We start from the raw sequence: 280,341 nt of genomic DNA, 5'->3' as shown, positions 1-280,341 counted from the left end.
CCAGCCCTGAACCCTCAGACCCCCAGGACACCGGCCCTGGCCCCCTAGACCCCCAGGACACTGGCACTGACCCCCCACACCCCCGAGAACACCGGCCCTGGCCCCCCAGACCCCCAGGACACCGGTCCTGGCCCCCCAGACCCCCGAGAACACCGGCCCTGGCCCCCCAGACCCCCAGGACACCGGTCCTGGGCCCCCAGACCCCAGGACACTGGCCCTGGCCTCCCGGACTCCCAGGACACCAGCCCTGAACCCTCAGACCCCCAGGACACTGGCCCTGGCCTCCCGGACTCCCAGGACACCAGCCCTGAACCCTCAGACCCCCAGGACACCGGCCCTGGCCCCCCAGACCCCCAGGACACCGGTCCTGGCCCCCCAGACCCCCGAGAACACCGGCCCTGGCCCCCCAGACCCCCAGGACACCGGTCCTGGCCCCCCAGACCCCCAAGGACACCGGCCCTTGCCCCTCAGACCCCAGGACACTGGCCCTGGCCTCCCGGACTCTCAGGACACCAGCCCTGAACCCTCAAACCCCCAGGACACCGGCCCTGGCCCCCTAGACCCCCAGGACACCGGTCCTGGCCCCCAGACCCCCAGGACACCAGCCCTGGCCCCCCAGACCCCCGAGAACACCGGCCCTGGCCCCTCAGACCCCAGGACACCGGCCCTGCCCCCCGGACCCCCAGGACACCAGCCCTGGCCCCCCAGGCCCCCTGCTGCAGGACACGGGCCCTGGCTCCAACTCTAGCTCCCTCGGCCCAGCCTGAGCCAGAGGGTGTGGGGTGCGGGAAGGAAGGAGAACCCGTGTTGTTGAGTCAGGGGTGGAAGGGGATGCTGACTGGGGAGCCATGGGCAGCGACCCTCCCGGGGAAGCTTTGATAGAGAGAATGCCCTGCATCTTGTGTGTGCCACTACTCGTGAGTTCTCACAGCCTGCCTGCTCCGGCCCCTCCTTCCTGAGTCTCTCCTTCCGCAGACTGGGCACCTACTATGTGCCGGGCATGGCTTAAAGGGTCGGGCACGGACAGGCGCAAAACCCGGCAGACGCCCTCCATGGGCTTCCGTCCAGGAGCAGGAGGCCGGCGTGCAGGCCCTGAAAGGAGGTGATGGGACAACCCATGTCGGGCTGTGCCTGCCGGACGGCGGGAGGCCCCAGGGCTGCTGTCCCCCTGCTCTGCCACAGCTGACCCAGCATCTCGGGGACGCTCCCCAGCAAGGGTGCTTGTGTGCTTGGGCCAGGACCCCGCCCTGCTCGGGATTCGGGCTCTGGTGTCCAGCTGCCCGTCTCTTCCTCTGAGGTCAGAATGGCCAGGGCGAGCCCTACGCATCCTTTTTTGTTCTGTTCTGTTTTACAGACTTTATTTTTAAGTCATCTCTACGCCCAACGTGGGGCTCGAACTCACAACCCCGAGGTCAGGCGTCTCACGCTCCGCCGACCGAGCCAGCCAGGCGCACCGAGCCCCACGCGTCCTTAAAGGGCAAGAAAACCAGGGAGGGCTCAGCCACCCCAAACATTTCCCTTCTAAGTGTGTGACACGGTTAGAGCCAGGCCTGTGGGTTGTCAGCGCCTGGTCTCTGTGAAAGGCAAACCATTGATCTTCGGGGAGACTCGCGGAAGAGCCCTCGGCCCGGAGGACGGCATTAGCAGGAATGATTTGTATCGGAATCCCAGGAGCAGCGTGGTGTTCCAGAACCTCACTGGTAACTAATCATGGGCCTGTGCATCAATGACAATTTCTATCCAGATGGAGAGCTGGGTGCGTCTCTTTGTATGCAGTTTGTAAGAAGCCCGTCTCCTTCCTGCTCCGGCCTGGGCGGGGAGGGGGGTGGCCCACACCGCAGCGGCTACACCTGCAGAGGCCCATCAGTCACAGGACGTGCTCGTTGGGGATGCTTCATTGGTGCTCAACAGAGACTCGGTCTCCTTGGAGCCCCAGCTCCGGCTGAGTCTGGGGGACACAACGAGTGACCACCAACCTCCTCCAGATCCTCCCTCCCCCACACGCAGCCGGCCTGGGGCCCCCAGAGAACGGGGTGCGGGCACAGCCAGAACGTGCCCGGGCTCTGACGGCTCTAAGGAGTCATTCCTGTCTGTTCCACTTTTTAAACTAGGCACTGAATGAAGAAATTAAACAGTTTATGTATTTAAGCCCAAGTTAATAGGTATTAAATTTTACTATTTATTAAATATTAATAATTCATTAGGATTTTTCAAATTAAATATCAAACCTCCAACGAATTAAATTTAAAGAATTAAGCCTATTATTAGTGGAGAGAAATTGCTGGGGTTGGGGGCGGGGTGGGCAGAAATAGGTTCCAGAAACCATTCTTGTAGCCAAAAGGGCTTATCGCCGTTTTATAGATGGGGAGAGGAAGGCCGCCCGGAAGTTACAGCACCTGACCTTGAACACGCAGCGGGTTCGTGTGTGAGGTGGGGATTCAGACCCGCGACCGATGGTGTCCCGGATCCGATCCGCTGCTGAGAATACACACGTGCCCACCCGGATGGGAGAGCAGGACTTGCGGGGCCAGAGGAGGGCAAGGCGGGTATGCAAAGTATACTAATTTTGCAGGAAAGCAGGTCGTGGGGAGGGCTGGGGGCGGGGGGCGGCTGGGGGGTATCTTGGGGAAGGGCGCTGACGGGCCGAGGAGGGCACCCCCTGGGAAGCTGGGTCCTGCCCCGCGCCCTCTCCTCCCCAGGCTTTGGTGGGTGCATCGGCGCACACGTGGGGTCCTTGTGCCCAGCCCCGGAACGGGCGAGTGTGTGGCCTTATTTGGGATAAAGGTCTTTGCAGATGGGGTCAAGTGACACAGTTCGGCTGAGATGCTGTTGGATCATGTGGGCGAGTCCCGAATCCAAAGACCAGCGTCCTAATGGGAAACAGAAGAGGGCAACTTTGCCAAGAAGCGAAACCATGTGAGGACGGGGTGCAGAGACGGGGCGGGGGGGTGGGGGGAGGGCCTGGAGGGGCTCTGCTGTCTATCTCTCAGGCTCAGGCCTGGGGAAATGAACTGTCCGACAGCAGGACAAACACGGTTGACAGACGGGCTCTGATACTTTAATAGGTCTAAACAGGAGATTCAGCCTTATGAAAACATGGGTTGGTGGTAGTTCGTCTAATTGTAAGATGCTTTATAATCAGCTTCTTCTAAACAGGAAACCCCTTGGTCCATTTCCACTATGAGCGGATTTGTATCTGTTGCTCCAGGTGAAGCTCATTGCGGGGGGCGGGGGGGTCCCCTTGGCTGAACAGCTAGACCCCCACCCCTAATTCGGGGCCACATCTCCCCTCTGCCCTGCTCCCCCCCCCAGGGTCCTGGTCCCAGCTGCCCTCCTCCTCCACCGCTGTCCTTCTCTTTCTGGTCCTACCCTGGGGTGTCACTTACGTGCTCAAAACCCTCAATGTCCCCACCGCCCGCCACACGGAGAATAGACTCGGCTGCCGGAAAGGTCGGGCCATCCACACGTGGCCCAGACAACCCTCAGGTCTTTCCTCCGGCCGCCCTCACGTAGGTGATGAGCTCCAGCACAGGGCGAGCAGGACGCCCCCCACCATCCCCTTGCTGTGCCCCCTCCAGGCTCTGCTCCTCCCGTCGCCCCCTCCGTGATGCCCTCCCTGCCTCGTCTCCTAAAGGCCACAGACCGGACGTCCTTCCGGGTCGTCTGCAGCATGACCTGTTACTTGAAGCCTTTCTGGTGTCCCTCAGGGCAATGCGGCCCCACCTCCTTGGGCCCCCCACCCGCACTTGTGACCCTCCCCTGCTCATACGTGCCTCTTCCGTCCAGCTCTTTTGGACACAGGCGGCCACCTGAAGGACGCAGAAGATCCAAGTGCCAGCCCAGCCCTGCGTGGCTCATAGCAAGGGCCCCCTTAAGTCACATGCCTCCCTTGGCCTCAGCCATCAGCCCAGACCGAGGGGTCCACCTTCCATTTGGCTGTAGCCTCTGATCTCCAAACAAAACCTTATGTGGCAGAGGACAGGCGTCTTATGGCCCAGAGTGCCCCTCCTCCCCTGGCTCTACCTGCGGAGAGAGAGCATTGTCTCAGCCTCCCCGTCCCTGCCCCCCAAGATGGCTCAGGCCACCCCGCCGCCAGCCTAGCTCCTGGCCCCGGGACGTCTGCAGGGCGGGCCTGGTGGGACTCAGGCAGGCATCGCTACCTTGGTCTTGAGAATTTCTTCTTCCCGGGAAAGCTCAGTTTTGGCTCTTAAGACCGTCAACTGATTAGATGAGGCCCACCCCCGCTTTGGAGGGAGGTCTCTTTTACTTAGTCATGTCGATCGATGTCAACCACATCTTTCACAGCAGCACCTAGATTAACGTTCAGTTAAACAACCGGGCGCTGTTGCCTGGCCAAGCTGACGGGCAAGACTCAACAGCACATTGGTGACTTAGAGACTGTGGTACATCCGAGGACCGGAGAGAGAGGAAGGAGGTTCCGAAAAGCACCGCTGGAGGTTAGGAAATGGATCCCTCTAATCCCTCCTGTCTGTCAGATCCACCTCTGTGGGTGCAGGCTGGGGTGGGCAGACCTGTTGTGCTGCCCCCTCTTAGCACCTCGCCCCCTGGTCTCAAGGGTGGTCTTCCAGATGGACAAGCTTGTGCCCGGACAGAGCGGGAGAGCCGGGGAAACGGCCCAACTCCCCTGAGTCTGCAGTTCACGTTAGGACTGAGCACGGGACTCAGGCTGCAGCTCGGTTCGGTGCAGATTTCAGGCCAGGGGAGGAAGGGGCAGCCCAGGGTCCCCGCCCCCCTCACTCCTCCAAGGCACCGGAGCAGAGGTGAAGCCAGACCTACCGGCCTTCCCTTAGCTCCGCGGGGAGCCCCCGCTCGGTCCGTCGGGCCCCAAGTTGGCATTCGCAAGCTCAAAGGCCGATCCCCAGCCTCTCCCCACCACCCTCCACCCCAAATAAAAGTCTGCCAAGCGCTCTAGTCTTTGATCCATACATCTTCCTGGCGCTTCCTCCCAGGAAGTAACTCTCAGGATGGTGCCCGGATTGGCAGTCGCCCCCCGTCCCCTTCTTCCCCTTGCTGGCCCGGTTCCCCTCTTTGCTATTGGAGTGCCACCCAGGCCTGCGATGGGGGCCAGGAGGGGCAGAGCTTGGAAAGACTCCGGCATTAACATAGAGATGCTCACATTGGCTTATCACCATGGCAACCTACTGGCTGAGTGGGGAGGCAGAGGGGCCAGGGCTGAGGGTCTGTGTTCTCCACGCTGTGGGGGGTGGGTGGCTGATGATGAGACCTGGGAGCTTCTCCTTGGGGGGCCCGGAGGGTGGGGGGGGTTGCTGCCTTGCCAATCTGGCTCAGCGTGGGTCTGGTCCCACCCCGAGGCAGATGAATTGCATGGTTGGGATCACGAACGGGAGGAAGTTCAAATACTAACACGACCTGCGTCCCCGCCCCCTAGAGGAGAAGGGGTTCTCGTGCCCAGATCTGGAAGAGCCCAAGCCCCCCAGGAGGCAAGAGGGGTGCAGAGAGGCCAGAGACGGGCTGCCTTATCTCTGGCATTTCCCACCACTCCTCCCTGCTCAGAGTGGAGGGCATACAGATGAGTGGTTTCTGCCTCCGGTAGCCCAACCACAGACCTGCACCCCTTACCTGGGCCCTGCTGCCTGGCCTGCCAGATGTGGCAAGAAGGGGCCTCGAGGCCATTGCCAGACATCAGCCCACATCCCCATCTCTGCTCTCTTGCCCTCAGTTCCTGCCGGTGTTCTCATCGGGAGTGTGGACTTAGAGCCGGGGGTCTGGGCGCGAGGCTCGGGGTGTGGAAGGAGCAGGTGGAGGTGGGCAGTGGGCCTGAGCATCCTCCAAATGCAGACAGCAGCATGCTCGTCCACCATGTTCCAGAACATTCCGGCCCCTCAAGAGGAGATTGATCACCTCGCTTAGGTAGGACTCTTCCATGGCTTGGATGAAGGCTCCAGAACATGGCCCAGGAGGCCTCTTCCGGGCCCTGTCTGCCCCCCATCCTGTCTTATTTCTGGAACCTTCTAACCACAGTGAAGCAGCTTCATGCTCTCCAGCCTTTGTACATGCCGCCTGCTCACTCAGCCCAGAACACTTCCCCCCTCCCTCTCCAAGTCCTAGTCTGGAGCTCACTTCTGTGAAACCCCCAGGCTTCGTGAGAGGGCACCTGCTGGGGGGCCCTACCTGCCCCACTCTGCTCCCCCCTCCTTTTTCTTACACAAGAAGCACCCCCAACGTTATCACCCCTGCCCTTGCACTCATGGGCAGCGTGTGCTTCCAGAAAGAGTAAGACTTTGACGACAAATGGATGATGTGTGGCATCCCAGCCCCACCATTAACAGCTGCGAGGATACAGTGGTGGCCTTACCTCTGTGAGTGTCAGTTTCCACAACTGTAAGAGGGTGTGAGCCCCTGGTCTGGCCCCCAGCAGCCATCCACACACAGCCTTTGTTACACCCCTTACCTAGCTGCCTTTGGATGATGTTTTCTTTATTTCTCTCCCCCAGGGTAGGATATTTTTGCAGATGGGGACTCTATCTATTTTATCTGTGCCTTATTGCAAAGTAGAGACTCAATGGCTATTTGGGGATGGTGGATGACAGCCCAGCCTCCAGCCAGCTAACAGGAACCAGATAAACGTGACCCACAGAGAGGAGGGGATTTATAAGGCCACAAGCAATTACAGATGGTGAAGAGATAGAGTCCTTCTTGGTGTCCAGCTCAGGACTTAAGTCTTAGTTAAAAATATCTTGATTCAGGGGAACTGCTCAGCTACCCAAATCCAGCCTGCTCCCTGCCCAACTCACGGTCCTGCTGAGAAGCCCCCGAATGTCTGCGGTCTCCCTTGGGCCTGCCCAAGCCCCAGTTAGCATTCTTTGTATCCAAGGAGGGAGGCTCCTGCTTCTCCCCCACCATCCCTCAGGTGAAGCTGTCCCTGATTCCTAGAGCAGCAAGCCTGCTGGCAAGTCATTCCTGCCTCACACAACTAGGTCTCACCTTCCACCTGTAATGCTGTCTCTCTTCAGACACAGGCCACTTTCTGTTTGCTCAGCTCCTAGGCCAGAGCGCTCAGCCCCCGACTGGACACTGGCAAGGAAAGGGTGGACAAGCACTCCCAAAGCATGTCATTACCTGCCCTGAGTTAAATGGAAGTCCTTCAAAAGGCATGTCCACCAGGAACCTAAGAATGTGAATTTGTTTGGGAAAAGGGTCTTTGTAGATTATGTCATACTTATTAACAAAAGACTGAATGCTTTCCTGCTAAGACTGGGAACAAGGGGAGGATGTCTGCTCTTACCCCTCTTATTCCACATAACACTGGAAGTTCAGCCAGTGCAATAAGACAAGAAAAGGAAATAAAAGGCATACAGATCTGAAGGGAAGAAATTGAACTATCTATTTGCACAAGGCATGGTTGTCTACTTAGAAAACTCCAAGGGAAGGGGCGCCTGGGTGGCTTGGTCGGTTAAGCGTCCAACTTCGGCTCAGGTCACGATCTCATGGTCCGTGAGTTTGAGCCCCACGTCGGGCTCTGTGCTGACAGCTCAGAGCCTGGAGCCTGTTTCAGATTCTGTGTCTCCCTCTCTCTGACCCTCCCCTGTTCATGCTCTGTCTCTCTCTGTCACAAAAATAAATAAACGTTAAAAAAAAATAAAAAAAAAAAAAAGAAAGAAAACTCCAAGGGATATTTAAAAAAAAAAAAAACTCCTGGAGGAGCTTCTGAGTGGCTCAGTCAGTTAAGTGTCCAACTTCGGCTCCGGTCATGATTTCGCAGTTCGTGGGTTTGAGCCCGCATCCGGCTCTGTGCTGACAGCTCTGAGCCTGGAGTCTGCTTTGGATTCTGTGTCTCCCTCTCTCTCTGCTACTCCTCCACTCGTGCTCTATCTCTGTCTCTCAAAAATAAATAAACATTTAAAAAGTTAAAAAAAATAAAAAATAAAAATAAAAAACTCCTGGAACTTATATGAGTTCAGCAAAGTGACAAGATATAAGATAAACATACAAAAAGTTTTTGTGTTTTTAAATACTAACAATAAATGTATGGACACCAAAATTTAAAAAAAACAATACTATTTACAACCACTCAAAAAAAAAAAAAAGAAGAGAAATACTTAGGTGTAAATCTAACAAAATTTAGTGTAGGGTTTATATGTGGAAACTACACAACATCGATCAAAGAAATAAAAGAGAACCTAAATAAATGAAGAGACATACCATGTTAATGGATTGGACATAGCAGAGATGCCCATTCTTTCCAAGTTGACACAGACTTAAAGCAATTCCTATTAAGAGCCCAGCAAGATTTTTTTTTTAATTTTAATGTTTATTTATTTTTGAGAGAGAGAGAGAGACACAGAGTACGAGTGGGGGAGGGGCAGAGAGAGAGGAGACACAGAATCCAAAGCAGGCTCTAGGCTCTGAGCTGTCAGCACAGAGCCTGACGTGGGGCTCGAACTCACAGACGTTGAGGTCATGACCTGAGCTGAAGTGGGTGGCTTAACCGACCGAGCCACCCAGGCGCCCCTCAATTAAGTGGTTTTGTAAAAATGAGCCCAAAGAGGGACACGTGGTGGCTTGGTCGGTTGAGCGTCTGACTTCGGCTCAGGTCATGATCTCACAGCTCACGAGTTTGAGCCCTGCTTCCGGCTCTGTGCTGACAGTTCAGCGCCTGGAGCCTGCTTTGGATTCTGTGTCTCCCTCTCTCTCTGCCCTTCCCCCACTCACTCTGTCACTCTCTCTCTCTCTCTCTCAAAAATAAATAAACATTTTTAAAAATTAAAAATAAAAAAAAAAGAGAAGGCAAAAAAGCACAATTCTCATCTTGTTTCTGCCTGTTCCAGGAAAGAGAATGGTCTCCAACTTGGCAAGGTTAAAACAAAGCAGAGTGTATATTGCGGGAGCCCAGGAGCTGTGTGTTGAATTAAATGCAAAGCCGGGATTGCAACCAGATGCAAGTTAAGGAGAGAAAAATAGCCGCCTGAGCAGCTATAAACGAGTCCCTTCCCCAGCCCCTGATGAATCGCCTTCCCGGGTGTTTAAGCAGCCACCATCTCAGAGCTACTACTGGTAATTTCAAGAAATTATGGAGGGTCAGGGAGGTGTTGAGACAGTGGCCATGAACCACTCCTGACCTGCTTCTCCAAAAGAAAGGAATGTAAGAAAATTCTAGAACTAAGGGGCCAGCAAATGTGTTGTCAATCTCTCGAAAAGGGCAAGACGATTACAGAGTCGGTGCGCGAGTGCATCAGGGGGGCAACACAAAATTGGAAAGTCGCTAAGACGAAAACGCACTGCGTGAATCTCGCTCCCATCTTCCGTGAGTTATCAGGCTGATAGATCCAAAGAACGTCTCTGGCAAAGACGCTGATTTGCATAAACATTTGTAGATTAGGTGGCCGAACAAAGGACTGTCGTGATGGAACCGGAGGGAGAGCCGCCGTAGCTCGGTGGGCACCGTGCACAATGAGGAAGCCTGGGAGGAGAGCCCTAGCGGAGGGCCACAGGGCTCCCTTGTGTCCTGGTGCCCCTCGGCCCCTCTGCGGTACACGCGGGCAGACGTAGCCGTGTGCTCTTCAAATTTGCAAACGGCATAAACCTGGGATGCTTAAGATGAAAAATGACAGAGTCGAGATTCAAAATTAATTAAACAAGAGGCCCCAGTGTGCAAACACCAGCGGGTCAAATGTTGTCAGAGAGCATTCGCATTTCATATTGCATCATGAGGAACTAGGGAGGCTGACCCGACAGAAGGAGGCCCCTGTGGGAAGCTGCTGGCAATACATAGAAGGTGGCAAACTTCACGGGGGCCAGTGGGGACCCTGAGGGGGAGAGAGTCGGGCCCACCCTGATCCGCATCAATAGCACCGCGGATCCAGCTCATAGGAACCGCAGGCCACTGGGCACGTCGCGGCCGGGAGCCAGCATTCGATGTAAGAAGGACACAAGCGAACGGGAACGCGTTCAGGGGAGAGGTCTGCAGGGTGAAGGGTCTGGAAACAGGAGTAATGATGAAGAGACAACGTCAGCCGGACCTGGAGGAGAGATGGCAGAGGCGGGGGGAGAGGGGGGACCTCACTGCAGGCTGCAGAGAAAACAGATGGTTATTGAAAAGCCGGAGTGAGCGTGGCCGTCCTGCCTCCCAGGGAAGGTGGCATAAATCCCGTCTGCAGGAAAATACATCTCGCCTGCTCCCTAGCCTTGCTGAGGGATGCAGAAGAAAAAGATGGGCCTTAACAGGCTCTGCCAGTCCCCCTGTCCTGCTGAAGTGGGGTCTGAGGTTATCAGCTGGGGAGGGGCTCTGGCGATGCAGGGGGGATGTGTGAAGACAGCAGGGGGGTGGGGCGTGCATGGGCCTGAGAAATGCAGGGGGTTGAATTGCAGAAAAGCTGGCAGGGTGGAAGCAGAGGAATCTGGGTACCTGAGTCACCGGCGGGCGGGTTGGCGGGGTTGGGTGGGGATCCCGGCTGGGGGGGGGTGGCGGGGGGAGGCCAAAGGAGGCTCAGGAAAGAGCTCTGTGTGGTTGAACCCGGTTGACTGGCCGTGCTGTGGTGTGAACCTCCCTCCAGCCCCGCAGCTGCTCACACACAAATGCTCCCCTGAATGACGTCTGGAGGAAGTGACCCCTGTTCCTGGGCCAAGGGGACGGCGAAGGGACAACGTAGGGGACCCCGAGATGTTTGTAGGCGGGGCTTAGTCAGCAAAGGCGGGACGGAGGGGGGAACACGAGCTACTTTTGCCCCTCCCCGGGCCCCCTTGGCCCCCGGAAGCAACAGAGGGAGGTGGGCACCCACAGGCCAATGAACCAGAGTTTGAGGCAAGCTTTTTCAAGGCTCGGTGGGCAAAGAGGTCTTCCCCAAAAGGCGTGGTGCTGCTCCCTAGAGAGAATTGGGATGCAGGAGGAGGCCACGGAGGGGACAGCCTTCTGGGAGCGCGGAGAGGGACCTGACCGTGGGCCGGAACGCAAGAGAACAGCAAGCCAGCCCTGGGTGGTTTTAGTAGGAAACCAGCAGGTACCCAATGTGGGTGCCGGAGGGACTCTTGATGACAAAGGACCCCAAGCTAGTTGAGTTGGCTGAAAGGAAAAAAGGAGGGGGCGGTATTTGGATCACACAACTGGAAAGTCTGGAATGTTCCACATGGTTGGACCTCGGCATGCCAACCTTGTCTTCAGGGATTGCTCTCTGTGTCTCAATTCTGCTTTCCTCTGAACCAGCTTCATGGTCACATAGACACAGCGTCTCCGGGCTCCCAGCCCACCAGCCCGGGCAAGAGTGGGAGAGGACAAGGTTTTTCCTCTGTCCCAGCAGGACTGACTCACCTTTGCCTGATCAGCCCGCCTTGGAATAAGTCAGGAGGGCGGGGGGTCCCTGATTGGCCAGGCCTGGGTCAGGTGACCCCCGGAGCAGGTGTAAATGTGAGGGTGATGTCAGCCCCCTGGACCTGGGGTTTGACCAGCTGACAAGAGACAAATTTCCATCTACACGAGTCTACAAGTCTACCTCTCTGTTATTTGTCCGCAAGGCCAGGACCCAAAGAGCCAAATACACAGCAAACACTGGGCAAACCGTGGCTTAGTTGCTGTTAGAAATACCTTAGCAGATTGTCTGTAGTTCCTTCCCGAGCGCATTCACGGGGCACTTGGGTGGTCCAGTCCATCAAGCATCCGACTCTTGGTTTCCGCTCAGGTCGTGATCTCATAGTTCAAGGGATCGAGCCCTGCAGCCCCTGTGCTGACAGCTTCTCTCTTTGCGTGTGTGTGTCTCTCTCTGTGTCTCTCAAAAATACACAAACATTAAAAAATTTAATAAATAAAAATAATCACCTTACTGGACTTGAGATTCACATCAGAGTCGCTTGTGCATTTTTAAATACTGCCCCTCCTCCCTTTAAAAAATAATTGTTTTTTTAAACAATTAAACCCGTGCGGACACAGGCGCCAGACCAGAGCGGAGCGGGGCCGTGGGCCCGTGACAGGCAGGATGTGAGCCCCACGCCGGGCAGAGTAAAGGCTTGGCGGGAGCAAAGGGTAAAGTCTATGGGCAAAGGGGATGTTTCAACTGACATGTCATTTGGGGGGGAAAATGTATTCCTGGTGCAGTCAGCCCGTCAGAGGGAAGATTTCATTCCCTAATCAGTCACCAAGATATACCCACGGAAGCGCCTACGTATAATTTGCCATCCTTTCCCTGAACCCCACTCCTGGCTCCAGACCTCATCTTTCTCATCCAGACTCTTTTTTTCATTATTGTATTATTTCATGTTACGTTACGTTACGTCATCTCATGTCACGCTACATTATGTTATGTCATCTCATGTCATGTTATTTTGTTATGTTATGTTACGTCATCTCATGTCACTTTATTTTATGTTATGTTACGTTACATTATGTTACGTTACCTTACATTACATCACGTTACATTATGTTATGTCATCTCATGTCATGTTATTATGTTATGTTATGTTACGTTACGTTACGTTACCTTATGTTACGTCACATTACATTATGTTATGTCATCTCATGTCACGTTATTTTATGTTATGTTATGTTGTGTTATTGTATTTTATTTTTATTTTATTTTTTATATAATGTATCGTCAAGTCACCTAACATACAGTGTATACAGTGTGCTCTTGGCTTCGGGGATAGACTCCCGAAATTCATCTCTTACGTACAACACCCAGGGCTCACCCCGACAAATGCCCTCCTCAATGCCCATCTCCCATTTTCCCCGCCCCTGCCCCTCCATCAACCCTCAGCTTGTTCTCTGTTTTTAAGAGTCTCTTGCAGTTTGCCTCCCTCTCTGTAACTATTTTCTTTCCTTCCCTTCCCCTGTGTTCATCTGTTTTGTTTCTTAAATTCCGCATATGGGACGCCTGGGTGGCGCAGTCGGTTAAGCGTCCGACTTCAGCCAGGTCACGATCTCGCGGTCCGGGAGTTCGAGCCCCGCGTCAGGCTCTGGGCTGATGGCTCAGAGCTTGGAGCCTGTTTCCAATTCTGTGTCTCCCTCTCTCTCTGCCCCTCCCCCGTTCATGCTCTGTCTCTCTCTGTCCCAAAAATAAATAAATAAACGTTGAAAAAAAAATTTAAAAAAAAATTCCGCATATGAGTGAAATCATAGGATACTTGTCTTTCTCTGACTGGCTTATTTCGCTTAGCGTGATACATTCTAGTTCCATCCACGTCGTTGCCGATGGCAAGATTTCATTCTTTTTCATCGCTGAGCAGTATTCCGTTGTGTACAAACCACATCTTCTTTATCCATTCTCATCCAGACTCGTAAATCCGCATTCTTACCCCCTCTACGGCTCCCCTGCCCCCTGCCTGTCACCTCACCACCCCCTGGGCAGGCTGTCTAAAAAGTCAACTGTGGTCGTCCCTCCTCTTCCGAAAACCCCTCCGTAGGTCCACCTGCCTTCTTCTTGCAAACCATTTTCTCCGCACGAATGGAAGCCTTGCTCGCGTGGGCAGTGCTCCCCAGTTCTCCCTCCTCTCGGCCCAGGCAACCACCCGTCAGCCTCCCGTCTCCATGTCTGCTTCTCCCAAAGGGAATTTGACTGACGGAGTGGGGCTGTGCTGGCCCGCTCCCGAGTGTGCGTGTGGGCAGGGCGTTAGAGACAAGGGGCGGCCCGTCCTCGTGCTGGAAAGACAACAGTGCAGCAGGAAGCAAGCAGGAAGTGCTCAGGCACTCATCTTCACAGTTCACAGCAGCGACTAGGGAACGGAAGGCGGGGCCCCAGTTAAGTCATCAGGAAGGTGTCAGAGGCCAGGGGGGCCTGTAGTTGAACGGGGCCAGAAGGACGGACCTGCAGGTGGTCCCGGGAGGGAGGGGGAGGGGGGGCCTGAGGTCTGGAAGCACCAGGAGTTCTCTCAGAACACCTTGAGGTCAGAGGTTATTCCCATTTCCCACTTAGCAGATGGGAAAACTGAGGCCAGGGGACGGCAGAAAGAGGAAGTCTCCCGGGCTGGACATCAACCCTCCCGCCTCTCGATGGATTTGGCCACTCAGGAAGGCGGGTTCTTCCTCTCCCAGCCACGACCGGGGGGCGTCCCATCAGTCTCGATGCCTGAGCGCTGGAGAACTTTCTAGAACCGAAGGCACACCTCTGCCCTCGGCAGCATCTCCCAGGTGGCCACGTTCATCCTTTCAGGTTCCTGAAACCTCTTCGGCGGCAATTTATCCCGCCAGCGAGGCAGCCAAGCTCTGGAAATCAGACCCAGGGAAAGGAAACTTCAGATTAAACACGAGACCGCAGAAGGTGTCCCCGTTCTCCAGAGCCCAAACCCAGCAGGACCCAGAAGCTTCCCGGATCTCAGCGTGGGGCTCGGAAGCCCACCTTATTTGGGGGTGACCTGAACCCCGCGTCGGGCTGTTGATTCCTCAGCGGCCCGATCCAGCTGTGAGCACAGCCCTGGCCCAAGAGGGCTCGCTCGGACCCCCCACCCCCGCGACTGGGCCGTGTGCAAAGGATGGAAAGCAACTGAAAAGTTTTTGGACCTCAAACGGCTCTTACAAAACAACATTTTTAGGAGTTAAGCAATTAATCCAAACACACATGGATTCAATTTCCTTGAAGCAGGGATGGTTTCAAGACGGAGGGAGAAAAATGCTCAGGGACGGACCCCTCGGAGCTTTAGTGTGCCTCAACCAGAAAGGGCTATTACATTGCCCTCCGCACCCCCCCCCCAAAGTCACCAGAGCCCTCCACCCCCTCCTGCTTGGCGGAGGGAGAGGAGGCTCTCGGGTAACCGTGTGCCAGCCCGCTGCCCCCCGGGGGGGCCCTGGTTTGAGAAGGGGAGGAGCTCATTCTGGGGGTGGGGCGGGGGGTGGTGGACAGGCAGGGACCCAGGCCTCCGGTTTCGTGTGGACGGTCTTCGGACAAAAGGGACACTAAGGAGAAAAGGCAGCAAAGAAACCAGCCCGATCGCGGCGCTGTTTCTCTGCAGAGCACTTCCTGCCCCTGGTTTTTCCTGGAGGTGAAGGAAGGGGCTTCAGGGCAAACGTTCGCTTCCTTCCTCGCAGAGTTTTACAACCTGGCCTCAACTGCTCGCTCGGGAGACGAGCGATTTAATAGAATTATGTGGAGACCTTTAATTGACCTCCCCAAACAAAGGAAATTAAACACAAGACGATGTTTACATAAAACTTCTACGGTCAAATGGGAAACAGGCCATCCGCTCTGGGTACAGGAGGAACCGAGAGTTTAGAGCTCTGCCCTCTCCGGGGTCCCACGTTCTGGGGAGAGGAAGGCACGTGGGTGGGGCCCACGCCAGGCCGGGCCACCGGCCTGTGTCCCCAGCAAACGGCGTCCCTCGGTTCCCATCTGGAGGGATGGGGAAGAGACGGTGAAATAGAGGTGAGTTCCAAAAGCTAAATGTTGGGGCGCCTGGGTGGCTCAGTCGGTTAAGTGTCTGACTCTTTTTTTTTAATTTTGTTTAACTTTTATTTATTTTTGAGAGATAGAGACAGAGCATGAACGAGGGAGGGGCAGAGAGGGAGAGGGAGACACAGAATCGGAAGCAGGCTCCAGGCTCCGAGCAGTCAGCACGGAGCCCGACACGGGGCTCGAACCCACGAACCTTGAGATCATGACCTGAGCCCAAGTCGGATGCTTAACCGACTAAGCCACCAGCTGTCCCTATTAAGCGTCTGACTCTTGATTTTGGCTCAGGTCATGATCTCACGGTTCGTGGGATCGAGCCCCACGTCGGGCTCTGTGCTGACAGCTCAGGGACTCCTGGGGATTCTGTCTCCCTTCTCTCTTTCTGCCCATTCCCCATATGTACACATGTGCTCTCTCTCTCAAAATAAATTTAAAAAAAAACATTTTTTTTTTAAAAGAAAGCTTAATGTCTATGAAAGAATGATACCTTTGACAAACCATTCAGCCCCAAGCCAGTGTTCGTCACTGTTCCCTGCCAGGGGGTGTGGCTGTGCCCTGAGAGCCCCGGGATTTACTTTCCACGCTCCTCTCTCTTTCCCTCCTGAGGAGAAAGCAAGCTCAGAGGGCTTCCTGGAGGAGCTCCACACTCACTGCCGGGAAGGACGCGATCCAGGGTCCGAGGCAGGTCTCTGACTGCAAGACCACAGGCCCGCCCTCTACAGAACCGAGCTCACCGTAAGCGAGTGCCGAGCCGCCCGTCTCCACTTGGTCTCTCTCCCCGAGTCCCACACTCCCAAGCCCAGCCATGACCTCCACAGTTTCCCTCGGATGCCTGCCGGCTGTTTCGGACGTAACAGGTGCCAACTCCTACCTGGCCGCCATTGCACAGCCACGCTCCAACCTGCCCCACCGTCTGGATTCACAGCATCTCCGGGCCTCCGGCCGCTCCAGCTGGAAGGCTGGGGCTTCTCCTGGCTCCTCTCTGCCCCTCACCCCCCACACGCAATCTGTCAGCAAATCCTCCCGGCTCCGCCTGGGACCCAGCCCTTTCCCACCTTGTCCACACCAGTCTGGCCACCATCATCTCCCAGCCACGCCCCGGAGGCTGTTCTCCAACACGGCGCTTCCCGGCTCTAACCCTCCAGTGGAGGGTTCCCACCGCCCAGAGGGAAGCTGCCGTCCTCAGCGGGGCCCCCGGGCCTCACCCAGACCTGCACGTTCCACGAGCCCTCACCTCCTCACCCTTGCTGTGGCCACACCAGCTCCCTTCCGCCTCCTGAGGGCCAAGCACCTTCCTGCCGCTGGGCCTTTGCACCAGCTATTCCCACTGCCTTGAACACTGTTCTCTAAGACATCCTGCCGGTCTTTGCTCAAACCTCCTTGTTCAGTTCCGTTTCAGCGCTGGGTCCCTTCTGGAAGCCAGGCCCGCTCTGCCCTCTCCCCGCTTTGTGTTCTGCCTGCAAACTCTCGCCTGCTTTTTCTTTTTCTTTTTAGATTTTCTTTTTCTTTTATTTTTTAACTATTTATTTTGAGAAAGAGAGAGAGCGTGAGAGCACGAGAGGGGGAGGGGCAGAGAGACCGGAGGGGGGGGGGAGAGAGAGAGAGTCCCAAACAGGCTCCTCGCCATCAGTGCAGAGCCCGACACGGAGCTTGGCCCCACCAACTGTGAGATCCTGACCTGAGCCAGGACCAAGAGCTGGATGTTTAACCAACTGAGCCATCCAGGTGCCCCTAAAGATTTTGTGTGTAAGGAATCTCTACACCCAATGTGGGGCCAGAACCCACGACCCCGAGACCCAGAGTCGTGCCTCCACCGGAGGAGCCGGCCAGGAGCCCCCAGACCCTCACCCGATTCTAAGAAGTCGCTGTAGTCCGTCTCCTCCTCCGGTGTCAGCCCCTGGCTCGCGGGGCACCGAGGTGCCCTCGCTGGTTAGCACAGGCGTGTGATACAGGTTGAAAGAATGAGTGAAAACACTGGCGAACAGGCCCCCGTCTGCTTGCTACAAGTGCTGAGCTGAGGGCCCGTTTGGCTCGTGGGGTCCGGCACCTTGGGGTCCTCCTGGGGGCGGGGTCCAGGGCGCAGAGCTCTCCCCAGGCCTCCAGGGACCCACGGCTCCCAGGGCACAAGTCGGCCTGTGACCCAACTGTCCCCTTCCCCGGTCAGGGGTCTGTGCCCGTTCACATCCCCGCTGTGTGAGCGGAGCCCCCGGGCGGTCCCTGTCCTTGTCACTTTGAGTGCCACCTGTTAGTGCACAGTCAGCAGCCAGAAGGCTGTCCTCGGGCTGCTGGAGGCTGGTGGGCGAGAGGAGCAAAAGCGCCTGGGAATTCACATCTCCCCCTCCCTGTGACCGATGGGTGAGCTGTGCCCTGTCGGCCCCCGGGCCCCCAGCTGGGACCGCACCTGGGTGGGACCGTTGTCTCCAAGTCGTGGGCTCAGCGTGATACCGTCCCCTGGGGTGGCCTCTGTCCTCCTGTCTCACTTCCCACTCACCTGCTCTGCTTTCAAGGAACGCCTCCCAACCAGCTCCTGGGGCCCCCGCCTGTGACACACCTTCCAGAGTCACGCGAACGAATGGTGCACAAGGGCACCTCGCTGTCCCCCCCCCGCCCCACCCTCTTTTAAAGTTTGTTCCTTTTTGGAGAGCGAGTGAGCAGGGGAGGGGCAGAGAGAAAGGGACACAGAAGCCCAGGCAGGCTCTGCATTGACAGTGGAGACTGACGCGGGGCTCGGACCCACAAACTGTGAGATCGCGACCCGAGCCGAAATCAAGAGTGGGAAGCGTAACCAACTGGACCACCCAGGCGCTTCTCGTGTGCCCCCTTTTAGAAGATGAGAAAACTGAGGCCCAAGGGCACCCAGTAATGGCAGCAGCAACATTTGAGTACCCACGAACCCTTCCTTAAGTGCCGGAAATGCGTTCCCAGACTGCCCCTCCCCCCCGCCCAGGGGACCCCTGAAACCTCAGATACTACAGAACCCTCCGTGTAAATCCTCTATGATCACGTGGAATTTACAAATCCGGGGCAGTAACAGATGAACAGCATTACCTAACAATAGAAGGGAACAACTGTGACAATATTCTGCCACGACAATCATGTAAATGGGGTCTCTAACTGTCCCCCCCCCCGTCGCCCTTCCTCTTGCCACGGGGTCAGATGACAAACTGTCCCCATGAGACGGGAGGAAAGGGGGTGAGTGACTGAGTGACGCAGGCAGAGGGACACAACGTTAGGCTACTGTTGACCTCCTAATGCTACATCACCTCGGTGCAGACGTCGCAAGAGCAGTTGGGCACCTGGGATTTACCGCTCAGGTTACAACGTTTCAGATCAGAAGACAGGCGTGCTTTTTTCCCCTTCCAACCTACACATTTTTTAAAAAAAAACTTTAACGTCTTTCTTCTTTGCAGAATGAAACAGACTTGGCATTGTGCTCCCTCCCATCCCTGAAGGATTTGCTCGGCGAGAAGATAAAAAAAAAAAAAAAGAAAGAAAGAAAAGGAAAAAAGAAAAGAAAAAAAAAAATCATCCTGCCGTATTTTTAACTGATTGCTGGCTTGTGCCTGTTTGGTGAGATTTATTCTCTCATTAATCACTGCCCTCCCTTCATTCATGTTAAATATAAAATTGATTAGGAAAGATCCCCATCATGGTTAAAAAAATAATTAGCTGCTACATCATGTTGCCCACAGAGCGACAGAAAAGAGTGATTAAATTAGGAATATTAAAACCCCATTAATCTGCACTCAACTTAAGCTCTGTTTGTTCATCTCACGGTGGGGCTTATTATTTCTGACCCTGAAAGATATTTGAATTACCGGCTGCAACAAGGTCACTCGCTGAAAGATGTCAGGTCAGCCGTTAGTCAAAGGGGACAGGGGCGACCCGAAGTGAGGGCTGCCGGGGTGTCAGGGAGGCCCTTCCCCACGGATGTCTCTCGACGCGGTGACATCAGTCCGAAAGGTGGGTACACCTCACGTCCGGGCTGACCGGCTGTACAAGGGCGCACCTGTTCTCCATCACCTTTGACGGGTCACCTGTGACTTTAGGGACCTCCGCGGAGTCTTCTGGGCTGGCGTCCTCTGTCCTTGCCCGGCCGGGCCTCCTCTTCCTCCTGTCTGTGGGAGCCCGCGAGCGCCCCGGTCCTGTGACAGCGTCCCAGCAAGAATGGCAGGTGTCTCCTGTTGCACACGTGTCGTGCCCGGCGTGTGCTGAACGTTCCCGTCTTCCGTCTCATGGAGTGTGTCACGGTCCCGCGAGGCGGCCAGCTGGGCCGAGGGCGCGTGGCCGGTGAGTGGCGGCACCTGTGTTCAGGCTGGTCTGCTGGGCTCTGTCCCCGGGGACAACCTTAGCCACTCGAGGGGCTCCTGCAGCCGACAGGGACTGGGTCCCACAGGCATCCCTTCGAGAAGGCGCTGCTGTGCAAAGGCCAACGGATGCGGTCTGCACAGCTGTCCCGTTTTGCACGACTCCACCATGAAATCGGCACAATCACAAATCGCTTCCTGCTGCAAACGCCCAAGCTGGGTAGGAGGGAGCTTCCCCGGGAGCCGGAGTGAGGCCTGCTCCCCACCCCCCACCCCCCACGCCCCGCACCTTCCTTTTTGGTAAAAATTCAGCGAATCTCTGCTTCTAGCTGTCTGCGTCTGAATTTATTTCTTCCCTGTTAATTCCACTTGCTACTCTGCTCAAGAGCCCGGTCACCCCAAACCCGTCGCTCCTCTGGCCGTGGAGGGAGGACAGGGAAGGGACTGCCCGTTGGCTGTCTTGTTCACGCTGGCTGTCTGAGGGTCCCATCCCCCGGGCCCGTGCTGTCGCGGGGTCCGCGCTCTGGGCGCTCCTGGGGGACGAGACCCAACTGAGGTGTCTCCCCAGAACAGCTGGAAGCCGCAACATGGAGAGGGCAGGGGTGAGGGGTGCAGGGGGCAGGAGGGGAGGCATCCACGCGGGGTATCAGGGTCCGTGGCAGGTCTGCACAGGAGTCGGGAGGGCAGCCGCAGAGCATCATGGAAGCCGTACGATAGATAATTCCCTAGACTAGCGCAGGGAGGAGGGAGAGATCCGGGGCCGGGGGCGCCAGGGGAGGGGCTGCTTGTGGGGGCATGCTGGCCTTCTGGAATCCTGGCCCCGGCAGTCTTTGGCCTTCCCACGCCTCCATGAGGCAAAACCGCTCCCCTCCGCTCCAGCCACGGCTCCTGTTCCTCGTGCCATTTCCCTTGGAGCCTTCCTCTCCGGGCCCAGCTGACCTCCGCGCCCCTTGCCACGCCTGATCCCCCCACCTGCAGGCCCCCCGGGGACCCCACTCCTGGCACCCGCCCCCTGCCTCACACCCCTCTCTCGGCCCGCTGCGTGCGAGGAGCCCCGGCACGCCATCGAGGCCGTCGAGCCGAATCCGGTGGGGCTGGAGACCCCTTGGGCTGCGTTCCCCCGTGTCCCCGACGAGGAAGCAAAACCCGGCTGGTCACCGATGTGCGGGGCTCGCCCCGCGGGCTGTTGGTCATGGGCGCACGGCCCCCTGCAAGCACTCAGACTTGACAGAAAGGGGCTTCTGTGACCGCGCAGACTGGGTTCCTCTCACGCGGTGCTTTCTGTCTCGGCTGGATGCTTACCAGATGTGGGGGCCAAGGACAGGCCCCGGGAAGATGCTTTTGGACTTGGGCACCGCGGCTGGTCCCAGATGACCAGAGTCGCGTCCTGGCCACAGCGCCGGCGACAGTCCAGGGACCCGGAGGCAGGCAGGCCGGCGGCCCTGGCCTCCCGTCGACCCCTCCTAAAAGGCGGGGAGGGAGCTTCCCCACCCCCTCCAAGACCTCCCCTTGCTGTGGCCCCAGCCCAGAAGTGCTCAGCTGGATTACTGGAAAAACGAAGTCGCAAACCTGTGAAAACAGTCCACGCGAATTCCTGAGGCTGGCTATTTATAGAGGCGGTTTGGAACAGCCCGGAGCCCTCCCTACAGGTCTCCTCGGAGCCACCATGGAATCCGCACAGAGGGAACATGTGACAGATTGGACAAAGAGTCTATTTGCGCAAGGGCTCTCGAGCCCCAGGCTAAGGCTGCCTCCGCCGAGCAGAGTATCGGATTTTATCTGCCACCGGCCGGCCGTTTTTAAGGGCACAGAGCACATCTGTGTCAGCACCGCTCTCCGGGATGAGGTCCGGAGCGGGGCCAGACCTCAGACTTCACGGAAAGCTGTCATCGCCCAGGCTGGGGACCAGGCCCGGCCGCGTTTCAGAAGAGCGCACTTAGGCCCATCGTCTCCGGCACAAACACCAGGGGGAGAATTTCAAATGATCTGGGGACACCCGCTTGGATAGGTCTGTTTAACGGCAAAAATATCGCGGAGAAAAAGGATTTCGTAGGTGACTTCTGGGAAAATACACGAATCGGAGAAACATCCCAAAGGCGCCGTGAAAAGGGAGGGGGGCAGCCCAGCACCCCCTTCCCTAGGAGCACAAGGCTGGCCTTGTTTTTGGCCCTGGGATGGCGCGTGCCTGTCGTATTGTGGGGATCATGAGGCGGCCAGAAGGCAAGTTCAAGGACACAAGGCAGAGCCTGGGAAAAGTGCCCTGCCCTCCGACGGTGGCCGGAGGTCCCCGTGTTTAGCCAGAACCAGAAGAAGGAAAAGAAAATCAATGTGTAGCTTGCTCTCGGCTAATGATCTTTGAAGAAGATGGAGAATTTAATGCTTCTGTGTTCTTAGCAGGGAGGGGGACGTGGGTGGACAGGGGCAGTCCCAGAATGTGACAGTTTAGATTTCAGAGGAGGAAGGGAAAGGTCAGCGCTGTCATTTAGAGTGTGATATGGGGACGGGGTTGTGGGAGGGCTGGGCTCCGAGAGGACCTTTCACACTGGGGTCCATGGGGGCAGGGGGTGGGCAGGGGAAGGAGCCACGAGCACCCTTGCCTGTCGAGCCGGGCACAGGAGCCCCGTGCCCCAGGGACCTTCAGGACAGGGGACGTCTGTGCCCACACAGGAGCCCCATGCCCCAGGGACCTTCAGGACAGGGACCTCTGTGCCCACACAGGAAGGGGTCTGCCACCTGGGGACCTTGAATAGCCCAGCCTGGCACTAGGAAGCACAAGGGAAAGGGGTCTGAAAGGGTGGGAAGTGACACATAGAAAGTCCAGTCTGGACTGGAGGCCACTAACAAATGTTTCAAGTGAGCCCAATGTAGTGAGTGGGCTCAGACAAGCCCAGTAGACCCAGAGCAAGAACCTGCACTTGAACTTATAGGACGTGGACCCCAGGGCCTCGTCCTGCCCTTTACGGGCTGTGCGACCTCCTTACAATCTTGGACCTCTGTTTCTGCACCTATAAAATGGGATGGTGAGTCATTGTGAGGGGTGAGTGAGCCTGGCATACAGTAGGTGCTTAATGAATGCCTAATGAGCCTGGGTCACCCCAGCTTTGTTTCATATATATCCTAGGAGGGCCCATGCACTCTACCTGGGGCTTTACATTGTTACTTTTAAAATTGCATTGGGAAGTTTTCAGAAAGGTTAAAAACAAGATTCCCAAAGAAAATGGGAGACAGAGACTGACTGAGAAATCTGGCCTCAGAGTCAGAAAGTTTGCTCAAAAGGGTGTGGTCGGTTGGAAAACACGCCCCCTAATCCTAATCTCCACAAGTGAGGTGTTATCTTATTTAAAAAAAGGGTCCCTGTAGGGGCGCCTGGGGGGGTTTAGTCAGTTAAGTCAGTTTAAACTGACTGGTTTAGTCAGTTAAGCTTCCGACTTCAGCTCAGGTCATGATCTCCCGGTTCATGGAGTTCGAGCCCCGCGTCGGGCTCTGTGCTGATGGCTCAGAGTCAGGAGCCTGCTTCGGATTCTGTGTCTCCCTCTTCCTCCGCCCCTCCCCTGCTCGATCTCTGTCTCTCTGTCTCTCTCTCAAAAAACAAACAAACATCAAAAATTTTTTTAAAGCAAAAGGGTCTTTGTAGACGTGATTAAGGATCTTTGGATGAGGAGATCATCCTGCATTCTCGGGGGAAGGGGACCCTAAATGCCATTGCAGGTGTCCTTACAAGAGAAAGACAGAGGGAGGTTTGTGACCTCGGGAGGCAGTCACTGTGGGAACACTGCCACAGGCCAAGACCATCTGGAGTCACCGAGAGCTGTAAGAGGCAGGAAGGATCGTCGTCCCCTGGAGGGAGTGAGGCCCTGCTGACATCTTGATTTCAGACCAGTGGCCTCGAGCCGTGGGAGAATCAATTTGTGTTGTTTCAAGCCCCAAGTTTACAGTAATGTGTTAATAGCAGCGACAGGAAACCGATGCCAAAGGGAAAACAAGTTTATCTCCGGGAGTCCTACCCTTCACTGCGGAGGCCAGAGGAGGAGGAGACCTGACCCGCTCACCCCACGACGGCCCTGCCGGGACCCCTGCCCTCGCCCTCAATTGGAATTCCTCTCGGTGCACGTGCTTCAGGTGGGGCTGGCTCTCTGCCTCGGTTTGTCCTTCTGCAGGCACGGACTTGCGTACCCCCACTGGCAGGGGGCTGCTCCTGGGGGTGTTGCCTGCCCCCAGGGCCCCCTGCCTTAGCTCTGGAAAAGCCCTGAGCCAGAACACAGGAGGGCTGGAGGCACCTTCCTACACAGCGGGCCCACAGCTGGGCTCGCAGGCGGGCCAGAGGGATTTGGGCCCAGACAGCCTGACCCCAAATGGGTCCGTAGGTCAGGCATGCCCTGTGATTGTACAATCTGCCCAGTGCGCTGTGAGGAAAGAACAGGCCGTCTTAAAGCTGGTGAGACGACGGTCTGGGCCGGCCAGGACCCACCATGAAAGGAAGCCCACCGGGGAGCTCGGACAGGGAGGCGAACACACGCCTGGGCCTCACCATCTTGTTTGAGCACCAGGATCCACAACCCTTGCTTGCCCGACCTGGCAACGCCGGGCTGAGCACCTGTGCCCGCAGCTGTGCGGGGCTATTGCGGTGCGGTGAGGCCTCCTGATGGTCGCGGCGATGGGTCAGAGCAAGAACCGAGCTCCAGACGGCGAACTCCTTCTCGCCCAGAGTCCCAGAGGGTAGCCGCCAGGTCCTCTGTTCACTCCGTGGGGAGAGGGGACCGGGGAGGGAGGCGGGGGGAGCCCACAGGACCCCAATTCCCACCTGTTATGTGGCTCAGCCCTGAGAGGCTGCTTCAGGTGCCGGCTCCCAATTGCAGCGCCCGCCCTGGGGGGATAGAACCGCTTCCCTCGGACCCAAGGATTCGGGGCAGAGACGGTCAGGGAGGGCCTCAGAGCTGCCCCGCATCCTGAACCAGTGGTGAACCTACCAGGAGAATCCGTCTGTGCCGGGAATGGGAGCTGCAGGTTCCGCCCCGGACGCAAGGTGCCACAGCGGAGGGCCCGGCGGAGCTGGGGGTGCCCGGATGCGGCGCTGGCCACTCTGGGGATGCTGGTCCCTGCAGGTGCAGTCAGAGGGAAGCTGGCCCCACTCCGCTCCAAAACAAAACTATCGCCCGCAGCCTGGCTCATCCCAGGGCCGGCTCTGCAGGCCCCATCACCCCTGTTTCTCGCTCAGGGGCGATCGCTGCCCTGCCCTCCGGGGCAGCCTAAATCTAGGTCACAGTCACAAAAATCATGCAGCATTTTATTTTATGGTTTCTACGAACTGCTCGCCTGGGCCTTCACCACCCTGTTACCACTGATGAAGTTTTGCGGGGGGTGGGGGGAGGCCCGGAGCCGACAGCCGAGAAAGAATTCTCGAGACGTCTTGGGTGCCAAAAGGCGATTTTGTTAAACCACGGGGACAGGGGGACGGGACCCGTGGGCAGGAAGCGCTGCGCTGGGGTTGTGATGGGTGACGGGTTGTATCCCCTCAGGTGGGGAGGGGGGCAGGGACAGCGTACGTCTCTAAGGAATCTTGGACGCAAGGTTTCCGGGACCTTGAGGGGCTAGCTGTTGCTGGGAAAACTCAATGTATTACCATTTAATAAAACCTCCGTCCTGAGACCCTTCAGATGTGTATCGGGGGCCATGAGCTTGGAGTGGGATTGCCAGCATATAGCTTGGGGCCGTCGAGATGAAGGAAGTGGACTTACAGGGTCCCCGAGGTTGGGATCACGTTAAGCCGAGATTCCCTTGTGCCCCCCGCAAAGTGTCACCATCGAGGCAGCCGAGCTCCTAGAGGAAGGTCATCCTGCTGGTTTCCAGGACTCGTCAGTGGGCTGTAGGCAGTAAGGGAATTTAGTTTCTCCTCTGCCTTAGTTTCCCACGTCACCACGGCAAGGACTTTGACCCCTTTCCATCTCGATGAGGTGACATGAGGGCTCCAGGAAACGGAGTCGATCGGTTTCTGGAGATCAGACTCTGGAAAAGATGGCCTTTTTCTTGCCGTTTCCTAAGCTATCTGTCCGCCGAAGGAGACTCCCGTCCTGCACGACTGCGATACAGCTGCAGAGGCCCGGAAGAAATCCGGATTATCCGCCAAGCCCAGGCCGGGACCAGTCACAACCTACACTTTTCCCCGTTTATTCTCTTCGGAGGAAAAGGAAGGGAAGAAACGTTTTGAGTCTGAGGCCATTTTTGTATTTCAGAAACAAAACACACGGAACAGGATGAAAACCAAACCCCCCCACCCCCCCCCCTGCCTCGGCTCTCTTTTGTCCCAGCTGAGCTGCCTCCAGCTGGCTCACCAGGCGGCAAGGAGACTGGAGTCACGGGGCCAGTAGGGCCATCAGCGCCTCCTCTCCCGGGCAGTCGTCCTGGGTTGCTGCATATTCAGGGCTGCCCCCCACCCTTCCGGCGCAGTGGTCTGCACGACCCCCCGTGACGCGTCTGATTTGCAGGGACATGGGCTCCCCAGCCCCTCGCCTGCTATGCAGACACTGCCCGGACTGTAGGCTGAGGCGCTGACGTGACGGAGGAGAGGGAGGTCCTTCTGCGTCTCCCCTTCCCCTGTTCACACCCTGTCTCCTTCAAAAGTAAATGCACATTGGGGCGCCTGGGTGGCGCAGTCGGTTGAGCGTCCAACTTCAGCCAGGTCACGATCTCGCGGTCCGGGAGTTCGAGCCCCGCGTCGGGCTCTGGGCTGATGGCTCGGAGCCTGGAGCCTGTTTCTGATTCTGTGTCTCCCTCTCTCTCTCTGCCCCTCCCCCGTTCATGCTCTGTCTCTTTCTGTCCCAAAAATAAATAAACGTTGAAAAAAAAATTTAAAAAAAAACAAAAGTAAATGCACATTTAAAAAAATAATAAAAAAAAAAACAAAGCCTATTTTGGGGGTTTTTTTGGGTTTTGTTTCGTTTTGTTTTTACCTTGCGAACAAGTGAGCCTACACTCCGATGTAGAGACCCAGCACAGCAAGCCTCTGTTTCCTCCCACGGGGTAGGGGAGCAGAACAAGAGAAATTTGGGGGCGACAGGATTAGCCACGCATCGTAGAAGAAAGTCCTGGGAACAACGGACCCTGCGTCCGACTGGGCAATAAAGGATCCACCACTGAAGGTATAAAGGGAAGCGTGAGCTGTGGGTTCCGAGAGAGCCGGAAACAGAACCACAGGAAGCAGGTCTGTGCAAACAGATGTGGGGAGAGCAAGCTGCAGCGGCCACCCCACCGAAGCAGGACTCCGCCTGCCACGGCCTGGCTGTGTGGCTTTGTTTTAAGCCCCTTACCTTCTCCGGGCTTCGTTTTCCTCTGTCCGAAGACCCGGCCTCCTGTCTTCTTTCCAGCGCTAACGTCTTTGATGCAATGACTAGGAATCACGGAAAGCAGGGATTCCTAGAACACACAAAACCACCTGCTTGTTTCTTTAAACCTTGCTCTCCCCGAGCTATCTCTTAATTCAAATACTCAGGAATTTCTGTGTAAGTTATTAAGCTCATCATAACAAAGCGTTCAGTGTTTAAGTCATTTGATCTTTTTTTAATTATTATTATTATCCTTGATGTAGTAATTCCCCTTCTAGGAGTCTGAACAAAGGGTGAGCATTGAGGCACAGACTCATTGCCAAAGATGTGCTATTTGACCATGACCAGCAAAGAATCAGAAGACAAAGTCAACAAACAAACAAACAAAAAGACAACCCACAGATGAAGACAATCAACATAAAGCGTAACTATCCGTGGAAATTTTCACAGTGGTATTTTTTTAATTTTTTTTTCAACGTTTTTATTTTATTTTTGGGACAGAGAGAGACAGAGCATGAACTGGGGAGGGGCAGAGAGAGAGGGAGACACAGAATCGGAAGCAGGCTCCAGGCTCTGAGCCATCAGCCCAGAGCCCAACGCGGGGCTCGAACTCACGGACCGCGAGATCGTGACCTGAGCTGAAGTCGGACGCTCAACCGACTGCGCCACCCAGGCGCCCCTTTTATTTATTTATTTTTTTTTATTTTTTTAATTATTTTTTTTTTCACAGTGGTATTTTTTTAAACGATGAAGTATTCCCAGTGTAAATGCGCACACAGAAACACGCCCAGACACACGATAAATATCGCCAATAGCACACGGCTCTTTCCTCTTGGAGACTGGACTCAGGCTCAGGATCCTACTTAACACAGCCCTCCGAAAAGCCACCATCAGTTGGAGCTGGCGTTCGGACGAAACTTACTAGCGACCTCAGTCTGAGACCCTTCGGCGAGAAGTCCAACAGTCAAGGTCAGGGTGAAAAAGGAAACTTAAATAGGAGCTTGGTGGAAGGTCAAATGAAGGCGAGCGCAGGGAAGTGATGGCCCATTAGGGACGAGAGAGTCACTTCCTAGGATGAGGTGGTTGGAGACTGAATACGTTTCCTGCTGCTTTGGTTGGAATTCTAGGAGCAGAAAGTTGTTCTTCTGAGGCAAATTAGAAGCTTTGGGGTTTTCTAGTCTCCCCATTCCTGGAGGGGGATGGTCCTGGGAGTCTTAGCTACTCGAAAATGCCAGACTCTCGGGGCTGAATGGATGCTGCTGCAGACAGCATCTCTTAGTTGTTTGAGAATCGATAGGCTTTGGGGGGAAACTCCTTCAAAAGTAGGTCTGCCCCAGATCGTCAACCACCGCGTGACGAAACATCACCGTGATGGTGCCAGGTGCCGCCTGAGGGTCTCTGGGCTGGCAGAGGGAGGACCGGGGTCCCCCTGGGCACCTCGCCAAGGAGGCTGGGAAGAGCCATTCGTCCCGTCCCTCCTCGTGGAGGACAGATGCTCCGAGGACAGGGAGATTAAGGGGCTGAGCCATAGAAATTTACGGACCACGTGCGAGCAGGGGGACGCAATCTTGCTGCCCGGCGACACCTGGGCCCCATCGCCTGCATCCGAGATGACAGAGTGACTTCTCCCGGCGGCCACGCGCCCCTTCCCCCAACAGACGCTCTCCATTACCCTCGCGGGACTGCGTGATTTCCAGGACCGAGTTTCTTAGATTAAGTCCTTTATTAACCCTCGGGCGGGAGGGGGGAAAATGGGCGGAGACAAGAGCCTTCTCCGTGTCTTCATTTCCTCCCCCCCCCGCCCCCCATAAATCCATTCCGAGTCAATGACATTTGCAGAGTGTATTTTCACGGGTCTCCATAATCCCTTCAGAATATGAAGGCTGCATTACTTTATCTTTGGTTACATTAACTTCAATTTTCCTTATGAGTTAGTATTTGGCTAAAAATTAATATAGTGAAGTTGAAAAGAACCTTACGATAGGAAAAAGACTAGTCTCATCTCTGGCTGCTCAGATCCCGGAGTACACTGGGGTTAATGTAATTAACTTACAATTTGAGCCTGGGTTGTGTGTATACACTGAATCTCCCCACTGGAAACGAGATTAGATTTTATTACTCTATATATCCTGGTTATCTTCACTGTGCCAGCTCGGTGCCGCAGTGCAAATGCAGAACCATCTGGTACTGAGCCCATGCAGTTTATTTAAGGATTTAATTAAATGCTCTAAATGGAGAGCTTCTCTGAATTAACATTTTAAATGTGACTGATTCCAGGTTTAATATTGTCTTAATGCCAACCTGGGAAACTCCGTGGTCAAGTTGTTGACGTTCGAATTGAATTCATTTGGGTGGCTGGGGGGGGGGGGGGAGATCCATTAATTAATCTAAACAACTAATGGGGATTGGTTCTGACTTTTGATGAAGATTATTTACTGAGACAATTTGCAAGGAATAAAGAGTCACAGTAGGCAAATGCTTAATTGAATTCAAAAAAGTCTCATTGTGTGTAATATCAGGGACGCATCGTGGGAGTGAGCTTTGAAATACCATGAAAGGGGCCATTGCTTCAGTATCTTCGTAGCTGTGCACTAATAACAGAGTGAATGGGTAATTACATTTTCCCGGGTAATTTGCTGCTTGCAAAAGGACAACAGGTCTGGCTGGCTAATCGCTTCCGTGGTAAGAGATTTCTAAAAGCACAAACTTTGCCCTTGGAAGGCAAGGGACCCCAGTGGTGGCCCAAAGGCAAAGCTATCTGACTCCGTCTCAGCCGCACACAGCTCTGTCCTCACTGGCAGGAGCTCGGCCGGCTGAAAAAGCCCGCCTCCACCCCCGCAAAGCCCCCAGGTAGCTCCTTTGCCAGACGCCAGTGTCTCTGATGAATCCGGTTGAATTAAGCGAGGACGAGCATCCCCGGTCCGTCCATCCGTCTTTCCTTCGGTTTTCACCAACGGGGTCAGCACAAGTCGGACCTCTGCTTGGAGGAAAATGGAACGTTGCCCCAGCAACCAGTACGACACCCATTCTGCCCGGCCTTCAAGGCCCAGGGCTGTCCCTGCTCCACGCAGAATCCAAAGATCACTGCTGGTCACGGTGCCCTCTCTCCCGGCCGGTCAAGGGCTTGCCCCGGCTTCTCTGATGTAGCTCAGGTCCTGTAGCACCAGCATCACTGGGCGTGTTAGAAAGGCAGACTCCCAGCCCAAGTCCAGAATCTGCCTTCGGCCAGACCCCCAGGGGGCTGTGCCCTTTCGAGTTGAGGCCACGTACCCGGGGCACTTATTCTGTGGGATAATTATGCCGCCCGGCTGAATGAGCTTTTCCTTCTCTGGTCCCCCTGGTGTCAGGGCTCTGCTTCTCTGGGATCTGCCGTGACCCCCAGGACCGGAAGAGACCTTGGAAAAGACGGAAGTGATTGGTGGTTTCTCCCCAAACCTCTCTCCAACCTGGTTGGGGGCGGGGAGCCCAGGAGCTGATTCCTCCGAACTGGGTACCACAGGAACTCAACCCTGCCAAGGCCAGCGAGCACCTGACTCCCACTGTGACCCCCCTCAGAGCCTCAGGCCTGGGGACACTCAAGAGTGAATGAGCGGTCGGTCATTACCGTGGGATGGATGCCAATAGCTCCTAGACGCCCGTTCTAGTCAATGGCTTGTCCTCAACAGAGCGGACTTGATGTCCCCCGAAAAGGTCCCCGTGCTCTGTGTCCGGCCAGCCAGACCCCCGCCTCCCACGTGCAGATCTGTTCACGTTTTGCTGGAAAGTGCACCTGGGTTCTGATTGTGTAAAGCTGGGCCTAACGTGATTTTTGCCAAACAAATCAATGATGCAAAGGTGATCTGTGCGACAGAAGAGTTGTGTTCTGTAAAACGGCTCACCCCACGGAGGAGGCCTCCTCTGTGCACTTACAGTTTGTCTGAGAGCACTGGTGACTTAAGTGAGGGCAGATGGGGTAAAGAAATAAAAGTGTCAGGGCACCTGGTGGGTCAGTCGGTTAAGCGTCCGACTTCGGCTCAGGTCATGATCTCACAGTCCGTGGGTTCGAGCCCGGCGTCGGGCTCTGTGCCGACCGCTCAGAGCCTGGAGCCTGCTTGGGATTCTGTGTGTCCCTCTGTCTCTGCCCCTCCCCTGCTCATGCTCTGTCTCTCTCTGTCTCTCAAAAATAAATAAATGTTAAAAAAAAAATTAAGAAACATGCAGTGCCTGGGTGGCTCAGTCGGTTAAGCATCAGACTCCGGCTCAGGTCATGATCTCGCGGTTCGTGGGTTGCAGCCCCGCATCAGGCTCTGTGCTGACAGCTCAGAGCCTGGAGCCCGCTCCAGATTCTGTGTCTCCCTCTCTCTCTGCCCCCGCCCCCGCCCCACTCACACTCTGTCTCTCAAAAAAAATAAATAAACATTAAAAAAAAAAAAAAAGGAAAGAAAAAGTGTTAAAAAGCCAAGCGATCAGAGCGAAGGAGACGATCCGGAAAGAAAGAAAACAAGCAGCGGGTATTTGCAAACCACAGTGGGTATTTCAAATTGGGGACGCTCCCAATTTGCAAACCTGATAAGGAACCAATACCCGTAACACACAAGGAACTCTTATAACTCGACAGCAGAAAAACCCAAACAACCCAATTAAACCATGGGCAAAAGACTCGAAGGGACATTTCTCCAAAGAAGACATCCAAATGGCCAACGGATGTATTCACGGGCATATCAAAAGAGATTCAACATCGCTGATCAGGAAAATGTCAATCAAAACCATCTCACTGGGACCTGTTAGGATGGCCGTTAAAAATATCTACATATGGAGAGAAAACACGTACTGGTGAGGAGGTAGAGAAATTGGGAGGCCCGTGCACCCTTGGTGGCGAGGTAAAATGGCACAGCCACTGTGGAAGACAGTGCGGAGTTTCCTCAGCCAGTTAAAAATAGAACTATCAGCAATCTTACTGGTGCAAATTTCTCCAAAAGAATTAGAGTCTGGATCTTGAAGCGATCATCGCCCTCCTACGTTCATCGCACCGTTATTCACAACAGCAAAGATGTGGAAGCAACCAAAACGTCCACCGGCAGATGGATGGATACAGAAGGTGTGGTTCATCCATACGATGGGATATTATGTATTCAGTCTTAAGAAGGAAGGAAATTCTGACACCAGCTACAATATGCATGAGCCTGGAGGGTGTGGGGCTCCGCGAACTAAGCCAGTTTCAGAAGACCAAATACTGTGGGATTCCATTTATATGAGAGAATGAAAGCGCTCGAACTTGAACTTGTAGAGGCGGAAGGTAGAGCAGCATTTGCCAGGGGCTGAGGGGAGGGGCAAGCAGGAACGTGACTCAATGTGTGTGAGGTTTCAGTTACCCAGACGAGAAAGGTCTAGAGATGTGCTGTACAATGTTGCACTTACGGTTAACAGTAGTATTCCATACACTTAAAAATTTGTCAAGAAAGTTAAAAAAAAAGGGGGGGGGCGCTTGGGTGGCTCAGTGGGTTAAGCGTCTGACTTCAGCTCAGGTCATGATCTCACAGCCCGTGAGTTCGAGCCCCGCGTCCAGCTCTGTGCTGATGGCTCAGAGCCTGGATCCTGCTTGGGATTCTGTGTCTCCCTCTCTCTCTGCCCCTCCCCCACTCACGCTCTGTCTCTCTCTATCAAAAAATGAAGAAATGTTAAAAACATTTTTTTTTAAGCCAACCAATAACAGTATTGTACCAATGTTAACTTCTCAGTTTTAGCAAATGTGCCATGGTTATTTTAAGATGTTAACATTTCAGGGGCGCCTGGGTGGCTCAGTCAGTTAAGCGTCTGACTCTGGATTTAGGCTCAGGTCATGATCTCATCGTTCATGGGATTGAGCCCCGCATTGGGCTCTGTGCTGACAGCATGGAGCCTGCTTGGGATTCTCTCTCTCTCTTTCTCTCTCTGCCCTTCCCCTGCTGGTGCTCCTTCCCCTCCCCCATCTCAAAATAAATAAATGAACATTTTTAAAAAAGATGTTACCATTCAGGAAGCTGGCGAAGGCCATGTGGCCAGGCTTCTCCATCTCGGTTCTACTGACATTTTGAACTAGATCCTTCCTTGTGGTGGGGCCATCCTGTGGATTTTAGGATGTTTAGTGGCACCCCACTGGGTGCCAGGAGCAGTCCTACCTACCCACCCCCCCATGTGACACCCACAGTGTCCCCTCACCCTGCTGAATGTCCCCTGGCGGGGACGCTCCCAATTAAGAACCACTGTCAAACAGAACCCTTTGCCCGGTCTTTGCACTGTTCTAGAAATCTAAAATTATTTCGAAATTAAAAGTTTATGCCATAACACCAAAGGGACAATCCATGAAAGAAATCATTGATAAGCCCAGCTTTATTAAGATTAAAAACCACTGCTCTGCAAAAAAGTAGGTTCAAAAGAATGAGGAGACGAGCCACAGACTGAGAGACAGTATTTGCAAAGGACACATCTGATAAGGGACTATTACCTGATATATATAAAGAACTCCTACAATTCAACAGTAAGAAAACAAGCAGCCCAGTTAAAGATGGGCCAAAGACTTTGACAGCTCTCCAAAGGAGATATAAGATGGCAAATAAGCATGGAAGTATGCTTTACATCATGTCATCAGGGAAATACAAATTAAAGCAACAATGAGACACCGCTACATGTCTCTTAGATTGGCCCAACACCCAACGCCGGTGAAGATATGGAGTAGGAGGAACTCACTCACCGCTGGCGGGGATGCAAAACGGCGCAGCCACTGTGGAAGCCAGTTTGGCAGTTTCTTATGAAACTAAACAGACTCTTACCACACGACCCAGCAATCGTGTTCCAGGGTATTCACCCAAAGGAGGTGAAAACTTACCTCCGCACAAAAACCCGCACGTGGATTGCTTATAGCAACTTGATTCACGCTTGCCAAAACTTGGGGGGCAGCCAAGATGCCCTTGAGTAGGTGAAGGGATAAATAGACTGCGGTCCAGCCAGACAGCAGAATGTTATTCAGCACAAAAAGAAATGAGCTATCAAGCCATGAAAAGACACGGAGGAACCTTAAATGCATCTCACTACGTGAAAGAAGCCGGTCGGAAAAGACTACAGACTGTGTGATTCTATCTGTCTGACGTTCTGGAAAAGGCAGGACCATGGGGACAGTAGAAGGATCAGTGGCTGCCCGGGGTTAGCAGGGCAAGGAGGGAGGGATGAGTGGGGGGAGCCCTGAAGATTTTCAGGGCCGTGAAACTACTCTGGATGATACCGTAATGGTGAAAACACGTCATTTTGCATTGGTCCAAACCCATAACGTGTCCAATACCAAGAGCGAAGCTTAATGTAAACTGTGGACTTTGGGTGATAGGACGCGTCCACGGAGCCTCATCCGTTGCAACAAATGTACGCTCTGGTGGGGGTGTTGATCATGGGGGAGGCTGTGCATGAGTGGGAGCAGCGGGTACGCAGGAAAGCACACGAGGCCGGGAAAAACGAGGTCGGAGCAGAGCCAGCACGGATGAACTTCCTCCAGCCCACGGTGTCTCAAATTAGCTCATACTGGAACCTGGTTGTTGCTCGGAGAGTAGCTGTTAGCAGGGTCCCACGAGACTCGGTTCCCCGGAATACACCTTGGGAAACGGTGTTCTCCATCCGTTGTCCTCAACCAGGCGCAGGCTTGCGCCCCAGCGGATAACTGACAACGTCTGAAGGCATCTGCGGATGTCACGAGGAGTGGGGCTGCAGGCACAAAGTGGGTGGGGACCAGGGATGCTGCTCCCGCCCCGCAACGGGCAGGACTCTCCCGTCACACCTGTCAACAGTGTCACAGCTGCGAAGCCTGCCCCCCCCCCCCCCGAGTCACGGGACATTGGCACTTACGAAGCAGTACATTCAGCCGGCATAACTCCTTGAAAAGAAGAGCCCTGCGTCCGCTGTTGCTTATCGACCCGAGGGTCTCTGGGGGCTCCCTGCTAGTGGAGGTGGCTGGGTGGGAACCATGGGAAGAAAGGGACAGTTTGGTCGGCTTTGGAGACCAAGTGCAGGTCCAAACTCGTGCGAAAGCAGAGACGCAAAGGAACACGAACACTCGGATGTCAGCAGGCAGGAGACGTCCCTGTGCCCCTGACACCCGTGATTCTGTCCGCGGAAGAGATTTCACTTGCTCCCACTCACAGGTGCACAGACCCAAACGTGTGGTCCCAGAGGGGATAAAATGGAGCAGAAATATCACCCCATGGGACTCTGGGCTGATCCCTGGCTCTCTCTGGTCCCTAACGGGCAGGCTGTCCCCTGGGAGCGAGCCCTGCCAGACCAGCCTGTCCCCCATTTTTCCTCCTGCCACAGACAGCCCCGTTCCAGGGAGCTAAAGGGAAGCTTTGTGCGAGTTCCTATTTTACTGCATTTATCTCATTGCCAACCTTCAAAATGCCAAACGCTGCCACTTGCCCTGGGGGAAGTAATTTCGTCTCCTACCCCGAATGTCACCGCAGAAACTCACTTCAGACCCCACTGACTGATCGGTTTCTCCTCCACCAGCATCCACCGGCCACGCCAGGCGTCAAAGACAAAGGGACTCACCTCTGCCTCTGCACGCCCTCGGCTCTCTTTGGTATTGAAATCACAAGCTGCCACTTCCAGATCCTGAAAGAGACGCGGAAAATAAGGTATTCGCAGAAGAAGCTTAACTATGACGCGTCCACATTACGAAACAGTACGCAGCTGCTAAAACAATGCAAGCATGTATTGAAGATGGGGAAACGTTCACATTATGACGTTAGCTGGAAAAAAAAAGAATACAATATAAGCTCAAGTTTGTGAAAATAAAACAGAGTAGAACAAAAACCAAAAAAAAGGAAAAAGGGCAGAAAAACATTATCTTTTATGTGCAGCCAGAAAACGTGTAGATAGTTTGCTTCCTTCTTCTGTTCTGTACTGTTCTGTATTTTCCAGAGTACGTATGAATTCGATGATGTGTAATTAAAAGTTCATTTTTTAAAAATGTGTAATGTTTATTCATTTTTGAGAGACAGAGAGAGACCGAGTGTGAGCAGGGGAGGGGCAAGGAGGGAGGGAGACACAGAATCAGAAGCAGGCTCCGGGCTCCGAGCTGTCAGCACAGAGCCCGACGCGGGGCTCGAACTCACAAACTGTAAGATCGTGACCTGAGCCAAAGTCGACCACAGAGCCCCTCAGGCATCCCTGAAAGTCCATTTTTTCTTTTTTCTTTTTTTTTTTAATTTTTTTTAACGTTTATTTATATTTGAGACAGAGAGAGACAGAGCATGAAAGGGGGAGGGTCAGAGACAGGGAGACACAGAATCTGAAACAGGCTCCAGGCTCTGAGCTGTCAGCACAGAGCCTGACGCGGGGCTCGAACTCACAGACCGAGAGATCATGACCCGAGCCGAGGTCGGCCGCTTAACCGACTGAGCCACCCAGGCGCCCCTGAAAGTCCATTTTTAAAAGAAAGCTTAAATCCTGGCGTTCTCCTCAGGTTCGGGGCACTGATGCTCTAGTAAGTGACATCCCACAGGAAGAGGCCACATCTGAAGCCACCGGTCACCTTCTCCCCTGATGTATCGTCAAGAACCTCTCCACAATGAGCCCACAACAGTCATCTTCAGGGCGTTGCTTTCTGGGGGTCGAAGAGGGCAGAAGGGAGTCTCCGGGAAGAACACGGCATGGCCCATTGCCTCAAAGCCAGAGGCACAAAAAAGTTCTTCAATGGCACAAACCCATTCCGACCACAGAACAAGAGCCCTGACCCCTTCCCCTGCCGTCCCGCCCATTTGGACACCTATGGAATTTTCCAGAACCGACTGGTCTTGCAAGATGCTCCCTGGGCCTAGCAGCGTATCTTAGACCTGATACCAGAGTCCAGAGTCCGGCGGACAGGGGGAGCGTATCTGGACGTCCCGAACAGGAAAACTTACCCACCCCGCTCCCACCCTGACATAAGCCGCCAAGCACGCAGGGGATCCATTTCTGGCAAAGCGAGCCTGGAGTGGGGCTCCCCCAATGTGCCTTTGCAACAGTCCCGAGGCGATGTGCTGCTGGTCAGGGGACCCCACCTGGAGAACCAGGGAAGCAACAATCCGGAGGCGGCCAGGTGGAAACACCAGCTCCTCCTCCTCGCGAAAACGGTCGCAGCGCTCCGGATGGCCCGCCCCGGGCACGGATCCAGAGGGCGCGCGCACGCCGCCCCGTGGGTGCGGACACGCCAGGCTTGTGGGCGGGGCTCGGCGCCCGCAGAGGGTAAGCCCCCTCCCCGGGGAAATCTTCTGCGTGGCTGGGGGGACAGGAGCAGGGTCCCTCTCCTTTGTTCGTGCGGACGCCCGTGCCCAGAGCTGTGGTCTCCACTCAGCCCCAACCATCTCCTTGGTGGCCAACTGGCGAGAAACTCATTGGAATTCAGGCTGCTTGTAAACACCTGCGGGTTTTGAGATTTTGCTGAGGTCCGGAGCTCGGGGATTTTGCTCGGGGAGTTTATCAGAGTTAAGTCGGTGTAGGGAAAAAGAGGTGGGTGTGTGCGGTGGGGGGAGATGGCGGGGATCAGTGAAGATTAGTAAATTATTCACACATCGCTCTCTACCAGAACGGAAGCTCGCCTTCCACTCAAGAATGCTTATCAACACCCTTAGGTTTGTTTTTCCATCCATGTTTAAAGGAGGTAGAAGGGGAAATAGCATCATTTTTAATTAAGAAATTAAGCCGTCCCCTTTCCCAAATATTCGGCTCTGAATTCATCACTTCCAGGAGCGGGGGGAGGGGAGAGTCCAAGCATCGCAAGAAAATGGTTTTTTCATCATCCGCAAAATCCGATGCCCAAAATAGCCCCTTTGTTGCCCTGGCAACTAGCATTTGCTCCCTCCCCCTCCCCCCCATCCCTTTGCATATTGCTGCATATTTCTATCACCTCTTTCCAGGCACAGTTCATAAACAGGACGGCATAATAAAGAATGTTATCACCAATGACTTACAGCCCAGCTGCGCTCAGCGAGATAGAAAGCGGGAAGCAAATACAATTTCATGCAGCGAGGGTAACAGATTGATTGGGTGTCCTTCAAATGCGATGCCACCTCTTTAAGTCAGTCCAAATTCAGAAAGAAAGTTGGGCTCGTCCTTTTCCTGGCCGCGATAGACAATCCACGCGGCGATAATGCCCGGGGGTCTCATTAGGACTGGAACCATCCTGCCCCGAGACAGGGATTATTCCGACAGACTTAGCTCTTCTCTCTCCCTCCCTCCCCTCCTCCGCTCCCGTCAAAGGGCCGAGGCCCCGGGATGTGGGCCTTTGCGAATTAATTATCCTCTCTCGCTGAGGATTACTCGGGCTCCATTGCTGGGGGCAGTGGGGGCGGGGCGGGGGCTTTAGCTGATGAAGATCGAGTACGATTTTTCGCATCCGTACCTGGATCCTCCCGTCTGGGGAAGTGGCCGTGTCTGTTATGGGGTCTGTCTCTCTCCCCGGTTCAGGCAAGATCCCACTACGGGCCTGATATTCCTCCTGGGCCCTCGGGTAGACTTCTCAGAATCCCACGCCGTGGTGGGATTCGGCAGGGGAAGCTCTAAAGAACGTGGTCCCGGGGAGAATGAGCAGGAGAACCTCCACCACCGTCCTGGAAAAGCCTACGGGCTGCCTGGGCCCCAGGCACCATCCAGAACGAAGACTCCATCCTTCCTTGTGCAGACACCATTTATGAAGCTGTCCTGAAGGTCGTCCCCGGGCCACTGCAGGAGAGGGAGGCAGAGAAAGCGGTCGCCTTCCTGAAGCCTGCGGAGGGGAGGAGGAGAGAGGGGCACCACGTCTCGTGGGCACCAGGGAAGCATCCCCGGAGCTCGGCTTCCTCCCGGCCGGTGGCCAAGGCCCTTGCAGGTGCCGGTTCCCATGCAGCGGTTGGCCCGGGCTAAAGAGTTTGGGCAGGTGGCTCTTTGGGGGGGTGGGGCCCCGCAGGGGGGAAGAAGACGACTAGGGTGATGGGGTCGCCCTCCCGCGCCCCCTGGGTTCTTGGCTCCGTCCAGGCCGGTTCCCAAGGCCGGTTCCCAAGGCCGGACCGGGAGGGAGTTTGTGCATTACCTGATGCTCTCGCCAAGCCTTCGCTGCTGGGATGCGGGAAGCGAGAAATTCTGGAGGAGAATACAGCCAGCTCTGGTCCCATTTGCAGGAATTCACCTGCTGCCCATCAGTTTCTCAGAGCTCACGTCTCAGGGTCCTACTGGAAATTTTGTTTTAATGTATTTTCAATTGAGAAGCTCACATAACATAAAAGTAACCATTTTATTGTAATTTTTTTTTTTAATTTTTGACTTTATTTTGAGAGAGAGAGAGAGACAGAGCATGCAAGCCGGGGAGGGGCAGAGAGAGAGAGGGAGAGAGAGAGAATCCCAAGCAGGCTCCACGCTGTCAGCTCGAACCCACGAAGCATGAGATCATGACCTGAGCCGAAATCAAGAGCCAGATGCTTACCCAACTGAGCTCCCCAGAATCCCCTAAAATTAACCATTTTCAAGTAAATGGACAATTCAGAGGTTTTTCCTACATTCACAGTGTTGCACAGCCATTACCTCTATGTATTTCCAGAACATTTTCATCGCCCCAAAAGGAAACCCCAGACCCACCAAGCCATTATTCCCCATTGCCTCCTCTTTCCAGACCCTGGCAACCTACTGCTCTGCATTCTGTCTCCACTCTCTTCTGGATGGTTCTTGGAAGTGGGACCATGCGGTAGGGACTGGTTGCTTTCACATAGCATCTTCGAGCTTTACCCACATTGTAGCAGGTGGTCAGGACTTCATCCCTCGTGTGGCTAAATAATATGGCTTTGTCTGGATGCACCAGGCTTTGTCCCTCCATTCATCTGCCCACAGATGTGGGATGGTTCCCACCTCTTGACTTCTGTGAACAGCACAGCTGTGAGCACACGTGCGCCTGTGTTGGTTTGACCGCGTGTTTTCAATTCTCTGGGGTCTATACCCTGGAGTGGAATTGCTGGGCCACAGGTAATTTTTTTTTTTTTTGCGGAGGGAGAGAGCGCAAGCAGGGGAGGGGCAGTGAGAGAGGGGGACAGAGGATCCGAAGCCGGCTCTGTGCCGACAGGCTGATAGCGATGAGCCCGACCCGGGCCTCGAACTCATGAACCGTGAGATCACCGCTTAAGCCGACGTCGGATACTCAACCAACTGAGCCACCCAGGCGCCCCAGACCACAGGTAATGCTGTGTTTAACTTTTTAAGAACCCCCCCCAGACTGTTTTCCAGAACAGCCACACCATGTCACATCCCCACCTACAGGGCACAAGGGCTCCCCTGTTTGAACACCCTCGGCCTTGATTCTAACCATCCCGTGGGCATGACGTGGTATCTCACTGTTGACCGCTCTTTCCCCGATGACCCATGACGTTGCGGGACCTCAGTACGGGCAGTGGCTCCCGCCTGAACGTGACCCGCGTTTCTTTTCTCTTCCTCTCTGCAAAGAAATGGGGCTCTTGAATGAAGATCCTCGCTCACGGCGTCCAAAAAAGCACAATGGGCCCTGGTGGGGCACATGTGGCCGGGAACACAATCCCTCCGAGACAGACGGAGAGAGAGAACTTTCCATCTCTTTCCTCAGACCTCCCTGATCACAGAGCCGAGGAGAGAGAACCGTAGCAGAAGATGTAGAGAAATCCTTAACGTCAGATTCTCTGCCGTGGCAGGAGCCTCTGAAATGCTCCACGGAGGGGAGGAGGAAGACACGTGCCCGTTTCTTCCACACCAAAAGGAAGGTCGGAGGTGGGGAAGCGCGTTTTTGTTTTCTTTACATGCGCAAGGAGGCTTGCAAATCCCCTGTATCCTCCTCACCTTGAGCACGTTTCCAAGAAAGGCGAAACAAAACCAAGTTCGCATTCTGCAGACAATGAGGGGTTTTGTAGGAGACTAAGTTCACAGTTAATTTCTCCCTCTCCTGAGACCCGACGTCCTGACACCGTAAAACATGTCTATGGGCCATCGGATGATGGGGTCCCAGAATCTATGGGAACATTAAATGGAGGGAAATGTGCTGAAAAATGACACTGTGTCGCTGCCCCTGCCCCCCTGCTCTGGGCTGTGTCATTACAGGTCAGACACCTGCTTCCTCTTTGTCATTCTCCGGCATGACAAACGCACCCGCACGCTGGCCCACAGTCTCGTCAGCCTGCCGGCCGACACAGCTTCACGGCTGGCCTTTCTCCTGGAGAGGAGCCCTGGTGGGGACAGTCTGTCCCCCGTCCTGTCCCCCACGGGCTCACATCAGTCACTGGAGATTTCACTCTGGCCCAGTGTCAGACACCGGGGCTGTGACCCCAAGAGAAGGCTGGGGGCCTGACCAAGGGGGCAGTGAGAAGAGGGGCCGGAACTGGGTTTTGAATGGGAGGGAGGGTCGCCTAGGTGGCTCAGTCGGTGAAGCTCCTGACTTTGGCTCAGGTCACGATCTCGCAGTTCATGCGTTCGAGCCGCGTGTCGGGCTCTGTGCTGACAGCTCAGAGCCTGGAGCCTGCTTCGGATTCTGGGTCTCCCTTTCTCTCTCTGCCCCTCCCCTGCTCACGCTCTGTCTCTCTCTCTCTCTGTCTCTCGAAAATAAATAAATTTCAATAAATTTGAAATTCAAATGAATTTCAATAAATAAAAATCAATACGATAATTTAAACAGATAATAAATTCGAGAAACAGTCCTGCCTCCTTGTCTCTGCTCAGACTGAGCCCCTTCACCCCAAGGCCATTCTCCTGAGGCCTCACTTCTCTGCTGCACCTTCGTGGGTGACCCGGAGCCTTCTGGAGCTCATCTGTGTGCCGCCCTGATGAGGGTGAGGGACAGGGTACCGAGGAGGAGGGCACAGGGGGAAGAGAGGGTACCAGGCTAGCCCTTCAGCTCGGTTACGGAGGACCCACTGTGTGCCGGGCACAGTGAGGGCTTCCCCTGTGTGCCCTGATGGGCTTTCGGCCACGGTAAGGCAAACACACGACACGGCTGGAGAAAAAAGGAGGCAGCACAGACACAGGGGGTGACACTCTATGATCACAGAGGCTGGGCTGCCTGATAACAGTGATTATTTTTTTTAATGTGTATTTAGTTTTGAGAGAGACAGAGAGAGAGACAGAGACAGAGGGCCAGCAGGGGAGAGGCAGAGAGAGAGAGGGAGACCCAGAATCCAAAGCAGGTTCCAGGCTCTGAGCCGTCAGCGCAGAGCCCGACGCGGGGCTCAAACTCACGAACCGCGAGATCACAACCTGGGCGGAAGTCGGACGCTTAACCGCCTGAGCCCCCCAGGCGCCCCAACAGTTTGTTTATGACAACAAACCTTCAGACAATCCACAGGGCACACCTGCCATGAGCCAGGCACTGTCTGAAGTTCTGTCTGCGTCCTCCCGTGCAAGGCCCACAGAAACGGACCAGACAGATACCATCACAGGCGCCGTAAATGGCAGAGCTGAGATTTGAACCCAGGACTCTCTGACCAGAGGCCTGAGTTTTTCGCCACTAAACCACTCTTCTTCCCGATCGAGCGCCATGAGGCTGGAGGGAGAGAAGGAGGAAAGAAGACGGTCACTGCCCGAGGACCGAAGCAGACACGCCCGTCGCGGGGGGCCGTCCACGGGCCTGGGACGGGAGGTCCACGTGCTACGGGGGCCACAGAGGCGGGGGAGCCACTGGCCTGGAGTCCTAAGGGCACATGAACGGCCGCCGTGGAGGGAAACATCGTCAAGGTCACTGGAAAGGGCCCATGAGCACACAGGGCCGACGTCATCCACGCTGTTGGGAAGGCGCACGGTGTCTTGGGGTCAAGGTGCGGGAGGTCCGTCCATGGTGGAGGAGGGGGGACCGGGAAAGGTCCCCGCCAAGCGGCAACGTTGGCAGAGAGCCGGGAGGAAAGCCTGGGGTTTCCACAAAACCAAAAACAGCCGTGCACTGGATATTGTACGTGGCGGGCCGGCCTAAGCCAGACCCAGGAGGCAGCCAAGCACCCGCCATCTGGGGGGCTCACCGGGTCCCACGCCATCACCGGAGTGTGGGGCCTGGGTGGGAGGGGACGGAAGCAGGCGATGGACGAGGGGGTGGAGCCGGTCCGAGGAAGGAAGGTCTCAAGAGCAGGACTTGGCACTTTGTTCTGACCTCTGCCCTGTGCCCGGCAGGAAGCGTCTGCTCCGATCGATCGGCAAGGAGATTCCTGGGCACCAGAGGCGTAAGAGGCCCCTGTCTGGGACCCGGTGACAAGCAGCCTTGTGCCTGAGGTCCCGTGCCCTACGGGGAGCCTACATCACGAGCCCCAGGGCCATTTGGGCTCACTCGAGTCCCCTGGGTCCCGAGGCTGGCTACCTCCCTGCCCACGTGGGTCGCCCCCCCGCCCCCGCCCCGGTCCCCAGCGGCTGGCCTCCTGCGCACGACTCTTCGTCCGCCCAACCCTCAAGTAGCTGCCAGCCTCCTCCTCCTCAGGCCGGATCCATTTCGGTCTACCTCCCACTCACCTCCTGGGACGCAGACGCAGTGATGGGCCCAGACCGGCTGGTGAGCACCAAGTCTGCAGCTGTCTTCCCAAGTCCACAGTCACGGAAGCGTGAAATTGGCCGCGGTGGGGGTATTTACACCATGGGAATTGGCGAACGTCAGAAAGCCAGTTAGACACTGACCCGCACACGGCCCCATAAATGATGCTGGCGTGGCAGGGCCACGGAGCGCTGACGAGCAGCAGAGACCCTGGGCTGGGCCGCTGAGTGCCTTCCAGGGGAAACGACCTTTCCTGATGAGGCTGCATTTAGAAGTTTCCAGGACACCACCCCCCTGGAGCTCTTTTTTAAATATATGTACGTTTTATTCATTTACTTTGAGCGTGCGTGAGAGAGAGACAGAGCTCGAGAGCGGAAGGGCCAGAGAGAGAGGGAGCCCCAGAATCCGAAGCAGGCTCCAGGCTCCGAGCTGTCCGCACAAAGCCCGACGTGGGGCTTGAACCCACAGACCGTGAGATCTTGACCCGAGCCAAAGTCAAGAGGTGGATGCTTAACCGACAAAGCCACCTGGGTGCCCCTCTTTTTATATATATATATATATGTTTTTTTCATTTACTTTGAGAGAGAGAGAGAGACAGAGCTCGAGAGGGGCCAGAGAGAGAAATACACACAGAATCCAAAGCAGGCTCCAGGCTCCGCACTGTCAGCACAGAGCCCGACGCGGGGCTCGAACCCACAGACCGTGAGATCATGACCTGAGCCGAAGTCTGACGCTTAACCGACTGAGCCGCCCAGGCGCCCTTCCCCTGAAGCTTTTTATGTTGACTGCAGGTTCTGGAACTTTCCTCCTGTCTACTTTTCTAGGTCCCTAGAAGGCAGAGGGTCCCAACTATGCCGCTAACTATACCACTCATGGCTCTGGACCTCACCTCTTGTCCATAAAAGGGAAGGCAAAGGGAAGAGCTCCGTGGGGGGCACTCTCAAACCTCAGGGTGCCCATGAGACATCTGGGACGTGCACTCCCAGGTCCAAGGTCGACCAGGAAAGCCCAGCTCTCTGCGGGGGGTGAGGCTGGGAATCTGCAATGAGTCCATTGCGGTCGTCTGAGAACCACCTCGAGTAACAGCCGGCCGCCATCCCCCGATGTCCCACTCCCTGTCTCAGAGGAGTGACGTGGTGACCAGCTGGTCGGGCATCCGCGGGAGCGATGGTTTTCGCCGTGGGCAGGCGCCAAAAATGCAACAGCTTCGTGGAAGGACCTGAGCCTCTTTGGCGCTGGGATCAGCCGTGGTTTCCCAGACCCCTTCTGGCCCGCGGTTCTGACCCCTATGCCATGACAAACGGTCGCCATGCCCTCAGATGCCACTGGCCGCTCGCGGGGCTTCGCGGGGCCTTGTTGGCCCGCGAGCCCCATGTAAAACACTCGGAAAGGACAAACAATTCCCACACAAACAGCAAAAGGAGAGGCAATTTTCATCAGCTGCGGCGCCATAAATCTTGATATATTTTATGACTCTCACTTACATTTCTTGTTCAACTTGTGCATAAAACTTCTCCAGATTTATACAAGCCCACTGCATAAGTCATTCCCTTCCCAAACGGGCTCTATATCTTGATGACCTTTTAGAAACCAATGACTGCTTTTCTGTTGTTATCCATAATTGGAAAAGCGCCGGAGATAACAAAATTTATGGCAATGAATGATCTACCTGAGCAAAGCCATAAAGAACGCCGGGTATCTAACAGAGGGGCGGAGGAGGAAGACACAATCCCCCTGTTTGTCAAATGTTATCTCCGTCAGCCAGGGTCTCCTGCGGCCGCGGCCCCCTCAGCTGACGCCTGAGACCCAGGGGTATGGCTCACGTGGGGCCGGTCCGGCCACCGCCACCGGAGACGGTGGTCCAAGAGGGCCTCTGCTTGAAAAGGTCTAGAAACTCCTTAACCAAGGTCGCTCTCACGTCCGCGTCGATACAGACGGTGCCTCAGCGGAGCTAAAAGATGGGCGAAGACAGAGAGGTCAGTGGGGGAGGGCCACAGAGTACTTTCTTGTCCCCCCGTCAGCTCCCTGTTGGTTTACTGAGGGCCTACTATGCGCCACCTGCTGTCGCACGGGCGGGAGACACTCCGTGAACAAAACGTACGAGGATCTGCCTTTGTCGTACTTCTATCCCAAGATGCCCTCTGACGGCTCCAGCCACAGAAGGGGCAGGAAATGACTCTGAATGGCTAGACAGGCACCAACCAGCCTTCTCTCCTCTGAACAGCCCCTTCCATGAAATTGACTGCTCCCCAGGCAAGGACTCTGAACTAAAGGAATTCACGATTTTCATCCCAGCCGCCGGGAGAGCCGAGGATGTCATGCGTTGATGTAACCAGGATTCGTCAAGCACCTTTGGTACACAAAGGGCTCGGCCTGGAAGGCTCCATTCTCAGACCCATGTGTCCAGGTCTCTGAGGAACGCGGGGTCGGTGGTTCACGGCGACACCGGGGCAAACGAGCTTGTCCCTCGCACAGAAGAGGGACAAGTGTGGCCTCTTCCCCGGAGCAGAGAGGAGCAGAGAAACAAGGGCAGCCTTTGCTCCCCAGGGCTGGAAGCAGGCTTCACTCGCAGCAGGAGGAAGTAGGTCAACAGAGCCAAGAACTCTGGCTCTGCCCGGCCGCTCCAGCAGGAACGATCACTTGCTTCCTGAGCCTCCTGTTTCTGTAAGGGGAGCGGGTGGAGGCAGAGAGGAGTCAGGTGGCTGCAGGAAGAGGCACTTGAGACCAGGAGCCAACGAGTGACGACCCACCCATCGGGTGGCCCCACCGAGCGCTTGTGAGCCATGAAAGAGCAGAATGAATTCACTGGTGACTGATTGCATGACCGAGCTCGCCACTGGGCAAGTCCAGACGGCGGCGCTTGACCCCCCAGAATGACAGGGGGGCGTGGGAAGAGTGACGAATGGCCGGGAGGAGTCTGACCCCGCTCCGGAGGCCCGTTCTGGGTCCAGGCTGGAACGTCCAACCGCGGCACTCTCTCACGCACGCTCTGTCTGTGAGCCAGCAACTCAGGAGCCCTTTTCCTAACACCACCCGCCCAAGGAAGAGCCGTCGAGCCCCCCGGGGACATGAGCGGGCCACCCCAAAGCCCAGCAGCTGCAGTCACGGGCACTGAAGACGCGGGGGTCAGCTGGGAGTGACCCACAGGAGGCAATGCACTTGGGGCTGAGAGTCGGGGGCCCAGCGGGCTGGGTTCCAGCCCGCCTTTCACACTCACCTGGACTCTGAGCAAATCACCGAGCCTCCGTGAGTTCTGGAGCCTCCTGGTCTTTACCTGCAAACGAGACAGTCGACGGGGAGGTGCAAGAGGCCAGCGAGATGGCATGTGTCCCGTGCGTGCCCAGGGCTGGCACCCGGCGCGGGGCCGTGGTCACTACTCATCGTGGTCAGTTCCTCCTCCTCCCCCCCAACTACCTTCAGAGACCTAAGCCTTGGAGAGGGTGGAGAGAACCGTGAGGGTGACAACAAGACCATGAGGAAGGTGGCCACTGCCCCAGGGCGACCCGCCCCGGCCAGTGCCTGGGACCGCGGGCCGTGCTGACAGACACGAGGAGATTGCTGGGGCAGCTGAAAGGCTCAGGGTCTCCCCGAGGGGCTGGACATCGGCGGGAAATGGGCAAAGACCTGACCCGACAGGGACACCATCTGAAGTCAAGTGAAGGGCTAAGACCTCTGGAGCCAGACGGCCGGACTCCAGCCCCCTGTGACCCTGGGCGGGCCACCTGCTCTGGGTGTCACTTTCCCCCTTGTGAAACATGGGAGTCCAGCAGTATCCCCCCCGCGGGGTTGACGCAGGGCCAGCTGGCTTGACGGGGTCGCGTGTTTAAGATGGCGTTGAGCTCGAGGAAGCCTCACGCCCTGGGGCCCCCTTGCAGGTGGGGGAACTCACCTGGGGGACACTGGGGGGCACCGTCCCTCGAGCCTCGGGCCCAGTCGGCAGAGGGACCCCAGTGCCACTGCTCCCGCTCTGGGAGGGGCAGGGCCCCCTCCCCGACTCTGGGCGACCCCTCCCTCCCCACGTGCCCCTTCGCAGCCCAAGAGCCTCGTAGAGGCTTCCTACGTAGAGGCCCCAGGCCCGTGGCCTCCCTACGCGTGGGGAGCCACGTGTGTGAATGTGTGGTGTGGACGTGTGTGTGAGCGTGTGAGTGCACGTGTCCTAGGGAAGGGGCCGAGGCTGTCATCGGATCCTCCAAAGGCCACGACCTCCGAGGGCCTCTGCTCTCGCCCCATCACTTTCTTGGTGACACGTCGGCCTCCCTCAGGCTGGGGCAGAAACCCGGGGGATTTAAACTCCCCTCGAGCTCCAGGCCAGCTGGCAAGACGTAAAAAAGTGAGAGGCTCTAAATCTGAGGCAAGAAAGCGGAAATGGTCCCGCGGGGAGACGGCGGGGAGAGGCCTTCTCCCGGTGCAGATGGCGGGCCTGTGGCTGCTGTCCTTGGATGGGCTCACCTGCAGGCCGGACCCGCGGACTTCAGGGCCAGGCAGTTAAATGCAACCTTCTTCCACCTTCTCGTTCTGTTCGGGCCCCCGGTGGAGGGGACGGTCCCCATTTGCATTGGGGCGGGACACCTGCTTTACTCATTTCTTCCAGAACCACCCTCCCGGACACCCCCAGAGATCATGTTGAACCAGCTATCTGGGCAAGCGGTGGCCCAGTCAAGTTGACAAATAAAATTAACCATCACAGGGGCGCCTGGGTGGCTCAGTCGGTGAAGCGTCCGACTTCGGCTCAGGTCATGATCTCTCAGTACGTGGGTCCGAGCCCTGTGTTGGGCTCTGGGCTGACAGCCCAGAGTCTGTTTCCGATTCTGTGCCTCCCTCTCTCTCTACCCCTCCCCCGCTCACGCTCTGTCTCTCTCTCTCAAAAATAAATAAACATTTAAAAAAAATTAAAAAAAAAAAAAAGAAAGAAAGAAAGAAACACTAATACAGCCATGCACTCACTGCATATCCGGAACCCCTCCCTGGTGCGGCCACGTTCAAAGCCGCACTCGTCATGGCAACCAAAGGGGAAAACAACCCAAGCATCTATCGGTGGAGAAACACAGTGTGGTCCGGCCATACGATGGAATGTTATTCGGCCTTAAAAAGGAAGGAAATGCCAACGCCTCCCGAACGTTCGGGACGTGATGCTCCGTGAAAGAAGCCAGACCCGAAAAGACAAATACCGTATGACTCCACTTACCTAGGGCGCTTAGAACAGCCACATTCACAGAGACACGAAGTAGAGCACAGGTTTCTGGGGGCTGGGGGGGGGGAAGGAAATGAGGAGGTAGTGTTTGATAGGGACAGAGATTTAATTTGGGACGATAGGAAAGTTCTGGAGACGGACAGTGGTGCTTGCACAGCAAGGTGAATGGACTTAGTGCCACCGAACTGTCCACTTGAGAAGTGGTTAAGAGGCGGCTCAGTCGGTTGTCTGACTCTTGATTTCAGCTCAGGTCATGACCCCAGGGTCGTGGGATGGAACCCTGAGTTGGGTTCTGCACTGAGTGTGGAGCCTGCTTGGGTTTCTCTCTCCTTCTCCCTCTGCCCTGTTTGTGCACTCTGTCTCTGAAAAAAGAAAGAAAAGAAAAGAAGGGAAGAGAAAAGAAAAGAAAAAGAAAAGAAGAAAAGAGAAAAGAAAAAAAAAGGGAAGGAACAGTTAAAATGGGAAGTTTTATACTATGTGTATTTTACCACAATAAAAAAAATTAAATAGCCCAAAGTAAATCACACCGGCCATTTAGCCCTGTCCCACAGTGTGTGTGTCCCCATCTGCTCTGCCCCAGAGGCCACTTTCTGCCCCTTGAGGGCTCCAGGCTTGTCCCCACCTCAGGGCCTTTGCATCTGCTGCTTCCTGGGCCTGGAAAGTTCTTCACGGGGCTGGCCCTGTTGATGAAGTCTCAAGTTAGATGTCACCGCCTCAGAGAGGCTCTCCCGACCGCTCAGGTACAGGAGCCTCCCCCTGCCAGTTTCTGGAACGTCCCCCTTTTCACCGCCAGATTCTTTTCCTACTGTTTCTTTTCTGTCTCCACCAGCCTGCACAGAGGCCCCGTGAGGACGGGAGCTCGCGTCTGGCTGGCGGTGCTTGGCACACGGCCGGTGTCGAGGGGATTTTGGAAGGAGGGACGGAAGGAAAGAAGGTGCTCGGAAATCACACGCCGACACCCGGCCGTGGTTAGCGTGCAGAGACAGAGTGTCGGGGCGCAGGGGGGTCTTCTGTGCGCTTGGAGAGCTCACGCAGCCTCGGGGAAGACTTACCACCCGCCCTGGGAGCCCTGGAGCCACAGCCCAGGTGCCTTCCACCCCGCCCCCCCCCCCAGCGGGCACACGGGCCACCCTGTCCAGCTGCAGGCAAGGCCCCCGGAAGGGCTCCGCTGGGAGCGGGAGGCCGGTGAGCCCCAGCCGAGATCGGGCCCTGGGGACCGCCACAGCCCGTGCTACCCAGCCCGCTCTCATGTGGCAGTCACCTCATCCCTGAGGACAGCCCTTCCCAAGTGTTTCCCACTGTAAGTGCTTTCTGCAGGCAGCAGTGAGGGCCTGGGAGTCAGGGAGGGGTGGGCAGGGGAGGGAGGAGTGAGTGGGCAGGGGAGGGGAGAGTGGGCAGGGGAGGGAGGGGTGAGTGGGCAGGGGAGGGGAGAGGTGGGCAGGGGAGGGGAGAGGGGGCAGGGGAGGGGAGAGGGGGCAGGGGAGGGAGGGGTGAGTGGGCAGGGGAGGGAGGGGTGAGTGGGCAGGGGAGGGGAGAGTGGGGAGGGAAGGGAGGGGTGAGTGGGCAGGGGAGGGGAGAGGGGGCAGGGGAGGGAGGGGTGAGTGGGAAGGAGAGGGAGGGGTGAGGGGGCAGGGAAGGGAGGGGTGAGTGGGCAGGGGAGGGGAGAGTGGGCAGGGGAGGGAGAGGTGGGCAGGGGAGGGGAGAGTGGGTAGGGAAGGGAAGGGTGAGTGGGCAGGGGAGGGGAGAGGTGGGCAGGGGAGGGGAGAGTGGGCAAGGAAGGGGGGGTGAGTGGGCAGGGGAGGGGAGAGTGGGGAGGGAAGGGAGGGGTGAGTGGGGAGGGGAGGGGAGAGGGGGCAGGGGAGGGAGGGGTGAGTGGGAAGGAGATGGAGGGGTGAGGGGGCAGGGAAGGGAGGGGTGAGTGGGCAGGGGAGGGGAGAGGGGGCAGGGAAGGGAGGGGTGGGCAGTTGTGGGGAGAGCTGAGGGCGCGAAGGAAGAGGCAAGTAGGGGAGGGAAATGCGCAGGGGAGGGAGGAGGCGGGAGGGGGGCGGGATGCGGGGAAGGGTGGCCCGGGCACGATGGCCCGGCCTGGGACACTTGATTGTCCTGTGGTGTGTTCGGCGCGTGTGTGCATGATGTGGGGGGTGTGCGTGTGTGTAGCGTGGGGGGGGTGTGAGTGTGGCAGGCACGGCGTGGGGTGCGCCTGCGTCACGGCAGAATGCTGCCAGAGCCATCTGGTTTCCAAGGCAACGCGTGGAGGTGCGGGCGCCCGAGGAGACGCGCGTGCGGGGTCCGGAGCGCGGGCGCCCAGCTGGAGCCCGGCCCACGCCGCCCGCTCGGTGCCCGCAGCGCCCGCTGCGGAGCCGGGCGGGGGCGCTGCGACCCCCGCCCCACGAGGGGCCCGGGCGGGGGCGGGGGGCCGAGGATTAATCCTGAGCCCCGGAAGCCCCCAGTGAGAGTCCGCATCCCACCCACCCCCAGCCCCTGCCCCCTCCAAGCCCACCATCCCCACCCCTGCAGGGCGGGGGAGCCAGGCAGGCAGCAGGCCATCCCGGGCCCCACTCCACCGCTAATTATTTTCCATGATGAACATGTTATTATGTCTTACACTCGAAATAATCAATTTGGAATCACCACTTTGATGAGTTAATGGGCACTTGGTGGGTGTCATTTGAGAATCTCTCTGCAAAGTACGGTTCTATTTTTACCAGCGGCTGCGCAGGGACACAAGAGGACGCGCCGTGGGCGCCCCAGTCCCCACCTCCCAGTCTCGCCCCCTCTCGCTCTCTGTGTCTCTCGCCTCCGACACCACCACCTCTGCTCCTCTGGGCTGTGGCCCCGGGACAGCCAGTGAAGGAGGTCCACACCCCGGGCCCAAATCGGGGCCGTCCAACCTTGGCTGAGCCCTCCGCGCGAGCCGTAGACGGAATGTTTGCGTCCTCCGGGCGCTCGCAGGTTGAGACGGCAGTTGGAGATGGGGCCCTTGGGAGGAGATTAGGCCATGAGGGTAGAGCCTTGATGAATGGGATTAGTGCCCTTATGAAAGAGACCCCGAGAGCTTCCTCGTCCCCTCCTCCGTGTGAGGACACGGCCAGAAGAAGACGCGCGTCTCTGAGGCGCAAGGGGGCCTCCACCGACTCCGAATCTGCGGGCGCTTTGATCTGGGCCTTCCAGCCTCCAGAGCTGTGAGAAATACGGGTCTGTGGTTTCAGCCCCCAGTCCGCGGTGGTGTCGTGGGCGCCTGGACACGCTAGGGAGACGTGCGTCAGCCCCGCCCCCCCCCGAGTCCCCCAGACGCCCTCAGAAGGTCGTTTTGATCCATACGCCCGTTTCTCTTGCGAGAACACTGAGGCTCTGCCATTTGAATTTGGAGAGTGTGGCCTGGTGCCCGTGGATGTCCGTCTATCCCAGTACCACGGCCTCATGTTGATTAAACAAGCAGGAGAAGAATGCAACTGTTCCATCGCAAAGGCGGATGAGGGCAGAACTAGAGGAGAGCTGGGGACACGGAGGACGCGTGGGGAACGGAGCCGGCTGAGCAAGGGTCTGAAAGCCATCGTCCGACGGCGCCAACAGCCCGTGGGGCAGGGCACCCACACCCCGAAGACTCACCACCATCCGCTCTTCCGAGGCGACCCTAGCCTGGCTCTGTGGGCACCTGCCGGCACACGACACGGGCTGTCACTCTCTCTATTTCCCATCCCTCTGTCACAGTGATGAGTCCAGAGGTGGGCACGTTAAGCGATCCAGCCTAATTAACGCAAGCTCAGAACCTTCGCCTAGAATGCTGGAACACAGAGGCTCTCTCTTTCTTACCGGATGTGACCAAGAAAGCACGGGGCCCTGAGGACCGGCCTGCAGCCATGTGGGACCTACCGGACGCAGAAATTAGAGAAGAAAACACAGGCACCCGCAGGCACACACACGCATCACAGCCGCCGTGGTTCTTGTGCGTTGGAGGGTCCTGGTTCCAGGGCACGCAGGCCCCCCCGCCCCCCCCCCCGGGAAAAGTGACCAGCACTTGGCCCCAATTCAGCCTGTTCTTCAAAAGCCGGGCTTCTCCGTTGGAGAAGAGCAGGAGACGTCCAAACAGGCCAGAGCAGTGAGGCCTCTACGGCAGCCAGCTCCTTAGGAAGCCAGAGGTCTGTCCACTGGCGAGAGAGGCCGAGGGAGAGGCCGAAGACTGGCCCCCTCCAAAGCAAATCGCAGCCTCTCTACAGCTCCACAAGTGGAAAACCAAATTCTCTGTATTCCCTGTGTCATTCCTCTGGTCTCTGGCCCGCATCCCACCCACCCCCACTCCCAGAAAAGGAGTGTGGAGGTTCCTGCAGAGCAGTTCTCTCTAGGGTGCCTGAGCCCTTAAGCCTGCAGAGCTCGTAAAAGTCCACACTCGAGTGCTTTCTGGGCACCGGTGGGTTCACGGGGCTTTGCAGAACTCTCGAAAGCCAACGTACGGCGAGATTTCCTGGCCGCCTTTCCAAGAAAAGAGGTGCTGTATGAGAGGAAAACCAAAAGGCAGGGGGACCCAACTCGCAAACAAGTTTGCGCTTGTTGGCGTGGGGAGATTTCGTGGCTGTCCCCCAAGCTCCTAAAATAAAGGACGGGAGATGACTACCAAAGTACGAAAAACCCAAATTTGGGGTGTCACCCACAGGAAACCATGCTGGTAGATGGGCTCACAGAGGAGCCTCATCTGCACATCCCAGGCACCCAGGTGGCACAGGTGTGGCTCTTAGTGAGGCTGTCCACGGGGACCCACAGGCTGGCATCCCCAGAGCTGCCCCTGCTCTCGGTGCCTGCCGGGTGGCAGGACACTCTGTCTTTGGTACTGTCTGTGGCATTCAGCTCTGTGGTCAAAGACAGCCTCACTCGTGTTGGGTACAAGTCTCTGGGTTGGGTTGGGGGGGGGAGGGGACCTCCAAGGAGGAAGAGCGAAGTTCAAAGAAGCAGGAGCCTCAGGAACACACAATCTCCCCAAGGAAGGAACACCCAGAGTGCACCCACCCTAGCAAGAAACAGCAGGGAAACTGGGAGATACTATTTGAGAACATACACGTTCCCAATGTCCGAATGCAGAGATTCTCAATGTCTTTTAGCAGGTCGGTGGCGGCGGAAGGCTGTGGGCTGAATAGAAAATTCAAACACCTCCGGTGTGGAAGAAGTCACATTTTACAAAGAACACAGCTATCGCCGGTATTCGTTCGCGCTCTGGCCCTCACCTTATCCAAGCACCACATTTCTGGTACGGTGTTCAGGGTCTAGAAAACCACCAGACGGGTGGAAAGTGCTCAGTAAAGTTGGCATCATTATTACCAAGAACAATATATCACTTGTTGGAAAATATCTCCTACGTGTGTGTGCGCCCCAGAAGCAATCTCCTAAGAAGTTTTAAAAAATGTTTCACAGGGAGAGTGTTGTGCGTTCTGAACTCATTTGTTAAAGATATGAAATGTTACCACACTCTCCAAGATGGGGAGAACAACCAGTTGGCATAAGGAAATGAAACCAACATAAGGAAATGAAACCTACAAACTTCAGTTAAAAAAAAAAAATCACACAAGGGTCGGATGGGATTGGAAAACAAGTATCTTGGTTTGGTAGCTGCAGCCCCCAGCTCGCTTCCTCTGGTTGGATCAACAAACCTTTGTGAGGCCTCCTTTCCACATAGGACCAACACAAACAAACACTGACACGAACGATCCAGAAGGGAGACTTCACAGGGGCGCCTGGGTGGCTCAGTCGGTTAAGTGTCCGACTCTTGATTTCATCTCAGGTCATGATCTCATAGTCTGTGAGTTCAAACCCCGTAGCACGCTCTGCACTGATAGTTAAGAACCTGCTTGGGATTCTTTCTCTCCTCATTCTCTCTCTGCCCCTCCCCTATACTCTCTCTCTCAAAATAAATGAACTCCGGGGGGAGAAAAAAAAAGCATTAAGCCAAATGTTTCAAAAGTAGCGAAGCATGGTCGATTTATTTTCTATAAAGGTATGAAGGCATTTCAGTGGGGAAGGGACCGTCTTTTAAAGAAATGGTGGACCCCCTTCGGCAAAAAAGATGAATTTCAACCTGTATCTTTTTCACCAATAATAAAAACAGACTCACAAGCAATACTCTGGTTCGGCCGTGCTGGCTGACAATGTGGAGGCATACGCCTATTTTATGACCCGGCAATCCGTCCCAGAAATGTGCGTCCCCACGGGAACTTGTATGTGTGTGTTTACAGCAGCTTTATTCATCATCCTCAAAAACCGGAAACACCCCAAATGACCTTCAACTTGGTGACAGATGAAAAAAGCAACAGTAACGGGGAGCCTGGGTGGCTCAGTCGATTGAGCGTCCGACTTCAGCTCAGGTCATAATCTCACAGTTTGTGGGTTCGAGCCTCGCATCGGGCTCTGGGCTGACAGCTCAGAGCCTGGAGCCTGTTTCAGATTCTCTCTCTCTCTCTCTCTCTCTCTCTGCCCCTCCCTAGCTCACACTGTCTCTCTCTCAAAAATAACCATTAAGCAAAGCAGCAGAAAACCCATACAGTGGGATACCGATCCACAATAAAAAGGAGCAAGCCACCTTGCACACAACATGGCCGGCTGGCAAATGCATGATGTTACGTGAAGGAAGCCAGACTCAAAAGGCTGCATACTGTATGTTTCTATTTCTAGGGCATTCTGGAAAAGGTAAAACGTTAGGGAAAGATGACAAATTATTAGTCTCCAGAGACCAAGGGGAGGGGAGCTGTGGACTGGGCTAAGGGAACTAAGTGTTACACAGCTTGACTATGGTGTTGTGTACACGACTGAACGCACTCACCAAAACTCACAGGGCTGGTTCCTACCAAGGGTACATTTTACTGCGCGCAAATTACACCCCAGAAACGGCACTGAAAGAAAAAAGAATACGATCCGATTGACCTCATTAAAATATAAGTTTGTGGAGGAGGGGGTGTGGGGGGGCTCAGTTGGTGAAGCGTCTGACTTCAGCTCAGACCATGATCTCACAGTTCGTGGGTTCGAGCCCCGCGTCGGGCGCTGTGCTGACAGCTCAGAGCCGGGAGCCTGCTTCCGATTCTGTGTCTCCCTCTCTCTCTGTCCCTCCCCCCCCCATTTGCACTCAGTCTCTCTCTCTCTCAAAAATAAACATATATATGTACATATATACACATATATGTACATATACATACATGTGTGCGTATATATGCACATACATATATGTATATATACACATACGTATATGTATATATATACATATATATATAAATTTGTAACAGGAAGGTAACATTTATTATCAATAAATGTGGAATGTATTCAAGTCAGGGTGCAAACGCCAAGCCAAATAATTAATGTTAGTGATGCTCAAGTTACTTTCAAAACAATTTATTCCACAGCTATGCCGTTTCGGGCCCTCAGGACGAGCCTTTTCCATGTTCTAACTTACACACATGTTGAGGGCAGCTCTTCATTTGCAAACCAGGGGCCTGACGGACCGGAGCGGCGCCTCCTTGGCCTCTCTTCCCTGGAGGTTTGTGCCGTCCAGAGAGAGGGTCGCTGGGTAGGACGTGCGCCGACATCCTTGCGGGTCATCCAGCATGCTGAGAATACTCCCTGGGGGCCCAGAGGGGTAACAGCTTAGGAGAGAAGGTGGGGGGTGGGGGAAGGGCACCAAACAGAGGCGAGGTGAGGATTTGGAAAAGAAAGACCGTGCGCTGAGAGGCGTGTTGAGGAACGGTGTGAGCCCATCACAGGCTGCCTATGCGGTCAGGATGACAGATGCAAGGCAGGCAAGGGGCTGAGGTCTAACTACCATGAGCCACTTCTCCCCCGACTGGGGATCGTCCTGGCCCATGAGCAAATAACCTAGTGACCCCATCACTGCAAACTAAAAGGGGTCACCAGCCCCTTGACCTCTGCGTAGTTTGACCGAAGACAAATAAATTGTCCTGTTTGTTTAAGGAAAGGTCTGCAAAGCCCAGAGCCCTGGAAAGAGACCTTTTGCCTTCCACTTAGATTAATAGACTCCCCGCACGTCCCTGGTGCCCGACCCCGGGGGCAGATGCTGGGAGAGTGGGCAGAGGGGAGGCCCAGATCTCTCCTGTCCGTGCTTGGGGACACGACGTGGTCTCTATTCTCCAAACACAAGCGTCTTGCCTTTAATGCAGTGTCACCTGGGGAGGATGGATTATTCCGGCTCCGAGGATGTTTCCAATATCCTAGCCCACAGCAGTGTTGGGGACAGAGGCGACGTTCTGGGAGCAAGCAGACAGAATGCCAAATGGACAGATGGGGGCACTACCCTGGGAATCTGCAACTGACACGCACAGAGATCGAGTCTTGCTCCGAATGGCTGGTCCACGTGCCTACCTACAGAGAGACCACAGGACTGGTCAGGGGCCTGCTGAACTAGGGGGGCACTCGTGACTCCAGGGACACCTCCCCTTCTTACAATCAAAGCCCTTCTTGGGTTTTTTGAGCTGGTTCGGGCAGTCTCTGTTCCTTAAGGAGCTATTTCCTTTTTGCTGATAAGCTCCGAGACACTGGCCAGTGGAGTCACTAGTCCAAAGGGACACGACCAGTTAGGGGACAGCCAAGCCCCGATGGGTTTGAGTCTGAAATCTGTGTTCCCAAAACAGTGCTCCCGGCAGGGCAGCTTCCGGGGAAATCTCATTTCTGAGCCCTTTCCAGAACCTTCCCTGGGGTTCTCAGCCCTGGCTGCCTGTCAGAATCCACTATGGAGCCTTGCAAAGGGACCTGATCCCTACAGAACCACCCACACACTTAGTCCGCTCCCAGAGGAGAGCACAGATCAGTCCTGGGAGCCACTGGACGCAGTCACTGGATCCAGCCTCAGCATGGTCAGCCGTCTCCATTTCTTTAGGGACTCCAGAACCCCAGGCCATGCCGAGGAAAGGGCAGGGAGGGGGCAGGACGGCAGAGGAGGGGGAGCTGGGAAAGCAAGGGTACACTCAAGGTGGCAGGCAGCTCGGGAAGGAGGGTGCCCACAGAGAGACCAGGGAACGCAGAGGGGCTGTGACCTGTTTGGAGGGGACCTCCTCCGGGGCCGGAGCCGGTGGGCGGGGCCTGCTTGAGCCGGCCCCGCCTGGGGAAGGGGTGGGGCCTGGGGACCAGCTTCCGGGTGTTGGTGGCCGGCAAGCAGGAGGGAGGTGTCGAAGCTGCGGCTGAATCCCGCAAGGTCAGGCAGGGCCAGAAAGATCCGGATTGGGCTCCCACCTGAACTCGCTGCCCCCACCCCGTACCTGGCCGTGGCCTTCAGCCTTTTGGGGCTGGGCCTGGCGGTTGCGATGCCGCCAGTTCGTTCTCCAGCGGAAACACGAGGCTGCTCTCCTCCCAGCCTTGCCGGGTCCCGTGAGACCTCACCCAAGGCCACAAACAGGTGAGCTGTGCAGCACGGCTTCCGGAGAGGCCAGGGACTGCCGCTCAGCGGGGACGTAGTAACAAGAACGTTTCCTTCTAACTGCCAGCCAGACCTTGTCAGGAGGCGCAAAAATGCCTGTGTCGTACGGCTCTGGCTGACCCAGATCAGATGGGCTCCCCGCGAGCCAAGGCCCTGTACCTCTGGGTCAGTGACTTTGACACAGGAACTGCAGGGCCCCGGGGATTAAGCTAAGCTTCTGTTAAGTCCCTGACCTTGCAGATAACATCATCCAAACCAAACCCACGGGACGCTCTGCCTGTGGATGCATCTTCGACTCGGCCAAGAGAGCTGTTGGCCTAACTTCCACGCCTGCCGCCAGCCACGCTTCCTTGGGGACCCCTGGGGGTCCCCAGCATCGGGGACACACGCACACGCACACCTGAGACCCTGAAGCTGAGGCTTGCATCTGAATCAGCCACCTCCGACCTTGGGGAGGGTTGTAACGACTGTGTCCTGACGCCCTCTTCGGAGTCTCACCCCCGTGGGACAGGAGGCCCCCCGTCCGCCCACGTGGGGAGGGGGAGGGTCAGGCCCCCCTGGGACCTTCTCTAATACAACTCACGTCCCGCCCTTTCAAGCTCTCGATTGGCTGCTACAGTTGTCCATCACCAACCCAGGGAACCAATAGGGTGCCGGCACAGTGCACACCCTGGGCACCCGCGCTCGCCTCTGGCTGCAGTCACCTGCAGGCGGAAGGCGGTGCGCGTTCCCGGCCCGGTTCCGGATCGCCAGTGGTGCGTGTCGCGCGGCTCCTGTAACCCAGTGACAGGTTCCAGGCGGCGGGATGCACCAAGTGGTCCGTCCTCACAGGAAGGTCAGGTTCTTCCCAGAGCGATGATGTCCCCTCCCCGCGGAGGGACACCTGTTGGCCACGTGTTCGTCTTCACACGCAGCCTTGTTTCTGGGCCAGGGGAAGGCCGAGCGGAGGGCCGAGCGGGGGGTCCCAGCGAGGGTCCCCACGCCACCCCGGTCTGCTCGGTCTTTCACCTACAGCTTTAGCGTCGTCAGACAAACGCGGCCTTGCCATCACCCCGAGGCCCACAGCAGCCCCTTTCCATCCTCGGCCCATCCACGTCCTCAGCATTTCCAGACTCTGGGGGACTCTGCTCTGTTGACCCAGGCATAGGGTCACGCTGCACCCTCGCTCTGCCCGGATTAGCCCACGACCTTGGGCAGGATCTCTAATCTCCCTGGGCCTCCGTCTCCTCCTCCTCCCGGAGGTGAGTGGGGTTAGGCCTCGCGATTTCCGAGGCCGCTCTCATCTGCGAGGTCTGTGCGTTCGCAATTCCCGCACGTCTGTATCTTCTTCCTGAGTCCAAATCTGGAGGAGAGTTGGACGCAGCTTAAAACAATGCTCCTGTTTTCCAAAGGGACCCCCTCATCCCCTGGCGTCCTATGGTGCCGCTGATTTCTACCTGGCTCCCAGGGGAAGAACTGTTTAATCTCGTTGTTCGCTGTCCCGATCATTAGCTGCATTAGGCGACTGCAGAAATTCCAGCCATAAATAATAATGATTATAAATAATAATTACAGGCACAGTCCCCTCCCCATGCCAAAGCGCTGCTTGGTTCCTCCTCTTATGTTTTTTAAAATGCCACTCTGTGCCAAAGGCCTTCAGAAAAGGAGTTAATTAATATCCCTCGCTGTGGACTAATTCTCATTTCAACATGTGGTTGTCAGTTCCCTGTCATCATAGCTGATTTACAACAGGGTTTAATTAAATTCTCCGCACATTATTCAGCATTCTCCGAAGACAACGCCAGAGAGGCCCGGGGTATTTAAAATGTCACCTGCTGAGACATATCACCTCTTCTTAAATAAATATGACAGTGATCAAACTTTGGCTAATTACGGTGACTTAGTTATTTGTTTGTATGTTTTAATATTTAATTGCTTTCGTGTTCATCCAATTACTGAGCGACAGCAAATAGAAATTAACTTTTTATCAGCGTGTTCCCAGCCCCGTGAGGAAGGGCCCCCCAAAGCCTCGGGACGAGGGGAACCGCCCAACCTGAGAGACGGCCGGCAGACGCGGTCTCAGCTCGGCGCACGGGGCGATTAAATCAAGGGAGAACCGTCGCGGCTCCTGCCCCAACTCCCAGCCTGCGTGGGGCTGCATGCCCAGCTTCCAGCAGCGTCTGGCTCCAGGCGCAAGAGCTGTTAGGGGAACACGCTCAGGGGTTTAATTCCACACTGCCACCCCATGGCCTCTGGGCGCAATTACCCCCGGTTGCTTTAGAGGCTCAGGATTCCCCGGAAGGAGACGAGAACCCTGCAGTTTGTCTTGGCTTTCCCCTCGCCATGCAGGTGCTGCCTTCATGCTCCGCCAGCTCTGGGGGCCGTCGGCTCCTTGTGAGAAGTTCTGGCACCTTCTGCCAACCTCCCTGGGACAAAGGCAGCACCTGGGAACGTGTTTACGGTGTGCCACTTAAGTCACATATTCAGCAGCCAGAATAGGCACACAGCTTGTCGTGCATGGTGTTCTGGTCAACTGCGTTGGCCAGACCCCACCCAAGATGGCCCGCGGGGGCCCCCCAGAGCCAGGCCCTCTGGCGTTATCTTGAAAGCTCCCCCTTTGCTCCAACACATCGCCTGACATTTCGACGTTTGCTTTTTCTCCCTGTCCTAACCTCAGTATCTCAATCTCTGCAGAATTTCAAAAAAAAAAAAAAAAAATGGTGGGGGGGTGGGGGGAGGATGAAGAATTAAGCCCTTCCTGGAACTCTCTCAGCGATTCCAAATTGGATAAGCCAGTTCTACCTCCAGCCTAACCCCACAGCCTCATGGGATGTTGGTTTAAAACGTTCAACTTTCCAAAAATAAAAATAATCTTTTCATGTACTTACAGCTTATCTTCCCAGCTCAGCTGTAAGCTCCTTAAGGGGTGGGCCCAGAAACTAGCAGAGAGACTTAACCATGGTAAAGAAAATGCCAACTGGCTAGCCTTCTGCGAAATGGCCCATGAATGGCCTTGTGCAGCGTCTGTCTCCCAAGGGGGCAGACGGGTGTCATGGAAGGAAATGCATTCTTTCACTGAGCAGGTGACACCTACTGTGGGGCTAAGCCTGGGCTCTCCAGGATGATCAAACAATGCAAAAGCCCTGTCCTTGGTGCTGGAGTCTGGGAAGAAACACAAACAATTACCAGCAGAGGTGTGTGGCGGAGAAGGCAGAGAACACAGGGGTGTGGACAGATCAGGGAACCTGGTCTGAGACACCAGCCCGAGCTTGCCCAGGAAGCCAGTGTGAGCACAGACATCTGACAAGAGACGAGCCTTTTTCATTGGGCAAAGAATAGGAGGCCTTCTGAAAAATTTGTCCTGGGGGCCCAGAGTTGATGCAAATGAACCCAGCCCAGAAAGAGAGGTTTTAATTGGTCCCAGCAGGTGCTTCCCTGGTCAGGGGTCAGCACACAGTTCAGCACCTGTGTGAACATCTCCATCATGGTCCCTGAGGCCTGCACTGGCTGTCACACCCACTCTCTTCAGATCCTGGAGATTTGTACCTTAAATTCACATCGAGTCTCTATCCCCATTTCCTCTCAAGCTAATTCCCCTTGACAGTCAAGTCCTTAGAGGAAGCAACAAAGCTTCAGACCCCTTGGCTTGGTCAGGAACTACCGAGACACCGAGGCAGCAGAGAATACAGAGCAGTGGACCGAGACAAGGCATCAGGGAAGGGTCTGGACGTTAGGAACCTTGGGGGCCCTGCTGACATGGGGATCCAGCTCTGACGGTCTCTCTGAAAGACAAAAGCACCTCTACAGAACCGAAGCCATTCAGTTTATCCTTATCAGAGCCCATCAGAACAGGGATCCTGGAGGACTCAGCTGCCCCCAAGCATTACAGGTTGTCACACAGACAGGATGAGGGACCAAAGACTCTGGCTGTCCCCACCTGAGCCCATCTGGAGGAGCGGGAGTGGCTGCATAGAATGTAGGAGGACGTGTAGGACATTTAGGACATAAAAAAGGGACAGCAGTGGGTCAGAGGGAAAAATCAGTCAGTGATACAGCTTCTGCTTGGCTCCCTCTCCCAAGACACACACCCTCGGAACCGAGCCACATGGAGAAACAACAGTCGAGGACCCAGATGACAGCCAGCATCAGCCACCAGACTTGTTTTCTTAAAAACAGCCGATTTCACTTTTTTAAGTTTATTTATTTTGAGAGAGAAAGGGAACACAAATACAGTGGGGGAGGGGCGAGAGAGAGAGAGAGCGACAATCCCAAGCAGGCTCCCCGCTGTCGGTGCAGAGCCCGACACCGGGCTCGATCTCCGGAACCGTGAGACCATGACCCAAGCCTAACTCAGATGCTTAACCAACTGAGCGACCCACGTGCCCCAGCCGCCAGACTTGTAAGTGAACATCCCTTTAGATGATTCCGACCCCAGCCTTTGAGCCATCCCATCTGATGCTGAGTAGAGCGGAGAAAAGCTGTGCCCCCACTGCACCCATGAGCAAAATTAATGTCATTATTGTTTAAAGCCACTAAGTTTGGGGTTATCACATAATACTAGGGAACCAGCACAAATACCCTTGCCGCTCTGATGGCAAAGGATATTACCCCTTTTACCTTCAAAATGTGTCAATTCGGATACTTCTCATTCCAAATTCCATATGGGCTAAGGTGAAGTGTATTTTTTCTGTGCCTGAATCAAGGAATTACCTGAGCAACTTAATAATGTGCCCAAGATGACAGGGGAGAGTCTACTTTTAACTGAAACTGTCTTCAAGTGCATCTATTACAACACATATTTGCATACAAAGAGGTAACATTCCAATATCACGAAGTAAACTTATCTGTTTGCTCTCATACTTACCAAGTAACTTTGAGACACTTGAGTACATTAAGTAGTCACTACGGGTGCTTGAAAATAATCCGGCAGTGTTTCTTTAAAAACATTCAGTAACTAGGGGCACCTGGGTGGCTCAGTCGGTTGGGCGTCTGATTTTGACTCAGGTCATGATCCTGCGGTTCGTGAGTTCGAGCCCCTCGTCGGGCTCTGTGCTGACAGCTCAGAGCCTGGGGCCTGCTTGGGATTCTGCGTCTCCTTCTATCTCTGCCCCTCCCCTGTTTGCTCTCTGTCTTTCTCTTTCTCTCTCTCTCAAAAATAAATAAACATTAAAAAATTTAAAAAAAAAAGCATTCAATAACCAGCTCACCTCCCCAGCATTACTCCAAGGACCCTGAACCAGATCGTAAGTAAACCCTTGAACTTTCTCTATAGGGTGTCCTAATGAGAAGCAGCCCTGTCACAGATCCATTCCTGCAATTCATGAATATTGTCCTATGACTTTCCATTTTGGGATTTATATCTGTAACCTGTAACTGGTGTACATTTTCTCTGCCCTCAACATCTTAATATATTCAGCAGATCTCTACCAACAGTCAGGCAAACCTCCTTCTTAATTTTTTTTTCAACGTTTATTTATTTTGGGGACAGAGAGAGACAGAGCATGAACGGGGGAGGGGCAGAGAGAGAGGGAGACACAGAATCGGAAACAGGCTCCAGGCTCTGAGCCATCAGCCCAGAGCCTGACGCGGGGCTCGAACTCCCGGACCGCGAGATCATGACCTGGCTGAAGTCGGACGCTTCACCGACTGCGCCACCCAGGCGCCCCAGGCAAACCTCCTTCTTACTGTACTTTTCTCTTCACCCTCTTACGTAGAATAACTGACTTTCTCTTTGGGATGCACCTTCAAAGGCCCAAAGAGAAGTTTACATCGACCTACAGCCTATATTTTAACTGAAATCACCATTATATGGAGATCCCAGAAAGCCCAGGCCTTAGGAGTAAAGACCATGTCTTAGAGTAAGGGCCACATCCTAGATCCAAGTTGAAAACCAAAATAGGTCTGCCCAAAGAATAAAAACAAACTTTGCAGGATGAAAAGCATTCACCAACAATCTAGCTACATGCCAAACAAAACTCAACATTTTTTAAAGGAGGATAAGACCATCCAGACTCTATACAACACATCTTCTGAAATGTCCAGCATGCGATCAAAAATTATCAGACATGTGAAGGAATAGAAAGCTATGGACCCATATTAAGAAAAAAGAAAAGAAATGGAAAAAGATCTGAGGTGATCCATTTGTTTGAATGAGCAGAAAAGACCTTTTTAAAGTAACTATTTAGAATGTGTTCACAAATGTAAATGAAGGTTGGTCATGAACAAAATGGGGAATCTCAGCAAAGAAATAGAGACTATTAAAAAATAACCAAATTGATTCCAGAACTTAAAAGTAAACAATCTAAAATTCACTGAGTAGGAGATTGGATGTTATGGAAGCAAAGATTAGTAAGCTTGAAATCAGGTCGACAGAAATTCTTCCATATGAAGAATAGAGAGGAAAAGATTTCATAACAACCAAGAGAGACTTGGCGATCTATAGGACAAAATTACGTGGTGTAACATAGACGTAAGTAGAGTTTTTAATAGAGAGGATAAAGAGAATGGGGCAGAAGAACTATTTGAAGAAATAATAGCTAAAATTTCCCAAATGTGATGAAAAACGTTCACTTACAGATCCAAGAACCTTAGAAAACCTCAAGCAGTATAAATGCAAAGCGACCCATACCTAGTTACACTATAGTCAAACTTCTGAAAAAAGAAAAAAGCAAGATCATGACCTGAGCCGCAATCAGATGCTTAACCGACTGAGCCACCCAGGCGCCCCGGGAGAAAATATTTTAAAGTACCAGGGGTGGGGGGGTGGGGTGAGTCATGGCGGGAGGCGGAATGTTGGCTCACGAGTCTAGATCAAGAGAATACTTCTTCCGAAAATGAGAATGAGTTACACACATTTGCAGATAATGAACTCTCAGAGAATTCCTCTCCAGGAGACCCACGTGACAAGAAATGCCTAAAGCTGTTCCTCAGGAGGGCAGGAGATAGTGCCGTACAGAATTCAGACCTACAAGAAGAAATAAAAAGCACCAGCAACGGTAAATACTACGGGTAAATATAACAGAACGTGTTGCACAAGGGCTCAGGTGTCCAATGGCCTGGGCTTGTGTCTGACTTAGTTTTGCCACTTCCTTAAAATAAACCTCAGTGCCCCCATCTGTAAAATGGGAATAATTCTAGGACTAACCTTGTAGCATTGGAGAGGGATTAAATCAGAAAGCCCACGTAAGGAGTGTGGTGTCATGTCTGGTGCTGCCTTAAAGGCTTCGCCTATGTAAGTTCTTTCTTAACCATTGGGCATTGGTTGAGTTCTTTCACATTTCACTCATGTGATGTGAGTTCATCACATTTGGGAAATTTTAGCTATTATCTCTTCAAATAGTTCTTCTGCCCCATTCTCTTTATCCTGTCTATTAAAAACTCTACTTACGTATATGTTACACCACGTAATTTTGTCCTATAGATCGCCAAGTCTCTCTTGGTTGTTATGAAATCTTTTCCTCTCTATTCATTGAGTTCTTTCTTAACCATTGTTTGGTGGCTGTTATTCCCATTTTAAAGAGAGCCATCAGGGCACAGACCAGGCAGCTATTCTATGGGACTAGGATGCGAGAGGGTGTCCAAACTCAGATACAACATAACCTCATAACCTCAGACACGCACACGCACACGCACACACACACACACACACACACACACTCGCTCTAATGCACACCAGTGGTATCTAATCGTGGCTCCGCCATGAACCCCTTCTCAGAATAATGTTTATAAAGGCATAAAATAACATACATAGAATTACAGTGGTAACCAATGACATCGCGGGGGTGGAGCAGAGAGAGGGGGAGACACAGAATCCAAAGCCGGGCTGCAGGCTCTGAGCTGTCAGCACAGAGCCCCCACGCGGGGCTCAAACTCGTGAGCCATAAGAGCCATGACCTGAGCCAAAGTCAGAGGCTTGACCAACTGGGCCACCCAGGCGCCTCTGGGTACCAGTTCTTAAAGTACGTTTCAACGATAGAGATACTCAAGTGTATGTGCCTCTTTATCAATGCAACAAATAAGGCACAGTTGCTGATTGAATAACCAACGTGATTTCTAAGTGATCATGAGCACAGAGAATATTTTGAGCTGTCTGCACCAACTTTAATGTAGTGAAGAAATAGCTGGGAAAATCGCGGTAGTGTGTTGAGTGCATTTATAATGGAAGGAAATGCTAAATTTCAGTAGAACCTTGCTGAAACTGAACGTGTAAATTTGCTTCGTCCAAACTCCTGGACCCCAACCGGTTTGTGAACGCCAGATTGGGGAACTCAGGCCGTCTGGTCTGTATCGCTTTTCAACCAACATTAGCTACTATCCTTTGGGACATGGATCCCCTTCGTACATCTGCAGAAACCTCCCGATTCACTTCCTTAGGGAGAAACTAAATGCCTTATCCATGCATGTGGACACGCTTTCCAGACAATCGTAAGAAGTTCCGAGACCTTCAGAAGCCTTCCCTTGGATCCCGGATTAAGGAACCCTCCTTCCTAAGCAGATGTCAGAGTCCTTGTCTGTTCACCAGCCTCCTTCAGGAGGAAAATTACCATGATCTCTCCCAAGAACACACGGTACTTTGAAAGAAAAAGAAAAAACAGAGGGGAGAAGCGACCGTTCAGGAATAGAAAGGAAACATCTTTTTTGGCCATCAAAGTCAGCAGGCAGTTGTGACCCAGCGTATCCCATTTACGGGACTGATTACTTAATGGAATCCAGTTGCCGATGAGACCGGCGGGGGGGGGGGGGGGGGGGGAGGGGGGGGGAGGCCCGAGGAGGGCTGAAGGGAGAGGGGAAATATTATGTGATGCTGTTTGATCACGCTAATTACTCATAATGGCCCAAACCAGGAACCCAACCACAAGCCAATTCATTGCAAAAGCTATATAATAATGTTTAGGATAAGGAATTAATTTTTATAGCCATTGGGGGCACTGAACTTCTACTGTAATGCAGATTTATTACAAATTAAATTCTCTCCTCAAGTGGTTAATGGAAAGACACTGGACGTAGCAGAAAGGACTCCCTGACCAGGCTCACTTCCTCCTCCCGACTCTGCTGGAGACCAAGGGCAGGGGTTTGATGTCACCCCCATCCACAGACCACCGTTCCCCAGATGACACACAGCTGCCACCGAGTCCATTGCTTCCTGTTTGGTATGGGGGGGGACGGTGAGTGGCACCCCCAGGCAAGGACATCTCCTTGCTTCCCACAGATGGGACCAAGGGCACCAGCAGGCCTCAGCCCTTAGGTGCCCCTTTTCCTGGCCGCCCAGTGCAGACCCCAGGAGAGGCGGCAGAAGGGCGGACGGGGGGGGGGCATACTGGAGCCCATAGTTCCCCAGGCTCTGACTTTCGGCCTTGTGATGTCGGCCCCAGGACATTTGCATTCAAGGAACAGACTCTGGTTTACTCTGTACTGACAAGACTCTCTGCCTTTTCAGACTAGCCTTTGCCAGATGAGGCAGGTAAGGAAACTGTGGGGTTCTCCGGCCAGATCTCCCTTCTCCCCCTCCGAGACAGCCGAGCCGGAAAGGTGTTCCTTGGCTGGGGCCCAGGCAGGCATGGTATTGGTGCCCCCCCCAGCCCCGACTCGCTCTCCCCGCACCTCCTCCCTGTCAACCTCAGCGGCACATCGGTGGCCAGAGCAGCGTTGAGAAGCAGCGTCCGGGGCCCCACGGTGGCCCTCCTGCTCGGCACGCTGGCGTGGGGCCTGGGAATCTGTATGTCAAAGCGTCTCTGCTGGTCCCGATGGTCTGCTCTGTAAGAAACCCTTCTCTCTGAAAAGATCCCAGGGCAGGCATTTGTACCACGCACACCCCACCCAGGGCAACTTCAATGGTCCACTTCCTCCCCGAAGCAAAACAGCTTGCAACCTGAGCGACACTGGGCCCGGGTAGGGGGGTGCCGAGAGGCGTAGCGGGGTGGCCAGGACACCTGTGCTCCCGAAACCTCCAGGTGGCCTCCTTCCGAAAGCGCACGTTCTTAGGGACAGCGTGGCCGGACTTCTCCTGTAGGGGCGGCTGGCTCTCGTCCGCACTCCCACAGGATGCGGCGAGGGGTGCCCACGTGCAGGCGGCCCAGAAGCTGCGGCCAGAGAGGAGGCCACGGGCATTCAGGCGGGAACCAAATCCCCTTAAAGACGGCAGGCGGAGTATTTGCAGATTTGGTCCACACCTCGGATTCTGGGCATGTAGCATTGTCCTTGACGCCCTCCACGGGCCTCAGATCACCTCCCGGCGTCTTGGGCCTGTTGTCCTGGCCTCTTGTCTTCAAAGGAGACCATGAACGGAAGAAGCACCCGGAATCCAGGAGGCAGAGACATGGGGGGAAAGTCAAGTTCTGGCCGACTCACCCCTGGGATCTGGACTCTCACCCTCTGGGCCCCTATTATGTCCCATAACGTCTCAAGAGAGGCCAGGGGCTCCTGGCTGCCTCAGTCAGTAGAGCACACAACTCTTGATCTCAGGGTCATGAGTTCAAGCCCCACGTCGGAGGCAGAGCTTACTAAAAATAAATGAATAGATAGATAGACAGACAGTGCTAGCTCAGTGTCTCCGGGCCACTCTCTTGCCTCCAACCCCCATGTTTTAGGACCTAATACTATGGGCCAGGCCCTGGGGACACAAGACCCAAAACACTGGCCCTCACGGAGGGGGGAGGAGAGACGGTAAACCAATAAATGAAATAATTATACATTGTTCAGGCAGCTGGGATAAAAACTGTGGAAACAAGGCGGGGCCTGCAGATTGGTGGGGGGGGGGGGGGGTTAGGCGTGGCCAGGGAGGCCTCTTGATTTCAGCTGGGGACGCTGGGCAGGCCATTCCTGGCACATCCGCTGCCTGACCCGCCTCTCACCCTGTCTTGGGCAGACCCTTCCATGAGCTTGTGTAAGTATATCTTCCAAACTGTGTCTGGAAACCTTCGGGTAGATTCCCCCAGGCCCCCCCCCCCCCGGATTTAGTCTCCAACTTGAGTGCTTTTCTCCTGCGCCTGAAAAGGTCCTAGTAACGAAGTGAAACTTTGTGGAGGTTTTGGGGTTTTTGTTTTTTTTTTTCTACCTGATTTTGCTAATAGGGAAAAAAAATATTTTTTCCCCTTTTTCTTTGAGTTCAGCTTCTCTGGTTCCCGAGAAAGCCGAGGTGACGAGAGCTATGGGCGCGTCACCCGCGCCCCCCTCTGCACGCACGCGCTCACGTGCCGCGGGGCGCGGCGACGCTGGGGAGACCAGAACCCACAACCTTTGAAGCGCCACACCGGATCGGCGAGAGGGCCAACACGCCGCCCGTGGCGCCGCAGAGCCGGCCGCTGAAACCCTCCTCTGCCTCTGCGGAATCCTGCGCGTGTCCGCGCGCCGACTCTGGATTCTCCCGCCACTGCGTGGGCAGGGGTGTAGCCCCCGCACCTCCGAACGCCCTGGACTGACGGCTCTGGACCCACCCCCGGCCGGAGGGTCTCCTCCTGTCCCCCGGGGTCTCCACGGCGCGGACTACAACTCAGCCGCCCAGAGCGCACTTTAAGGGATTCGCTGTTCCAACGTGCCCTTGTAGATAGGCTTTCCGGGTGAAAGCCGCCATCCCTGACCTACGCGGGAAGGATTTGGACCGATCGTGTTCTCAAAGCAGAATTTCCTGACACCGATAGCGGCGTGGCCCCCCTAGATGCGTGACCCCATTGCTAAACGGCTTCGTGTCCCCAAATTTCCACCGTGGAATTTGGAGGAAGAGCGCCGGTGACGAGAGGCCTAAATACCGCACGTCCCTGAACTGGGCCACGTTACGGAGCTTCCCTGCCTCTCTCTCCCCGTCTGTGAAATGGGCATGATGGGGCCTCTTCATTTACTCTGGCGTCTAACGTATGAGGTAAGGGCTCTGTCACTAGCAGTAAGGACATAGGACCCAGATTCTTTCCAAATTTAAAAGAGGGCAAAGGCACCCCAGGTCCCGGGCATCATCACCGAAGGTTCTGGGAGCAAAGGAGGGGGGGCTGTGAGACCGACAGAGGCCGCGTGATTGTGCAGGACTCCGCGCCCTCTGCCACCCAGGTCCCCGGGAGCTAGCACCTCCCGCACATGGGTGACCACATGGGTGGCAGGGCCACACGCGCTGGTCCCCACACTGGGAGGCCCTCTCAGCACGTGGGTCGCGGATAGGAAAAGCTGCAGGAGGCGGGGCGTCAATGGCCACGCCCCCCGGGAAGGGGCGGGGCAGATTTACAATGGGGGAGGGGTGGGCAGGCACGAGGCTCGTTCCCCTCTCTTTTACTGGAATATTTCACCCCCATTCGTAGCTAGATCTGAAAGCAATGTGATATTATCATAGAGGTAAATACATAATTACATAGATGGTAGGCTTAAAAAAAAAAAAAACAACACCCAAGCTGATTATTTATCCAACCAACTGGAAAACACATGAGCGAAACCATGCCGTTCTGACAGGTGAACATAGTCATAATTCCTCTTTAAACACGTATTTAAGTGTCGATCTGTTGTGTAAATACATTTTTAAAAGAGCACCTCTTTGAGGGGGAGTGCGGTGGGCAGGGGGCTTGGAGCATGAAAACATCTCGGCGCGGGCGGTAGCACACACATTCCGGAACTTTCTCCTCCTATCAGAGCAGGTGTTTTTAGGGACCCGGGAGGTATCTTGCAGAGGTCCATCTTGCATTCGCATTTTCCAAAGACTCGGTGCTGTCCGCTCAGGCGGGCTGGGCGCCTTTACCGCCAGAGAGTTCTTTTTCCCCCCATTCCGGAGGCTAGAACCTGAGCTGCAGGCGTGGGCAGCGGTGGTTCCTTCCCAGGCCTCTGTCCCGGCCTCACCGATGGCCACCTTCTCCCCGTGTCCTCACTGGGTCTTCCCCCTGTGTGTGTGTCCACATCTCTGCTTTCCGTAAGGACTGCAGTCGTCTGGGATTAGGGCGACCCTAGTGACCTCGTGTAACCTTAATCACCTCCTCAAAGACCCTCTCTCCACATCCTGAGGTGCTGGGGTCACGGCTATCTGAATGGGGGCGGGGTACGTGGTCCACACCAGACTCCGTCCGAGCACGCTGACGCTTCCCCGGGGACGAGGGGCTTCTTGAGGACCTGTGTCGGTCACCTATCCGAGGACTCTCTTGTAAGAGCGCCAGGTTCCGGCCGCCGGCTTTATTTAAGGATAAATACACCAGGGGGTGGTCTTGAAATAATAATAAATACATGCCTCAATGCAGAGAAAACATTCCGGAAAGTTCCACACTTGAAGGACGGTCCTGATAAGAGAGGGCAGCAGGTGGTTTCCAGGGTCAACCTTAGACGCCCCACAAGGTGGCCAGGAGCATAAGGGGTGAGGGCAGCCTCACCGCGGGGCCCCACCAGCAGGCGGAGGGTGCCCACCGCCCCTGCCTGCTCCCCCCCCCCCCCGGTTGGGCAACCCTTCTGCGGGCTCATTAGTAGCCATGCTCAGCTTTTAGGAGCTGTTCTCGGGGCTCTGGGAGCAGCGGCCACGGCCGCTCTTCCCCTGGGGGGACGCAGGCAGGAGGCCAGGGTCTGTCTGACATGTGTCAGGTCGAATCACCAGCTCTCCCGAGAACATCTTCCTCTCTGTTACCCTCGCCTCTGGCCATGCAGTGCCAGCGGTGGACGGAGAGACAGGAGGCCCCCTAATGATGCCAGGCAGGCAGCCCCCAACAGCATGGCCCTCCCGGCTCTCCAAAGGCCGGCAGGACAGTCACCACCAGCGGCATGGCCCCTGGGGCCCTCACACCCCCCCCCCCGAGAACAGAGTGGGGCTAAGAGTGAGGGTCCCCAGAGTGGCAATGGCTCGGCACGGCTGGGAGGGGTGAGGACCCTCACCTTCCTGACTAGCCCGTCGCTTCCAGGGAGCAGAGAGGAAAGGAAGAACGCATTTCCCAGGGGACGGGCTCGCCTCTGTCTCCAACGCAGCCCCATTTTGTGTGCTATGACCATGTCTGTGTCCTATGTCGTCATCATCACAGCCACTCCGGCATTTCAAGCTCTGCGCCAAGACAGAGAACGGAAATGCACATTCTAGCCCCCCGTACGCCCCTCTACCCATTCTGGAATGCTCTCTGCTATTGTACGAGCTGGTGTTCCGGAAGCTTCCTCAGCGGGCCACGCACAGCGACGCACCATCCCTGGCCCTGGCCCAGGGGGCCCTGCCTGCGCTGCCCCCTGACAGCTGCCAAGAACGGCAGGCAGGCAGGCCTTCCTTCTCAACAACGGTCACTCTGCCCCCTGTCCCCTCCGTCCCTCCATGTCCCCACCCCACCCTGGGAGGTTGGGGAAGGAGCGGGTAGCGAGGGGAGGGGGCGGAAGAAGGGAAGCCGTACATGGTGTGACGGCTCCCAGTCATTCAGCGTGGCTGCTCGCTCGCAGGCAGAGGAAGGAGGGGCGCCAGCCAGGAGCATCCCGAATGCTCTTAGATTCTTCCCACCCTGCTGACCGCCTGGAAACATCCAGAGAGATGGCTGGACTGAGCCCCTACCCGGGCCGGCAGCACGGAGGCGAGGAAGCTAACGCCAAGAGCCTTGCAGGAAGGAAGCAGTTAAAAAGCAGGGGAGGAGGAGGAAGGGCTTTTGGGAGGAGAGAGAAGGAAGGCGTCCTCTCGGCCATATTGGGCCCCAGAGAACAGCACAGGGGTGTACAAAGGCCGGGCCCTGGCTTGCCTCCCCACTCACAGCCCTCTCCTCTCCCCGCACCTTCCGCCACCCACCTGCCTCCCTGGTGACCGTGGGGCACGCTGCCCGGCACTGCCACTCCGGGTGCCTCTGCCCCCAGTTTTTTCCTTCCTTTCTCCAAATAACCCTGCTTTGTTCTAAAGTGGAGGTAAGGTCCCCAGGGACCACGCCCAGACCAGGAGGGACATGACAGGAGAGGCTTGGTTGAAGCAGAGCCTCTGACCCTCCCCTTGGGATCCCCCCAAGACCACACACACACACACACACACACACACACACACACGCCCCACGCGCACTGCGCGGGCTCTGAGCAAAGCCTGGAGCCAGCGCTGACACCCGGTGCCCAGATGCTGCCCCCTGGGCACCCAGAAGGGATTGGCCCTGCAAAACGGCCCTCGACAGCCCCACCCCCGCCTCGCTGGTCCTCCCTGTGGTCACTGAGCAAAATCTAACACCCCAAAGGCACCACCTCTCCTTTCCCTGCTGTGGTGCGCGGCGATTGGCGGGGCAGGTGGTGGTTGTGGAGCCCATGGCGCGGGGAGGGAAGGAACATCACGGAGCCCGCTCTGGGCGTTTCTGCAGGGAAGCCCAGCCCCCAGATCAGACCTGCCCGGAAACACCGCGCCTCCGCCTCCGCCTCCCCGCCCCCCTGCACCCCGGCATCCCGTCCCCGGGACCCCGGCTTGCTCTGACCGCAGGATGCATTCCCAGCCTGGCCCCTGCCCCAGAAGGGAAGCCGCGGTGCTCCCGGGCAGGGGTGGGGGGCTCGCCGGGGTGAGCATTCCCGCACCCTGCGACGGAGGGGGGAGTCGGCAGGAGGGCTCATTATACTCTCTCCTCGGAAAGCTGAGAGCCTATCACTGCTGTCTTGGTAGGATTTTTTTTTTTAATCCTGGATATTACAAGAACATGAATTAAGCTCTGATGAATGCAATATTAATTAATTACATGAAGATCCACGTGGGACCCTGGAGAGGGGGAGCGGAGGGAAGAGGCTGTGCGTGCAGATGGTGGGGAGGAGGGGCTGTGGTGGGGAGGAGGGGGCGCGGCTCGACCGGGGGCGTGGCTCTGTAAGATTCAAGGCGTGGCTCGCTCGGGGGCGTGGCTCGACCGGGGGCGTGGCTCGACCGGGGGCGTGGCTCTATAAGATTCAAGCCCGGACACCGGCGCAGAGGAGGGAAGTTGGGGACCCCTACTGCACCCGCGTGCAGGGTGGAGGGGGAGGAGGGCCCTGGTGCCGGCCGCTGTCTCCTCTCTCGGCGGGTACGGATTTGAAACCTTTGAAATCCGTTTTGGCACGTTCCTAAACAGCCGCTTGTCAGCCCTGAGCCCTGCGAGGGGCCGAGGGTCTGACGGGGCTGGCGTGCCTCCTGGGTTTCTTCTGCCCAGAACACGGAGCATAAGCATTGCCGGAAGAGTCATCATCGGCTAGAGGCAGACTGTCCCCCAAAACCCTTCCACGCCTCCCCTCCCCCTACTTGATCCCGGGGTGGCGGCCACTGCCACAGAAACCTGGCAAAACAAAACCATCCTTCTGAGGACGAATGTAAGACTAAACTTGAAAATAACAACAGGGGGCCTGCAGTCAGCGGCCACTTCCCAGATGGCTTTCGGATACAGTCAGGGCCTCTTGGTGCGGCCAGCTTGATGTGGGACAAGCACATCCACCTTTTTTTGGGAGGGGGGTTGTCCCCGGGAGCTGAGCAGGCCTCGGGCAGGATCTAGGTCTCCAGGCTGGGGTCACCAGGCTGGGCAGAGCAGTAAGAGACAGAAACAGGGCACACTGCTTCCCGGGGACGCTCCCTCCTCTGTAGGGATGCGCTCACGTCCTGTTTCTCCTTGATACGAACGTTGGCAGAATTCTAGAGCCTAACATGATGGTGAGCGACGAGGTCTCCCGTTTGTTTATTAGATTGAATGTTTGCGTCCCTCTAAAATTCATTTGTTAAGTCCTAGTGCCCATGGAGGTGAGGGCTACCTGGGAGAGGTCCCGCGTGAATGAGATTCGCACCTGTGTCAAGGAGGCCCCAGGGAGCTTGCTCGTCCCTTCCACCGGCAAAGCCCGTCTGTAGACCCCCCACTAGGGGCCTAGGGTCTGCCCACGTCTTCATCTGGGACTTCCCAGCCTCCAGAACCACGAGGAATGAATGTCTGCTGTTTAAGAGCCACGCGGTCTACGGTGGGTTTTGTTAAAGCCGCCTGGACAGGCTCGGACAAGACTCCGCCACATCCAGCCAAGGCTTACAAGTTTTCCAGCACCGTCCGTGAGATGTCAGACGTTTCACGGGTGTTCTGGAGCCATTGCCTTCGCTTCATCTGGGCCGGGGACCCAGAGAGATTCAAGACGGGCTCGGAGCTGGAGGAGACCTTGTGGCTCTGTCCAAAGCCCAGGGGAGAATTTTTCTGCCCGTGTGTACCGCCCGTTTCCTGTGGCGCCCGGGGTCCATTCCCACCGCTTGGCATCACGGGAGCCGGATGCACAAATCCTACATCCCCTCTCCCCATATCAAACCCGTGTGGGCTCGGAGCCCCCCCGGGGTGGCTGTACGGTCGTTAAACCTCAGTCTGTCGGAGGTGCTTCCGGACGACGATGCTACGAGGTGGTCGGTGAATCCTCTCCCCAAAAAATCAGCGTTCAGCGGGCCACAGTTGTCAACGGTCCACCTTCTGGGGCAGCGGGAGTCGACCGAAGGCGGACAGGACGCTGCAGGGTTCTTGTTCAGGTGAGAACAGCTCGGCTGGCCGTCTGCTCGCCTGGGTGCCCCCATCCTCCCAAAGCGAGGTCCGCAAGGACAGCTGTGGGGCGACGCGATTGGGGAGAAGGAGGAACCCACAGTTTTGTAAGCTCCAGGCCGCGCTCCGAGCTGAGGCAGGCAGCCTGTGAGCCATCCATGCAGGTGTAGACGGAGGGCCCGGAGGACAGACACCGGGAGTTCATCACGCTTACCGGACACGGTGTCTGAACCGCCGGGTGCCCGTTCCTGGAGCACGTTTGTTTAACAAGTATTTGCGTGGGCGGAATACCTTGTTCTCCGCCTGGACTCATCAGCATCGGGAGCGACCAGCCCTCCCCTCCTTCTTCAGGCTTCTTTCGTGGCCGCCGCTGTCCGCCAAAAAGAGCCCGAGGCTTGTGGTGGCCAACGTACCTGAGGTCAACTCACAAGGAGAGGACCTACCGAGGAGCCAGTGCGGTGAATTTCAAATGGCCGTGTCAAGGGGTGCGGGGCGGTTCAGTCGGTTAAGCATCCGACTCTCGATTTCGGCTCAGGTCACGATCTCACGGTTCACGGGATCGAGCCCCACGGCGGGCTCCGCGCGGACGGTGCGGAGCCTGCCTGGGGTTCTCTCTCTTTCTCTCTCTCTCTCTGCCCCTCCCACGCTCGTGCTCTCTCGCTCTCTCTCAAAATAAATAAACATTTAAAAAAATATTTTTTGAGAGCGAGGGAGACAGAGTGTGAGTGGTGGAGGGGCAGAGAGAGAGAGAGAGGGAGACAGAATCCAAAGCAGGCTCCAGGCTCTAGGCTGTCAGCCCAGAGCCCGACGCGGGGCTCGAACCCACGGACCGCGAGATCATGACCTGAGCCGAAGTCGGACGCTCAACCGACTGAGCCACCCAGGCGCCCCCAGCCTTGTGATATTTGGATGTCAGAGCTAGACAGTGGCGTGAACAGCTTCTGAGAGGAAAAGAGACCCTTGCACAGGACAGAAATGCCACAGCAGTGGGGGACTGGAAGACAAAAGAGCCATGCCTTTAGTGTTGCCAGAGCAGTGACTTTTCAAGGAGGCCTGGCACCCAGGCCAAGTGTGAAGGCGGACCAATGACACTGTCAGGTGAAGCCTCGGGACATGTACCTGTCAGGTGTTTTCGGGCAGCCCCTGGGAGACACCTGACCTGGGAAGCAGGCGTCACAGTACCGAGGGCGGTAAGGAAAGAGAATTTGCACCCTGATGGGTGAGAGGGGTGTGGCAACCTCAGGGAACAGCCAGAGCTCAGAGAGGACGTGGGGGTGGGGGGGGAAATCCATCAGGTGGGGTGGGAGCGACTCCTTGAAGCACCGGATGTCCTAATCGCGGGGAAGGACAGAATCGAGTGTGGTGTTGCTGTGCTGTCAGAGAATTTGGGAAGACCCCGTGACCGTGACCTAGTAGACCGTGTAGCCAGATAATAACAGCTACTCAAATATATTAACTCTAAGAAGAACAAGGGTACAGGGCAGGAAAGGTAACCGTAATAAGAGAATGTGCCTCGGTGGTGGCAATCAGGTGGCTTCTTCTAAGCCCTTACAGCATCATCCCAGTAAGGCAAAGGCGAAGGCATGGTTTTCCCCCAATGGGGCCATCTGAGAAGGAGGGAGAGCAGGTGGAGGGGTGGGGCGGGAGAGAGAGCGCCACGATAAATCTTCATCCTCTGCCACAGGAAGGTGAGGGGAATGCCGAGAAACGTCACAGAAGTGCATTGTGGCAGCTGGGCACCGAAACCAAAACCAGGTGAGGGGTGTTTGAGAAAGGGACCGGAGAGGGGAGATGGGGCCGTGTCTTAGTGCCCTCCGGCTGCTGTAACAAAATGCCAAGGAAGAGGCGCTCGTAAGCGACAGAAGTGAATGTCTCCCAGTTCCGGAAGCTGGAAGTCCAAGATCAAGGCGCCAACAGATTCAGAGTCTGGTGACAGCCCGCTGCCTGGTCCATAGATCACGCTCTTACCGTGTCCCCCGACGGCAGGAAGAGCTTCGGACGAAAGGGTACTGATCCCATTCCCGTGGCTTCGTCCTCATGACACAGTCACCTCCCAAAGGCACCACCACCTTGGAGGGTAGTATTTCCACGTACGAATTTGGGGGGGACGCAAACATTCAGTTCGTTGCAGAGACAAAGGGCACGGAACGGGTGCCTTGTTGCTACTTTCCTTTTAATATTATTTAACATTTAAAACTACACACACGCTTTAGTGTGATGAAAAAATAATTTCAAGGGGCACCTGGGTGGCTCAGTTGGTTAAGCGTCCGATTTTGGCTCAGGTCATGATCTCGGGGTTCGTGGGTTCAAGGCCTGTGTCGGGCTCTGTGCTAACAGCTCAGACCCCAGAGTCTGCTTTGGATTCTGTGTCTCCCTCTCTCTCTCTCTGCCCCTTCCCTGCTCGCCCTCTCTCTCTCTCATAAATAAATAAGCAAACACTTTAAAAAATAATAATTTTGAAAATATATAGATTTTAATGTTCTTAAGTTTACAATCAAATACAGAATTGATAACAAATACCTACAAATACTTAAGAGAATATACGAGGAAGGTACAAACACAACCTGTAGAGAAAAATCCAGAAGACTTAGAAGATACACACAAAAAAACAGAGAAGCAAGGCAGACAAAAGCATTAAAACCAAATGTGTTTTGTTATAACAATAAAAGTAAATGATTAAAGCTCCCTTATTAAAAACAAACAAACAAACAAACAAACTTACAAGTATATGCTGTTTACCAGAGGCACATCCAAAACAAAAGAGAAATTAAATATTAAGGGGAGATTAAAATTTAAAACGGCAGGCCAAAATGATCAGGGAAAGGCAAACAAACAGAAGGCAGAGGCTGAGAATGTTCTTATTCATCGTCACAGCACCAGGAACAGAAGATACCGAAATGCACAGTTATTTTATATTGATCAAAAGTAGAATCCATAACGAAACCATAATGTCATTTGTCATGTTGCAGATGAATGTGGAATCAAAACATATCAACAAAACGTGGCCAAATACAAAGAGACTCGGAATTACAGAGGCTGATGGGGTGCCTGGGTGGCTCAGTCGGTTAAGCGGCCGACTTCGGCTCAGGTCATGATCTCGTGGTTCGTGAGTTCAAGCCCCGTGTCAGGCTCCGTGCTGACAGCTCGGAGCCTGGAGCCTGGTTCCGATTCTGTGTCTCCCTCTCTCTCTCCCCCTCCCCACTCGCATCCTGTCTGTCTGTCTCTCTCTATCTCAAAAATAAACATAAAAAAATAAAATAAAAAAAGAATTACAGTGGTTGACAATAGCCATCTCTCTTAGGATAACACGGACCAAAAAAAAAAACCAAAAAAGAGTATTTTAAGACTACAACTCATAAGGTTAAATAAGTTTCCATCTACGTCTATGAATAAATCAAGAGGTGGATTGTGACGGTCAGCCCCCAAGAGGACCCTGAGATCCCCGTTCCCGCTTGGTGCTGAGGCTACTCCATGTACACGATGCCGATGCGTCACTTCCAAGGTTAGGTTATGAAAGACATCCCAGCTGCTGTTCCGGTCATGTTCTTTCTCTTTTCCTTGGGTCACTCGTTCTTGGGGAGCCAGTTGTAATGTGAAGGGAGGCCCCCACGGCAAGGAACCCACATGGCTTCTGCCAACAGCCACAGGAACGAAGCCATCTGAGAAGCAAGTCACGTGGCCCCAGTCAAGCTTTCCCATGACAGCCGCCTTGGCCAACATCCTATCACTTCACGAGAGACCCTGAGCGGGACCTTCTCTCTCCCTTCGCTGTTCCTGAATTCCTGAGCCGCAGAGACTGGAGTGAATAACAGCCTGTTGTTTTAAGCTTCTGTTGGGAATAATCTGTTATGCGGCCGTAGATGACTAACAGATCGACAGAGAGTTGGGGAGAAAAAGAGGTTCTTCATAACATTCCCACTTTGCAAACATCAATGGAAAGATCACAAAGTTGATTTTACGTTGGGTCACAACGTGGGTCTTTTCCAACTGCTTTCTTTCCTACCCACGTATGGGTCACATCTGATAAGGAATGTCGAAACCCGGATAAAAAATGAAAATTATTGCCAGACCCCAAGACGGGGCCTTATGGTTGCCTAAAAGTCAAGACCGTAACATCTGGCTCTAATATCTGGTAGCGGTTGTATGGATTTATTCCCTCATTAAGGATATTTATTTTTTCAAAAGATATGTGGCTTGACTTCATATTACCGCTGACATAGCCTAAATATTTTGAATGCATAAAATTCTTTAACTGTTTCCATTCTTGCTACGTTCAGGTTTTCCACCCAACGGACACAACTGAGACGTGGTTATTTTTACCGTCCTCTGACCGCGTCAAGGCATTAGGCGCTGCATTTGCTAACTGAAGCGAGCAGTACATATTTAAGGGTTATGTCTGAGCCAGACACTAAACTATTCCCCAACAAACAGGAAAGTCTGCTCTGTTCACATGGGATAGATAAAACTAAATCCAGGATACAGCACGTGGCCAAGCTCATAGTAAAATTTAGGAAATACTGTCTGTATGGATTTTGGGCCACTAAATACCTACTGTACCTATGTGGCCTCCATAATAAGAATAAAAGGTTTATTATACATGCAACGGTTTTAATTGTTAATCCTTTTAATGTCAATTTGTGTTATTAATTTTCCATCTTATTACACCGAAGTCAGATGTAGTCAGCAATGTTTCTTCTTTGGGGATTTTATTGAGGTTTTCTTTTTTTGTTTCTTTTTTAAATTTTTATTTATTCTTGAGAGAGAGAGAGACATAGCAGGAGCAGGGGAGGGGCAGAGAGAGAGAAGGAGACACAGAGTCTGAAGCAGGCTCCAGGCTCCGAGCTGTCAGCACAGAGCCCGATGTGGGGCCTGAACTCATGAACAGTGAGATCATGAGCTGAGCCAAAGTCGGACGCTTAACCGACTGAGCTACCCGAGTGCCCCTATTGAGGTTTTCTTTGTAGCATAGCTAGAATCAGCTTTTGTAAATGTCCATGGTTGCTTGAAGAGAAAATACACTACCTCCAGGGTATCTTTTTTATTTGTTTGTTTTGAGAGAGAGAGAGAGAGTGTGAGCTGGGCAGGACAGAGAGAGGGAGACACAGAATCCGAAGCGGGCTCCAGGCTCCAAGCTGTCAGCGCAGAACCTGACGCAGGGCTCGAACTCACGGACCACAAGATCATGACGTGAGCTGAAGTCGGACGCCCCAACTCTGTCATCACCCCCGCCCACCCATCAGCTCTGTCTAGAGCTGATATTTAGCATCTCTGCAGCCTTACTGGTTTCTAGTCTACTTTTCCTCTTATGTGTTGAGAGAGGGGAGCCATAGTTCGCTAACCTGCTTGCTCTCCTGGCTCCTCTGCTCGGCCCTCTAGATCCCACGCCACGCTGTTTGCACGGCAGTCCCTTCCAGCAGGGTGGCCCTGTCGATCCGCTTAGCATTTCTGCCCTTGAGCTGGACGTTTTCCGGTATTAATATTACAACCCTGATACTTTTGTCTTTGGTCAATCTAGTATGTTTTTTCCTTCTTCTGTGTTTAACTTGACTGAGCTGCTTTGTTGAATATGTGTTCCTTACAAATACTATACAGCTGAGTTTGTTCTCTGATCCAGTTCTAGAGTCATTGCCTTTTAACGGGTGATTTATGCCATTTACATTAATTGGTATAAATGAAATGGGCAGTCCTAACTGTATTATTAAATATCATTAGCTTACCATTTTCAATGTTCTTTTTTGTTTTCTCTCTCTTACTCCAGGTCTGAATATTGTATATATTTATATATGTTTTACGTACATGTAAAATATGCCTGTGCATATTTTATATAATATATAAAATATGTTTGACATACAATAAATCTTAAGAGTATTAATAATATGTGACATATATATATATATATACATACACACACACAAAATACATTTTAGTGTCTGTGTCTATTTAATATGTGTCTTGTTTTCTCTGTGATGCAAGACAAAGATACACCATCCACCCAGGCACATAGTAGAAAATCCGTAAGTCATTTAAGGTCCCTCCTCCATCCAAGCGATAGCCAATGCCTGATTCTTCTACGTGTCTCTCAAATCTGGCATCTCCTTTTCAGTCTCTGCCTCCTGCCAGATTCTTAATGCTTCTCACCTGGATGGTCACATATCATCCTAACTGGCTGGTGACCTGCCCTCATCCCACATCCACACGGTCTTTGTGCAGCTGATAGAATACACCGTCTGAAAGTGCACTGTCCAATGTGGCAGGAAAGTTTACTTTAAATAAAGTTAAAAATTCTGGGGCGCCTTGGTGGCTCAGCCGGTTAAGGGTCCGACATCAGCTCAGGTTATGATCTCGAAGTTCGTGAGTTCGAGCCCCGCGTTGGGCTCTGTGCTGACGGCTCAGAGCCTGGAGCCTGCTTTGGGTTCTGTGTCTCCCTCTCTCTCTGCCTCTCCCCTGCTCCTGCTCTGTCTCTCTCTCAAAAATAAATACTAAAAAGTTTTCAAATAAAATTAAAAATTCAATTCTTCAGATACACCAGCCACATCTAAAATTTTTAATAGCCACATGGGTCTCGTGGCTACCCCCTCTGGACAGCCTCCCCTCCCCCCACCAGAGAACACCCACATGGCTGCAGAAGGTTCGTTGCACAACAATGTTCTAGATGCAGATCTAACCACATCGGTCCCTTCAGGAAAGTCTTCAGTAGCTCCGGTGGTTTGCAAAACACAGCTCAGATTCCTCACGGTCGCCCTCAAGGCTCTTCCCGCCGTGACTGACCCCAGCCCATATTCCGGCCCTTCTCCTGCCCATTTCCGCATTTCCTCTCCAGCTCCACAGAATTATTTGCTTGTCTTTGACCACCATGCACTGATTCTCCTTCATGCCCGGACGCCACCACTCGGCCAACCAAGTGCTGTCCCTTCCCAGGCTACGTCTCTCTGGCATCCTTCCGCCCTCCCCACCCGGGGTTCCCGCATCCCCTGTGCGATCTCTGTCCTGAACTATACTTACGGGACGGTCATCTGTCTTCCCCGCCAAGCTACACGCTCCTGAGAAGAGGTCCTGCCTTGTGTGACTTAGATTCCGCACAGAAAGCATACTACTGGCACGCGGAAGTTCTCAAAACAAACATTCCTTAAATGAACCAACAGGTGATCGCCCGAACGGAGACCGAGGAGCGAAAGTGGCGCCCGTGCGCTCAGCGGGCCGTAAGGGGACCAGTTAATAACAGAGCCTGGGACGGGGGCAGATTACACCTTGCGGCCGGTTCGGTCCACACCGGTGATCAAACTAGATGCATTCGGGGCTTTGAAGGCATGCCCAATGGCAGAGAGCAAGATCGATTTCCTTTGGGAGCTGCCGAACGTTAAATTGACCTTTGTAATCCCTGAAAAGTAACGCACACCCAGCCTGCACACTTTGTGGGCTCTGCAGCCGACTGGGGTGTGGTGGGAGCGGGGCGTGTGTGGGGGGACACCAGCCTTTGGAGCAGCAGAGAGAAAGCTGTATAAGCTGTGTATTTTTTGAGAGAGAGAGAGAACAAAGAAGGATTATGAGAAGCCCCCAAAATTACCAGTGTGGGTTACAATAATTGCTCAATTATAGACTCCCAGCTTTATTAGACACACACCCCCTCAGCTTCCGCAGCTTTCTAGGGGCTGCCTTGAGTTGACAAAAGTCAAAAAGCTCTGTGGGAGTTCTGGCAGGGAGCTGAGAGCGGGTGGTGTAGCCCGTCCTGAGGGTGCGAGGCTGGGATGCAGAGGTCCAAGCCGGGGCCAGGGCTGTGTCTGTCTCCCGGCGGTGCATTCCCCTGGGGGACCACCCAAAACCCTGGGAGCGGGGGTTGGGGGACCTCCAAACCCTAGGGTTTGGAGGTAGAACTCGGCTGTTCACATTTGTCTACGAGGGGGAAGCAGCCGTGGCCCGTGGCCAATTGCTTTGGAAGTCCTGACGTATTTCTCAGGGCCCTTGAGGGCCCTGGATTCGGCAGAGAAGACCCTCCCATCAGGCTAACATCCATCATTATTTTCTCCATTTGCAGTGGGAACATCGAAGCTTCCAAGAGACGTCCTCTCCTCTTTGAGAATTCCCACCCACCTCTGCACCCTGGTGGCCTCCCGTTCGATAGCAAATCCCCTCCGTGCACCTGCCTCCCGCCACCCCGGCCACCGACACATTTGGGGGACACGGGTATGCCGTCCATAGCAGCTGGTGACGATGTTGCCACATTCTATGTGCTTCACAAGAACCGCCTCATTTCATCCCAACAGTGCTAGGAGTTACCAGGCGTCGCTTTACCATCACTGGACACACGGGGGAACTGAGGCAAAGACCTCGGTGAGGTCACCCACCCAAAGTCACCCAGCCGGCAAAGAGAAGAGCCGACGTTCAAAGCCAGCTGCCGAGGACTCTGCCCTTGGGTGACCTTTGCGAAGGAACACAGTCCGAGGGCCTGCAAAAAAGAGGGGCGTAGGCAGCACTCAGAGAAATGAGCCTTTAGGAAAAGGAAACGTAGATGAGACACTCCAGAGACCGCGGGCCCAAACTCCCTACCAAGCTCACGCTTGCTTGAGGACCGAGTCGTACGGGGGCCGTGGCGGCAGGAATCCTGGGTTCTTTGCCCGCTTTCTGTGCACAGCGGATGTGCCCTGGGTCTTACTGGGTTTTGCCACGCGGGTTTTGTAACGCCTGCTGGCCGCGCATTCCCGCGCGTTGCCCTGGGGGCGTGCGTGTTAACCCGAGCGCCCACACGTGTGCACACAAACACACGCTCCCTGCTCGGAGGCCACAGGCAGCCCGGCACAGTGAGAGGTCGTCTTGCTCTGCTGCAGCCCGGCTCCTCCCAGAGAGAAGGACAGGGGTTCCCAAAGCGGCACCCAGAGAGCAAGACGCCTCGAGGAGGAACCCACCGGGTGAGGGAAGGCGGGGGAAGGGGAGCTGCGTGGGGAGGGAGCTTCCCGGAGGATCCTTCCACACACCCGCGGGCGGGAACCAGAGCCACCCAAGAGCCAGAACGGGGACCCCGTTTCCTCCTATAGGGTGGCATCCGGCAGGGGGTGGGGGGAGGCCGCGCCTGGGGCGCCAAAGGTGAACACCTAAAGGTGCTCCTGAGCCCCTGTGATGAGCTGCCCGCCCGGGTGAATAATCTGTTTGCCAATCCTGGGACTCGGCAACCCCCCCGAGGCCACATCCGCACCCCCACAGCTCGCCCACTGGGAGACGCTGCTGGTCCTACCCCACCCCCCCCACCCCCAGCCCCCGTCTCTGCTTTCCCAGAGCAGCTGTCTGGAGGGCACGCCTTTCCTTCCCTTGGCAGAGGCCCCCTGCTTCCTCAGGAGACCCAGGGATGCACACTTTTCTCGTTGTACTCGAACATGCCCAGAACCACATCCCCCGCCGTGAGACGGGCCTGTCCCAGACCCAGAGGGGCTGAGACACAGACCTCCTTTTTTTCAAAAAATATTTACTTAAAAAATTGTGCTAAAATATACCTAACATAAAAGTTGCCGTTTTAGTCTTTACAATTTTTTTTTTTAGTGTTTATTTATCTTTGAGTGAGAGAGACAGAGCGTGAGCAGGGGAGGGGCAGAGAGAGAGGGAGACACAGAATCCGAAGCGGGCTCCAGGCTCCGAGCCGCCAGCACAGAGCCCGACGCGGGGCTCGAACTCACGAACCTGAGATCGTGACCTGAGCCGAAGTCGGACGCTCAACCGACTGAGCCCCCCGGGCGCCCCTCATTTAGCCTTTTAAAAATGTACAGTCGGAGGCATTAAACACGTTCCTCCCGCTGTGCAGCCATCACCACTGGCCATCTTCAGAACTTTTTCTCTTCCCAGACCAGCTCTGTCCCCATAAACACTGACCCCGGCCCCCTGCCCCAGGCCCTGGTGCCCAAGGACATTCTGAGGGTGAGCCGTCCTGGAGCCGGAACCCCCTAGCCCCCTCCCCTCGTGGGGCTCCTGGCGGGATGCAGAGGCTGGGGCGCCACCCTAGTCCTGAGCGGTGCCCACCCTGGCCCGGCTAGCTGCCCCTAGGATTTCCCTCCGTGCTCGGGCCCCTGGACTCAGCCCCGCCTGGCTGGGTCCCTGGCCCCTCCCTCACGGGGTCCCTCCATGTGGCTGTTTCCTTCAGGGGACTTCTATTTCTTCGTGGGACGGGCTCCAATAAAGTCATTAATCCGGGAGATGAAGGGGCCGGGGTGGGGGTGGGGGGTTCTCCACGTGCCAGGACTTGCTGGTCAGTCTGATGCTGGTGTCCCTGGCACCCGAGGAGGGGGCGAGGAGAAGGGGAGAGGTGGGAGGAGGGGAGAAGGGAGGAGGGGAGAAGGGAGGAAGGGAGAGGTGGGAAGAGGGGAGAAGGGAGGAGGGGAGAAGGGAGGAAGGGAGAGGAAGAGGGTAGAAATGAGAGGAGGGAGGAGGGAGAAGGGGAGGAGGGGGAGGGAGAAGAGGGAGAGGAGGAGGGTAGGGATGAGAGGAGGGAGAGGGAAGAGGGGGAGAAGGGGAGGAGGGAGGAGGGGAGAGGGGAGGAAGGGAGAGGAAGAGGGTAGAAATGAGAGGAGGGGGAGGGAGGAGGGGGAGAAGGGAGGAGGGAGGAGGGAGAAGGGGGAGAAGAGAGGAAGGGGAGGAGGAGAGGAACGAGAGGAGGGGGAGGAGGGTAGGGATGAGAGGAGGGGGAGGGAGGAGGAGAGAAGGGAGGAGGGGGAGGAGGGTGTTGTGGGACCAGCGCAGGAGTTCCTGGCCCTGACACTCTCCAAGTGATTAGTTTTTAAATCGGGCAAGCGGTTCAAGACCCACTCACTCCGGGCAGCTTTAATCACTCATAACTCCCTCTTTATTCTCATTATTTACAGCCGTCCTCTCTGCCGGAAGGAAGGTGCTTTCTCCCTGGGCTCTGGGCACTCAGCTGCAGGCCCTCCGCCACCACCGGCCGCCTGCCCCGGGGGACCGGGCCGGCACTCTGCACGGGACCGCGGAGGGCTGGCGGGGGGCGCACTCCATCGTACCTCGGGTGTCCCCGGAGCCGCCCTGCAGCCCCGCGGGAGAGTGGGGCTCACACAGACCGGAGGAAAGAAGGTGGTGAGGCCACCTTTGCGGGGCTGCACGGAGGGGCTGGGCTTGGGGGAGAGTCAGCCCCACCGACCTCTTAGCAGGTGTCGCTGGTATTATCAGAGAAAACCCAGAACATCTTATTTTCTGGGAAGGCCGGTGCCCTCGGAGTAGGGGCCGGGCTGGGGTCTGCGGCCAGCCCGGGTCGGCAGAGGGTCGGCAGCCTTCCCGGAACTCTCCGAGGACGCGCTCTCGGGTTTGGGCTCCTGGCAGCGACGTTTTCATCAGCGACCGACCCGTGTGCCGGTGTCAGGCCGGTACCCCTGACACGGGCGGGTTCCGATCCCCCGGGCCCCTCCTGGCTGGGCCTGGGGGCGGTGCACACATCTGGAAAGCGTTCTAGACGCCAAGGCAGGAAACGCATCTGGTCTGCACAGCGAGTCCCAGTCTCCGCCCTCCGGGATGCCCGAGCTGGGCCCGAGCTGGGCCCAACCTAGCCTTCCTCGGGGGGAGAGGAAGGGGAGAGCAGGGGTGAGGGGGAAGGGCAGGGCGGGGGACAGAGGGTTCCTGCCCGAGTGAGGGACGAGACAGCCTCACTCGGGCTCCCTGCTGGGTCGGAAAGGGGGTGGCTGGGGACCCCTGCAGGGTGGTACCTGGGAAAACCTCCAAAGCCCTCAGCTGCACACACTGGGGTCTAGCCCAGATGTCTGCATGGCTCCGTCCTCCCTCTCGCCCCCCAACTTCCTCTCCCCAGCACCCCAAGCCCCAGGGGCCCCCAAATCCAAGTCAGGCAGGATACGAGACAAAGCACAGGAACATTAGTGCTATGAAACTCCGCCCCACCCCCCACCAGAGTTGGCACCAGGGAGGGGGACGGTGGGGCTTTTCGTTTCTTTGTGGCGTATTTTCGCTTCTGGCATTTTCCGCGTTGTCTTTCCGCGCATAGGCGACCTTTGTAGTCGGAAAGGAATGTTTAAAAATGGCAGGGAGCACATCCATAAATACAGATCAAAAGGAGACCCCTTAGCTGATTTCCACCTGGCTTCTTCCCCAGGTGGAGCCCACCTGCTCTGGGTCCCCCCCCCCCCCCCCCCCCCCCCCGCGGATGCAAGTTCACACACAAGGCAACTTCCCCAGCTTTGGAAAAGCCACAAAATTGCCTATTGATTTAATCATCTTTCTGGCCTGTTCGGGCCCGGCAGGCCACAGCAGGGAAGACGTGAGCTCAGGACACCTGGGTGCCACAGCACCCTCGGGACGTCCCACCCCCACGCAGGGGCTCAGAGCCAGCATGAGGCTATGGCTGGTCCTTGGGACCTCCTGCTCCCCCCAGGATGTGTCGGCAACAGCCTGCGCCTCGCAGCTCCTCGGGAACCCCTTGGGCCAAGGAGTCTGAGACCAGGGGCCTGAGCGGTGGGAGAAGGTGGCGTGGCGTCTACACAGGGTGAGCAACTTGCCCAGCTCGCCCAGGACCTTCCTTCCTGGTTTTAGCACTGAAAGTCCCACGTCCCCGGAAAACTGGGACAGTAAGCCACCTGGATCTGCAGCAGGGGATTTGCTTGGTTGGGGGAGGGATGGAGAGCCCCATCACTGCGGGCATTCACGGACTGCCCTTGGATGGGAGTGTGGACGGGGGTGTTCTGGTACCAGCCAGACGTGGTAAGTAGGCCCCCGGGGGCGAGGAGCCCGATTCCTGAACTGAGACCAAGGCTGGGAGAGGGAGTTGGGCCCTGGGGAGGGTCAGGTCCAGAGACAGCAGCTGGTGCACAGGGAGGTGCCAGCAGGGGTGAAAGTGGGGACGCTTTTCATCTGGAGGAGGGAGCGGGGCTTCAGGGTCAAGGAACACGCCAAGAGCAAACAGATCAGAGCCCGAAGGGCCGGGCCCAGCGGCCCCCACATCTGGACTGACTCTCCTCCTCCTCTGGAGCCCACGGCAGACATCTGCAGTCGGTAACAGACCTCGGGATCCTGGAAGCAGGGGCCCCACGTGGCCACCGCCCACTGAGTCATTCGGAGATGAAATCCGTTCTGCAAAGTGAGCCCACCTGCCCGACAGAAGGGCTGGCTGGGGAGGTCATGCCGAGACCTCGCAGCTCGCGGGGGGGCAGAGCAAACCTTGGACCCCAAATCATCGGAGTCCCAATGCGGGGACTTGTGCTTACCACCTTGCCCCGGAGGCCTGGGGACAGAGGGGGAAGGGGGTGCCGCGGGCTCAACAGCACCCACCCCCCTCCCAAATTCACGTCCTCTCGGAGTGTGGCCTTATTGGGAAATGGCATGTTTGCAGGTGTAATTAAGGGAAGGACGAGCTGAGTCATCGTGGATTCGGCTGCACCCGAAATCCAATGGGAACGCCTCAGAAGAGGCAGGAGAAAAGGGGACAGCATGGCCTGCCGACCCCTCCTCGATCTTGGACTTCTGGCTTCCAGGATGTGAGAGGACAGATTTCTGTGGTTTTAGGACCCCCCCCCCCCCATGTGTGGTGGTTTGTGATGTACAGCAAAGGGCTCCAGGCCTCCTTCCCAGGCCCGTGGGGGGGGGGTGCAGGGATCCCCCGAAGGCAGCCTCCTAAACCCATCTACTGGGGCCCATGCTCTCCGGAGGGAAGTTCACCGGTATGCAGTTACTGTCAAATACGGACCAGTTCATAGGGTTCGATCTGGTAAAATGAACTTTAAGAAGAAAAACTTCCTTCCCAACGATACAGGGAGAGAAGTGGCTTTGGCGCCTTCCTGTGCAGACCTTTCAAAGCCTCCCGAGGAATGAATGAATTAGGAAAACTTTGCCCTTCACCTTCCACATAAGCAAGAGCTTCTAAGTCCCCTGACACCGGTTCCCCAGCCAGACGGAACGGGCCTGGAGGCCACGCGGATGCCAGCCAGCTTCCTCGCCAAGGGGAGCGGTGCCCCTGGGGTCAGGAAGAGAGAGAGAGAGACAACCAAAAACCAAAACCCAAGAAGCCCTTTCCAGGTTTGCATTTGGAACATTTATTTCAGGAAATACATTTCCAACACTTTTGTTATTTATACAAAAAGACGAATTTCTCAGGAGGCACGTAGCAGAGGGCCACTGTGGAACAGAGCCCAGTGAAACTCACAAGTTTTCAAAATCTGGCTACAGAGAAGGAAAGCGAGAAGCCACCCCAAGGCCGTGCCCACCGCAGAGGCCGCCCCGCGCCCCCGGGGCCCCGACGCTGAAGGCGGGGGTTTCCTTCGAAGTCTTGGGTCTTGGTTTTGGCAAAAACGCGGCAAGTCGGCAAGTCAACAGTTTCACCAAGGGGTCCTTCCTGTCTCGGGTGGGGGGGTGAACGTGCAATGCAAGGACATCGTACGTGCACACGCACACGCACAAGCCTGTCCGCATCCCCTTCCTCCCGAGGCTCTTCTCGGCGGCGGCAAGAAGCCAGCGGGGGGGTAAGACAGACGTGTACCTCGCCTGCGTCTCGTCTCGTCTCATCTCATCGACCTGAGCCAGACCCCGCGCTCTCCGGGAGGCAGCGCGTGTGGTCTGCCGTGCGTGGCGCGGACGGTGCCTGCCGGTGGCCCCGTGGAGACAGAGCGTGAGGGGGCGGGGGCGGCAGAGACCGGCCGGGCCACCGTTGGGGAAAACCCGTTCTGCAGCCCGACCTTGGGCTGTGCACAGCTGACTCCTGACCTCTCCCTCTTTGGGGGGTGGGGTGGGGGTGGGGGGGTCTTTACCGTGGGCTCCGCGGTGGCAGGAGCCCGGGGACATCTAGGGCAACAAAAAGCCTGGCCTCCCACCTCTCGGGGTCATGGTGTCAGCAAGGCCTGGGTCGGGGGGGCTGCATGTGTATCTGGGGTGACCACCCACGCAGAACTGAACCAGAGCATCTTGGGCCAGAGAGATGTCTAAACAGGCAGACAGACAAACACACACACTCTCCCAGTCAGATGGCGGTGCAGGGCGAGGCCCCGGGGACCACTGGGGCCTCTCGGCACGGGCCCGGCCCCCTGCTGCCCGCACCTGCCACCTCTCTCTCCCCCAGCATCTCCACCAGATTCACTTGCTCGGACCTTCTCAGACGTGGTGGGGGTGGGCTGGAGTGGGGTGCATCCTTTTCCTTCCTTTGAATAACTCAATCCCGGGGGGGAAGGGGGGACGAGGGAGAGATAAGGACCCGTCTCCCTGTCTCCCCGCGCTGCCCCGAGTTGCAGTGGAGGGGACGGTGGGGGTGGGGGGTGGGGGGAGCGCTGGCTCGTGGACGGCTGAGATAAAGGCACTTTCTGCTCCAGGACGAGCGGGCAGGTGGGCGGGCGGGCAGCAGCCAACGGGCCTCCCCGTGTCTAAGCAACTGGCAACTTGCGTCTCACAGAATTGACTATTCTGCCCTCCGGGTGGGGCAAGGGCGGGGGCTCTGAGTTATGGCCCGGGCCTCGGAGGGAGGAGGGGGCAGGAAGGGGGTCCAGGTCACCAGGCCGGCGGCCGCTCACGGCCACCACGCTCGGAGGCTGTGGCCGAGGGCCACCAGGAGCCGGGCCCGGGGTTGGGGGCTGGCCCTCATCAGCGGGTCCTCTCCTGCTCCTCTTGGCCACGGGACGGCCAGAGAGGCGGCCTCCTCTCCGAGGCCCGCCCGGTCCGGGCCCCACAGTCAGCGGCCAACAAGGAACACACTCAGGAGGGCACACGCCATCTTGTTACTGGGCAGCGTGGAAAGGGGCGGAGAACGATGACAAACGGAGGAAATTATATAAAATAAAACAGGGCGTGTGGGCGGGCCTGGGGGTGGCGGTGGAAGGGACTGGGGGCGGGGTCCTGGGGGGCGGGGGGGGGGTCTACATCTCCTGGGCTTCTGGCCCCTTCTCCTCGACGCCGTTGGACGTGCTGCCCTCGTGTAGACGCTTCACCCGGTACGCTTCGAAGTGGATGCTGCTGGTGATGTCCTTGATGTTCTGCATGTGTGTCCTGGGGGCGGGGGGCACGGGGAGGTCACAGGGCAGGCCACGGGCAGGGTGGGGCGGGGCGGGCGCTGACCCAGGACTCCCACCGCCTGCCCCCTTCCACCCCCTCCCCCCCCCCGCTTGGCTCTCAGGGGGGCCCCCAGGAGGGCTCCCAAAGCCCATCAATGGGGCGGGGTAGGGGTGGGGGGGGCAGTCTCCGTGGCAACCCAGACCCCCTCAGCACACACTAATGCACACGCCCGCCCTCTGTGTCAAGCCTGTGGCCAGTCCGGGCTGGGTGCACACTCCGAGGGGACAGGGCTGGCCTGTCCTTGCTGCCACCTAGAAGCACCAGGCCAGTGGCTAGTGAAGAACCACCGGTCCAGGGGAGTGGCCTGAGCTGGGGTGCTGGTCGACCCTGCGGTCCTGTGCTCAGGCTCTCCTCCTCCCGCAGCCCAACAGGAGAGACTGGAGAGGGGGGTCAGAAGGGCTTACGGTAGGGGTCTTTTGCAGCCAGGCCCTCCAACACGGTGGGGTCACCCCTGGAAGCCACGTCCCACCCCTAACCTGGGGGCCGCAGGGGCCACAGCAGGAGCCCCACCCTCTCCAATCACTCGCCCGGGCCCAGCCCCCGGCACCCTCTCGATGGCCTGAGGATGGCTGCTTCCGGGCAAGGAGAAGCCTCTGCTGGGTCCAAGCGCTGGGGTCCGGGGACACTGGGATGGTCGCAGGGGACACCACCCCCATGCCCGGCATACAAGGACCCCTCCCTGGGGCCCTGAATCTCACGGGCTCCGGCAGCCGCAGTCCGAACCTGGCCCCTCCCGTCCAGGGGATCTTATCATACAGATTAAGAAGGGTTTTCACTTCCTGCTTCATTTCCCCGGAGGCGTTTTAGACCACGGGCTTCCGAGGTCCTCCTGGGGGGGCGGGGGGACGTGCTAGCTGCCGTCCAGGACCCCCGCCTGCTCCCCCACAGTCCACGCTCCTGATTTAGGGCCTTCTGGGGTCTTCAGGGGGCCAAGGCCAGCACCCCACAGCCCCCTCTCACCTGATAAGGAGGTCCCGCAGGTAGGCGAACTCACAGTGGGTGGTGTTCTCAACTGAGGAGACAAAATGGGCTTTAGCAGCACTGGACGCCCCTGCCCCGGCCCCGCCTCTCCCCTGCCCCCCCCCCCCCCACCCAGTAGATCCTGGTGCCCAGAGGAGCTGGGCCGGTCGGCAGAGGAGTCCCTGCTTCATCCGCGGGCACCGGGCGGCTGGCAGGCACCCGGTTCCACGGATCCCACCGTGGCGGGCCTGACCAGGCTCCTGTCCTCCGGAGGGTTCTGTCTAGCAGGGACACGGCCCAGGAACCAGCCGGGCAGCAGTGGGGAGAGGGCTCCCGTAAGGCAGGCCGCTGCTCCCCGCTGGGGACCAGGGAGGTCTCCTGGGAAGAGCAGCCCGTCCCAGGGGATCCCGGAGGACAGGAGGGGCGGGTCACAGAGGCAGGCAGGAAGTCGAGCTGGGATTTTTAAAGCAGCGGCCAAAGTGGCCCGCTGGGTGTCTTCCCCACGCGCACACACAGGACGCACGGGGACGCATCACCATTTACATCAAGCTATGGAACCAGCAACGTGGAACGCCCGCGTTGCCCGGTGACACCCAGAGGCCCCAGGGAGCGACAGGCCCAGCGGTCGCTCGGCTTCGCGCACTGGCAGACCTCTCGGCCGAGAGGTGAGGGGCGCCGTCTGCCCTGAGGGCGGAGGGTGCAGGGGACAGCGGAAAAGGCGCCCAGCCCTGCACATTCAATCCAGTCTTCACACACCCCACGAGATACCACTCTGGCTCCTCCTCTGCGGGCCCGAGTCTGTCCCCCCCGCCGCCCCCAAGCCGGCAGGCAGGGTCGGGGCGCAAAACCCCCAAGTGCCTCCGCCTTGCCAAGCTTTCTGGATTTTACTCCCACTGCCTCTTGCCTGGGTTCTACCCACCTCCCCCCACGTCCCCACCCCCGCGGGGCTGGGCCCTCACTAGAACCTTCTGCCACCTCACGTGGAACAGCAGTGAGAAACGGTGGCAGGAGCGGAGCCCCGAAGCTGGGAATGTGAGCCTGTGGCTACTGCTTCCTGGCTTGGGGAAGTTCCCTGGCCTCTCTGACCCCCCGTTTCCTTGTCTGGAAAGCGGGGAGGAAATGTCACCCACCTCTCAGGGACACGAGAGGCCTGGATGAGCTAACTGTGTGCTTCGTGACCCCCCACCTTCCTCCCGAGACGCTGCAGGCGGTGTCCGAGGATGGGTAAAGTATCTCGGGAGGGCGCACAGCAAGTCGGAGAGAAGATCAAAGAAGCAAGACCAGGGATGGGGCAGGGTGGGCAAGAACGAGGCAAAAGCGCTTAACAACCACGCGTGCCGGGGGCGAGCACAGGGCGGCCGGTCCCCTGGCCAGTCATCAGTGCACAGGGTCCCGGGGATTAAGAAGCCACCTGTGTTCTAGGACGTGCGACGGTTCCGAGATGGGGCAGAATTCCTCGGATGGGAGACCCAGCACCTCCCCACCGTCCTTACGAGGTGCTGGGGGACGGTTTCCCAGAACAATGTCAAGGTGAGCAGGTGCCACGGCACACAGGTCACGGGATATGCGGGCTCGAGGCCCCAATACAGGTGCCGGAAGCAGGAACCAGCCCCACGATTCCTGCGCGCCTGAGCTGGCCACCAGGGGGCAGCAGAGGCGTGCCCGTCACTGGACTGCCCCTCAACCCTCTCGGAGGTCCCCGCTGGCCTTTCTTGTCGGACACCCCTCCACCCTCCAAAACACGCGCCCGTGAAAAAAGGGCCCTAAGGGGCAACGTTTCAGGACGAGCCCAGGTAAAGCCTGGTGGAGAGACTGCCGCGTGGGACACAGAGGTGAGCGGCCCCCACAGAGGCACGTCCGGGATCGAGGCCCTTAGACGAGGGGAGAGCTGCGGAAAGGCAGACCCAGCAGACGCTGGAGAACACCCAGGCAGAGGCTGGTTTAGAACATACCGCCCTGCACCGAACCCGCCAGCACCGGGCACCCCAGGAAGGTCTGGGGACTCTCCACGCTTAGAGCGTTTGCTGCCCCCAAAGCTCCAAGGTCTTTGGGACATTCTCCCGTTTTGCTAAAGTCTCGGCCCACGGTACCCATTTCAAGGATGATGAAAACTGAGGCCACGGGGCGGGGGGGTGGCTAAGGGACTTGCCCCATTTCACAGAGCGCCAGGGGCGGGAAGAACACAGTGGCCCATCTCAACCTGTCCTTTCTCCCCTGTCTGTTCTAAAGCGAGAGGAAGGAACAGAGTTGACGGTGGAGAAACGCCCGGGTACAGCCCACCTAGGGTGTTACCGCCCGAGCGGCTGACCCGTGTCCGCCAGAACCCCAAAGATACTCGTGAGCGACAGCTTATGTGGAGAGAACGTCTGAGGACGTAATTGAGGTAAAGAACCAAAGCGGCGGCCATCTTGGATTTCGGGTGGACACTAAGGCAATGACCAGTGTCCTTCCGAGGAGACGGAAAGACAGACACAGTCAGAAGGCTGAAGGCGGAGCGGAGACCGGGGACGCGCCAGGGGACGCGGAGGGTGGCTGGCAGCCACAGGAGGGAGGCCCGGAACACATCCTCCCTCGGGGCCTCCGCAAGGAACCAGCCCTGCTGACATCTTGACCTCTGGCCTCCGGAAGTAGGAGGGTAGGTCTCCGCTCCAAGCCACCCAGTCGGTGCTAATTTGTGACAGCAGCCCCGGGACGCGAAGATGTGGGGGTCCCGGGAAATTCTGCAGGCGGTGCGGGCCGCCTGGCTCTCGGAGCCGGATGGTGCCGGAAGCCCACCCCCGCGCTAGGCCCAGAGAAGTGTGGTAGTTTGTCCAGGGTCACACAGCGCGCCTCCGAATCGGCAGCCTCGGAAACCCAGAACTCGGCAGGATCACGCGGCGCCTCCTCTCTGGATGTTCCCCTGCCCCGTAGGCAGTTGGGATGGAGGGACGGTTCCATCAGTGAACGGCCGGGGCGCCCTGGACAAGCCACTTGCCCCCCTCCCTGTGGCTGAGTGGGGCAAAGCGGTGGACGCGGTCCCCAGAGCACCCAGTACCTTCGATGGTGCCCCACTTGGTTTTCCTTCCGAGGATCCTCCTTCCGTTCACTTGGTACTCGTGGTCGCTGCCCACCACAGCGAACGGGATCATCTCCTGCGGGCGGGACAGGCAGCGCGGGTCACGTGTGTGTGCACAGGCCGGTCCGCACCCGGGGGCCCTGAGCCCGGGGCCCCCCACCGCCGAGACCCTTGGCCTGAGGCGGCCACATGCAGACACGTGGGCCCTGACCCCTTCCGGCCCAGAGACCGCGTTCTCACGGCTCAAGGCCATCACACCCATGACCCCAGTCCCCCCGGACAGGGCTAGGAGACCCCGCCGTGTCCTCTGGCGGGAACCGAGGGGCCTCTGGGAATGGCGTCCGGCCAGTCCGCTCACCCGGAACTTCTCGTTCACCAGCCGGTCCTCCGAATCCTCGTCGAACTCCTTCTGGGGGTACACGTCGATGCCGTTGGACAGCAGGTCCGCGGTGATCTGGGGGCCCGGAGGGGAGAGATGTGGGCACCGTCCGCACAGCGAGCCGGACTGGCCCGCCAGTATCTGCCCACGCTGTGGCCTCCAGTAAGCAAGTGGCCCGGGCCTGGGGTCAAGGGCAGGCTCTACGGGGGCAGGCGACCCTGGTATCTCCAGTTCTGGTGCCTCTTGAGTGGAGGGGGGCAGCTGCAGGCTGCCCGAGGGAGCCCGGTCGCTGTTCCTGAGCCCCGGGCTGTCTACTCTCTCCAGCTCATCCCACCCCGAAGACAGCAGCTCGGGGTTGCGGCGTCCTCCCTCGAGCTCTACCTGGAAACCCTCTGTCACCGCAGGCCCTGGATGCCGCACGGGCCCGACTGTCACCGCCCTTGACAGCACCCGCTACCCGCCATGCATGACATTCCCGTGCACGGCCGTCATTTCTGCCCTAAGCACAGACCCACACCCGTGAGCAGCTTCAAGGGGCTTTCTCCTTCCTTCTCCCTCCTGCAGACACAGCCACAGGAGACAGTCCTTCCCTAAGCATGCTGGGAAAATCCCCAGCATCGGGGCCCGTGGAGCCTGGGGGATTAGACCGAAGGGCCTCCTCGCTCACGCCCACTGGGGCGGAGGCTCTGCGGGGCCCCGCGCCTCGGTTCTCCAGGTGGTTCTGACATGTGGCCGTGTGGAAGCAGCAGCCCAAGGCGCATCCTCCTGCTCGACAGCAGCCCGAAGTGGGGCCGCACGGCAGGGAAGGGAGGTGCGGCCACCTGCCCCCCCAGGTGGAGACCACCCGTTTCGGATTTTTCTCCTCCAAGAAAAGCCCGGCGTGCTGTGTCTGACGGCCCCCGCGAGGAGGAAGGTGGAGAGACCTACCCGCTGTTTGAAGTAGACCCTCTCCTCCAGGGTCAGCGTGTCGGCCTTGGCGATGACAGGGACGATGTTCACTACTTTGCTGAGGCGCTTCATGAACTCGATGTCCAGGGGCCTGAGGCTGGAACAGAATGGCCTGGATGAGTGTTGGGCCGGCAGGGGCCGAAAGGACGGGCACGGGACGAGAGAGGGACGGCGGCCTGCTCCCGGGTGGGTGCATGTCAACAAGGCCAAGGCCGTGGGCTGAGTGCCGGCCAAGGAACAAGTGAGGGACGGCAAAAGGAAGAGTCAGACAGGAGCGGGCTGAGGACAAGACCAGCTCTGAGCATGGTCCTGGGCGAGGTGTCCTCTCAGAGAGGGGCTGTCATTCCTCAGGTGGCGGTGGGGGCTTCACTCGGGAGGGAGAAGCGGAGAAAGGACCCAGCAGCTCTGGCTGGCTGCTATCCAGGGCACCCCCAGAACCTCGCCCACTGGCTCCGGCCTGCCACAGTCTGACGGAAGCTCAGCCTTACCCTCCACCCCCCAGCCCCTGACCGGGCACCTGCTCTCGGCGGGTGTGGGGGTGGCTTCGCGGGGTCCCGGATGGCGGGCACGTTCCCTCCCACCCCGGAGCAGAGCCGTGCCCTCTCTTCCCCTGGGGCGACAGCAGCAGTCACAGACGGGGCACGGGGCTCTGAACCGGGACGGGACAGAACCGCCCCAACCCCCCTGGCCCCGCGTGGGACGTACGAGTGGCCGGTGGCCGGGATGAAGTACAGGCAGCAGTGGACACGCGTGTCCGGGATACGCTTCTTGCGGTCGATGCTGACCTCCTCCTGCAAGTATCTCTCGTACTGGTCGTTGATGAACTTCATGATGGGCTGCCAGCTGCACGGGAGGCCCCCGTCAGCCCGCACCGGGACCGGCACCCGCCCCGTCTCCCCCCCCCGGCAGGCCCCCAGCTCCCCGAATCCCAGCCCGGCACCCCATCTTCTACCACAAGGGCCGGGGCTGCTGGGCTTTCTCAGCAGAGACCAAAGCCTTACCCGAGACCAGCCTCCCACGCGGCCCTTCGACCCCAGGGGGTGGTGGAGGGAGGGCAGGATTCTCGGGGTTTGGGGGCCTCCGAGGGTTTAGCAGCACCGCAGGCCAGGGGCACCCATGAGCGCTCTTCTCCCAGGAGGAGAAGCCCCCGCAGATCCTCACCAGTTCTCATTGTTGATGTGGTCCCCGAACCCCGGCGTGTCGATGACCGTGAGCTTCATGCGGACGCCCTTCTCCTCGATATCTGCACAGAATCACAGTGCCCACCGAGCTCAGGGGGAGACCCCGGACCCCTACAGATACCCCGTGGGTCCCGCCTGCTAGGGACCTGACCGGTCCTACCCCAGGGCCTATACGGGGTGCCCATGGGTGGTGACCAGCGATGACTCCCCAGGTGATGCCGGGGAGATGACAGCCTCCAGGAGCAAAGCCCAGCAGGGGCCGGCGACAGTTATCCTGGGGAGCCCCCTGCCCACGGTGTCTGGTGGAAAACTCAGGTGTCTCCAGGGGGCTCCACCTGACCAAGGGCTGCAGGGGTCCCGGAGGGCATCCCTGACCCAGACTTTCAACATGCCCAGCTCAGGGGACCTGGCGTTGACACCCCCGGCCCCCCCACCTCGGCACTCACCGTGCGTGATGGACTTGATCTCGATGGTCTTGGGGATGCGTTCCTCCGAGGTCGGCTGCACGGACTTCCGGCTGATCTTGGATTTGAAGAGGGTGTTGATTAAGGTGGACTTTCCCAAGCCGCTCTGCCCTGGGGAGGGGACGGGAGCCAATCAGCGGGCCCTGCGATTCAGCGATACCTGGGCGGTGCCCCCCCCAGCACCCCTCAGCGGGGGCCCCCGGTCAGGAAGAAGGGCCGGGATGCCCAGGTGGTGGCCCGGCTCTCGTGGTGGGTGGCTTGTAGCAGTGCAGGGACCCAGAGTACCCAGCAGGAGCTGAGATGCAGAACAGCACAGGGGAGGCCAAGTGCAGGGCCAAGGGCAGGGATGGCCACAGGCTGGTGCCCACACCAACAGACCCTGCAGCTGAGAGGCTGACTGGCCAGCGAGCCCCCGGGGCATCAGGCGGCCCCTGAGCCCCAGAAGCGCTCCTGGCCTTGCCGCATGTCCAGACCTCACCTGACCCGAGTCCCCTCCCACAGCAGGGGGGATGTGCTGGACTCAGCTGTGGCTGGAAGGTCCCTGCTGCTCACAACTGTCAGAATCTAGGGCTGGCCTTGCTGCTGCTGCTGCTGCTGAGGACCCGCAGGTCCCGCTCACAGAGCCCTCGATGCGCACCGGGCGCTGTCCTGACTGTGGCTGTGTAACCCTCCGCATCCCGCACCCAGGTGCTGTCACCCTCCCATCTGATGGAGGGGAAAACAGGGACAGAGCCCGGCGTGGGGACCGGAATCCAGCAGCCTAGCTCCAGGGCCCCGCCCATGACCTGGGGGGGCCCACAGGGACCAGCCGCAGGTGCTTACAGGGTGTCTACTGGGTGCCAGGCATGCCTCATAGGTGCGTGCGCACACAAGACCCACGCGTGGAGCCCCGTCGCTTTACCCCTCCCCTGAGCCGCCTCAGGCCGTGCCAACCAATATATTTAAAAAAATTAAATTACACCCATTTTCCGACTTTGATCGTCTGGCAAGGAAAAGTGCGGGCTCCCAGGATGCTGGAGGCCGACGTCGGGAATCCCGGGAGACGCTGTTCAGCGGGCCAGGGATCGGCCTCCCCCGTCCATCTCCCCCCCACGGACCACCTGTTTGTGTCCCCGCCACGCTCAGGGGCAGAGCGAAATCAAAGGTGCTGACGGCTCAGAGCCTGGAGCTGCTTCGGATTCTGCGTCTCCCTCTCTCTCTGCAGCCCCCACCCCCGCCACCCCTGCTTCCGCTGTCTTTGTGTCTCAAAAGTGAATAAATGTTAAAATAATTTTTTTTAATAATAATAAAAAAAAAAAGGTCGGAACTGTTATTATTATCACCCTCAGCACTATTGCTTCCCGAGCGCCCATGACCACGTAGGGGCCACACACAATAACAACTGATTTGCCCCTCCCAGCCCTTTGGGGTCAGGATCACTCCGTGTTACGGATGAGAAAATCGAGGCAGGGAGAAGCCCCGGGGAAGACAGGACAAGCACCACGCAGCTTAGTCCGGGCAAAAGTGGGATTCTCCCCTGGGTCCGCGGAACCCCCAAACAGGTGCCCTCCCACCCCAGCTGCGTCTCAGTGGTGGGGGCCCTGCCGTGGGAAGAGGAGGAGGAACTGAGCCCCCCTCTCTCTGCTCTGTGAGCTGAGTCCTCGTCAGGCCCTCTCTGGGCCTCATCGCTGCCTATAAAGTGGGGCACCCTCTTCACAGGGTTTCTGCGAGGACTGAATGGGACCCCTAGTGGCCGTCCGGTTCTCGTGGGGCCACCGGGAAGCCACCAGCCAGGCCTGCAGAGCCCTACCCAGGGCTGGGCCTGGTGATGCTTCGGCAGAAGGTGCAGGCCACTGGTCGGAGACCAGCCGGGTGGTCTCGGGTTCTTACTACGAGGAGGCCCCCCCCACCCCGAGGCGTGGGTGAAGCTGGGACCCCCCTGGCAGGTACACGGGCACACACACAACGCCACACGCGTCCTGCAGGCCTGGCGTGTCCACACCCATTTTGCACAAGGGCAGACTGAGCCCCGGAGCCCGAGGGGCCGGCCCACGGGGCTGGGTCCCAGTGTGGGGCGCATGCTCACCGACCACCATGATGTTGAACTCGAAGCCTTGCTTCATGGCCTTCCTGCGCATCTGCTCCAGGATGGAGTCGATGCCCACATAGCCGAAGTCCGCGGGGGCCTTCTCGTTCCGGGGCGCGGGCACCTGCTTCAGCCCGGCATCTCTGGGGGTGTCGGCCATGTCGCCAATGCAGCCAGGAGCTGCCTCGGGGGCTGCGGAGAGAAGAGTGGGGGCGTTAGGGGGCCGGACGCAACCATCTGCAAAGCGCCCGCATCCTCGGGTGGTTCCGACCACCACGCCAGTTTCTCAGATGGGGAAACTGAGGCTCAGTTGCCCAAAGACCCCTTTGGAACACCCCAGCGCTAAAGATCCCCCCCCCCCCACACACACACACAAGGCACGGACGCAGAGCCCTTCGCTCAGCTCCAGGATGGAGTTGACCCCCAGCCCTCCTCTTCCCAGCCTCCACCCTGCCCCAGGGCACCCAGGTGGGCCCTCTCCACCTCCTTCCCTGACTCAAGTCGGCCCCAACACCTGCTGCAGCCAGAAGGCCTCAGGACCCTTGGGGTCAAACAGTCAAGTGTTTGCGGCAACCTGTGAGCCAGGGAGGGAGCGAGCATCTGTTGTTCTGTCACTCCCGGGTGACAGGTGTTCAACCCCAGGTACCCGCCAGCAGCCCTGGACGCAGAGGAGGCTCCCCCCGGGGCCCATCTGTTCCCGGGCGATGGCAGGCAGACGAGGCCCTGTGGCGGCTCCCTACCCGCCCACCCCCCGCCCCGGACTGGGCCCGGAAGGGGAGGTCTTCTCCCTGCCCAGCCTCTGTGTGCCCCCCACCCTCAGACCAGGACGAGGTCTGTGAACGGGCAGATAGGACAGAGCTTCTAGAAATAATTCCAGCTTCCTTGGTTTGTAGGTCAGAACCTTCCTCCCTGTCCCCCCTCAGGAGTCCACACACTCAGGTCGGAGGCCTAGAGAAGGGACGAGCAGAAGGCACCCAGTGGGGACCTGAGGGGCACTCACCCAGTGGAACCGGTCCCCACCAGGGTGACGCGGGAGCACATGGGCCGCATCCCGGTGCAGCCCCAGATGTGCCACACACGCCCCACCACACCTCTGTTGGGCCAGCCCCTCAGCCCCGGTGGGGCCAGGCTCTTCCCGCCCCCCCAACCGCCGTGGAGGCCTTTCTAGGGCCGCTCACGGGTCTCCCGGCGCATCCCGAGCTCACGGGAAGGAAGCACACTGGCTGTCGTGACCTGTCCCCTGGGCATCCATCGGCCCCGGGACCCTGGTGTGTGCTGGGGCAGGGAGGCGGGGGGAGGAGGCACGGTCGTGCCCTCTTGGCCCTGCCCTGGGAGGCAGCAGGCCACAAAGTCACCGTGGGGCTTCGGATGAACGGTTTCCACTTCCTGGGGAAGTGACCGGACTCTCCCCCTCCACCCCCGCCTCCAAACCCCAGTGGCCCCAGCCGGCTGGCACCCCGGCGGCCACACCTCTGCTTTACAGGGGTGTCAGAGGGAGCTGACACGGGGTGGGGGCGCCCGGCCCCCTTCCCTTCCATAACGAGGATGGTCAGCTCACACATTCCAGAAATGGGAGCGTGGGTGGGTCATCCGCAGGGTCGCTCAACTTCCCCGTGTCCTCAGCCACGCAAAGCGCGGTGATTCCCACCGCACGGGGAGGGGAGCCAGCAAATAACAGAAGACACCGACTAGGACGGCCAGGGACCGCCCGGGGCCACGCTGCCCACCCCCGTCCCCCAGGCCAGGGAAAGGCCAGGGACCCGGGAAGCAGCGATGACAGCCGCGGGGCCTCCCCCCCCCCCCCCAGCGGCGCCCGGAAGGCATCTGCCTCTGCTCCCTCGTGAGAAACTGTCCCTGCGCTGCAGCATCTTTAAATAAACAAAGACAAGAGCTGCATCTGGCCTTGAACATGCGGCTGTGGGGCTGCTTCCTGGAGACAGACTTGGGGCCCCGTCTTGCAGGGCAGTTCAGCCCCGCCCCGCGTGACCGAAAATTGCTTCCATCTGCCTGCGGGGCCGGGAGCCCTTCCGTCCGGGCCTGGGCCGGACCCCCGCCCCCACCCACGGCCTCCTCCGAGCCGCAGCGGTGGGGGGGCGCCCCCCGAACCCCACTCGGCTCTCTCCTCCGCCCGGCCTCTGCTCTGGCTGGGTCCCTCTGCAGGCACCGACACCCACGAAGCACAGAGCAAACATCCTGCCCACCAGGGCCCTGTCTGGGAAGTGATAATAAAGACGCGCCAAGCCCCGTCCTTCCCACCGACCCACCGAGGGAAGGGCCTGGCCTCCACACAGGTGAGGGTCCCTTCCCGCAGCCCCTCCTCCCTGGGAGGCCTGCCCGGACGGCCACCGGCTCGGGTGCGGGTGGGGAAACCAAGGGCTGGGTTGGGCCCCGGCCGGGAGGCAGGCTTTGGAGTCCGGGCCAGGACCGGCGTGGCAAGAGCAGAGGCCCCATGAGGCTAACTTGCCCAGAGACGCTTTCCCCGAACACTTGCTTCCCACGGAGAGCCACCGGGGCCTGGCTGCAGGAACCCCCTCCTCCGACACTGTCCGTAACGACTTCTGTGACGGGAGATTCTATGCCTGTGCCGTCGAACCGGGTGGCCACACGGGGCCGTTTTTTAAATCGGGGTAAAATACGCATAACGTAAAACGCACCATCAATCCTTTCCTTTAGACGTACTCGGCGCCCTTAAGCCCAGTCACGTTGCCGTGCCACCAGTCTCCAGAACCCTTCCCCGTGTCGCCAAGCTGAAACCCTCTCCCCGTTAAACACGAACTCCCCACCCCCTCCCGGGGCCCTGGCAACCTCCATTCTACTGTCCCTGAACGTGGCTACACTAGGGGGCCCCCTATAAAGAAGAGGCTCTCGTGGTATTTGTCCTTTTGGGGGTGGGTTTATTTCCCTTAGCATAAGGTCCTCAAGGTTCACGCGTGCTGTATGTAGCAGGTATCGGGACTTTTTTTTTTTTTTAAAGTTTATCTTGAGAGAGAGAGAGAGCGCGCACGCACACGGGCAGGAGAGGAGGAGAGAGAGAATCCCAAGCAGGCCCCGCGCTGTCAGCTCGGAGCCCGACGCGGGGCTTGAACCCACGAAGCGCGAGATCATGCGCTGAGCCGAAACCAGACGCTTAAGACTGACCCACCCAGGCGCCCGGGATCTCCTTCCTTTTCAGGGCGAAGAGGCCCCCGAGTGGCTAAGGCACGTTTTGTGCATCCGTTCATCCCTCGGTGGACACCTGAGCTGCTCCTGCGTTTCAGCCCTTGTGGATGACTTTGCCACGAGCACCGGCGTGCAAACATCGAGACCCTGCTTCCAGTTCCCCTGGGGTCGCCCCGGAAGTGAGACGGCCACATCACACGGCAGCCGTACTTTTAATTTTTTGAAGACCCGGAGACCCGCCCACTGTTTTCGCCTGTGACTTCTGAGCACTTGAAATGTAGCCAGGCCAACTGAGGAACTGAATTGTTTGTTTTGTTTCATTTAAATTAATTTATGGGGCGCCTGGGTGGCTCAGTCGGTTGAGCGTCCGACTTCGGCTCGGGTCACGATCTCGCGGTCCGTGAGTTCGAGCCCCGCGTCGGGCTCTGTGCTGACAGCTCAGAGCCTGGAGCCTGTTTCCGATTCTGTGTCTCCCTCTCTCTGACCCTCCCCCATTCATGCTCTGTCTCTCCCTGTCTCAAAAATAAACAAATGTTAAAAAGAAAAACAATTAATTAATTTAAATGTAAAAAGCTGCGCGTGGACGGCACAAAATTCTGTCCAACCGACTCCTTTTACAAGTGGGGAAACTGAGGTCCCCAGAGTGATTTTTTTTCCCTGAAACGTTCGCTTCCGTCACCTGTGATCACTGTCCGTGTCCCCCACACAGACCGGGAGCCCCAGGGAGATGGCAGCAGACCTGGGGGGATGCCCCACGCCATACCTCTAGAAGTGTCCAGGGAGGGGACACTCGACACCCATGGGATGAATGGGGTCTTGGGAGTGTCCCCCTGGTGCAGGGTGGGAGGAGGAGGGCTCTGCGGCCGAGGCTGACCCACAGCCCCTCCATGACCCTGGTCAGGCCTGTGTCTAATTCACACCCCCCAGTGACCTCTGCCTGGGGCCTGGGCCTCATTCTCTTTCAAATGGCCCTGTCACCTCAACGTCTGTTTCATACCCAAACTTCATGAGATGCTATTAATAGGAAAGGGAAGTTCCCCACAGAACAATTAAGTTTCACATTTGTGTCCCAGATGACACTCACTGCACCCTCGTGAGCTAAAGGGAGCCGCGTATTTTAAAAGTAGAAAAGTCAGGTTCAGAGAGGTTAAGTAACTTACTCAAGGCCACACAGCACCACCTGCCTTTTCTCATTGTTCCTGGCTGCCTCTCGGCCAGGAGGCGACGTAGAGAGAGGACAGGCTGCCACGCCCTCCCGGGTCTTTCCCCTCCTCTGAGGATGGAATGTTCCCTGGGGCAGCCTCACCCCCTTCCAGGCAGCTTCAGGCCAACAGCTCTGCCCCCAGGCTCCCAGGCCCAGGGCGAAGTCACTGCCCTCCATGCCACCGGATCTCCCCGATGGAAGGAAGGCCAGGGACCACACAGGCTGAGGTGACCCTACACTCTGGCTTAAACTTTCCTCCAGCCTAATTATTTCCTTTGTTGTAACGGACGCAGGACGTAAAGTTTTGACCATTTAAACCATGTTTCGCTGTTTGGTTGGGCAGCATTCACAGTGACGTGCAACCATCACCACCGTTAGATGGCAGAACCTTTTCGTCGTCCTGCATAGAAACTCTGTGCCCATCAAACGCTAAGTCCCGCCCCGCTCCCCCAGTGACCTCCAGTGGACCTTCTGGCTTTGTGAATCTGACTCCTCCAGGGGCCTCATTCGGCACGGTCCTTCTGTGTCTGGCTTTGTTCACCGAGCCCAACGGCCTCACAGCCCGTTCCCTTCCTTCCTTTTTCTGCCTGATAACATTCTGTTTATCCGTTTATCCGTCAACGGACACTCGCGCTGTCCCCCCGTTTTGGCTGTCGTGAATAACGCTGCTACGATCACGGCTGTACGAGGATCTCTGAGTCCCCGCTTTGAACTCTTTTGGGCATCCAGCCTCCTGAGGAAGAGAAGCCAGTCGACCGTCAGCAAGGCTGTGGTTCGGGCAAGTGCCACGGTCATCCTGTCGTCAGAGCGAGGCGCGGTGATTCCCTGCAGACCGCACGGTAGGCGCCAGGGGCCTCGGGTCGTGGCCCCGGCTCCACGTGGCCTGTGGCCCCAGCTCCACGTGGCCTGTGGCCGGTCCCCTACCCTGCTGGCATTGCCCACCTGGGAAAACGGGCCACATGTGGTTCCTGAGCACACGGCCCCTGCCACTGCTCTCCGCTCTGAGAGCCCCTGGACCCTGACGCCGCGGCTTGCTGGGGTGGCATCCCTAACTCCTAGCCCCGAGAGTGGCTCTCTAGAAATATGCAAAACATCCACCAGGACGTGGACGGATAAACAACATGTGGATATCAGTGGCACATTAACTACAAAAGGCCGTGACGTCATCCTGCCACCTGCTATGACACGGACGAACCTCGAAGACATTACGCTCCGTGAAAGAAGCCGGTCGCCAAAGGTCACACACGTATGATTCCATTTATGTGAAATGCCCAGAATCAGGCAAATCCATGAAGACAGAAAGCAGGCACGCACGGCCAGGGGCTGGGAGGGGGAGGGAGAGTGCTTGCTTAATGCGAAGGGGCCTTCTTTTCGGGGTGATGAAAATGTTCTGGATGCGGACGGAGATGACAGCTTGTGAATACAAGCCACTGAATTGGACACTCTAAACGGGTGGCTTGAGCGATGGGGGAACTGTGATCTCAATAAAACTGTCATATTAAGAAAGGAAAGCAAAAAGCCTGCCTGGGGAGCTGGATTTAAAAGAACCCTACTGGGCCCACGAGTGCCCGCCGGCCGGCCCCACAGCACAGCGGGCAGCTGAGGCCCAGATGCCACGCTCAGGCCCGAGGTCTGGAGGCCGGGTATGGCCAGGTGGCACCCCCGGGGTCAGCAGCCCTGCATCTCCCAGGAAGGGCGATTTCCTGGGGGGGGGGGGGCGGTGGGGAGGCAGGCCAGTTGGGAGGAAATCTTGCCAATTTCTCTCCACTGGTCCCCGTTTTGAGCCCTGGCCCACTGACCGCTCCCTTGCTGGGGGAGCCCCGCCACGCCTGCCCCCTCCTTCAGCACCGGCACCTGCTGGGTGGCCTCTTCTCAGGAGTTGGGCGGCAGGGCCCTGAAGCAGGAAGGAAGCGCAGGGCTCCGCCCAGCCCCAAACGCGACCTCGCTCTTGTGTGTGCCCGCAGCCGGGGCTGTGACTTGGGCGCCGAGTGACAAATTCTCCCCCCGCCCAGGGCCGGCCAAGGATGACGGGATCGGATGGTCACCTGCAGCTCCCCGGGACCACCAGGGCTGTGGGCGCAGCTCTTCGGGCTGGGACACCTCTGGAGCCCCTCACGGCACCCCCGGCCTGATGGGGAAACCAACACCCCGGGGTCCCCCCTTGGCGGCCTGCTGCCGGTCCCCACGAGTCCCATCCTCCCCGAGCATCAGCTGTCAAATGCAGATGTGGCTCTACTGGGGCCACGGACCCTGGGCCACTGCCTGACTCTGCTCCCAGCGGGAGAGGGGCATCCACGGGGCACCAGGCTCTCAGGACAACGCTCTCGGGGCAAAGCCAATGCCACTCCCCTATCTCACCCCGATCCTCTCCGTGCCTGGCTCCTGGAGCCGGGGGTCACTGATCCCGGTGTCTGAATGTGCCTTGCTCAGTCACCACCCACAGCGCCCGGGCAGAAAGCAAGGCCAACCGGTCCACGGATGCCTGGAAGGCTACCCAACGGCCGACAAAGGGAACCAGAGTCACCCAAGGAGATCCAGGTAGACCCACGCGGGGCCAGACGTCGGGGTTCCCAGGGCACCAGGGACTCCTCCTGCCCCAAAGCCCCTAGACTTCTCTCCTGGAGGAAACCACACGTCCAGACATGTAAGCCTTCTGTCTCCCACCCCACCCTAGCCCAGGTGACCCAGGAGTCAGTCCAAGTTCTCCGCAGAACAGCGCACACAGTGGGGGGTTCTGGGACGGCTGCCCCCCCCAAGCACGTGGAGTCCACCCTCGGGGACAGTGGCACAGGCTGCAGTGAAGGCTGAGGGGACATCTGCAGACCCCAGCAGAGCACCCAAGCCCGTGGCCAGGACGCAGACGGCCCCTGCCCCCTGCCCCCTGCCCCCCGCAAAGGGGCTTCTTGAAGGTGGGCGAGGACCCAATGCACGTAGTGCCCGGAGTGACCAGAGCTGCTCCTTCCCTCCCGTCTCCCTCCCTGGGTGGCTGCCCAGTCCGGCAGCTCCTGGCCTGTCCCCGCTGCTCTCCTGCTGAGCCCACACCCAGCCCTGGAGGTGTCTCCACAGTGACTGAGTAACGCTGTGTGTGGTTTCCTCTCCCCACACGTCCCCCCGACGTGGCAGTCAGGAAACCAGTGCCCTCATCCGCCACGCCCACTCGTGTATTGCCACGTTTAGAGCGGTGCCTGGCACGAGGCAGGTCCACAGCGCGATGCTGAATGAACGCAGGAACAAAGGGAGGCACTGATCACAACAGCCGAGGTCTCCCGGGGGCCCACCATGCACTGGGTGCTACCGTGAAGGTCACACCTGCACTAACTCACGTGACGTGCACGGCACAAGGACCGGGTAAGCTAGCGACGGGCATTACCCCCGAGTCTCCGATGAGGAAGCTGAGGCCCGCTTTTGTGACTTATTATGACCCAGCGCGAGTGGACGGACGGCAGAGCCGGGACTTGAACGCAGGGAGGTGACCCCACAGGCCAGGTCCTCCAGCACCACGGAAAAGCAGAAGGAGGGGTGCGTTCCCGACAGCAGAGCCCGAGCAGGTGCCGCTGGGGCAGGGACTGAAGCTCTCGCTCCCCCCTCCTCCCAGGAGCCGCCCATCCTGTTTAGAGAGGCACCAGGCCTCTCACGGGGCATTAGGATTTTTTTATTTTTAATTTTTAACGTTTATTTATTTTTGAGAGAGAGAGAGACACAGAGACAGAGCCTGAGTGGGAGAGAAGCAGAGAGAGAGGGAGACACAGAACTGGAAGCAGGCTCCAGGCTCCGAGCTGTCCGCACAAAGCCCGACGCGGGGCTTGAGCCCATGAACCGCGAGATCGTGACCTGAGCCCAAGCTGGACGCTTAACCGACTGAGCCCCCCCAGGCGCCCCAAGGGGCATGAGGATTTTAATCTTCATAAACCTGGGAGCAAAGTCATTCGAAGGCCAAGCCTGGTTGGCCAAGCTCTTCTAAAACAGCTGCAGGGAGCAGTGTGGGGGTCCCAGATGCCAGGGGACTCCAGGGCAGGGGCGCTGATGTAGGAGAACCCTGGTACCGCAGAGGCCCCCCGCCAGGGGCCCCGTCAGAGCTCCCAGATGGAGCCATCCGAGCAGGCAGCAAAATGCCCATTATTCATCCTAAAACCCCAGCTCCTAGAGGCCGCCCCAGGTCCGGGTGGAACTGACAAAATTCACAGGGGCCTCCAAGATGACTCCCCACTTCTGGTATCAGTGACACGGGAGGGAGGTGCTATTCTTAGCCAACCTGGGGAATACAGGTGAAGGAAAGAGAATGGCAAGTCCTTGGGGCCAGGCACACCCACATTCGGGGCTGCAGAAAGGCCCTGGTCAAAGAAATGGCTGTCGACAATCGTGGAAAAAGATCCCGGGGCCCTAGGGGACCAGGACCACAATGTAGATTCACTCAACAAATATTTGATGGCCAGGGGGTCTCCCTCCCCGAGCTGCAGCAAGGACCAGCGAGAACAAGCAGTGTCATTCGGGACGGGGCGTCACTCCTGCGGGGCTCTGAAAACAGGACCCTTTCCCATTCACTCGGCTCCTTCTTCCTCGGGTCCCCCATGCACCTACGCCGGGGCTGTTACAAACTCCCCATAAATGTCGCAGGGGAGCTTCCTGTTCCCTTCTAAAGATGGAAACACTGAATACAAATGGCCGAATTTTGCAAATTTGTGCGGGTGGGGATCGAGGAGGGAATCGGAAAAGCGCACACGCCTCATCTGATTCGAGAAGTTAATTCCACATCAAATTACACTTCACACTTTGTCCGGGGCAGGAAGCGGCTCGTCACAGTCTGGTCAGGAACGGGGCTGCCAGAAATCTGAGACTTTGCCCTCTGGCCTGAAACTCTGCTTTAGAAACGGAGCCCAGAGGCGCCCAGAGGCTGGAGCCTCTCCGGAGAAAGGAGGGATTTGCAAATGCAAAGGGATGCATTTCCCCCCCCCTCGGCCCTCCTTCCCTTTTCCAAGGAGACCGAAACTCCAGTTCTAAAGCTTCTGTGTGAGGAGACTCAGGGGAAGTGTGCATGAATAAACGTCTCCCAGGACCCCATGCCCTTTGCGGACCCGGGAGGGGACACGGCAGGGGCAGTGCCATCCCAACCAGACTCATTCATTCGTTCATTCATTCATTCATTCATTCAGGGGCCCGAGGCGCCCCAGAGGCGGGGAGGGGGGTTCCCCCACTCTCACTGCCCGCCAAGGCTCCTCGGCTTGGCTTTTCTCCCGCCAAACGCGTTCAAGCAAGCCTCTCCTCTATTGTGCAGGAAGGAATCTCAAGAAGCTCTCCCTTTCTGCCAACACGGTTTCAATTGGCCCAAGTCGGCGAAGTCAGATTTGGACAGCGGCCACCTCTCTCCCCATGCCGCCCCACCCGCTTCTGGAAGAGGCCTTCTTCTGTTCTCTATTTGCAGCCCGGCCACCTCCTTCTCCTCCTCCAGGGAGCTCTCAGCTGGGCTGGGCGGCCCTTCGGAGACCCCGGGCTTTGCTCAGGGCAGGCCCCGAGCTGCAAGCGTGGTTCACTTCCTAAAAAGCAGCCTGCAGAAGGGCCAGGCCCAGGGCTGAGCCCTCCGACTCCCTGCATCAAGGATTCATTTTTTATTTCATTTTCCACTACCCACTGGCCTCGCAGGATCAGGGACTGTGCCCCCCCCCCCCCCGCAACACAGAGCCTCCTCCCACCCCAGAGAACCTTCCAGCACAATGGGTCCCCGCCCCAAAGCAAACCCAGAATCCAACCCCGGGCCAGCCCGCCCACCGGGTCTGAAGGGGCCGGCTGACCACAGAGATTCTGTTAGTTCTTGGCAAATATTTGCCAAGTCAAAAGCAGAAAAAAAAAAGATTCTCCCCCCATGGATGGGTGGAAACTGGCCATTTGTCACAGGGTAGAATTTCCTCTTATCAGGGATGTCCCGCTAAGGAGAGGGGGGAGGCCTCCCCTCCCCCTGTCCCCTCTATCAGCGGGACTGTCAGCAGATCCTCACCAGAGGGACAGAGGCTGGGGGCGCTGGAGGTCCCGCCTCCCCCAGCTGATGAAGTCATCTGAGGAAACAGGGCTCCGGGGGCCACAGGACACCCCCCCCACCCCCCGGCCAGGGGCTAAGCAGAAGATCTCCCTCGTGCCCAGGGTGCTGCAGGAGGCAGAGTGTGGCCCGCGGGGGCCATGCAGGGAGGGCCACATTCCTGGGCCGGAAGCCTGACCAGATGACCCCTGAGGCAGGGAGTCAGCAGCCCTGGACCCTCTTGAATCAGGTCCCCCATCCCTTTGTCGCTCTGGCTGTGGGCTGAGGAGTGGCGAGAGAGCTGGAGTCATCTTCTCTCCCACCTCTGGGTCCTTCCTGCTCAGGAGAGCAGAGGTTCTGGAAGCAGTGGGCTCGGGGCCTGGGGATTAGCAAGGGCTCCTACTCGGACCGCGTCCCCCCCGCCGGCGGGGCCGCTCCGATTCCACATGTCCCAGACTCCACTGCTCCCCGGCGCTCCTACGGGAGCCACTCGTTCCGAGGATAAGCCCAAGAAAGGCCCCGTGAACTCTGAGGACACATCCGAAGACAGTAGGGGAACGCGGGACGGGCAGCCCGCCCATCGGAGGAATCTCAGAAACACAGCCACCCCTCTACCCGGGGCCCTCCCCAGGAAAAAGCCGTGTGCAGGGACAGCTGCCCAGTTACCCCTCGGGGCGGACGTTCCATCAACCCCTGAAACACCGCCTGGAGTCGGCGGGGGGGGGGGGGGGGGACGCTGGCCATGGGCAGGGTGCAGACACCCGTGAGCCCAGGGCTGGGTCATACACCAGAGAGAAGTGGGCACAACCCATTTCCTGGTCTGCACTGGGGGGTGAAGCTGGGGCGTACTTCTGGACTGGTGGTTCTGAGTGCACACGGCTGCCAGACCTCTGCGGAACCAAGTACTGAGGGGTCACCCCTCACCCCACGTTGCAGGGACTGAGCCCTGAGCACCCCAGTCAGTCTTTTCCTTCCTGCCACGCTCTCTCCTCTTAGTCGCGCAGGCCTCCGCTGCCTTTCCTCTGTCCGAGGCTGCTGGGGGGGCTCAGCCTCTTTGCTGGCTCTCCGTCCACCTGGAAGTCCTGGCCCCCGGCTGGACACTCGCTCCAGGCGACTCTGCCCAGCCCCTGAGCGTCACAGGCCAACCTCTGTCCGGTTCACACACTGATGCCAACTGACCGTCCCTCTGAGTCCGTCCCAGCTCAGCGGAGATGCCCCGAGGCCCCACCGGCAGCAGCATCCGTGGCCCCCGCCCAGTGAAGTCTGGAGGTCTCAGACCGAACGTGCCCCAAACTGAACTCTGACCCTCCGGGCCACCCCCCAATCCCTCCACGTGAGTAAATGGCACCTCCAGGCGTCCAGTTATCACAGCTACAAATCTGGGGGGCCCAGCCTTGGTCCTTCCCCTTCCATCACCCAAACCCAACCACCTGTCCCAAAGTCCTACCAGTTCCAGCCCAACATCCCTGCAGGTGGCGGCCTTGCTTGCCTCCCCGCGGCCCCCACCACCCAAGCCATCACCATGCCTGCCCTCCACCCTCACCCCCCACCATCACACTCGCTGTGTGACCCAGAGCAAGGAACTTAACCTCTCCGCACCTCCATTTTCTTCTGTGTAGATTGGGACAATACTACTGCTTGCCTCCCGAGAGCCCTGGGAGAATCAAACAAGATTGTTTACGAAGCACACGAACAGTGCCCAGTCAGTGCTCTAAGCAGCTGTACAGGAAACAGAAGCCCATACCCAGCTCTCCAGCTTGGGTGAATGGACTGTCTCCCCAGCTCTGACCAGCTCTGCAAACAAGGCTCCTCACAGAGGTTCTCTCCTGCTCTGCTCCTGGAGGAACCCCTCATTTCCCCAGTTGTTGAATGAATGAATGAATGAGTGAGTGAGTGAATGAACGGACGAATAGGAAACTCGCTACCCTTCCTTCCTCCTCTCTTCCCAGAACACTGTAAGGGGCCGGCCCCTGCTCCCCGGCCAAGCCGGGTGGCGCCTCTCGGCCCGGCCCCAAACTGCTGGCCTGCATCCTCTCCCACGGGCTTCCCCACGGCCTTCGGCCTTCGGCGTGTGGCAGGATGGGCATGGGATGTTAACCATTTCCAGTCTCCGTCGTCCTCTGGAGCCACAAAGCACCGAAGAGGAAGGACGGACGACGGATGGACGGACTTCCGAGGACAGCTCCTGCCCATTCAGGAAATTTTGCTCAGGAAATGGGGGGGAAGGGCGCCCAGAGGAGGAGAGGTGGGCAGAGACTGGGCCGGTGGGCAGGGGCTTGGACCACCCCGGTCGCTGCCCCAAGCCGCTCCCCACCGCTGCAGACGGCCTGGCCAGTGCAACAGGGACAAGCGAGTCCCCAGCGTGGAGGGACCAGGCTGTCGGTCACCGGGCAACCCCGGAAGACATGCCCTCCTGGGAACTCGGGTCAGTCGGTTAGTTTCATAGCCCAAGGGTGACTCTTCCTGCTGTCCCCTAATCTGCGGTTCACCAGCTACACGTGACCTGCCTCCAATAACTCTGACCCAGCCAGCCTTGGAAACATACCCAGTCCCGGGGCCCAGGGGCTCAGCCTGGACCGCAGACGCAAGGCGCCGGCCGGGCCCAGTGAGCAGCGCTGACCCCCGGGGCTGGGCTGGGCTTGGGCACCTCTCAGTCTGCAAAGCGCTCAAACTCGCTTTATCACACGGGATCCTGGGCTTCCGGGGATAACGGGCCGCGACTCTCGACTCTCGAAATGAGACCAAAGTAACAAGATCACAGGGCTCTTACACGGGTGACGACGGAAGAAAGTTAAACTAGCGAGCACACCAGTCCGGGGGGGGGGGGGGTCCCACCCTCACGGGACCCTGCCCGCAGGCGGCCCCCAGGCGGCCCCGCACCCTCCACACCCCCCGGGGTACCTGCCGGCAGATGGGAACCTTCTGAGGTGTCCTCCCTGAGATCGCAGCAGCGGTGGAGGCCACAGGGGTGGGAGCCCGTCGCCTCCCAGGTCCCCTCCCAGGTCCCTCCGCCCCGAGGCTCCGGGAAGGAGCCACATTCATATGGTAATTTCTGCCTGTGAACTGGCGCGGCACAGAGGGCCCTCCAGCTGCGGGCCGGGAGGAGGGGAGCCTGGCCCGGGCCTGACCGCTCGCTCCCGGCCCTGCCAAGTGGGCCCTTCCCGGGGCGCTCAATTCGGGCTGCGGGGGGAGCGGGCGCCTCGGTGCAGGCGGGGCAAAGGGCCTCGGCTTCCTGCGCTCACGCGGTGGTTTCAGATGACAATGGACACGGGTTTGTTTCACTTCACTTTTCGGTGGCTCCCTGCAGATGATGCCGCGGCCCTCGCCCCCTCCCTGCACCCCAGAGGCAGCCCCCCGCGCCTCCACCCTCCCTGGAAGGAAAGGTCTCCCCGGGGCCAAGGCCGGTGGGGGAAGGGGGAGCGCGTTCTCTCAGGAAAAAAAAAAAAAAAGAAAGGCCGCTCCCACACCCCAGTCCTCCTTTCCCTCAGCTTCCTCTAGGGGGGAAGGGGGAGAGGGAGGAGGAGGGGGTCACACAAAACCCAGCCACTCCCTCCACCCACTTCCTCTCTCACACTGCGGGAGTTCACTGCTGCAGCTGAGAGAGAGAGAGAGAGAGAGAGAGAGAGAGAGAGGAGAGAGAAAAAAGAGGGGAGGGGAGGGGAGGGGAGGGGAGGGGAGGGGAGGGGAGGGGAGAGGAGAGGAGAGAAGAGACACGCAAACCTTCCTTAGTTCTGGGCCCACGGAAACCGGAAGTCAGCTCCAGGACTCAGCTGCAGACCCGAATGGCTTCTCTGTGCCCCCACCCCCGCCCCCCAAACCCATCCACAAGCCCATTCACCGCTGGATGCAAAAGGAAACAAAAGGACCCCTGGCGAATCGCCCAGACACAGACTCAAGACAGGTCACGGGGGAAAGTGCAGGAGAGAAAGCAGCCCGCAGCGACCGCCCCCCCCCCCGCCGCCGCGCCCCCCCCCCCCGCCGGGGACACAGGGCGCGCCCCCGCCCGTGCTGGCGAACCAACTATCGCACGACCACGACCGGCAATTCCGGGGAGAAGTGAAAACACAAGTCCGCACCAAGACAGGGGCACCAACATCGAGTGCTGCGTGATTCACAGCTCTTGAAAAACGGCGACAGCCCCGATGCCCGGCTACTGATGAAGGGGTAAGCAGCACAGGACGGGACCACCGCGTGGAACACTATTCAGCCAGTAAGAGGAGCCAAGCGCTGACCCCTGCTACCACGTGGACCTTGAAGACACCGTGGCATAAAAAGCCACCTGTCCTCTGATGCCACATTTATAAAACGCCCAAAGCAGGCAAATTCACAGAGGCACGAGGCAGCTTCGTGTTGCCAGGGGCTGGGGGCAGGGAGCTGTTCGTGGGAACAGGGTCTCTTCTGAGATGATGAGAATGTTCTGGAATTAGTCGTGATGACTGGGTAACGTTGGGACGCGCTAAAAACCTCTGAACTGTACACTTTAGACGACTGAATTTTAACGGCGTGTGAAGCGTATCTCAATAAAGCTCCGAACAACAGCAATAAAACAGGTAACCTGCTCCCCAGTGACCAGGGGTGAGGGCTGTGTCCTCGTCCATGGCCAGCTCCCAGCTCCGATCCAACACCCCGCCTCCAGGTGCCCCCCAACTCTGCAGCCCGGCGAGTGGGGGCGCTGGCAGGCTCCCTGGCCCTGCGACTCCCCCCCCCTTGCCCTCTCTGCTCCTGACCCCACCGGTGCTCATTAGGAGCCCCCTTTAATACAGAAGGAAACCAAAACCTCAACCTGAAGGGAGGGGAGACTGGGATTCAAACGCAGCCAATCAGCAACCACAGAGGGTCCCTGGGCAGGAGGGACAAGGGAAAACCCACTCAGCACTCCCCTCCCGGAGGCAGGGACACCTGCGACCCCTTACACGTACCGGAACCAACCGGGTGAAGCAGCAGCAGGCCCCAGGCCCCCCCCACACACACGCGCACACGCACACACCGGGCAGGTGTTCAGTCTTCTGCGCAGGCCCAGCCGCCGGATATCCTGGACCATCTCTGGCACGACCCACCCCGAATCTGTCAGAGGCCCGAGCTTCGCCCTGTCCCGTCCCAAACCCGAAGGATGCTGCTGAACGAGCCTCCGTGGAAACAAGTCACAGAGAATTCACGGAAGCCCCGCTTTCACGGGGCGGCAAAGGCCCCAGAGACGGCGGGGCGGGAGGTCTCTGGCGGCTCACGGTTTAATGATGACTTTAGCGCCTGAGTTTCCGAGTGCCCCGTGGCGTTCGTTAGGGCTTTACTCCCCAGCCGTCCCCGGGGAACCCCAGGGCGAGGGGCCAGCTCAGGGCGGCACACGCGGTGGGACTGTCCTCACCCCGACCGCCCCACAAACACGGGGCCCTCGGAGAACCAGCCTCCCATCCCTGACTCACGTCTCCCCCACAATCTGGGATCTAGCAGCCGACAGGTGCAGGGAGAGGCCACTGGCTCATCCTCCTGCGGGCCCACGATGGGCCCCAGGAGATGTGAGCAGGCCAGGCCTGGGTTTCAGGCCCAGAAGCATTTCTGCACCTTCCTGCTGAGTGGTGTCCAAAACGCGTTGCTGGGCAGATGTATAAGGAAATAATGAAGACAGAAGTGGCTGTTGGCACACGGGCAAGGTGTGACTGACCAGGTGCTCCGGTTCCACTGTGAGCCCCGGGGGGGGGGGGGGGCTGGGGAGGCAGCCAAGACCTTTGGAAGGATGGCGAAGGTCAGCTGAGGAACTCTGTGCAGGAAGAGCAGGAAGCAGGAAGCAGGCACCTGCTGAGGCCATGTGGACAGGTGGGCACCACACCCCCCAGCCCCTCCTCTGCCCCACCCCCACCCCCCACATGTTCCCTGAAATTTCCCCTGTGGTCCCGCTCCCCCAGCCGCCCCTGAGCTGCTCTCCTCTGTGTCTCCAGTGAAATTCCAAAGAGCCCAGAAGGAGCATCTCAACACTCCGGGCCCTGAAACCTTTGCTGAGTCCCAATTGCAAAGTAGCTGCTTCCTGGGACCCCCCCCACCCCCCCACCCCCCCCCAGCAGGTCCTAGGACACCTTCCTAGAGCCTCTCATCTTACAGCTGGTGCATCTTTTTAAATGTTTATTTATTCTTGAGAGAGAGAACGCAAGCAGGGAGGGGGAGAGAGAGAGAATCCCAAGCGGGCTCCACGCCGTCCGCACAGAGCCCTCCTCAGGGCTCGATCTCATGAGCCAAGCCAAAATCAAGGGTCGGACGCTTCACTGACGGAGCCACCCAAGCTGGTGTGTACTTGCCACCTAACTGGGATGGAAGCTTCTGGAAGGCCTGCCTCGTGGGTCTCCCTACCCTGCTCAGCCCAGGGCCGCCCCGAGGTCAGGACTCACGAGAACGGCAGGCGAGGGGTTGCACGCACTTGGCACCTCCCCGTCCAGGTTCTGTGACCTCCCTGCTGACCCCGTGAAGCGGTACACCTTCCGGAAACTGGACGGCGGCTCAGAGGCGACGCGGCACGTGTGTAAGGCCGCGGGGCCGTCGACAGGTGCACGGCAGGCACCACCAGGCGGCTCCCTGGCCCCACGTGTGAAGCTCTCCCTGCAATGTCCATCCTCGCACGGAATCTGGGGAGCGGGCCGCTCTCCCAGCGAGCGAGCAGGTCGACAAAGCAGATGTGGGGGCTGGTCAGGAGCCTCAGGAAACGCTGACCCGGTCCTAGGTGGCCGGCTGATGCCAAGTTCACAGAGGTGGGGCTGGTCCCTGGGCCCAGGTCTCCACCAAAGAAAGACAGGGGTCTCCTGGCCGCCCCACCCTTGCCCGCCTCTCCCCTCACCTTCCACAGGAACTTCCGCCAGGCTCCTCACTGTTCCCCAACCTCCCGGCTTCCACCCGGAGTCACCGCCCGCCTCGCTGGGAGCCTCACCTGGACGCTGAGTTCCCTTGGTTCGGAACGGCCCCCACATCCTGCCTCCAAGGGCCTCCGCCCGCTGGGGCCCTAAGAGGGGACTCGGGGAGGGCTCACTCTACACCTGAGTAGGGGACACATGGGAAGGCGGGGCGGGGGGGAGGGGTCCCAGCTCCAGTGCTGCCAATCTGGCATCAGCAGATAAGTCACTGAACCCGTGGGGCCGACCTGCTTCCCAGGCCTTCGTCCCGGCATCTGCCTCCAAGATGGGGAGGAAAGCACCAGAGGAGGGCACAACGGGCTTCTGCCCTGAACCGGAACATTCCGGACGCGCGGGAAGACCGACAGGAAGGTGCCAACAAGGCTTGTTGGGCACTATTCAGCAGCACAGAGGAAGCATGAAGTGGCCCCTCGGCTGGCCAGGTGGGCTCTGGGGGGGCGGTGAGGAGGGCACTCGGATCGACATAGGTCAAACCGGCCTTGGGCTGAGGTGGCCTGGAGCAGAGGTGGCTCAAGGAATCAGCTTAAAACTCATTTATTCTGGGGGCGCCTGGGGGGGCTCCGTCGGTTGAGCGTCCGACTTTGGCTCAGGTCACGATCTCGCGGTTCGTGAGTTCGAGCCCCGGGTCAGGCTCTGTGCTGACGGCTCGGAGCCTGGATCCTGCTTCCGATCCTGTGTCTCCCTCTCTCTCTCTGCCCCTCCCCCTGCTCACGCTCTGTCTCTGTCTCTCTGTGAAAAAGAAGTAATTTTAAAAGACTCATTTATTCTGTAATAAAGAAACTTATTCCTAATAGGCAACCTTACGTGTTCCCCAAAGAGAAACTTTCTCAGTTTCCACCTGTCATGTAGGGCATGAGGCAGCCTCGTCACCTCAATAAATTCCCCAAGAGGAAGACAGAGGGCTCCGCACACCGGGCCCGGAGTCAACTGTGGTCAGCAGGACGGGCCCTGTTGGAGGGCCCAGCCCTGCATTAGCAGAGCATGTGATCTGCTTTTGCAGATCTCCCAGCAGCGACTCTCCCTCCGACCCAGGGGGGCCCCTGCCCCCCCCACCCCCGTCATGGGTCTTTGGAGCCCACAGCTGATACCCGCCAACGGGTGGCAACGTGGATCCTGTCCTCAGTCCCCTACTTCCCCGGAACCAGGGCACAGAGTGGGGGCCGGGCCATCTGGTCCAGTCCCCTGCACCGGGAGGATGTATTCAGATCCCCAAGAAAAGAAACACTCCAAGGAGGGCACGTATATAGGCAGTAGGGCCACGGGCTGTTCTCGTAAGGCTCTCCGGAGCTGGTCGTACAGAAAGCAGAGGATTTGGACAAAAGATGAAAAGCTTTGGGCAAACCGTGCTGACTGTGCTGACCGTGCATGCATTCAAACGTTAACTGAGCAAGCTCCTGGGAGGTCCGGGGCCCGGAGACAGAGATCAATAAAATGCAATCTCCACACAAGTCCACAGTCTAGGGAAAGACAGGACACAATGTCCCCGTCCGGTCCGTGTGTGGGGGGGGGGGTTTCCCACGCAGGAGAGTGAATTTGAAATCACCGTCCCGCTCCTGCTCCGAGCTAGGAAAATCTTATCTGTGGTCCCAACGTCAAAGGCCTGGTGACAGGCACCTAGAACCTGGCCTGGGAGATAAGGGAGGAGATAAGTATCTGGGGGGTAGGACACACTCCGCTGGGGACATCAGCAAGGACACTCCAATGACCGTTCAGATGACTGGGCACTCGGTGCCTGGCATTTGCAGGGCAGGGCAGGGCAGGGGCTGGCAGGCCTCTGGGGACACAGGTCCCGGAAGTGGGGATTGCAAGCCAGGTGCAAAATGGAGAAAATCAATGCCTGGTGAGCCCTTCTTCCCCAAGGCCAAGTGTGGGGGCGGGGGGCGGGAGGGAGGGAGGGAGGGGCAGGGTCAGTGTCAGTGACTCAACCCCAGCCTGGAGCTGGGGTTCCGAGGGCCACCTTGGCTGCTCGGGAGCCAACATCTCCCCGAGGGTGGCCCCCCCACCCCCAGCTTCAGGAGAGGCACAAGAAATTTGGGGGTGCCTCTGCCACGATCCAGCTAAACTAAAACGTCTAAACATCACATTTCGGTTGGAACAGCCAGGAAGAGGGGAGTGAGCTGACGGGCTCACCCTCGCCTTTCAGACCCCTTGTGAGAAGCTGCAGCCCCCCAAACCAAGGCCCAGACCCTCTTCCCGGAAACCAGCTTCCGAGGGCTGAGCACCAATTCTGCTCTCAAGGTGGGAACGGGCTGGTCCAGAGGGCAAGGGCCCGAACTTAGAATCAGAACTCGGAACTCCTGGGCCCGGCGGCCCGGCCCTTCCCGGTGGCGATAACAGAGAAAGAGAGGAAGGGGCATTTGGACCCCACTCACCCACCCCAGCCCAGGGACAAGCCAAGGCGGGCAGGCTGGAAGGCCTATCATTAGCTGTGGGCCTCCCCTGGCTTCCCAGCCTGCTCCTCGGAGAACGGGCTGGCCCGCACAGATGACTTCACTGCCTGCCACCCTGGGGAGCGTTCCTGGGAAGGCCTCGCAAGGCTCCACTGAGCGCCTGAGAGCAGGTCCCTACCTGTCCGAGGAACCAGGATGGCTCTCAATAAACAAATCAAAGCCTGCCGCTGGAAGGCAGAAGTCTGGGAATGGAGTCTTGGCCAAGGGCTGCGATTTCTGCTGGAAGCATCTTCCCCGAGAGCTCGGCTGCGGGGAAGCGGGCAGCGGTGATCTCCGAGATCACCAGCCCTGAAATAAAGTCATCCCTCCTGTGCACCTGGCCAAGGAGAGCAGGAGGGAGCCCAGAACCCCTTGGGTGGCCTGGGAAAGCTGGCCCGAGCCTTAAATGTGCAGGGGGCATCGGATAACGGAAGCTCCTAAGCCTTTGACAACACAGGAAGCTAGGCTAGAGGCTGGCGGGGGTGCTTTCTTAAGGATAGGGTCTTCCCCTTCTCTGAAGGCCCCTAGGGAATGCGTCTCATCCTATCTGACAAGAACAGCTCAGGCTATGACACAACAGGAAGTGGGGAGGGTACGTGGCTGGGGAAGAGGGGAGGGGGTGGTGGGAGGTAGGTCAGCCCAGAGACTCTGGTTGCCTTAAGGGGTGCGGGGCTTCTGGGGCTTCTGTTCTCGAGGCTTGGGGCACTCAGGGAACGACCCACGGGCCCCAACCTGGGCTGTCTTTGGCTTGGGTGGGCGGGGCCTTGTGGCTGCCCCCTCCCCACGTCTCAGAGCGCCCTGTGCCCCACACAGAGTAGGCCCTCCCCACACGCCAGCTGAACTGGCCACCGTCCCTGACACGGTGCCAGTCAAACGGAGCAGTCTGTCGGAAATACAGACAGAAACCAGCAGACACATTAGTGATGCAGGTGCCCCAACACGGAAATAATCGGGGGGGGGGGGGACAGTGGGGATGCCCAGGAGGGGTCACCGACAACGCAGACGTTAAAAGGGGTCAGCCACAGAAGAGGCCTCCCTCCGTAGTCTCACCTGAGCCCGAAGGAGACCCAAAGAGACAGAAGCAAGCATCCCACCCTTCCAAAGAGGTCCCACACAGACACGGGTCCTCCAGCCCCAAATGGTCAAACAAACTCATTCTGCTTCCTATTTCCTGAACAGGAGCCCCCCTGGGTTGCCACGGGGAGCCAGCCAGAAGAGAAGTGACATTTATGTAAACACCCACGGAGGCCAAGCGCCCATGAACGAGGTGGGAAACCCACACGTGATTAGAAGGGCTTAGAAGGGGACATAAGGGATTTGAAGGGAATGGGGGGCTTTTTCTCCGTCCTTGCCTAACAGAATTTTCCGTGCGGGATCCAAACCAAATTCCTGCTAGGGTGCTATCCCTACCGCCAGAAGCCACTGCCCGGGCGGCACATTTTCCTCCAGGAAAGGAATTCCAAACTTCTCTTTGGTGAGCAGAGATGCTCCCCCAAACCTCTGACAAAAGGGGCAGAATTTCCTGGCAGAGAGGAAGCAGAGGGGCACCAGGACTGGCTGAGTCGATCCCCAGGGGGCAGTGGGATGAAGTTTTGGGAGCAGAGGGCACAGGCTCTGAAGCACCCCGGCCACCCCAGCGCTGGTGCACGAGGGGGGCGGGGGGGGGGACTCGCCCGGCTGGCTGTGGGATTTGAGTCTGGGGGATTTCCCATCGTCTCGGCTGGAAAGTTCTTTGGAAGGCACGTCCCCAAGGAGCTCCTCCCTCACCTCCACCCCCCCACAGCCCCGTTCCTTGACAGGGAGTGGCATCGGCCCCCCAGGATGCTCCGGGCACAAGCCGCCTTCCAGACGCCCCCCCCCTCCCGCCGTCCCCAGGACCCAGAGACAGCGCGGCAGGGTCCCCCGCGCCCATACCAGATGGGACACCCACATGTCCAGGGTCTGCCGAAGCTAGCCTCCCAGCCGCCCGCCCCAACGGCTGACAATCTGTGCGGAACGATTTTAAGAGGCAGCGGTGGCCAATCCGAGTGCCTCCCGGGCCTCCTGGAAGCCAGGGAAGCCCCCAGCGAGTGGGAAACCGGCTGTGAGAAACTCCCCGCCGCGGGAGGACCTGGCCACTCGGCTTAGCTGGCCCAATATTTACAAAGAGATAGCTGTGGCCGCACAAAGCCCTTTTCTCCTGCTCCGCGGCCGAAAATCTGGGCCCCGCGTGGAGACCGAGCTCCCGCCGCCCCTCTCCCGGGGACCCAGAGCCGTCCCGCCGGCTGGTGGTGGGGAGCGGGGGGCCGGGCCCGGGTGGGGGACAGGGACCCCCGGGGAGGCGCCGCGCGCGGCCCCGCCACCGGGCCGTCGGAGGACCGCCGGGCGGCCGCACCACCTGAGGGCCCCCGGCCACCGCCGGTGCGAGGCCGCAAGGAACAAAGGGAGCGGAGGACTCACCCCTGCAGCTGAGTCGGGCTGCGCTGGCTGCCGGAGAGCGCGGCCCGCCCACCGGGTCACATGGCTCGGAGCCGAGCAGAGGATCAAAGGGGCTTTGTGGCCGCGGAACAAGGAGCCTCCCAGAGCGCGGGCAGAGGTAGGAGGGACCGCCTGAGCCCGGAGGCTCGGGGGCAGGGCGAGGGGAGCAGAGGCGGGGGGCGGGGGGCGGAGGAGAGAAGGGGCGCCCGGCTGCAGGCCCGAAACCAACCGGGGTGCATTCTGTGCGTAAGAAACGCCGAGGAGCCGAGCTCCCGAGCCGGCCTCCAGGAAAGCGACAGGGTCCCCCAGGAAAGAGCTCCGGGAGGGAGAGAGGGAAGACGGCTCACCTGGACGTCCAGTCCCAACTGCCCCGGCCACAAGTCAGGGCGCCCGCAGAGTCCCCTCCTCCCAGACCGTCCTGCCCGGGGGAGGCGGGCGGGACGGGAGTGCAGGGTGGTGCCGGGAATCTGACACTGCCCGGGGGCGCCCTCGGTCCCTGCGGCCCCGCCCAGCACCCCCCTCCCTTTGCCAGGTGAGCCCCAAACGGGTCCTGACCCCCGGCCGGCTCAGATAACACACCCAGGCTATCGGACGGGCTCCCTCAGGTCGGCAGACCTCCCCCAGGAAAGCGGTCAAGGGCCAAAGCCTCAACTGCCTAAGCGCGCCCTCGAGAAGGGGAACTGGGGCCGGGCGGGGCGGGGAGGTACGGGCGGGGCCAGCTCACCCTGAGCACTTTCTTTCTTCCCGGAGCCGCGGCTTCTACAGCCCTCAGGGCCCTGGCAATGAGTCACCCTCCCCCGCAGAGCCCGGTGTGGTGCTGGGACCCTCAGGGGGGATGGGCTAGGTGGTCCCCAGAGGGAGGAGCTTGGGAACCACCCTGTTTGGGGCTGGGCCTGGACGCTGGGATCTGCCAGACCCATCCCGTGCCACGACCTCTGACCCCTGAGTGAGTCGCTCCCAGGCGCTGGAGTGGCCAAGGGAGCCCCAGGCCTCCTCCCCACTAGCAGAGAGCTCCCGCGGGTTTCGGGGGGATTTGCAGGGGCGGGGAGTGAGTCGTTCAAGTGCAGAGGAGCCCTGAGGGACACCTTGAGAAGGTGGTGTGAGGGCCAGCTGGCCCAGACCCGCTCCCCAGGCCGGCTCTCCTTCCCAGTCCCATGCCCCCCACGTGGCTGGTGGACGAGGCCCCCAGGCACCCACCCACTGGCCACACTGGCAAACCGGCCACATCCAGCTGGTCCCCCTGGGGTTCCTCGGAAGCCAGCTCTCCCCAGCAGCACCAGCCCAAGCACTGCCCACCCCTGATGGCCACGGACTCCGGACCATGAAGGCTTCAGGGGGCCGCTGTCCTCCCCTCCCCACCCCACGCAGAGTGCAAAGCCGCCGCCGTGGTCTCTGGGCACCTGGCCAAAGACGGAGAGCGTCCAGGGGAGGGATGCGTGTCCGGAGATCTTGTTCCCATCACGGCGGGAGGGGGGACGGTGGTGGATCTGAGACGCGGGCCTCGGAGGCGGACGCCAGAATCAGGCCCCCTTCCGGGGAGGGAGCTTTGGCTCATGACCCAACCCTGCGGGCTCGGGCCCTCCCCACCTGTAAAATGGGCCCATCAACTGTAGTCACGAGAACTAAAGTGGGACAGGACGACCAGAATCAGGAAGAGCGGCCACTCAAAATTGACGCCTCTCTTTCCTCCAAGAAGGTGGTTTCCTAGGATGGGGAGTCGAGGGCCGGGGAGGGGGGGGAGGCTCCTGCCACCCCCTGCCCACCCTGCTGGGCCCCTGTCACTGGGGCCCCGAAGGACAGTTCCAAGAACCATGGACAAAGGATGCCGGCGGGGGGGGGGGGGGGGGGAGGGGAGCCTCCTGTCCCAGGTGTCAAGGTTAACAAGGAGCCTGGATATGCACCTCCACTCTGCACCTGTCCTGTGGGCAGAGGGCCGCCTTCTCAGTACTCCCCTTAGAAGCTCCTTCTCTGCCCCTGACCTAGCTTTGCCCCCCAGGGCCCACCACCCCTTCCGGGCCACACGTGGGCAAACCTCACGCTCTCCGAGGCTGCCCCTTGCCCTACCTCCTCCCCTCCCTGCTCACCTCTGGCCCAGGAGACAACCTGGGTGCTTTCCACATGTTCCCTCACTCATCGCTCACCCGATGGGGGTCTCCAGAGCACAGGAGGAGGGGGTCCCTGGACTAGAGGAACAGCCTGAAGCCCGCAGGGCTCCCCGCCTGATCCCCCAGCAGAAAACAGAAGGCAGGTCCCCGATAAGCACCCCACGTCTGTAATTCTCAAGTTTCCAGTAGCCACATTGAAAACCGTAAGAAACAGGTGACGTGTCATACATTTCACTTAATGGAGCCAGAATATTATCAACTCCACACGTCATCAACATAAACACTTTTTAGGTATTTTACATTCTTTCTGCTTTCCGTACTGAAGTCTATGAAGTCCAATGTGCACCGTGCACTTACGGGACCCCCCCCCCCCCACCTGCCCCCGGCTTGGACTAGCCACGTTTCAAATGGCTACCGTCCCGGACATTCTCGATTTCACCCTGGTTACACCAGACCCTTGGACAGCTGTTTACGTAGACCGTCTGATTGTAGCCCCACACCCCCTTTTCAACAGCGGGGGTGTGGCTACTTTGGGGGTGCCGCAGGGCACAGCTTGATGGGACCCACCGTAGCTTTACTGAAAGATATCGCTGAGGCCACCGATCTCTACATCACAGTGTCCCCCTTCTGCGGATGTACTGGGGCCATTTGCAAAGGGAGAGAGTGGAGAATGGCGGGGGGCGGTGGGAGCCCAGGCGGGGACCCCAAGAAAGGAGAAAGGGAGAGGAGCGTGCGGTCCAGCTGAACTACCACAAACCCTGCCCTTTCTGAGCCCAGGGATTCCACACTCCAACATCCCCTCGTGTATGTCCTTCCAACCACGACTCATCCTGCCTCTGTTTACTGGTTCACAAACAGCTTCACTGGTTAGAAAAGAAATCTATAAAGACAGAAAGCAGACTGAGGTTGCCAAACTGGGGGCGGGGGGAGCAGTGGGAACTGACTGCTTAATGGACGTGGGGTTTCCTTTGGAGCTGATGAGAATGTTCTGGAGCTAGATCATGGTGCTGTTGCACAACACTGTGAAAGTGCTAAGCCTTTCGAACGGTAAAGTTCACATCCTGTGTGTTTGATGCCATAAAAAAAAGTATTTACGGAAAAAAAAGCAAGTTTAATGCAGCCTTTTTTCTCTTGAGCGAGGGCGCCCTACTCCCCAGGGGCCTCCCGGAGGAGCCAGTCCCGCCCACACCTGTCCCCAGGCCTGTGGCCTCCACAGCTGCAGGGGCACAGGTTTCTGTTGTGTGAGGCCTCTGTCGCAGCGGCCCCAGGACAACTCACACGGCCTGCAGTCCCAACCAGACCACTCTAAGGGGGGAGCTTCCTCGCAGGAATGAAGAAACGGGACACTCCAGGCCAGAAGGAAACTTTCGGGTCCAGGAGCAGCAAATAGGATCCCTCCCAGCCCCAACGAGGGGGATCTAAGTCGAACTGTCCAACCCTGAGCTCGACCGACCCTTGCCCACAAAGCCAAGGAAGCCCCACTACTGGGCACCAGGAGGCCGTGCGGTGGAGTGGGGGGGGGTGTCCCCTGCTGACAAGGATGCCCTAGACCATTTCCGCCAGTGGGTGCTGCTCACCCACTGGCCTCCCTGGGGGAGCCGCCAGGGAGCTGGAGGCACTGGTCAGCTGTCCTGCCACAGGGTCCTATTCTGAGAGCCACAGGGGGACAGCTGGGTCAGGCTCCCACTTCCAAATGGGCCCACTGGGAGTAGAGCACGGTCCGAGGGCATCACCCACCCTGCAGTGCCGGGATGCCCACGTGATGCCCCTGTGATGCCCGAGACCCTCATGTGGCTCACAGCAGCAGCAGAAGGGAAGGGAAGTGGTCACACCACACCCTCCCTCTCCCTCTCTCTCTCTCTCTCACACACACACACACACACACACACACACACGCACGCACGCACGCACACGCCCCAGGGCCCGGGGCCCCCAACTCGCTCCTGCCAAGCCTCAGCCCTCCTACAACTTCTTTCCCAACCCACCCTGGGCAAACCCCGCGGGAGGCAGCCGATGCTTCCCATCAAAGGCCAAGAAGAAAGGATCCTTCCCTCTCCTCTGCCGGACGGTCACTGGACTCCCACACGGGAGGGCAGGGGGCTGCCGCTGATGTGGGAAGCCAGCAGGTGCAGCCACACACACCCCCCCCCGGGGGGAGGGGAGCCCACACAAGGTCCTGCTGTCCCTGGGGAGGTGGGGGGTCCCAGAGGCCCCAGGGTGAGGGCTCAGGCCTGCCTGCAGAGAGAGATGCCTGCAAAGTCTCTCTCTCGCCGCAGGCTAGCGTTGCAGGCTGACGGTTGAGTCACAACTAGCTGACGTCTTTCTTCAGGTCCCTTTGCAACCTGGCCGAGGAGCAACCCAGGCAGGCTGCCCCCCCCCCCCCCCCCCCCGTCTCAAACACAAGCCCCCTCCTTGGGCCCGTGGGCTCTCTCCCCACCGCCTAACAGTCGGTCTGCATTGTGGCTTCTATCTTTCCACCACCTGCTGGCATCGTAACCTCCGTCTGGCTTCTGCCCTTCTCACTGGTAACCGACCACTTGACAAAATTCTCAGGGCTGCTACCTGGCTCCGCCCACCTGGCGGGCCCCTCCCCTCATCCCCCAAGGCAGGGGTTTGCACAGCACAACAGCACAGGGGGATCTCCTCCGCCCTCATCCCAGCCCCCCTGGAGAGAGAGGAGAACAGCCTCTCCTCCGTCCCCAGAGCCACCCCAGGGACCGGCTTCCCAGCTCGGCCACCTCTCACACATGCCGTTTTCTAATGAGCCTACACCCCCTGTCCAGGCCCTGCCGTCTCCCAAACCCCACCTAAAATTCACTCCCACCCCCTGCCCCGCTCCCCATTAAAGGCCACCGCCTCCAGGGAGTCCTCCAGATGGCCTCCCTCAGCCGGGACCACCCTTCGGTCCCCCGGATCTGGAGCACTTGCCAGGCTGACTTACTCACCCGCTCCTGGAACGTGTTTGGGGAGCGCAGGGCAGGAAGGCCCCGCTTCCTCCTTTCTAACAAGCGTGCCTCCCTCCTCCACTGTCCCTCAAGGAGGCTTTAATACGCATTTCTTTCTCCTCTAGAAAAGCCACCGTGTCAACAGTGTGTCTTAGAAACGATGTTATGATATCTTAACTTTAGGAAATTGTGCTCCTCGTCTGCAGCCACCGCTTGTCATCTCATTATCCCGGTGCATTATCCCGGCTCGAGGGCCACTCAGTGGGATCAAAGAAGCTCCAGGCACACTCCCAGCCCCACCCACCCCACCCTCCCTCGGTAACTGCGCGCCCTGGGGCTCCGAACTCCCAGCGGATACAAAGCCAGAATCCTAGCTGCCCAGCATCGGAACACTCAGACCCTACAAAGACCAGTAAAAACCCCCAAGGTGTCTATGGAACACTCCGGGGTGTCAGGAGGGAGGACCGCCAGGTGGGGGCGCTCCAGGTCGCCTTTAGGTGTGATACTGTGGGTCCTCCCCTCCCCTTCGCTGAAACAAGGGCCCAAACCAAAAAGCCCAGCAGCTGATAGGATTTTGAGTCAAACCATACAGGGTTTCGTATTTAGAGGGGGACCGAGGCTCCGGGACGCGGGCTGAGAAAGGGCAGGATTATTGGTTTGGTTTCTGGAAACAGGATCTCAATCCTAGCAGCACGCCATCCTTCTTAGGGGGAGCGGGTAAGAAACAGGGACGCCCGGGCCCCACCCCAGCAATTCTGATTTAACTGATCTAGGGCTTGGTATTTTTGGAAAATTTCTCAGGGGACTCTGACGTGCGGTCCGGGTTGAGAAGTACCGTTGAGGCCTGATAGATGCATACACACACACAGCTGGGATCTGGCGAGATCCTGACAGCATTTGGAGCGGAATGCACCCAAGAGGCACGCTCGGATGAGTGCAGCTCGCAGGGTCAACAGCTCCTTCAACCGTCCGGGGGAAGCGTCCATCCTCAAGAGGTCTTATCCTGCCTTAGGACAAAATCAACCCTTCGGCCCAGAGAAACTTGGTTTTAACCCCGAAGGTCCGCGCAGTTCTTGCTGACCGGGGGAGGGGGGGGGGCGGTGCTGGAGATTCAGCGGGCCAGGCTCGGGCTTTTGCTAAAGCATCTCCACACAGCCCACGGCCTGGCCGGGACTCGGAAAAGAGCAAGAAAAAGGACATCTGAGCTCCTGAAATCTCTTGATCTAAAAGCAGAACTCGCAAAAGAACACGGTTGCCATCATTCCCCTCTGCCAAGCAACCAGGGAAGTCGGACTTTATCACAAGAGATGAGAAGTCTTTGCACCACACCTAAACAGACACTCCCAAAGCTATCGACTTCCCATCTGTCCTAAGGGGCCATTTATCTTGCCAAAAAGTCATTTGTTTTCCAGGAAATGTTCCTCTCCCCCTCCCTTTCCCCTACTAGGATAGTATAGAAGCTTCAAATTCTAACTGCCCATCTGAGTCATATTTTTCTGCAAACTCCCATATGTACATGATTAGAGCTATCTTTTCTCTTGCTCATAGGTATGGCTTTTTATCGGTTTAATTTGGGGGGCTGGGGGGGGTGCGGCGCCTGTCAGTTTAATTTGCAGGCCCCCAAGGACTGAACCTAAGAGGATAGAGGAAAAGGTTTTCCTCACCAGCACCTACTAAAAAAAAAAACCCAACCCCCCCCCCCCCCCAAAAAACCCTCTCTTCACTGCAGATCCACACCTTCCACACCCACAGCCAGGAATTCAGACCTCTGGTTCTCAAAGTCTGTTAAAGCAGGAAAATTTGCCCTGCAAGACACCCCCATCCTAAAACTTTTCCACAACTATATCGATCAACTGCTAACCCTCCACCATCCCTCTTTTGAGGTTCACAAGTATATACACCAGCAGATCAAATGTTTGACATTTTATAATGTGAGGGTTTTTTAATTTTAACTTTTTCTTTTTCTTTTCTTTTTTTTTTTTTTTCAACGTTTATTTATTTTTGGGACAGAGAGAGACAGAGCATGAACGGGGGAGGGGCAGAGAGAGAGGGAGACACAGAATCGGAAACAGGCTCCAGGCTCCGAGCCATCAGCCCAGAGCCTGACGCGGGGCTCGAACTCACGGACCGCGAGATCGTGACCCGGCTGAAGTCGGGCGCTTAACCGACTGCGCCACCCAGGCGCCCCTAATTTTAACTTTTTAAAATATTTATGCATTTTTGAGAGAGACAGAGCGTGAGTGGGGGAGGGGCAGAGAGAGAGAGAGAGAGAGAGGGAGGGAGGGAGACACAGAATCTGAAGCAGGCTCCAGGCTCGGAGCTGTCAGCACGGAGCCCGACGCGGGGCTTGAACTCTCGGACGGCGAGATCACGACCTGAGCCGAAGTCGGACGCTCACCCGACTGAGTCACCGGGGCGCCCCCCCCCCTTTATTTTTATTTTAAACTCTTTAATTCCCAACCTTTTCAGACGTGGAACCACTCTGCCTCTACAGTACCTTCTAAGGGCCCCAGAGAGAATGAAGTGGGACACAACGGGTTCGACTTCTCTGGACACAGGCCGGGGTGGGAACAGAGATCACAAGCCCCGCAGGTAGGCTACAGGTTTTTACAATAATATTTCTTTTTTTTTTTTTTTTTAATTTTTTTTTTAACGTTTATTTTTGAGACAGAGACAGAGCATGAACAGGGGAGGGTCAGAGAGAGAGGGAGACACAGAATCGGAAGCAGGCTCCAGGCTCTGGGCCATCATCAGCCCAGAGTCCGACGCGGGGCTCGAACTCACGGACCGTGAGATCGTGACCTGAGCTGAAGTCGGACACTTAACCGACTGAGCCACCCAGGCGCCCCTACAATAATATTTCTAAATCCACATTCCTGGGTTACCAGGGGACACAAGAATGGGTACGCAGCACTGTTTCTTTCTTTCCTTCTTTCTTTCTTTCTTTCTTTCTTTCTTTCTTTCTTTCTGCATTGTTTCTAACGGCAAAAACTGGAAACAACCCGATGTCCGTCGAGGAGAGAACAGAAAGCTGTGGTACATCCACCCACCGATGACCACCTGGCAGCGAAAGTGCACACACCAGAACCACAGGCATGAGGCGCAGGACCTTAATTTGCAAGCACGCAAAACTGCCCAAGGATGCTACTCTACGTGACGCGCTCCCAGTTACGGGACGTGCAAAACAACAGACAGCGCGTGTCGCTGCCCGGGCTGGACAGAGGCTCCAGCTGTTCACTGTCCGAGATGGTGCACGTTTACTAAAAACTCAAGAAATCTTCGGGGGCGCCTGGGTGGCTCGGTCGGCTGAGCGTCCCCCTCGGGCTCAGGTCACGATCTCGCGGTTCGTGAGTTGGAGCCCCGCGTTGGGCTCTGAGCTGACAGCTCGGAGCCTGCTGTGGATCCCCTGTCCCCGTCTCTCTCTGCCCCTCCCTGGCTTGTAAGCATGCTTTCTCTCTCCCTCCCTCTCTCTCAAAAATAGATAAAAAACACAGACGCTGAAGAAATCTTCGCAGGCCCTAGGGAATAAGGAGGCGTGAGCTTTTCGGTGGCTAACCGGCAAAAGTCGTCACCTCCCTGAGCCTCAGTTTACTCACCTGTAAACCGAGGGCGACAAACCACCTGCTGCTGGGCTGCTGGCAAGGAGGCTGCTCAAACCTCCTGCCCTCCCCCCTTCTGGGGTTCTGAGCAAGATGATAACAAGCTGACAACCTCAAAGGGCTTTGAAAACCACAGGATGCTCCCACCTAAGGGGAGCCAGTGACTCCGGGGCCTGTTTTCATGACCTGGCAGAAAACGTCCCAGCCAACGGAAGCCTTGTTTTTTCCTCTGGGGGCAGAGGCCTCGGTCTCAGGCCTGAGGTCTCAGTCTACCTGACACGAGGCTTTTGTCAGCCCCAGGACCCGCTTGTGGTGTGGGGTCCCCGAAACCCCTCACGCCTTTAGGTGAAACCACCATGCCCGTAAACGAAGCGGCCTGAGTGATCCAGGCCCGAGCCGGCCCGGCTCTTTCCTCCTCTGTCTCCTCCCAGGACCAAGAGCTCAGGAAATCACAGGCTGGGAAGCTGCTGGAACATCATTCAGAGAGGGGACGCCGACCCTCCCCGGGCTCACCCCACACACCTGAGCACCCCAAGTGCCAGCCCCCCACCCACCCCCACCCGGGAGCCCACTTTGCTCGGGCTGGACAGAGACTCCAGCTGTTCCCTGTCCGAGATGGTACACGTTTACTAAAAACTCAAGAAATCTTCGGGGGCGCCTGGGTGGCTCAGTCGGGTGAGCGTCCCCCTCGGGCTCAGGTCACGATCTCGCGGTTTGTGAGTTGGAGCCCCACTTCTCTCTCTGTCCCTCGCTCACTCGTGCATGTGCACGCTCTCTCTGTCGGTCTCAAGAAAATAAAAGTAAAAAGCACATGAAAAAAGGAATACACAACATTCAGTGAAAGAAGCCAAAATGAAAGAAAAAATGTGTCTAATAACAGCATGCTCCGTAGCGCCATTTAGGTAAGTTCAAAACCAGACAATATGGGGCGCCTGGGTGGCGCAGTCGGTTAAGCGTCCGACTTCAGCCAGGTCGCGATCTCACGGTCCGTGAGTTCGAGCCCCGCGTCGGGCTCTGGGCTGATGGCTCAGAGCCTGGAGCCTGTTTCCAATTCTGTGTCTCCCTCTCTCTCTGCCCCTCCCCCGTTCATGCTCTCTCTCTGTCTCAAAAATAAATAAACGTTAAAAAAAAAAAAAACAGACAATATTCTCTGCGGGGACGGAACATCTCTGTCTCCCGACGGGAGTGGGGGGAGGGGGGTGGGGAGGGGGGTGCCCTACATGAATCCAGGTAGGTGGTAACATCTCACAGACCCACACACCGAAGACAGTAAACGCCCCGAAAGCTGGTTAAGAGCTGAATGAGACCACCGTCATTTCCTGGCTTTGATAATGAACCAAGCTCTCCTGAGGGAGGATGCTGGGTAAAGGGTACGGGAACTTTCTATGGTTGCTTCTGTAACGTCTTGAGAGGCTAAGGTAACTTCAAGACAAAGCTTTTATTTTTTTTTTAATTTTTTTTTTTAACGTTTATTTATTTTTGAGACAGAGAGAGACAGAGCATGAACAGGGGAGGGGCAGAGAGAGAGGGAGACACAGAATCCGAAGCAGACTCCAGGCTCAGAGCCATCAGCCCAGAGCCCGACGCGGGGGTCGAACTCACGGACCGCGAGATCACGACCTGAGCCGAAGTCGGACGCTTAACCGACCGAGCCCCCCAGGCGCCCCAAGACAAAGCTTTTAAAAAGTACATCAAACATGTAAAATGCTGGCAATACTCATCACGGGAAATAATGAAAACGGAGACTGGATGGTTCCCTTCCTTCGGCCCCTTGTGGGGTACGCTGTGTGCTCCGTCCCGAGTGCGGGCGCTGTCCCAGGTGCGGGGGCCCTGCCCGCCCAGGCCTCGGAGTCACAAGGTTAAGATTTAGCAGTAGGCGTCGAACCCACGCAGAGGATCTGGCAACACTTAGCAAGGGCCCGCAGCACCTGAGAACAGGCCAGCGAGGCTGTTCTTAATGAATCCCGAAAGAGGCCCAACCCCGGTGGGAAGGCAGGCGTTCCAGGCAGGGGGGGGCCTACGGGGGGGCCACAGAAAGGAGTTCTGGGAGTCAAGATGGGGGGGGCAGCAAGTGATGAGGCTGGAGGTCCCGACTGTCCTAAAGTGTCATTTGCAGCTCTGTTTCCAGACCTGAGAATGCGGTGCTCACGGTAGTGAGGGGTGGGGACTTGCTCACCGGGTCCCCGCTCAGCTCACGAAATGACTGTTTCATGGCCAGAAGCGAAGAGCCTAAATTCTAACTTCTGGCCACAGGGGGGCCCTCAGGGTCAGCGGGCATCGCAAACCCACTCACCAAGGTCTCAGGGAGCCCTGGGCAGCCTAGTGGCGCCGGCAGGAGGTGGAGGGCAGCAGCCTGCCGAGGAGGCCGCCGCCACACCTGTGACCATCTACCACCACTGAGGACAGTGCTTCGGGGGACGGGCTGAACACCCGGCCTGAACTCCCTGCAGACCCCTGAACCCGCCGCTGAACTTCCCTGGGGCTCAGGGTCCTCACTCACAAGTCAGGAAGTTGAACCCTCTTCAGGCTATAGACTTAAAAAAAAAAACAACACAAAAATGAGGCCAGTGCTCCGACCCTCACCCTCGCCTTCACTTGTGAAAAGGGGAATAAATAGGTTTCTCAACTGGTGTCTTTCCTGCCCTGCCCCAGGGGAGCCTTCCTGTGGGGTCTGGAGCTGGGAGAGGCTGGGAGAGCCCAAAGTGGGCACACAGAGGCTCGGGACATGGAGGATGCCTCCGGAATTTTTCCAGAAGATCACCACTTCCTGACTGTATTAGCTTCCTGTTGCTGCTGTAACAAACTACCACAAACATCGGGACTTACAACAACATAAATCTGTCATCTCCCAGTTGTGGAGGTCGGAATCCAACACTGGCCTCTCCCTTTCTCCTCCCTAAAGAGAGATTCCACCAACTGCACCCGCAGAGAACGCTTCCGGAACCCAGTGGGACCCCCTGCCCTGAGAAACGCTTGGGGACACTTCTTTGTGCCCGGTCCCACGTGGTGGCACCCTGGCCCTCTCCCCGGGTGCCCTCCCAAAGCCCGGACACTCGGCCCACCCCGCAGGGGCGTCGGTACGTTTCAGCTGCTCCCAGGCCGAGGGCGGCTGCCGGGAAGCCGCTCTTGCCCACGCCCGGCCCGGCCTCCCTGAGAGCGGCCAGGGCAGCAAAACAGGAGGCTGGAGGTGGCAGGGGCCGCAGAGGCCAGGCCGTTCTCTCCGGCAGAGGCCGGGGAGGCGCGGGGGCAAGCCGGGGACGTGATTCCCGCCTGCGGTTCTCAGGGGAAGGGTGAGCCCGGGGGACGGCGAGCAGGGACCCCAGGAGCTCCGCTGTGGGGGGATGGGAAGGGGCTCTGGCCCGACAGCCCCCACCCCTCCGTGGCTCCGGCCCAGGGCCTCCCCGCCCCCGTCCCATCTCGGGGGAGAAAGTGAGGCTCCTTGCCCTGCCAAATTCCAGTAATGAATCCCACATTCATTCCACCCTTTCTGCTGTTGGAAGCTCTCCCTCCAACCTTCCGGGCTCGCTCTGAACAGCTGGCCTGCAGAAGTCGGTGGGATTAAATATGCGGGGTGGCTCGAGGTGCCTGTGCAGAAAGCCTGTTCTCACTGCATCCCCCCCACCCACCCCTTCCTCCGAAGAGGCCTCTCATTCCTGTCCTTTTCCCTGGGAAAAGCTGGAGGAGGCACAGGGGCGGCGGGATCCAGCATTAACTCTTTGCTGCCCGCCAACTTCCTGCCGGCGCCCTCCCCCTCGAGGCCGGAGGGGCGGGAAGTTTCACTCCCACCACGCCAGTCCCCTGAGCCGTCACAAAAGCGCACGCGTGCGCGGTCAAGGCCACGCGTGAGAACACACACCCCGGGGGAGGGGGGGGCACAGTGCTTGCCTGCAGCCCGGCCCCCGAGCTCCGGCCCTGCCCCAGGGGACGGTGTGCGGACTGCGGTCCCCTGAGAGGGTCACGCCTCACCAAGGACACAAAGGCAGGGGGCTCACGGGGCACCTGGGTGGCTCAGTCGGTTAAGCGTGCGGCTCTTGATCTCAGCTCAGGTCTCGATCTCATGGGTCATGAGTTCGGGCCCCGCATCGGGCTCTGCACGGACGGTGCGGAGCCTGCTTGAGATTCTCTCTCGCCCTCTCTCTCTCTCTGCCCCCTCTCCTCTTGCTCGCTCTCTCTCTCTCTCTCTCTCTCTGTCTCAAAATAAATAAATAAACGTAAAAAAAAATAAACAAAGGCAGGGCTCAGGAGCAAACGTGCTCAGATGCCTCTCTGGGAGTCTCCCACACACACACAACATACCTGAGCTGAAGGCCGCCCAGTGCCCGAGTGCAGGACAGAGGTGGGAGGCCCAAGGACACCCTCAAAACCGTAAAGGATCCAATGACGAATAGCTGTGGTCGTTAGCCCAAAGGGTGTCTGTCTCCCTCAGGTGCCCCATCTTTCTGGAATGATGTGTGGGGAGACTGGGCTTCGCTGACCTGTGTACCCGGCCCCACCCCAAGGATGGGTCGTTCCACCTCCAAACAGGCAGCCACTTAAGGGGAGGCCACAGAACCAGGGCCTGGGGGCCGGGCCTCCGGCTCGGCCACCAGCCTGCTGTGTGACCCTGGCCAACTCTCACGGCCGCACGGTCTCCGCCATAAGGGGAGAGAGTTAAATCAGAGGTCCGAGGAGGTACGTCAGGGGCTCGGGAGTCAGGCTTCCGGGATGCAAACCTTCCCTCCGTGACGCCCACTTAGCTGTGTGACTTTGGGCAGGTTACTTAATCCCTCTGCCTTGAGCTCCTCGGCTGTGAAATGGGAATACTAACAGAACTGACTTCACGGCACGGAGGATGGGATTAAAGGAGGTGCGTACGCCAGGTAAAGCGCCCTCAGGCCACGCGGAGTCCCAGGGCAGCCCTGGTCACCATGAACGGACCCCCACACCCCCGTCCGCGTGGTCGGGGCCCCGTCCGTCCCCTGCAGCTCGAGGCCCCAGCCCACAGAAGGTGCCGCCCTCCCCGCCTGCCTCTCTCCCTTCGGGTGAAGCTGGAAACCGGCCTTAGTCCCCAGTGACCGACCACCCCCCTGAGTTAGGAACCACGGAGGCCCCAGGCCACCACCCTCTGTCCACACTCGAGGACGGACGGTGAAAGATCTCCTTGTCGTCTTCAGAACCACTCCTCTCCCTCCCTCCTCCAGAGGCGCCTTAGCTTCCTGCACGAGAGCCAACGCCAACCCTCAAGGCCGGCCAGGGGTGGGGCGTGGGGAGCCCAGGAATACCTGGGACTCGGGGTTTCGCGGAACCAGGTGCTGCTGGGGCCGCCCGCCGCCCCACCCCCGTCCCACCCATGGCTCCCTCGCGTCCTGTTCCTTTGCCTTTTCTGCCCCCTCCCTCCAGCTGAGGACGGGGTGAAGGTGGCCCAGGTGGGCAGAGGGGAGGGGGTGGGGGGACAGCCGCCCAAGGGCCTGGGCCGGTCTTGCCTCCTCACTGCGAGGCCCTGTTCTAGGGAGCCTTCCACAGAAAGCAGGCCAGAGAGGAACTGCCTGGATGGGGGACGCTCCCTGCCAGGGAGCGTGGGGAGCACGCCTGCGAACCCCCAGCCAAGGGCCCCCCCCAAGTCGAAAGCGCGACTCGGACCCACGCAGACGGGCAGCGGCTCAGTCCCGAAACCCACACGCACGCACAAAACGTCTGGTTTCTCGCGAGCCAGAAGACGAGGGGACCCCCCCACCCCCACCCCGGGGTCGGGGGAGGCCCCACACAAGCTCTGCTCTCGGCGGGCGGAAGGACTTAATTAGTACCATACGGCGCCGGAGGGAGGGGGCAGGAAAGGGAACCAGCAGGAACACGAAAGGCGGGTGGGGGACCAGGAAAGGGCAGGGCGCACCCCCGGCCAAGCCTGCAGAGAAGGGGACGCAGAGGGGCAGCCAGGCCTCCCCTGTCCCCCACCCCCCTGCGGATTCTCCCCAGCGTGGGCAGCTACAGCCTGTCCCTGGGACGGCTGGATCCGGCTTGGAGGTCAGGCCCCGGCCCAGCCCACCCTCTCCGGCCAGAGCGCCAGTGCACGGAAGGGGTGGGGGTGGGGGGGCTGGGCTGGCAGAACCCGTCCCGCCTCACTCGCTCACCTGGTCACCAAGGACTGGCCCCGAGGTAGCCCGTCTCTGCTCAGACGCCAGCCAGAGTCCGGGGGCCTCTTCCGCGCTCCCTCGTTCGGCCCCACCTGTCCCAGCCGCCCCTAACACCTCGTGTAACGAACACCTCGTGCTCCGGGGCAGGAGCCACCAGGCCGGGTCCCGGCCGTGACCCGAAGCTGGGAGGCAAAGGCTCGGGGGAGGAAGGGTGCCTGAGGGGGCACCGAGGGGCTGCAGGTGAGGCTCACAGGACAGGCTCTCCTTCCTCCGGATGCGCAGCACCTTGTGACCACGGGAACGAGCCCAGAGCAAAGCCACACCTGATGACGGCTGAACGGGGCGTCGCTCGCAGCATCCCCGAGCGGCCTGGTCTCCGGACTTCTCATTTCGGGCTACAGCCGATTCCCGGGCCACTGCGAGGCGGGGGTTCCGTTCCGTGGCCCCGAAAGCCTTCTGCGGGAGCAGCTGAGGACACAGCGGGGACCCGCCAGGTGACGGGGCGAGGCCCCTCCACATCTGAGCAGTGACACCCTCGGAGAATGAGGTCCCCCGCAAAGGGCCGTCAGGGGTGGGCCCCCACCCGCCCCACCCGCCCCACCGCCCCTTCTCAGGGCCGAGGACTCAAGCTGCTGGGACAGGGGGCTGCAGGGCTGGCCACCTCCCCCTAGAGAACAGCGACCGTGCTCCAGGCGGCGGCTCCCGGCCGGTAACCGTTCCTGCCGCCGCGGCCGTCCCTCCGCGATGGCTTCCGGAGAGAGCATCCCATCTGCGATTGTCAGTGTCCCGAGATCCAGGAAAATTCTCGGGACGGCAGCTACGAGAAACGCTAACGCCGAGTAAGAGCTTATGAACCGCAAGCTCTGTTCCCAGAGCATCACATGCGTCCCCCACCGCAATCGACTGGCGCCTTCCTGCGGCTCTCCTCCCCTCCTTCAACGGATCAGGAAAGGAGGCCCAGAGGGGCTAAGCAACTCGCCCCAGGGCACACAGCGAGAGGGGGGTAGGAGCCGCCCCTCCCCCTCCCCCGCTAGCCTGGCAGGGACCCGCTGAGGACGGGGCGGTGGGGCAGCCGGGGCTAGTCCCTGGTGTCCTTGTGTCCCACCCGGAAACCCCAGTCCTCGGCTCCGGGCCCGGCCCCTCAAAAGGTGAGCGAATGACAGCCTGATGACAGAGGAGGGCGATGGGGACAGAACACCCCCAAAGTGCCCGTGACCCTGACGGGGACAGTGAGGTGAGCCGCTCTGAGGCCTCTGCTCCGCTGGATGAACTCACCCGTGTCTCACTGAGCTCTCCTGAGTCTTTCTATGAGCCCATGTTACAGAAGGGAACAAAGTACCTTGGCCAAGGCCGTGCCGCCAGGAAGGCCACTCGGCCCGGCTCCGTGGCCACACTCTTGCTTGAGCCACTCACAGACAAGCCCGCGGGATGACGGGAGACGGCATCCAAGGGGGTTCACCCCTCGCCCGCTGCCCCCCGCCAGGGGCCAAGCCTCTGCTGAAAGCCTCCCCGGCCTGTCCGTGAGTCCCAACGGCCCCAAAGGTGGTTTTGGACCGGCCGTGCCCTCCTGGAGCAAGTGGGCGCAAACCTGCAGAAGCGCCAGACGCAGGCAGAGGGAGGAAACCCCCCCGGGGGGGGGGGAGGCACTCCCGTATGTGGCAGAAAGAGGCGTCAGACCCCGTTTCGACTATTTTTAAAAAGTCATTTGTATTAAGCGTACGGGGAGGGAAACAGCCTGGAAAAAGTGCCAGCCGTGCTTTATTATTTCCTTCTGATGCAATCGCTAGTGACGGTTTTCTCTAGAGTGTTCCAATTTAAAAATTGCCTTTGCCATGAGTTGGCATAATTTTTAAATAGCGAGAAATATGGGTTGTTTTCAATCAGGAAGGCAGATGCCTCTTAGCTTCTCAGCAGCCCCCCCCCCCCCCCGTCGGCACCCTGGCTCCACCAGCCCGGCACACGGAACGTTCCAAAGAGCTGTCAGCCGGGCCCTGGGCTGGGTCTTCCCCAGACGGCTCCGAGGGGCCGGGTCCCCTCGCCTCCACGTGCAGGGCTGGGTCCAGGACCCCCCCGGTGGGACGTGTGGTGGGGGCTCCACAGGCCCTGCCGTGAGGTCACTTCCCGCTGGGCTGCAGGGATCACGTGACTTCAACTGGAGTTTAAATCAACACAGCTCTGCCTCATCCCCAGCCTGGTGGGGACCCCCCCCACCCCGCCCCCGCCCGGCGTGACAACCCCCAGGGCAATTGTTAGCAGGGAGGGAAGCCGCTGCGGGTGTGACAGGACAGGCTTCCCAGGGACAGATGTGTGACAACTCTGCTGTGTCCAGGCCTCTCCGGGGACTCGAGGCCTCCACTGCCCCCTACCGACCAGCCACCATCCAGGGAGGAAAAGGGGGTGACGTGCCCACGGGGGCTGCGGGCCCATCGAGGCAGGGAGCAGAGCTGGGGGCACGTGGGACCAGGAGGGTAGTCTCTTACACGGGTCGGCTCCTGCCTCCAAAAACGTCACTGTCCCCCTTCCTCGGCGACAGAAAGAGGCCACCCGGGACTGAGCACCCACTTCTCCCAGGTGAGAAAAAGACTGCCCGTGTTGGACACCCAGGGAGCGAGCACCAGGTCTGTCCCCACACAAGGTGCGCTCCGACAAACCCCAGAAGCACCCACCCCCGAGCCCGTTCCCGGAAACGTGTCGGCAAAGGATCTGACAACCGTGTGTTGCGGGATGCGGTTGGGGGGGGGGAGGGGGTCACAGTTCTCAGCAGGGAACCTCCCAGTGACCGGCCCGCTCAAGACCAGCACGGGACCAGCTCCCACGGGCCCGGCAAGGCGCAGCCACAGTCTGAGGGGCGAGCGAGCTGTGAGATCCGGTGGGAAGGAGGGCCAGCACTCTCACACCTCTGCGTCAGCCCTGGGCAGGCGCCGTGACGTCCCAGCCTCACTTTCCTTCTGCAGAATGGGGAACGGGCATTTACATCCGGGGCAAGACCCAGCTCCCTGGCAGGTGGTTCCCTCCACCGGCGGCCGGCATTACCGAGACTGGCCACAGCTCCGGAGGCAAACCCCGACACGGAGTGGGTGCCCGAAGCCTGGCCCCCAAGCCTACCCCACCCGCTGTGTGGCCCCGGGCACACACCCCTCCCCTCTCTGGACCTGAGTTCCATCGGTTCTCGGGGGCTCCGGGATGACGCCCGCGGCCGCCAGCCAGCACGAAGTAGGAACCCGAGCGACGGAACCCCACCAGCCGGAAAGCACTCCCTCCCTCGGTGACCCCCACGGCTCCCCCTCCTATGCTCAGAGGCTTCCGGCATTCTCCCCTCCAGCACGGCTGTTTGCACTCTGGGCTCTTGCTGAGTGACTTGGGTCAGCGCCCTAACCTCTCTGGCACACGACCGCCGTGCCTGGTCAACCGCCCAGCCTGCACCAGTCACTGAGTTACCTGGGCCTGCGGGGCCACCCTGCCCAAGCTCCAAAGTGTAAGGCCACACCTTACACCTCATTTCCTTGCCAATGTCCCACTCTGGCCATGCAAAGGCCCTGGGGTGAGAGGCCCAGCTGGAGTCCTGGCACTCCCTGGTACCTGCTGTGTGACTACAGACCAGTAACTCAGCCTCTCTGTGCCTCCTCGATTGCTACGAAGGTTACAGGAGAGGCCTGCAGAGCTCTGAGCCCAGCGGCCCGCACATCTGACATCCGTGATGCCAGCAGTGACAATGAACAGATCAAACCAAAATGGCCTGGGGACGGGGCACTGGTCCGACAAACCCAGGCTGCTCGGGACACTCGGGCCCGATGAGCAGAGCTCCAGCAGCAAGCAGGGCAGGGCCTAAGTACCGTCCCGGCCCCCTGTCCACCCCGCACCCCTGGTCTCCCCCTGCTCTGACACGGACTGCCCCCTGGGCCGTAACTGGCTCCGACGGGTCTCCTCCCAGGTCAGGGGCAGGGGCAGGCAGGCAGGCAGAGAGTGGGGACCCCCGACCCGAGGCAGACCCCACCAGTCTAGAGCGGAAGTCTTCCCTCCCGACCTCGGATCCTGAAACACAGGTCTTCCAGCAGCCAGGACCGCGGGACTGGGGCCAGCCCTGCAAGTGAAACACACCCACCGTGCCAGGCCGGGAGGCGGGGGCGGGGGGCGGGGGGGGGGGGTGTCCTGGATGTCTCCGGGATCACACGGCCAGTGTCCAGCAGGGCTGGGTTAACCCTGCAACTTCTGGCTCCGAGCCACAGACAGCTTTGCTCCCCACATGGACCGCAGAGGGCACGTGGACGTGTCCCCCGGGTGGGTGCGGGCAGGTGGGGGACAGAGGGACAGGTCTGAGGGAGCCCAGTCGGAAGTCTGGCCCGCCCCTGCGCGGAGGGGGCCCTTGGCCAAAGCGAGCGCTCAGTCCATTCCCGGCATGCGCCCCCCTCCCTGCAGGCTGCTCCCGGCACGCCGCCCTGCCCGGAGCCGTGCCGACCCGCACCACGTGACCCAGCCTGGGAAGACGGTCCCAGATGTGGGAGGTCGGACCCGGGACCGTGTGTGCGGGGGAACCCAGCTGCACAGGAAGCCGGGCCAGTGGCCTCCGGAAGCCTCCAGGCTTCGCAGTCCGGACTCCCAGGGTCTGCCGCTGTGGGGCCCTCTCCCGCCTGTGGCTCAGAGCCCCGACCTGGACCCGTGGGCTCCAGGGGCCCAGGAGGGGAGACGTGGCCTTGTCCCCGGGGTGGCTGGCTGCCGACCAACCAGGGAGTGAGTCTCTGGCTGCAGCCCCTGCCCCTCCGGGCCCCAGTTCAGCCACGGCGACACCACCCTGGGGCTGCCCTGACAGGGAAGGGACCTCTCTGAGCTGCCTGAGTGGCACAGAAGCCACGCACGAGTTACAAACCCGCCGGGGCTCTGGGGTCTAACAGCCCCCGTGTTCAACTTCAAAGCCAGGGTCTGCCACATCCAGCCGTGTGACCTGGGGCGTTTTTCAACCTCTCTGTGCCCCACTACCTTCTCGACAACAGTAACAGTAAGCGTTCGCTGAGGTTGCCGTGCGGATCCGTCCCTCGGAGCACGTGAAACTCGGGGCTCTAGCCCTCGGAGCGGTCACTGTGATTGATGGCATCTCAATAAAGGCTGGGAGGAGAATGACAGCCTCCCCACTGGGTCCCTAAAATGGAAACAACTCAGCTCTCAGAGCAGCAGAGCTCCAGCCAGGGGCGGGCGCCCAGGTCTCGGTTCCAGCCAGCTGTCGCCTTGCAGAACGCTCCCCCCTGCTCAGTCAAGGGCCGGCGCCACCCTCCAGGGTATCTCCTGGCTGGCACCTGCTTCCAAAGCACTCATCGGGACTTTCCAGATCTTTCCTCCTCTCTCTCTGACCTTCCCCTACTCGGTTACCCCCCCCCCCCACACACACACACACTTTCTTACTCACTCTCTCCTTTCAGTCTTATTCAAAAACAAACGATCCAGGCCAACTGTGTCAGCTGGCTCCCTGGAAAAGTTCCCCTGTAGCAGGAACATGTGGCGGAGGAGGGGCCTTGGGAAGGATTACTCACCGCAGAGCCGCGCTCTCGGGGCGCTGGGGCACTGGGCAATGACCCAGGCCAGCGTGGCCCCCGCACCCTCCGATTAGGAACTGGCCCGGGGTGGGGGGGGGGCGCATCTCTAGTCTCCTGGGCCAGAGACGCTGCCCACAGTCGCGTGGTCACAGCCAGCATCAAGCCTGCCCCTCTCAGGGTCCCCGCGGTGGGCTCCCGAGCCCCGGGTGGAAAATGTGCTCAGAAGGACTAGAGCTCCTCGCACTTATCCACGGCCTGGCCCAGAGGCAGGTGTGATCTCAGAGCCCACAGCTGTCACCTGGGGCCGACACTGGTGTCCCGACCGAGACCCCAGAGGAAAGGGGAGAGAACCGGAAGGTTCCGGGAGGCGGTTTGCTGCGGTGTCCTTAAACTCCCCTTTGCAGAGGCGGCTCTCCCCAGAGGCCCTGCTTCCCGAGGGTGGGTTTGGGCCCAGGAAGCCACACTTTCAGATTCGGAACCGTCCAGAGCCTGGAAGGTGGAACTCGGGCCCTGCCAGGAGGTAAGGCAGCAAACGGGCACGTCTTCTGCTTCGGGGACCCCTCAAACGGATCAGCGTCCCCATCGGCACGTGCGGCCAGGAGCCTGCTCTGAGGGAAGGGCTCTGGGGGGTGAGGACAGCCGGTTTCCCAGGGCTCCCGGCTCACCCCACCTCGCATCCCCAGGCAGAACTCTGGGGCCTACTCCCAAGGCCCAGAGACCAGAAATGAGGGGACCCGAGGACGGACGCTCCCCACCACCATCCCCAGGGCCGTGCTGACCGGCTGGCCTCCCAGAGAGCCATGGGGCCGTGCTCCAGTCCTGGCAGCCCTGCCCAGTCCCGAGGCGGGGTGCTGAGAGGAGTGGAAACCTCCTCTCCTCTCCTCTCCTCTCAGAATGTCCACCCGACATTCTCTCTGATGTCCCGAGGGACAGTGTCCAGGGAACAGGGACAAGACCCCGTGCTGCCGAAGGCCACCCTCGTCAAGAGCTGAGCTCAGGGCCCGCGCTCAGGAAGCACCCTGGGGCTCAGCAGGGCCTCTGGAATCATTGTGGAAGCAGCCAGTCCCCACCACCCACTCCCGCCCTTCACCCTGGCAGGGTCGGGGTCAAGAAAGCTCCCTCCTCGCCCATCCCAGCCCAGCAGGAGGGTGGAGAACTACTCTGAGCTCCAGAACACTCGATAACCCGGGTGAGCCTCTGGAAGCCACCACTGCACGGGACGGAGTGCTCAGGGACCTGCAGGGACAGCCGCTCCACGGCCTGGGAGCAGACCTGGCAGGCAGGGGGCTGGCCTGCAGGCCTCCATCTCCTGCTGGTCCCAGGCCGGCAGGGGTCTTCTCTTTTTTTTTTTTTTTTCCTAATTTTTTTTTTAAATCTTTATTTTATTTTTGAGAGAGAGACAGCATGTGAGCAGGGGAGGGGCAGAGAGAGAGAGGGAGACACAGAATCCAAAGCAGGCTCCGGGCTCCGAGCCGTTGGCACAGAGCCCGATGCGGGGCTCGAACTCACATATTGTGAGATCACGACCTGAGCCGAAGTGGGAGGCTCAACCCACTGAGCCCCCCAGGTGCCCCCCAGGCCAGCAGGGGTCTTATTTCAGCCCCTCCCCAACCGCAAAGGCACGCCCCCCCCCACCCGCCCCCAGCCCAAACTTCCCCCAGACAATTCTGGCAGCACTGGGGCTGGTCTTGTGAGGAGGGGAAGGAGGGGGGCAGAAAGACAGGATGGGAGCCGTGGGCAGTGGGCCAGGGCCGGGCCGGGCCGGCCGGGTGGTGGCGAGCAGCCACACGGGGCTCCCTGCAGCTGTGATCCAAGAGAGAGAGAGAAAGTGGGACTTGCAATCTGTTCCCACTCAAGCCCCTGACGAGTATCTTATTTCAAAACCCAGGGCAGCTGAGGGTCTGGAGGAAAAGGGGGGGGGGGGGGGGAATCCCAGAGCCTCTGCTCTCTAAACGGGGTTTTCTTTCATCATCTCGTGGAGCCTTGCAAAAGAAAGCAGCAAACGGAGGGTGCCGGTCTGGGTTCCTCTGCACCCCAGCCAAAGCTTCCGGGCAGGGACCCAGCTTCCCGCCCCGCCCCCACCACTGCTGCCCGCCTCCCCCGCCAGTTCAGCAGCCGGGCTCCCCCAGGAGCCGAATCCACACTTAGCTGCGGGGGGCCCTTAGGCCAGGGGCTAGGGTCTCTTGGACTTGAGGTTCTAATCTAGGAAATGGGATAAGGAGAGTCACTATAGCCGGAAACTAGCCTTGCCCCGCTGGGATGGTTAGGTGACCGTCAATGGATTGGCCACCCCCCGCCCAGCGGAGATAAGGATGTGGCTAACTGCTGAGACAGGGATCCGGACCTCCAGGGCCAGAAGACTCTTCCAGTTCTGAGCCCCATCCCGTCCCATCCAGAAAGGAGGGGCCTGTGCCAGATGGAGGGCCTGGGGGTGGGGAGGGAGGGGCAGGGATGTGCGGGAGGGAGTTGAGACAGGGAGGATCCTTCCAGGACAGTGGGCGCGACCATGTGACCGGAAGACTCTGGATGCCGCCCCCCCCCCACCAGCCCCCAAAGACTCCTCTGGACACCGAGGCTGAACATTCCCAGACCTGCTGGGTCCAAACAGAATCGGCCACCGCCGGAGCCAAGCGTCTCCCGGGCTTGCAGGCATGGGGGGTGGGGGTGGGGGGGCTGCTGTCGAACGTGGGGTGGAAGGGATGGGGAGGGCAGGCGCCAGGGCCAGGGCGGCTGGGGGCCCACACCGCCCACGGAGAGCAGAGCACCAATCCCCTGCCAAGAACACGCACGCACAATAAGCAGGGATTTGGGCAGAGGGAGACTTGCTGCTAAATTAAATCTCGGGGAACTCGGCTTCTAACTCTCGGAGCTGGGCCATCGCCCCAGAACAGAATGTCCGTTGCTGCTAAACCACGGGCAACACGGGAGGTTGGGTGTGAGGCCGGCCTCTGTGGGCGCAGCAGACGGGGCAGCTGTCACTCCTCCGTAGAAGCAAAAGGAAGTGGCCGAGGCTCCCCCGGGGGCTGCCACGGGAAAGAAGGGGGGGGGCCCAGGGGACAGAGCAGGGCCCGCCCTCTCCCCCTCTCCCCGCCAAGCCCACACCACAAACCCACCGCACCGGCCTGGACTCACCTGGTGCAGGGGCCGAGGGCCTGGAATCCAGGCTGCGCCGGAGGGTCTGTGGCTTTGGGGCCTTATTTCAGGAGGTGCCTCAAACCCTCGGTAACCTGAGCTCTGTGTGACAGGGGCTGCTGCCTCACCGTGCGCCCTTCCTATCGGGCAGCAGACAGGCATTAGTCAGCAGGCCGGCAGGCAGGGAGCCACGGACCTAAGGGAGGCCTTCCCTTCGACCAGAATGAAGGGAGGATGGGGATCACCCTGAGGATGAAAACAGAGCCCCCCCCCACCGCCTTCCCCCTCGGGCCGGGCTACTGGGCCCTGTAGAGAAGCAGACGCTGCCCCCGGGGGCGCGGGCAGGGATCACACCCTGACTCAGGCAGGCTCTGGGGTGGCCGGTGACTACGGGGACTGTGGGTGTCGCGTCCCTTCTAGGCTCAGTTCCCGGTCCATGATACCGTCCTCCCCAGCGGCTCGCCATCCCCGCGCACAAGAGGGAGCCGACCCCCCAAATTCTGCAGGACCAGGAGGCTACGTCTGCCAGTCTACGTCCTCCCCCACCTTAGGGGAGGAACAGAGAGAAAACCCACTGCAGCCCAAGCCCCTCTGTCCAATCAGCACCCTCCTCGCAGCCCCCCCCACCCCCCCCACCCCCCCCACCTCCCGGGCCCGGGGTCGCCTGTTTCTGCCCGCCCAGAAGGAGGGCAAGAAGCAGGGACGGACAGAGGAAATGTTTCCGGAGGCGGTGAGTGAGCACAGCAGCTTCCGGGCTGGGAAGCTCAGAGGCAGGGAGGGGCTGTCCTGCCTCCTAGCGGTGGTCTCCAGGGTGACGGCCCCTCCAGAGGGGGCGTCGGCTCGGACCACACAGGCCCCACCCAGACACGCGGTCCAGCTGGGGCAGCAGGCCCCACAGGTCTCGGGTGATGGTGGGACTGTGCTCCCACTGGAGCCCGGCTGAGCCAGGGCGGCCTGGGAGGCCAGTGTCCTGTCGTGCGCGCTCAAGATGCCCCCGGGAGGAGGCGCTTCTGGCAGAGCATCCGGAGACCCCGCTGAGGAAAGAAGGACTCAGCTGCGTCCGTGCGGCCTCGGATGGCCGAGCAAGCAGGGCCAAGGCCAGCGGGCAAAGGAAGCCAGGGCGGGAGGGAGTGGGCAGCCCTCGGGCAGGAGAGGGGCCAGCACAGGCCCCACCGAGCTCTGGCCTGCAGCAGACCCCCCCGCCCCCGCCCCGTGTAGACCCCTGGGCAGGCCACCCTCTCCAGGAATCAGTCTGGCCCAGGAAGCCAACCAAAATGCCTCTGAGTGTCGTGTGGGAAGCCCCACCTGAGTTGGGGGCTTCGACGTGTGTGATGTCACCAGTGCAACATGTGCCCTTCCTTAACCTTCACAGCCAACAGCTGAACACACCCAGGCAGTGGGTGGTCTCCCAGGGGGAGCAGGGGATAGGCACAGAAGGATTCGAGATGGAGGAGAAGGTATTTTGGGGCAGGGAGTAAAGCCTGGGGGCATACCTAAGAAAGCCCCCCGAATACAAGTGCGTTCGTAACAGGCAAAAGGCAGAAACAGCCCAAATGGCCATCAGCTGACGAGTGGGTACACAGATGTGCCCTGGTCACACGGTGTAACCGTACTCAGCCGTAGAAAGGGACGAAGTTAGGGGCGCCTGGGTGGCTCAGTCAGTTGAGTATCTGACTTCGGCTCAGGTCACGATCTCATGGTCCGTGAGTTCGAGCCCCGCGTCGGGCTCTGTGCTGATGGCTCGGAGCCTGGAGCTTCGGACTCTGTGTCTCCCCCTCTCTCTGCCCCCCCCCCCTCCCCACCACTCACACTCTCTCTCCTTCAAAAATAAAAAAATAAATTAAAATAAAAAAAAGGAAAGAGATGAAACTCTGATCTGTGCTACGGTGTGGGTGAACCTTGAAGACATTAGACAGAGTGGAGGAAGCCAGTCATAGAAAACCACCTACCATATGGTCCTATTTCTAGGCAAAGTTCAGAACAGGCAGATTTAGACAGAGAGGCCAGTTGCCACTTAGGGCTGGAGAAAAGGGGGTCGGGGAGATGGCTAAAGGGGACAGGGATTCCGTCTGAGGTGATGGAAATAATCCAAAACGGGCCGCGGCCATGTCTGGACAACTTTGCGGATAAAACCACAGAGAGGTACCCTTTGGATGAGTGCCCTGCGTGGCCTGTAAACCGTATCTCAAGAAAATTGCTTTAAAAGAAATAAGAAAAGCTCTCCCCACCCAAAAAGAGAAAAGAACAGAAAATCCCGAGGGTGCGGCAGGCACAGTAAAGGTAGGAATCACTCCCGCGAAACGCTGCATTTTTATACCCCCCCCCCCCCCACACGTTCATCTAGCCACACATCCGCGCGTCCCGGTCGGTGGTGTGAAATGTATTTCTTCCCAGGAGCCGCAGCCCAAGAAAGTTTGAAAGGCTCTCTCTGGGCAACACCGAACTCACGACTCCTGAAACCCAGGCCCTTCACCTGCCTGGACCACTCTGCCCCCTCCGAGACCCGGGGCCCCCATCACCACGCCTGAGAGCTCTGCCAGCAGGGTAGGGGGCTCTCTTCCCCCGGCGGGGGGGGGGGGGGGTTGCTGTGGTCCTCTGGACTGGTCCCTCCTGGAAACCTTGCCACGCTGCACGGCTCCCATTTTAAAGAGGGAGGATTCCCGGGACAGCGGCCACATCCAGCGGTCTCTGCCCCTTGCCTTCTGTGAATAGTGTCCGGCCCGGGGAGGGGCCGAGGTGCACAGGGTGATGATCCCAGTACTACCTTTGAACCATCCAAGAGGTTTTAAATACCTCAAAGGATGATAGTTTAGTGGGGGGGGGGGGGGAGGTATAAAATAAGAGAAAAACCAAGAATTCAAACGAGCCCACGGAAAAAGGCTCCTTAAGGTTTTTTTGTTTTTTTTTTTTAATTTTTTTTTTCAACGTTTATTTATTTTTGGGACAGAGAGAGACAGAGCATGAACGGGGGAGGGGCAGAGAGAGAGGGAGACACAGAATCGGAAACAGGCTCCAGGCTCTGAGCCGTCAGCCCAGAGCCCGACGCGGGGCTCGAACTCACGGACCGCGAGATTGTGACCTGGCTGAAGTCGGACGCTTAACCGACTGCGCCACCCAGGCGCCCCATCCTTAAGGTTTTTAAAGTACAAGGGCTCCCACGAAAATATCGGGCTCACATGGTTTCACCGGTCAGTCCTCTCTAAGTTATAACACGGAGATGACTGTGCTGCTGTTCAAAACGTTCTTAAATGTTCCAGGACACAGAGGAAGAGAGAAACACATCCAAATTATTGTTGCTGAGCCAGAGAGACACGGACACTAAAGCTGATAAAAATAGCGCGCACACCCCCCACCCCATGCGGCCCGGGGACCAAGCTCACGTGGATACATCCGTGCAAAACCGCATGTCTCTGGCTCGCTGTTTACCCCCCAATAAATTCCAACAGATGAATGACGTCCGTAAAGACAAGACCATAAAAGTGCGAACAGAAAACCTGGACGGACTGTTTTCTAGAATTCTGGAATGCACAACGCCTCTAAGCAGGGCATAGATCCCAACAGAGAAAAAAATAATAACAAGAAGAAGAATGCACTTGACAAACCTACGGGTTAAAAACCTCTGTTTGGAGGATGGAAGAACGTGCTATAAATAGAATCGAAAGTCAACAACCGGGAAAAAGCCCTCAGAGCAGCTATAGTAAAGGTGCACGAGGGTCTCTCAAGAAAATGTCAACCTAGGGGCGCCAGGAGGGCTCAGTTAAGTGTCCGACTTCGGCTCAGGTCACGATCTCGCGGTCTGTGAGTTCGAGCCCTGCGTCGGGCTCTGTGCTGACGGCTCAGAGCCTGGAGCCTGCTTCGGATTCCGTGTCTCCTCCTCTCTCTGCCCCTCCCAGGCTCATGCTCTGTCTCTCTCTGTCTCTCAATAATAAATAAACGTTAAGGAAAAAAAAAATTTTTTTTTTTTTAAAAAAGAAAATGTCAACGAGAGAAGGATGAACAACCCGAGTGGGGCCAAGAAGGAACCAAGGGCAGGAATGAGCCGCTCACGGAGCACCCAGGGCCCTTGGTCTGTAAACGTGGGAGAAGACGCTGCCCTTCCCACGAAGAAAGACGTACAAAATAAAACTGCGGTCAGCCCGGGGCGCGGGCACAGAACCTCTCTGCTACTGGCACCAAAAACCAGTGTGACTGCTCAGAGGCCAGTTTGGCCACACAGATCAACGTTTTATTTAATTTTGTTTTTTAGTAAATATTTATTTTTGGGAGAGAGAGAGAGAGAGAGGGAGCAGGGGAGGGGCAGAGAGAGAAGGGGACAGATGATCTGAAGCAGGCTTAGCAGAAAGCCCGACGCGGGGCTCGAACGCACGAACCCCGAGATCCTGACCTGAGCCAAAGTCGGACGATCCACCGACTGAGCCACCCAGGCGCCCCACGGATCAACCTTTCAATTTTTTTCAAATTTTTTATAGCGTTTTCTTTATTTCTGAGAGTGTGAGCGAGAGCGAGGTAGGGACAAGAGGGAGAAGGGGACAGATGATCCGAAGCAGGCTCTGCACGGAAAACAGAGAGTCCGACGCGGGGGCTCGAACTCACGAGCCGTGAGATCATGACCTGAGCCGACATCTTAACCGGCTGGGCCACCCACCCACGTGCTCCACAGATCAACACAGCATCGGGAAAGCGGAGCGATAAAGAGCTAGTTGCAGGAGTCTGATTTCACTTGTGTTTTCAGAAAGGGTCTATGATATTCACACACAGACTTCTCTCCACACGTGCGCCAAGCCGAGTGACCATCTAAAGGGGCGAATCCCGGAAAGACGCTCCATGCGCCCCGCCGACAACACGGGTGGTCCTGGGGACGAGGGCGGGGAGGGGGTGTCCAGAAAGACCAGCTTCCTTCTCAGATCTCCTGTGATCGCTATTTCCCGTCTTCGAGCCCCGGCCGTGCGCCGCTCTCGGGGACACGGAGAGGAAAGGGAAGCGGGGCCCGCCTTTGGTCTGCGTTCGTGAGCTTGTTTCCCAAAAGCCTTCCGGGGGCTGGGCCCGTGCTTGGCCATCTTCCCCCCACACCAGCGGCCAAGGCCCCCCGCAGGGGAGCCTCAGCGCTCAGCCTTCTACGCTTCCAAGTCGGAACCTCTGGGGGTCACTTTGGAAGGAGGGGGGACGGCAGCGGAGGGAACGGGCAGGGGAGGCCCAGCGTGGGAGCGCCGTGCCCGCCCCTTAACGAAATCGCGTTCGCTTTTCTCCCCGTCCACCGCTCAGCGAGCTGGAAGCTCCTTCCTGGGCACCAGCTGCTTGCTCACCAGCTACAAGCCAGAGCTCCGGCTGCCCCTGGGGTTCCGGGGTGGGGAGGTGGGGGGGGGGGCACCAGTGATGCCCACGGAAAGTCCCGGGGTCAGGGAAAATCAGAGGAGACCCAGGGAGGGGAAGTCACATCCCGCCCAGAGAAGAGGCCGCCTGACGCTCCTCCCGCGCACCCGGCCGCCCCGTGGGGGAGAGCGCGAGGCCGGCGCGAGGCCCACCGACAGAACCCGGCTTCTGGCCGGGGCTGCCCACGCTCCAGGGCACCAGGTGGGGGTCTGAGGGTGCCCCTCCAGCGCTCAATGTGTCCTCTGTCCCTGCCGCACAGAGCGTGGCTGTCTGGCACGGGCACGTCCCCCAGACAGCGGCCCCATTGTGCGGACCCCGGCTCGCGGCAGCTGTCCTGGGCCCGGGAGGCTGAGGACGCAAACAGTTCCTCTCCTGACAGCTTCCCGGAACGAGCACCCGGGAGGCCTCACCCGGCACCATGTGTCTGGAGCCCGGCTTCCGTCCCGGGGGGCCCCGCCGGGTGGTCAGGGCCACGGCCCCCAAATGGGGAAGAGCTGGGCCCCGCCCCCAGCGCCTGCCTCCCTGCCCAGCCCGCCCCGCAGCTGCGCTCGGCTCTATTTAAGGCATTCCGCAGCTGCTGGGGCTGCATACCCTGCGTGGGCCCTCGATCCTTCTCGGCCCTGGGCTGGGCTTGGCAGACAGCTGGGTGGGCCGGCGAGGGGGGCCGGGTTCGGTCCCCGCAGCCCTCTACTCCGCCTCCCCTCGGAGGGCACACACCTGGCCCCAGCCGCTGTCACCCTGCACCCGCGTGCCTGGGGACGTCCTGCCTCAGACCTAACGGGAACGGGCTTTGAGAGTGCTTGTCCTCAAAAGGGGGGAAGGAGAAAGAGACTCCGTCCCGAAAAGTAAGCGGGTGCCCGGATGCTCTCTGGGGCCAGGGCAGGGGCAGGGGAGGAGCTCGGGGCGGAGGAGTCTGCCAGGCAAGACAGCTCGGTGCACACACCCCTACCAGCGGCACGGCCTTTGTCCCGCCACAACAGAGACACTGAGCCCCACGCAGAAGGGCCCAAGGCATGGCGAGAGGCGAGCCCCCTGCGCCCAAGTGAGTCCCTCGACGTTTATCAAGCTCCTACTGTATACCGAGTGCCGGCGTGAAACTTCACCGGGGAGTTCCCGGCCCAGCGTCAGGCCCAGAGCGGACACCCTAGTTGGTGGGGTGTCCTGTAACTATGGTGAGGGAGTCTAGGCAGACTTTGCAGAACCTGGGCCTCTCCTCCCTCATCACACGGCGGTCACCCTCTCCCCCACCTCCCTGCTCCGGGCCTGGCACATTCCTGCCCCTTCGCCAGCGGACCCCTCCTCGCCCTTCACACCCAGTCCACACCTCTCTTCTCCTGAAGCCTCCTCTGCCCTGCCTCCTCCGTCCCTGTGTCCCTGCTGGGGGTCCCAGCAACCCCGCGCCTCTAGCCCCCACTGTCCCCTGCAGAGCTGGGGTCCCCTCCGTTCGGTCCCAGCCCCCGATGCAGCAGGCAGCCAGGTGCACCTGAAAGATAGGCAGGTGCAGCCGGGGTGCCAGAAAGCCACGCCCACCGCTAGAGGCTCGGGGACCTTGGTGTCCACCTTCCTCGGTGCTCCCCCCCCCACCCCCGAGCCGAGGACGTTTCTGGATGTTTTCAGTCAGAGGGAAAGCATACCGAGACCCCGGATGAGCCTGCCCTCCTCCCCAGTTTCACATCCACCATCACAAGCCATGCCTGGCACCACCATGGAGCACGCACGGCGGAGTCCGAACCCTGCTGCCTCGGACAGAGGGTCCCCGCTCTTTTGACAAATCAAGAAACTGAGGCTGGGGGTGGGCAAAGTGAAGGCTCAGAACCGCTTGGCATGGGGGGGGTGGAGCCGAGGGGGGGTGCCGGTCAGGGTGCCTCACCCCCCACCCTGCCCGGCCAGCCCCATGGCCTCCAATCAGCATCTGGAGACGGCAAAGAACCAGACCCACGAGTGAGGAGCCAGTGCCCGCCTTATAAGGCCACCTCGGGGAAACTTGGCTGGTGTCAGCCGTGGGAGCCAGAGGTGGGTGGTTCCCAGGGGGAGGGGAGGGCGGCGGGGGGGGGGGCAGCTCACTGCACAGACACGGTTCTGGGTCCTGCAGCCCAGCCCCACCCAGCGCCACCCAGGCAGACGCAGGGCAAGCCAGGGACCTGGGAGGGGAGGCGAGGCCGGACTGCCCCAGAGACCGAGAGAGAAGCAGAGATGACCGACGCATGACAAGGAGGGCCGGGGGCCAGCAGCCTCCGAAACAAGGAACCCCTTGTGCCAGAGTGGAGCTTGTGAGACCCGGGGGTTCTTGGCTGATCAGGAAAGGATCTGCTTGGTCCCTGTAAGGTCCCACGGGGTCCCCAGGGCCCCTGTGTCCGCCTGCAGGGGGGGGCACGAAAACCCATCTCACTCCTCCTACATTGTTTTCTTGAGCACCTACTAAGTCTATGTCACTCAGGGGGGGAAAAAAAGTTAAAGAAACCCGACAACAGCCTTACTCTCAAATAACCTACGTAGGATCTAGCGGGGGGCACGGAGGGAATTCTGAAAAACAGAGTAAACACAAAGAGGGGGTATCTTTGGGATTACAGGTGAACTTTAGATTCTTTCTAACTTCGACATTTTCTGAATTTTAAAGGAAAGGTACGCTGGGAAACTTTTCCATTAAAAAGTCCAGCAGAGGAAAAAGGGGGTACAACACAAATAATTAACATTCCAAGCCAAACATAAGACATCACACACACACACGCACAGATGCCGAAAGGCATGGGAGTCCAAGGAAGGGAGGCCACTTCCAGCTAGAGGGAGGGCTTCATGGCAGAGGTGGCATTTGAGCTGCACTTCGAAGGATGCATAGGAATTCAAAAAGCAGTGATGTGGAGAGGAAGGAGGTCAGGAGTCAGGAGGTCAGGAGAGGTGGCCTGTGGAGGCCACGGAAGGGCCAGAGCAGGAAGAGCTGGGGAGCGGGAGGTCTGAGCTGGACAAGAGACTGGGTGGGGTGGAGAGCGGGCCAGGGAAGGCTCGGGCCTGGCACGGATTTCGCCGGTGCTGTGCTTTAGGGAGGCCAATCTGGGAGCGACTCAGCTCTGGTCCCAGGAGACCCCGACGTGCGCCCAAAGCCACGGCCCAGAGGGTTTCTGTCGGAACAGGGGACCCCCAGAAGCGGTGCCATGGGTTCCAGGAGCACACCTCCACCGGGAAGGCCCTGCCTGCCACCCGGACTTGCCCGGGGCACTGAAGAACTCGACATCCGAGGCGGCGCTGGTCAGAGCCAAATTCCCCAGCCCGCACTGGGTGAGCCTTCCTCCTCCTCGCCCAACCTCTCGCCCGGCGTCACTCCCGGGCTCGAGGACCAGGTCGCTCGGCAGTGACCTCTGTCGTGCTGTCCTAGGTGGACAGGATCCTCCCAAACCGAGCCATCCGAGCCCCCAGCATCCTGCCTCAGTGCAGCCGCCCGGTCTCACTGCATCGGTCTGGCCCTAAAGGTTCTCACCCTGTGAGCACTGGTCTCAGAGCCCTTCCCCACCCGGCCACTGAGACACAGGTAGGTGGGGCACGGGGCGGGGGGACAGCCACCGGCCTCTGACCCTCCCCACACAGAGCTGGGCCCACCCGCTGCTCTCTGAGGGGACCAGGGTCTGGGCTGCTGACGACATGGCTTTCACGCCGGGCTTGGACTTCTTTTTTTTTTTTCACGTTTATTTATTTTTGAGAGAGAGAAAGAGAGAGAGAGAGCGAGTGGGCGAGAACAGGAGAGGGGCAGAGAGAGAGAATCCCAAGCAGGCTCCGCACGGTCGGCACAGAGCCCCACGCGGGGTTTAAACTCACGAACCATGACTTTGTGACCTGAGCCACAACCCAGAGTCGGACGCTCAACCGACCGAGCCCCCCCAGGCGCCCCGGACTTGGACATTTAAACTCTTTTCCGCGGAGAGAGCGTGCAGTTCCCCAAGTTCCAGGCTCCGGAGCACCTCCGGGCCGCTGCCTTGGCTCCCCTCCTTTGCCTGGTTAAATCCCACTTTCTCCAAAGCTCGGCTCGAGAGGCTGGGGATCTGGGAAGGGCCCCACAGGACCCTCGACTGCTCCACAAGCAGAGCCAGCCGGACCAGCCCCGGTGGCCAGCCGGCTGCCAGCACGGCCTCTGGGCCGTGGGGCCCGATGACCCAGGGCGGGACCACCTCCTCCCACGTCCAGCACGAGCTGCCACCAAGATCCACACGGGCCTGGTGCCGACCATGCCCCCAACCACACCCTGCTTGGCTCAGCTGGGCGCGAACACCTCACCCACGGGAGGCAGAGGCCCTGGACCAACAGGGGAACCAGTCTCCAGGCCACTGGGCGCGCCTTCCTTCCGACGCACCAACACCACAGGGACCCAGAGACCGAGAGAGAAGTCTCGGACCACAGGGACACCACAGGGTCCGAGAGAGTGGGCGTGGCTCTGCAGGGTCAGGTTTAGGCGAGCGGGCTGAGGTCAAGTGCTGCAGCAAATTCACAGCCCTCACTTAAAGGCCAAGGGAATCCCCACACCTGCCACACCGTAGATGGGCCGTGGGGACACGAGGCTCAACGAGGTCAGCCAGGCACAAAAGGACCGAGGACCAACACTGTCTGATTCCACCTGTGTGAGGGAGCTGGGGGAGTCAAGTTCATAGAGACAGAAAGTAGACGGTGGGCTCCAGGGGCTGGGGGAGGGGCACGGGGAGTCAGTATTTAGCGGGGACACGGTTTCGGTGTGGGAAGCTGAGAAAGTTCTGGAGACGGATGAGGGAGCTGGGCCGCACGACGACGTGAACGTTCTCAATGCCACCACGCTTCACGACGCTTCGAGCAACAGTCGATTAACGTTACATGCATTCTACCCAAATTAGAAGCGATCATGATTTAAAAGGTAAATCAAAACTCCAGAACGTTCTGTTTACCTAACCCGAAGAACGCTGAACGCTTCTGAGTTCAGTTCCTGCACTTGGAAAGGGACCCAGCTCTCATGGGGCTTACAGCCCAGCCGGCCCCTGACCCCGCGGGCCAAGATCCCAGGACCAGATGTTCCCAAGCTGGCCCCGGTGAGCTCCCCACGTGAGCACAGCTTCCGGGTTTGGGCCCCCCGAGGACGGTACCCAAGCCCCCAGCCTCCCTCCCTCACCAGAAGAGCACCCCAAAAGGAGCTGTGGCAGGTATCACGGGGCTCCCTGGCCTACGGTCCCCTCCCTGGCGGCCCTGAGAACCCGGGCACACACAGCCTGAGCGGTCTTGTTTCCCCTTGCTTCTGGCCACGACGCCCCTCCTTGAGGAAGAGCTGGAGGGAGCCCCTGCAGTGCGGAACCCAGGAGGGCACCAACCCCTCCCCCCACCCGAGGCCTCTCCCTCCGGCCTGCAGATCTGAGCAGGAGCCTGCCTGCCCACGGCCCGGCAGCCACCGGCACACGGACGCCCGCGCTTGGGTCCCAAGCCCCTCTGCCCCCCGCGTCCCGACACGAGCCCGTCGCCCCCTCATTTTCCAGGCTTCCAGACCCCCGCCGGCTGGGGCTCTGACAGCAGAAACTCCACACCACGACGCATCCTGACCAATAAAGGGGCCCCTCGAAACCCGGAGGGTCTTTCCAAAGCCAAACGCGAGCCCAGCGTGTGGCACCCGGGCCATCCCCAACGGACAGCACCCCTCCGCCAGCCTTGGGACCCCGGCCCGGTGTCTTCCTGGCCCCCACGGAACCGGGTCTCCACCCACCTGCGACCCACCCCTCCCCTCCCCCCCACATTCACAGCTTCTGCCTCCAAGACGCCAGGGCAAAGCCAGCTCCCGTCCCCACGCACCCCAACAGCCCCGCAGACTGGCTTTCGCTACTCACCCTCCTGGCTCTTGGGCGGGGCCTCGGCCGCCGGGGGCTGGGGCTTGGGCTCCAGCCTGCTCTGCAGCTGAGACACTGGGGCGTGTTCCGAATTCTCCAGGGTCTGGGGTGGGACGGGGGAGGCGGGCACCTCGGCTGGCTTGGGCACCTGGATCTCGACCCTCTTGGGGGCTGCGTCCGAGGTGGGGGCGGCGGGCACCTCGGGGGCCTTGGAGGCGGGGGTCTCCATCCTCCGGTGCGCTGACTCCTGGGGCTTGACTATGGTGATCTCCGTCCTCCGAGGGGCGGGCTCCAGCGTCTTGTGGCCCAGCGCCTCGGCTCGCTTGAGCCCGAAGCGGGACGGCCCGGTGGTGCTGGCGTTCTCCACCTGCTTGGACGAGATGTCGATGGAGATCTCCGTGCGCCGGGACACGGGCTCGGCCTTGGGCCCCGAGAGCTCGACCCTCCGCAGGGCGGCTTTGGGGGATCGCTGGCTGAGGGAGTCTACATGGCGGGCTGCGGGCTCGGCATTCTTCGCACCCAGGTCCTGGAACTTCTGGGTGGAGCTGGCCACCGTGGCCCGGAGCAGGGGGGTCGGGAGCCTCCGGGACGGGGTGGAGTTGGGTGTCTCGGCCTCCTCGACCTCAAAAGATCTTTTCAAGGCTGGAAGACAGAGAGAGGGGGACGTGAGGCGTGGACGGCTCGGGAACAGCCAGGACTGTGCTGCTAAGGTAGCTGTGGGCCCCCGGAAACTCTTGCACCCTCCCCCTCCTGGGCACAAAGGGGACAAGCCCCACTCCCCCCGGGGACTCCAAGGCAGCCAACAATCACGCACCCTGGGGGAGAGAAGAGGCGGAGCTTGGAGGACACCGGGCCCCCTCCCCTCCCCCCCATCCACCATGGCCGCAGCGAGGACGTGCCAGCTACGTGTTCTAGAAAGATGTTCTGGCTCAAGGGGACATCGGAGTTCTTTCTCTTCGTGGTCTTCCCTTATCCTCCCCCCAGCACAGACGCCACGGGGCGCAAACCCGCCACGACCACCAGCAACCGGGTGGGGGTGGGGGGCACGTACGTCCCCAGCAACGGCAGCCACAACCATCACCTGTCAGAACCACGACCGCAGTGACATCATCACAGCAGCTCGGCGTAGACCGCCGGCTCCGGGAGGCCTAATACGGCCCCAAGGCTCACCGTGGGCATTTACTCCTCACGTGACCCTGTGCCCTAAATGCTGCCGTTATCCCCTGGTCCGGATGGGGAAACTGAGGCCGTGGTGCCTGAGCAAGGTGCCCAAAGGCGTGGAGACGGAGCGCCAGAGCCGGAAGACGCATCCGTCCCACCCCGGGGCACAGGGTTCTGACCACTCGGCTGTCCTGTTTCAGGTAAACAACGGAGCCCCGGCGTGGTCCACGACTCTCTCGATCCTCACCCTCGGACGCGTCGTCGGCCTCTATCCCACACTGCTTGTCCCAGCCAGGGCCCCGTGGGCCGCTGGCCGCCCGGCTCCCACCCGCCAAGCCCAGCCGCCCACCGTCTCCACCAGGACCCGCTGCTCCCTCCGAGGCCAGGGGACGACGGTGCCTGGGGAGCTGCCAGCCGTCCCCGCGGCCCCTGCCTGCGGCCGTGCTCCCAACAGGAACCATCTGCTCCCGTCACGAAGACCAGAGCAGGAAGGGCCCACAGCGGGCGCTCAGCGACCCCCAATGTCTCTGCCACCCCTCTCCCCACCTCGCCTCCCCGGCTCCCCAAGCCCGGGGCTTCCTGGGACCCCGCCATTTCCTCCCCGGCCCCCCGCTGGCCCGACAACAGCGATCTGGGGCCATTCTCGGGGGCCCCCCGCCACGTGTTCCCTCCTCCAAAGTCCAGGACAGCTCTTGTCGCTTCCCAGTGGACAGGACTTCCCTCACAGGACAGAGACACACAGGCCGCCTGGCCGGCCTGTGCTCCCGACGCGGCCAGAGCTCCGGACTTCTCTCGGGAGAATCTGGAAATCTGGACTTTCCTATGGGATATCTCCTGATCTGTACACGCTCGCACAAAGGGAAACAACCCCCTTTCAAAAAAACACCGTGTGGTCAAACAGGATCACGTCTGCAGGCTGCCTCTGGCCTGAGGTCCAGCCTGTGACCTCTGATTGATAACGTGGCCAAGGGGGGAGGGGGTCCTGTGCCGGAGGGGCAGGGGACGAGCCAAAGCGGGGATGCCAGCACCTCAGCACCCCTCCCCTGGGGGCCTGCCCCCAAGATAACCACGGAGCATAACTGCTCGTTCCAAAAAAGGTCGAGGTGACAAAGGCCAGGTTCAAGGGGGTGTTAAAGTGGCCAAAAAGCCCAGAGGTGGATGCCTGGAACTGTGACCTCGTGTGGGGTCTCCTGAAAGCACCCAGTCTACCCGCGGTCTCCAGGGTACTGTCCACACTGTCCCTGAATGGTGGCTCCTGTCCATGAACTCCCTAGAGGAGGGGTCCACACCCAGCCCACCTGGGCACAAGTATTTTAAGGTGCCCAGGTGGTAATTCCCTGGGGCCGAGCTGGAGAAGAGAGGTCAGGGGGATGGGCCTCGTCCCACGTTGGCCCCAGAACGAGGCGATCCCCTACCTGGGAAGCCCATTTGGAGGTGCCCTCAACCACCGACTCACGAGTTACGACCGCGCACAAGAGAAGCCCTTTCTGACTCAGGCACCGTCCGGGGACAGCGCTGAATTCGAACCCGACCCGCACACAGCTCACCGCTGAGCCGAGCTGGCCCGCTCCCTGCAACCCTCCTCCCTCTGAGGGTCCGCGTGACTCGGTCCTCACGGCCACGGTCATCCTGCACAGACGCACACGCCGTCCCCACCTGCCACCCTCTCCTCTCTGACCGCTCTGTGCTCCTGCGTGGCACAGGTCACCCCCTGGCCCTACAGCAGCTGTGTGTTTACCGCCCGGCCACGTCACCCACCTAGGTGCTCACCCTCGGAACTGTCCCATCCGGTCCCACCCCCGGCCAGTCCGAGGCCCCAGGAGAAAAGGAACTGTTCCCACCCGCAGGGCGGCGACTCTCGGAAAACGTGCAGGTCATTAGGGGCGCCCTTGATGATTTACGCCATCCCCCCCCAAACAAGCTGCCGCCGCCTCTCCCCAGCCCCAAAGCCCGGCTGGCTGTCACCTGCCCTGGCCCCGTGCAACTCACCCTTCTCCCCCTCACATCTTGCAGGCCGTGTCACGACTACTGTGACTGGCTTCCGGGATGGGGGAGGGGGCGTGCTTGGGGTCCCTGGAAACATCCTCCGCTTTGCAACTCCGCGAGCCACCTGCACGACCTTCACGGGCCTCAGGTGCTTCTTCTATACAACCCGAAGGTGAGACCAGGTCACAGGGTTGCAGCCTGTGGGCACGGGGCCCCGGAGGAGCCCCCATTTCCGCCTGAGAAGCTCCACCCGCTCTAAAGTTCTCTGGTGGACCGTGTCCCCCCCCCGATACGTCCCAGTCCTCACCCCCATAACCTGCGCATGTGACCTTACTTGGGAAGAGGGTCTCTTCAGATGTCATTAAGGTGAGGATTCGAGATGCCAGCATCCTGAATTCAGGACGGGCTCTAAATCCTACAGGTGTTCCTACACAGGAGAGAAGAGGGGGACTTGGGGCACGGGAGACCCAGGAGAGGCCACGTGAGGCCAGCAGAACCTGGGGCGATGCGGCCCCGGGCCCAGGGATGCTTAGCACCAGCAGCAGCTCAGAAAAGCAGGAAGGATTCTTCTCTCAAGCTTTTGTAATCCGTGTGAGACTCTGTCAACACCTTGACTTTGGACTTCTGGCCCCCGGAAACGCGAGGGAATCAAATTCTGTGGCTTGAGCCCCCACAGTCCGCGGTAAATTGTGACGGCAGCCCCCGGAAGCACCCCGGGGCCCCCCGGAAGGGGGAGAGACCTCTGGGCTGCAGGACTCTGTCTGGGATCTCCCGACGGTGCCGCCACCCCAGCCCCTCTCCGGGGACCCAGGAGAAAAAGCCGCCTCCTTTTTCCTCCCCCGGAATCCCACAAAACCCCCAGATGGTGGGAGAAGTCGTCTGGAGGGACCCTGCTCTAGATTTACACCGCCATATCTGGCAACGAAACAAGATCATTTTTTAAGGTAGACTTTGCAAGGGACGCCCTGTACGAAGCTGCCTCCCCCACGGAGGATGTCACGGTGCAAGCAGCACCCGGCGGGGAAAAATCAGGAAGACCGGCTGTCACACACGTGCAGCCACCGTCCTTGGAAACACGCTCCACCCGCTCCAAGGGGGGGAGCGAGCGTCACCCGGCCCCACGGCAGGTGCCTCTCACCTTCCCCACCTTCCCCCCTCCCTGCATGGGTAGAGGCAGCCACAGCTGTCCACGAGCAGCCACGGGAGGCGGCAAGAGTGCTCACGAGCTGGTCAAGTTGCAGATTTGAGGCCCTCCGTGACGGACCGTGCGCGAGATCCGACGACTGGGCAGAGGAGCGGCCTTTACTGGACCGGGGGGGAGCAGTGCTGGGCTGCTGCCTCTTTTGTTCGCAAGACGTCACTGCAGTCAGAGGGCACGTGGGACACCGCTTACCATGTCAGCTGGACACGACATACCCTCAGAGCGCCAGACGGGCCCGGGGCCACCGCCTGGGAGGGAGACACCGCCATCATCTCAAGATCGCCCCGCTTCTGTCTCCTCTGCATTCAAGTCCCCCCACGGCCAGGCTCAAACCTCACCCGCTCCCAAAGGCCCTCCTCAACCCGCCCTCCCCGACGGGCGCCAGGGGCCTGGAGCCCGTTTGCGCGCCTCGGCCCACCCGCTGCTGGGAATTTATCCCACGGAAATCATCAGAAGCGCGAGGACTGACGTAGGGGGACGTTTGCATCAGCGTTAAAATAGCAAACGCCGGAAACAATTCCGGTTTACGGAGATTTCCTAAACCCAGACGCCGAAGTCCCGTGCCGTCATCAAAATCCCGGCTTTGAAGATGAGAAACGTTGAGGACGTGAAGCCACACCGGCAGCACACCAGATGCGTGCGAAGAGGGGCGCCTCGGTGGCTCAGTCGGTCGGGCGTCCGACTTCGGCTCAGGTCATGATCTCGCGGTCCGTGAGTTCGAGCCCCGCGCCGGGCTGACCGCTCAGAGCTTGGAGCCTGTTTCCGATGCTGTGTCTCCCTCTCTCTCTGACCCTCCCCCATTCATGCTCTCTGTCTCAAAAATAAATAAAACATTAAAAAAGAAAAAAAGATGCGTGTGAAGAGACCCTCGCGGGGTCTCACACGCACGTGTGCGACGTGCCCGCGCGCTCGCACGACTCTGGAAGGAATCGAGGTGGGTGACTTTTTTTCCCATTAGACTCTCCTGCCTCTTCCCAACGTGCCTGTGCTGCACGTGGGTCACTTGCTATTTTCAGGGCCTAAGGCCATCAACGCTGCGTTTTGAGAACCGGGGCAGGCAAGGTTGTGGGCCTCGCTGGCCCAGCCCCACTCCTCCGGCCCCAGAGCCCGGCCCTCTCCACTCCTTTAAACACCTACAGGCCCGGCCGCCGCGGAGGCCAAAGCTGCCTCGCCAGATGCACGTCCGTCTGTGCCCGTGGGGGTCGAAGCGGGAGCCGCCTGGGTCTGGGCCTGTTGGAGGAGGAAATGCGCACCACACAAGGGGCCATTGTAAAGCTCTCTGCTCCGACCACAGGCTGCCGGCAGACCTTTCCCCGCTCCCGGGTGCACAGAAGGGGCCGGTCCGGGGAGGGGGGCGTCCCGGGGCAGCCACAAAGCCCTGCTCCAGCGGGGGGACAAATGTCATGCAAAGAATGTTAGAGACCAAGATCAAAACAAACCCCCCCCCCCCCCCGCCCTCCCCGCACGACTCCCTCGGGAGGGACACTGCCGATCTGGGCTCAGGCCCCAGGAGCGCCGGCCCCGGCCCAACGCAGCCTCTTCCAGCGAGCAGCAAGGAAGGTCTCATCCCTGAACGGGTGGCCCCAGGGAACCTAGAAGGATGGTCCCAGGCGGAGGGTACTGCCCTGCTCCCCGCCCTGAGCCTGCAGGACTAGACTGCAGGACCCCCATCCCGAAGGTACCTACTCTGCCAGCTCGTGAGCCCCCGGGAGTGAGGGCCGGGCCCTGGCACCGCCCCAGGCTGAGTCACGGGCTCGGGCAAGGCTTGAGGTGGCAGAGCAGGGCTGCAGCAGGCAGGACGGGGGCGGGGGCCAGGAGGAGCGCCACCGAGCAGGGCAGGGCGACGGGAGAGGAGGCCGTCCGTTAAGCAGCAAATCCTCCAAAGGAAAAGCAGCCAAGGCCACAGAGCAGGACTCGTCCCCACTAAGGACTGAATTACCTAGGAAAGGCGGGGGCAGGCTGGCCAGAGGCCGGGGCGACTCTGGGCAGGGGCTGAGACAGGGAGGACACGACCTCCGTCACCCCTGGGCCTCTGCTTCCTCGTCTGTCCTACTGTGGGCGCTGACGGGATGGCACAGCGGTACCCGTGCCCCGATGATCGCCGTTGTTCACGTGTGCACCCGGTGCCCCAGCCCAGAAGGCACGACGCCTTCCTCTCCACGCCAGCAGCCTTTAGGCGGCAAAGGGACAGTAGATACCCAGCCGTTTCTCCTTGGGACAACCCTGGGGTGCACGGTACGGGGTCCCCCCCCCCAGCACCCCTAGGGGGGCTGCGCCGCACGCACCCTCCAGGCCGCCCCCTTCCCTGCCTCCTCCGCTCGGGGAATGCCTGGATCACCTCCTACAAGAACCCTCTCAGGAGCTGCCTCCAGGGGCTCGGCGGAGGGGAGATGGCCGGGGGGGGGGGGGGGCAGGTGGGGAAGGGGTGGGGGGAGGAGGGTCCTCAGGAAGCAGAACGGTCCGAAAGGGAAAGGCTTGAAAACGGACACTGCGGCCAAGTGGGGCCTGCGCTGGGAAGTCGAGGGTGGCAAACAGCTCGGGCACCGCTTGGGCCTTGGGTTCCCCGCAGAGAAACACGTCTGTCGAACGAGGAGGATCCAAGGAGCAAAGTCCAAACAAAGAAGAGCGCGTAGGGAGTGTGGCACCCGCGGTCAAAGCCCTCTGCCCGGCCCCTCTCCCTCTGCGTCCCCAAGGCGAGGCCTGGCCGGGCCGCAGGGCCTGACGCGGCCTGAGAGCCGTGTCAGGCCCTGCTCCGGCTCGGGTCTGGGGGCCAGCGAGGCGGCTGAGGGCTCCTGGCCGCCCTGGGCTCGTGTGCACGCGTGGCCGGCTGTAGGCGGCCTGGCGAGGGCGGACAGCAAGCACGCGGCCCCTCTCCCTGGCCCTGGGACCGCGGGCTTGTGCCTCAACACCAGGCAGTGTCAGCAGGGGTCCGGCCTGGGCGCCCTGGACAGGAGGAACCAGCTGCCCCATTTCCATCAGCCGCGGGGGTTGGGGGGGGTGTAGCCCTGAGAACTCCAGATTCAGCAGGGGGTTTCTGGGGGGGCCACGCAGCCCCAGGCAAAGGATGGGAGGTTCCCCCGCCCCGATCTATTTTGATGACTGTCTTCCTGCTTTGGGTGTTAGGTGCTGCTATATCTCCTCCCACCCCACCTCTGTTCCCTGGGCCTGGGGGGGGTGGGGGGGGACACAGGCATGCCGGGGGGTCCTTCCTGCTTCTCACAGCCTCCACCCACGAGGCCTGGCCCCCTGCTCTGGAATAGCAATGTAAGAAAAAGTGGGCTGGGCTTCTCAGATGGGGCCAAGAGCAACAAACAGGCCCCCTCCCTCCCTTCCCGGGCTGCAGGGGGAGCTTGCTGCCACTCACTGCAGGGGGGAGGCGGGGGGCTCCACACAGCCTACGTGGCACCCGGCCCTTCCCCGCCCAGGACATGCTCAGGCACAAACAGAATGCAAAAATCAGATGCGGAGCACCAGTGACCCCCCAACCCTCCAACTGGGACAGACACGCACACGCGCACACAAGACCCCTCGGCCAGGAGCAGAGGCCCAGTGGCAGCGAGGGTCTACAGCAGCCCCCGGATCCCAGACATCCTCTTAGTCCCCAAATTCACTGGAGAAAGCTCTAGCAAGCAGGCATGGACACAGGTGAAGCCAGTCCTCCCCAGCCAGGATGGGACCAGGGCCCCTATTGGATTCCTTTTTTTTTTTTTTAAATTTTTTTTTTTTAACATGTATTCATTTATGAGAGACAGAGAGCACAAGCAGGGTAGGGCAGAGAGAGAAGGAGACACAGAAATGAAGAGGCTCCAGGCTCTGAGCTGTCAGCCCAGAGCCCGACGCGGGGCTCGAACCCACGAACCGTGAGATCATGACCTGAGCCGAAGTCAGATGCTTAACCGACTGAGCCACCCAGGCGCCCCTCGGATTCCTTTACAGGGGCTTTCAGACTCCGCTGTGCTGTCTGCAGAAGACACTGGCCGAATGGTGGCCCCCCAAATTGATACGTCTGAGTCCTAACTCCCAAAACCTTTGACGGGGACCTTGTTTGGGAACACAGGTCTTTTGCGGGATAAAGGTGAGGATCTCGAGACGAGATCATCCTGGATAAAGGAGGGCCCTAAATCCGACGGCAGCGGCCCTCATGAGATACAGGAAAGGAAAAGACACACAGAGGAGACCGTGTGGAGGCAGGGCAGGGTCCGGAGGGGCCTACAAGCCAAGGACTGTCACCGGAAGCTGGACACACACCCGAACAGACTCTCTCGCAGAGAGCATCCGGAAAGGACCAAGCCCTGCCCACACCTTGACTCCGCACCATGGCCTCCAGGACTGGGACAGGCTGAACATCTACCGTTTCAAGCCATCCACAGGGTGTGGCACTTTGTTACAGCCGCCCCGGGGAAACGAACACCCCGACAGGACATGGACGAGAGAGGGGAGGCCTTGCAACCGCCGTGACCTCCTTCCGTGGATGCTGAAGCCACTTCCTGCTGACTCACCAGCTCTGAGAAGGGGCCAGGGGCACCCTGGCATCGGACCGGCCTGGCGGGAAAGGCCTGCATCAGGCCACCGGCTGGCCCCAGCGCTTCGCTGGGAGCCCCTTCCTGCTGCCTGTCCTCGCCCTCCCTGGCCTCAGAGCTTCCCCCACGTCCCCCACCCCCGCCCCCCGCCGGCCAGGACCCATGCATCCAGCTCACCCAGAGGATGCCCCATCTCACACCTGTTGCCCCAGTGTCCCCAGACAGGGCACCCCGGGTGCTCCCAACACTGTCCCACTTGGGGCAGGAAGCTCTCTGGTCGGCCCACCTTCAGAGGACTAATTACTGGTGTTCACCTCTCCCCCACCAGAGAAGGGCCTTGGGGTGACAGCTGTCCAGTCGGGGAGACCCCGGCAAGCGGCGTGGGACAGCCACGTAGCGACTCCTGATGCAAGAAATCTCCACCCAGAGCTGCTCCTGGGGTGGGGGGGGAGGCCCCTCTGTGCCTATCCAGCCATCTCCCCGATGCCCTTGGGTCTCGGGACACCAGGGTCACTCCGGGCAGGTTTAAAAGTCCCCTAAGATGCTGGGCCACCTTTTTCTCTTGACTAAAGTTCCGGGAACGTGTGCACACGTAGACCAATTTGCTGCAGGCGGAAGGTTCTGCCCCCCCCCACCACCACCACCCTCAAACCAGCTGCGGGTTCTCCACACCCGGGAGGGAGCAGAGTGAGATCTGGAGGAGATAGCAAGAATTTCCTGACCAGGGTGGGGACGCCTGCCTGCACAGCTCTCTGGAAGGCGGGAGGAGGACCTAGGTGTGGCCCGCCCCGGCCCCGGAGGGAGGGGAGGGCGGGAGAGGAGGGGATGTGAGACCTCCTGGGGACCTCTTGGGGCCTCTGCGGGTCAAAGGTTCTCAGATAAATGGCAGTCCAGGAGGCAGGAGGGGGCCCTGGGAGGGGACTGACTTCAAAACCCCAAACCCCCTGGGTCACAGCTTCAAGGGCCTCAAAGGTCACAGAGCCCAGAGCCCTTTAACCTGCAACCCCCTTCTGGGGCAGCCCCAGTCCTCCCGAGGGGGTCTCCAGGGGGTCCTGTCCCAGAAGGAGCGCTAAGCTGCTGGTTCCGGGTGGGAGCACGGCCGCTCCCCCCCCCCACCTCTCCTCCTTTCTACCTGCACCCTCCCCCCGCTCCCCCAAATCCGCAGGCCCCGTAAGTGCTACTGCTGGGGATGTTGCCCCAGCCCCGACCCGGACCGCGGAGCAAGGACGCCCATGAAAACCAGCTGCCCTGCACCCACCTGTCCACGCCCCGGGTGGCTCTCTCCCACACGACACGTGTGGTGTGGACCAGGACCGCGGGACCTAGGGCATCTGGGCTCCACGGCACAGGCTGAGCCGCCCGGCAGGTCAGGGTGACCTCAGGGTGGCCACCTGCCTAAGGGGACCGCTCCTCCGGTCTCTGCTCACAGCTCGGGGATCCCGGGTGCTGGCTGTTATCTGCCCGGGGGTGGGGGTCGGGGGGAGGAATCACCTCCCCTTCCTCACCTCACTGGCTACTGGGGAAGGTGGTAAAACCACTTAAAAAAATGAAGGGGAAAAAAAAAAAGCCTCATACCGGGAGCCAGTCGGCCCAGGTGGAGCCCTCCATTAATCACGCCGCCTGCCAAGGGACCCCAGAGGGACAGACGGAGCCGTCTGTGTTGTGGCCTAGGGGTGCTGCCCCGGCCCCTAATTACAGGGGACAGTGACCCCGGGGAGCAGGGTCAGGTGCCGGTCAGAGCGGCACCCGGGAGTCCAGCTGCTCCCCAGGCCCCCGAGGAAGGGGGGTGGGGGGTGGGTAGAGTCGCCGTGACACAAAGCCCTCCGGGCACCACCGTGGACTTTCGGGTTCAGGTCCTGCCAACCCAGAGGGTGCCGCGGCCTTGGTCTTCACCCTCAGGGACGTGAGGGGTCTGCCAGAGGAGGAGGGGCACGGAAAACTAGGAGGAGGAGGCGAGTCTTGTGTGGAAGAGACCACAGCCGGACATTGAGAAGATTCTGGAAGGGGCTCCCAGGGAGCAGTAGCACCTCCACCAGGGAGGCCATCTGGCCGTTCCAAAGAGCCCCAGGTGGAGGCTGAGTGAGGCGGGCTGCAGGGCTCCTGCTCGGGGCCTGACTGGGATCTCCCCGGGGACAGCGAGCTCTCACCAACTCTAAGCATCCATCCAGAACTTGACGAGGCCCCTGGGAACGCGCGCAGGAGGGCCGTGGGCAGCTGCTCAGGACCGCAGGCGGGACGCAACCACATTCCTGCCACACGGACGTGGAGGCCGAGGTCCGGGCAGGCCAACGTCCCTCCAAGTCACGCCCTCAGGCCCGTCCAAGCCTGCTCTCCCGACGCCCGCCCGCCCGCCATCCCACTCACCCCCCAGCCTAGAACACTCTGCTGCCCTAAGATGTGCCACGGTAGCGGGTTGGAGAGTGGCCCCAAAAGGACACGTCCGTGTCCCGGCCCCCAGAACCTGTGAATGGAAACACGGTCTTTGCAGATGTGATTAAAAATCTCAAGATATGGGGCGCCTGGGGGGCTCAGTCGGTTGAGCGTCCGACTTCGGCTCAGGTCACGATCTCGCGGTTCGTGGGTTCAAGCCCCGCGTCGGGCTCTGTGCTGACGGCTCGGAGCCTGGAGCCTGCTTCGGATTCTGCGTCTCCCCCTCTCTCTGCCCCTCCCCTGCTCGTGCTCTGTCTCTCAAAAATAAACATTAAAAAAAAAAAATCTCAAGATTTGATCATTCTGGATTTAGGGTGGGTCCTAAATTAGTGTCCTCGTATGAGATAAGGAAAGAAAAAAACAGGGACACACAGAGAGGGGGCTATGTGAAGACCGGGCACCTGAGTGATGTGTCCACAAGCCAAGAACGCCAAGGACCGAGGGGCAGCCCCAAGAGCCAAGACAGAAGGGGACACATTCTCTCTTTGGGCCTCCGGAAGGAACCAGCCACTCCGATGCCTTGACCTTGGACTTCGGGCCCCTGACCTGGACTTTACGCACCCCCTAGCCTGTGGAACTCTGTGCGGCAAATTCACGCTCACGCTGACTCCCTGCCCACTCAGCCTTCCGTCTCCTTCCTACCAAAAGCCCCTGCCCCTGCCCTGTGCCCCAAGTCCCCCCCTAGCCGATCGCACACACTTGTTCTCTTCGTGTCCCCCCCCCCCCCCCCCCCGCCTCCAGTGCCCACCCGGCCACGGCGCCCAGGCAGTGGTGAACTTACTCTCCTTCGCATTTTCTGTTCGGTCACAGAGCCTCCAAGGGTTCACCTGCCCTGCGCGGCTTTGGGAGAAACACCTCCTGAAACGCAGGACAGACCCCTCCTCTGGGCAGAGCGGGCAGTGCGTCCCGGCAGCCGGGAAAGTGACCCTGCAAGGGCGCCCTCCCTCTGCCGCACGTTCCTCCCAAGAGATGAGGGCCTCTGGGACAGGCACTGTGTGACCCTGTGACCTGGCTGGCCGGCTGCGGGTGGACAGATAAATCACCCCCAGGGCCACACCCCATAAAGAGACAACCCTCCGTCGAGCATCGGGCCTGCGGGAGAAGGAGAAACAGAAGCTCCTGTGCAGCGATCTCTCAATCCCCCTGTGCCAGAGCTCTGGCCGGCAGACCACCCCCACCCCCACCCCGACGCCCACCCCCCACCGCCCTCGGAGCCCCACAGGCAGGGCCCAGGCTGCCAACTGCCTCTCCCGATTCCCACCTCCGGAAGCCTCCAAGCACCAGCTGCAGGGGCCCTCACCCGCCCAGAAACTACCCCGGGTGCACCTCGTGAGCCCACCCCACCCCGCCTACTGCCCTGCAGGAATGAGTCTTGCCTTAACCAAAAACAGAGAATTTTAGCTCAGTGTGGGAGGGTCAGGGCAGTGCCGAGCCCAGAGCTGGGGCGGCTCATGGGCCACAGAGATGACCCCTCTGGCCTCGGCGTCCTGGTGTCGGACCAGACGGGCAGCACTGAAAAGCCCCTCCTGGCTGTGACATCCCACGACCCGAGGGCCATTTCTGAAGGGCCCGGCCGGGGATGGACAGGGAGGGCCAGCCCACCTCCCCCGGGGGGGGGGGGGGTGCTGAGGTCGAGGACCACGGCTCTGGCCACATTCCTCTGCGGCCGAACACGCAACTGGCGGCCTGGGAAGGTGGCTCCTGGCCCGCTCACCTTTGAGCAAAGCTGCCTTCACTCAACCCAGCAACCCAAACCTGGAGCCGGAAAAGCCAGTGGGGGCCCGTCTCTCTAGCCGGGGTGGGAGACCGGGGTGAGTGAGAGATTCTCCTTTTGGACGATAAACTTGCAAGGATGGTATCTACTACGCTTTTCCTGGCTACAAAAGCTATTTATTACGGACGACGTAGAAAATCTGTCAGCAGCGGCCAAGACGGAAGAAAAGACATCGATACACCCACGACTCAGATAACCACGGTCAATATTTTGGCAAAGGGCCCTCCAATCTTTTTGACGTGCGTACGTATGAGCGCGTCTCTGAAGCGGGCTCGTGCAGGGACACGCTCCGCGCTTCTCTCCGGGCAGCATTTCGAGGGCCACATCTCTACGCATTCGGACACTGGTTCTGTGAATTCCTCGGCAGTTCGAAGGCCCTGCTTCCAGATCCTTCTCAGAGGCTCTGACCGCCGGTCAGAAGCATTTCTGGAGCTTGTGAGAAAATAGACTGCGGGTCTCCGCCTCTTGGAGGTTCTGGTTCGGGAAGGAGGGGTGGGTCTGGCGCCTCGAGGTACGTCCGAGGGGGAGGGCGGGGGAGGGGCCTCACTAACCGCTCCACCACCACCCCACCCCGAGAATCCTGCAAAGGGAAAACCCCAATGGGAACAGCCCGGCAGCCCCACCCACCCCTACCCCCCCCCGAAAGTCACCCAAGGTCGCGTCCATCCAGCCTCAGCCGCCACCACTCAGCTCCTGGATGCGTCATGACCCGAAGGGCACACTGGGCACTGCTGGGGGCAGAGGCGCATGTGACAAGGGGGCGTGTCGGTCACGAGGCCTCAAACCCTACCGGACGGACGGACGGCCACACTATGTTTACCCTTGACAGAGAAGGTCCAAGCAGCGGGGTGGAGAGGGGAGGGGGGTGCGGGCTGCACAGCAAAACACGGTTTAACTCACCTGCTGCGGGAGACACAGGCAGGGCAGAGGTGCGGCGCCACCACCCCCCCCCCCCGCCAGCCTCCACCGAATCTGCCTGCTTCCCCCGCCCCCCAGGACGGTGGGTCACGTTCCTCCCCACAGCCTGTCACCCTCCTGCAGGCAAGAGCAAAGCTTGTTCCTGTCTGTCCCAGCCATACGTTGAACATCTGTGTCCCCGCCGTCATATTCTTGTATTGAGTCCTGCCCCAGTGTGACGGAGTGAGGAGGTGATGCTGCCACCTGCTTACGACACACCGGGCACCGTTCTGGGGCCCGTTCGGTTATCGTGATTGCCCCAAGACACGGTGACCTTACTTGCTCCCTACTCCACAGATGGGAAGCCTCGGCCCGGAGGGGCAAACATCACAGCCCGGGCGTCCGTGAAGCCCGATCCCAGCCGGCCTGCTAAGGGCCACACCGCTCTCCAGACCCCACCGGGCCCCCGAGAGCTACACCCTACGGGGGAGAGGGCCCGCCACACCGGGCCATGTGCTAAGCCCCGGGCCCCGGGCCGCCTCTCCCAAGCTCCCTGCCTCCCGGCAAGGTGGGCGCGGTTGTTTCTGTCTCGCAAACAGAGGTCTCGGGGCTGGGGGGGCCGCGAGGCTGGGGCTAGAGGAGGGGCGGATTTGCTGTCCCCACCCACCGCCGACAAGCAGCCCGAGGTTTCCATCACAGCGGCCCGGCAAGGCCAGGCCGTGTAGGGTGGCACCGGGGAGGGCCAGAGGGAGTAGGGAGTGAGGGCCAGATGCAGGGGCGGGGCAGGAGGACCCGATCTGCCTTCCAGGGTGGCCTCGGGCCAGGGGGCACCTGAGTGAGCCTCGGAGGCCTGTCCACCTTGCCGGACTCTGGGGGGCCCGGAAAACTCCGCATGTAAAGTGCCCAACCCAGTGGCTGGCACGCAGTGAGTGCCCGATAAAGGAGACCGTTTCGGAAAATACTAAGAACCCGTGCGGCCAGAGGACGTGTCTCTGTGAGCAGAGGGCGAACAGCTGGAAAGAGCTGGAAGGGACGGGACTTGGGTCAGAAACAAAGAATGCGGGAGGGAGGGGGCCGGAGCCTGACAGCTGGCTCCCGGGCAGAAGTCTGCAGGAACCTGGCTTCATCATTTAAATATCAGGAGAGATCTAAATATTTGAGCGCACGGGGCAGGCGCAAGGTTTACCTCCCTCAGCAGTGTCCCCAGCACCCCAGCTGCCCCACCACTCGGTGTCCCCGAGGGTCCAGGGGCTGGGCTGGGGACAGCGGCCCCAGGAGGGAGGGAGAGGACCCTGCTCCCCCTCCCTCCTCTCCGTGCACTGGGCCCACCAAGGTGTGAGTGCATGAGGGTCTTTCCCATCTCACCCCCAAGGGGCCCCAGGCCTGCCAAGGGTTTCTTTTGTAGCTCAGCAAAGCAGGCCTTCCTGACTTGTTCTGGTGAAGGCCCAGGACTTCAAGCTCAGCCTCGCCAACCTGCTCCCCACCTCTCCTCCCGCTAAGTTAACAAATCGGGTGCCTCTCTCCACCTGGGTTATTCACCACCCGAGTCCCTCCCAGCTCACCCAGCCTCTTGACCAGGAGGAGAGACGGAGCCTGCCTGCTCGTCACACCTCCACGTGGGCCTGCCAGCACGGCCCCCTCCCCCCTCAGGGCCCAGGACACCCTCTGCCAGGTGCGGCCACACCAGGTTCTCCCACGCAAAACTACCAGTTGGCAAAAAATCAGAGGAGAAGCCAGCTAGCACCGTCTGCCTGGAGACCCTGCCTGGTAAACTCCCACCTGGGACTCTGGTGACGTGCTCCTTCCTCCAGGAAGCCCTCCGGAACCTACACCTCTTAGGCCCGTGCCTGGATCCCCAGGACCTAGGACAGAGCTGGCACTCAGCTGGTGCCCACAGATAAACCAATGAGCTGGCCGCCTCTCCCCCCCCCCACCCCACCACTGATCCTCTCCCGGCCCTCCAGAGAACACAGGGATTCGAGCACTTCATTTCGAGCCGGAGGAAAAGCCAAAACCCAACTACTTTACAGAGCACGCCTTCCCCTGGCTTTTTACGGGGGACCGGAGGCAGGGGACAGCAGAGAAGACCGCCCCTCCAGGCCTGGTTTGAAGCCAGGAGAACTTAAATGCTTTTACTGTAGATAATATCGGTCTCCAGGGGACACGGGGCAGGGGCCTGGCCTACCACTTGAAGGGAAACCGCCCACCCACATGGAAAGGAGGGCCAAACAGCCCTGCTCAGAGCCGGCTTCCCGCACCCAGGGAGGGGGCCGGCCCGGGTACAGAATGAGATCCTGCCTGGGACAGAATGGGAATCCGCCAGACTGCTGGCCGTGACGGTCAGAACCAGAAACATCTCCATCTTCCAGGTCAGGGCCCGGGGGAGGGGAGACAGTAAGGTGGCCCATGTTGCAGACTGCTCTTCTCTTCCCACCGAAGAGAAAGACGATGCTGTCCATCGCCCAACTTCCCACGGGCAGAGAGAGGCCTGGGTGGTTCCCTTCCTCAATTCCAGGGGACCCTCGGCTGCAGCCACCCACAGGGAGGTGCCCAGGACCCCCAGGCCCTGCCCCAGGGGACGGCCTAAAGTCCAGCAGCAATGACAGTGAGCCATTAGCCAGAGCTCCTAGAAGGACCAGGGAAGGAAGCGGGTTTGGGTCAGGAAACAAGACAGAGGATCATCAAAAAAGACCGGACACCGGCTGCAAAAGACACGGGTTCCAGCCCCTCCTTGGACAACTGAGAAGGCTGGGCACGGCGGGGTGGCCGCCCTGGAATTCTCCACTTCGTCCAAATAAGCCCCAGGCTGCAGGATACACCCACCACCTCCCCACCACCTGCAAGACCGGACCTGAGCACCCCCGCCCCCCACCTGTACCCAGAGAACAACCGTGGAACCCCCAGCCAGACAGTCCGCCCCTCGGAGACCAGAGGAGGAGTGGAGTAGATGGGAGATGGGGGGCGGGGGTCCCCCGCCCCCCCCGCTTCCCCTTCCCCATCTCCACTGGCTTTCCCAGGAAGCTACTCCAAGTGTGTGAGGGCAAAGGCTCCCGGCCTTGGGGACAGGGACACAGGAAGCTCTCAGCCACGGGTGGGAGGACACACACATGCAAGGCCAGGGGCCCTGGATTTTCTGGATTTTGCAACTCGGTCCAGTGGAGGGAGAAGGCCAGAGTCTGTGGAAGATCACCCTCCCAGGAGGGGCCGTTAGAGACTCAGGAACCCGGGACTGAGAGTGGACGAGGGAAAGCGACCAAACGCAAGAAAGAGGCAGGCCCGGGCTCCCCTCCTCCTCTGCAGCCCCACTCTTGCAACAGCCCCAGGGTGGGCGTGGGGACTCCACAGACACCGGCGCTGTCCCCTCGTCCCTCCGCCCAAATCTCTGGGCGCTGGCGGCACTTCAAAAAATGACGACAAACTTGGGAGTTTCTAGAATGTCCCCCGGTCCGGGCTGAACGGAGCCTCCAGACTCTTGTCGCGACCAAATTAAACAGCCTGTGCCCAGAAATGCCCCAGGCGCCGGGGGTGTCTAGGGACCGACTGCTGGGTCTGTTTGGCTGCAGATTACAAACCCCGAAGCTTCTGGGACCATGTTCCAGAGAGTTCCGGACAGTTCGGTCTCGTAAGCAACTCAGAGAGCCTCCAAATTTGGGAAAAACCGAGAGGTCTCTGGAAAGAAAGCCACTGTTTGACCATTTTTCCTTAGTGGCTTTGTCAAGAGAAAGCGCAGGAACTCATTTCTGGCTGAGTTTCTGGGATGAATCAAAAAAAAAAAAAAAAAAAACCTCCTGGGACCTAAACCTCTGATGCATCTCCCACCGGAGCCCCCCGGTTGCCCAGGGCCCCTCACTGCCAACCCAGCCCACCATGCCATGCACACACCACGTCTTCGAGGGTGTGTGGATTGCAGCCCACTGTCGCGGCCATGGAACAGAGAGCAGAGGCACAGGAGCTCCGAGCCCAGCCGGGAGCACCTGGTCTGGCCAGGCAGGCAGGTGGGACTCCTTCCTGGGTTTGGGGACCGACACGGATCCCTGGAGCCTGGCCCCCGGGTCTTGGCTGCCAACCAAGCAGGGGTACTCCTATCTGTACCCCAAGGAGCCCCTGCCCGGCAGCACATCAACCCAAGTCCGGGGCGGCAGCTGGGCTGGACGTCTGAATGCGCCTCCCCTACCCTCGGGGCACACAAGGAGGAGGAGGAGGAGGAGGAGGGGGCCCCCCTCTGCCCTGCAAGTACCAGGATATTAGTCTACAGCACGGAGGGGCAGGCTGGGGCCACGGTTGCTGGGCCGAGAGGTCCCGGCTCCTGCGGGGCGGGTGCGCCGTCTGCACGTCGGGGTTTGCCTTGGAGCCACCGCCGCCTCACGCGGGGGCCACCGTGTCACCGCCCCCCGCCGCCAAGACGGCCTCCTCCGCAAACGTGGCCTGAGCGAGCGTGCACCGTGTGCTGGGCACCGTGCCGGCCGTGTGCCCGCCACCCGCCCCGGGAGCTTGAGCTGTGGGCTTGCTTCTCTAGGCCGGGGAGCCCCCCAGGCCCCCGTCCTGTGCCCAGGCTCCTCGTGCCCTCGGCTTGCCCTCGCCGCCCCCCTCGGTCCCAGATGAGGCCGTTCTCCTAGCTCAGCGCCCACACACAGTCGGGACTTGCACAGGGCCGCTGGACCCAGAGGACGCCCCCGCCAGCACGTCCCCTCCCTGAGACAGGCTCCCCGCCTGGCTCACCTCTGAGGAAGGCTGGCGGCCCGACCCCCCTGCCCGTCTTCAGCGAGGCGGTCCAGCACGAGCCCATGTCGCTGCTGTAAGGCAGGCCCGCGGGTCCACCCACCTGCGGTGCTCGGGGGTGGCAGGCGGCAGAGGGGGCTGGGTGACCTCTCCAGGGAAGGAGCCCTACAGCCCACGTGACCCCAGCCTCCACCCCGACAGGCAGAGAGCGGTGGCACCCTGGAGGGAAGGTCTGCCAGGTCACAGGAGGGGCTCCCTTGGTTTGACCAGCAGCCCGAGCGTGTGCCGGAACCAGAGGGAGCCTGGGCGGGCTCCACAGGCGTGACGAGTCTGCAGGCTGACCTCACTGTCCGGCCTCGCCCCCGGGGGGACCAGACTGGCCCTCGCCGGCGGCCTTGAAGCACCTTCCATCACCCAGGCGCCCACACCCACCTGCCTCTTGCAAATACCCGCCCCACCCCCCAGCTCCAAGAGCGGCACCCACCACACCCCCAGGAGCAGAACCTGTGCCCAGTGCTGCCGGCCAAATCCGCCGAAACCCCAGGGCAACGCTCGCAGGGAGGGGAAACTGAGGCCCAGGCTCGGCCGCTTCCCCGGTGCTTCCAACGGCAGCATTACACCACGTGGGCTCTCTCAAAGGCCCGCCCCCTGTGGACCCCGACTTTCCCCGCCTGCCTCTCCTCACCACCCCCCCTCCATCCCCCAGCCCAGGTCTGACGCTCAGCCCGGCGGGGAAGCTGATGACAGAGACGCTTCTGCTACCCCGTGCGTGCGTGTCGGCTCTCCTCCTCACGACGAGGACGGTGGGCGTGCCCGGTCCCGTGCTCTGGATGCAGACAGCACCAGGCCAGTGCTGCGGGTGCAGCGGGACCCCCAAGAGGGCCGCCCCTCACAGCTGCAGAACAGACACCGGCCAAATCCCACAGACCCGGCTCCTCCAGCCCACGTGAGCGACCCCACCTCCGCGCGGCTCGCGGCTCCCGCCTCCCGCCGCAAAGGTGCGACCTGCAGGGAGGTGGCGTTCACGGGAGGCCTCGAGTCTTGCTGGGAAGCAGGGTGCGCCGTCACTCAAGAGGTCCACGGGCATTAATTAGGGACAGGTCTGCACCCGTCACCAAGCAACGGGCCTCGTCCTTCTGGGAGGAAAGGTGCACCTGGACCCAGCCGTCGAGGGTGTCTGGGCTCCCAGATGAGCAGGCTGGTCCACGCAGTCCCATCTCCCTGCCCCCAGCCCCCCACCCCCCACCAGCCCGCTCTCCTGGGCCCAGAGCCTCCAGGGCGCGCCTGGGAGGGTCCTCCACCCGACAGGCATCCGGCGAGGCATCCGGAAGGGCGGACACAACCCGTAGGCGACAGAACACAGCTGTGGGACCAGAGCACCTAGGTTCTGGGCCGCACCGAGTTTCAGCAAACATGAAGCACTTTCAGGATTCCTCTACCGCATTCAAATACGGTTGCAGCAAACAGCGCTGAGGAAAACAGGCTAGCAGCTGGCACTCGGAAGGGCTTTGTTACACAAAGGCCGGAGCCGTAACAGCCTTCACGATAACAGATTTGGCCCCGCTCTCACTCGAGAACGGCCTGTCCAACTGCTCCGTCCACCGACCCGGAGCGAGATCGGAGACGGAGCCGCCCCTCCTGTCCCCCCCGATCGCTTGGGGCGCTGAGGTCACCTCCAGGCCTACTTTCATGGGGGGGGAGGGTGAATAGGGAACAAAAGTCTCTAAAAAAAAAAAAAAATCACACGAGCAAAACACAGAATCCTTTTCTTGCCCCTATATGGGGTCCTCCAGAGAGCTCTGAGTTCACCCTTCAGAAAGGAAAGGCCAGGGTGGGAGGTGCACGCCCACGAAGGGCACTGCCGCCCCCTCAGTGCCCGGGGCAGACGCGAACCTGACACACACATCCACGACAGAAGACGGGCTGAATCCCCACCTCACCTCCACCAGGTGACAGAGCCAAAGAGAGAAGGGTGCTGCTGCCCAGGGCAGGGGGCAGACGTGCCCTGGACACGGGGCATCCGCAGATCCGCACACCCGGCACACCCACCCGGGGCAGCTCTCTGCCTGCCCCGAACACCCGCCCGGCACCCCACAACGGGAGCCTTCCCCTCTGCCCTGGCCTGGACGGCTCACTAGCTCCAAACTCCCAAAGACACCGACGAGGGCCCCCTGGCCGCCCCGCAGGATTCCAGCCTGCTAGGACCGAAAACCACGGCCAGCATCGCCACGGCTCCCGACCGGCCGGGCTCTGGCGGCGGCCCCTGGAGCTTCTGTTCTTCGGCAGTGAGCACGTGCCTGGCGACCTGCCCTCTCCGACCACTCCGGAACTATCGGGGCGCAGCGACTGCTGCGGGGCCGGCGGGGCCCTCCCCACCTCCCTCGTCCTACCTTGCGGAAACCCAGATGGCACGTGGGCAGCCCCACGGACACACACCGGCGCTCCCCCGGCTCTATGCTGCTGCCTCCCTCCCCAGGACCGTCCGAACTCCCGGCGGGCACGCCTGGCCCTCCGATCCGCTCCAAAGGGCCCCTTCTCGTGCCCCGTTCTCCAACGGGTCGGCTCATTCCGGCCTCCCCCACTTGTGCTTTGCCGCCCGGGACCCGGATGCTCTTCTCCTTCCTTGCGCAAATGAATTCCGACTTTCGCCCAAGGTCTGCCTCCTCCACAGCGACCTTTCTCAGCCGGGGCTCTGCCAGATTGTATCACTCACTGCAGCTCTGGGTCTTCCACGGTCTTCCTCCGCCGGCTCCTGGCCCACGTCCGTCCACCCCAGGCTCAGTCGCCAACACCTGCTCCCCTCCAAGCTCCGGGGGCACTTAGGGAGGCCATTCCGGTCCCCGAGCTGGGCGAGAAGGGCCCTAGCACACGCTTCCACTCACTGGGACGCCGGGAGGGCTCTAACACCGACTCCTGTGCCTTCGGGGCACTTTCGACTGCCCAGAGCACACAGCAGGGGGACCGGTGCACGCACGGAACCACACGGAACCGGAGAGTCCCTAAGAGCGAAAACTCTCCCCCTGGAATCACAACACCGCCAACTGTCACAGCAGGCTGGTCTCAATGAGGCCATTGTCTCCGACCAAATGAGAGGGTCAAGAAGCCGCCTGGGAGGCAGCACAGAGGCGGCCCGCATCTCCAGATGGGGCAGGTCGGGGTCAGGATGGAGTTACACGTGGGGACCCCGAGGCAGAAGTGCTGTAACAGCTGTAGGACCACACCACCCCCAAGTCTCCGCCTCCCCATCCGGCCTCGGGGCTACCGTGGAACCCTGCTGTGCCCCCAGAAATCCCAGCCCGCCTGGCCAGGCCGTTTTCATCTCAGGATCTCGCAAGCCAACCCAACTCCCACAGGCCACCAGGCGAATGTACACACAGCGCGGGGCCTGAAGGGGGCAGCCTTCTCCAGACGGGGCGGGTTCTGCCACCAGGACACTTAGGAGATGAAACGCCCTAAGTGCCACAGTGGGAGTCCCAAGGCAGCGGCTGCAGGAGAGCTACGCTCTGGGCAAGCAGACGTGGGGAGACCCCAGTATGAGCATGCTACCCGCAATGTCCAAACAGCAGGGTATAAGCCATCATGGCTCCGCTGAACCGGAACTCCCCTAGTTCCCCCGGTGCTCAGCGCCAGAATCACAAGAGTGTTCCCACTACGGAGTCAGCCAACAGCGGGCGCGTCCTCCGCAAGGGTGTGCCGGCCGCTAGACCCCAAACCCTCTTGTCTCCTGACACCCCTGCTCAAGCCAGCCCAGACCCAATCCCGAATCACAGCCGCTAGGGCTCTGCTCGGGATCCAGCCAGACTCTGGTCCCCAGGAGCGCGCCCGCAGACGCGGCTGACCCCGGGTGGAACATGAGTACTGCAGAGCCCCGGACGCTCAGATGCCAGCCCTGGCTCTGCCCCCCGGTGGCTGGACGACCTCCAGGCTCGGCCTGGCACCCGGACGTCCAAAACTCCTTCCAGCCTAGCCTCCCCAAGGCTGGGCCCACCGGAGGACTCCGCCGGAGGCCGCCGGGAGCCCCTTCGAGGGGCGTGGGCTCCAGGTCCCAGCAGAGGTAGGCCCGCCCCTCAGAAATCCGGCCCCAGGAGCACCGAAGACTATTGTGTGAGCTTCCCTCCCGACCGCTTTATTTACTCCCCAGGACGCAGGACGCAGAGCCACAGGCAGTCACGAGGACGCACGAAGGCGCGCGCTCACGCGCGCGCGCGCGCGCGTGCACACACACACACACACACACACACACACACACACACACACACGGTCGGAGCTGGGAAGCCCCGCGCCCTCGGAGGGCAAAGCCCCCTAAGTCTCGGCACACTCTGTAAACCCCGAAGGGGGGAGCGGACCAAAAGGCGCTCCCTACCGGCACGCAGGCCCCAACTCCCCAGGAGGCGGAAGGGGGGGTGTCCCCAGGCCTGGATGGGGGCCCCAGGGGCGCCCCCCTCTAGACCCCGCCGGCACGGGCCGTGTCCGCTCGGCGGCCTCCCCCAGCCGGAATTCGACTCGGTCGGGGCCCCCGAAGCTGGTGTGGGGGAGGGCGGCGGCGCCCGGGGCAGGACGCAGGGGCGGGGGACGGGCTCCCCGACCCGCCGCGGGGCCGCGGGGGCCCGAAGGCCGACGGGGGAGCGCCGGAGGGAGGGGACCGAGTGACCCCCGAGAGGGAGCCGCGCGCCCGGGCCGGGGCCGCGGGCGCCCCTCGAGCCCTCGAGGGGGCTGTCGCCGCTCGGGCAGATACAATAAAAGGAAGGAAGCGGGGAGGCAGCGCGGGGCCCGCCGAGGCGCGCGGTCCCCCGAACCGGGTCCTCCACGTAGGCGACGAGGGCGCGGGACCGGGGGGGGGGGGGGGGGCGCGGCGGCAGGGCGCCCCCTCGGGGGTCCCGCCGGCCCCTCCGCGCGCCCGGCACCCACCTTCGAAGTCCGAAATGATCCCGTCCAGCTGCGCGTTGACCGCGGGGTCGGACATGGTGGCTCGCGCGGAGGGCGGCGGCGAGGAAGCGCCCCGGAGGCCCGGGCCCTGCGCCCGCGCTCCCGCCGAGCAGAGCTGGCCGCCCGCGCCCCTCGGCCCCCGGGCTCGGCTGAATGAATGGGGGAGGCGGGCGGGCGCCGGGCCTCGGCTCCCCGCGCCCCCGCCCCGCCCCGCCCCCGCCGCCCGGGCGGATCAGGTTCCCGCACCCGGCCCGGCCTCCGCGGCTCGCACTGGCTGCTCCGCCCGCCCGTCAAGGCCTGGGGCTGGGGTGGGGGTGGTGGAGGGCTGGGGCCCGAGCGGCCGCCGCGGGGACAGGCCGAGTCCTGGGCGCGCGACCCGGCGCCCCGCTCCGCCCCGCCTGGCCCCGCGCCCCGGGACGGCGACCGACGCGGCCCGGCCCCTCCCCCCCGGACGCCCCGCCGCGGCCAGATGTGGGCGGATGTGGGGGCCGGGCGGCGGCGCGGGGGCGGCGCCGAGGGGGGGGAAGAGATTCCTCCCCTTCCCTGGGGCGCAGGGTTCCTCCTGCGGGAGGTTTTATTTACGCAGCCAAACAAAGTTCACCGCCGCCCGCCGCCGCCGCCTTCCCGCGCTCAGCGCCTGCAAGGGTTAAGCGCCGGAGCTGGCGGGCCGCGGGACCCCCGCCTGTTGGCCCGGAGCCTCGGGGCGAGGGGCGAGCGCGGGAGTCACGTGGCCAGGCGAGAGGTCCGGCCCTCCGGCTACTCCCCACCCCCACCCGACCACCCCCGGGGGTGACAGAAAAGGTGCCAGGCTACCGGGGGCGAGGGGCAGGGAAGAAGGAGCGCCCGGGCCACAACGGCCAGGGACGTGTGCCCACCCCCCCACCCCCCCGCCTCCACACTAAGGGCCTGCTTGGTGGCCCAGCGTAGACCCCGGTCTTCCCCCTGGTAAGGCGGACATATTTCACAGGATCTGAAGGAAGGGGTTCCGGAATGGGAGGCAAGGGGTCTCCCCGTCTCCTCTGGACCTCAGGCGGGGCCTTGCCCTCCAGGACACAACTTGTGCACTTCCCCATCCATTCCCAAACACCGATTAAATGCGCAGGCAGGTCCTCCAGGAGGCTGGGGACAACAGGAGGGGTTGGAACTTGAGAAGCAACACGACAGAGCCCCCAGGACCAGGACGGGCCCTCCAGGTCTGGCACCTACAGCGGAGGGGACCTCCCTTCCACTGCCCTGGCTGGTTGGTTGGGCGCTCCTGTCCACTCTCCCCCTTGTTATCTTAGACCCAGAACCTCTGTCCCAAGTCAGGCCGGGTGGCACTACACCTTCCGGGCTGGCCACCGTCCCCTCCGTGTGGCATCTGAGCGCCCGAGAGCTCATCCTGGGTCTCAGGTTGGTGACTGCCACTCCTCTCCCAGCCCCTACACCCCTGGTTCTGAAAGATCCACTGAGGCCCGCCTGCCACCCCAGTGCTTCCCCACCTCTTTGAGAGAATACGCCGGGTTCAGGGGGGCCTTTATCAAAGAGATGAAATCAAGTCCTTTCTTTTTAAAGAAAAGCGGTCACTCCCTCCCTCATGCTTTGGATATTTTGAACTATTTTCAACCAAGTGAGTTTGTGGATGTGGAAGTGCAAAACCACAGACATTTCGGAGGCGCAGGCCCCGTCATCTGCCTGGGAGCCCGGGGTTCAAAACCGGAGTCACCAGCGGCATTAATGGCCCCCCGGATGGTTCCCACGCCAGCCCTGGCCGCTTCCAACCCTCTGGGCCACCTGTCCGTCCCGCGTCTGGGAGTTTGGGGGTCCCCCGCCCGTGAGGCACGGGCTAAGCACACGGGCCCCTGGAAAGATGCCGGTCCACAGCGTTATTGGCCAGCGTTTTTATAAAAAGCACCTGGTGAGCGCAGACACACCCACGTGATTGTTCTCCCGAGAGCTGGCATCCAGTACCACCAGACTGGCACAGGGGCGGCTTCTTGGGCATTATTCATTTCCACTCACAGCGGAGCCGAGCAGGCTTAGGCTTATCTCCTCGAGGAGCCCGGCCAGGGTGTCCGCCTCACCCAAACGCTCCCCTGTGGGAACGCAGAGGACAAGGGCAGGAGGGAAGCGACCTCCGCGGCCAGAAAGCGCCCCACGGCGGCACGGCCGAGCTCGGGAGCCCATCCGGGCTGCCCCCCCCCCCCCCCCGCCTTCGGCTTAACCGCTGGGGCTCCGGTTGCCAAACCCTGACACCTCCAGGTGAGGAGACTCCCCACACTCCCTCCAGCAACCCAACCCAGCGCTTGGCCACACTCCCAGCCAGGAAGTTCACCCTTGTATCTAACCAGCTGCTCTAATTGTACATCGTTTAGTGCCTCCTTTTTTCTGTCCTCGGAGGAGATGGGAAACAGCTGGGCGCCACCCTTCCCATAATAAGCACCTTCTCCAAACTCGAAGATAATCCGGCCCGCTGCTGGGCCTTCTCTTTCTCGGCTTGGATCATCCATCTGGCCCTGTCTCAGCCCTGCCTGTGAGCACCTCTGATCTCTGCGTCCAGCCTGTAGCTCCAGGACTTGAGGAGGCCTGATGCTTATGGGGAGGTGAGGGGCCCCCGGCCCCCTCCTCGGGGCAGAACGGTCCAGGCCAGGGGCAGGACGGGCAATCCTGGCGGGGACGCTGGGCAGAGAAAGGTGGCAGCAGCAGAGAGAGGACGGTGAGCTGAAAGGTGGCGAAACGGAACCGTAAGGCCTCCGCGTTCCGTCACGGCGCACTCTCCTAAGACCACGGGAGAAGGCGAGACTGTCTGTAGGCCTGGCCCGGGGGGAAGGTGTGACCAGAGGGACAGCGGAGGGTCCACCCACCTCACGGGTCCCCCGTGAGACCCTATAGTGGGAGCTCTGAAAACACACACCCACCCGAACCTCGGAATGGGACCTGATCCGGCACACACATCTCTGCTGATATAATTAAGGGGAGGATCTCGAGATAGGACCACCCTGGGTTAGGCTGGCCCCTAAATCCAATGACAGGTGTCCTCACGAGAGACCAAAAAGGAGGAGATGCAGAGAAGGCCGTGGCAAGTCAGAGGCAGAGCCCGGAGAGATGTGGCCACAAGCCAGGGAACACTTGGGACCCGGGAGGCTAGAAGAGACAAGGAAGGCGTCTTCCCTCAGAGGGAGCAAGGCTCTGCTGACACCTTGGCTTCCGGCTTCTGGCCTCCAGAACGTTAGAGATGACGTTTCTGCTGTGTTAAGCTCCTCGCGTGTGGTCCTTTATAATGGTGGCCCCCAGACACTCTACGGACATTGACCCCATCGACGCCTCCCCCAGAGATCTACAGACCCGCAAAACCTGCTGTAGGTCAGGAACGCTGCCGGGCAGGTGGCAGTCCTTGGGGGACTGGGGGGGGGGGGGGCTGGGGACACGTGGGACAGCAAGCAGCAAGTTTTAGTAAGAACACCTGGGGGCCAGGGATGGGCAAGAAAGGTGTGAAACGAAGTCCAGTTCAGGCTTTTCTGGAAATGGGAAGAGAAACCCCACAGGTCAGGCCCCGGTGGGATGAGCCTTGGGAAAAAGAGAGAGGAAATCGATGGGAGGAAACAGCCGTTTGGCTCGAAGTCAGTATCCATGACCCCGGGCTCCGTGTGGGGATCGGGGAGCAGGGGGAGGACAGTGGCTTTGTGCCTGCCCGCCCGCCCTGGGCCTTTGGACAGGACACCCTGTTACGTGGACCATCTGTTTCCTCATAGACCAGGGCGAAGGCCCATGGTCTCAGCTCTGCCTGGGCCTGGAGCACAGTAGGGCCTCCCGGAGCTCCAGAGCCTTGGACCCATCGGCGGCCGGACCTTCCACAGCTCCCAAGTTCCCTCAGGCCGCCATCTTTGTAAATGGTTGCACCATCCACCTAGCGGCTCAGGCCGAGTGTCCGGGCATCGCCCTCGGGTCCTCTGTTGCCCTCACCCCCGCATCCGGGCCATCAGTGAGTTTCCACCTCCACGATATCTGCAGGCCAGGCTGCTTCTAACCTCAAGTGCCCCCAACACGGGCGGGGCAACCCTGATGTTTAACAACCTGCCCGCATTTAACACCGCATAGCATTTCCTACCTACAGATAAGGCAAGTTGTGGACTTCCAGAACACAGAAGATAGAGTAAAATGTAATGAAATACTTAGGAAGTGTGGGTGCTATATATGCGTTACCTTCGTCTTTGAGGAGATTACTTGTCAGTAATTCCTATTATGTAAGTCTAACGGATGATTTCATCATGCAACTTGTTCCTAACAGGGGCATTTTGTTACGATGCTAAAATACACATAACATAAAATTCATCATTTTAACCACTTTTTTTTAATGTTTACTTTTGAGAGAGAGAGAGAGAGAGATGGGGGGGAGAGGGGGAAGGGACAGAGAGAGAGGGCTCTGAGCCGGCTCCGAGCTGTCAGCACAGAGCCCGATGCGGGGCTCAAACTCGCCAACCGCGAGATCGTGACCTGAGCCAAAATCGGACGCTCAAGCGACCGAACCACCCGGGCGTCCCTTAAACCGCTTTTAGGAGCACTAAAGCACATCACGCCGTTGTGGACCCGTCAACACCAACCACCCCCACAACTGCTGTCGTCCGAGACCGAAATTCTTATTTCCGTTAAACAATAACCCCCCGTTTTCCCCTCTGCGCCCCCAGCCTATGGCAGTCACCGTCATGCTTTCTGTCCCCGTGAATGTGGCTACTCTAGGGAAAGTCCTACACGTGAACCCTTAGTGTATTTGTCCTTTGTGCCTGGCTTATTTCACTGAGCGCCATGTCCTCAAGGCCCATCCATGTTTTCGTCTGTCAGGATTTCCTTCCTTTTTAAAGCCAATGTTCCATTGTAGGTACATTCACACCACGCTGTGTTTATCCAGTCATCCATCAGTGGACGTCTGGGCGGCTCCCACCTTTCTGGGCTGCTGTGAATAACGCCGCACAGAACGTGGGTTGTGCACATATCCCTTTGAGTTCCTCTTTAATGCTTCTGCGTATTTACCCCGAAGTGAAATTGCAGATCATACGGTGATTCCGGGTAATTTAATTTTAAGCAGTCAGTTACTTCTATTTTCTGTTTTGTATCTTCCATAAAACAGTAAGTTCTGTTTTTTATGTGATACGTGATTAAGTTTCCAATAACGGCTGCGTCGAACGACCAGCTCACGAGATAGCTCAGAACGTAAGAGTTGGCTGTCCCCCCACTGTCGCTCTCCGGCCTGCATTCCTGTGGAGCCTCCTGACCCACCTGCTGGCTTCCGTTCTTGCTTCCCTCCATCCAGATCCCAAGGAGGCTTTAAGATCAGATGACGTCGCCTCCCATGGCCTTGTTCACACTTAGAAGCAAGTGCAAACTCCTTCCCTGGGTTGCCAAGGTCCCACAGGCCCTATCCACCCTGCCTACTCCTTGGCCTCCACACTGCCTTCTGCCCCAGGACATCTGCCTTAGCTGTTCTGCCCGGAGAGCATCCCCTAGGTCTCCCCGCCTAGGTCTCCCCCACGGCTGGTTCCCTGTCTGTCATTTCTGTCTTAAATATCAGAACCGCTATCCCAGGGTCCCCCCAGGAGACCGCCTGACAAAGCTGCTTCCCTGCCTCCAGGCATACAACCGGGGACTCCAATCCCTTTGGAATGGCAAAGTTCAGTCTCCTTCGCGGGACGGCAGGGTCCCGGTGACTCCTCACAGGGAGTCAGCCCACAGCGGGGCAGAGGGGACATTCAGAAGTCACTCGGCCACCGTGCAGACCTCCCCAGCTCGGCGGTCAGGATGACAGGCAGGGCGCCGTCTGCACCCGGCCCGAGGCTCTGGGACCCCGTCTCCCTTCCCACCGCCCCGCGACCCCGACGGCGGCCACGCTTCGGGCCGCGGAGTCTCCGAGGCTGCCCGATTTTGAATCTTCCCGTGAAGCCTGTCTGTGGGTACGGCTGACATTTAATCAGTGCGTAGGTTACACAACACCCTTACACCATCTGCCCGGCTGCTTAAATGCAACCAGAAGGTTTCACTTCAAAGGGGAATGCCGTTTTCTTAGCACATGATTAATCTGTTCCCCAGCCTCCCCAGTTATCGCCCCGGCCTGCTTTGTTCGGAAAATTTACAGCGAACCCTGACCACGGCAGCCTGGGCCTCATCTCTGAGGCAGGGAGCTTTCGAAACAAAGTAGGGCTCTTCTAAATTCAGGCTTTGGAGTCACCGGAGGGAGCGGCTGGTCTGCAGGCCCCGGGCAAGCTCTCAGGCCTCCCCCCCCCCAGCCCCGCTGACAGGTGCTCCCGCGTCCAGCCTCTGGCTCGGCCCGCGGCCCCGCCGTTTTCAGTTTCACTTGTAAATTTTACTGCAGTGACATGGAAAAGCCACTGGGACCACGGGAGCCAAGGAAGGGGCAGCGGCCGCTCGCACGGAGGGACAGGAGACTCGTGGGAAACCGTGACCCTCCAAGGCGACTCCTCGCCGGCCGAACCCTAGCTTGTGGCTCAGGCACGTCGCTTATTCCTCGGCCCATCCGATGGGCTTGCGGTTGGCAAACCCAGGCGTCCGGGCCCCCACCGTGGGCTTGGTGAGTTAGCACCCAGATAGGAAGCGGGAGGAGGAAGACGGCCGATGGATGCTTTAGTCCTGAGTGCTCCCTCTTTACACAGTCCGTTGCTACTCCGGCCCCCCGAACAGGGCTTTGGGACGGACCGAGGTCCCCAACTTGCTAGCAGCCGTCTGAGGTCAGAGGTTCGGAGACGGGCTGGGGCACACGGCATCCCTCGCGCCCCGGCTGATGCGGAGGCACCCCCCTTGCCCTCCCGGTGGCTCCAGAGTCACACAAGGGGCCGGCCTCGAAGGCGTGGCCGGCCTGGTACCAACCCCGCCTCGAAGCAGCAAGCGGCTGTCCACCCGGGGCTGCCAGGACACCTGGCTGGGCCACACCCCCGGGAGGACAGGCCGTCCCCTCGGTGTCCCGACCTCCTCACCGCTTTTCTCAAGCAGGCACCCTGCTCTGCGGGCTCAGCGGCCAGAGGCAGCGTGGGGACAAGGGCCGAGTCACCGGCCTGCCCGAGCTCCACGTCAGCAGGAACAACAGAATCTGAGCGGGATCCGAGCTGAGGAGAAAGAACAACAGGCCCTCTGCGGCCAAACTTATTTTTAAAGTCGCCGCCGTGACCGAGGTGACGTCGTCCCCAGGGAGCCGCCCGTCCGCCTACCGCCGTGGACTACGGCCACATGCCCTGACGGCGTCCCCGTCCGCTGCCCAGGAGACGGCCAGCAGGTGGGAGGAAAGCGCGCTGAGGTTCGGAGAGGCGGCCGTCAGCACAGGAAGGGCAGGAAAGGGGGAGCCTTCCTCTCTGCGCCCTCCTTTCTAAGGGTCTCCGGGGCACATGCGGCGTGCACAGCTCTTGCTGGAATCCCCCTTCCGTGCCCGCCCCCTAAACGCCCATGCCCACCTCCAGTGACGGGCAGCCCAGTGCCTCTCAGCTGCCTCCTCTATCTGCGTCCAGTTGGGGCTGCTTAAAAAAGAGATGGCCGTAGAAATTTCGAGAAAGGGGCCGAGACGCCGGCCCCCCAGGAGGGGGCTCCCAGGGGGACATCAGCTCTCGTGCGTCCCTGGCAAAGGTAGAAACCTGAGTGCAGAAGCTTGCCAGGGACAGAGCAGGGCTTGCTCTGGGACCCGGAAGAGAACTGGCTTTCCATCAAACGGTCACCGTGGGGAAACGTCCCCAGAAGCCAGCCTGTAAGCCCAGGGCTGCAAAGCCGGAGGCAGCTCCAGAACTCCCCCCAGGGGGTAAGCCCAGGGTCAGGGCGGGAGGGGAGAAGGCTGGGTGCCTCCTCCACGGTCTGTGGCAGGCGGCTGTGGGCTCAGCAGGGAAGCCACGCGTATCTCGGGACAGACTCTTGAGCCGGCAGGTCCCCAGCCCCGGCCTCTCCCATGTCGCTGCCGCCTCCTTGCTTCCACTGAGCATCTCGGACCACGTGTCGCCTTCCCTGCACCTCCACGGAAGGACGGAGAAGAAAAGGAGGAGACAGCCAGCTCACGAAGGAGACACTCGAGCACGTCTGGCGGACGAAGGGACCGGCGTCAGCAGCCAAAAGGTGCACGGGGCTCCCTGCGGGCTGGGTTTTCCACCCTCTCCTGCCCACCACGAACCGAGAGAGGGTTCTGTACCACCAGCGGCGCCCCTTGCCCGGCGTGACCCCCGAGGGGGGGAGGGTGGCCCCCGTGCCACAGCGTACCTGAGACACACCCTCTCGGCCTAGGCCCAGAGCCTTGGGGACAGAAGGCTCCGTGGCGGAGGGAGGCCGGCTGGGCCCCCTCCCGACAATCTGGTATTGCTTTCCTGGATAATGACGTCTCCCCAGCGCCCTTGCTGCTGGGGCCGGCCGGCAGCCACAGCAACCTCAATGAACCATTTGTCCCTCGTGTGAAGTGACCTCAGGGACGGGGACGTAATGGGTTTGCTGTTAACACACCCCGCCTGGTGCTCTCCCCCCGCCCCCAACCCCAGCGTGAGTCATTTGCCAAGATGACAAGGCTGGGCTGAGGGCCCCGACCAGGGGGCTGCCAGCTCTGGCCGGGCTGTGAGCAGACAGACCAGGACAAAGGACAAAGGCTGCCACCCAGCACAGAGCCCCCCCCCCCCGACTGTACATCTGGGGCCCCTGAAGCAAGCGGAAGGCCCCTAGGTGTCTCTGATTCCTTGGGCACCCGGGCAGCTGTGTGGCCCTGCCCGTTTGGGGACAGACAGTCTTCCTGGAGATCCCTGCAAATGGGGAGCTGAAGGGGCGAACCAATGTGGACCTGGCCAGGGAGGACAGGAACAAGACGCTGTCGCCCTGGTGCTCTGGGACGGCACCAATCAGAGGCAGCTTTGGGGCATCACAGTCCCTACGGACGCTCAGGCGCTCTCGTGCACTTGGCCGCGGGCTCCAGGGAGGAAGCGGGCAGGCTGCAGGCCGGCCTCCCTGCTCGGGGTGCCCGCTACTCCCAGCCTGGCTCGAAGCTGCCGGTGGGACACGCCTTCTAGAATGCGCACGTGACCCGTCACCTGCTGAATACGGCGAGGGGGTCCGCGAGGCTGTCCCTGGCCCTCCGTCTGCACCAGCCGCTCCTGCCTCCTGTCCCCGTGCGTCTCCACGTTCTCTGCTCCCGCCCCGCTTTGCCAGGTCCCGGACAAGCCAGTGTCACAGATCTGTGCCTGTTCTCTCCCGTTCCCTCTGCCCAGGAGGCCCTCCCACCCTCCTCGGCCCGGCTCATTCCTGAGCCTTCAGGTACTCAGCTCAGGTGCCGCTTCTGAGGAGCCTCCCTGGAACCCCTGGGTGGAGGGACTCCTTCCCAGACCCTCCCTCCTGTGGGTTTTCCCAGTGACGGGCACCCCGGACGGCTGGAGGAGGAAGCCAGGCGGTGGACATCAGGAGGTGGGGTTCGCGGAGGAGGGAATCAGCCTGGGGAAGCGACAGTCCTCTCCTGCCACGGAAAAGGACACAGCCAGAGGAAGGAGGAAGTGACGAGCATCACCGTGTCGGGGGCCCCGCCACCCTGCCGGCCTGATGGGCCACCTCCTCCTAACAGCTGTTCTCCAGCAGAGACAGACGTCTCACCTCGTGAACAGGGTGGGGATGTTCCAGAGGGGGCCACGTCTACACTGGTCCCAGAGACCGTGGAGTCTGGATCTCTGGGGCTTGTTCCAGCCACGTGGCCGCAGACCTGGCCCCGGGCCCGCCACCCCTGCCCAGGGGAGCACACATCTGGAGCTGCACAGCCCCAGGGGCAGGGCGGGGCAGGGAATCCGCCCGGCTGGCCAAAGCCACAGCACAAGTGGAGAACAGACGGGCGCGCAAACCCAAGCGGAGCCTTTGGTCCCGCGGGCATCGTTCCCGAGGAGGTAACCGCGGGCATTCCAAGGCCAGCGACTCACCGGATGTCAGCACCCCCCCCAGGCCCCCGGCCCACCCCACCGCCGGAGCCTATGGGGCACATGTGGTCTTCTGGGCCGGCGGCGTGTGCGAGGCCCGGGGTGCAGAGGCTCCCCCTCGGTCACGAATAATCTCGATCGTCGGTCGAGGAATCGTCCAGCGCCGCAGTCCCATCGGGGAACCCACGATCTCAGGACCACACGGCTTCCCTGGCGCCCGTCCCACCCGCACAGCCGCGGTCATCCGGAACACAACAGCAGCCGGTGCCGATCCAGCAGGCCCCCCGAACCTCCTTCTGGGCAGGAGGAACGGACGTTCAGAACGCTGACCCCGGGATCTCCAAAAGGAAGCGAGCGCTGTGCGATCGGACCCCCTATGACAACAGAGGTCCGCATGCAAACCTTGCAGGAAGACGTTTGTCACCAAAGGATAACAGACCGGGCTAAAGCAGTGGCCTGCAGCTAAATGTTTAACAACCTGCCCTGGTGGCCGGTGGCTGGGGCCGGGGGTGGGGAGCCTGGTTGATAACATTCGCCCATGGCCGTGATGTAAATGGTCCCCACCAAGGCCGGGTTCGAGCTACCGACACGACGTGACTGAGCACGGACTTGGCGAGGGTCGCGCCCACCGCTAGCCGTTAGCTGTCACCTAACCCCAGGTTCTTCTTCTTCTCTGGGGACAGCGAGGCGCCTACGGTGCCCTTTTGCGGCACAAAACAGCCGCGGCCGGTGGGGTTCACCCGGCAAGCCAACCCGGTCACCGGCCCACCGGGGTGAGGCAGGCAGGTTTGCGAGGCTGCGCGGGGGCTCAGGGAGAGAGACGGCTGGGATGATCGAGCGATGACGTCTGCCCCAGCCTCGGGACAGGAGGCTGGTGGCACCTATGCCCAGCATCGGCCATTCCTGACCTGAAGACGTCGCGCAGGCTCCCTGCAAACGTCACTTTTCCCCAATCTCGCCTTTCCCCGGAGCGATCCCTGCCACAGGACCGGCCACCGACTCTGTACGTGCAAAGGGGGCTAGTGGTGTGTGCGGCACAGACCCTAGGTGCCCTTCATCACATCTAATCTCCCTCTCTTCCATCGTGACAAAAGTTTCAGCTGGGCACACGGTTGCCCAACGAAAGAATACATTTCCCAGTTAGCCTTGCTGCTTGCGGTGGCCCTGTGACTAGGTTCTGGCCCGCAGGAGGGGAGCTGAAGTGTCTAACTTTCAGGACACTCCTGCCCCTTCCCCTCCCGTAGCTGGAGTGCAGATGTGATGGCAGGAGCCGGGGCAACCGCCTTGTTTCATGAGATGGACGCCGCACGTTGAGGATAGCAGAGCAGCAAAGAAGGGACACGCCGTGTCCCCGCTGCCCTGGGCCACCGTGATTGCTCACGCTTGGATTGGGAAGAGGGAGAGAAATGAATTTCTCTCTTGCATAAACCTTGTTGTTTCAGTCTTTGTTACACAGCCAGACGGCTCCCTGACTGTTAGCAGCGTGTACCCATCCTCCTTCCAGTCTGGGAGCTCCTTGAAGGCAAGCCAGAGGTCCTAGGCTTTATGCCCCAAGCCCCTGGCAGTGTCTGATACGATAAATGTAGTCAGAGCAAAATGAACCACCTAGGTCACCCACGGTTTGTTTTGTTTGCTTGTTTTGGTATTCGGAATGGGAACGTAAAGGTGTGAGCTTGGCAGAGGACAAACAGCCACATCGGGCAGAGGCGACACCGAATAAAGTCAGGCCCAGAGTAGCCTGGGGACTGCTCTGCGAAGTTCTGTATCGAGATAGATCTTGAGAGGTCACCAACACCAACAGTCAGATGTGTGCCGGACGGAACAGAATCGGCCACTTCAGGGACAGAGCACGCCCTCAGAGCGCGGGCGGGGGCTGAGGCTTCGGCGCTGGGTCACACGGCTGGGTCCAGAGCCGCGTGGCCATTCGCCGGGTAGCAGGACCACAGGGCAAGTTACTTCACCTCTCTGAGCCCTCACTGACTCCCCCGTATCTTAGGAACGACAACGTCCAGACTGAAGGGATTGGTGACAGTAAGGGTCTGGCATGAAAGAGGAACTGGGTAGGGGCGCCTGGGGGGCTCGGTCAGTTGAGCGTCCGACTTCCGCTCACGTCACAGCCTCACGGCTCGTGGGTTCGAGCCCCGCGTCGGGCTCTGTGCTGACGGCTCGGAGCCTGGAGCTGCTTCGGATTCTGCGTCTCCCTCTCTCTCTGCCCCTCCCCGGCTCGCGCTCTGTCTCTCTTTCCTCTCTCAAAATTAAAGACACGTTAAAAAAGCATTTTTTAAAAAAAATGGGAACTTGGTGATCGGTAGCTTTCATTACCTATAACGTCTAGTGGGGCCCCGTCTGCAGCCGGACCTAGAGGAGCAGAATGGTTTGCGGAGTGTCGCGCAGCTGTTAGCGACAGAGCCAGGACTCGGGCCTGGGCTCCAGCTCCCCCCGCCGCGCCCCTGCTGCGGAATGGGTGGCCCCGGCCGAGCACAAGCAGTGGGTAGTCGGTGAGAAATTCTGACAGTGAGACCGGAATACGTGGGATGATCCTGCGGGTAACTGGGACGATCACGCCTTACTTTGAAACGCGGCAGAGAGAACAATGCGGTGAGCCTACAGGCGGACGGAAGGATGGACAGATGGACAGAGAGGTGATAGAGCGAGCCTGATTCGGCGTCAGCGGCGGAACCTGAGGGACAGGAGTGTGGGCGGGCACCGTAAACTGCTCCCGGCTCCGCCGTGCGGCTGACAATCCTCACGATCCGCGTCTGGAGGAGGGGGGTACAGGGAGCCACGGCAGCTGTCGGAGCGGGGGCAGACCCGCCGAACAGAGCACGTGCTAGGCCGCAGCCTGCGAGCCTGGATGCCTCTCCTGTCTCCTTCTGAAGATCGAAAGAGGGATGTTGATTGAGCGTGTCCCTTAGAGGTTTAAAGGCTCTTGCTTCTCAGTCCTGACTCTCCTCTGCCCCACGTGCACCCGGAAGGTTCTGGGGGGGGGGGGTGGGGGCCAGCCCAGATGCCGGCTCTCCTTCCGCCCTTCTGGGCTCAGTGCTTGGCACACGACCGACGCCAAGCAAACGTCAGCCTCTGCCCCCATGCCTTCCTTGTCTGCCTGCCCGGAGCATTCCCCCAGCAGCCTGGTCCAGCCACCCAGCGGACACTTCTGGACAGCCGGCCAACAGCTTCTTCAGCTATGCTCCGGTCACGCCACAAACATCCTAAGTCATAAATAAAGCACTAGGGACTGTCTCACTAGCTTCCCCTCCCGTGGCGCCTACCCCTCTCCTCACAGGGTTCCGTCCTGGCCCTGGCCCCTTGGTCCCGGAGCCCCTTGCTGGGGTTGCGCCCCCTGAGGCTGCGCCCCAGCCCACGGCAGGCCAAAGGTGGACAGAGAAGCAGGCTGAGGAGTGCAGCCAGTCCTGCGGGAGCCCACCGGGGGGACAGCGCCTTTCTGTGCTGGAGTCCCCACTTGGAGAATCAGACAGAAGACAGGAATGGAGGGGGCCGTGGGGGACAGCAAACCGTAGTGTTAGTGGTAGTGCGTGGAGGGGGAGGAGGGGAGAGGGAAAGGAGAAGGGGAAGAAAGAGAAGGGGGAGGAGGGAGTGGAGGAGAAGGGAGATGGGGAAGAGGGGGAGGGGAGGAGGGAGAGGGGAGGAAGGAGAGGAGGAAAAGGGGGAGGAGGGAGTGGAGGAGGAGGGGGACGAGGGGGACGAGGGGGACGAGGGGGAGGGGAGAAGGGGGAGGAGGGAGAGGGGGAGGAGGGGGAGGAGGAAGAGGGAGTGCAGGAGGGGGAGGAGGGAGAGGAGGGAAAGGGGGGAGGGAGAGGAGGGGAAGGAGGAGGTGGAGGGGAGGGGGAGGGAGATGAGGGGGAGGGGGAAGAGGGAGTGGAGGAGGGGGAGGAGAAGGAGGCAGAGGAGGGAAGGGGGGAGGAGGAAGTGGAGGATGGGAGGAGGGGGAGGGAGAGGGAGAGGGGGAGGAGGGAGTGGAGGAAGAGGGGGACGAGGGGGACGAGGGGGAGGAGGGGGAGGGGAGGAGGGGGAGGAGGGAGAGGGGGAGGAGGGAGAGGAGGAAGAGGGAGTGCAGGAGGGGGAGGAGGGAGAGGAGGGAAAGGGGGGAGGGAGAGGAGGGGAAGGAGGAGGGGGAGGAGAAGGGGAGGGGGGAGTGGGGGAGGGGGAAGGGGGAGATGGGGAGGAGGGGGAGGGGGAGGAGGGGGAGGGGGACGAGGGGGAGGGGGACGAGGGAGAGGAGGGGAAGGGGAAGGGAGAGGAGGGGGAGGGGGAGGACGCAGAGGAGGCAGAGGGGAGGGGGAGGGGGGAGTGGAGGAGGGGGACGAGGGAGTGGAGGAGGGGGAGGAGGGAGAGGAGGAAGAGGGGGAGGAGGGAGTGGAGGAGGGGGAGGAGGGAGTGGAGGAGGGGGAGGAGGGAGTGGAGGAGGAGGGAGAGGAGGAGGAGGAGGGAGTGGAGGAGGAGGGAGAGGAGGGGGAGGGGGGAGGGAGAGGAGAGGAGAGGGAGGGGGAGGAGGCAGAGGAGGGAGGGGGGGAGGCAGAGGAGAGGAGAGGGAGGGGGAGGAGGCAGAGGAGGGAGAGGGGGGAGGGGGAGGAGGAGTGGGGGAGGGGGGAGTGGGGGAGGGGGAGGATGGGGAGGAGGGAAGAGGGAAGAGGAAGAAGGTGGAGAAGGAGACGAGAAAGAGCAGAAGGAGGAGAGAGAGGAGGGGCAGGAGAAGGGGAGGGGGAGAGGGAGGAGGGAGAGGAGGAACAGGGGTAGAGGGAGAGGAGGAAGAGGGGTAGGAGGGAGAGGAGGAGGGCAGGAGGGGGAGGAGGGAGAGGGGGAGGGGAGGAGGGGGAGGAGGGAGAGGGGGAGGAGGGAGTGGAGGAGGGGGAGAAGAAGGAGGCAGAGGAGGGAAGGGGAGGGGGAGGAGGGAGTGGAGGATGGGAGGAGGGGGAGGGAGAGGGGGAGGAGGGAGAGGAGGAAGAGGGGGAGGAGGGAGGGGAGGAGGGTGAGGAGGGGAGGGGGGAGGGAGATGAGGGGCAGGGGGAAGAGGCAGAAGAGGGAGAGGGGGAGGAGGGGAGGGAGGGGGGGCAGGGGGAGGAGGGGGGAGGGAGATGAGGGGGAGGGGGAGGAGGCAGAGGAGGGAGAGGGGGAGGAGGAGGAGGGGGAGGAGTGGAGGAGGGGGAGGAGGGGAGGGGGGAGGGAGATGAGGGGGAGGGGGGGAGGCAGAGGAGGGAGAGGGGGAGGGGGGGGGGGGGGGGAGTGGGGGAGGGGGAGGATGGGGAGGAGGGAAGAGGGAAGAGGAAGAAGGTGGAGAAGGAGACGAGAAAGAGCAGAAGGAGGAGAGAGAGAGGAGGGGCAGGAGAAGGGGAGGGGGAGAGGGAGGAGGGAGAGGAGGAACAGGGGTAGAGGGAGAGGAGGAAGAGGGGTAGGAGGGAGAGGAGGAGGGCAGGAGGGGGAGGAGGGAGAGGGGGAGGGGAGGAGGGGGAGGAGGGAGAGGGGGAGGAGGGAGTGGAGGAGGGGGGAGAAGAAGGAGGCAGAGGAGGGAGGGGAGGGGGAGGAGGGAGTGGAGGATGGGAGGAGGGGGAGGGAGAGGGGGAGGAGGGAGAGGAGGAAGAGGGGGAGGAGGGAGGGGAGGAGGGTGAGGAGGGGAGGGGGGAGGGAGATGAGGGGCAGGGGGAAGAGGCAGAAGAGGGAGAGGGGGAGGGGGAGGAGGGGAGGGAGGGGGGGCAGGGGGAGGAGGGGGGAGGGAGATGAGGGGGAGGGGGAGGAGGCAGAGGAGGGAGAGGGGGAGGGGGAGGAGGGGGAGGAGGGGAGGAGGGGGAGGAGGGGAGGGGGAGGGAGATGAGGGGGAGGGGGGGAGGCAGAGGAGGGAGAGGGGGAGGGGGGGAGGGGGAGGAGGGGGAGGAGGGGAGGGGGAGGGGGAGGGAGATGAGGGGGAGGGGGGGAGGCAGAGGAGGGAGAGGGGGAGGGGGAGGAGGGGGAGGAGGGGGAGGAGGGGAGGGGGGAGGGAGATGGGGGGAGGAGGCAGAGGAGGGAGAGGGGGAGGGGGAGGAGGGGGAGGGAGAGGGGGAGGGGGAGGAGGGGGAGGGGAGTGAGGGGGAGGAGGGGGAGGAGGGGGAGGAGGGGGAGGAGGCGGAGGAGGGAGAGGGGGAGGGGGAGGAGGGGGAGGAGGGGGAGGAGGGGAGGAGGGGAGGAGATGAGGGGGGAGGGGGAGGAGGCAGAGGAGGGAGAGGGGGAGGGGGAGGAGGGGGAGGAGGGGAAGGAGGGGGAGGAGGGGAGGAGGGGATGGAGATGAGGGGGAGGGGGAGGAGGCAGAGGAGGGAGAGGGAGAGGGGGAGGGGGAGGAGGGGAAGGAGGGGGAGGAGGGGAGGGAGATGAGGGGGAGGGGGAGGAGGCAGAGGAGGGAGAGGGAGAGGGGGAGGGGGAGGAGGGGGAGGAGGGGGAGGTGGGGGAGGAGGGGAGGGGGGAGGGGGGAGGGAGATGAGGGGGAGGGGGAGGAGGCAGAGGAGGGAGAGGGAGAGGGAGAGGGGGGAGGGGGAGGAGGGGAAGGAGGGGGAGGAGGGGGAGGAGGGGAGGGAGATGAGGGGGAGGGGGAGGAGGCAGAGGAGGGAGAGGGAGAGGGGGAGGGGGAGGAGGGGGAGGAGGGGGAGGCGGGGGAGGAGGGGAGGGGGAGGGGGGAGGGAGATGAGGGGGAGGGGGAGGGAGGGGAAGGCGGGCAGAGAAAACCAGGAGGAGGAGGAGCTGCTTCCTGAGGGAGGGCCGGGTGCCTACACCCCATTACACTTATCACACTTACGATTACTGTTAATTACCACCTATGCCATCACCCCTTTAATCCTCGAGCAACTGCCACGAGGGACCTCTCCATCCCCCAATCTCTCCACGGACGGCAGAGGCGCGAGGAAGGCGGGAGCCTGCCCAGGCCCCGGTGTCAGTGGAGAAGCTGGCACGTGAACGCGGCCCGCCCCCACGCCCATCCTCATGGACCTAAACGCAATCAAGGGCAGCAGGGGCTCTGGCTCCGAGTCCTCGCAGAAGGTTCCAGAGGCCAGGGAGCCCAGACCGGAGGCCGGGCCTGGTGCGCGGCCCCTGTGATGCTCGGGAGGCGCCGTGTGGCGCACGGCGGGCGTTCACCAGGCATGAATGGGGCCAGGATGCTACCCGGCTGTGCCGGGTGAGGCTTCCCGGACACCTCCGTCCTGGCCACCCACGCTGGAGCCCCTACGTGCGTGGCATCGCGTCCCGGCGTAGGAACGCCCTCCCCGGCAGGGGGACCCCACCCACCCGGCCTTACTCGAAGATCCAGATGCGGCCTCTGAGGATAGGCACGCAGGGCCCTGCCGGGGAGGAAGAGGCCGTAGTGCCCCTAAACCCCACCGTGCATGCGTGGGTCCTACGTTAAGTCCTTCACCGTGGAAGGGCCTTCAGATGCCGCAGCCACCGTGCAGGGGACGGGGGTCTCCGCCTAGGATGCCCCCGGTAGAAGCAGCGAATGCATGCCTGACCCACGATCCACGTTCAGGCTCTTTGCACACAGCCCTGGGACCTAAACCAACAGCTACAACGGCCAGGACACGAGGCAAGACCCCCCCCCCCTCCCCGTTGGCCAAGGTTCCAGAGCAGAATCTTGGCAGCCGCCCAGGGGGCTTGTGCCGGGGGGCGGGGGGGGGGGAGCGTTTGCACAAAGCCCTACACGAGCAGCTCTTCGCACACAGGTGGCTGACAGTCACCCACACATCCGTGCCAGGAATCTGGTGCCCGGCCCGCCAGCCACAGGGCGCGGGTAATCCCCAGCTGCTCTCCTAACGCCACTCCGAGACGCCGCCCGAGGCACGACGGGAGGGTCCCTGTTTTCAAGGTCGCATACCCCAGAGGGAGACGCTGGGCAAAGGATTAGAGGCAGGCATTTGGGTCAAAGCCCTTAGCTCTCAGTCCTGCGGCTCAATGGGGGAGCACCCGCCCGTCGGTTCAGCATTTTATTGAGCAGCTACAACGAGCCAGGCAGCACAGAGCACCTGACAGATCAGCTCATGGAAAAACATCCTGATCCCTTCCTGGACCTGACGTTATAGGAAGAAGTTGGGCTTTTCGAGTCGCACAGCTCGCATGAGAAATCCGGCTCAGCTAAGCTATTAGCAGGGTGGGGTCTGGACCAGTTTCCCAACATCTCTGAGCCTCAGCCTCCTTGTGAAACGCCAGGTCCCGGCGAGATGACCCGACAACGTCTGTGGGCATCCAGCACCGGCCCGGGTCGGGTGGGTGGCCAGCCCGGAGGACTTAGACCAGTTCCCCGCTGACAGATGGGTGACAAGCTGGCATCATGCCTGTGTACTCCCCGGGGCAATGTTCGAGTGGTCATTCACCCATGCCCGTCCTCAGGGGCAGGGAAATGGCGGCAGGAGGCGCACGTCCCACACCTGCTTCTCCCAAAGCTCCCCGGAGGCTCAAGTGTCATTTCCTTGCCTGACAGCTGCCGGGAGCCTGGGCCCACGAGCAGCCAGCAGAGCCAGAGCGGTGGTAGGAGGGGCTTGCCGGAGGGGGTCTGAACCTGACCTCGACCTCCAGGGAGGAATGAGTCGTTCAGCCCTCCCTCCCGGCTGGGCCAGGGCCATGGGGGACATCCAGCTCCTGGGAGATGGGCCAGACCACAGGGGTGAGGCCACAGGAATGCCCCTCAATGTCCACAGCAGAACAAGGCCAAGGTGAGACCCAGACCCTGACCAGGGTGCTGGCCGTTCAAGAGACCCGCGTCATGTCAGAGGAGAATGCATAGCCACCCCAGGGCAACTGTGTGAAGCGTGTCTGAATGGGTGCGAGTGTGCATAAGGGAGAGAGGCAGGTCTTGGGCGAGTCCCTGTACCCCTCTGTGCCTCAGTTTCTTCATCTATAAAATGGGGATAACATTACCTTCTTGGAGGGATCACCATGAAATGAAAATGTGTTAATATATTGGAATTTATGGGCGCCTGGGGGGCTCAGTAGGTTAAGTGTCCGACTTTGGCTCAGGTCATGATCTCACAGCGCGTGAATTCGAGCCCCGATGCCGGGCTCTGTGCTGACAGCTCAGAGCCTGGAGCCCGCTTCGGACTCCGTGTCTGTCTCTCTTCCTCTGTCTCAAAAATAAATAAATGTTAAAAACCTTTTTTAAAAAGGAGATGCGTTAATACTGGTAAAGTGCTTGGAACGGTGCCTGGCACAAAGACAAGCCTTATAGGTTTGCTAAATAAGTAACAAAAAAAAGAAACTTTTTCCAAACACCACACGCGTTACTACGCGCTTAAAACAGAGCTTGGCATACGGCAAGCAGCAGAGCCGGTGTTCTCGAATGCTGCCTGAGACCCAGGAGAGCGGCAGATGCTGGGGCCCGGCACCAGGGACCCCCACATGCAACACACAGGCATGTGTCCACGCACACGTGTGACCGTCTGCTTCATGATGACGTCTGGGCTCGGGCAGGTGGGCCACAGGGCGGAGGCTCTGTTTCCGTAGGAACCAGAGACAGCCAAAGACAGATGCCGGGGCGGGGTGGGGGGAAAGCGCTGTAGGATCAAGCCCGGCCGGTCCCCAGCCCCAAAGACAGAGCAGAAGGTGGAGGGCCTGAGCGGAGGGCCCCCCTCTTAGGCATGTTCCCCACATCACTACATTTTGAAATTCAAGCCCTTGTAAAAATAACGGACCCCTGGTCTCGACCTCAGAGGTCCTCTCTCCAGCTTTCCTGAACAGTCGTTACACGGTCCCTGCTTGATTACTTCTAGGCATGGGGAACTCACTACTTGGCGAACTGGCCTGCTCCATGGTCAGATAATCCAGCTTGTGGGCAAAGCGCCTCTTTATGTAATGAGTGAAGCTGTACTTCTGACACCAGCTGTGCATTGGGGAGGAACTCAGACTAAGTCCTTTCCTCCTTCTCTGTGACACCACCCCCCCCCAACTATTCGGACACAGTGACTACAGCTCTCTTTTTTTTCCAACGTGGGGCCCGGACCCACCGTCCTGAGATCAAGTCGCACGCTTCTGACTGAGCCAGGCAGGTGTCCCTAGAGCTCTTCTCTTTCGGTGCCTCCTGTCCAGAGAACCCCGCAGCCCCCTCCCCTCCCCTGCCCTGACTTTGCTCCAAGCCCTCCCTGGCCACGCAGGTCCCCCCCCACCCCCACCCCACCCCGGGGCTCTCACTCGTCCACCCACAACCTCCTTCACGGCTGAGCCCTGCAGAGGCCCGTCTGCAGATAAGGGCCTGTTGTAGCTTGAACTGAGACCCCAAAAAGGTTTGTCGAAGCCCTCACGCCCAGGACCGTGAAAGCGACCTTATCTGTAAACTGCGTCTTTGCAGATGTGATCGAAGTAAGATGGGGGCGTCCTGGATCAGGCTGGGCCCTAAATCCAGTAACGAACAGGTGTCTTTGTAAGAGAAAGGAGTGGCGCTGTGGACAGAGGCGCTCGGGGGAGACAGCCACGCGCAGGAGGAGGCAAGACCGCGGCAAGGTGTCTACAAGCCCAGGAAGGCCACCAGCAGCCACCAGAAACAGGGAGACGACGGGGACGCTTCTCTCTCCCGGCCTCCAGAAGAAACCAACTCTGACTTTGGACTTCTGGCCTCTGGAACCGCGAGTGAATACGTGTCCGCTGTTTGAACCCCCGCTTCGTGGCCACTTGTCACGACGGCCTCCAGACCCGTCCAGGACCTGAGCGAGGATGGCCCGCTGGCCAACGTCCCCACGCGAGAGCAGCCAGAGGCTGCATCCGCTATTTTGTCTCATCGGCAAGGCCGCACGGCTGGTCGCCCCGAGCTTCGGTCTGGGAGTATCTGCAGATCTTCCCACGCCCCACGGTCACAGGGCACCCGCCGCGGGGCCCCCTTTCCCTCCTCACACTCAGCACCTCATCTGACCTAGGGGTTCAGAGGGGAGGCCCGGGCCCTGTATTTTCACACGTTGCCCAGACAACTGAATCAGCCGCCTGCACTCACCACTTTGGGGAGCCACTGGGCGGGATGCTGGCCAAGGCTCCTCCCTGTGCTAACCCCGCGATCCTGACCCGGAGCGCCAGAAGGGCCGGCCCGACCTGCGAGCCTCCCCGGGCACGGAGGTGTCTCCCGTACCCCCGTCTCCCCAAGCTTGGGACACAAGCCGCCAAAACGGGCCCTCAGTTGCACTGGGCACTTGGGGCAAACTTTGCCCTCCTGCACGTCAACTGTCCCGCCCCCACCCCCCCCTTCTGTTCCCTTGAACGCACACAACAAAAAGCATAGTTTTGTGCCAAAGGTGGGGCCTGAAGTTTCCCAGAGTCCGGTTTCCTGCCAGGCCTAGGTACAATCTGTAGGACTGCTGGCCCCTGCCTCTGTGTGTGTGTGTGTGTGTGTGTGTGCAAATGCATGTGCACACGCCCCTCCATGCGCAGCATGGGGGTCAGGAAGATAGAAAAACGGGAAACAAGAGCTGTGTTCACATGTGCGCGTGCACACACGCGCACACACACACACACGCACACACACACTTGCACACACCCCCCCAAGGGGAAGTCCTCTTCCTTCCTTTCATGTCAAAGGATCCCGGGCTTCATGGAACAAGACTGAACTGCAGAAAACGTGCCCGAGGCTCGTCCTGGGCTCGCAGAAACCTCCCCCCCCAGGCCTCCTAGGGGTGCGGAAGGCGGCTCTCCAGGACCCGCCGCATCTCCTGTCCCCACCCCCGCCCCCGTTTCCTCCTCCGGGCTCCTCGAACCCTTGGGCTGCCTGCTCTGACCCCCACCTTTGCACTTGGGTGTGAATCATTTCCTCTGCACGCACGCGGACACACACACGACGCTGGAGGGGAGAGGAGGGGGAGGCTTCCCTTCCCGGCCCCCGTGCGCCTGAGCGGCACGGTGCTCCCTCTTCGCAGGCTTCCTCTGGCACCCAGAGGCCCCTTCCTGTGCGCCAGCCGCCCCGGAGAACTTCTCGTGGGCCAGCTCCAGCCTGCCCACACCCTCCAGAAGTTTCTCTGCCAGCCAGTCGACACCCTCTGGGAAGAGCGTTTTGCCGCCAGGAGGCCCCGGGGTTTCGGAGGCCGCCGCACGCTCTCCAGCAAGGCCTGGACCCCAGACCCAGTGAGGCAGGCGGGGCCGGTGCCCCCAGCTCTTCATTCCTTCCCAGGTACCTTCCCGCAGCCCCAGAGGCTCAGTCCTTCCTTTCGTGCGTGCAGTGAAACAGCCATGGCTCTCACAGAAGTCACCGTTTTCACAAATCTAGGCACCCGTTTCGGCGGCCGTAAGTACATCCACCCGGCCGTGCAGCCATCGACATCAGCCATCTCTGGAACTTTCCGTCTTCTCAAACTGAAACCCTGTACCCCTCAAACGCTAACCCCAGCCCCCAGCAACCACCGCCTTCTGTGAACGTGTACGCACATCTGCCCCAGACCCTGCTCGCGGTCCTTCGGGGCACACGACCAGAAGTGGGTTTGCCGGATTCACGTCAGAATTCGGTGTTCGACGTCTTGAGGAACCTCCATACTGCTTTTCACAGCGGCTGCACCGCCTTGCCTTCCCGCCGACGGTGCCCGAGGGCTCCGGTGTCTCCACATCGTCCCCAACGTGCGTTCGTCTCTGCCGTCCGGAGGGTCGCCATCCTCCTGAGTATGAGTTGGTATCTCACTGCGGTTTGGATTTGCATCGTTCCAACGATTAGTGACGCTGAGCGTCTTTTCCCGGGCTTGTTGGCATCTCTGCGTCTTCTTCTTCTTCTTCTTTTGAAGTTTATTTATTCATCTTCAGAGACAGAGAGAGCAGGGGAGGGGCAGAGAGAGAGGAGAGAGAGAATCCCAAGCAGGCTCCGCGCTGCCAGCACAGAGCCTGATGCAGGGCTCGGACTCACCAACCGCGAGATCACGACCCAGCCGACACCCAGAGTCAGACGCTGACCGACTGAGCCCCCACCCCCACCCCCGGGCGTCTGGTCTGTCTTCTCTGGGGAAATGTCTATCTGGAAAAACGTCCAGTCCTCTGTCAGTTTTTTCATTGGGTTGTTTGGGTTCTTTGCTGTTGCATCGTAGGAGTTCTTTATATATTCTAAATAGTAATCCCTTATGGATAGATGGTTTGCGACTATTTCTCCAAAATCTGGGGATTGCCTTTGCACTCGGAAGAGGGCTTCCCTTAGCACACACAAGTTTTCGATTTTGGTGCAACGCAATTTATCTACTTTTTTCTTCGGTGGCCTGTGCTTTTGGTGTCCCTTCCGAGCAACTGTTGCCAAACCCAATGTCACAGGCTTCCCTCTGTTTCCCCCTAAAGCAGCTCCCTCTCTACGGGCAGCTCTACGTTCCTCAGAATCTTTTTTTTTTACCTTCTTTGTCGTTAGTCAGCTTTTGTCTGTTGATGATGCTTTGTATTACATTTTGCTGTTCAAAGTACTGGTGTGGTGTGGTTTTCTGTTTCCTGCCCGGGCCCTGACGAATACACGAAAGTAAGTAGAAGGGAGGAAGCAATGAAGATAAGGACAGACATAAAGGAAATAGAAAACAGAAAAAAAAAATAACGCAAAAGTTCGTTCTTTAAAAAGACCTACGGATCAATAAACTCACGGGCAGACTGATGAGAGAGACGGAGAGCAGAAATTAGGAAAGATCTTAGGAAAGAAAGGTTATCCCTAAGATCCTACAGACATTAAAATGGTAATAAAAAGGAACATTATGAACAACTTTATACGAATCAGTTCAACAACTTCCGTGAAATGGACACATTCCTTCAAAATACAACTTACCAAAATTAACACCAGAGGAAGTAAAAACTTTGAATAACTCTCTATATATCAAATATATGCAATATAGTCGATTAAATACTAAATGTGTTCAACATATTTGACACAAGTACTTCATTTGTAATTAAAAAAAAAAAACTTTCCAAGAAGAAAACTCTAGGGACAGATGGCCTCCTTGTTGACTTCTACCAAACACTTAAGAAAGAGATAACACCAGGGGCGCCTGGGTGGCTCAGGCGGTTGAGCGTCCGACTTCAGCTCAGGTCATGATCTCACGGTGTGTGATGTCGAGCCCCGCGTCGGGCTCTGTGCTGACAGCTCGGAGCCTGGAGCCTGTTTCAGATTCTGTGTCTCCCTCTCTCTCTGCCCCTCCCGTTCATGCTCTGTCTCTCTCTGTCTCAAAAATAAATAAACGTTAAAAAAAAAAATTAAAAAAAAAAAAAAGAAAGAGATAACACCAGGGCACCTGAGTGGCTCAGTCAGTTAAGCGTCCAACTTTGGCTCGGGTCATGATCTCACAGTTCGTGAGTTCGAGCCCTGCATCGGGCTCTGTGCTGATGGCTCAGAGCCTGGAACCTGCTTAAGATTCTGTGTCTCCCTCTCTCCCTGCCTCTCCCCCACTCACACTCTCTCTCTCTCTCTCTCAAAAATAAATAAACATCGGGGCACCTGGGTGGCTCGGTCGGAAAGGCGTCCAACTTCAGCTCAGGTCATGATCTCACAGTCGGTGAGTTCAAACCCCTGCGTCGGGCTCTGTCCTGACAGCTCAGAGCCTGGAGCCTGCTTGGGATTCTGTGTCTCCCTCTCTCTCTCTGCCCTTCCCCCTGCTCATACTCTGTCTCTGTCTCAAGAGTAAATAAACATTAAAAAAAAATTTTTTTTAAGATTTTTAAAAATAAATAAACATTAAAAAGAAATTTAAAAAAAGAATGTCCTTTCAACAAATAGTGCTACAGAAAAAAAAACCAGCAAGCAAAATCCAACATAACGAACCTCGGTGCTCTCCATCACATACCATAAGCAACACCTAATTCAAGATGATTTCTAAACCTAACACAAAAGCCGTAACTACAAAGCTTCTCGAAGAAAACACGGAAAATATCTTTGCCACGTGGGAGCAGGCAAAGCTTTCTTATAAAGAACACAGGAAGAGGTAACCACACAGAAAGAAATTTATTAAGGTAGATCTCATCAAAATTAAAATGTAAACTTCTGCTCCTCAAAAGATATCATTAAGAAAACAAACAGGCAAGCCACAGAGCGGAGGGGGGGGGGGGGGGGGGGGATATTTACAATCCACGCAGCTGACCAAAGACCGGCATCCGGAAAGAATAAAAGCCAAGCAACCCACTTTTAAAGTGGGCAGCAGATCTGAAAAGACCCTTCCCAAAGGAAAAGTAGATGGGCACAGGAAAATGCGCTTAACGGCATTAGTCACCAGGCAAATGCGAGTTGAAGCCATTATGGGATACCATGAGACGCCCACCAGGAGAACGGAACCACCAGTGACAGCACCAACTGTTGGCGAGGACGCGGAGCGACCAGAACTCTCCTGCCTGGCTGGTGGGCAAGCAAAATGGTACAGCCACTTGGGGAAAAGATCTGGCAGCTTCTGACAAAACTAAACACACCCATACCTACCTGTCCTCTGGCCCAACAATTCTACCTCTTGGTAGCCACATAAGAGAAATGGAAGCATGTGCACACACACACACACACACACACACACACACACACACCGCGTACAAGAATGCTCATAGCAGGGATGCTGGCTGGCTCAGTTGGCGAAGCATATGACTCTTGATCTCGGGGCCGTGAGTTCAAGCCCCACGTGGAACGGAGAGATTACTTAAAAAAAAATTTTTTTTTTAATCTTTCAAAACAAACAAACAAAAAAAGAATGCTCAAAGCTTTATTCGTAAGCGCCTTACACTGGAAACATGAAATGAACACCACTCAGTGATCATGGGACAAACCACTGGTGTTCGCAGGAACACGGAGAGAGCTAGAAGACATGCAAACCGGCAAAACTAATCTGTAGTGTGAGGAAAGACCCAGAATTTTGGTTGCCCCTAGGCCGGTGGAGGCAGAGACTGGCCGGGAGCGCCGATGGTGATGTTCCCAATTCTGAGAGGAGTTAGGATACACAGGGCAAGCGCGCGTCCCAAGATCTGGGCGTTCCACGGCACATCAATGTTACCGCCAAGAAAGAAAAAGAGCCATAAACGAATATTGGCCTCTCGCTGGTGAAATGCAAGCCGAAGTGTTTGCAGGGCGATGTGTATGGGTATCTGCAACTTAATCTGATCCCCCAAGTCACGGGGACTGTCGGCAGAGGGAGGGACAGACAGGTGTCGAAGCCAGCAGGGCAAAACGTGCAGCATCTCGGTGGCGGGCATACGGGTGTTGGCGCTCGAATTCTTCAATCCCTCCTGTGCGTTGGAAGTTTTTCATAGGGAGACGATGGAAAGACTTAAAAGAGACAGAGACATATCAACCGAAACTAGGGGAAAAGAAGGAGAGGGAAGCAGGAGGTCAGAGCCAGTTGAGGAGGGAGGCCTCTCTCCTGCCGCGGTGCCGGAGGGGTATCTTCCCATCCTTGGGCGTTTCCTGCTCTCTCCACCCGTCACTTCCCGCACGCACCCCAGCCAGCAGCCACGGGAAGTGGAAGTAACACGGGGGGTGGGGGGGCAGAATGGGAGCGGGGCAGGGGCTGGCTCTCCAGGGCCTGCAGCGCCACCTCCTGGAGGAAAGGCCTTCTGCAGCCCAATCCCTCTCCCTTCTGGGGTTCACGGCCTCCTCCTTCCCCAGGCTCCCCTGGGGTCGCATCACTGCAGCAATGGTGGCAGGGGTTGGGGGGGGGGAAGGGGGGTGACACTGAGGCATGAACGATGCATGTTTCCAGAACCCAGGCCCCCCGACCACTCCTCGCCAGAGAGGTACAAGCTGGGGCAGGCGCTCCCCGGTGTAGGTCCCCTACCCTTAAACACACATCACAGAGGCACGGCCCAAGCCCACCCTCTCTGGGTGGCTCGTAAGCCCCGGCCCACCGTCCCCCCCGGCCCCATCCCTCCGCCCTGGACATGGCGTCATGGGGATGGGCACACACTGAAGATCCTGGGGCTTGGAAGCGTGACGAAGTCAGCCCTTCCAAAGCCATCGTTCTGTGGTTACTATCAGATAACGATGCCCGGTGACCTGTCACGCAGCGTCAGGGCCGAGAGCCCTGCACCCTTGAAGCGAAATGCCACCTGGAGAGGGCGCCTGGCAAGGGCGGACAGCGGGAGGCACATGCACACGGACGGCCGCCCGCGTGAACAGCACCGGAAGCAGGGCCAGAGCGGGGTCGGGGCCCGAAGCGAAGCGAAGCCACGGAAAGGCGGGGTCTTGGGCCCCGGGTGAGCCTTCTGCGCTCCACACTCACACCTGTGCTGCAGATGGCCAAGGGACACACTGAGCAGCGAGCAAGGCTTGACCTGAACGTCCCCTGTGTGGGCCGGGGTGCACAGGCACCCACTGCCCGCTGTCCTAGCAGCCGGCGTCTTGAATCTTTGTCTCCCTCCCCAGCCCCCGCGACGGGAGCAGAAACACGGCAGCTGCAGAAGCAGCAGGTCCGTCCACACCAGCAGGAGGCGGTATCAGTCCCCAGCAGGCACGTGGAGTCGCACCGGAGTTCCCGCCCCCTCTGCCCGGAGACCCGGGGCCTGGTGGGACACGAAGAACGAGACGCTTCCCCCACGCCGCCTGTCCTCTTGAGGCTACCCCCTCGGGGGTGCCCTCTGGGCCCCAGGTAAGTGCATCTTCTGCCTCTTCAACCGCCCGGGTCTGCCCAGCAATCAGGGGCCTGCCTTCTCCCACTGCAAAGAGCAGCCTCGGTGCCCTCCTCCCCCCCGGGCCTCCCCGCTTCCCTTCCCTGCCCACCACAGGTGACTCCTAGCAGCCGCCGGACATTCAGGGCCTGTGGCTCCCTCCACGGGGCACCCAGCATGTCTCCCCGGCATCCCCCCCGACCCCCGGCCGCTCCCTCTTCCCACGACACTTTGGCCACGCGCACCTTCATGACGACCCGACCTCAGGGCCTTTGCATTTGCTGTGCTTCTCTGCCTGGAAGCTCTTCCTTTGGAGGCTGGCCTGGTCGGGTCCCCCCCCCCCCCCCCCGTCATACAAATTTCAGCTCCGTGTCACCTCCTCGGGGAGGACATCCGCTGATTCCCCGACACACACGGCCATGCATACCTGGTGATGATCGCATCACCTGTCCTAGGCTTCTTTCAGCCCTCATCCCAACTCACGCATCGATGTGCTTTATTGGCTAACTGCTTGACATCTAGTTCGGACGGAGCCCCAGGGAAGCAAGGGCCGTATCCCCCTGGTGCCTCGCCAGCGGCCAAGAACCTAGGCAAGCGCCTGCCCACCGCAGGACCTGAATAAATACCAAAAAGTGCGTTGGAATGAACTGAGCGTAATGGTCCTGCGCACAGGATCCCGGCGATGGAATGACAGGAGGCGAACTCAAAGCAGGAGAAGCGACACAGATAGCTGACACCGGTTGGGGAGGGGGGAGGAAGGCGGGGAGAAGTGACGCGCTGGGCTGGGCGTGCGGGTCCCTGCCACCCGAGCCCTGCGGCCCCGTCACACCCGTCCTCTCCCGCAGATGCACCCAGCCCCAAAGCACGTAGTTTTTCTATAGCAAAGTTTCAGAGCTGGTGCCTCTTCGCTAATTTCCTAGGGGTGTGTTGCTTTGTTTGTTCAGCTTTGCTCAAGTCAGAGTTTCCTCATTTATTTAAAAAAAAAAAAAAAAAAAAAAAAAAGGAGGGGGGAGGAGCATCCGAAGGTCTAAAGACAGAAGCCTTCTCCACCAGGAGCTGAAATCCACATTGCTGTCTGTCCAGAGTTCAGGCCGTGGCCAAGACCGTTCTCCAAGTTCAGGCCACTTGTCAGAAGGAAATCTCCCCAGGTTCTCCATCAGGTCCCACCCTGCCTGCTGCCCGGTCACATGCGCAGCCTGAATGAATCCACAACTGCCCCTGTCAGCGGAATCCTCGTGTGGCTGGTGAAGGCGTGCCTGGGGCTGGAGGGCCTTTGGGCAAAGGGGTTCGAGTGGCAACCTCAGCGCAGAAGTTTCTGTCCGGATCAGACGACCAACTCAGAGCAGGAGAGAGAAGCTCGGACGGCAGAAGGCCGGCAGAAGAGCGTGGCTGGAAGAGGCTTCCTGAGAAGGAGCACGGGGACAGGCTAACGGACAGTGAGCCCCTCACTGACACACAGACAGCCAGGGTCACATGCAGGCCGGGCAGGGGGACCAGACAGAACAGGGGGTACGTCGACACGGCGGAACCCAGAACGTCCCAGGCTGGCCTCGGTCGTCAGCCCAGAAGGGCCCGGCCTGGGCTGCCCTGGGCGTGGCACGTGTCCAGCTGTGTTCTGGGCCAGAGTTGGGGCTCCCTGGCTGGCCTGGGGCCGGGGTGGGGGTGCAATTTAAGGCCTGGCCCAGCCCAGGATTTCCCCATTTCCTGCCTCCCAGAGGAGCCTGCCTGGGTGTGAGGAAAGAAAAAGTGAATCAGGAGCCTTACCTCACACCATGTGCAGAAATTAACTCAAAATGGATCAAAGGCCGGGGCCCTGGGTGGCTCAGTTGGGTAGGCATCTGATGCTTGATTTGGGCTCAGGTCATGATCTCACGGTTCATGAGATCGAGCCCCACATCAGGCTCTGTGCTGACAGTGCAGAGCCTGCTGGGGATTCTCTCTCTCCCTCTCCTTCTGCCCCTTCCATGCTCCTTCGCTCTCTCTCTCTCTCTCTCTCTCTCTCTCTCTCCTCTTTCTCTCTCAGAGTAAATAAACATTTTTTTTTTAATGGATCAAAGTCCTAAACACCAGAGCCAAAACTGTACAACTCTTAGGAAAATACACCGGGGAAAAGTTTTGTGACAACGAGTATGACAGCAAAAACACAGGCAACAGAAGAAAAGAACAGTAAAATTGGGTTTTGTCAAAAGGAAGAACTTGTGTACACCGAGGAACACCAACAACAGCATGAGAAGGCAACTCGCAGAATGAGACTAAGTATTTGCAAATCACATATCAGACAAGGGACTAATATCCAGTATATATAAAGAACTCCTACAACCAACAACAGCAACAACAACAACAACAACACAATAAAACAATAAAAGACTCGGCAAAGGACTTGAAGAAACATTCCTCCAAAGACACAGACGCCAACAAGCCCAGGAGAAGGTGCTTGGCGTCACCGAGCATTAGGGAAATGTACATCAGAGCCACAGAGAGACACCACTTCGCACCCCTCAGGACGGCTGCTGTCCACATAAATAAATGAATTAAATAACATGTGTCGGTGAGGCTGTAGGGAAGCAGCACCCTTGTGCCCTGCTGGTGGGTAAGTGGAATAGTGCAGCCGCTGGGAAAGCAGTGTGGAGGTCCCCACCAAAATTAAACACAGAATTCCCATATGATCGAGCAACTGTGTTTCTGGGTATGTACCGCAAATGTCTGAAAGCGGGTCTGGGCTCGGGTCATGATCTCATGGTTTGTGGGATCGAGCCCTGCATCAGGCTCCCCATTGCCATCGCCGAAACTGCTTGGGATTCCCTCTCTGTCTCTCTCTCTCTCTCTCTCTCTCTCTCTCTCTCTCTCTCTCTGCCCTTCCTCACTTGTGCACACTCGCTCGCCCTCACTCTCTCAAAATAAATAAACTTAAAAACATAAATAAATAAACCAGCTCAGAGTCTAGCACAGGGCCCCTGGGGGCCCCCAGTCCAGTGATGGGTGTCCTCCTAAGAGAAGAGGAGAGATTGGGGACACGGAAGGCTGTGACAACAGGCAGAGAGACTCGGTGATCCTTCTAGAAGCGAAGATCACCGACAATGGCAGCCTGCTTCCCGGTGGCGGGGTGGGGAGGGTGGGGAGACCAGCTCCTCCCTCAGGGCATCCGGAAGGAGCCAGCCCTGCCCACACCTTGAGTTTGTACTTCCTGCCTCCAGAACTTTGAGACCGTGGCCGGCTGTTGTTTTAAAGCCACCCAGTCTGCGGCACTTGGTTTCAGCAGCCCTGAGAAGCCACTCGGAGGACCAAGTCCCTCGCCACTCAGAGCCAGAAGAGGAGGAGGGCCAGGAGGGCGCCCGGCCACGCCTCTCCTCTGGGAGATGAGGAAAACCAAGCCGGAGAGGGCCAGGCAGGTCCAGGCAGCTCGTGAACCGCAGTGTCCATCCAGGACAGGGGTGAGAGGTGCCCGGGGACTCAGACACAAGCAGGGACGGGTGAGAACGCAGGCACTGTCCCTCTGGGTGGGGGTGTCCAGCTCCCTGCCCCCACCCCCCCATGACAGCGGACACCCCTGAGAAGAGCAGACCACCAGTCCCCTCTACCTCCAGGCGTCGGGCAGACGCCCAGGCGGGGGCAGACGTGACGGGGCAGCTGGCCCTCCCGGGACCCCCACACCGACGTCCACGACAGAGCAGAGGGACTTCCACGTTCCCCGCCTGCAAGTCACCCGCGAGGCCCGTTCCCACCCTCCCGGGGCCCAGCTGAGCTCAGTAACAGCTCCCCAGTGGAAAGTTCCCTTCTTGGAGATTCTCTCCCTGCTGAAATACAAGCGCTTGGAACGAGATAAAACTGCTTAATTTGTAAAAGCCACAGAGCCGATCCAGAACCAGGGAAAAAAACCCGACCCTTGGCTGGAAGGCGCGGCCTTCTGTGTCTCAGCGGCCAGTCACTGCTCCGTGACTCATCCCTGCCCTGCTGACAAGCCCTCCGGCATCTTCTCGGGGTGGGGGTGGGGGTGGGGGAGCGGGCAGCCCCTGAGGGGGCCGGGGGTGCCCCCCCCCCCACTGAGGAGGACCCCGGGCCCCGGACTCACACACCGGGCAGGGGCCCAGCGCGGCCGGGAGAGGGAGCGAGCAGACGTGAGGGTCCCGCGGCTGTCCGCACCTGCCCCAAGCCCCTCCCCTTCCCCAGCGACCCCTCCTGGACAGAACCGGGCAGTGGCCGAAGGCCCACCTTAACCACCAGCCCCGGGGCATGAGCGGAGGAGCCCTGTCTGGAAGGCCCGGGTGGGGCGCTGGGCCGGGCAGGCCCCTCTGCCCGGTGTGGACTGAGACAGCTGTCACAACCGCCTAACGGCGAGACGCGGGGACGTGTCCGGCGAGAAGGAAGGAGGGTTCGGGGCCCCCCCAGAACAGACTCGGAGGCCCCATCGGCAGTGGGGCGCTGCCTCCGGCCACGCTGGCCCAACTCTTTCAGCTGACAGGTTAGGAAACTGAGGCCCCAGCAGGCACAGGGGGCCCCAGTTAAAGGTACCGTTAGAGGCCAAGGTCAAGATCTGAGCAGGTCTGGGGAGCACATCGGGGAAAAGGCAGAAGGGTCTCCACTTTCGTCCCCATCTGTAACCAGTTTCTAACTGAGCTTTGAAAGAAGTAAGCGATTTTAGGGACAACGCAGCCCTGTGAGGATGTCCTCGATAGTACTGATTCTTCCACGGGCACACCCTGAGAGGAGGTCCCCGCGTCGTCCCTCGCCGTGCAGACTTGCCCGATGAGGGCAGCGGTGCCTCGCGCGGCCGTCGAGGTGCAGAGCTGAACGTTTGCAAAGGCAGTTTTGTTCAGTTCATGAAAAGCTCCCGGGGTCTGGTTAGCCCGGAAGGTTCCAAGAGTGCTATCACCTCCCAAGAGTCTCCCCCCCTGCTCTCCGCTCCCCAGGTGTCACCCATGTGGGCGGTGGCTTGGCCGGCTGTAAAATGAAGGCCGGACCTGGTGCCCCACCACCACCCCCCCCCCCCCGCCCCGAGGCCCCGCAAGCCAGGCTGGTGAAGTGAGGACCATCACAAGCCTGCAGGGGTCCCGCTCAGGGCGCCCTGTGCCCTGCAGCCCCTGCCAGGGGAGCGCGGGGAAGTCTGGCTCCACACCTGTCTACCCCAGCTGGCCCGTGTCACTCAGCTCACACCTTGCCTTCCGCAGGTCTCCACGGCTGCCCCTCCTCCCGTGGTGGTCCCGGCCTTGTACACATGCACGCACATGCACACGCACACACGTGTGCACACACGCTTGCATGCACACATATGCACACGCACAGACGCGTGCACACATGTGGGCACGCCGGTCAGCAGTTCTCCCCCAGTGGCTGCCCCGTCAGCCCTGACCTCACGTCAGGATCAGATCAGCCCCTGGAGCAGCAGACGAGGAGGAGCCTCGGGACGGGCCACCCTTTCCTCCGGCCTCTTGGGGAGCCCCCCAACCCACCCAGTGGCACGCAGGCTATGCACCTGTGGGGTGACATTCTGAGCCTCACCGGGACCCCCTGGAGCCCTAGAAGGCCCCAGACCTGCACAGCGTGCCCAGGACACTCGAGGGGCCCGCTGAAAGCGGCAAGCACCACGATGGGCTGGTCACGCGGTCAGACGCCGACACAGTCACGGCGTGCCGTGGCCGGCCGGGGGACTGAGCAGCCTCGCCTCGGACAGAGGGCCACCTAACCGGATGACTCAAGGTGGGGCTGCCTCCCCTCTCTCCAGGATCGGTTCTCGCGCCACCCCGATGGCTCTGTGCCCGCTCCGTGGGGACCGCCAGTGAAAACGGCCCGTCTTTGAAAGGCTGGACCCGCAAGGGGAGCGGGGAGTGGTCCAGACCCGCGAGGCCCCGCTGCCCCGGGACCAGCCGCCCGCCCTCACTCTGTGCCCTGACGTGACATCAGCGACTCTGCTGAGGAATCTGAGCCGAGCCCACGTCTGCTCATCCTCCTGGCCTGACGCGTCCCTCGGTGACCCTGGAAGACCGCCACTCCCCACCCCGTTGCAGGGTTCCTAGGTGAGTAGGGGCTCCAATGACACCAGTCACCTGGGTTAATGCCCCAAGCTTCCAGCGAACAGGACCAGGTCTGTCAGCTGTGTGCGGGCGCGCGCGCGCACACACACACACACACACACACACACACACACACACACACACGTCTGCCTGTCTGCCCTGAGCCCCGGGAGCTCCACCCCAGCAATCAACTCCTGGGAAGGCACCAAAAGGCTATTTCAAGGAGGAGACCACGGCGGCCTTGAAGACGGACTTTGGCTGGCAGCAAAAACACAAACCACACGGGGGACGAACCAACCAACTAGCGGCCCAGAGCCGAGCGCCGGCCGCGGGTCCCCCCACCCTTTGCCGGGGAGCTCGGCGCCAACGTCCCCGTCCCTGCGCCCGGCGTCTCGGGACGCAGAAGTGGCACGCTGGGAACCGAGGGGGAGAAGGATCAGGGAAGCAGAGCGGGCTTGAAATAAGAGCCAGACTTCGTGAAGCTCGGCTCTGGGAACACCGCGTCCCACGACCTCAGAACAGCCAAAAGGAAAGAAATATGTCCACAGAAATGAATCCCAGTGACCCCTGGGTGCTGACTTCCCGAAGCGGCCATCCAGCTCTGAGTTAGGGGAGGGGCGGCGAGCGGCCTACCTGTGATCCGGTCTCTCTCCATTACTACGGATATATTTAGCAGCAGGCGGGAGTCCTGGCGTCCCCCTTTCCAGAGGCTTCCTCCCCTTCTCACCCCCGACGCCCTCCCTCCTTCTGCCTCCTCCTTCTCCTCCTCCTCCTCCTCCTCCTCCTCCAAAAACACTCTTTGTCTGGTCTAATTTCTTCAATCTGTTGCAATCACGAATGCATCCAAATTACCACGTTTCCATGTGCTGATCATATGTTTGTGCTCCAAACTGAACTAGCATTGTCTCTTTGAATCGGGAGGGAGAAGGGACCGAGGCAGAGAAATAGAGGCGAAGAGGCGGGGCGGGGGCCGGACGTGGGCCGCGGGCCTCCCGCAGCCCCAGGGTCCCGGCCGGACTGGACTGCCGTCTGGGCTTTGTGCGCCCGGTGGCTCCAGAGGTGCGGCGTGCGAGCGGCTTCCGGCGGCCTTCTCTCCACCCCCTCCAGCCCCTCCGCCAGGCCTGCTGCTCCTTTTTAATATCCACTTGGAGAAGCTTAACTTAGCCTCTTGGAAACCAGCTCACAGTCAGATTCCTGGCGACTTCCAAAGTCTTTCATTTTCCCGTCCCGCGATGCTAGATGCTCCGTTTCCTTTGGTCGAAAAGCCTCGCTCCCGCGTGCCTGCCTCTGCCTGCGGCCCCGCAGCCCACCCCCGACCCCAGACTCGACCCCCACCCCCGGAGGAGGAGGCAGGGCCCCGGAGCACCTGCCCGAGGAGCCCAGCGGGATGTCCGGGTCCTGACAGAGACGGCCGGCCCTCCCGCCCGCCCGGGCGAGGAGGGGGGTGGCGCAAGAGAGACTTCCTGGAAGGTCCCACACACTCATGAGTCAGTGCGTCCCCAGCTGTCCCCAGGGAGTGAGCTCCTCAGCGCGACTCCCCACACTCAGCCCCTTCTCCGGGCCTGGCTGGGGGCTCGAGTGGCCCCTGCTCTTCTCCTGGGGCCCGGGGCGGCGGGGAGGGGCCGCTCACCTGGCAACCTCAGGGCCCCACCGGCACCCGGTCAGAGTCAGGGCCGCGTGGGCTGGTGTGAAGAGCGTCGCCCCCTATTGACGAAACCGCATTTTCCGGCTTGCCCTGGTCCCCCAGCCCCTTCACTCATTGTCATTATTCTGAGCTTGCCATCCCGTCCCACATGGCCGCGTGAGCAGTGTTACCATGGGCGGTCCGTGCACGCCTGCCTGCCAGACGGCGCGGTCAAGGTCCCCGTCCCCTCCCGCCTGGGACAAGACCCCAAACGCAGTCCCCTATGTCGCAAGGGCGTCTTCTTGGGGGGCGGGGAACGCCCAAGGGCAAGCACCTCCTCACCCCACCCCCCAAGCAGAGCCTGGAGGAAAGCCCCAAAAGCGGCCCGCATGGTGATGGAAGGTGGGGGCGGTGTCTCAACCAAGGGGGGGTCCGACAGGCTGAACAGTGGCCCCCAAACACATCACAACCTAATCCTTGTAAAGGGGACCTTATTTGGAGCGTCTTTGCAGAAGGGATTAAGTGCAGGATTTTGAGATTAGCCTGGATTATCAGGCTGGGTCCTAATCATATGGGGGGGGGGGGGAGGAGGGAGAGATTTGCAGACCGTGGCTTTGAAGGCTGGGTGCGGCCACAAACAGAGGGGCCGCAGCCCCCAGGAGCAGCAAGAGGCCAGAGAAGGATCTGGCAACCCTGCCCTCACCTTGCTCTCAGGCGTCCAGGTCCACAACCTGGAGAGAACTCACTTCTGTGGTCGTGAGCCACCGAGTCTGTGGCCGTTTATTACGACAGCCCCGGGAAACACACCCAGACACCATAAACCCAAGAGCCAACATCCCCGTATAACGTTTTCCGGCCATTACATTTCATTCTAAAGCATTACGTTCAACCAACCATTAACAATCCTTGGGTTAGAACAGTGGCAATCGTGGGGGCTTTGGGGTTTGTTCCTTCAGTCTCTTTTCTGATTTTGAAGAAATACTCCTTACTGGTTTTGCTGCTTATAAATGTAATCTGTGGTCATCGCACTGGATTTAGAAACTGCAGAGGGGCGCCTGGGTGGCGCAGTCGGTTAAGCGTCCGACTTCAGCCAGGTCACGATCTCGCGGTCTGTGAGTTCGAGCCCCGCGTCGGGCTCTGGGCTGATGGCTCAGAGCCTGGAGCCTGTTTCGATTCTGTGTCTCCCTCTCTCTCTGCCCCTCCCCCGTTCATGCTCTGTCTCTCTCTGTCCCAAAAATAAATAAACGTTGAAAAAAAAAAAAAAAAAAAAATTTAAAAAAAAAAAAAAAAAAAAAAGATATGAAAAAGAACCCCTTTATTTATTTATTTATTTATTTATTTATTTATTTATTTTTTCAACGCTTATTTATTTTTGGGACAGAGAGAGAGACAGAGCACGAACGGGGGAGGGGCAGAGAGAGAGGGAGACACAGAATCGGAAACAGGCTCCAGGCTCCGAGCCACCAGCCCAGAGCCCGACGCGGGGCTCGAACTCCCGGACCGCGAGATCGTGACCTGGCTGAAGTCGGACGCTTAACCGACTGCGCCACCCAGGCGCCCCAAAGAAGAACCCCTTTAATACCACACGAGACTCTCGGGCACCAATTCCTGCTGGGGCCGAGCAGGCCCAGGAAGGCCCCCCCCCCCCTCCCCGAGACAGGCCAGCCGGTGGAAATTCGGGCTAGGCCAGGACACGGGGCAGCCTCGTCCATCCAGGCCGCCTCCTGCAGGCGCCGGGTGCACGGGCTGTGATTTCACAGCCGTAGTTGGTGCAGCTGCTAAGCACAGCTGACCTGGGGTTTGTCCCCGGCATAGTTTGGCTCGACGTCCGTCCGTCCCCCCCACCACCGTGCCTAAAAATCCGAGCATTCTGGCCCAAGCAGGGGATCATTTGAAACCAAAAACCTGGCAGCACCGATCGGCTCCGAGGAGGCCCGTGTGAGTCATGAGCCAGCTCAGAGGCCAGGCGCAGAGGTGGGGTGAGGCCAGGCCGGACCTGCATCCCCGAAGTGGGTTCCCCACATGGCTCCATTATCCTCCTCTGTGGTTACATAAAACCCGACGCCCCCCCCCCCAGCTTAGAATCTGCCGCCGCATTAGCATACGAAAGGCGGTGAGCGATGCCAGTGAGGGGGCAGGCTTCCTTTAACCCAGCACTGCCCGGATTGGACACCTGCCACCTGGGGGAGGCCGACCCCCCCAACACCCCCCCCCACCCGCCCCCGGCCATAGCTTTGGGAAACTGCCTGGAGCAGCCAGCAAGTCCCAGCCCCCTCCAGCCAGCCCACGTCCTGGGGTGGGCACCAATGCACAACAGCTCTTTCCAGACGGTTCTCAAGATGGTGCCTCCGTCCTTCACCCCCCCCCACCCCCACCCATAGATGTGTACCTGCCATCTGCCTGCTCCCAGCCACCTTCTTTTCAATGTCACCATCACCAGCGAGGGGCCTGGTACAGGGTGAGGCCTGTCTTTAAAGATACCGCCCTGCACCCGGTGGGGAGGGGACGCCCAAGCAAGAGGCGCTCCCGGGGTGCCCTGAACGCCTGCCACCGGGCCAGGACGATGATTCTGATGGTGCGGGCAGCATCGAGAAGGGGCTGACAGGACCGACGGGGCCTTGTTCCCCGCGCCCCTTCTGAGGAGGGGCTGTGAAGAGGTGGGGGGAGAGGAGACACTCAGAAAGGAAGGTCACGTTCTGAGGCTCTGGGCTCACACTTTCCGCCCCCGCTCACCCCCCTCCCCCAGCACGGATGCCTGCGAAGCCTCCATAATCGGCTCCGAGCTCCCAGGGAACTCTCCCTCTAAAAAATGACTTTTCCGTTCATTTCCCGCCCATCCCAGACTCACCACTGGAGTCCGCCTCCCTGACTTCCAAGGAAAGGCGTTCCATCCTGACCCCCTCCCGCGGCTACCTTACCCGCCAGCAGAGCGGGCAGCCTCCCTGAGCAACACAGATTCCGGGCTGGGGCCGGCTGCATTCCTCTCCGGAACCTTCTCCCCGCTTTTTATCGCGCGGCCAACTTTCGGCTGCTCCTGAGCAAATGCAACCCGGCTACTCTCTGCCCTTGGGCCGGCCCGTTGCTTTGGGAGGAAGGGAACCAAGACAAGAGGAGACAGGGGAGGGCAGCGGCCCAGAAGGGCCTCACGCTCAGCCAGCCATCCCAGGCTGCAGCCCGGCCGGAGCCGGCGCTCCGCTCCTACGGGAGGCCCCGGCTGGCCGTGTGGTGCAAGGGGGGCCTAGGGGTTTGGAGGCCAGGTTCTCGGTAGAGTCTGCCCCCGGGGCCCCGGGGTTGGAGCTTCTGCCCAGAGCACTGAAAACTCCCCCAAAGAGCTGGTGTCTTACATTCACCGCTGGGAGCCCTACATTCTGCCTGCTCGGCAAGCACCCAGTAAACGCTCGCCGGGTGAACAACGAAGCTAAAGACCCAACACGTGGACTCTCCCGACCGGCGCTGCCCAACAGAACGTTCTGCGATGATGTAAATGTTCTATATCTACCGCATTCAATATGGCAGCCACGTGTGCCTACTGTTGAATGGGTTTCCTCCTCCTCCTCCTCCTCCTCCTCCTCCTCCTTCTCCCCAGAGACATCGCATTCTCCATAAATGTCTTCACCAGAAGACAAACAAAGAGAAAAGCTACTTTTCAGCCAAGGCAAAAGAAGGCGGAAACTTCTATTTTAAACTCTTTCTTTGGCCCATCGTCCCAAGCTTCTCCTATCGAGTTCAAGTCCACAGTATTTACAGCCTGCTAGCTATGTGCCGTAAGAACATGGAGCCCTGTGGGTGGGGAGGACCCCGAAACCCCCCAGGCCAGCAGGCTAACGGAGACTGATGGGCCGGGTCAAAGTTACCATGGAGAGAGAACACCTTCAGAGACGAGAAGGGGCACAGCCCGTCCCAGAGCGTGGTCGTCAGATGGCCAGGGCACCCAGAGCGTGGAGGGAGGAATCGGGAGAGAGGGGCTGGAAAGGGGGCCGGGCCAGGCTGGGAAGGGTCATGACCACCGTACTTGGGTTCCGTTTAGCCTGTGGGGAGAAGTGAACCAAGGTTTCCTTAATAGCAGAAGGATCATGACCAGGTCTGTTCTGAATAATCACACAGAAGGAGCCTCTGGCCCAGGCCCGGGCACACGGCCGGGTCTCGGCGAATGCCACCGAATGCTGACGGGACCAGGGCAGCCTCCGTGTGGAGAAGGGGTGCGACGAGGAGGGTCACCGAGGCCTGACCAGGTCCAGGCCAAGAGGCGGCCACTTGGGGAGAGGGAGCGTTGACAAGAGGGTGTTGGGGGTGGTGCAGAGGTCAAGGAGACACAGACTTCTTGCTTGAGTACCTGGGTGGATGGTCAGGCTGAGACGTGACAGAAACAAAGGAAAAGAGGTGTCATTGCGTGGGAAAGGGAGCACTATCGAGGGGAGCCTCTGAGAGCCCAGGGTCCTGCCCACGGTCAGCCAGGCTCTGGCAGTGTCTTCCTCGACCGGCTCCCTGCCACAGAGGCACGCTCTCTCCCTCTTGCCCGTGTGGCCACAATGATGGTGACGGGGCCCTGCATACAGCTGGGCGTCCTGCACGTGAGGCTGAGGGCTCACTGGGCCCGGGTCAGGGAAGGGGTGCGTGAGCCTGGACAGAAAGACGGGCGGGGAGGGAGCGTCAGAGGAACCCGCCCGAGATCCCAGGGGGCACCCGCTTGTGAGGCGTCCCCCGTGAGGGCAGAGACACAGCCCCCATCCACCCACAGCGGCCCAGCGGGAAGGTACTTGAGGTTCCCTTAAGGAATCGCCACAAACAAAGGGGCTTAAAATAACAAAAGCGGGTTCTCTCCCGTTCTCTCTTCTTCTGGAGGCCGAAGTCCAAAATTAAGGCATCGGCGGGGCTGAACTTCTTCCAGAGGCTGTGGGGAAAACCCTTCCGGTATCTTCCAGCCCCAGTCCCGGCATCCCCCGGAGCGGTCACCTTACTTCATCTCTGCCTACGTCTTCACGCGGCCTTCTCCCCCCCGTGTACGTCCCCCGTGTGCCATGTCCCTTCTTGGAAGGACCCCCAGCCGTGGGGTTTAGGGCCACCCTACCAGGAGCAGAACCTCATCTCGAGATCCCCAACCAACGACGCCCGGAAGAGACCGATGTCCAAGTCAGGTCACTCTCTGAGGTTCTGGGTGAACGTGAATCCTCAGGGGACACGACTCAACCTCCTACAGAAGGGATGAGGCCACCAACCTCAGAGGTGTCTGAAGGAGGAAGAGAAGGACCCAGAACACACACGGCGGGCAGAAAGAGAAGGCTCTGAGGGATCCCGGCCGGGGACAGTCGGGCAGGCTGGCGGGCCGGGCCGCAGAAGGTGAGGGAGCTGACCGGGTGCGCTGTGGGAACCAGGGCAAAGGTTGGCCCGAGACAGTGGCCCAGGAAGCGGCTGCCCAGAGACGCTGCTAGAGGCCCAGAGTGTGGGAAAAGAAACCGGAAGGCCACTTGGGAGGTCTGAGTGTGGGCATCCCCACGGCCCAGACGATCCGCCTGGGGTCACACACGTGGGCACGGGGACACGTGAGGATGTTCCCAACAGCGCCTGTAACGGAGGAACCTTCCGTGGAACCCCGGCAGCAGGCCCGCGGGTAGACAGGCAACTCGGCCTGCCCGCACGGAGGAGCCCTCGCCCGCGGTCAGAATAAATGAACTAAAGCTACGTGGACCCTGCGTGGACAGGTCTCAAAGCCATCCCGTCGCGTGGAAAAGCAAAAAGCAGCAAACGGCCACCGCCCCCTTGGACACCCGATGTGATGCCGCTGGTCTTCAGCACGAGACCACGAGAGACCACACGAGACCACGTGTGTTGACCACAGACACGCCCGACGGGGACCGGTTCTAAATTCAAACAAGTGGTTACCCTGGCGGGGGTGGGCATGGGGAGGGTCACCCCAGGGGTTCAGACTGCACCCGTGATACCCTACAGCTCACGCCGGATGGTGGGGGGCACAGCCGTTCTGTTACTTTACTTTTCACATTTACGTGTCAACCAAGTTCTTTTTTTTTTTTTTTTTTACTTTTTTTAACGTTTCTTTATTTTTGAGAGAGAGACAGAGCGTGAGCGGGGGAGGAACAGAGAGAGAGGGAGGCAGAACCCGAAGGAGGCTCCAGGCTCCGAGCTGTCAGCACAGAGCCCGACGCGGGGCTCGAACTCATGAGCCGCGAGATCGTGAGCTGAACTGAAGTGGGACGCTTAACCCACTGAGCCCCCCAGGCGCCCCAGTACCAACTCCATTTTATAAAAAAGAGCAGCGAGTGAGTGAGCTCGTCAAAGCATTGACCTGGGCGTGGCTTGTGCCAGAAACGGCCGTCCCCGGCCTGGTCCCACGCACAGCCCCGTGAAGAACATGAACGAAAGCAGGCCTCTGGACGACTCGGGGTCCGAGGTCCCAGACACGGGAGACCAGGCAGGGTGGGGGACAGGAGGTCAAGCTTCGGGGAGGGGAGGGGGGGCAGCGGCTCTCAAAGGGGATTCTACAAGGGTCAGAGGGGCGGGGCGAGGGGGCTGAGAGGCTGGGGGTCCAGGGCAGGACCCCGCCTGGACCGAGGTCTCAGCTGCAGGACGGCAGGGCTGACAGAAGGAGCCAGGGAGACGAGGAAAGGGTGTCCCGGGCCGGAGCCCGCACAGGCCCCCACAGAGAGGATTCCGTGTGTCAGCAGGCGGTCCCATGCGAAACCCAGATCACCGACTTGCAGCTCTGGGCTTTGGCAAATTATGCCTTAGGCTTCCAAGTGGAGCCGTGCTAGCGGCTGCCAAGGGCTGACGGCACAGAACTGGCCAGTCTGAGCGCGGGGAGGCGCTGGCCAGAGGAGGCTGCGTCCACGCGGCCCGGGGCACCAGTCTCCCAGGACCTCAACCCCCGAGCTCAGGAGCCGGTCTCCAGCCCGTCACAAGACCAGGCCCCCAGACCCAGCCCCGCTGGCGGAAGGGAGACCGAGAAGCGGCCCAGCTGCAGAGGCAAGGGGTCCCGGAGAAAAGTTCCCCAGGAAGGCAGAGGCGGCAGGGAGGTCCAGTGGTCAGTGGCCTGACGTGGCCCCGGGTGGGCGGAGCTCCTGCTTAACCACGGATGTGAATCATTCGGCCGCCCTGCAGACCTCCAGCCGGGCGTCACCCTTCCCTTCCCACACCCGGCCCCATCCTGCACCACACGGGGCCTCAGACACGGCCGTGTGGACGTCCCAGCCTGTACAGACACACCCCGCCGACACCACCACCCCCATTCCCTGCAAAGAGCTGCCCCTGGCCTCCCCACGAGCCTGGAGGTGTCCCACCCACGGGCAGGTGACACCTCTCCCCTCGGGGATGTTTGTGCTGGCCCCGGAAGTAGGCGCAGGAACGTCTGGGCAAGGAATTCTGGCGTCGCCAGAAAGATCTGGCTGCTAGCTACCTGAAGACCTTAGCTGGAAGTTCGTCTAAAATAAAGTAGTTAAGGGGGCACCCGGGTGGCTCAGTCGGTTAAGCGTCCGACTTCAGCCCAGGTCATGATCTCGCGGTCCGTGAGTTCGAGCCCCGCGTCGGGCTCTGTGCTGACAGCTCGGAGCCTGGAGCCTGTTTCGGATTCTGTGCCTCCCTCTCTCTCTGACCCTCCCCCGTTCATGCTCTGTCTCTCTCTGTCTCAAAAATAAACGTTAAAAAAAATTTTTTTTTAATAAATAAATAAATAAAATAAAGTAATTAAGGAATTCTATGCAAGCGACCGGACGAATAAAATAAACTTAATGGATTCTTCAGACGGTCAACAGTCACGTGTAGCTAGCGGCCCCTACACGGGACAGCGCAGACGCGGGACCTTTCCACCATCACAGGAAGTGCGACTGGGCAGGGCTGGTCTCGGAGGTGGGATGCGGGCTCTGGGAGAGGCACGCGTCTCCGGGCCCCGACATCCTCCCTGAAAGGGGGCCACCAGCATGAACACGCACAGAAAGAGCCAGAAGAATAGCTTGGCCGTGACCATCATGAGCTTGCTAATTTGATACTGGTTACCTATTCGCTCTGTCGCAGGAGCACCTTCCCTTCTGCAGGGTCACAGGGGGCAGGCGCAGGGGTCACGGGCCGATTGGCTCAGAGGTGCTCAGAGTCAAAGCCGCCCTCCGGCAGGCGGCCCACCCTCGGCACCTCACGCCTTCCCTCCGTGCTACCTACAGAAGGGCGGCTGCCCCAGCCCCTGGCGACACGCCTCTGCCGGGCCCGAACGCGACCTGCATCAGAGCCATCGAAGACGGTAACTCCCTGGACAGCAGGGGAGGGGCCCTGCTCACCCGAGAGGGCCAGGCGGGAGACAGGGCAAGGCCATGACTGAACACACCGCTTACCTGGGCCCGTGGGGTCGCCAAGCTTCCGGAGACGGTTGCTGGAGGTCCGCGTGACTCCTAAAGACAGGGGCAGAAGGCACAGGTCACACACGGCCGCCGGCGGGTGGTTAACACCGGGCACGCCCTCACCTCTGCTCCTACAACGGGCTCCAGAGCCAGAAACCAGAGGTCCTCGTCCTCCCCGGCGACACCCAGGCCCAGCAGCCACCTGCAAGGACAGCCGGCCACTGGCGGCCACCGGGCCAGACTCTTTACACCCATTTCTCACCTAACTCTTACCGCTGCCTTTTGCAGCCGAGTTTCAGTCGGGTCGAGGAACTTGCCCGAGGTCGCACAGCTCCTAGGAGTTGAGCCCAGAATGAACCCAAGTCCGTCCAACTCTAAAATGTGGGCTTGGCCCAGTGCATCAAACCATCCTGACTGCCCGCGGGACGCTGAGGGGTGCTGGCTCCCGGTCAGGCACTAGTCACCCCCTGGGATGGCACACGTCGATCTGTATTGTGAAATGGGATCTCCCCGCACCAGGGTCCCTGACGCCACGCCCCTCCCCCCGCTGCTCTGAGGCTGGGCAGGGCCGGGCTGGATCCGGGAGGGTGGAGGACGAGCGGTCCTCCCCCACACCCCCCAGCGGGGAACAAGAACGGAGCCCCAGATTAACACCGCCTCGCGCCGCACACGCTCCATCCCGGCACCCACCCCTGGGGCCAGCGCGTGCTCCCTGGAGAGGCGTATGGCAGGCAAGTCCCGACTCGAGGAGATTTGTGGAGGTGCTAAGCCGAGCCCAGCCGAAGCTGCCAGGAAGGGTATCCACGGGAGGGGCAGGGGAGCGTGCTACCGCGGCCAGGTCTCACAGAGCTCTGGCAGTGGGCCGCCTGGGCAACCAGGCCATCCTTTGGAGAGCCGCAGGGACACCCCAGGTTGGCCGGCAGAGGCCCTCCCCACAGACGGCAAGATGAGTGGGGACAGGACCCACTCATCAGGGTTAAACCCGGAAACCTGCCCGCAGCCTCCGCCGTCTGACAGCCACCCAGGATGCCGGGGCCAGAGATGCCCGCTCCCATCTCGCGGTCTTCCGAGAGGCTCTTACAATGCTCACTCACTCATTCGTCCCACAAACCCCCCCCCCGACACTGTGACCACCGGGAAGCGGAGGCAGCCAGCACTGTTCCTGAAGGTTCCAGAGCCCCACGCAGGGTGACCCACAGACCTGGCTTCGTGTGCAGGCTCCCCGGGGACACCCATGCTCTGTACGTCTGAAGACAGTGGATTTAGTGACAGCAGAATGGGCACAGTGAATCCTTCAGGGTCTTTCTTACCTGCCGCTAAGCCCAGGCCTCTTTCTGGGGCTGGGGAGGACCCCAGGATGTGCCCCAAACGTTGAACCCACACCGAACAACACCAAGAGATGCATGGACACGAGACTCAAGGGCCTGGAGTGACCAGCGAGGCCTCTGGGAGGCAGGGACGACCAAGTTGACCCTCGAAGGAGGCAGGGAGGAGGCGGGACGCTGTGAGGTCACGACCACTTCCGCTCGCGGAGGCTCTATGACCACTCCCCGCGCACCCCACGACGCAGGTGCCACCAGGGCCATTTCAGACAAGGGAAGCGAGACCTGGAAGGCCCCCCCGGCCCGCCCCAGCCACGTCGGCGACCTGGTGGCCGACTCTATGTGTCATCGTGACTGCATCCCCCGGTGCCCAGGTATGCAGCCAAACGTGATCTCTGGGTGTTTCTGGGTGAGGTTAGTGTCTGGATCGGCGGACTGGGCACAGCAGGCCGTCCCCTCGGCGTGGTGGGTGCGGACACGACCGAGGAAGGGGGTTGCTCTGGGCCTGACGGGAACATCGGTCCTCTCCTGCCCACGGGCTGGGACGCACGGCGTCGGCCCACCGGTCCTCGGGCTGAACTGCGGCACCGGCCTCCCGAGGCGCCCAGCTTGCAGCCGCAGCCCTGGGGTTCCTCAGCCTCCCTCATCACGTGAGCCCGTTCCCCGCTGCTCTGTGACCTCACCCGGCAGACACGCGAGCACCCCGGGTGCCCGGCCACCCCGATGAAACGTCTGCTCACCGCCGAGTGATGGAAACCGTCCCTCCTCGACTACCGCCCAGAACACGAGGATTGCAGGCCACCCCTGCCCGTCGAGGCTGGACGGCGGCCTCAGGCCCTTGGGGGCGGGAACGTCCCGCATTGGGCTTCCAGAACTGACTGCTCCCTTCAGACCCAGAGAGGGTGGGGCCCTCAGTGGCTCTGGTGGGCTCCCCAGGGCTGGGAGCGGCGGGAGGGAGGCGGGCCCTGCCCCCAAGGCTGCTGAGGCGGGAGTGTGGGCATCCCCAGCCTCCGACGGCCACCACGACGGCCGTGAGCTCTCTCCACACGCCTGAGTGGGAGCTACACTGCATGTGACAACCCACGAGAATGATCATCACCCCCCAACACACACACACACACACACACACACACACACACACACACACACAGTAAGCCACTCAGAGGTCCCGCCGTCGGGCTAAGAGTGGCACCAATGAGCCACAGCTGTGCCTGTAAATCCACCGAGTCCCCAATATGGAAACAGTACGGGGTGAGGAACAGAGAAGGAACGGGCCCAACATTCCTGTGGATTGACTCACTTCCGGCTGCGACTCGCCCGGGGCCAGCTGGACGCCCACCCGTGCCCCTGTGGCGGCTTCCAGGCAAAGGTAGAAGGGGAAAGGACCCGTTCGGGCTCTTCAGCGCCCCCCCCCCCCCCACCAGGGCGTCTGGTCCTCAAGCCCCATTCTGGGTTGGCTCCTCCCCGAGCCCCCGGGTGGGGCCAGAGCAACAGCATCTGTCTCAGATTTCTTGGGTGGAGTTTGTGTTTTATTTGTGCTGTTTATTTTTCCGATTTTCCCAAACACGTGGCTGGTGCCAGGCAGCCCCTGGCGCAGACAGGACGCCGGGCACGCGGCTTGCTGAGCCGGGGAGGTGGCGGGCCCGGGGTTCCCGCCCTCCGACGAACTCCCCGCCCGGGAGACACCCGCGGCCAAGAGCTACTGAAATCCAGCTCCCTGGACCTCATTCCTCGGGCCCGCGTCGGAGTCCGGCGAAGAGGGACCTGGAAAGGCCTTCAGGACATCCAAGGGCTCCGCTGTTCCAGTTGAGAAGGGAGTTATTTTTATGCGATTTTAAAAGAAAACATATTCAGAAGGAGAGGAGGCCATGTGACATCCAGAGTTCGCCGGGTGCGAGCCGCACGCCCCGGGAAAATAACACCCCCCCCCAATCCATTCCAGCCTCGCCACTCCCCCCAGCCCCCCACCCCGGGGCGGCGGCACAGGGACCAAGACGAAATGAGGTCACACGCCGTGGCACTGGGCACAGTCCCGAGCTCAAAGGAAGCACCCGATAGATTAGACAACTATTACCATCGGCAGTAGGTTCATCACGGTCATAACAATTTTTAAATTATTATCGCTCACCTGCTGCATACGCCAACCTGAACCTGGGGACCTATCATTAGGAGCTAAGAGAGCTTGGCTGCCCAGAGCCGATGCATCTGAACGAAGGAGAAGTTGTAACCGAGGCCCCCGGCACGTTCCGGCCAGGCCGCTGCTCTGCCCCGACCACCGCCAAAAAAAAAAAAAAAAAAAAAAAAAAAAAAGTTCTTCCAGGAGCTCTGCCTTACTCCCTCCCAATTCAGGGAAGCCCCCAGACCCTCCTGGTCTCCACAGCAATCTGCACGTTAGGGGAAGGTGGGCAGTTTTCTAGATCCAGAGAAAACAGCCAGGCTTTGGGGAGCTCAGACTCCAGGTGCTTGCCCTCCCAGACCCGGCCGCCCCAGAGACTCGGAGGCCGGGCCAAAGGCCGTTTCCCACGTGGGCACAAACTCCGGACCAGTGACCAACGCCAGCAGAGCGTGGCAGATAGAGTCCGCGAGATTGAAAGTCGCTTCAGACGAGACAAAAGTCAGCAGAGAGTGGAAAGCGGGACTCAGCCCCGGCCGGCGGCTCCAACAGAATGAAAACGCAGCGTTGCAGAGCAGGAAAGAAGAGGCCAGAAGATGCGCGGGGCCTCCCCGGGCCTCGAGAGAAAGACGAGGATCCCACGCGAGGCTGGGAGAACGGGGATGGTCCGCAGGGCATTTTCCTCGTAGGAGCAGTGTTTGGGGTGGGGGCCGCCTCCAGGCAGCAAAAAGGGGTCCAGGTAAAGCGCCTGGCGCCCCTCTCGCCCCTTTGCCACACTCCCGAGGGGCGGCACAGCCCGGGTGCCTGTGTCACGGAACTGGGGAGCTTGCCCGGGGAAGGGAGGGCGGGGTGCGAAGACATTTTATCTTTCCCTTCCAACCACGTTTTTGTAATAGAACCCAGGAAATTACAAGGTTGAAATGGTTAAACAGGCACTGAGGAACCTAACTAGACTCTCGAGTTAATATGTTATTATTCGTGATTATTTTTAATGACTGGGACACCACACGTAGTCTCAGAGCCGCTGCCTCCGCCCAGGATCTGGCGGCTGGCTCCAAGCCCCGCTGGGGTCGTGCACCGCCCAGACACCCTGACCCCGGGGGAGGGGACACCGCCCCCCCCACACACACACCCACGCACCCCGTTCTGCTCTGTGCCAACGGCGAAGGAGGTCTGGACAGGACCTTCCTCCAATTAAAAGTCACCATTTTCTCAAAAGGGAGCCTTGCAGGAAGAGGTCCGTTTTCAATAAAGAATCGGTTTTCAGTTTTTGTCTTCAAACTCATGAGAGACTCTCAGGAAAGGACGGGGAGGTCCCGGCGACCTTGGCCCAGAGCTGCCTGCCCCTACCCAGCGGTCCCCTCCTCCTTCAAGCCCGAGGGGGGGGGGGGCCCAGGACACACAGTCTTTACCCCCCTTTCTCCAAGCTCAAGTGCTCACAGAAGCTGTGAAGGGCTTCCCCCAAGTCAAGATTGCAGGTGGGAGTAAAGAGTCAAATTCCAGGCTTATCTTCAGAGGAACCTGAGATAAGGAGATAACACCTCCTCCCTCTTCTCCTACCCTCTGCCCTTGGCCTTTGCTGCCAGGAAGTGTGTGTGCTCTGGACAGGTACACTAGGGAGGTGCGGATGCCCTCCTGATGGTGCCCCAACCACCACCCCACCCCACGCCCCTCAAGAGAACCTTCTCCCCACCAAGGCCGGCAGCTGGGGCTGCGGATCGAAGCAAACCTCAACGTATTCTCCCACGTGGCGAGCAATCCTTTTGCCTTTGGAAACGTGCTCGGGCAAGGGACGCAATACTGCGGGAAGTTCTGTTTTCTGCAGAGCCTCGGGCCTTGAAGCCAGGGGTCCCAGTCCCTTCTCGGACTCCCGCCCCCACCTGCCATCCCCTCTCCGGTGTTGACGGTGCTCCCAGCCCACGGTCCGCCCGGCTACCAAGCGCCAGCGGAAGGGGCCACTGGTTCTGGTGTGGTGCCCTCGGCCGCGGTTGCTGAGGCTCAGGGTTGGGGCCCGGCTGCAGGGCCGGAAGAGAAGGCCCCGGGCGGTGGCCGCGTCGCGGGCAAGGGCTCTGCGTGTGCGGCGAGGAACCAGGGCGCACGTCCTCCTCCAGCTCGGACCACATCTTCGGGCGGGTGTTCAGCCTGTCTGAGCATCTTGGCAGATGCAGACTCGTGAAAGATCACTGAGTGCCTACTCTGCACCGGGCACTGTCCAGGGAGCGGGGGACACGACGGTGACCCAAAGTGCCCTGGCTGCTCCTGGGGCCCCTCCATGCGGGCATCTGGCTCACACCTCGGGGAAGAGGTGTCACCAGATGGCCACGTCTGTCACACAGCCATCGGTGCTGACCAAGGACCCACAGAGCCCTTCCCTCAAAGGTTCACCAGTGGGGCATCTGGACTCTGGGCCCCACCCGTAGAAACTACATTGCCCTGTGAAATCCGAAGTTCAGGGGCGCCTGGGGGGGCTCGGTCAGTTAAGCAGCCAACTTCAGCTCAGGTCACGATCTCACCGTTAGTGAGTTCGAGCCCCGCGTCGGGCTCTGGGCTGACCGCTCGGAGCCTGGAGCCTGCTTCGGATTCTGTGTCTCCCTCTCACTCTCTGCCCCTCCCCCACTTTCTCTCTCTCCCTCAAAAATAAACAAACGTTAAAAAAATTTTTTTACATCTGAAGTTCAGATAAACAACAGATAATCTTCAAGCATCATCCCTTGCCCTCCCAGGCTCTCCTCTGAGTGACAGAAGAGATGCCGTCCACGGGACGAGGTCTCCAGGTCCCCCGGTCTGCCAACCAGCGAGGGGCTTGGGAGGAGAGCGGAAGGTGGGAGCAAGGGAGAAACGGGGTACCTCCTTCCCGCTCTCTCTGCCTCGGGAGGTCACGTCTGGCCTCTGCCGAAAGCTGCAGCCCCTGTCAGGCAGGCCCGCCTTCGTCCCCAGCGTCGGGGGACTCTGGACCGGTGACAGGACCTCCTCCCTCTGACCCTCCGATCTGGCGGGGAGGGGATGGGGGTGGCTTCCTGCTGCCAAAGATCTGTAGGTCGTCTCGGCAAAGCCACCGAGAAGGGCCCTGACAACGTGTCGACACGGTCAAACGTTCTTGCAAAATTTGCAAACCAGGAAATACCTTAAATCCAATCGGTTAAAATCCCTGTCTGTGTCCACTCTCAGCTCCTGCCCAACACACTCCTCCTGTGCAAGGAGCCACCGGAGGGGTACTGCCATCTGGGGGTGCCGGCCCAGGAGAGGCTGGATGGAAAGCTATGTAGTTGGGACTCAGCTGGGTTGCATTTACACAGCTCGCACCTTTCTGCGTCTACTTAGGTGACCGCTGGCCATTCCGCGGTGGGAGTCCCGCGATGCGCCTTCTGGTTCCCGTCCCCACCCGTGTGCTGCGCACGGTCAGAGGCGCAGGGCAGGGGCGTGGCCCGAGTGCATGCCAGAAAAATGCGGGCAGAGGGGGAGAAGCAAGATGTGGCTTGTATGGAGCCAGAAGCTCATCTACGGAAAACCATTCCAATCACCAGACACAGAGTTGTAAGCGGAGAATTCAGTTCTCGTCCACGTTGAATCAAAACGACAAGTATCCCCGGCCAGGAATAAAGGTACAGTTACAAATGCCCTGTACTTTTATTTCTAAGGTTTATTTTTTTTTTTGAGAGAGTGAGAGAGCGCACGCAAATGGAGGAGGGACAGAGAGAGAGAGAAAGGGGCGGGGGGGGGGGGACAGAGCATCCGAAGCAGGCTCTGCGCTGAGAGCACGGAGCCCGCCGCGGGGCTCGAACTCACGAACCGCGAGATCGTGACCTGAGCCAAAGTGGGACGCTCCACCGACTGAGCCACCCAGGTGCCCCGCAATGTCCCGTACTTTTCTGCGTCTTTCTTAAAAACAGAGATTATCGGGGCGCCTGGGTGGCGCAGTCGGTTGAGCGTCCGACTTCAGCCAGGTCACGGTCTCGCGGTCCGGGAGTTCGAGCCCCGCGTCGGGCTCTGGGCTGATGAGTTCGAGCCCCGCGTCGGGCTCTGGGCTGATGGCTCGGAGCCTGGAGCCTGTTTCCGATTCTGTGTCTCCCTCTCTCTCTGCCCCTCCCCCGTTCATGCTCTGTCTCTCTCTGTCCCAAAAATAAATAAAAACGTTGAGAAAAAAAAATTTAAAAAAAAAAAAAAAAACAGAGATTATCTTCAAAATAGAATTTATCAGAATTCTTGTGTTTAGAGGGCAAAAATCGTGGCAATATCACAAACTGTGAAGTCACACGTTTTAATGCATCCCAACTACTGAAGATAAAAAAAAGAAACTTTGAGTAACCAGGAAGATGAATGAAATTTCTCTTCTCTCTCTTTCTACCTCTCTCTCTCTCTCTTTCTGTTCGGAATAAATGATATGACCAGGTCCTCAGGTAAAAGAAGCGATCAGAGCATGTAGCCAAAACAGTAGGAAAAAAAAAAACAAAAAACATTGCTTTGGAGACAGGACAAGTAGTTGATTGATAAAAGCATTCTTAGGTTTCTGGATTTTCTGGTGCTTATGGTATACACCAGCTGTTTAAAATTTACAGTTTGGGGGCACCCGGCTGGCTCCGTTGAGGTTGTGAGCTTGAGCCCCACGTTGGGCACAGAGATTACTTAAAAACTCAGATCTTTTTGGGGCGCCCAGATGGCTCGGTCGGTTAAGCGTCTGACTCTTGGTTTTGGCTCAGGTCGTGATCTCGCGCTTTGGGAGTTCAAGCCCCGCGTCGGGCTCTGTGCTGACAGCTCAGAGCCTGGAGCCTGTTTCGGATTCTGCGCCTCCCTCTCTCTCCCCCTCCCCCGCTCACACTCTCTTTCTCAAAAATATACACACGTTTCAAAGAAAAGAAACAAAAATAAACAAACTACAGTCTTCTTCAAAAACAAAATAAACCTCGCAATGTGTTGTCACTTCCTCCCTCATCCTAAACAAGAAATCACGTTCATACTTTTCAAGAGCTGTATACGCCCCACGCCACCTGGATCTGCCCCCGGCTGCTCCTGTCCGTCGCCCGTGTGACAAATTCCCCACCCTGAAGCCCTTCGGTTCCGAGTCCTCAAGCGATTTGTTTCCTGGTGAGACACCAGTGCAAACGGCCCACGCGGGAGACAGAGGAGGTTAACAAAGGGCCGACGGACCCCCGGGAAGATCGGGGGTAACGTGGAGAATGGTTACGATCAGAAACTGCCGACCACGGCACAAAGGGGCAGCAGGAAGGTGCCCCAGAACACGGCGAAAGGCTTCGTCCGCCTCCGGGCCCCGCTGCTTAATGGGCCCCCGAGTCACCCAAAAGGCAGCGGCGTTTCATCCAAGCTTTGGATGGGGGTCAGAGCATAACCGGAGGACAAACCACAGAGAGAGGTGGGGTCAGGGGTGCAGAGGCCCGGGAAGGGCTGGCGAGGGGAGTCAGCGCCCACGGAGGCCCAGCGGGCAGGCGGCACTGTTGACCGGCCTGGAGTTCCAGAAGTCTCTGCGGGAGTAACCAGGCAGCAGAAGGAATGGTCATCAGGAGAGGTGACTGGTCACCTGGGGCGACTGGCCCCAAGACTAGGGCACTCAGGCTGGCCCAAGGAAGCCAAGGGACACCTCCCAGGGTCCAGACGCACCTGTTCATGGGGCCCAAGGAGGGACAAAGAGAAGGGGGTATTCCTGGCATCACTCACCAGCCAGAGACAGGAGTCAAGCCCTGTAGGCAAGCGGGCTAATCTTTTCCTGAGCTTTAATAAAAAACATTCTCTAGCCTCACATGGCGGGTAAGGGGACACTCTGGTCTCTTCCTCTTCTTACAGGGACACCAATCCCACCAGGGGGGCCCCACCCGCAAGATCACCTAAACTGAATTACCTCCCAAAGGCCCCACTTCCAAATACCACCCCCTGGGGATCGGGGCTCGGACGCAGGGACTTGGGGTCGACGTTTCAAACACGCGAATCCTCGAAGCTGACCGAGAAGCAGAGCAGATGGCACTTTCTGTTCTTCCAATGTCCTTACAAAACGCAGCGGTAGGAACCCTGGTCTGGCCACGGAGGCAAGCCCAGGAATGAAGGAAAAAGGGCGGCGGCGTGCGTGACGTTTTATGAAGCTAATTACCTGGAGAAATTTCCAGAAAGCAACAGCCCGTGTCCCACCTACTGTTAAGATCTTCGGCTCAGCACAGAACCCTCGACCGGAGTCCTGGGCCCACTCCCAGCCATCACAGAAGAGGCTGCAAGTCAGCAGCTGGGAGGGATGGCTACATCGACCACGGGACATCCACTCCGAGAGCCACTGAAGTTACAATTCTGGGATCCACGCAGAACATCGGACTTCGAGCGGAAGGAGCAGAATTAAAATGGTTTTTCCAGGGAACACGAGCCTCCTCTGATAATCAGATCAAATGATACGTAGGCCTGTGCGTGTGGCCAAGGGTGCACGAAAAGCAAAAATTATGACCGATGGGACTGAGGAATCTGTCCTTCCAACTTCCTGTTCACAACGGCCATAGGTTAGGAGCCAAACAAACAACCGGGGGGGGGGGGGGGGGGGGTCGAAAAGGCAAAAGACAGAGTCAGAGGCACGGCGTTTATCTTTAGAAAGTTTTCCTTTAAGAAAACAAAAACAGGGGCGCCTGGGTGGCTCAGTCGGCTGAGCGTCCGACTTCAGCTCAGGTCACGATCTCGCGGTCTGTGAGTTCGAGCCCCGCGTCGGGCTCTGTGCTGACGGCTCGGGGCCTGGAGCCTGCTTGGGATTCTGTGTCTCCCTCTCTCTCTGCTCCTCCCCTGCTCATGCTCTGTCTCTCTCTCTCAGAAATAAATAAACATTAAAAAAATTTTTGAAAAAAAAAAACAACAACAAAAAAGGTACACACGCAAAGGTCTGGCCGCTCAAGTGTCAACCCCCAGCTCCCAGGAAGCTTCGACCATCCAGAACGGACTGGATCGCCAGGGCTGAGGGTGTGCCGCAACTCAGCACCCGCCCCCCCCCCATGCCACCACCTCCCCCTCCCCCTCCCCGGCCTCACAGCGCCGCCTCTGTGTGCGATGGGATGTTTCTCCCCGACCTGTGTTCCCCACACTGTCTACACTGGGGCACCTCTGTGCAACAGAAGTCACGGTTTTGTTAGCGACTTTCACAAACTAACCCCCAAATCCGTCTGAAGTTGATTAGCCGGGTTCTTAACAGGCTGATCAGGAAGGCAACGGGCGTTGGATTTAACCCACTTCCAAGTGGCTTGGGTTACAGGAGCTTTATTCTCCCGCTGGGATCTGATCCCCGGTGGAAACAGGAGGCACGGTCCACCGGGAAGGCTGTGAAAGCCCCAGGATGCAGGTCAGATTGAGCCGCGGGCCAAGCCCGGGGCCGCCTGCCAGCTCGCCTCTGCCCAGCCCTTCCTGGTAACCACACTCCCCGGGAGCGGTCTCCAACCGGGGCAGGCAGTCACTGCCGCCTGCCTTTCAGCCGCTGCCCCAACACGCCCGGCCCGGCCGGGACAAGGGGCCCTGGCACAGCCCTCGGGGACTTCCACGGCTGCCGTGGCCAGCCCTGATTCCCAGGTGCAGCCTTGAGGGCCCCACAAGGCCCAGTCACCGCCTGGGCATCCCCGCACCACCCCTTGAACCGCCCAGGACGAGCAAGGCCTCTCCAGGGCCAGAAAGGGGACAGTAGACAAGCCCCCCCATCGCCCTAGCTCGGACCCACTCTGAAACCCCCAGCCAGGGAGGACACAAGACGCGGCTCTCCGGGGGGTGTCAGTCAGCGAGACAGAGGTCTTTCCCGCCCTCCGCGCCCCACCCAACACTGGGGCCCACACCTGCGGGCCGGGGTGGCCCTTGGGGATCCCTGTTCCCCAAGACGACAGGCCTCTGCAGGTGTGGAGCCAGCATCGCTGGGAGCGCGACCGGTGACGTGTGCTCCCGCCAGAGGAGGCGGGCGGCCGGGCTCGGGGCCACCCTGTGACCCGGATCATCTTACCGTCCCCGCCGCTGCCCCTTTCCCCGCCCTGGAGGCCCGCAGGCTGCCAGCAGTCACGCTTCAGAGAACCAGGTCAGATTAGGACGGGAACAAAGCCCGGCTCTTACAGAGCTCCAAAAGGCCCGAGAGGGCAAGACGCCTGGGAGCCGCCACCCCCTTCATGCGGGCTGCAGTGGACCTGGGCGCCGGGTGGGGACAGGGAGATAAGGCAGAGAGAAACTGGGCTGGGAGCAGAGTACCACACTCAACCTTGGGGACCCAAGGCCAGGCCACCCTTCCCCGGCTGCAGTGGGGGCCACCAGAGTGCAGGAAGGACGCTGGGAGCCCTTCCCAGCAACTCAGCAGCGCCCGGTAGACCCTTCTGGAACGAGCGACGGAACCCACAGGGAGAGTCGAAACGGGCCAGGAACCTCGGGGGGACAGGCACCCCACAGCTCAGACAAGGTCGCTCTGGGAGACCGAGTCCCTCAGCACGGTGGGCGCCGTGGGCTCGTGGGTTCTGTGTGGTCTTGTCTACAGGTTCCCAGGGGGCTGCACCGCCACTTACCCCCACTGATGTCCCCAAACACCCCCCCCCCCCCCGGCCACACCTAGAGCTGGGCATTCCTAGATAACAGTGCCAGCACAGAGGGCCGGGAACCCAGCCCGTCACCTCCCTCCACAGCGAGGCTCGCACCCCTGGGGCCTTGGGCCTCTCTCTCCAGCCCTCCCTCCCCCAAGGCCACCAGCTGGATCCGCCCCGGAACTGGCGCTCCTCGCCCCTGGCTGGGCCCTGCACTGCCGTGGGCTGAACCTTCCTTATCGAGTACATCTTAGGCAAACTGCATATCCCACACAACAGTGCCCGTGGACAAACAGCCTTGCGGAAATAAGGTCCCGCCCCCAGGTCCCATCCACGTGGGGCGGCCTGGGGCGGGCAGGAGAGTCTCGCCAGGCTGCCCAGGGAGTTGCGGGGGAGGGGACTGCCTTCTTCCTCCTGGGGTCCCTGGGTCTCCAGGTGAGATGTCCTCTGCAGACGCCCACCTGGGAGCTCCACGCCCATGGCCGGCCCCCGTTGCCACCTGGGCCGGGGCTCTGGGCCTCTGCTCCTGAGAGGCAATCTCACGTCCCCTCTGCGCCTGTCCTGGCTGGGACACGGAGGTGGGTGGGCAGAGCGGGGCTTCCAGAAAGACGGTGGGCGACCTCCAACTCAGGTCCCTCACACTGGCCTCTCAGAACCCCGCTGGCCTGGCTGGGAGGTGCTGGTGGGCAGGTGTCTGTGAGCTGGGGGCGAGCCAGAAGGCCAGGCAGGGAGGTCACCCCCGTCTCTGCGGGAGGCCAGGAAGAGGGACGGCCCCCGGTCTCGGGCTCAGTCAGCTTGCTCACATTTGTGGGGTTCGGGGATCCCCAAGTTCCGTGGTCCCGGGCACCAGCCCGCAGTAGTACAGGCTAACTGCACGAGGCAGCTCTATCTCTCTGCCCACGTCCCCAGATGGGCCAGAGCAAACAGGCCTGGCCCCCAGGAGACAAGGGACAGCAAGGACAGGGCAGGGGAAGGGGCCAGAACAGAGAAGAGGAAGAACCTTGCCCACGCTCACCCGGCAACCCGTCAACCCGGGGTTAGCTCACTGGGGAAGTGTTCTCGGAGGTTCTTCGCCCTTCCCATAAGTCAGCTCCTAGGGCACTGGGTGTGGAGAAGGCCGCCCACTCCGGGGCCTGGCTGCGGACGTAATCTCTCTAAGGCCATTGCCCTGGGGTCCAGCCTCCTACCCGGGCCTCTGGAGAAGTCACTACAGGACAGGGCAGAGCTTTTTAACCCCTGGTAGGCCAGGTACCCCTCTGGGACTCTCCTCAAAGCCACAACGAATCTCCGAGTAATTCCCCACTGTGGCCGGTGCACACACGGACCAATGCCCACCCCCCTGTCCCCCGTTTCTGTGGCTCGTGGGCCTCAGGGAAGCGCCTGTGCCACTGAGGGTTCCCAGGGGGAGCCGGGGACACTGGAGGGCAAGGTCTGTGTGACCTGGTGTACAGTGAGGAGCCCCAGACTCAGAACACCAGAAAACCCGGGGGACTCAGGCAGCAGGCGGCTGCAACACCGAGGGGCCGCGGGAGAAGCCTGGGCCTCACTCCCGGCCTCGAAAGCCGCAGAGGTGCGGGGAGGACCGGACAGCTCCTGGACTTCCTGGCAAAGGCAGGGACACGCGGCCTTTTCCTCCTTCCTCCTGCTGATGAGGACCATGAAGACAGGGGCGCCCGGGTGGCTCGGCCGGTTAAGCGTCCGACCCTCGGTTTCGGCTCAGGTCGTGTTCTCACGGTTCCTGAGTTCAAGCCCCGCGTCGGGCTCCGTGCGGGGCCTGCTGGCGCTTCTCTCTCTCCCCCTCTCTCTTCTCCTCCCCTGCTCTCTCTCTTTCTCTCTCAAAATAAATAAACTTAGCAAAAGTCACTTAAGGAAATAAAAGAATGATGCTGACCGTAGCCGCCAAGGTACAGAGCAGGCCTTTCTAGGCCTTTCTATGCACGAGCTCGTGCGGTCTTCACAAGTCAGCGTCGACCCCATGTAACAAATGAACCAAGCGAGACCAAGTACCTTGCCCCGCAGTGAGGGAGGTGCCAGGCTCGGATTTAATTCCAGGAGCCCCGCAATGAACCACGGGGCCACGCGGCCTGTAGACTGACATCGGTCCTGGCCCACTGGAGCCCACAGGGGAGGTGGGCCCGGGACAAGCCTGGAGCGGCACGGGAGCTGCTGTCCTAAAGCCCCATCTGGGCGTCTGCCATGTTCTCCACCTGGAAAGATCCTTTTTATTCTCCTACCTGCTCACAGCTTCTCACTTCTCAAGGCCGCCCACTCAAACCTCCCGTCACGCCCGTGGTGCCCGCTTCCAGGGTATTGGGTAGCATCTGGAGCCCGTGTGGCGCAGGAACACAGGCAGGAAGGGCGTCATCCACCTGCTTCTTGCCCCTCCAGGGAGCATGCGAGCTCCCCGCAAGCGGGGACCACGATCTTTCCATCACCTCTGTACCCTCGCGGCCCTGCCTGTGCACGCCCAACACACGGTGTGTGTTCAACGAATGCGTACGGACCCAAGACACTTGGGATCCCCCCACAAAACATATCTTCAATTTTTTTCCTCTTTCCAGGGGCGCCCGGCTGGCTAAGTTGGCTAAGCGTCCAACAGCGACTCAGATCACGGTCTCACGGTCCGTGGGTTCGAGCCCCGCGTCGGGCTCTGCGCTGTGAGCCCAGACCCTGCTTGGAATCCGTCTTCCTCTCGGTCTTTCCCTCGCTTGTGCACGCACCTGCTCTCTCTCGCTCTCTCTCAAAAATAAACATTAAAAAAAATTTTCCCCCTTTCAGACACTCACGAGTACTCAAAGGCAGCTCTACAGAGAACACCATCATAATCATTCCATTTATTTCCGAGCCCGTAAATAGGTCCAGAAGCAACGATCCCACTCAACCCAGGAAAGAATAAAAGCCTTCTTCGTTGTCCTTGGATTTTCAATACTGGGGGATTTTTAACACCGTTTGAGGCTCCTTAATTTCGTGGCATTCATGCCACGTAGGGGTCGGTCTGACTTCTGCCGAGCAGCCCTGTGGAACCGGGGCACCAGGGGAACGGGAGCGTGTTCAGAATGGGGCCGAGAGGCCACCCCGCCCCTGGGCCAGTCCCCTCCTGTCCGAGCCCACGCAACTACAACGGAGTGACCCAGCCCACCTTGGACCGCTGCCGGCAGGGGAACAAACTGGAAGGGGTCCAAGCCCTCCACGCACCTATCCTGCAGCACCCCGCCCCGTTAGGTACACACAGGAGCCACGGAAGCTAACTTTACAAGAGCTGGTTCCTACTCACCCCCATAAACTCCCCTTCCACTGACGGCACAAAGCTTCAGCTTTGTTGTTTTTATCTACCTGGGGGGAGACGGAGAAGGCGTGGAGGAGAGGAGAGGTCGAGCCAGCTTGGGGGGCCCTCTGGCATCCGTGTAGGACAGTCTCCCCAGGGAAAAAGCCAAGGACCTGTGACCTGGGAGGACCCCGATCACACCCACTGTCCAGACCCACCGGCAGGACGTGAGGTGTGAGGAGACAAGGGCAAGAACAAACAGGGGTCCCTGGGCCGCACGGGGCTAGTGATCCCAGGGAGAGGGCCTCACGCAGCAGCAATGCCCACAACCATCTCAAGTATTTGGAGCATGCTGGGGAGGGAGGCCGCGAGCCAAAGCCCAGGATATGCCACCTGGAAGCCCCCTCCTCCCCCACCATCACATCAACGCACCCACGCTTCCGAGATAGAGCCGGGTCAGGGCCGCGCTGTTGGCCACAAGGGGGTGAAACTTGACATTCTAAGCCACTGACCCAGAAGGGTATTTTAAAGGAAGTTCTGAGTAACCCTCTTTGAGACACGTTATTCTTTATTACTCATTTTGGTTCCTGAATGTGGAAAGCAGGAGACTGAGAAATGACCCACAGGCAGGGGGGTGGCCCAAATGGCCTCTTCGGTTCCCAGTGAGTCCCATGATTCTGGCTTCTTATCAGTAAAAATCAAGTCACGTGTCCCTGGCAGAAAACTTCATGTCCAAATAGATTAAGAACGCAGCTAGCAAGGTGAGCAAAGGGCAGATGCCACTGAATTCAGGGCTGAGGATCCTGCCTGGACCCTTTAGGGGTGAGGGGGGAACCACAAAGAAAAAACAAGAAAAGAGGGAGGACGGAGATCTGGATTACCCTGCCCTGCCCTTCAGTGCTTGTGGCCTCAGTTTGCCCATCTGTGAAATGGAACTTCAGGGTGATGAGAGCCAGGGAGGCCTCCTCCACCCGAGTGAGGGCAGGCCCACTGGTGGAGTGAGGCTGGGTGCCAGGACGCGGAGGGCGCTGTGAGACCCACGCATGAACCCTCGTTACCCATCCCTCCGCCCCCAGCGCTGCTGGGCGGTCCCATTTGGCAAACTTTCACAGCATCCGCTGGGTACAGGCAGTCCATCTGAAGGATGCTGCGCGGCCTGGACCACCAGCCCTGGAGGCTGAACCGGAGGAAATCTTCCACCAGCCCCCCCTCCCCCCCCCCGCGCACACCAGGACCCCAAACTCCCCGACCGGCCGGCGGCGCCAGCAGAGTCGGCGAGGATGCAAAGGGCTAGGAGAGCGAGCAGGAAGTAGGGCCAGCCCGGGGCAGCGGCCCCCACGGCAGCCCCCTCCAGACCTCCGGGCGACCCGCGGCTGACGGCGCCAGGGAACCGTGGGCCAGGTGGGGGGCGGGGCCGGCCGTGCAGGGGTCAGAGGGCCCGGGCGCCAGGACCCCCGCCCCGACCCCCGCCCCGGTGTCCCGCACGTGCGCGCGGGCCCCGCGGCCTGGGAGCAAAGGGGGACGCCGAGGCCCTCGAGGGGCTCAACGCCTGGCGGCCCCTCGACCCCCACCCGGGGTGGGGACCGCGTCCACCGGCCGGGCGCGAACTCCCCACCCGCCACAACCCGCGCCTGAGTCCGGCGGCCCGCCCCGGCCCAGGTAAGGAGGGCGCGTCCCGCGACCCCGACCTCCCCCCCCCCACCCCCACCTCCCCGCGCTCCGGCCGCGGCGCCCACCTGAGTACGACTTCTTCATGGTGCCGCCGCGGCCGCCGCTCCCAGGAAAGTGTGGCTGCGGGGCCGCGGGGCGCGGGCTCCCGGGTCGCTAATCCCGGGCCGGGAGTGCGCGGGGTGGGGCGGGAGGAGGGGCGGCCCGGGCCCGCCCCCGGGCCCGCCCCCGCCCGTGGAGGTGCGCGCCCGGCCCCGCCCCGCGCTGCACCTGGCGCGGCCCCGCCCCCGGCCCCGCCCCGCGGCTCCGGCGCAGCGTGTCCGACGGTGGGGGGTGGGGGGGCGCCCACGTGGTCCGCGCAGGGCCCCTCGCCGTCCCCCAGCGTGGACGCAGGGCTGGCTGCGGGGCGTCCGGCCACCTCCCTGCGCAGGGGGCGGAGAGGGCCAGGTGGCCCCCGGAGAGGAGGGAGCGCGGGCAGCGGCCTCGGCACGGGCGGGCCAGCCCGGGGTGGGGGGACTGGGGGGAGGCGGTTACACAGGCTTCGTGGACCCGGGCAGGGCGAGCGGGGAACCTGTCCCTGCACCCTCTGGTAGTCAAAAGCGCAGACTGCAGTGACTCCTCCGATGAGCCCATCTGTAAAATGGGTGCGTTGGATCCGATCATTTCCCTTCCGTCTGAGAAAACATTGGTCCGCTTTGCGCCAGGTCCTGTGAGGAGGGCGGACACGGGGCGCGCGCCTTTCCAACCCGCTTAATACACGCAGTGGTGCGGGCGCGCGCCTCCTGGCAAAAGGTGCACAGAAGAATTCTGTATCCTTAAGGAAATTTTCCGTAATGAAAAAAAAAAATGTCTTAACGTACAGAGGTGAAGGCGATACATTTTGTCTAGAGGGTGAGGTCAGAGCTGTATTAAGGCGGTGCCAGCACACGGTTTTACAGAATGAGCAGGAATTTGCCAGGTAGCCAAGGTTGAGGGAGGCGGGCTGTTCCTGGCAGAGGGAAGGGCGAGGCGGGGCCGCAGGCGCGATGTATCACAATCGTGGGGAGACACACAGGGCCAGGCCTTCCAGGTTTGCCAGCTCAGGTCCCGGGGTGGGGGGGGGGGGGAGGAAGACAGGGGTGGGGAGCAGATTCTCATAAGGGCGCAGCTGCGGGCCCCTGCCCCCACCCCGAACCAACCCAGGACAAAGTATGCTTGGCCTCACCAAGAGCCACTCTTCCCCATTTGTCCTTTACTTTCCGGGGAGGGAGGGGCAAGAAGCATTTTTATTTCCTGCCGGAGAGTGGGAAACTCCTATAAATGGGAACTGAGGCACGTGTGGCTGGGTGCGTGAGTCCTTCCCACCGGCTTCCCTTCTTCTTTTATTTACTTTTTAAATTTTCTTCATGTTTTATTTATTTTTGAGAGGGAGAGGGGCAGAGGCGTGAGCAGGGTAGGGGCAGAGAGAGGGAGACACGGAATCCGAAGCGGGCTCCAGGCTCTGAGCCGTCAGCACAGAGCCCGACGCCGGGCTTGAACTCACGAACTGTGAGATCATGACCTGAGCTGGAGTCGGTCGCTTAGCCAACTGGGCCACCCAGGCACCCCTTCCCTTCTTTTTTAAAAAAAAAAAAAAAGTTTATTTATTTTAAGAGAGAGAGAGAATCCCCACTAGGCTCTGCACGCGTCTTGGGGCTCAAACTCACAAACCAAGAGATCATGCATGACCTGAGCCAAAGTCAGACGCTTAACGGGGCCACCCCGGCGCCCCCGCCACCCGGTCTCCTTCTTAAGAAATCTGTCCAGGGGCGCCTGGGTAGCGCAGTCGGTTAAGCGTCTGATTTCAGCCAGGTCACGATCTCGCAATCCGTGAGTTCGAGCCCCGCGTCGGGCTCTGGGTTGATGGCTCAGAGCCTGGAGCCTGTTTCCGATTCTGTGTCTCCCTCTCTCTCTGCCCCTCCCCCGTTCATGCTCTGTCTCTCTCTGTCCCAAAAATAAATAAATGTTGAAAAAAAAATTAAAAAAAAAAAAAAAGAAAAGAAATCTGTCCAGCCAGGTGACCTTCCCCAGCCCCTGGTTAGAGCCGACCCAACCAGAGTGGACACTGGGCTCTGCCTGGGTCAACTAGGGGCTGGAGCTGAGGCAGGGCAGGGCTGTGAGGGAGGGGAGCAGCCCCAGGCCTGGGGAGTAGAGGTGAATTATGAGCAGGTGTCATTAGGTTCTGGGATGGCCGCACCTGCCCCCCCTCCACACACACACACACACACACACACACACACACACACACACACGATCGCCACTTGCGTAAATTCCGCTCTGGCCAAGGCAGAAGGCTTAGCTTTGTTCTGATTCTGGCCACGTGATACCACCCTCTGCCGCTGAGGCCTCTGGGAACCAAGGATCTAACTGTTGGCCAGAAATGCCGCGGCGCACATCCGTCCCCAGGGCGGATGGATCCTGGAGTCACGGAGGACCGTTGGCTGTTCTCTGTGTGCTTCGCCTCTCTCTCAACGCCCACCTTTCCGCCTGTGGGTGTAACTCACGTGTACCTGGGCACCCGGGAACCAGGGTCACCTGTGTGGCAATGCTGCCGGACGTGCGGCCTTCCCAGTACTCTGAGGGAAGGACAAGAGAGAGGGAGGGCGGGAGGGACAGCGAGCACGATCGAGATGCGCGAAGGGTAAGTGCTTAAGCGCAAAAGCGTTACTTGCATTCTTTTCGTGGACAACTCTCTAGAACATGTAACATAATCACTTGTCTTAATAAACAGAGTAGGCCAAGCTTTCTCCTGACTCAAGATCATTTAAAAAAAATTTTTTTAACGTTTATTTATTTTTGAGACAGAGACAGAGCATGAACAGGGGAGGGGCAGAGAGAGAGGGAGACACAGAATCGGAAACAGGCTCCAGGCTCTGAGCGGTCAGCACAGAGCCCGACGCGGGGCTCGAACTCACGGACCGTGAGATCATGCCCTGAGCCGGAGTCGGATGCCTAACCGACCAAATCAAGATCATTTTAAATGACACCCTTAGGGGCGGGCACCTGGGTGGCTCAGTCGGTTAAGCAGCCGACTGCAGCTCAGGTCATAGTCTCCCCGTCTGTGGGTTCGAGCCTCACTCAGTACCAACAGCTCAGAGCCCGGGACCTGCTTCCCATTCTGTGTCTCCCTCCCTCTCTGCCCCTCCCTGCTCGTGCTCTGTCTCCTCTCTCTCTCTCTCAAAAATAAACATTAAAAAAAATTTTTTAAGTGATACCTTTAATGGTTATTGACTCACACACTGCTGTGTTACTCCACGAAACGTCCCCAAGCCACCGGGCTAGCCAACTTTTAAAAAATTCTATTTCAACCCTCAGCTCCCTCACTTACTATGTGGCTTGTGGCCAGCCACATGACTCCTCTGAGTCTCGGTTCCTGCTCCTACAAGTGTAGATCACAATACCTTACATAGCTTGCGAGGCAGATGTACCGATTAGAAAAGCAATGTATAGGGGCGCCTGGGTGGCTCAGTCGGTGAAGCGTCCAACTCTTGGATTTCGGCTCAGGTCACGATCTCACGGTTCTGTGAGATTGAGCCCGTGTCGGGTTCTGTGCTGACAGCAGGGAGCCTACTTCAGATTCTCTCTCTCTCTCTCTCTCTCTCTCTCTCTCTCTCTCTCTGCCCCTCTCCCGCTCACACACACTCTCTCTCTAAATAAACCAACGAACCTAAAAAAGAAAAACAACGCACATCAGCCGCCTAACTCTGCTGCTGTCCCCGGAACCTAAAACGTGGCATTGGCTGAGAGCAGGTGGCGGGCAGAGAAGCCCGAAAGCCTTACAGGAGGCCAGGGAGACCCCGAGGGAGGCAAGAAAGCGCCATTGTGCCCTAGCGGACCGGAAGCCTTCGCCAAGTGGTGACAGGCAGCTCAGCAGAGCTGACGTAGGAGACTGACCTCAAGTGGGCCTCACGAACTTGATGATCTCGCCGAAGGGGGTCTCCAGGCGGAGGGTGGAGGGCTCTGCCTATAATAAAACGAGAAAAGGAGCCAGATGGACTAAGAGCAAACTGTTCAAGCTCAAGTGAAATTAGGGGGAAGGGGAAAAGCCAGAACCATCCCGCAGATGCGACTGTGACATCCGTGGTGAAGACCGGGGGCGGGGGGGGGGGGGGTGGGGGGGGACGGCCAGGGTGCTTCATAAACCCCTTCCGACGGACAAAGGCACCCGCAGGGTCCTGTCTTGCAGGCGCTCGCTGTTAAAGCGTCCTCCAGACTCTCAGGGGGCTTCTCCCACCGCATGCTCACCCAGGGCAGACAAGTTCTGTGGAGCCGAGGGAAAGAAGTCGGTCTGAAAAGGCTACGTGCTGCGTGACTCCAGCCACACGACATCTGGGAAGAGACAGCACCGTGGGGACAGGAATCGGGGAACCCCCCAGGCTGCCTGGGGGTGGGGGGGAGATGGGACGGAGGGAGGGGCAAGCAGATGGGGCACAGGGCATTTTTGGGCCAGTGAGACTACTGTGTGTCATAGCATCGCGGGGGATGCACGTCACCACCCCTTTGGCCAAACCCGCGGAGTGAGCCCTCGTGCGAACCACGGCCGCCAGTCAATAACCACCTACCAATACTGGCCCATCGGTTTCAACGAATGCACCAAATGCAAGATGTTAAGAAGAGGGGTGGGGGTGGGGGTGGGGGTGGGGGTGGGGGGGTGCCTGGGTGGCTCAGTCGGTTAAGAGTCCGACTTCCGCTCGGGTCAGGATCTCACGGGTCTGGGTTCAAGCCCCACATCCGGCTTCACGCTGACAGGGCCAACCCTCCTCGGGTTTCTCTCTCTCTCTCCCTCGATCCCTGCCCCTCCCCCACTCTCTCTCAAATACACTTAAAAAAAAAAAAAAGGAGAGGGGAAGCTGGTGGGTGCAGAGCACATAGGAACACCCTGCACCCCCTGCTCAACTTTTCTGTAACCCCCAAACTACTCTTTAAACACAAAGTCTATTAAAAAAAAAAAAAAGGTTCGTGGGTCAGGCTTTTATCGCCAGGAGTGGATTTTACATGAACACATAGGCAGCCCCCAGGCTTTTAGAGGAATTAGGTTCTCGGGCTCAATGGGATGAAGGCAGGGCAAAATGAAAAAAGAGGCTTTTGGGCTCTCAGCCTTTTAGGGGAGGAAGCGGACTGAGAAAGTTATGAAAGAGGAAGTGTGACCCAGGAAAAGCCGCAGGTGGGCATAGGACTGGAGGAGCCCTCCCCAGGAGTCTCCACGGGTCCTGTGGGTCAGGAACATGCGCACGGCTGGTTGGGCTGTGGGCCGCACAGGATCTCACAGATGGCAGCCAGGGAGCTGGCTGGGGCTGGGTCTCATCTGAAGGCTCAACTAGGGAAGGGTCCGCGTCCAAGCTCACGTGGTTGCTGGCAGAATTCGGCTCTTTGGAGGCTCTTGGGCCGAAGGCCTCGGTTTTGAGCCAGCTAGAACGGAATCCCTTGATACGTTGAGACCCCCGACGTAGCAAGTGGTCCATCAGAGGAAGACAGTCTGCTGCAAAGATGGAAATCGTGATCTCGTAATCTGATCACGGAGGTGGCCACCCCGCATGCCAGGGGGCAGACGTCTTTGGGGCCATCTCAGAAGCAGCCTGCGGTGAGGTGGCCACAAGCGGAGATCTGGCTGGCAGTCCCGATCTCTGGGTCTCCCCAGCCCAGGTGCTAGCAAGGTGGCCCTTCCAGGGGTCCCTACGCTGCACCTGCAGGGCTGAGACGCCCTGCTCTGGCCACTGCCCGTGCCGGCTGCCTCTGCTCGCCTTTTCTCCTCCGTCTTCCGGCAGCGTCCCGCTGGTCCCTTCCCCAGCCGTCCCGCCCGGGTTTCCAGGCCGAGCAGGGGGACCGCTCCCATCCTCTGACCTGGGAGGGGCCCGGTCACACCGGGTGCCTACCTCTGCTCTTCAGCGGGGCTCAGCCATCTCTCCTGCCGACTCTCCTCCAACTTGTGCTGCTCCCGGGCTTGAACCCGTCAGAGGACTGAGGCCTTGTTGCAGGTGCAGACTTTACGGTACGGGTGTGGCCACTCTGACGCCCGCGTAGGCAGTGTGGGAGTGTCCAGAAAGAAAGCACTTTGGTAACACGCATCAAAAGCATAAAATGCCCGGGGTGCCTGGGTGGCGCAGTCGGTTAAGCGTCCGACTTCAGCCAGGTCACGATCTCGCGGTCCGTGAGTTCGAGCCCCGCGTCGGGCTCTGGGCTGATGGCTTGGAGCCTGTTTCCGATTCTGTGTCTCCCTCTCTCTCTGCCCCTCCCCTGTTCATGCTCTGTCTCTCTCTGTCCCAAAAATAAACAAAAAACGTTGAAGAAAAAAAAATTAAAAAAAAAAAAAGCATAAAATGCCCATGCGCTTTGTCCTTTTAATTACATTGTTTTTTCCTCGGCTGATTCAACATATATTTCTTGATTACTCATGATGGCCCCTGCCCTCCAAAGCTTATACTTTGGTAGGGAAAACAGACCTCAGTCAAACCATCGTGGAGGAAAGTGCCATGTGGGGGCGCCTGCAGTCGGTTACGCCTCTGACTCTTGACTTCGGCTCGGGTCATGATCTCATGGTTCGTGAGTTCGAGGCCTGCATCGGGCTCTGTGCTGACAGTCCGGAGCGTGCTTGGGATTCTGTCTCCCTCTCTGTCTCCCCCTCCCTCACTTGCTCTCTCTCAAAATAAATTAAAAAAAAAAAGAAGAAGAAGAAGGTGCTATCAGAGTATACACTAAAAGCTTCACATCTGGTCTGGGGTCCAGGAGGACTTCTTGTAGGAGGGCATACTGGGTTGAAGTCAGGAGGATGAGCATGGATTAAACAGGAGAAAAAAAGAGGAAGGAGACTACAGGCAGAGAGCAGCCTGTGCAAAGGCCCTGTGGTGGGAGGCAATGTGGTCCCTGCAAGGAACTGGAGGAGGACCCAGGAGCCTTGCGCCCAGAGAAGCTGGAGGGATGGTGGAGGGAGCGGGCCGTGCAGGCACGTCAGGGACTCAGATCTTTATCTTAAAAAGAATGGGAGGTCACGGGAAGGTTCCGAGACGGAGGAGCCGGGCTGGCATGAGCAGACCGGCATTCTGAAAATGCAACTCCAGAGGAGTTGCATGTGACAGGAGGGGACCAGAGTCCAGCGGGAGCCTAAGGCAGTGTTCCAGACTGGGACCATGCTGGGGTGACAGAGAGATGAGAGAAATTCCAGAGTATCTGACAGGATCTCTGGAGATAAAGTCACCTGGACCCGGGGATGGGCTGTGGCAGGGATGGCTCAGACAAGAGACAAGGACAGAGGGCAGACGGGCTGGGTCCCAGGAACACGATCCTGGGGAGGCTCCCAAGCATCCGAGGCGAGCCATCGGCTGGGCGGTGGTGTTTATTCCCCGGGAGTCAGAGGCGGATCGTGGCGTAGAGGGAGCTCCCTGAGCCCGCTGGGCAGAGCCGGGAACTGAGCTACAGGAGGCAGATGGACAGACACACGGACAAAAGGTGGGCACGGGACGCGGTCAGCAGCCTACCGGCCGTGCAGGGGGTTTAAACAAGCATTCGATGACGGGTTTGGAGTTAAATTCGTCACAGCCCCCTTCTTTGGCGGAAGAGCGCTCCCAGCCATGGTGAGGTCAAAGGAAGACTCTGGGAACGTCTCGGAACTCAACAGAGCTGCTGGCTGCACGCCGCGAATGCACTGAATGCCACCGAACTGCTCGCCTTAAATGGTTATTTTGCTTTGTGTGATTTTCACCTCAATAAATTATTTTTTTAAAAATGAAGGTCGCAAGGGGCTCCTGGCTGGCTCAGTCGGTCCGACTTCGGCTCAGGCCACGATCTCACGGCTCGCGGGTTCGAGCCCCGTGTCGGGCTCTGGGCTGACGGCTCGGAGCCTGGAGCCTTGCTTCCGATTCTGTGTCTCCCTCTCTTTCTCTGCCCCTCCCCTGCTTATACTCCCTCTCTAAGATAAACATTAAAAAAAATTAAAAAGAAAAACATCAAAATATGGGAAATGCTACACCAAGTGCTAAGAGCAGCTGCCCGCCCGTTGTGGGATGACGGGCGACTTGTGGGTTTCTCCTGTGTATGTTTCTGTGTTTTCCGTAAGAAGCACGTATTGCTTTCGTAACCTGAAAAAAAAAGATACCCGCGCTATATCGACACATGTGGACAGAAATGCATCAATGGATGTTGTTATTGGTGGGCACACTTTCTTTGAGGTCAGTGTTGATACATGTCTAAAGCCTCTTTGTCTGATTTTTTTAACTTTTCGCAAACTCATTGCCAGGAGGACCGAAAACGAGCCTTTTCCACCTTTGGGCAGCTTGGCCCTGCTGATCTTCAAAGTGTCCGTAACCACTGATGTCAGACGGGCGGTTGTCACGTGGGACCACGTTTTACAGAATAGGTGACACGGAGTCCGAGGTCACCCAGTGCTCGCACTCTAGGGCTCCCCTCCCCACGAAGCACGGCTTCTCCCAAGGCCACGAAAGCCAGGGCTGACCCCCCGAATCCTGAGAGTCAGAATCTCCCGTTCTCCCAGGTTAGACAGCAGACGATGGCTGAGTCTCTGCCGGAGAGAGATGGGTCCGGGACTCATGCAAAGTGCTTCCCCAGAGAAGATGCTTCCCTCCCTCACCAGCAGCCTGAGGAAGGGGGGAGGGCCCTTCTTCTGGAAGATTAACCTGGACAGCACAGATCCTAATGACACCCTACCACCCCCACTGCCCTCGGGAACCATTCACGAGCCTTCTGCAGCTACTGCCTGTCTCCAGGATGTATCCGCAACGTCTACGTTAAACAAAACTAACTTAGCTGCAGGACTTCTCAGAGCCTTTAACGTGCCCGTAGAGGCTGCGAGTCTCCAACAAGGTTTAGAGTATTCGTTTGTCGCCAGAACTCGTTTGTCACAAGCACCTCGCGGTTCCATGGGGGCGTCCTTCGGGAAAGGATGCTTGTACGAGGGCCGTGGGTCAGTGGGGGCGGGGAGGGGCACCCACGGGCCAGGGAAGTCTGCCAGGCTCCAAAAGTCAGCTGCAAGTGAAGGGCCCTCTGACCCTGGGCCTGTTCTTCTTTCCCTTGTCCTTTCCTGCTGGCCTTGCCCCCTGCCCCTCTCCCCTCCACTGCCCTCCAGGAGGAGGGGCCGGGATGAGCTTTCTGGCGGGAAACTGCCAGTCGAGGGTGTGAGGCAGGGAAGGACTGGCATCCCTGTGACGCCGCATCCGAGCTCTTGGCTCAGGGGAAGCTGGGAGTCCCAGCAACACGGGTAGGAAGGCCCAAGGCAAGCCCGGTTTGGAGCTCAGCCCTCGTCACCCAGGGGTGCATCCTCCTGTGCCTCTGCTCACAGCCTCCCGTCCCCCCAGCAGGCCCTCCAGCCTCGGAAGCCCCGGATTTCCTCCTCCTCCCCCTCCCCCTCCTCCCTGGTGGGCCTTCCTCAGAGCACACGCTGACCTTTGTCACAGGGAGAAGCCGGCTTCGTCTCTGTCCGCGGGCATCTCCCAGGGAGCTGTCAAAGCTTCCTCCTCCCAGGCCCCGGGGCCAGGCCCCTTCAATCAGGATCTCTGGGAACCCCAAGGTCTGGGTAGACATCCCAGGGCTGCCAGGTATCAGCCCGGTGAGCTTCTGCATGATTACAAATCTCCGTGCCTCAGTTTCCTCCACTGCCCCACGGGGACAACTCCAGCCCTGGGCTGTCGTGGGGCTGGGGGATAATACGGGGCGCTCTCACATGTGACCGACTGAGGGCAGGAGCGGCCTTCCCGCTTGGAGCCCTGAAGCCTCCCTCCCCCAGCACTCCAGAAACATTTGAAAAGCGGCCTGCGGGGTCCGGGGGCCGCTGGAACCCGAGCCCCGTGCGGGACGCGCCGGGCCGAGAAAAGCCGGGTGTCTCCACCTCCCGCAAGGGCCGTCACGTCACAGTGGTCAAGAGTGGGTCAATCTTAACGTGCTTTCACTGAAAGCATAGATAAATACAGGGCCTGCCAGGGGCCACGGCTGCCGGGGCCTCGGGTCACAGGGCGGGGGTCGGCGTGGCCCCTCGGGGCCCCCTGGCCCTCTGGACACACCCTGCTCAGCCCTCATGTTCGGCAAGTGTCCCTCGGCGAAGCTGTAGGACCAAACACAGAATGCCCAGTTAGGTCTGAACTGCAGAGAAGCAGCAAGCGATTCTTGCAGCATGAGCAGGCCCATGTGGTATTTAAGACATAAAGGTATACTTTACAAAAATTATTGTTTATCTGGAATTAGAAGGTAGCTAACGGGGCATCCTGTATTTTTACTTGCTGAATCCGAAAGCTGTATGGCCTCAGCCCCCGGGGACAGACTGGCGGTCCTGGAAAGGAGCCTTGACCATCCCCTCCCCCGCCGCGGAGTTCCCAGGCTGGGGGCTGGGACCAGTCGTCCGCGGTCACCGGTCAGAAGCAAAATGACACACGTGAGGACACAGCAAAGTGGTGGGTTCCTCGCTTTTTGTTTTTTGTTTTTCTTTGGTAAAAGCCTGAGCTGTTCCAAGGACCCGTCTTGATTCTGAAATTTTCCTTTCTTGTGTAAACGTTCCGGCCAGGAGCAGCAGGGGCACCGGCCTCTCTGAGCTGCTCCCTGAATGGGGGACGGGGAGGCCTGGCTGTCCCCTCCGGGTGATGTCTCTTCCGAGCTGGGGACCTTGGAAAAAGCACTTAACCTCTCTGCTCTTTCATTTTCTTACCCTTACCCGTGGAACGGAGATGCATTTTCTTACCCACGGAACGGAGATCGTGACCTCCCCGAGGCCACGGGCTTGCTTGGGATTGGACGGAGGCTACTGGGGTACGTCCACGTGCAGATGCTGGTCACGTGGCACACTTGGGACGTGTGCCCTTCCCTGTGTCAACGCTGTAATGCAGCAAAATAGTTTAGAAAACAATTAACAAAGAAGTTTCCCATAGAGAGAAACCGACACCATTCATCTTGCGAGGAGAGGTTATTACCTCCCAGCTTTTAACCGGGAACAGTAATTTATTATCCGTTGCCTGCGTGCAGCTGGGAGGGCCGGCCACTGTGGGCGAAAAAATGTTTAGCTGAGCTCGCATTTGGGTCAGCTTGATGAGGTTTCATTTTTTAAAGTTAACCTTCAAACCCATTACATTCCAGGAAGCCGAAAATTTACACTGGTTTTCTATTTTTAATGGGTTTGCAATAAAAGGAAATATTTAACGCTTCAAAAAAAAGATAGGTGGCACTTTAAGTTCATTTTCCAAGTCATCCCATACAGCAAAGACAGATAAACTATGAAAAGAGAAACTGAAAAGACATCAGCCGTAAGAAAAAACTAAGACGCTCGTCTCCGCGTAATAGATACGGAAAGGAAGCAGAGGCTGGAGCCACGCTGCGCGCAGGGGCCGGGGCAGGGCTCCCGGCTGTGTGCCTGGAGGAATGGAAGGGAATAACCATAGTTTCCGAGCCACGACAGCCAGGGACTCAGCAGCTGGGTCCCCAACAGCCTCCGCAGGAGATAGGCACTCCGAGACAACAACAGATGGCTTCATTGTTCTGGAGTGGAGCCCCCAGGCGGCCAGGTGGAGGCTGGGTCGGGGGTGGACACACAGGGGAAGAGATCGGAGGGACAGGGACATCTACTCAAGATGCACCCACCCACCTGATCCCCAAAACATGGGCAAAGCTAATGCCGATAATGACCATCAAGAAGATCGACCGTGGAGATACGAAACCACCCCCTGTGAAATGGAAATAATGGAGGAATCTGAAAATGATTTTCACACAAGAGTGCTGAGGATCATCGGAGAAAATTAAAAATGATGAAAGAAAACCGGCTGCAATGAAACAAAACTGAGCGGTCGTGATGAAGGATGAACTGGCAATCCTGGAAGTGGTAAGTATGATTATGGAGAGTTCAAGCTCGACCGACAGAGCGTACGTGGTTGGACACACGGGAATGAGGTAGCCAGCAGACAGCACTGAGCAACTGGCCCAGAAATAAACAGATGAAGCAGATAAGAACAAGAAGCTACAAGTAAGAAATGCAGACAGTGGATAGAAGTTCCAGAATAAAACTCACAGGTGCTTCAGAAGAAGACCACAGAAGGAAGGACACAGAAAATAACGTCCTAAAACATAATTGCTCAAAGCTTTCAAAAACTAAAAAGAAATTCGCTGTGCTGGAAAAACAAACACCGATTTGGAGTCACAGACTTCACAGTGGGCCCCGCAGCACGTCCGTGGGTACGGGGAAAAGGCTGAAGGTCTATCGGACACAAAAAGATTGTCCACGGAGAAATGGGGACTCGGCGGCTTCCTTGCAGTCTGGAGGAGTCGCCCAAGGGCTGGAGGGACCCAGCTGCCGCCCTAGAATTCTAGAGCAGCTAAGCTATCCCTCAACAGAACAAAGCGCGTTTCCAACATTCGAAGTCTAAGAAAGCGCTCCCTTCCCACGAACCGTCCCTGAAAAGATTTACCAACGGGAGAACTTCAGCAAGAGGGAAAGCTGGGCCAGGAGGGAAGAGAAGGCTGCAAGAAACACGGGTCAACACAGAAATGTGTTGGTGAATTTAGTTACTACTGGTAGTGAAAATACCTGATTTCACGGGTCTCGAAGAATGGAACTGAAATTCTAAAAGTGATAACAATGCGGGGGAGGGGAAGGGGATTATGTTCAGGGGAGTTTCAAGCTGGCAAAGGATGAGAGAAATACTGCGTAACTTTCAACTGTGTTACAAAAAATGTATATTTAATTTTTTTTAATGTTTACTTTTTAAGAGAGGAGGGGGGAGCGTGAGTGGCAGAAGGGGAGAGAGGTGGGGAGACACAGAATCCAAAGCAGGCTCCAGGCTCTGAGCTGTCAGCACAGAGCCCGACACGGGCTTGAACTGGCGGACTGAGAGATCATGACCCGAGCTGAAGTTGGACGCTTAACCAGCTGAGCCACCCAGGCGCCCCCCAAAACTTATATTTAAATACCTTCCCAAAGGGTGCCTCCTGCGACTACTTAGCCAACAGAGAAAAAAAAAAAAAAGAGAGAGAGAGAACGTTGATGGGGCCCTTGGATGGCTCAGTTGCGAGAGACTGCGACTCTTGATCTCAGGGTTATGAGTTTGAGCCCGTGCTGGGTGTAGAGATGACTTAAAAATAAAACCTTATAAAAAAAAAAAAAGAGAGAGAGAGAGAGAAAGCCAAAACCCTTATCAGTCCAACAGAGAGGCATGGTAAATAGAAAACATAAAAGTAAATGGCAAAGTCCAAATAAGCCAGTTATGGACAATGACAGGAGCAGGAAGGTTAACACATACAATTTCAGGTATTGCTCACAGAGATTTATACAAGTTTAAAAAAAAAAAGTATAAAATTATAAATGCAGAGACATTAGGGAATGGAAGGAGGAAGAATGGGGTCCCTGGGGGTACTGAGGGGCCTTCACGTTATTGTGGGCTTAGCATTCCCTGGAAGGAGGGAGGGTCTGAACCCCACACGGCAGGATGCCAGTGCTCCGCAGCGGGCACAGGTGTCTGTCATGTGGCTCTCCACTTTTCTGACGCTTGAAATATTTCATCTTCCGAGTGTACGTTCCGGGGCCCCGAAATACACCCTCTTCCCTGGGTCCCGCCTGGGCAATTCGGTGACCCGGTCGGGCTCCACGGCCCGGGGTCCGAGGCCCGATGTCCTTCCTGTCGTGACTCCTCCCAAGGGCTTCTGGGAGGTGAGTGAGAGTCATTGGGGGCGGAGACGGAATTGGGAAGATGCACGGGGAAACCGCCTTTAAAAGGACCGCAGAGACAGCGCAGGACTCCCCTTCTCGGAGGCCCCTAGCAAGGTCAGAGTCACAGGCACCCTGGCCGGCCGTGGTCTCGTTGACGAGCAGCTCCCAGGGACGGACGCTCCTTCTGGAGAGAAAGGGGTGGTGGTGGCAGCTCTCGGTCTTCACAGACACCCATTTAACGTTAAATTAGCTGAGCGTCTCTCTCGGGGCCTCTTGCTGTCCCCCCCCCCCCCCCCGCCGCCCAGTTTCCCCTGAGCCTCCCCTCCCCGCCCCAGTGCAGGCCCCGGCCGCACCCCCCCCCCCCCCCGGACACGCGCAGGCCCTACCATCCCCAAGGCGGAACGCTCCCTGTTTGTGGGAACACCAACAGACCCAGGGGACAGCAGGGCCGGGGGGACCCCTGCCGGGGGGGGGGGGGTGGTTTCCCGAGACCTTACTTTACACATGTTCTAAGGTGTCAGGGATTTGGGGCGGGGCCCAGGGAGAACCGTGGTCCCCCCTGCATTTCGAGAAGAGCTTTGATCACTGCGTGGGGTGGGGGTGGGGAGGGGGTGCCGGAGGGAGGGGCGCCTTGAGAGAGACAGAGAAACAGGAGACGAGGACGACTCCTCGTGGGGACGTGGGTGCAGGCCAGGCAGGGCCAGAGGCAGAGCTAAGAGGCCCAGAGGCAGAGGCCCAGAGGCAGAGCTAAGAGTCAGAAAGGCCCCTGAGGTCACCATGGTGGGCAGAGCGGTGACCAGGGGCCTACCTGGAAGGCCTGGGACCTTGGCCCAGCCCATGGAGATAGCAACAGCGGCGGGGGGGGGGGGGGGGGGGGGGGGGCTGGGGGGAAGGGCAGGAATCCCGAAAGACAGACACTTTGCCACTTTGCTGTTAAAGCTGGGGGCTTGGGGTCAGCTCCGAAGACGCGGAGGCATCGGGCTTGCTCTGGGCCTCCCACGCTTGTGGGCTGAGGTTCAGCCCGCTCCCACAACACTCAGATGCAGCGTCCCCGTGAGCCGCACCCCCCCCAAACCTGGGATGGCCACCTTCTCGCCCGTGGCTTGGCCACCGGTGTGGGAGGCTGTCACTCGGGGGGCTGCGGTCGCTCCCGAGCCGAGGCCGAGTGCAGCAAGTGAAAAGGACGCCCCATCGGGGGCCGGTGAGCAGGCTGCCCCAGGGGCTTCTGGGAAAGCGGCTCTTTGCTGACCCGTGAACTCGGAGGGGCTGCCGGACCTCCGGGAGCCTCGTTCTTCATCTGTGCAATGGGCTGACAATTGCTGCCCGGCAAGGGGGCTTGGGGGACTGAGAAAGGACCCGGCACCGGGCTCCCAGCAACAGGTGCGCCTGCTGGGGGACACCTTCCCGCCTGGCCGCACGACAGGTTGCTCCTCGACTGCGCACCCCCACACCTTGGGTGGAGACACCCCCACCCCAGCGGGGCATCCTTTCCCGGGATGTCGGGCGTGGCAGGGGCAGGTACGGGGGCTGCTCTGACTTTTCCAGTTGGGAGATGGTTTGGACCGGTGCCTTTCGGGGAGGAGCACAGCAAGGTCAGGAAACAGCTGGGGAGGGCAAAAGGGGGCTGTTTCAGGAAATGATGAAACTGGGCAGACGTGGTACAGGATGTGGAGGTGGAGAGAGGAGATGGGGACGGGGTGGGGGGGATGGGGATGGGGGAAGGGGGATGGAGGGGAGGGGGACGGGGGATGGGGATGGGGGAAGGGGGAATGGGGGTGGGGGAGGGAGGTAGGGGGAGGAGGGCAGGTGGATGGGGACGGGGGGGGGGAATGGGGATGGGGGAAGGGGGACGGGGGATGGAGGGGGAGTGGACAGAGGGGAGGGGGATGGATGGGGAGGGGAATGGGGAAATGGGGGTGGGGGGAGGAGGGCAGGGGGATGGGGATGGGGGGATGGGGGAAGGGGGATGGAGGGGAGGGGGACGGGGGATGGGAATGGGGGGAAGGGGGAATGGGGGTGGGGGGAGGGAGGTAGGGGGAGGAGGGCAGGTGGATGGGGACGGGGGGGGGGAATGGGGATGGGGGAAGGGGGACGGGGGATGGAGGGGGAGTGGACAGAGGGGAGGGGGATGGATGGGGAGGGGAATGGGAAATGGGGGTGGGGGGAGGGAGGGAGGGGGAGGAGGGCAGGGGGATGGGGATGGGGGATGGGGGAAGGGGGATGGAGGGGAGGGGGACGGGGGATGGGGATGGGGGGATGGGGGAATGGGGGTGGGGGGAGGGAGGTAGGGGGAGGAGAGCAGGTGGATGGGGACGGGGGGGGGGAATGGGGATGGGGGAAGGAGGACGGGGGATGGAGGGGGAGTGGACAGAGGGGAGGGGGATGGATGGGGAGGGGAATGGGGAAATGGGGGTGTGGGAAGGGAGGGAGGGGGAGGAGGGCAGGGGGATGGGGGCGGGGGGGAGGAGGAGCGGGGGAATGGGGATGGGGGAAGGGGGACAGAGGATGGAGGGGGAGGGGACAGAGGGGAGGGGGATGGGTGGGGTGGGGGAAGGGGGAATGGGGGCAGGGGGAGGGAGGTGGTGGGATGGGGACAGGGAGGATGGGGATGGAGGGGAGGGGGACATGGGGATGGGGATGGGGGGGATGGGGACGACGGGTGGTGGGGGGGTGGATGGGAGGAGGGGGATGGAGGAATGGGGGCAGGGGGAGGGAGGTGGGGGAGGGGGGGTGGGGAGGGGGGAGGGAGGTCGGGGGATGGAGGAGGAGGGGATGGAATGGATAGAGGGGGAGAAGGGGGGTGGAGTAATGGGGGGAAGGCAGCTGATGGAGACCCGTCCTGTCGCTGGAGCTCGAGTGGCGGTGAGGGTGACCAGCTTCCTGCAGGGGCCAAGCTCAGCGGCTTACTTTTCTCTCCCCTCTGGCCCGCCTCCCCCTCCTTCACAGCTCGGGCAGGTCACAGACCTTCCGTCCATGCTCAGCGCTAAGAAGCACCTCATCCTCGCCAGCCTAGACTCACTGTCACATATTCAAACCACCAGACTGGTCTAAACCAACACTTCAGGGTCCCCGCCCCCCCACGGTCACAGCTGCGGGGCCCTCCTGTCCACACTCCTCCCGCCACCCCCCCCCAACCTCTGCTCCCAAAACCTCGCCTCCAGATTCCGGCAGCCTCTCCAGCCGGCCCTGTGTGGCCTACACGCCGCGACTCACTGAAGCCCCGTCACAGGCCCGTTTCACAGATGAGGCACATAAGCACAGAGAGGCGATGTCGCCCTTTCAAGGTCACACAGCCACTCGGTGGCTTGGTGCCAGGCAGCAACCCCTCCCCCCCGCCCCGGGCCTGCACTGGAACCATCGTGCTGTCCCGCAGCCTCTGCTGGGTCTGCTGCCACTGCTGGCCAAGACTGGCGCCCTCTCCGAAATGTGTAGGCTTCGCCCAAAGCCCCGGGGCGTCAGGGGGAGCCCGTGGGACATGCTGGAGCCTAGGCGGAGGGAGCCCGGTGGCCCCTGACGTGGGCGGGGCGAGGGAAGGAAGGCGTGGTCATTCTCCGCCTTGCTCTTGGCATTTAAAGGCTTATTCACAGGCAAGGCTTCCTGGCAATCCGTCCCTGGGCACCTAACCGCTGGGCACAGGCCCCGGGAGCTGACTTCAGTGCCCGTGCCGGGCGGCACGCTGACCCGGCTCTAGCCAGCCAGCGGTGACTCAGTCCTGCGAAATTACAGGCTTCCGCAGAGCGGTGGGCGCCGGGTGGGGAAGGCCGCGAGCAGGACAGAGCCAGCGGCATCATGGGACACCGGGGGTGGGACCGGGGCCTCTGCCTGGGGAGCCACAGACAGGCCCCGGCAGGAAAGACGTGGGAGGGGCAGGGCACAGGCCTGGGCGTGGGGGCTGGGGGCGCCACGCCCCTCGGAGCCTCAGCCTCCCCTGCCGTCGTGGTGACGGGGGACCAGCCCTCCTGGCCCCGCCAGATGCCAATGGAGAGACGGACTGGCCCGTCCAAAGACCCTGGCGTCTGAAACCTCCCAGTGTCCCGAATGGGTGCCACCCGGGGCAGGACTGAAAGCTCCTCTCAAGTCATGGTCGCTGTCCTGGGCCCGCTGAGCTCCTCCCAGGGCTGAGCGGGTGGGAGTCACCTGTGTGCACCCCGTCCCCCCTTCCCTGCAGCACAGAGCTGGGTGCAGACGATGTGTATGGAAAGAGATGGAATAGAACGGGTAAGAACTGGCCTCCTGGGGTCTCCCTTTCTTCTGGCCCCCATCCCCCCAAAGTTGCCCTGCGAGCCTCCCTGGGATGGGGGCAGGGGGTGGGGCACGGAAGTGCTCACACGCCGATCAGCAGCTAGACGAGACGGGAAGGAGCCGGCGGCCTGATGGGTTTGGAAAGACAGCAGCCATCTCCTCTGGGACAGAGACCCAGACAGAGCTCCCAGTGTCCCAGGCCCCCCGGCTTAAGGCCCAGGATGCCCACAGAGCCGTCGGGACCATGTGGCCCCCACCCTGTCTGCTGCAAAGCAAAGTCACCGGCAGCAGGGAAGGGCTGGCTGGGGCGGAGAGAAAGGAGGTTCTGTCCCGGAGAGGCTGTCACATCCATCCCGACAATCGAGTGGGTGACGTCTGCTACGGGTGGCAATGCCCCGCCCCGGAGGGGGCAGGGGGTCTGCTTTCCAGGCGTCTCCCTGCTGGGGCTTCTCCCCTCTCCCTGTCTCTCTGCACCCCGTAGCTGGGCAGCGGGTGGCTGTTTCTCTGCGGTCCCTCCTGACACCACACAGGGCCTGGGGCCGCCGCTCCTGGCCGCGCTGGCAGTGGGGCTGTGACAGAAGCTGGCCGGCCTTGGAGTCCAGCCCGGATCTCAGGGATCTGGCTTCAGGCACTTACTCTGCGTCTCACAGAGAAAGGTCTTTTCTGGCCCAGGGTCCTGTGTTCGCCTCTCTCCTTCAAACAGACGCTCAGTCACTCATTCACCTAATTAGGGACTTCCCGTCTGGAAATGATGGTGTGGGATTCGTGTCTTCCTGCCCCTCTCCACTGAGGACAGCCACATGCCCTGGGAACGGTGGAGAGAGGCCAGCAGAAGGGAGGGAGCAGGTGAACTGGCTGGGACCCCAAGACTGAGTCAGGAACAATTTGCCGCGAGGCTCCGTAGGACCCCCTACGCTCCCCAGGCCTCCGGCAGTAAGCGGCCAGGTAAGCGGTCCCCTTGCTCACCCGGAGACAACGATGGCCAAGGGAACACCCACACAAGACGCACGGGCCCCGAGAGCGCTCTCTGTGCGAGCAAGCCGGAGGCCCCCTCCCACCCAGAGGCACCAGGCGGCTGGGCCTCGTGCCCCTTGGCAGCCCTGCGGAGACTCTGAACCAGACTGGCACTGGAAGCATGTTTCGCAAAGGTGCCGAAGGAAACCGGGCCTGGAGTCTGGCAGAAATACCGTTAGGAACGGAGGGAAAAGAATAAAGACATCCTCTGACGGAGCAAGATGAGAAGAACGCTGGCAGGCAGGGACCTCCTTAAAGGGCAGCTGGAGGAAGTTCTGCAAACGGAAGGGAGAGAGGAAGAGGATGGAATCTTCGAGCAACGGGAAGGAATAAGGAAGAATGGAAAGCGCAGCAGACTTTCCGCCTCGTGTGTTTTCTGAATCCCACGTGGTGAGCGGAACATCAGCTATAGCCCTGGCTGTCAGACGGATGCTCCAGATTTTCAGAAGAGGGGAGGGCGGGGGCGCCCGGGGGCCTCAGTCGGTGAAGCGTCAGACTTTTCTTTAATTTTTTTTTAACGTTTATTCATTTTTGAGAGACAGAGACAGAGCACAAACGCGAGAGGTGCAGAGAGAGAGGGAGACACAGAATCCGAAGCAGGCTCCAGACTCTGAGCCATCAGCACAGAGCCCGATGCGGGGCTCGAACCCGTGAACCACAAGGTCATGACCTGAGCCAAAGTCGGACGCTCAACCGACTGAGCCACCCAGGCACCACCAAAAGGTGTATTTAAAAAATAATTTTTTTATTATATTTCTTTATTTTTGAGAGGCAGAGAAAGGACAGAGCACGAACGGGAGAGCACAGAGAGAGAGAGAGAGAGAGAGAGAGAGAGAGAGACATACACACACAGAGAATTGGAAGCAGGCTCCAGGCTCCGAGCCGTCAGCACAGAGCCCGATGCGGGGCTCAAACTCACAAACTGTGAGATCATGACCTGAGCCGAAGTCGGACGCTCAACTGACTGAGCCACCCAGGCGCCCCTATGTCCGACTCTTGATCTCGGCTCAGGTCACGATCTCAACACCTCGTGGGATCGAGCCCCGCGTCAGGCTCTGCACTGACGGTGCAGAGCCTGCCTGGGATTCTCTCTCTGCCCCCCACCCTCTCTCTCTCAAAAATAAATAAACATAAGAAAAGAGGGAAGGTAAAAGGACCTACACGGAGTAAGTTTTGAACATTTTGCACACTCCGCTCGAAATGGCACCGGCATATTGCGGTAAGTTGTGCGCGCGTGTGTAGCAACAGCCAAGTTTGTATAGAAAACTACACAAAACTCCCAAGAACACCGTAAAAAATCAAGACGGGGTCCCAAAATATCCTTGTAGGCAAGAAAAGAGAAGCAGAGAAATGAGAAATAGATAAAAAGAAAACAAACAAACAAAAACGACAAAATAGCAGCCTGAACCCTTAAATGTACATAAATGGTGTCAATACAGTCACGCAAGGCGGAAATTGTCAGAGTGGAAAAAAGGGGACCCCCAACTCACTTCAAACCCAATGACATCGGCGGAACGGAAGTAAGAAGGATGGGAAAAAAAGACACGCCACGAAGCGATCTTTTAAAGCGCGCGTGCCTATAATACGAAACAAGTCGGCTTCAGAGCAAGTTACGAGAGACAAAGGAGGACATTACATAATGATAAAGAGATTGATTCACCAGAGACAGGAGAATCCTAAATAAATCTGTGTGTCCTCACCAAGCAACAGAGCCTCAAAATACATGAAGGAGAAAAAAAAAAAAAAAAAAAAAAAAAAAACAAGAAACGAACAGAGCTAAATAGAGAAATGGACCCACACGCGTATCTGGGGACACACCCCACCCCCAGCAACGGAGGAAATTACCAGACCGAAAATCAGGGGGGAAATAGAAGATCTGAGGCCGGATCCACCACGGGACCCCGCGGACAGATACGGAAGACTCCGCCCACCAGGAAGACTCCGCCCACCAGTAGAATACACATTTTTATCGAGTGCCCAGGGAACGTGCCCCCGGATCGACCCGTCCTGGGCCCCCGGATAAACCTCAACACGTTTTCTACCATTGAAATCACGCAGGGCGTGTTCTCCGACCGTAACCGCATCCAACGAAAACCCAGCCACAGAGAGACCACGGGGAAACCCCGAGACCCTTGGAAATTTAAACAACACACTTCTAAATAATCCACGGGTCAAAGAGGAAGCCTGGAAGGAAATGTAAACCCAGAGCCGGGTGGAAAGAAGTGTCCGATGTCCCAGAGTACGCGGGATGCCGTTAGAGCAGCGCCGGGAGGGAGGTGAGGGGCACGGTGTGCGTGCGTGGGGAAGGAAGCCTCGGGTCGAGTCGCAGGTGGGTGTGGGCAGAGGTGCAGAAGTGACAGGGGTGACAAGCGGTGACGGTGTCCCGGCCCAACGGGCTCGAGCCCGGACGGACACGGAAACAGGGAAATAAAGACCGAAGTGCGCGTGGTCAGGGGCTTCCGTCGGGCGCAGTGCAGGTTGCCAGGAGACCACAGGCAGCCTCAAATCCAGGCTGGGGGAAACCAAGGGAGGCTTCTCAGAGGAGGCGATGCTGAGCTGAGTCCTGGCAGCGGAGGTAAGACCCTCACCTGGGGGGTGACACCGGGAGGTGCTCCGGGAGGGACGCCCCAGTGTGCTGAGGGGAAGGAGAACACGGCCCAGGAGGGCACCGTCAGCGGGGTCAAGGGCATGAGGGGAAGGAATTGGGGCTCGATCCTAAGGCGACTGTGTCTGCCAATACTTCCTCCCCTGCCGCAGGCCGCCCTTTCGCTCGGTCGATTGCTTCCTTTGCTGCGGGCACCCAGATGGAAAGGGTTCTGTGCTTAGGTGTGGCCCACCCTGGTAACCTCCCGGTTTTAAGGTGAGCTGCCCGGAGACACGAAGGACGCTTGCAAACTCATCAGCGCAGTGTCTACACTGGCATTTGGCTGAACAAGTGGAAGCAGGAGACAGACGGCGCACCAGGGGCTGGGAGCCGGGACACCTTAGGATTCTGCCACCACACGGGGTTGAGGAGGCTGATTCAGCCGAGGCCGTCGGCTAAAGCATCTGTGATCTCGAAGCTGTTTATGAGGATGGGAGGATCGGGGCCAAGGGAACACAGTGAGCCAGTCCCAAAGCCCTTGAGAGGGCGCTGGAGGCTGAGCCCGTGGGGAGCGCTGGCCTCTGGGGGCGGGAGGGCAGGATCAGGCCCGGGAGCAGCGTGGGGAGCCAGGGCGTGCGGCCCGTCCCTGGGGTACCCGGCACCTGGGGGCATCAGTGGTCACCACCTCAAAAGGGCTGCAGAGGACGTCTTCCTGGGGGGAGCACTTCTTGAGGAGTCCAGGCCAACGCAGTTAAGAGATGGGCTTTCGGTATTCCCTCCGACCTGGTTCCTTCTTCACAGCCGTCCAACCCCCATAGTTAACTAGAAATCGTGCAGTTAAAGGTTCGGGTCCTTATGGGGGCAGGTGAACAAGACAGACACAAGAGTGGCCCCTTCGGGAGCTCCCGGACTCGGGGGGAAGGTAAGCCGTGAGCCACGTAAGGACCTGGAGAGAACTAAAATGGGGAATACAGGCTGCTAGCTGAGCACAGGGCAAGAGCACCCACACTAATGTGGAGAGCTCAGGGAAGGCTTCCTGGAGGAAGTTCCTCAGCTTAGGCAAAGCAGAGAGAGAGCCTTAGGTGAGTAGAGCCCACTGGCCTGGGCCAGAATCCCAGCCCTCTGCCCACTGGCCGCAACGTCTCCGGGCCTCAGTTTCCCGCCTTCAACCTGGAGAAGGAACAGCCCCTGCTGCAGGGCAGGGTCCCTCCACCTGATGGGAGGAGGCTCGGTAAAGACCAGTCCCGGAGGGAGTGTCCCCTGAACACCGCAAGGCCCAGCGCTGGGTGTTGGGACTGCTACCCACGTCGCCCGGTCTCCTGGCCTCCGGCCCTTCCTGGGGGGGATTCCCAGGACACCTTCGGGGATTCCCAAGACATCGCCAGCCGGAAAGGCCAGGGGTTCCCTGCCCTCAGGCCGGGTCTGGGATGGCCTGCCACGTGCATTCCAGCAGGTGGCGCTGTGGCCCGTGGGAACGTGGCCTGGCAGCTCCTGGGAGGTGCCGCAGAAATTACTGGAGGCCCAGGGCAGGGGCTGGGGCCACGTACACACACACACACACACCACACACACGCGCACAGAGAGACACCACTGTATACACGTGGATGCGCATGCGTATGCACGCTCGTGTACATATGCACACACATACACACATCCGTACACGGGAGCACACACACTCCCCGGACCGAAGGCTGGTGACGGCAGGGGGGAAGCCCCTCGTTCGCCCCTCCCGGCCACCCTCAGAGACAGCAGGTCCAAGCGTGTGCCGGGCAGAACGAGGGCCAAGACCTGGGGCCCGCCGGGCGACTCCTCAGACCAGGCCTCCACCCGCGCCGGCAGCCCGAACGGGCGCAGAGAAGCCGGGGCTCCCGGTGGCTCCACGTCTGTTTCTCCCACGTACAGCGTCTCGTGCCGTCCTGAAAACAGCCCTCAAGCGGACGGGGCGAGCAGGCCTCAGCCGGGAGCTCCCGCGTTCACAGGCCTCGAGGAAACGTGTCCGTTCCGGACGCACGCCCCAAATGCACTGCTTCTGGGCTTTTCACTCCTGTGGCCTGCAGCGACCAGACCTATGGGCTCTAAGGCCACATCCTCAGCCCCCTCCCCGCCCCTCCTGACTGGCCCCCCCCCACATCCTTCCAGCCCTGCCGATCTGTCCCCCGACTGTCCCCCAGCTGGTAGAGACTTTGTACTTTGGTTCACCTCACTGGGAGCTGGTGGCAGAGGGGCTGGGCTGGGGCTCCCTGGGGGCCAGGTTCACATGAAGGACCGACGCCCAGCCCTGGCCCCCGGCAGCCCGCCCATCTTAGTCGCCGCCGAGGCCTTTGCCTCTCCTCGTGGCCTGCCCGGCGACCGAAGCGACCTGCTCACTGCGGGAGCTGACCAGTCACCTCCACGTGACAAGAGCTGCGTCTGTGATGATCCTGGAGCCGCGGCGGGCAGCGTGAGGACAGAGGGGCCGCCGTTCCTTGTCCTCTGCATGGACCTCTGTCCCAAGGACCCCCCCTCCAGCGGCCCCTCCCGGGGCTTCACCTTCCGAGCAAGGCTCCCTGCCCTGCAGGGAGAAAGCTGGGACTCACGGCTGCTGGGACACTCACTCGGGGCTCACGGCCTGGCGGCGGCCTGGGACCCTAACCTCACCCAGCCCCCGCCAGCACCCTAGACCACACGGTCTGCAGCCCCCAGACCCCTGGAGGGCCTGCAGACCAAGCCCCACCCCCCACAGCCTTCTCACGTACCTAAGGACCTCGACCGTCTACCTTCATCCATTTCCCCATTCAGCCGCTCCCACTGTCTGGCATTCTTCTGGACTCGGGAGCCATAGCACAGAACACAGCACGCGAGGCTCCTGATCCCGTGGGGTGCGAGTCTGGCGGGGGAAAGACACCTGGGTCACTGAAGAGCAGACCGTCAGAGTGCCTGGATGGGCGGTGCCATTAAATCAGGTAGTCAGAGAAGGGACTGCCGTGTCAAGACCTGGGAGGGAATGCCACAGACAGAGAGACGGCAGGGGCAAAGGTCCTGGGGCAGGGGCCAGCCTGACTTGCTCTGGGAGGGAAGGGAGGCAGGGGAGAGGGTCTTCAAGGAGGCTGAGCCGATGGGCAGAGCGGGTGTGTGTTAGCTGCTCACAAACCAGGTTTGCACAGGAGACCGGCTTTGGCCGAGGCAATCTTCTACCTCAGTGCTAGGCAGGGAGCATTGTTCTATTTTGTAGATAAGAGGCATGAGCTTCCGAGAAATTCACGCCCCCGAGGCCTCGCAGCCAGAAAGTGACAACCTGGGATGCGCTGACTGGAAAACCTTGCTCTCTTGCCCGGGATGTGCTGTCTCGGCCCCCACCTCCTCATCGGCCCTGAACTTTGCAGAACTTAGCTGCCCGTCCCTCCCCCGCACGGACCCCTCCAGCCTTGGGCCCTCCACATTCCCTTCTGAGCGCTGCCTCTCCCCTTGCCCCCAGGCTCCTGTGCCCCCAGCACTCCGCCCTGGGTCTTGACACGCCGTCCCCAACTCCAGCTGGGCTCCCTGCCCCGCCCCGCCCCACCGCCGTCCACTCTCACTGCTCTGATCGAGTCAACCCCCCAGGCTTCACATCCACTGGGGGCCCAAAGGCCTGGTTCTTAAGGAACCGGGTTGATAGACCCTCATGAACAGCTTGGCCTGAGGTCTGGAACCAAGGCTGCAGAGACACGGGGAGACCTCCTTCCACCGAGAGTCCAGGGACCAACCTTGGAATCCCCAAGAGGGGAGACGCCCGTCACCGTGAGCCTTAAGACGTTCCCGACAAAAGCCCTCTAGCCACCCCTCGTTCAGATTTAATGTCCGATGCGTGGCAACGTGCAGCGACAAAGCAAGACACGGCAGGGAAGCGGAAGCCATCAGACAAATCCCGAAGGGGGACGCTCCACGAGTCACTTGCCCAGGCTCTTCCGCGGTCGACGCCATACAAACCACAGGGGCGTGGTCTTCGTCTATGTGACAAGTCACATAAGACACCTGATGAAGGCGCCGTCCTTCATCAGGTCCGGGTTAGAACGGCCAGCTGAAAAAGACACTTGGGGGTCACTGGGCAGGCCCGAGTATGGAGCGGGCATTCCCTGACATCAGGGAATTGCGGTCGGCTTTGTAAGTTGTGATAACGGTCTCGTACGAAGTAGAAAAATGTCCTTCGGTTTTGAAATCAGGCTGTGCCCAAATACTTGAGGCAGAAATGTCGCCAAGACGGTAATTTACTTTGAAGCGATTTAGAGCTCTCGAGAATGAAGCAGGTATGGCAAGACGTTAGCAACTGTTAAAAACAGGCGACGGATATACAGGCGTTCATAATGTTACGCTCTGTACTTTTCCACGTGTTGGAAATTTTACATGATAGCTTTTTAGGCTTAATAAAAGTACAGATCGCCTGGAGAATGTGGGATCCAAAATAGATGTATAGAGGAAACAATAAGGAGTAATTTATGGCTCTCACCAGGCTAAGGGTAGCGATGTGGCTGTGTCGGGAGATTCCACGTGCGTGCTTGTCCAAGGGCGGAGCCCTTGAGGCCCCCGGGGGTGGGGCACTTTCTCAGACTCTCGGATTCCCACACAGAAGCTGCTTGGGACAGCGGGTGACCCAGGATGGCACAGACAGGGCCCAGGCCTTGGACTGGCCCAGAGGATTCTGGAACTGTGGGGAGACTGCTGTCCTTGGGTAACAGCCCCCCCACCCCAAGACCTCTACTGTCTTCATCCATTGGCTGCAAGGCCAGGCTGCTGTTCACCTGCTGAGGCTTCTGGCCAAGTTCAAGGCGTTGAATCACAGGCCTGTGCCCTGACTCACCTCCAGTCTCATGGGGACGATTTCCTCTGTTTCTGAAAGGAAGCCGTCATTTGAGGCTGGCGGAATCTTCTGGGGCACAGCGCCACCACCTCCCCCCCGCCCCGCCCTGGCCACCAAACCATTTCGGTTGAAGAGCCTCCCAGCTAGTTCCCACAGGTGTGGGAGCCTCTCCAGGAAGTGATGATACGTTAGTTGCTGCATCTGAGAGAAGTCACTGGATTAGAAGCTCCCTGGTGACGGCGGCGAATGGAGTGGCCTGGCTGCTCCGTGAGCCCTCCCGGGCCGCCGCACCACAGCGTGCACGGCAGTCCCTGTCAGAGGGAGGCACAGCGAGCTGTCCCCACGACAGACCCCGCCCCCTGAAACCAGACTTAGGGACCAAGGTTTCGTGGGTGCTTCTGTTAGCACGGGCTCAACGCAGGCCCCGTGCACCTCCGCAGGGTTCTCCCGAAGGCCCAGACGTGGTGGGTAACGAGCAAGCCTGGAGCTGGCCCTCTGGACATGCCCAGGGCATAATGTGAAGTCCCAAGTCAAGGGGAGCGTCTCCAGCAGGGAAGGCCCGTCTACGGGGCCAAGTTCATTGATCTGTGATGATCTCATGTAATTCAGCCACAGACACGGGAGAGTGCGGACCTTCACGTTGTTACTGTTTGAGTTTGTTTCCCAAATACCAGGTGGCCCTCAAGGGGGCCTGAGCCCCTCGGGAGGAGCCCCCCCCCCCCCCCGCTGGGCCACGAGGGGCTGTGCGGCGGCCCGCAGGGGGCTTTGGGCCGCTTTCCCATCCCGTATCCCGTCCCGGACCAGAGCTGCCAGAGAACGGCTCTCGCCGGGTGCACAGCCAGGCTGAGTTTTGCTCCTGTGTCTCTCTTATCTCCCCCCTGAGACCAAACTGGCCTCCACCAGCTGTGAAGGAACCCTGAGGACAGCAAGGTGCGGCAGAGAGCCTGTGACCGCACCCAGCCGGCGAGGGGAGCGGCTCCGGGGTCCCAGCTGCAGCCGAGCCCTGGAAGTGTCGGGTCAGTCGTGGGCACCTCTGAGTGTGTGGTCGCAAGGGCCTCGAGCCAGCCTCTCGCTGCCATCATCTGCCTCCTCCCAGCAGCGACGGTTCCAGCACACTTCCCACGCGTGTGCCCGGCTCGATGCCCGGACGTTCGTTTCACCCGGAGAATAACCCCCCTGGGATTCAGAGGTCTGACATTCAGTCAGTGGCGGCGCTGAGGCCTGGAGCCCCCGTGCACGCACAGGCCCCTGGCAAGAAAATCCAGGGGGGCTGCCTGCGTCTTGGTCCACAGACGGCCAGGCAGGACGCAGCCCAGACCCCGGGGGCCCTGGGAGGGGCTGGGACAAAGATAAGAGACCCGCACGTGGCTCTGTCAGCTGGCGTCCCAAGGGAGGCAGGAAACCGGGGCTGAAAATAGAACCGAGGTTTGCTCATTTGCATGCCATTTCCCTCTGATTTGCATATCGTGTACCAGAGCCGCTAACTCTAGGACAGTAAAATCAAATGCATGAATGAATCTATGCACAGGGTGTTCTAATCCAGACAAGCTCAGTCTGTATGTCTGACCGCTTCCAAACCACACACACACACACACACACACACACACACACACACACACACACACGGGTCAGTTATCCCCACCTCCAAATAAATGTGTTAGTGCTTTCAGAAAATTGCACGCTGTGCTCCGTTTCATTTATTTCATCAAAAATCAGGACGTAATCATCAGGGAAATCCGGCATCACGTGGGCATTCCTACAGGGGTTCCTTTCAACAGCTTTACCCACGTTTTAACCTGCGCTCTGATCTACCGGGAAGGCATTTACTGGACAGGCCGCAGGCCCCCCGTTTCACAAGAACAAACACGTCAGGCACTCGGGGTTTGCAGGATTTATTGTTGATGGTGACGACGATGATGACGACACCGCTGTGACGTGAAACACAACAGCCAGGACGAACGCCGGCATCACGTGGAGGGGAGCCCTTCGCTATTTCGGCCAAGTGTCCAGGCTCCCGAACTGGAAGGCTGTGTTTTCCGTGCAGGATCGGGGGGGACAGGGTCCGTGTTGGGGCCTGGCTCTCTGCACGGCCAAGGACATGAGTTTTCTGCGCTGCCCGAGCACCCAGGACCCCCGTGATCTCCAGGGGAGAAGAGGACCCTAGGTGAATTCCAGCTGCACCTTTCGGTAAAATCGTGCTCGTCACATACTATAGCTCACAGCAAGGAGTTACCCCGCCGGGAAGGTCAACCATGCTGAGGCTGAGAGACCCTGGAGTAGACAAACCCCTGCCCATTCTGAGTCAGTATCAGGCCATCGGGACGAGACAGGACATGACTTACTGGGCAGGATGTCAACTGGGGAAGTGGAGAAGCCTCGCTGCCCAATACCATGCTGCCCCTTTAAACTGATGGAGGCCCACCGTGTATTTCCAGAGGGAGAGAAACCAATATTCTTTATTTTATTTTGTTTTTTAATGTTTATTGTTGAGAGATAAAGACAGAACACGAGCAGGGGAGGGGCAGAGGGAGAGAGGGAGACACAGAATCCGAAGCAGCTCCAGGCTCCGAGCCGTCAGGACAGAGCCCGACGCGGGCCTCGAACCCACGAACGGTGAGATCATGACCTGAGCTGAGGCCTGATGTTCAACCGACTGAGCCACCCAGGCGCCCCACCTTTCTTCATTTTAATGACAACCGGCGTGCGTCTTCCCGTCCTGCGCTGGGGATCAGAGCCCGTGCAGGAACGTCCGCCGGGTCCAGACGCCCCGAAACCCATCCCCGGCGGGGCAGGCTGGCGTCCCGGGCAAGGGCAGCCAAGCATCTGCCACTTGCCGTTTGGGTCTTCTCTTGCGATTTTCCAAACCAAACAGCTTCTTGGGAGGCACGTTGAAGCGTTTAAAAATGAGGCAATAAAATAAATCACTCGTTCTCGGAGGGCCGCCTGTTGGTTATTAGGCTGCATGTTTCTGCTGACGGAATGCTGACCCAGGAATGCCGACGGCAGGGCCTGGGGGCTGCACGCGACCTGCACAGGCAGGGGCAGCAGAGGTCGGCGGGCACGTGGGCCCTCTTCACTTCCTCTCTCGGCCGGGGCGGGCTGTCACGGAAGGTGTCCGGGGTGGACCCCGGGCTAACTGGCATTTCTCCTGCACGACTTCAACACTTCTGAGGCTTGAGATGTCCATGGGCAGCTGCCAGCCGGCCCTGCCCTCCCCGGGCACCGGCTGATGCCCACCTGCTCCTTCCTGCCCCAACCAGCCGCAGCCCCTAAGGATTTCTTCAGAGAACTTTTTTTTTAATGTTTATTTTTGAGAGAGACAGCAGAGAGAGAGAGAGAGAGAGAGAGAGAGGGCAGGAGCAGGGGATAGACAGAGAGAGAGGGAGACAGAATCCAAAGCAGGCTCCAGGCTCTGAAATGTCAGCACAGAGCTCGATGCGGGGCTCAAACTCACGAGCTGTGAGATCATAACCTGAGCCGAAGCCGGACCCTTAACCAACCGAGCCCCCCAGACGCCCCAAGAGGGCTTTTTTTTTTTTTAAAGAATTTTACTTCTAAGTAACCTCTACACCCAACACGGGGCTCAAACTCACAACCTCCAGATCAAGAGTTGTGTGCTTCCGACTGAGCCAGCCAGGTGGCCCCAGGAGGGTTTTTAAGGGCTGGCAGCGAGCTTGGTCCAGCGGCCACGGAATCTAGACAAGCACTCAGGATTAATCAAGTCATGATGTCACTCTTGGCCCAATGTCAGATGCATCAGAGGTTTAAACGTGAAAAAATAAAACCACGAAAGTGACCGAAGAAAATGGAGAAGAATTTCACACAGGGAAGTCCTTTCTGAGTTAAGATGTAAAGCCCAGAAGCTGTTAAGGAAAGGAAAATAAATTTGATGTCGTAAAGATTAAAATTTTCTACTGAGGAACAAACGAACAGAAGTCCGAGCCACGTGACAAACAGAAGCCAGCTGCTCCCTGTCGCCGGCAGAGTTGAACCGGCCAGCTGGTGGCCTGGCAGGACCCGGCCGCCCCGCCCCCCCACCTCTGGCCTCACCCCTGTACTTGTCAGCACGGGCTCCTTTCTGCAGGGGTGACGAGCAAACCCTGACGTAATGCAGCACAGATTTACTTCCACTCGTGCGAAGTCCCGGGGTCAGGCAGCTCCCCAGGGTAGGAGCCACGCGGCCACCCGGTGGCACCGACCCCCAGAAGCGACATCGCCCGCTGGCAGGAGCTGGGCACGTGGGTTGCTGGCTGCAGGGGGCAGGGAGGTTCGGCCGGGCACGGGGCCTGGTGAACTGAGCTTCCCCTGCCACGGTCCCCCCCACTCCTCCTCTTTCGCTCACTCATCCAGCTACACCCACGTCGATGCTGGGGCTCGAATGCGGTCCTGTGGCCTGTCCCGTGGCCTCTACATGAGTTCCTCCCTCTTTCTAGAATGTTGTTCTCCTGGAAATCTGCTAGGCTGGCTCCCTCGCCTCCTTCCAGTGAGGCCTTCATTTCCCGGTCACCCTGTTGAAGACGACAACCTCCCACGCCCATCCCCTCACCGTCGCTCGCCGCGCATCACCGTCCGGGACGGCATGCCGGGGCGCGGTCCACTCGGGAAAACTGAGATCAGGTGTCCCAGACAAAAAGATTTAATAGAGAAAACGGGCTACTCGGGTGCACGAGTGGACAGGAACACCGTGGGACTCGCGTCTGTGGGCCGCAGTGGCTCACCCCGAGGCGGTGGGGCTTCTGGAAGCTGGGCCTTGCCTGCGGCTCAGGGCACGGCACTCGACCGTCTGCGAGCACCGTCGACCAGCTGCGGGGTCTGAGGGGGCCCAGTCTGGGGGCAGATCTCAGGGAGGGCCGGAGCCGGCAGCGTGGTGCACTTGGTGGGTCAAGGTCAGGCCCGGGCTAGACTGCGAGGCTCTCGTTTGTAACCAGCGGCTCTACCCACCCTCCTAGAGCCGCCCAGCACGCAGTGGACGTGAACAAAGGCGGGCGTGAATGAACGGACCGATGGGTAGCTGGGAAAATGGCTGGACCCCGGGAGGACCGAAGGACGCTGTCCTGAAGACGTAGGGAGCGCTCTTCAGTCTGCTCCCTGGCAGCCGGATCAAGAAACGGACCCAGGAGGGGCGCCTGGGGGGCTCAGCCGGTTAAGCCCAGGTCACGATCTCACAGTTCCGGGGTTCGAGCCCCAGATCAGGCTCTGTGCCGACAGCTCAGAGCCTGGAGCCTGCTTCAGAGTCTCTGTCTCCCTCTCTGCCCCTTCCCCACTCACACTCCGTCTCTCTCAAAAATAAACATTAAAAAACAAAAAAACAGGGGCGCCTGGGTGGCTTGGTCGGTTAAGCGTCCGACTTCGGCTCAGGTCACGATCTCACGGTCCATGAGTTCGAGCCCCGCGTCGGGCTCTGTGCTGACAGCTCAGAGCCTGGAGCCTGTTTCAGATTCTGTGTCTCCCTCTCTCTCTGCCCCTCCCCTGTTCATGCTCTGTCTCTCTCTGTCTCAAAAATAAATAAACGTTAAAAAAAAAAAACGGGCAGAAAACAGGAAGGGACATTTCCCCACAAAGGCCACCCAGATGGCAGATAAGCCACGAAAAGACGCAGATCTATGGGAACGGCCAAAATGGAAAACAGCGGCAACACCCAGTGCTGGTGAGGACGTGGGGAGACGGGTCCTCTCACCAGCGGTGGGGATGGGACGTGACACGGCCTCTCTGGAAGGCAGTGTGGCAGCTTCTCGTGAGAGCAGACACGGAACACAGATGACGTGGTGTGCATGCACACACGCGCGCACACACACACACACACACACACACACGATGGAGAATTACTCAGCCATCAAAAAGAATGAAACCCTGCCATTTGCAATGATGTCGATGGAACCAGAATGTATTGTGCGAAGCGAAATAAGTCAACCAGAGAAAGACAAATCCCGTGTGATTTCCCTCATATGTGGAATTTAAGAAAAACAGATGAACATATGGCGGGGGGTGGGGCGGGGCAGAGAGGGAAACAAACCGCAAGAGACTGTTAACGACAGGGAACAAACTGGACGCTGCTGGAGGGCCGTGGGTGGGAGACGGGCTGGACGGGGAACGGGAGTCAAGGAGGGCACTTGGGACGAGCGCTGGGTTTGTACGTAAGGGACGAACCACGGAATTCTACTCCGGAAACCATCACTGCGCTACACGTTAGCTGCGGTTTAAATAATAAAAAGATGCCACCACATCTCGATAATTAAAAAAAAAAAAACAAAAAGGAACCAGGCAAGCAATTACCGTACGAGCCGGTAAGTGCACTCCTGGGCTGTTATCCCAGAGACAGGGAAGCTTCTGTTCACGCAGAGCCTGTAGGTACACAAACCAGCTGTCTTCGCAGCACACAAAAACGGGGGGGCCAGCCCGGGCCCGTCCGTGGGCGGAGGGCTGCAGACACGGGTGGGCACGTGGTACTCGCTCCTCCGCCACGAGGCACGGGCCACCGACACGCATCACACCCCCGGGGAGTCTCCGCGGAGGTGTGACGAGCGGAAAAGGCCAACTCCGAAAGGTTACAGGCGGCGTGGGCCTCCTCGCGTGGCATTTTCGAGATGGCCACGTTTCCGAAGCGGAGGACGGTGGGGGTTGCTGAGGGCTGGGGACCGTGGGGACGGCAGGAGGCGAGGGCAGCCAGGAGTGGGCGACGAGGGACGGATCCCTGGGTTCTACTCCCGAAACCACTAGTACACTGGATGCTAACTGACTTGAATTTAGATAAACACGTTTAAAATACAAATTGAAAAGAAAAGAAAAAGGCGACGCAGGGATCTCCGGGGAAGGAGGTGTTCTGTGCTTGGACTACGGTGGTGGGGGGCACATGAACCTACACGGGGTAAAACGCTATGGAGACAAATACCCACCCGCACAAAGGAGCGCCAAGGACACGGGGGGGTGGGAGAGGACGGGTGGGCTTGCGTCAGCTGGATGACCTGGGTGTGACTGACAGTGACTCACAGTTTTGCAGATGTCACCGCTGGGGGAAAGTGGGTAAAGGCTACAGAAGATTTTTGCTTTCGGTGTTATTTCTCCCAACTGCGTGTGACGGCATCTGTAATTATTTCCACACACACACAAAAAAAAAAAAAAAAAAAAAAAAAAAAAAAAAAAAAAAAAAAAAAACAGGCACAAGGCTTCTCCTTCTTTACTATGACACCTGATTCAACTGATTCATTTGGATTTGCTATTGGAAAAAAATAACCCAGAGTGATGTCATCAGCAAAAAAAAAAAAAAAAAAAAAAAACCAACCAAATTTGCATTCTTACAGTGTGACTAGAAATGCTGGCTTCCGTACAGACTTGGGTCCCTGTTTAATTTGCCTCTGGGCCTTGGCGGCAGGAGGCGCTCAATGGCACTATGGTCTGAGCACGTCCACAGGCGGCTCGTCTGCTCAGTCATGGGACCCCATCCCTAATTAGCTCGGTCCTGCGGTCACAGAATCCACTCACCCGGTAGGGAGAAAATATTCATAGGCGCCTGTCACAGAATCGCAACAGAACCCGTCCTGCTTCGGTTTCCCATGCAGAACCCAGACCTGCCCTCTCTCTGGTTTCCAAGCAGGAGGGCTTCCCGCCTGTCTGTCTGGGGGGGGGGGGGGGTCCGCGGGGACAGCAGAGAGCAGCGGTTCCGAACGCAGGCGCACCTCCCACCGTGGCCCCGAGGTCGTCTTGGAAACGTCCCAAGCCGGAAGCCGCCCACTCCTCTGTCTGCGGCCCCGGCAGGTGTCAGCCGGCCCGGAGGCTGAGAAGCAGGTGTGGGGCTCTCTCCCCCGCGGCCCAAGGGTCGTGGGAGCCCGGGGGCCGGCACCGGACACGGGCACACCAGCGGCGGTGCCTTGACAGGTGTCCAGCCTGGGCCGAGGCCCCCAGGGCCGGACAGTGCAGGACAGGAAGCAGGACGCCGGCTTCTTGCGAGGCCACGCTCAGCAGGGACGACGTCCTCTGTCCTGAGATGAAGCCCAGCCTCCTGACGCTACGTGCCCGCTCTTTCCCCTTTGGTGAATGATGGGAGTTAACATCGCACGCTAGGACTGTGCGTGCAGCGTGTGTGTGCGCACGTGCGTGTGCGTGTGCGCACGTGTGGGAGCGCACACATACTCCCCTAGGTCACTGCTCACGATTTCTTTGGAAATGCGCTGGTGCGTGAAATCCAAAGCCTGAGGACCCTGGACGAGCAGCACTCTGGCTCCATTCCAGATCACAGGGGTCCCACCTACTGCCCTGGGAGGACCCGCCTTCTCCCGGAGGGGCCTCCCTGTATAACCCACGAACACTTCCCGTGGGACGGTACTGTGCTGGGTCCTGGTCCCACCCCCGAGCCACCCCCGAGCCCGCAGAGAAGCTTCTAGAATGGGGCAACAAGTGAGATCCACAAAGGTCTTGGCGTAGCACGGAGCCCGTGCGGGGTTCTCTCCTTCCCAGTGGGAGTGAAGGTCCCGGGCAAAGGGAACAGCAGGAGCAAAGGCCTGGCGTGGGGAAGGAGACTGGAGCCGTGTGGGGCCAAGTGGGCCTGATTGCACTGCCGGTCCAAGCTCACTGCCCTCAGCTCCTCTTACAAACAACACTGCTTCTAGGAAAAGGGGTCAGCGTGGATTCCCCCGGGGAGCTTTAGACAGGACTTGGTAGAGTCAATGCAGAATAAATTAATTTATCCATCCGCGCCTCTGGACAACACTCGTGCACCTGGGCCCCGGTGCACGTTGGAGGCCGTGAATAACGGCAGTAAGAGAAGGTCTGCCCCCTGCACCCCAGCACTGGGAGGGGCACCTGCCCCCATCACGATCCTGCTCCCCCTGGGCCAGCCCTGCCTTCCTGCTAGAGAACACCACCCATGGCTCTGACTGGCAGGGCAGAGCTGAAGGAAGAAAAGACCATCACCGGCCGGCTGGGGGCGGGGGGATGTGTGTCTCCGATGTGGCCACAAGGTGGCATTGGGGGAGGACATTCCCTGGCCAGAGCCGCGGCTCCCTTCACCTTCCGCGGGCTGGGAAGGCTCCCGAGCTTTGATTGCACTCCGGCTGTGGCACCAGGATGGCCAGGACGCGCCTGCAGACTGGGTTCAACTCCACAGGGATCCAGACCGCGCTGCAGATGGGAGCTGGGAGCATCCTTTCCGCAGCCGGGCCTTCGCCCCTCGCCGGTCCCCAGAAATAGCCGAGGAACAGCAGGCGGCGGATTTGTCTCCTTCACAACCTCACGACAGAGAGGTCGGGCTGGGGCACGAAGCTCAGTGATTCGAAGGTCCAAGGGCTCAGGAGTTGCTCCGTGGGTGCCAACGCCGGTCCTGGTGGCCGAGTTCTTTGCTAAACCCAAAGGCGAGGTCAGAGCGGGACACTGTCCAGTTGCTTCTATCCGAAGCAGGGATGGGTTGTGGGCAGCACCTGCAACGGCAGGGCTCTTGTGGGGCCTCAGACCGTGTCCTGGAAAACAGCAGGGCGCTTCACGGTCACTCACCGCCAGCTGGTCTGCTCAGCTCTGCCGTCCTGTGCGCGTGCGTGGCCACCCACACAGGCTCGACCACGAGCCGCGGGTCACAGCAGTGATTTGGACAAAAGAAAGGAAGCCCGAGTCCCAGTGAAAGAGCCAGCGTTACCTTCCTTCAAGGCAAACCACCTGTCTAAAGCCCTAACTGAATGGGGCGCCTGGGGGACTCAGTCGGTTAAGCGTCCGGACTTCGGCTCGGGTCGTGATCTCACAGTCCGTGAGTTCGAGCCCTGTGTCAGGCTCTGTGCTGACAGCTCAGAGCCTAGAGCCTGCTTGGGATTCTGTGTCTCCCTCTCTCTCTGCCCCTCCCCTGCTCGTGCTCTCTCTTTCCTTCAAAAATAAATATTTTTAAAAATGTAAAGAAATTCAGTAACAGTAGGGCACCTGGGTGGCTCAGTCGGTTAAGTGACCTCAGCTCAGGTCAGGTCTTGATCTCAAGGTCTGTGAGTTCGAGCCCCAAGTCGGGCTCTGTGCTCACAGCTCAGAGCCTGGAATCTGCTTCAGATTCTGGGTCTCCCTCTCTCTCTGCCCCTCCCCTTCTTCCACTCTGTCTGTCTCTCTCTCTGAAAAACAAACATTAAAAAAATCTTTTAGGGGCACCTGGGTGGCTCAGCCGGTTAAGTACCAGACTTTGGCTCAGGTCATGATCTCACAGTTCATGGGTTTCAGCCCTGCGTCAGGCCCTGTGTGGACAGCTCAGAGCCTGGAGCCCGCTTCGGATCCTGTGTCTCCCTCTCTCTCTGCCCCTCCCCCACTCGCACTCTGTCTCAAAAATGAATAAACATTAAAAATAACCTTTTTAAAGCCCTAACTGAAAACACCACCGCCCACAAACCTTTGTATCATACAAGAAAACACAGGTACAGAAAAGCACACCAGTCAAAGTGATGACTCCATGAACTAGAACAGCCAGGCGCCCCCTGCGCCCACCTCACGGGGCTTCCAGTGAGGATCGGCGGTTCAAGGCCACGGCCTGGGGGCTGGGGGTTCCCAGGGCTGTTGGTCACTGTTTCCAGGCAGACAGACAGACAGACGCATGCGTCCTACAGACCACGACTCTCAGAGTATCCACGCCAATGCTGCCGCTGATGGGACTTCTAGAAGCAGAGTGTTTTGCGTAGGGGGTGCCTGTTTGCTCCATTTTTTTTTAAGTAGGCTCCACGCTCGCCTCAGATCACGACCTGAGCTGAGATCATGAGCCGGACGCTCAACTGACCGAGCCACCAGGGCATCAGTCCTGCCCCATTTTTAAAAAGTTCTCCAAGGGGCACCTGGGCGGCTCAGCCGGTTGAGCGTCCGACTTCGGCTCGGGTCATGATCTCGCGGTCCGTGAGTTCGAGCCTCGCGTCGGGCTCTGTGTCAACAGCTCAGAGCCTGGAGCCCGCTTCCGATTCTGTGTCTCCCTCTCTCTCTGCCCCTCCCCTACTCATGCTCTGTCTCTGTCTCAGAAATAAACATTAAAAACAATTTAAAATAAATAAATAAATAAAAATAGAATAAAATAAAAAGTTCTCCAACACAGAGCTTGTAGCCAACAAGTACCACACTCTCCCCATCTGCGACCTCACTGGCCTCGGGCTGGCAGGTTAAGAGCCCTATCGCCCCCCATCCTCGGTCTCTCCCACCACCCCGGCGATCTGAGGCCCCATAGAGACTCCGCAGGGAGAGTATGTGGCCACCTGATTCCGACTTGCTGCAGGGACACCTGTGTGCAGTTTTGCTGGATGTAAATTCCTCGGCTTCCTCTTTCTTTCCCTGAAAATCCTAACTATTCCATTTCTTCCCACCTAAAGCTCAGCCTTTGAAAAGCCTGACCTCCCCCCGCCTTTTTGCGTCACCCTTACACTGCGGCCGCTTCGTTCATCTTCAAGACGCGTCCCCTTCTGAATGTCTTCTCCTTGGGGCGCCTGGGTGGCTCACTTGGTTGAGCGTCCAACTCCGGCTCAGGTCGTGATCTCGCAGTTCCTGGGTCTGAGCCCCGCGTCGGGCTCTGTGCTGCTTTGGATCCTCCGTCCCCATCCCTGCCCCTCCCCCAGCTCGTGCTCTCTCGATCAAAAATAAACGTTTTAAAAGAAATAAATAAACGTCTTCACTTTTGTCCTTCCTTTCTGATTCGTACAATCTTCCTCTTCGGCTCTTTTCGCTTCTCTTGAAGCCTGACCTGTTGTATTTTTCGCTTTGTGTTCTTCCAAGCCAGTTTTCGTTTCTGAAGCGATTTCATTCATCTCTGATGCTTGCAGCGTCGCTGCATTTCCAGACTTTTCTAACGCACGCTTTCCTTTCACGTCTGTTTTCTCAGTGACTTTTAGTTCAGGAAAAAACACAAAACCCAGAAAACCCAGAAAACAGAAACCAGACTCAACACAGAGAACCAACCGGCGGGTTGTCAGAGGGGGCGGGGGTGAGGAGGCACAGACCTCCAGTGACGCAGTCAGTCCTGGAGGCGAGCAGCACGGCACGGGGACTGCCGTAAGGACGCTGTGACGCTGTTGTACCCTGACAGGTGGCGAGCGTGCTCGCACAGAGCTTTGAGTCTGTATGTCGTACACACGAAACTGTTAACACGTCGTGTATTACCTTCCATCAGAAAGCCCAGTTCACATCTGTCCAGCGTGCAGGCATGTCCTTCTGGCGGGCACTCCTTGATGCTTTCTTTTCTTTTTTTTGAGAGGGCGCAAGTGAGCGAGGGCAGAGAGGGAGAGAGAGAGAAGCAGGGCTCACCAGATGCGGGACTCGAACTCACGAACCATGAGATCGAGACCCGGGCCAAACTCGGATGCGTGACCGACTGAGCCACCCGGGCGCCCTGACACTTTTCTGCTACTTATTTTTATGTCAGATGATGTCATGAACTTCCAGAACAAAGCGGACTTTAAGAGAGCACTTCTAATTCTACAGAGTCCCCCCTTCTGCTGTTTTTGGGAAACTTAAAAAATGTCTATTTGCTTCCAGGGGTTTCCTGGCTCCTGGCCTGCGGCGGCCCAGCCTTCTCTTGCCTTCCTGTCCCTCTCCTGATTACTTTTCATTCCGCTCCTGGTAGGCTTCCCTCAGTGTGGGGCCCTTCCTGGCAGGGAGCCCCGTCAGGTTGGCGCTGGGCGTGGCAAGGGTGTGGCTGCCCCACCCCGCGGACTCCTCACCAGCGGCCCCGGCACCCACCGTCGGAAGGGGCGCAGCCCGGGTCCAGCCCAGCGTCCCTCCTGGGCACCCGCCTGGTGGCCTGGGCCCTGCTCCCGTCCATCAGACACTCCACCACTGAACGCGGGGGCTCAGGGCTGTGGCTGGGTTGTGCAGATCCCCGACCCCCTAGTTTTGCTGTGAACCACGTCCACAGGGGCGTTTACCGTGGCAGAAGATAAACAACAGACTTTCC

At 59.4% G+C, this 280,341-nt stretch overlaps 2 protein-coding genes and 3 long non-coding RNA genes across 24 annotated transcripts; 1 reads left to right on the top strand and 4 right to left on the bottom strand.

The window, feature by feature from the left end:
* Positions 1 to 15,980: 15,980 nt before the first annotated feature.
* LOC123382110 lies at positions 15,981 to 19,095 on the top strand. The gene is made up of 2 exons (XR_006590010.1): positions 15,981 to 16,207; positions 18,761 to 19,095. It is a non-coding gene; the product is annotated as an uncharacterized LOC123382110 (long non-coding RNA).
* Positions 19,096 to 29,161: 10,066 nt separating this feature from the next.
* On the bottom strand, positions 29,162 to 38,592 carry LOC109494475. 11 transcript variants are annotated; one of them, XR_002149395.3, is made up of 4 exons: positions 37,926 to 38,592; positions 35,444 to 35,586; positions 34,825 to 34,929; positions 33,307 to 34,683 (listed from the first exon to the last, which is right to left on the bottom strand). XR_002149395.3 is itself a non-coding variant. In XM_019818319.2 (3 exons), the coding sequence occupies exons 1-3, from the start codon at positions 37,317 to 37,319 to the stop codon at positions 30,093 to 30,095; spliced, it is 645 nt and encodes a 214-aa protein (XP_019673878.2). In that variant the 5' UTR covers positions 37,320 to 37,907; the 3' UTR covers positions 29,162 to 30,092. The 11 variants fall into 11 exon arrangements, 2 of the variants coding, with proteins under 2 accessions (XP_019673878.2, XP_019673883.1); XR_002149394.3 differs by having other exon boundaries at positions 35,524 to 35,586; positions 37,926 to 38,587; XR_006589985.1 differs by having other exon boundaries at positions 33,307 to 34,659; positions 35,524 to 35,586; positions 37,926 to 38,584.
* Positions 38,593 to 55,990: 17,398 nt separating this feature from the next.
* Positions 55,991 to 59,818, bottom strand: LOC111557807. 2 transcript variants are annotated; one of them, XR_006589999.1, is made up of 2 exons: positions 57,405 to 59,818; positions 55,991 to 56,990 (listed from the first exon to the last, which is right to left on the bottom strand). It is a non-coding gene; the product is annotated as an uncharacterized LOC111557807 (long non-coding RNA). The 2 variants fall into 2 exon arrangements; XR_006589998.1 differs by having other exon boundaries at positions 57,884 to 59,818.
* Positions 59,819 to 70,385: 10,567 nt separating this feature from the next.
* Positions 70,386 to 73,253, bottom strand: LOC109494474. Its single transcript, XR_006589997.1, has 4 exons — positions 73,159 to 73,253; positions 72,342 to 72,457; positions 71,845 to 72,007; positions 70,386 to 71,261 (listed from the first exon to the last, which is right to left on the bottom strand). It is a non-coding gene; the product is annotated as an uncharacterized LOC109494474 (long non-coding RNA).
* Positions 73,254 to 89,422: 16,169 nt separating this feature from the next.
* On the bottom strand, positions 89,423 to 241,362 carry SEPTIN9 (septin 9). Of its 9 annotated transcripts, XM_023244093.2 has the most exons (12): positions 241,226 to 241,362; positions 224,265 to 224,321; positions 157,261 to 157,902; positions 100,501 to 100,692; positions 98,418 to 98,546; positions 97,952 to 98,033; positions 97,496 to 97,633; positions 96,770 to 96,887; positions 95,822 to 95,917; positions 95,443 to 95,539; positions 92,409 to 92,460; positions 89,423 to 91,382 (listed from the first exon to the last, which is right to left on the bottom strand). In XM_023244093.2, the coding sequence occupies exons 1-12, from the start codon at positions 241,242 to 241,244 to the stop codon at positions 91,253 to 91,255; spliced, it is 1,752 nt and encodes a 583-aa protein (XP_023099861.1). In that variant the 5' UTR covers positions 241,245 to 241,362; the 3' UTR covers positions 89,423 to 91,252. The 9 variants fall into 9 exon arrangements, with proteins under 9 accessions (XP_023099861.1, XP_023099863.1, XP_011287710.1 ...); XM_023244095.2 differs by lacking the exon at positions 224,265 to 224,321 and having other exon boundaries at positions 241,226 to 241,356; XM_011289408.4 differs by lacking the exons at positions 224,265 to 224,321; positions 241,226 to 241,362 and adding an exon at positions 214,941 to 215,076.
* Positions 241,363 to 280,341: the final 38,979 nt, after the last annotated feature.

This window comes from Felis catus, chromosome E1, assembly GCF_018350175.1.
Source record: "Felis catus isolate Fca126 chromosome E1, F.catus_Fca126_mat1.0, whole genome shotgun sequence".
Lineage (NCBI taxonomy): Eukaryota > Metazoa > Chordata > Mammalia > Carnivora > Felidae > Felis > Felis catus.
This window is presented reverse-complemented; position numbering and strand designations above follow the sequence as displayed.

Coding starts and splice junctions, on each gene's coding strand:
- LOC109494475 (XM_019818319.2), bottom strand. CDS start 37,319: ATGGTTGGGGCTGAGTGGAGACCACAGCTCTGGGCACGGGCGTCCGCA. Junction 35,587..37,016: donor TTGCTTCCCTGGTTCTCCAG/GTGGGGTCCCCT, acceptor CGTCTCTTTCAG/GATCTGGAAGTGGCAGCTTG. Junction 30,372..35,523: donor GAGGGCGTGCAGAGGCAGAG/GTGAGTCCCTTT, acceptor GTCTTTTCCAAG/GTCTCTTCCGGTCCTGGGGG.
- SEPTIN9 (XM_045045287.1), bottom strand. CDS start 160,504: ATGTTTCCAGGGACCCCAAGCACGCCCCCTCCCCCATCCCGGAAGCCA. Junction 97,634..97,951: donor CACATCAACAATGAGAACTG/GTGAGGATCTGC, acceptor CCTCCCGTGCAG/CTGGCAGCCCATCATGAAGT. Junction 91,383..92,408: donor CTGCGGGACCTCCTTATCAG/GTGAGAGGGGGC, acceptor CCCCGCCCCCAG/GACACACATGCAGAACATCA.